A 269,917-nucleotide genomic window follows, 5' to 3' on the forward strand; every position below is an offset into this window, starting at 1 on the left:
GATTGAGCTACACATCCTCAGAAGATTCTGGCAGCATCACTGTTTTGGTGCATCCAGATCTTCCCTGATTTTCACTCTTTAAAAAAATGTGTGCAAATGTGAATATTCAGGTTTGTGTTGTGCATCAGTGAAAGGAAAGGAAACCAATGTTGAAGTAGAGCCCCATTGACCAATTTTTCAGTATTTGCAATTCTTTTCCTTTTATAAGCATTTTGACTATCTCCAACAAAGGGGAAAAACACCTGTAGAGCCTTATTTTAAAGTGAAAATGAGACTCATTTTATTTATTGAACTAACTTTGGATTCCTTAAATTCCAAAGCTGGGTCACACCCTACTGGCTCACAAGTGGGACATTTTCAATATATTTATTTCCATACTTTTCCATCATCCCTTTCTAATTGTTATTTATTATTTTTGAAAAGTAGATAGTTCTTGGTTATGTCTATATTTTTTAAGTGAGATCAATCAATTTGAGGGCTAAATGTAACAGTTTTTATGGATAAGAACTAGATAAGCAGATTCAGGAGAAACATTTGTTGCTTGGTGGGCATATTTGGTTTTAGCGTTTTTGCAGTGGAAGCATAAGAAAGACAACGAGAAGAGTCTGATAGCATTTTCTTCAGAGTTGCAATATTTGTTGTCTTGTGAGCACTCTTTCTGAGCACTGTCAAGTCAATGGTATCTTTTAAAGTCTTGAAAACCAAATTTGACCATTTCATGGTTTATGGAGTTATAGAAGAAAAATATGCATTGAAACATGTTTGAATAAGATCTTAGAATAATTAAATAGGGGTGTGACTTGGTCCTCAGTTACACTAAGTATAAAGAGAAGCCATGCATGTGCAGTGAAATACAGAATTAGACTTTTTATATATTCTACTTAATGAAGGAAACAAAAGAAATTTCTGCACTTTTTTGTCTTTTCCAAGATTTGTATAATAATAATTACAGGAGGTGCTTTGAGTTTCCATAGGCTGTGAAGATGACTATCAAAAACTAAAATGTGACAAACAATATGAAAATCCTTTATTAATGAACTTGACAAATTTGATTGCTAACTTCATTATTAAAGTAACCCTGCCAAACTGTAGAAAGTACTAGTTTTAACTTAAATTTAAATATTAGAAAGAGAAACATAATAAGTGGTAAAAAGGAATTTCTGGCAAAAATTAAAATCAGTATCAGTTTTTGTTTTGGTTTGGTTTAGTTTCTTTCCCCTGAAAATTACCCACGATATTAAACAAGCAAAATGTAGGAACATTTCTTGCAGTGTTTCAGCAGGAAATATGTAGTTTTGGTTGGATAAAATGACAGTGCTCAGGAAGGTAAATGTATTGAATTACTCCATTAATGGAAAGGAGATGACGATACAGTAGTTTTCCCCCAGGCACTGAGTTTCACAGGTGCTGTAATCATGGTGGGCTACAGTGATAATATTGTAAATCCAAAAATAGCAATTTGCAATTAGATGCATTTTTGTGTGAAATATTATAAATCAAGGAGTGGAATTTATCAGGTATCAATTCCCTAACAACAAGAATGTTTATCTAAAATACAAAAACCTCACAGCTGAAATTGTTATTTCCTCACATTTTTACTCAGTTCACAAGAGAAATATTAAAACACAATTCCTAGAAGGAAGCTTTTTGATTTGGTTTTTCATTCCTTAGAAAGCATTTGTTATGGAGGCATGTTTTTGGCAATATCCATAGCTTTATCTGCATGCTTTCTAAAAAGTTTGTCATGGGGGATGGCACTATATTGGTGGCGCCTGTAATTTGCCCCCTGATTCAGGAGGGGTAGAGTTAATGGATAATTGAGGGAGCTCTTGTGAAGAATTCTGCACACCCATCACTCTTGTTCAGTGAGAAGTGTTTCTTCCTTTAAGAGAGGATGCTGGTGTTAACTGCAGCATACTAGCTAGGTATCACTGAATTTCCTTTGATAATGCTAGGAAATGTGTTGTTGAAAAACATGTAACTGAGAAACTGCAGTGATAAAAAAGTTACCTTACCCATGTCCTAATATTGGAAATCACAACTTTCCTGGGAATCACACTTTCTTTGTGAATTTAAATATTGCAAGTCTTGGGTTTTTTTGCTGAAGTGAGAGGTGTTTGTTTTGAATACAGACGTAAAATTACCAAATGATCTGGCTTCCCTGGAGAAGTGATGTCTGGCCTTAAGAAGGTGCCCTAGAAGCATCCGAGAAGAGCTGCAGCTGAGCTGTGATGATGCAGCTTCGCCTGTCACCTGGCTCTGAAAGACCATTCCTGCACCCATGTTGACCGTGCCGGCCATGACATGACCCCTCAGCTCTGGGGCTGAAGTGTATGCACCCTCTCTTTGGGTACATATAGGGTCAAAGTCCGAACGGTGCAAGCACTGAGCCTGTTGGAGCCTATCTGCTTGGCACCTCTTCTGGGCTGATTGAAATCTTTTAAGGTACGACTCCTCCCTAGCTTCCTATGCGGTATTTACTCTGGGATGTCAGCTGAACGTGACGACCAGGGTAACAAGAAAGTACAGATGAAGCACGCTGATTACTAACAGTAATATTTTCTGTTTTGTAGCATTAACATTTGTGTCAGATATGGGCTAATAAAAAGATCACCTTTTTTTCTTTGTTTGTTTCTCCTTTTTTTTTAAAATTTGGTTCCCACTGAAAAGTGAATGATTGAACTGCTATAAAAATTCTCTCTATCAAAACATCATGCGGGGCCTCTCATTTTCTTTTTCTCTTCGTGAAAGTGTGTGAGTCATCCACCTACACAGCATTAATTTTTCGTATCCTGGTGAGTGCTCTGTGAATTCAGGGTTGAAATATAGGGTACATTCAAAGCTTGGGGTTATGTTTCCTCTTCCTCGTGGCCCACCCAGGGAGCCTGGGCCATGGAGGACAAGATGATGCAGCACACCAGAGACTGCATGATGCCAGGAGTGGGGAAGCAGAGTTCAGGTCCAGGTCTCACTAAATACAGTGCTCCTAGGTTATTTGCCACCAGAATCTGTGAGGTGTGGGACCACCCCCATGGTCCATCTTGTGGGGTTGCTCAGAGGAGTGAGACCCCCAGGGACAAGCAGTTTGTTTCCCTGGGTGATAGTCCCAGAGACCTGGCTGTAGGAGTGGTTGACCTCAGGCTAAGGTTTACTACCCTGTATGTTCCTGTTGCCTGAAAGTGGTTTGGTTTACTGGAATGCAATAAAAATGCTAGTGCTTGAACATAAAATGTAGATGAAGAAGCATGGTTAATGTGTGAAGTGTTAACCAGAGTCAGGCAACAAATGGCTGTGGTGGGTGCAGGAGTCTCCTGCCAGCCTCTGAAATGGAAAAAAGTTTCCATTCAGTGTGGCTCTGAGTGACATCCAGGACACAGAAGGAAAACAAACAATAACTATTATCTTCCTGCTGAAGCAGCTCCAAAGTGAATATAAACACTGATTGTTTAGAGACCATCAATTAAGCTAAGAAGTATTTAGAGCAGGTGCAGAAGAGATAATGAATGAAAGGAGAACTTCATCGTCTTGTATGTTTAAAACAGTTTGGCTTTTTGATGTTGTGTTTATTCGGAAAAGTATTGAATTGATAGTTGGAGCCTGTGATTCATTTATTAATAGTTTTTAGTTTAATAAACACACTGCAAATATAAGAAGGAAGGTCTAAATGATGGGAACTTTAATGCCGGACGATGTTTTATTTATGACTGCAGTAATACTGAAAGAACATTTGAACATATGGATAGGAGTTTATGGACTTTCTTGTTAACCTTTGATTTATTAAAGTTTAGTTATGCAGCCTTTCATTACTTAACTCTCTAGTGGTGTCTAGATGCATTGCTGAGAATGAGGCTTTCTTGTGTTAGTCACTTTGTATGGATGTGGTTCCTGGGAACTTGAAAAGTCATTTCAGACAAAGAGAAAAGGAAGAGTTCATTATCTTTACAGAGAAGAATCTGAGAAATAGAGGAGCAAGGGACAGAAATTTTACAAAGAGGCACGCTGCTTCTACCAAAAGAAAATTTAATTGGCTTTTCATAAAAGAATCCTGCAGATGAAACAAGAAGCTGAGCCCTCATCTCCCAGTAGTAATTGAGGATAAATGTGGATCAATGTAGCTTTTTCATCTCTAATCTTGGCAAAGTCATATATGTCCCTTCCTAAAATAGGTAACAGTATGAATTTATCTTTTAGTTTGTTTTCAACAACTCTCATCCTTTCTTCTTCCAAGATTTAGCTGTTAGTATTCTGTACTTTCATGCTTTCCACACTTTGTTCTGTCACCAAAATTTGAGGCAGCTTATGATTGGTTTCGTAGCTTCTTGGTTTCTGTTCTGGAAAGGCAGAAACACTTCAGGTGTTAATCGGAAGTGCAGCCCTGGTTTACTGAATAGCCTAGGGAAACCCACTTGATCATTTGGCCAGCTTAGTTATTAAACTGGTAATACCAGACCATTAGGTCCTCCCTTCAAGCTGACCATCCCCTTGGTAAATATATTACCATGTTAAAATGAACTACTGCCAGCAGAGGTGCAGCAACTCTATAAGAAATGGGCTTGGGAGCTGCCATGGCACACAGAGCACACCTGCGTTACATGAGTAAGACACTGATATCAGGGAGCTCTCTGTGCCACTGGGGCAGTACAAAGAAGAGGAGTAGTGGTGCCTTTAAGGCAGCATATGGCATGGGGGTGCGAGGGCACTGTGGTGCAAGGTAACACTGATGCAGCGGCATCTTCCAGCACCACCTCCTCATCCCGAACAACTCTACATGGTGGCTGGGAGAGGTCTGGCAGAGATGTTGTATGTTATATCCTATTTCATACCTCTCATCTTGTGAAAGCTCCCTCTTGATGAGGCCAGCCAATCTGCCCTGAGTGACTAGAAGATGGCATTGTTCCCTATGGGGGAGAGAAATTGGAGGTGAGGCAAGGAGACTAATGCCAAAAAGCTTGAGGGCACTGCAGTTTTTAAATTTTTGTCCCTTCGCTGACGATGTCTCTGCAAAATCCCAACAAGATACTGTCTAGTACAAATTATTGAGAATAAAGACTTTTCAAGACTGGGGAGGATTTAAAAGAAATCAACTGCTGATACCAGCAATGAAGCAAATGTTCCCAGTGACTTTGTAGAGGCAGCAAAATTACTTGAGAGCTCTTCTGTTGGCCAAGGCGGAAGGATGATGTGAGGATGAGTCTTAGGCTAAACAGAAGCTGAAGCATCATGGACTGGTTAAATTACTTAAGCATCACCGTTTCTGTAACACAAACAGGCATTCATAAAGAACTGTATGTTCCCATGTGTCTTTAGCATGGTTAAACATATGCCTTTATTAATGTAAAAAAGACAGAGTTCTATTTCAGTCAAGCATAATGTAGTTTGTTGTTAAATTCACAGTTACACTGAACATGTATTTGTACATTTGGTTTTAGTTTATCTCAAACTGCCTTGCCATTTGTTTTTAGTTGATCTGCCTTGCCATTTTTAGTCCTTAAATATTTATAAAATCTATAGAACTCCCCCCCTTTTTTTTTTTTTACCAACCAAATGATTCAGTGATGCTTATCTAGTGTATTTTTATAAAACACATAAAATCTTTACATAAGCATAACTACAAACTCTGCTAAATCCTGCTAATGAAGAACCCTGTGAGAACAGATCAGTTTTCCTGTATGTATAAAAGGAAGAGAGAGACAGGAGTGAACCATTTAAGTTTGTCTTTTCAGTGTGTTATAAACAAGAAATGTGAAACCACACAAGCAAGACAATGTTTTATGTATACTGGTAGTTGCTTTGAGTTTGCTTTTGAATGTAAATATGAATTTAATTAGCCCTTGAATAAAATATAAGGCATAAATATACTATCACTGCACACCAAGGTGCCCTTTGAAATAGAAAGGGATTTCTTAAAATTTCTAGAAGGATGTGTCAGCCTAGACGTGGACTACAAATTATCCATATATGATAATGTAACTATATATATCTTACCATGTGAATTTACAAAATACTCTGCTAACTGACATGAGGATATTATTCACTTTTAAAATTCAAGCATTAATTATTTTGCTTTCCAAAGTGCCAAATTATTTCTCCCCATGAAGATGTACTTTTAAGTCCTCCAATACTAAAACAATTAGAGAAATAAAGCTAAGATTAAAATTGTCTTAAAATTAGTTTCCTGGTATGATTTTAATTAAATTATAGAGGAATTTTTAATGTATCTTCCATTGAGAAGTTTATTGCTCATGCTTTTTTCTGTCAAACAACAGTTCAGCATTCTTTTAATTTGCATAATTAACTTAGATTATTGCCTTTTCAAGATACTTTTCTAAGCCTTGAGGATTTTGGAATACAAATACCGTTTTAAGTTGTTTAATCTACAAAAAATGTAGGTACTTTTTTTTTTTTTTAACCCCTTCTCTCTTTCTCTTTATTTTTTTAACCAACCACAGTTAAAAATAACTTTAACTTTGATGCTCCCTGCGACCCTCCCCCTGAAATACGACATTACCAGGTTTAAATTTGAAAAGTCACATAAGGACTTTTTATTACCATTTCATCCTGGGAATTTATCTTTATAGAAGAAAACACCACAGTGTGATGGTACCTGCAAGAGCCCTGAGCAGATGTGGCGTGAGATGAGGCACCAGGTATTACTGCTGCCTTACAGGAGGGCTGATTTTGGAGTGAGAGAGAGCAACACTGAAACTTAATTTTCTTCCTCCACCTTTCTATAAATCATGGCACATGACCTTTTGGGATTGAGTCACCAAGTGCTGATGGCATGCTTTCATTTGGTACTAAGCCATCATGCACCCTGGAAGAGGAGAACGCAGCCTCTGCCACCTGGTTTTGCTGCAATCACCTATGCAGCCTGATTAATTCCAGACTAAATTTAGAGGATAGGCTGTTCTTGACAGGAATCATCTATTTGTTGAAAAATTTCTGGTGTTCTTATGGCTTGACATAGATAGAACATGGACTTCTTGTTTTCTCACTCTTTGGATACTCAAATTACACAAGGTGGTTCCTCCATTAGATGCCACTGGTTGTTTCTGTAGTGCCTTCAGTCACTCCTGCTGTGTTAAATTGAAAGTAATTAACTTTTAGGAGGTGTGTTTGTTATAAAAAGCAGTCTCTCCATGTGGGTGTTAGCTCTTTGTTCTTAACAGACTGAGGAAAACTGTCTTTTTTATTTTATTTTAAAAAATTTTTTTCCTGTTTGAATAGCAGTATTGGAAATGCAGAGCAGTACAAAGTCCATTGAAGGTGCACGTGAGAACAAAAAACTGTATATACCTTTCTTCCCACTCTGAAATCAAAAGGATTTTTACCTTCATACAGGTGATTTAATTTGGGTCCCTGGGATTTGAGAAACCAAACATCTGGATAAAGTTTATCTACTATTAGTGGCCATGTTACAGGAAAAAGACATTTTCTTTCCTTAAATTTGGAAGCAGACAAGGTTATAGAGCTGGCGGTGGCTCCCAGACCTATGAAAGAGGTGTGGATAAGTACCTGGTTTCTTTGTGACTGAGCAGGAACCAAGCTATTACATAGATGCAGTTGCTATTCAATCCGTCTGTGGTGTTAAAAGAGAGAGATCAAGGGAAATGGTCTTTAGCTTGGACTGAAATTAATCTCTGAACAAGGGGTCAGCACAAGGCCAGGGCAGGTCTCTGCTAATGAGGAAGGTTCTTGGGTGCTGGGGTGTGACTGGAACGGTCCTGAGCATGATTTTGGTCTGGCAAACCAGCACTATTTTCCCCGTTCCCAGGCATGGTTTGAGTGCCAGGATGAGCCAGGGATAACTCCTGTAAAGGGTTATGCCTGTCGCCACCCTGTTTCAGAGGGCAGGAGAATTTAACAGTGTGAATGTGAGTTATTCCATGCCTCAGTGCCGGAAAACAGTCCCAGGCTCGTTTAATTGACTCATATAATTATAGGCACCATGTCCCAACAAAGCATTAAGCAAACAGGGGAATTTACCCTTTCTGGATATTTCTGAACTAGCAAGGCAATGAATAGCAGCGGTGTACCTGGTGAATATTTTATTATACAGGTTATTGAAAGTACCACTGCTCTTGGCTGCACCTACAGTGCTTGTGTTATAAGAGGCTGCAAAAACTAGTTTAGTCAGGAAAAAACAGTCGGTGGGATTGAAGTTCTATGCTGTATTTAACTGAGAAGATCGTACAAACCTGTAGGCTGGACAGGAGTGAAGGAGACAGGGATCACTACTTGGCTTCATTATTGACTCTCAGGATGACTTTGAGCTCACCACTTCATCTTCAGCCATTAGAAGTGAGTAATGAGTTTTCCTGGTAGCTGGACACACTTCTTCTCATATCATAATTCAGTCCCTAAAATGGTGGCCTACCATATGCCTGAGCCTGTAATTTTTTTCAGGTTTGAATTTGTAACATGAAACAGATCATAATGGCACTTTTCCCCATCCTTTTTATGTCTGTTCTCGTGCACTGTAAGTTTCCTGTAACCAGAACTGCTTTTTACTCTGTGTACCTGGTAGACAGTAATGATCCAAAACATCATTTCACAATCACACTTGCATCATATTTTGGCTGACAGAGTATACTACTTATCCTTAAAATAGTATTCGTGTTGTTTATATTAACAATGTCATATATATTTATAACCTATGCATATAAAATAACATACAAATAACAAAAAATGTTTGAATCTGTAAAACAGACTTCATAAGCAATGAGAAAAATAAATGTATATTTTAATAATACACTTTACACAACAATAAACTGTTAACAGCTCAGCTTTTATAAAGGATTAGAAAGGAATTCAAGCAGGTGTGGTAAATTATAGGTTGAAAGAAAAAAACCCTATAAAAATACAGACTCCTTATTGTTTAATTTCTACTGAATTTCCAAAACTTGGGTTAAGGCTCAATTTACATTTTCATTTAAAAAATTTTTCAAGGTCTTATTTAATAACTTCAGGCTATAAGTTAGCAAGTAAGCTATATGCAGATACAATTTTAATTTTATAAACCTACTTTAAATGAGACACTTCTCACCAGTAAAATTTTTGTAAAATAATGACTGTGATAACCTTAAAACAGCTTGAGGATGAGAATTTTTCTTGTTTTTTTTCCATTAGTAAAAGGGATTTTTCTATGATTTTGGCTAGATTTCAAGTGTGGCTGCACACTGTTGCTGCCCATAGTGACTGGCAGACATCACGTGTGTGTGAGGACCCTGCTTTGTACTCAGAGCGTTAGGTGGATGGCTAAGATAGCCCCTCCATAGCTTGGAAATGCTAGCTGGTTACTAGCAACACTAAAAGCCTATTTTTGTGAAGCTTCAAAATAGCATGTCTATTTTTGTTTTACCTTAGTGTGATGCTTACCATTTTTGCAGGTATTTAAAGTCATAAGGACTTGTTGCATTGTCTTGCTTAAGGTGGACAGGTAGCTCAGACAGAGAATTGGTCTAGTCTCCTGTACCTCTTGGTGATAAAACTGTATTGCCAATTACGGGTCTGGATGCAATGCCAGTTGGTCTAACTAAAATGATCTTTACAAATGTAGTTTCTCACACTTACATGTTTGGAGCCTGATCTTACATTACTCCTCTATCCTGTCTTAAACTCATTGAAAAACCTAACTACACAAAGAATAGAAAACTGAACCTTTTAAGAGCAGTGGTTCCCTAATAGCAAGAAAATGCATTCTGTATTCTTTTTCACATAGGATGTTTCTCTGTTCATGGAAAAATGAAATCTGAGAGACTTATAGACTTCATCTATAAGGTAGCAGTTACATGCTTAATTATATTTAACTGGAAAACATAGTAGCCATAGAACAATATCCCAGTTTTCTCAAGTTAGTTTAACATAGACCTGCTGACCTCATTATCACTCTTAAGTGTCCTTCCTAAATCCTCATGTGGAATAGGAACTCCTGTTTGCAGCAGAAAACCAAAATTAGGAAATATAACAAAGCAGTGAAAGAAAAGGAGGTTTTGTCCATACAATGTAAGACAGAGGCTAAGAAGTAGCCTGGCACAATTTAATGAACTTCTGTCTGGATATGCTTCCCTTTTCTTGATCTATGATAAGGAAGGAGCTCAGCACAGTGTAAAACCAACAAAAGTCTTCCCTACATGCCTTACTTTTTATAGCTTTTGTCATCCAAATTTAGTCTGAAATGCACTATACAATTCAAATATACAGGCAGATGGCCAGTGGCTGCTAAAATCTGGAGGAAACAGTACTACAGAAACATTGGTTAAAAGAATTGGAGAAATGAGTCACAGAAGCAAAGACAAATTTAAAAATCTGTATAAGGAAGAAAAAAGAAAGGAAAAACACAATTGAAAGGTAAATTCTTAAACCAAACCTTCATGTCCAGAGTCCTTGAAGATTACCAGTGAGTTCAGAAAGAACCTGATTTTGTCCATGAATTGATAGAAGAGTGGAGTCTGGTTTAAACAGCAGAAATTGAGTGAAATGGAGGACCTTTGACTATGGGTCAAAAAAGGGCATAACCAGACAGGCGAACTATGGAACTCTCAAATCCTGTTTTCCATCACAGTGCTATGGCTGCTGTTTGGGGGTCTCTTGCTGAAGTGCCATGTAAATGTAACTGGAAGTAGGTTATTGCAGAAGAAAGAAGAGTGGGCTGGCTCTACGTGTTCAGGTCAGTGACACTGCCCCAGCACTTGCTCAACTTAAGTACATTAGAGATGTTACATTACAAATTACAGCCAAGTAAGTGCTAACAGAATGATCTGAAGGAAACTATGAAAGGATATTCAAGAGTACTCTTTTTAAAATGTATTTTTTATTTTTTTTAAATCATCTCAATATAACATCTATTTATAATAAAACACGTATTTTGACAGGTCAGAAAATATTTTAAAAGGGTGACTAGACTTACTGGTGGCTTGGGCTGTCATTTCCTTTTTATTATCGCAAGGATATTTCTCTGCCTTTCTTTATTAAACTAGCTTAATTGAGAATCCAAATGGCACCCTTGAGACAAGCATAGGGGCTGATGGCAGCTGCATATTAGAGTCAAAATCATCCTGTTATCAAAAGTAAATCATGGTCTTTCTCATTCACAGAGTTTCTTTCCAGTGTTTTCTCTTTTTTTTTTTTTTTATTATGACTTTTCTTCTATATGAAGACTTGTCAACTGATAATGAAAATCATTTATAGTTCAGTTTGCCTGGAGAATGAGAGGGAGAAATAGCTGACTGCATTTTAGGAATTCAATGTTTGGGAGGGTATTGTGATCAAATGCATGTATTAAATACACACTGCACAAAAAGATGATTCTTAGAAGAAAAAAACAGGAAACTTAAGAACCTTTTATTGGTGGTTATGTGTGAAATGCAAAAGGTGGTGCCAGCTCAGTATAGCTTTTGTACAAAAAAACTGATCACTACTGATGTGATCAGTGTAAATACTGAAACATTCATAAAATTAAAATGTCACCAGGAAGCTGAGACTCCTGTTTTTCAAAGCAGGAGGAACTGATCTTACAAAAATATTCTCTTTCAATGATTTCTCTTAAATGGCAATGCTGTGGTGCGAGGTGAGAAAATGACTCTTGCAGATAATTTATTGCCAAAATAGGAGGTTTTTCTCCTGCTCAATCTGTTCATTACAAGTAGTATTACGAGTCTCATTTCTGTTACACCAGATAATGCTTAGTTTTGTAAATGAAACAGGCCGGCATAAAGACCAGCATAATAAATGTGGAAAATATATATTCTGTCTTTGTAAGGACTGTGAATAACAGTTATGGGTTATTAGGCCAAATACTGCTATTCTCTGTGCAGTACAAAAGAGAGGAAAGCCGTTCAAGAGGACAAAAAGGGTAGGTGGGAGGAGAGGCCCATGTGGTTGGTGTGGCAGGCATTACCCAACAGTCGTCCTACCTTCAACAGCTCATTTCTCAGTGGAAATGTACTGTCCTGACCATATGGAGTAACCCTCCTGAAGAGTCTATATACCCTTTTAGGACATAATGTGGGTATACGTGCTGTCCACCCACCAGCGTCATACATAGAGCAGCTCTGAGATACAGCAGAGGAGAGGCTGAGCAGCACTACATGGAAGGATGTTTGCACTCTGGATGACATGGGATTTGGGGAGCTGGAATCAGTTTCCTCGCACAGACTTTTGGTGTCTGCACTCCTTCTTGCTCCTTCATGTGGCTGCTGTCTTCCCCCTCTCTTCTCATTGGACTGGGATGAAACAGAATGCCATTCTGCTTTATTTCTCCTCCATCTGCCTCACCACATCCCCATGTCAGATGTGGGACTTGCCATTAGCATCACTTTATCCCACCCTGCAGTTATTTTCAAGGGGTGGAGAAAATGTGTCAGTCATTGAGATACTGTTTGCAGGAGAAGTGGGGAGACTTCTGTGTCCCTTAGCGAGACAGCCACCTTCTGGAATGTATGACCTCTGACATAACAGTCCTTGAAAGGGTTTGATTATTCCTGCTTCAAGCAGGAGGTTGGCCCAGATGACCTTCCTGCCTAAATCCATCTATGGTCTGTAATTCCATGCTGACTGTTGGGAGGAAAAAAAACCCACCAAACCCATGAAAAACAAGATAAAGATACATGAAAGATAAGGACATACAATTTGCAGCTGTTAAATATTAGTATGATGAGGCAGGATTGTTGTTGCAGTACTTTCCTGGGGAATGAAAACATAGCACTCCTGGATGAAGCCTGTGGTGGGAAGCATTCCTAGTGTGTCACACAATACTCCTGAGACATTAATGATTTGATTATTCTCACAACTTCAGCCACACCAGGTTGCTTAATTAAATAATGTAAACATATACATGCCGTATCTGTGCTCACCATTTGGGGAGGCTTTTTCAAAGCGGGTGGTGCTTGAAGTGGGAATTTTGTCAGTGCGAATTCTAAACATGAACCGGGAATAAGGTTACAGTTTTGAAACATCTGTAATCATTTGTTTGTCACGTAAGTTAATTGGCTGTGTATAGATTTTAAGCAGTTGACTCCTTTTCTGTTCTGTTCAGATATATTGCATGTTTTGCATTCTTAAAACCTTTATAGTTTTCCTGAAGTTTGTAGAAACAAAACCTGAAATCCATCTAAATTATGTGCAACATTCAGTAACATAGCTATTAGCATAGCCAAAATCTGTCTGGTTTTTTTTTATGTCTCTGGTGAAAAGATAAAACAGGTATCAATATAAGTTAAGACCTAACTGTATGGCTTTTAGGCAATGTTATAAAAATGTATAAGAAAACTAAGGGAAAAGCATCCTTCATTTCCCCTGCACGGGAGAGAAACCTCCGCATAGTTGTAGTCCAACCAGAAAAGTAGAGCATTATTCTTACTACAAAACATAAATTTGCTCTAGGGATTTGAGGTCAAATTAAGCAAAATAAAGACCTTGTGGTACTAAATCAAAGTGTGTACAAGAAGGGTTTTCCATTCATAAACGCAAATTAGTTTTGAAATAATTTGCATCAAAATTACAGATTTTGGTAAAGGAGAACAGTATCTGTGCAGACAAACAAAGACTTATTTTTAATCCTTTCTGTTGGTTTATGGTAACTAGTAATAAAAAATTGCACTTTCTGTTTTCCAGGGGTTAAAATACTTTCTTACTCCTTAGTCTAGTCCCTTTCTCTTACTGCTTTTCTCTTTTCTCTGCCTATAATCCTGTGCTGGCTGCAGTGAAAGATGATGTCTTCAGCTGTGCCACTTCAATTTTCATAAATCCGTCATTCCCTTGAGCAGCAAGATGATTGATTCCTTCTCTTTAAAACTAAACCTTACAGCGTTCCTTGTCTCAATTTAAGTATATCTACAGTCATTTTAAATAGAATAAAATGTGTCCTACCTTGGCACAACATGATCTCCTTTCTGGACCTCTTCTATCTGTGTTTTAATTGGCAGTAATCTGAAACTAAATAGTCAGTTATGCATAGCGGGGGTATGGGATCCTATGCACATGGGCTTATGGAGTCTGGGAACTTTATTGTATTCAACATTGAACTGTAAGACAGTGAGGGAAAAACCCCTGACAACTAGATGCCTCATATGAAGTCAAGAAACAAAGCCTTTCATTGTAGGTTTTCCAGTTCCAACCAAAATAGATTGACAACACTAATAAACTGATTCCTGTTTTGTGGCTTACATGCAATATGTAGTTATGAACATTTTGCACCATTGTTGTTGCCTCTGGCAAGCTCTCAAGAGGGCCAAGGGTGTTGTGGAAATGAAAAGGCAATGAGCTGAGGCGCTTGTCCTCAGCTGGGTCTCAGGCATGGTAGCTGCAAGCTGTTAAAGGCTCTGTGCTGCTGCTTATCAGACTAGGCAGCTTGAAAGGAAAACTAATTTCACCGTGCTGTGTCTCTGATCTCTCTCCTGGGTGCTTCCAGGTAGGGTCCTGAACTCATTTTTAGAATAAGTTAGAATAAAGCACCTTTTTTTTTTTTTTTTTTTTTGGGGTGTTGAACATTAGTTAATTTCACAGGCATCTAAGGGAATGGCAAACTGATTCAGTAGCTCTTCACTGCTTGAATTTGAGCTGACTTTTGCTCAGGCCCAAGTTCGGTCTCCATCAGTTTCTGTGCAGTGTGAAATCAGATTCTACCTGACACTTGGGAGTGTATTTGTCAAATTTTTTTGTTGTGAGCTTTCCTGAACCTTTTAAATTATTTTGTTGGGCTTTTTTAATGAACTTCTCAATGCATTATATGTAAGGATGGTGATTAGCTGACATCCTAATATGCTCTAAATCCCATCTGCTGGTGAATAGCTGAAATTATGAGCAGCTGAGCTAGGTCCTCTTACTGCCTGGTAATTGATCTGGAATATCATATCTGCCACTGAGTGTTTTTGTATTCTCTGGAGTGGCTGATGACTTTGTGTCTGGTAATAGGACAAAATCAACCACCCAAAACATTTCAAACTATCAGCTAGAATTAGTGATTAGCCTCTGCAAGAGCACAGCAATGAATCTGCTCTATTCCTCTTTGGTTTCTTTGACAGCTAGCAGCAGAGACACTCTAAATGTAATTGTTATGACTAGTGTGTGCCCAAGCCTTTTCTCCCTGCTATTTGTTCATTAAAGATTAGGGCTTTCTCTCACTGAGATTGGTTAAAAGCTGCTGCTTTCAGCATCTTAGTGTTTGTCTTTCTCATGTTAGTACTTAAAACTTTTACACTCTGTTCCAGTTACTAGCTCCCCTTAGAGTGTATTCTTGGGTAATCCTTGGAATGCTTCCCTGAATTAATATTACTTTCAGTCTTAATATTGAAATTCGAGATTAGGAAACCATAGTGTAACAGTGAGCAGCATCTGAGTTTGCTCTTGACTGTCAAATAAATGGGCATCAGCAAGAGTTGGAAATAATTTCTGTCTGATACTTGCTCAGAGATCTCTGCAAGGACATAGGTTTCAAAGCATTAACATTTGCTAGTTTTTCAGTACTGGTCGTATTTCTTAACTGTATTTCACTGAAATGGTGACTCACAAGTAAAACTGTTGGCCTGTGCCACCCCTCCGCACTACAGGCTGAGCTGCTGCGCATGTGCTGCTCATCGATCCTTCATGTGCATAAAGACCATTCTCTGCTAGAAGTAGTTTTTTTACCTCTTGTGCTCTGTGCAGAACATGCCTACTTGAGGTTCTGAGGTGCCTGGGCCAAGAGAGGTCAGTTCTTCACGTCTTTATGTCTGTAACTGTAAAATGTGAAGGCCAATGGGAAAGCCTTCCTTTGGGAAGTACCCCAAGAGCTGTGGAGGAAACCTTGGGAAGTCCCTGATGAGGCTTTCACAAGCTTGGTGGAGCATTGCTTCAGGTCCTTCCAGTGCTTCTCTTTCTACCAGTGGGATTTACCAGAGTTTTATATTTTCTGTTCTTGGGAGTAAGAAGAAAGATAAAGCTATGAGTCTGCTTGTGCTTTAAATGACATTAATTTCTATCATTAGCTTAAGTAGGATAGCTGAAACATGTATTTATGTATTGTTAACATTTTTATAAAGTATGAAGCCCTACCAGATGTATACATCTATTAACACTCTTGCTGAAAGCAACAATTTTTGCAATGAAAAAGAAAATATTTACCAAGCATTTTAAAATTATTAATGAAATTAACCAATTACTTATTTTTATAATTTGTCTTTCAAAAATGACATGACACTGCATGACACTGAGGCGAGAGAAATTTTTTGGAGTTTAGACTAATTACAGAGATTAGATGCATAGGTAGAAAACAACACTGCTTTCAGAGGTCATCTATGATGTTCTATACTATATGTCCTAGGCAAAAGGAAGGGGAAAATGATAACAGGTTGAAAATAGATTTTGTTTCATTTTTTGTTTAGCAACTGATGTAAGTATACCAGGACGTAAAGTTCCATTAGTAATACAGTGTAAATACATCTTTTCTATTTGCTATGAAGAAATGTTATATAAATCGATGGAAAGACAGACAAAAATGTTTTAATTCTATGGCATGGGAATACAAATCAAATATTTTATTAGGAAGCTGTAGCTCAATAATGTCCTGTGTGGATTCTGTTAGTTTTTTTCAGATGTCTGGATTATTGTGTTAGAAGTATTCTTTGATGTCAAATTGTGGAAAACAAAAATTCAAGGCCACAAGTCAAAGAACCTCTATGAAAATGAGTTTCTCAAACCAGAAACTTTGAGCAACTTCTTCATTGGAACAGGTGTTGCACCCCAGCTTCTTTGCAAAGCCTTCCACATGCAATCCATCACAGAAGGTTCAAAGTGGCTTTGGTTTATGCAACATTTTTAGGGATTTGTAACCTGCTCAGGAAGGTTTTAACTGCTTATTTGAAGTATAGATCTTTATTACTAAGAATGCATGTTATGTATGTAATGTGGTTGTGTGTAATGTGCTGAGTTCTCAAAGGTGTGTTTTGCTTGGTCTACCTTACTTAAGCAGTCCTTTTCCCTTATAATCTCAACCTCTACAGTCAGGTTAAGAAAATCCTGCTCCTCTCCTCCACTCAAAAAAAGCCAAACAAACCCCAAACCTTAGGTCAGGCGTTTCCTTCTGTTGGAACAAACATGTTTTCTCATAATTGAAATGATTCCTGAAATGCAAAATAACAGATGATTTCTATAGCATATTTCTTTAGCACTATGAAAAACATCAAAAGACAGATAACCTGTGTAGTTCCTCACAATGTGCAATGTAATTTATAGAATTTATTTGATGCATATGATGATCTGCCCTTTTCAGAAGGGGTAACTGTTTTGTGACAGCAATGGAAGCTCTAGTCATAGGGTCTTATTTCAGTACCTGTACTTACATCGGGCTTATATTTATCTTATTCTTATATTTATCTAAGAATTTACTTATATTTATAAATATATTTATATTTAGTACCCTCAGAAGAGAGATGGACCTTTTAAAAGCAAATGGAGGTTTCAGAATAACTACAGTGGAGTCAGAACTACTATTATTGCCTTTACAAAGATTGTTTTTGGAGGACTATCATTCACAAATAATTTGTTCACAGATAAAACCAGTTCTGTTTAAAATTAACAAACACATAAATACCCATGCATATGCTGAGTCTGATTATATATAAGTATTCATAGGTTTAATGTAGAAATCCTATTGACTTATTAAATCATTTAAATGCTATGGATATAAGGCAGGTGTGGATTTTTAGTAGCATCTGATAATCATAATGCAGTTTCATATTCTAATTGAATATTCTTGAAAATGAATTTCATTATGAGCTTGGTGAGAGGTGGGGAAGGTATTTGCCTTTCTGCACCTCTTTTCTGTCTTGATTGTGGACACTGATCCGAATTACAGGCATGTGTTTTATAATGGTTATTCATTTGTTTTCTGAAGATTTAGTTAGCTTTTTTTTGGTGAACAAAAAAGATACTAGAATTGAACATGTTGAAAATTTTGCTTTTTCTATTTCTGAACATTCAAAGGAAATTTTTGAAATAAATTAATTCCTTCAGGAATTCATGGCTGGAAAAAAAAATCAATCTGGTTGAATACACAGAATTTTTCTTTAGTTCACATTTATAACTCCCATTCTTTTTATCAGTAATTAAACACACGCAGTGAGAGAAGAATGTCACAATGTTTTGTTTCTTTGAGAATTTTGGCATGAGAATAGAGTGCATATTCATGACAGTTGGATATATGACTGACCACAATAGCTGCAAAGGAACAATTACACTTTATTAGTTCAATAATTTTGCTAAGAAGCAAATATCCATTGTAGCTCTGTGGATGAATAACATACTCTAGATTCACAGCTTTTGGGGAGCATCATCATGCACATCAGCTAACATCCAGGAATAAGAACTTCACTCTCCTTCTGGTCACTCTTCTGGAAGATGACACTGACATGAGGTAGAGCAGTACTGGGAAAAGATTCTCTGCAAAGGCAGTGTGCAAGACAGCTTTGAAGTTACCTTTTTAGTATGATGTTGCAAGTGAAACCAGTGGAAGTAGCATGGTTTATTTTTTCTTCTGTAAGCCACCTCCCCATTTTTGCTAGAGTTAAGTTGCATAAATTTCATAAATAAATCTAAGTAGCAGGGTGTACATTTGTGTAATGGACCTGGGTAACCCCATGTGTTACCTAATCCAGATCTGATAGGACAAGGGGTAAACTTAAACTAAAAAAGGGTAGATTTGGACTAGATAGAACGAAAAAAAAAAAAAAATTCCAGTGAATGTGATGAAACACTGGAACAGGTTGCCCAGGTGGTAGATGTCCCATCCCTGGAAACATTCAAGACCAGGTAGGACGGGGCTCTGAGCAACCTGATCTAGTTGAAGATGTCTCTGCTTATTGCTGAGGGCTTGGACTAGATGATCTTTAAAGGTCCCTCCCAACCCAAACCATTTTATGATTCTATGATTATGACAGTATGAGTGCAATTAATTTTACTGAATTGTAGCCATGTACAATTTTGGTGACTGGTTTCAGCGAGTTGTGTAGTGGCTTTTTATAGCCAGAGGATAGAGAAATTCTTTCAGAGGATGCTGAATCTAGTAACTGATACTGATGTTTGAGCAGGAATGACTTAGTTTAGGATGGCTGATTATTGCTCACAGCACCTGGACTGCCTACCCTTCTGCATGTTTAGACAGATTAAAATTCTGGGAAGTAGGGAGAAGAAAGGGAAGAGGGAGAGAAAAGGAATACTTAAGGAAAAAACGTGTATGAAACATTTTAGAGTAAAGGAGCTGCAGGAGCAGCGCCACCCATTCTCCTGATAATATTCCTGAGATACTTGCAGCAGTTTGGTGAAACTTTTAGGTGCAATGAGTAAAATAAATATGGAAAACAGAGTTCTAAAAGGAAATTTATTTTTTACAGTTTCTTGGGAATTGTAATGTGAATCTGGCAAATGTTGAAATAGCTTGTCTTTTTGATGCTTCCAACATTAAGTGTTGCCTTGTGTTCAGTGTGAAGCCCAAAGCTGGGTTTTTCTAACAAGGACCCTGACAGTTAAAAGCTTGTTGTAGACAAGAGTGGTATTCTATCACCCAGACATCACATACAACTCTGTAATTATCAAGCTGGTACTGGCTGATACCTTCTGCATGCTTCAGTGTCATGGAAGTTTATACCTCTGATCATAAAATAAGGATTAATATCAGCAAATAAGTAACAGAGATGTGACATCAAATGATGAGTTTGCTTGTGTAACTCAAAAAATTGAGAATTAATAAATTCAGGGGATTTTAGTACTCAGGACCTTTATTTTTTTATTTAGGCATTTGTACACTTTAACTTAAAAAGAAGGGCCTCCTCTACTATTATTATGGTATTTTACCTTGAGTAAATGACATGCTTTATTGGTACACAGAGATACAGTACATATTCTCTCACTGGAAAGCTTCCATTGCATTCCATTAAATAACAGCATGTGCTCAGTAGCTGTAGTCTCTTAGCAACTAACTCTGTCTCTTTCTTTTGAATTCTCCTTTTGTGACACAGAGGCAGGTCTTAGACATAAACCTCAGTCTGTTTTTCTATTTCCAAGACAATGAAAACTGGAATGTTTTGGGGTGCTTATATGAAGTCCATACAGTGCAAGAATATGTTCTTCTCAATCTATAGCATATATTGAAAATGCAGATATAATAGTATTTCTTAATTTAACAATTTAATAATTTAATAATAAATGTATTATTAGAACCCTACCAGCTTATTGTATTGTTGGTAGTGACATGTCAATATATTTTAATATTAAATTTGTCTTTAAGAAAATACATAATTGAAATCTGCAGATTTGGCAGTATTACATTTACACAGAAAATGTGTAACCTCTTTCACTGATGTAGATTTTAATGTATATACTTTGGGGGGGGGTTGGTTTGTTGAGATTTTTTTTGTTATGTATCTGTATTTGAAACAAGGATGGACAAAGAGGAGCATTCCTTCTAGTCAGGAGATTGGGGGCTATGCTTTCAAAACAATTGGAGGTTTATATTCAGATCTTTGTGTGTATGCTCCTAAGGCTGCCATTGGATGTTTTTCTTACTGGAAATTTTTGTTTGCCTTTCAGTGGCAATGTGTACTGGAAAACCCTTTCATTCCTAAAGAAAGCCCCAGGATCAAGAAATATTTTATTAATCAGAATCTTCTATTCATTCAATTAGCAACATAACAGAATTACTCTGGTATGGTGGTGAATTGGTGTAATGAATCACGACCCTTCTAAATTCCAGATATATTTTGTGTCTAGACAGGTCTGCAGTGAGGAACATATAACAGAGTATGTCAGAATGCACCGAAGAGATTTTTCATAATAAGCTTTTTTTCTCCCCCTTTTTTAAGAAACCAAGGCATGTATATTGTTTAGAAATCTTTCTGAAGCGACAACTCTGGTTGACTCTTCTATGTTAAGCTGATTAACTGTTTCTGACCTTTCAAAGTACATCATATATAATCCTAGAAGACCACCAGAGTTGAAACTATTCTGTTAGTTTTGACATTCCCATAGGCTTTCTGTCTGTATCACAAGCAATCCTAATTCACTTGGTTTTAGTTAATTTGACAGGTCATTGTTAACAACATTGCTAATAGCAAACTGCTACAAGTTACACATGTTTTGACAAGAGGAGTCTTCAAGACATGGCAATACCAGTTAATTAGAATAGGAGGAAAGTGCTTATTTCTTTTGCCCACAAACTGGATATCATCTTAATATTTTGGGAGTAGAGGGGAAGGGAGTATGTTTACTTCAGGAACAAACTTATTTCTGGCTGGCTGAAACCAGTCAAGAACTGAGATGGAAACTATGCTGACACTGTCAAGCACATCACATTTAGAAAGTTTCTCTTTCTGGTAGCTATTTGTCAAGCAGATTTTAGGTGAATCGCCACTCCTCTAGTTAGAGCTGCTGTTATTTTATCTATCATGTTATGACTAACATTTTTTTTCTGTATGTGTAACCAATTTTATTGTTGAATGGGAAATAAGAACCTGTCTGCTGAACTGTTTCCCTTCTTCACAGACAAAAAGTTGAGAAGATACAGATTCCTACCCAGTGAATGCAATGTAACCCAAATGTGAGACTTTTAAGAGAGAGATTCAAAAACCATGCTTGAAAAGTCTGTCAGGTGAAGTGTGGTTTGAGGAGTCATTTGAATAAATAAATATTTCATGGATGAGGGAGTCTGACATTCGTAAACAGCAAAGAAATGTAAGAAGGTGGGTTGGGTTGTTTAAGTGGGAGCAATTTTCAATGTGGAAGAGGAAATACAGCATGAAAGTTTTGGAGAGAAGCTTGTGTAGAGATTTCCTTCTACTTCTATTCACCAACCATGGAAGCATGCAAATGCTAGACTGGTCTGAAGCCTTAAAATCCAATATCTGATCAGGAAAAATGGTCCTGTCCTGATCTGAGTTTCCCAGTTTGGTATAAAACTTAGAATCTATACATGAAGAATAGTTTGGCTTTAAAACAAGAATGGACCAAACCTTCAGGAGGAAGAAACTCAGTTTGGTACTATACATGGATTCATATCTATATGAGTCAGTCTTAAAGTGTCTTTATACAAGGCACTGAATTAAAGACATATCCCATAAAATGCTCATCCATTCCTGATTAGACCAAAGCATTTGAAGAAATTCTGCATGACTGTAGCCCCTTTTTGTCACAGTAATAATCATACCCCAAGGCTCTACTTGTCTGATTTTTGGTTCTCAGCTCCCAGTGATGTGGACCAGGGAAGTGCACAGCACCTCTCTCCATGCCTACATGTTTGGCTAGTTTTCCACTGGAAATCTCTACATGTGTGGGCAAGAGAATTGGTGCCTATAATCCAAAGAGTACATGCAAAACCAAATGACACTCTTCCATTTATCGGAAATAACTGGCAACAATGCTCAGCAATGGCTCCTGTGCCTGACCCACGGTGCCTGTAGGAACTTGATGGAAACAGAGATCCTGCCACAAATGTAGTGATGGGACTGGTGTGGAAAGCACTGGGAGGGAAATCAGAGACAGCGGGTCCTGACATCTCTACCTACAGCGATGAAACAGAGTGAACTGGTTTCAGTTCTCTCTGTCCTGGGAAGAGAAAGAACAAGCATCTCAGGTTGTATCTGCTTTATTTGAAAGGTTTGGTAGCAAAATTTTTGTGGAAAATACTTTCAGACAGTAGCAAAAAAAGAGCAAGCTGATGGTTTCAAAACTACATTCTTCCATTCTTTGAACGTGTCCTGATACTGGCTGGAATAAAGTTAACTTTCTTCCTAGTACCTGGTAGAGTGTTGTGTTTTGGATTTAGGATGAGAATAATATTGATAACACACTGATGTTTTAGTTGTTGCTGAACAGTGTTTATACTGAGTCCTGGCCTTTTCAGCTTCTCATACGGCCCTGCCAGTGGAGGCTGGGAGTGCACTTCTACGACAGGGTGACCTGCTTATTGGATGAGGGAAAGGCTGTGGATGCTGTCTACCTTAACTTTAGTAAGGACAGCATTCTCCTGGCAAAACTGGCTGCTCAAGGCTTGGATGGGCACACACTTTGCTGGGTAAAAAACTGTCTGGATGGCCGGGCCCAAAGAGTTGTGGTGAACAGAGTTAAACCCAGTTGGCGGCCGGTCACAAGTGGTGTCCCCCAGGGCTCGGTGTTGGGGCCACTCCTGTTTAACATCTTTATTGATGATCTAGACGAGGGGATCGAGTACACCCTCAGTGAATTTGCAGATGACACCCAGTTGGGTGGGAGTGTTGATGTGCTCGAGGGTAGGGAGGCTCTGCAGAGAGACCTGGACAGGCTGGAGCCATGGGCTGAGGCCAACTGGAGGAGTTTCAATAAGGCCAAATGCCGGGGGCTGCCCTTGGGCCACAACAACCCCCAGCACACAACAACCCCCAGCAGCGCTACAGGCTTGGGGAGGAGTGGCTGGAGAGCTGCCAGTCAGAGAGGGACCTGGGGGTGTTGATTGACAGCTGGCTGAACAGGAGCCAGCAGTGTGCCCAGGGGGCCAAGAAAGAAGGCCAATGGCATCCTGGCTTGTGTCAGCAATAGCGTGGCCAGCAGGGACAGGGAAGGGATCTGACCCCTGTACTCGGCACTGGTGAGGCCGCACCTGGATTCCTGTGTTCAGTTTTGGGCCCCTCACTACAAAAAGGACATTGAGTGACTCGAGCGTGTCCAGAGAAGGGCAGTGAAGCTGGTGCAGGGTCTGGAGCACAGGTTGTACAAGGAGCGGCTGAGGGAACTGGGGGTGTTTAGTCTGGAGAAGAGAAGGCTGAGGGGAGACCTCATCGCCCTCTACGGCTACCTGAAAGGAGGCTGCAGAGAGCTGGGCATGAGTCTCTTTAACCAAGTAATAAGCGATAGGACAAGAGGGAATGGCCTCAAGTTGTGCCAGGGAAGGTTTAGACTGGATATTAGGAAGCATTTCTTTACAGAATGGGTTGTTAGGCATTGGAATGGGCTGCCCAGGGAGGTGGTGTAGTCCCCATCCCTGGAGGTGTTTAAGAGTTGGGTCGACTTAGCACTGAGGGATATGGTGTAGTTGGGAACTGTCAGTGTTAGGTTAGTGGTTGGACTGGATGATCTTCAAGGTCTTTTCCAGCCTAGATGATTCTGTGATTCTGCACAAGAATCTGAGAGGGGATGGAGCCAGGACAGCTGACCTCAACTGACCAAAGGAATATCCCACACAATATGACATCATGCCCAGTGTATAAACTAGGGGGATTTGGCCAGTGGGACACCATGGTTCAAGGAATGGCTGGGCATGGTCAGTGAGTGGTGAGCAATTGTATTGTGCATCACTTTTTTTTGTATATTCTATTATTATTATTATCACTATTATGATTATTTTAATAATTATTATTATTTTCCCTTCCTTTTCTGTCCTGTTAAACTGTTTTTTTCTTAACCCACAAGTTTTGCTTTTTTTTTGTCCAATTCTTTTCCCCATCCAACTGCAGGGGCAGGGGGAGTGAGCGAGTGACTGTGTAGTGCTTAATTGCCAGCTGGGGTTAAACCACAACAGTCCTTTTTGGTGCACAGCATGCGGCAAAAAGGCTTGAGATAACGACAGATCTGACCAGAGCGTGTTAAAACAAATTTGTTATAACCATTCATTATATTAGTTTAATAGTGGCTGGTCACAATGTTGATTTATTGGCTCTGAGAGTTGTGGTGCTCGTTCTTAGAGCTGTGTTGTATAACACCTTACTTGCTGTATACATTCCCTGTGCGGCCACTTATCATCCATGGGAGTTGGATTAAGGTTATTGTTTTGTTGTACTATGTAACACTGGTTTCTGGTATGATAAAATTATCAGTCATGGGACTAATCTGTTATTTGTACTCAGCATTGCCATAATCTTCATACTTTGGGAGCCATCTTTCGGAAACTATTAATAGTTACGCTCTTCACCTTTTCTTCTTGGACAGCAAATGTATGGGGGAGACACCTTCCTTCACCTTTCCATTTCTCCTCTAGGCTAGTTACAATAGCTCTTGAGACTTTTGATTATCCTTGGGATGTTCCTATTGCTCTCTCTCCTGGATATGTTTCAGGTCTTGTTTGGGGTTAAATAACTATTTAAGAGATCTTCCCCAAGGCTGGACAGTTATGAGTGGTAGGGTATGTGGGATAGAATGGGCAAATAGGAGACTGGGTACCTCCAGTGTTTTGGAGCTTCACTGCTGAACAAGTGTAGAATCCTGAAAAACTAATAGAATATTTGGAAAAAGGATGCTATCACCCTGGCAATTCCAGAGAGACACAAATCACTGTGATGTGCTGGGGCCTGGCCCATGTGTACTTAGCCCTATTCAGCGCTATTCAGTACACTCAAGCGGAAGACAATGTCTCTGAATCTGACAGTAAAACAACAGGTACTGCAGTTACTCCAACCTCCGTGACTGGCGGTGCAGCTGAACCAGAGAACCAACCTGTGCCCTATCAGTTGCCCCTATACAGAAGAAGAAATATACCAAAAAAAATCAGTTTGCTTAGTAAGGGATGAAGATGAACCAGGGTCATCACGAGAACAGAAGCAAGAAGGAGAATCAGAGGTAATCACCGGATCTCTATCCCTAAGTGAGCTTTGAGATATGAGAAAAGATTTCAGCCATCGTCCAGGCGAACACATCATCACCTGGCTGCTCCAGTGCTGGGATAATGGGGCCAGTAGCTTGGAATTAGAGGGTAGGGAAGCCAAGCAGCTAGGAGCCCTTTCGAGAGAAAGGGGCACTGACAAAGCCATTGGAGAAATGACACAAGCCTTCAGTCTCTGGAGGTGACTTCTGTCAGGCGTGAGGGAAAGGTATCCCTTCAAGGAGGATGATGTATGTTATCCAGGCAAGTGGACAACCATGGAGAGAGGTATCCAGTACCTGAGGGAATTACCATGCAGGACATGGTTTATTATGACCTGGGCAATGTGCAGTTACTCGCAGATCCAGATGAAGTCCAATGCACATGACCCATGTAGTGGAAGTTTGTACAGAGTGCACCATCATCGCATGCCAACTCATAGGCAGTAATGGACTGGAAAGATGAAGCGGGACCAGATGAAGAGGGACCAGTGGTGGATGAATTGGCTGGTTGACTCCAGCAATATAAAGAAGGTCATTCTTCCTCCCTTGTCTCACCTGTAGAGAAACTGGCCAGCAACTCAAAGAGGATAGATCCTACTTTCCACCTGTATGGACCAGTGTCTCAGCTATTAGGAGTAAGAATTCCTCTGCTCAAGAGGAAGGATATAGAGGGTACACTCAACAAGGCACCCTGTTGTTTTACCCATGTGACCACAGAGAGGACATAAAGAAGTGGGATGAAAAACCCTCCTTGACCTTAGAGGCCTGGGTATGTGAGTTGCGAGAAAAAACAATCACAAAAGGGGATTCTTCCAGGAAAAATGCTGCTCCAGTTTCCAGTGGGCAATTCTGCAAACAGAGTAGAAGAGCTGATCTTCTGATCTGCTTGAAGGGACTTTCAATTCATTTTTACAAGGAGTGAGTAATGAATACTATGACCAGGATTAGAGGGGCCATGCCTCAGGCAGGTGGAGGAAGGGGACAATCAGGTTTATTGACTCTGTAGATTCAGTGACTTGGCACATCAGAGCATTGGAAGCTGAAGTGAGTCTAATGGGGAATAAGTGGCAAAAGCACCCCATTTGTGACTGGCCCAGAGGCTCCATGCATCATTGACATACACTCAGGATAGGGTATTTTAAGGACCCAAAGGGGTATCAGTGGGATTTTGGTATAACTCCCTTGGGGACAGAGGAAATTAAACAGCTGTATACCTTGCCTCGTCTCTCAGAGGACCCTTCAGTGGTGGGGTTGCTGAGGGTCGAAGAACAGCAGATGCCCATCACTACCATTACAGTGCACCAGCAGCAACATTGCAGCAACTGAGACTCCCTGATTCCCATCCGTATATCAACTGGAGAGCCAGGGGGTGATAAGCAGGACTTGCTCATGCTGTAACAAGCCCATATGGCCAGTGTGAAAATCTAGTGGAGAGCAGAGACTAACAGTAGACTATCGTGGCCTGAATGAAGTCATGCCACCACCAAATGCTGCTGTGACAGACATGCTAAAACTTCAATACAAATTGGAGTCAAAAGCAGCCAAGTGATAGGCCACATTTGATATTGCTAATGTGTTTTTCTTAATCCCTTTAGCAGCAGAATGCAGGCCACAGTTTGCTTTTACTTGGAGGGACATCCAATTAACTTAGAATTGACTGCCCTAGGGGTGGAGACACAGCCCCACCATTTGCCATGGATTGATCCAGACTGCACTGGAACAGGGTGAAGCTCTGGAACACCTGCAATACATTCATGATATATCATATGAAGCAATACAGCAGAAGAAGTTTTTGAGAAAGGGAAGAAAATCCAGATGCTTCTGAAAGCCGGTTTTGCCATAAAACAAAGTAAGGTCAAGGGACCTGCACAGGAGATCTAGTTTTTAGGAATAAAATGGCAAGACAGATGTAATCAAGATCACAATGGATGTGATCAATAAAATAGCAGCTATGTCTCCACCGACTAGTGAAAATGAAGCACAAGGTTTCTTAGATGTGGGTTTTTGGAGAATGCACATTCCAAATCATGACTGTAAGCCCTCTCTGTCAAGTGACCTGGAAGAAGAACAATTTTAAATGGGGCCCTGAGCAACAACAAGCCTTCAAACAGGTTAAATGGGAGATAGTTCATGCAGTAGCCCTTGGGCCAGTCTGGGCAGGACAAGATGTTAAAATGTGCTTTATACTGCATCTGGGGAGCATGGCCCTACCTGGAGTCTCTGGCAGAGAGCACCCAGGGAGACCCGAGGTCAACCATGAGGGTTTTGGAGTCAGGGATATTAGGGATCTGAGGCCTGCTATACTCCAACTGAAGAGATATTAGCAACATATGAAGGGGTTTGAGCTGCCACAGAAGGAGTTGGTACTAAAACACAGCTCCTGTTAGCACCCAGACTGTCAGTGCTGGGCTGGATGTCCAAAAAGAAGGTCCCCTCTACACATCATGCAACTGATGCTGTGTGGAGTAAGTGGGTTGCACTCATCACACAATGAACTCGAATAGGAAACAGCAGTCATCCAGGAATTTCAGAAGTGGTAATGGACTGGACAGAAGGCAAAGATTTTGGAATGTTGTCAGAGGAGGTGATGTGTACTGAAGAGGCCTCACTGTATAATAAACTGCCTGAAAATGAGAGCTAATATGCCCTGTTCACTGATGGGTCCTGTCACATTGTAGAAAAGCATCAAAGGTGGAAGGCAGCTGTATGTCCCCTACAACAAGTTGAAGAAACTGCTGAAGGAGAAGGTGAATTGAGTCAGCTGGTAGAGGTGAAAGCCATCCAGCTGGCTTTAGATATTGCTGAATGAGAAATGTGGCTAGTGCTCTATACTGACTCATGAATGGTGGCAAATGTTCTGTGGGGGTGGTTGCAGCAAAGGATGCAGAGCAACTGGCAGTGAAGAGGCAAACCCATCTGGGCTGCTGAATTATTGAAAAATATTGCATCCTGGGTAAAGAACCTGGTTGTGAAAGTACATCATGTAGATGCTCAGGTACCGAAGGTCTGGGTCACTGAAGAACATCAAAACAACCAACAGGTAGATCAGGTTGCTCAGACTGAAGTGGCTCAGGTGGATTTGGACTGGTGACATAAGGGTGAATTATTGATAGTTCAGTGGGCCCACGACACCTCAGACTCTCAGAGAAGATATGCAATGTATAGATGGGCTCAAGATTGAGGGGTGGACTTGACCATGGATAGTATTGTACAAGTTATCCATAAATGTGAAACATACACCACAGTTAAACAAGACAAGCGGTTAAAGCCTCTCTGGTATGGAGGACGATGACTGAAACACAAATATGGGGAGGCCTGGCAGATTGACTATATCACACTACCACAAACCTGACAAGGTAAGCTCCATGTGTTTATAAGGGTGGAAGCAACCACCATATGGCTGGAAACATATCCCGTGCCCCATGTCACCACCTGGAATACTAGCCTGGGCCTTGAAAAGCAAGTCTTAAGGTGACATGAAACCCCAGAAAGAATTGAATCGGACTCATTTGCAAAAGAGCCTCATAGACACCTAGGCCAAAGTGCATGGCATTGAGTGGGTATATCACATTCCCTACCATGCACCAGTCTCCAGGAAAACTGATGGATACAATGGGCTCTTAAAGAGTACACTGACAGCAGTTGGTGATGGAACCTTCAAACACTGGGACACACATTTAGCAAAGGCCACCTGGTTTGTTAACACTAGGGGATCTGCCAATCAAGACGCCCCTGCCCAATCAAAACTTTTACATACTGTAGAATGGGATAAAGTCCCTGTAGTGCACATAAAGAATATGTTGGGGAAGACAGTCTGGGTCACTTCTGCCTCAGGCAAAGGCAGACCCATATACAGGATTGCTTTTGCTCAAGGACCTGGGTGCACTTGGTGGGTGATGTGGAAGGATGGGGAAGTCCAGTGTGTACCTCAAGGGGATTTGATTTGAGCTAAGAATAACCAATTAATTAAATTGTATGGTGATAAATGCTATATACCCCTGCCACTATATGGAAGTATATGACACTACTACAGTTGCAAAGCATGGTAGTGATGGAACCAGAACTGACTTCAGCATGCAACAATCCAACACTACATGCCATCCTCCTGCTGCACCCAATGTCACTCTACTGTCACAGCGCACTGAAGCCCAGTCCTGCTCTGCCAACTGAGCGGACCGCACCATCTCTCCTGCCCAGAAAGGCTGTTATGAGAGATGGAGCCCAAAGTCATGGATTAAGTAAACTCAACAGGCATTTTAAAGGGGTGTTTTAATGAACATAAAGGGACATTTAAATGGGCATTTTAAAGGCCCATAGATTAAGGTTATTTGAGTGTATATGTAGCAAAAGATAGGAAAAGTGGTGGCGATTAATTGGAAATGTATGGGAAAGTGTGAGACCTGGGCATGATGTGGATGGTGTAGAATAAGGGGTGGATATTGTCCTGGTTTTACCTGAAATAAAGTTAATTTTCTTCCCAGGAGCTGGAATAGTGCTGTATTTTAGATTTAGAGTGAGAATAACGTTGATAACACACTGATGCTTTAGTTGTTGCTGAGCAGTGTTTATGCTAAATCAAGGCCTTTTCAGCTTCTCATACAGCCCTGCCAGCGGAGGCTGGGGATGTACAAGAAGCTGGGAGGGGACAGAGCCAGGACAGCTGACCCCAACTAACCAAAGGGATATCCCACACCATATGACATCATGCCTAGTGTATAAACTTGGGGGAGTTGGCCAGGGGGACACCATGATTTGGGGATTGACTGGGCATCACTTGTTTTGTATATTCTGTTATTATTGTTATTATTATTTTCCCTTCCTTTTCTGGACTATTAAACTGTTTTTATCTCAAGCCATGAGTTTTACTCTTTTTTTTCCAATTCTCTCCCCATCCCACTGCAAGAGGGAGGGGAGTGAGTGAGCATCTGTGTGATGCTTAATCGCTGGCTGGGGTTAAGCCACAACAGAACTGCAAGAAAAATTATCCTTCTAAATCCCTCATGGGATGGATAATAATAGCAGTTTATTTTGTTATATGTTAGGTCATGTCTTTTCTCTGATATGAGCTTGAGAGAGCTCTAGCATATTCTGTTCTCCTTCCCCTTCCTGAGCCTGTTTTCTGGTTTTGTTGCAATTATGATTGCTTTCTAGTCTCTTACATCTTAATGTCTTCATTTGTCTTATGCTTACTTTTATTATTTTCTAGAAAAGTTGTGTAAAATTATACATCTTGATAATGTTATATACCTTTATCGGTATACACCTTCTATAATGTTACCATATAATATTTTTCTTTTAAAAAGGAGAAAATGAGGAAGTCGGGATAATGATAGAGCAAATTAAGAAGGGGTACAAACTTGAATAGTAGTCTACACCCAGAGAGTGTGTTGTAGTTTGGCATTTAAAGAAAAGAATGACTCTGAAATTGCTTTCTTTAGGTAATAAAGAAAATGCCAGTGCAGCAATTTCTCTAATCACAAGGATCGACATTTACTTTGAGATTGAGCCTGCCTGTTTGTTAATTAGCATGATGGAGTCTCACTGCACTCACCCCTGCATCTCAGCAGGCCCCTACTGCAAGATTTACATTTCACAGGGAGAAACAGTCTTGATAATGAAATGATGCTTTGCAGAGATATGTGCAGAGAAACACAGCTGGATTATGTAAATGTGATTTATCCAAAACTGTAGTGAACGGATCTTGTTACTCAGATGCTGATCTATACACTGATGGCTCTTGTGATTCCTCAGTGATTGGTATTAACTTTTAAGATCATTTATTTTTATGTATGCCATAAAAGGCTTACATCAAAGTTAATATATATCCCCTACATCTCCCCTGACAGCATTTTGCGGTGTTTATCTTCTTCAGTTTTGTCATCAGTCATGGTGATGTTTTCAAAGGAGGAAGATTGGTACTGAATGCATCCCATTTAGCATGAAAATGAAGTGAGATATGTTCAGGAACTGACTTACTCTGTTACAGTGTTAGCTGAGAGAACTTTTTACATTGTTCTTGTTACCTGGAAAATAGCAGAAGGATGGGAAGAAGAGTTTTGCAGAAAGCTTTCTTGGTGCCACTGCAGTAGCTGAAGTTTCCGAGCAGTCTGTGAAGTTTCAGAGAGATGTTGCCTTTGCTGGGATTTGCTCTTAACTCATTTGATGCATGTTCTACTCCTCGTGCTTCACCAGGTACCCATGAAAATAAGGACTTGGGTCTTTGTGCTTGCCAAAGCCAGGGCAAAGGCTTGACCGTCCATCATTTTTCTGTTTCTCCCATTTCGTTCTTGGGAGGATCAGAAGATATTTTTAGCCTGGTTTCCTCATTACAGATTGGGTGTCTGGTCGTGCTCTTTGCCATTTTCCCTGCAGCAGCGCCAAAACCCAATGGCCTGCTTCAACCAGGTTTGGCAGAAAGATGCAGCCCTCTGAGGAGTTTAATTTCTACAGGGTTTATGAGGAGAATGTGCTGGGCAGAAGAGAGGGATCCAAACCTCTGCCCTGGCAAGGGTCCAAGAGGCTGCTGCCAACTGCTGCCTGCTTCTGCCTGTGCAACTCTTGGCAGGTTCCAGCATGAGGTTCCCTTCTCTGCCTGGGGCAGCAGCAGGGAGATTACAGCTGGGTTGAGATTAAACTCCTGCCTGCGTGGAGGAACACAGAGGGGACAAAATGAAATCTCTGAGAAATCCTCTTCAGTAACCAGCTTTTTAATTGCTGACAAAACACAATGGTCTTCCAAGAAAATCCTGCTTGGTCTTAACCTGAACATTGATATAGTAAAATGAATAATGTCTCTGCTCCATTAAAGTAATCTGTAAGGGAGAAATGAGAATCAAACCCCCATTTTTAAACTCATCACTTTGGAGAATTTCCTGAAAGTGATTGAAATGCTAAGTTCAAACAGAGAGAAAAACATGCTGACAGCGTGTTGCTTTTTTATTCTGCTTTGGCAAGTAAGAAGATTTGAGTATCTAAAATCCCCATTGTATTTTAGGAATGCAAAATAGGGTTGGGAATTGTAGAAAACAGAAGTTGCCATTGTTAGCTGTTGACCTGGGAGCCTGTTCTGCTGATTTTCGAACAAGTGGGCAGGCACTGACAAGTCATTGAAAGGAGAAATTTGCAGATGGTTTGAAAAGTGTGGCCAGAGGTAGAGAAAACAGAGAGCTAGTAAGGCTTGTAAATATATAAAAAACTCCATAGTGAAAATACATATCTAACAGAACATGTATGTGCATTTCTAGTTGAAAAACTGTAGTCTACATGGAGTAATTTTAAATAAAATGGTTTATAAACATTAGAAGCTCTGGCGTCTACCTTGCCTAAAAAGTATAATAGGGCAGGATGAGATTTCAGCTTCTTCCACACATGAAAAATGTAAAATCTTCAGGTTTTAATATTCACCTACCATAGGAAAAAATGCATTTGAGAGTGAAATTTCTGATGTAGAATAGCGTAACTGGGCTATAGAAAGATATAAAAAATTACTCAGGCCAGCTCCAAACCTCATAAACCTGACTTCACAAATGGTAACAGGAAGGATAGGCTTGGTGTTATCTGTGCTGTTCTTAGAGGGGCAGAGGCCCCCAGTGTCCTCAGGACATCTAAGTAGTTACAGTCTGGTTCTCTGAGGAATCCCTGTTTGTACAGTTCCAAAAGTACTTCTAAGTGGACAAATTAAGTGCTTCTCTCTCTTTTTTTTTTTTCTTAACTTGAAACACCTTTCAGTTTGAAATTCCTTCCTTTGAGAAAAACCTCAACTCGGTAAGTACTTCAGTGGTTGGTTCCTCAACTGAAAATGTCAACAGAGCTAAACTGCAACGATGTAGTGGATTGAAGGGCTGGACTCACAAGAGACAGTTTATGCTACTGTAAATTCCACTTAAGTCTCAAAGAAAATTGCTTATACTACTTCTTGACTACAGGCTAACAGAAAGACATTCTGGTTTCCCTTCTTTCTCCTTACATCTGAATATTAAACAGTTTTTGCAGTTCAACCTCTTTGTTTTCTGGGAGATGGTGAAAGAACTCCTGGGCCAAAGGCTCCCTGATAAATTTTTCACATACTGTTATGGAGTATCAGCTGCACTTATTACATAACTATTCATAGGCTTTCTCATTCTTCCCTTCTTGCTTTCCTCCTGGAAGAGCAAAGTAACTGAAAAATTAAGACTTAATCCTTGCCCAATGGCAAAGGTTCCCACTTGAAAGTGTACCTTTTTTCTTTGAATGCAATAATGCAGTATTCAACCAAATTGATTTTCATTTGCCGCTCCTGATGCTCTTATTCTTCCCACACTACTACAACGCTGTGTGTAACTGTTATATCACACCTCTCTCTCCTTTAGTACATTTGTCTGACATTTCCCTTTATTTCAGTTTTTGGTTGTACTTCTTGCTAGCAACTTATATAGCTGACAGTACTGGTTTCCAACTATTTCTGGTTTTACTTCTTGCTAACAACTCATACAGGTGACAGCACCAGTTTCCAACTGTTAACTATACATTAACATTCAAAGATTAATGAATTTTAGAATTATTCAGCTGATTCATATTATTGATCATTTCTCATCATTCTAGTGTGTATTTTTATTTTCTACATACATGTTTATCTTGAGGGTTTTGCTTTTTTAATGCACAAAAGAGTGGATACTGTAATAGTACTGCAAGGTATCAGTTGAATGGATCATCAGGTACTTGCATTGCTGTATCTCCATTGAAATGATTCTGCCTCCCTGCCCTTGTATTTGCATAAGGTACAGACTGTGACACTGGACTAAAGCAAGTTGCCTAATGTCACACTGACAGTCTGTGGTAGAGGGAGAGCAGATCCCATACACATGCCTTTACTATTGAACTATAATTTCTCTGGTTTCTTACGATATCTTATTGCATATATGCTTACAATATAATGCAATGTTATGAACTATCTAAAAATAAACAGATCTGAAGCATACGATTAATTGTCCTTGGCACTACTTAAAGAAAGACATTAGTGTGCATATCACAGGCTTCATCCAGCTGCCACTGAAGTTTCTGTTAAGATTTCCATTTACTTCATTATGACCGGGAGCAAGCTTCAGGACTGAAAGTGTATCCTGTCCATTGGAAGTAGCATGCCAGTGTAATGAAAGCAGCTGCGCATACAGTTTTTAAACAGTGGAAGAAAAAAAAAGTCAAAATAATTACAAGAGAAAATGCTTTGACTAAATATCTTCTGGTGTTTAATTTACAATGAGGAAACTAAGCTATTGGCTCAGGAAATCAGTAAATAACATGTAGATCCTCAGGGGACCCACACATATTTTAAAAAAATCTTCTTTCCATTTTATGTCTGTATTTCCTGCAGAGCAAAACAAAAAACACTAAATAATGTGTCTAGGATCTTCCACAAGATAGAATTCAGATGAGGATGATGTGCATGAAATTTTAGAAATTTTTAACATCTGTGACAGTTTGTTGTGTGCTTTGGAATAGAAAGCAGTACTAAACAAGAAGCAACATGTTGACACACATGTCCCTCAAGTAACTAGTTTTTCAGCTAAGCAGAAGCTCGTAATCCAGACATCAAAACTTGACAGATAAGATGTCTTACAATCCTGTCTGGTTTTGCCCAATTCTGTCTTATTTTTGATTCCATGAAAGTGATTGATAAAAGTCTTGTTCCTGTCACTGGGAGACAGCTGGGCTCTGCTATGAAGTTGGCATCCAAAATTCTACCAGGAACATATGGGCAACATTTCCTGTCATGAAAGAATTTAGGATAAAATTGAACATAATGATTTTTCTTTACATCTGCATTATGAAGCACCAAAGATGTCCATTCAAATGATTTGTAGCAGTGCCTGAAAACCATGATGCTTCTGTTTGGCACAGCTGATGCACTGAAACATCGAGTGTTGCGTTGCTCTGTGATTACAGCTGGGAAGGCATCAGGCACCTCAAACTGTGAAAAATATTTATACATTCTTTTTTTAGAAGATAGTAAAAAGCATATCGAAAGAAAACACATTTAAGCAGTGACACTAGTTGCTTTTGCATTGTTATAGTGACCAGCTGGTAAAATATAAGATGACCTTGCATGACCAGCCAAACTGCTTCTATGCATTGTCAGCTTTAAACTGCTCAGCCCGCATACTTTCTGTACGTTTGCAAGCACTTAAATCCCAATTTCTGCAGTAGGTTTGCAAGCACTGAAATCCAGATTTCTGCAGTCAACCTTGACAATCTCAGAAATGTTGCTAAAATGAAACTGCTTCTATTTTTTTATGCATGCTTTGTTGTGAATATTTTCTTCAACTATTCTTAAGAACCATTTATTAACTGACAGTATAAAGAAAACATTTCTGGAAAATTATGTAGGGAGTAGGGAGGAAAAGCTCCTCTTTAAACTGTGTTTAAACCTTTGAAATGGTGAGCATTAAGTGGCCATAGATCTTTCACTATCTTCGGGAGCTGCAGTTGTTTCATTCTGAAAAGGAGGTATTCAGGCTGGAAAAGATTTCCAGAAATACAGGCATCAAATATATTGCCTGAACAATAACCAAGAGTGAAGTTGTCAGTCACAATAATACAGTAATATAATTTGAATTCATTAGTATCGGTTATTGGCCTACTGTTAACAATCAGAACAGATCAGCAAAAATGGTTTAGTGAATACATTTGGGAATTGCATACAGTTGCACTGTTTCATTGTTTTTTTGAACAAATAGTAAAATTTGAGGAATCCCTTGTTCAGTGCATGGGTTACATGGCTTCCAGTTTCCAGCTAAAATGCGCACAGACAGTGCAAAGCTCATAAATCAGGATCATTTGTGCCAGACATATATTCCCCTCTCTCAATTTAAAGTGAAATGATGATCTGATGGTGAACTTATCTTTTTCACATTTCAGTAAACTTGGTTCTTTTAAGTGTAAGAAACGTAGGTTTTGACCAATGTCGTACTCTGGTCACTCATGACTGTTTCTATGGCACATATATTTAATTTGTAGTTATTCAAGACTTTTACAGAGAATAAAATATTTTCCTTTCTTTTCTCGTAACCCGTTCCTTGAGAGTTTTATGGAATTGTTACCATTCTTGCTTTAATGAGATCATTTCAGAGCAGTGCACACCCTGAATAAGAACACTCCATGTGACAGAAGACAACACTGGAAATTTTGGCATTACAGCAACGTTTTTTCTTCTCATTAAGCATGGTGTTATATCTGCAGATATTCATGACTTTTTTTTGAGAAAAATTGACCACTTTCCATAATTTTTGATTGTTTTCTCTTGGCTAAAGGAATCTTGCCCAGATGATATCTCTTTAACCCACCACAAAGGATATTTATTCTACCTAATTTTCAAATTCTAATAAACTATAAACACCGCAGACCCTTCCTGTTTATTTTCAGATAAGTGGTGTTTCACTCATGTCTGTGCGCTGGCTTTACAACGAAGCTGAACAGCTCATTGAAATACAGTCCTGAAAATCAAGGATTACTTGTGCGTATTTTGTTCTAGTAAAGGTGGGACTGACATTTTTGCTGCAATTGTTTGATCTCTAAAATGGGGAGTATCTATTAATTAATTTTACTGAAACCCAAGCTCCTAAATGCTGTTAGATGCATTCCTTTGCAGAACTGTTTTCTGAAGTAGTTACAAAAGTGACTTTGGTTCTTGAATAAAATACAGTACTTACCCCTGTAATCCTAAACTTATTGTCCTGACAGCTGGGGAGCTGGAGAGGAGCAGCATTCTCTTTCTTTGTGTTTCTCTCTTTGGCAACTCTTACTGGTGCATGATAGAAACACTGAAAAGAATCTGTCTTCCAAACGACACGCTCAGCTCAGCCAAAAAAAAGAGAGAAAGGGAATTTAGTAGATTAAAGGAAGAAACTATTTACCATAACTGCAAATGATTCCATTAGAATTTTAGCAAAGTTTAGTTTTTAAAGGTTCAAGAAATTGAAGTTAATAACTTCCAGCACTGCTTTGAAAATTAGAAAGATTTCTAAGATTGAGTGAGTAAGAGGTCATCTAGCAGATGAATGAAAGCTTTGGAAGATTTACTGCCACATTGGGGGCTTGACATCACATTTGGCACTAAACATTCTGTATTTTCTCCACAAGATGCAGGTTCATACAAGCATGTGCTAACCCATTTTCATTTGTAGATAGCCTTGACTCTCCAGGAGTTCAGCTCTCACCTCATACTTGTTGACAGGTGGGGCTTTTTCAATGAGAAGTATTTTCAGTGGTAAATGCCTACTGGTGAAACTATAACTTGCTAAAATATATTAGTTTAACAAAAGTTTTAATTTGGAAAAACCAAGGCTGAAACAGGATTCCTGGTCAAAACTGGAGAGCAGTCTTTCCCACAGTAGCTAGTCTCACACCTGGTTCATGGCAGATAGTCTGGAGTCATTACTATGCCTGATTTGCTGCACAGATGTGTAAAATCAGATTACATCCAAACTTTGATGATGATGAGAAAGAACAATTTTACTTACAATTTCAAGTACCCACTGCCATTGCTAGCTTTTTTTCCATGTATCTCTCTGCATTTTTACACACTCCTTATGTCTGTTTTGGGGATACCTGCTAGATGTACAGGGGCTTGTGGCACAAAGCCTGCAAATTCAGATTCCATGCATTAGGCAACAGTAACTCAGAATGCCATGACTGCCAGGGAACTAACTACTTTAAGCAAGTATCCACAGTGGTATGTGGAGTACCAGAGAATTTAGATTAACATAACCCTTTTCTTTTTTGAGGTTTGGGTTGGGTTGTTGTTTGGTTGTTGGTTTTTTTTTTGGGGGGGGGGGGGGGGTGGTTTGCTTTTTTTTTTTTTTTTTTCCCCATTATAATCTCTTTTCTAATTTGTTTCTGTGTTTACAGCTTTGGAAAGGCATTTTTGAGAAAGGCAAGGCATCTGTGGCAGTTCTGGGAATAAAAGATTACCCGGCTGCAAATCATGTGCTTTGACCACAGATATTTTCCTTCTCAGAAAATCCAATTTTGTCCTGGCTTGTATCCTTGATTATTGCTTTTTGCTTGGTTGGTTGTTTTTTTTTTAAGAATCTGCAGATTTTGTTTTGGTTTGCCTGGTATTGTATGATACTTCAGCGTAAAGTCTCAAATTAATGATCTTTGAATATTAAGAGACAGTATTTTAACTTTCTTCAGTTGTTTTTCTTAAAGCCATGTCTACAGCTGTATTTCACCATTGTCTACCCAGGATGTATCTGATCCCATGATTGTTGTTTCATTTTAACTGTCATAAGTATGTGCATTTTTAAAAAGTGTGGAATATTTGAGTATGACAAAATGTCCTTCAGATACCAGCTGCCATTTAGATTTTTAATGAGTCATTGCTTGTTTAGCAATGAAAGTTGTGAAAGAGAGCTCAATTGGCCAAGCAGGCTTTCATTTTTAATGGCATTGTTTTGTTCTGTTCTCTTCTGCTTTTAGAGGGACTACTTCTGGGCTATTATAGTTGTCTTATTAAAGGTATGTCCTCCATCTTTCTTGGTGAAATACTAGGAGGAAAGTGCTTCAATACTGTCATCTTTCTAGATGCTAACAGGTGAAATATTTTTAATACATAAATACTGTCAAAATCTTCAGAAGCATTTTTAGAGTCTGCTCTGTATCTGTGGAAGGATAATTAGGAACTTTAAGGAGTTGATAGTATTCATCTGCAGTTATGCATTTAAGTATGCAGGAGGGGTTTAAGAAATATGCAGGTGTCCCTTAGTTTTGCATTTCAGCACTGTTTTCAGGTCTTGCATGTTCTTTTTGGAGTGCTGTGCTTCACAAAGACCTGGAATTTGCTGTAGAATTGGGAGCAACGATAACGGTGCTTTGCTGTTCTGCAGTGTTCTCTCTTCTCAGTGGCTATTGAATGCTGTTCTGAGAAGTACAGCAGTGTATACAGGGTCAGCAAACTAGGGAATATTATAGGTAGGATCCCAAGTCAAGACTGCCAAATATCTACTTCGAATTTCATTATCAGAGGTATGGTCCTTCTTTTCTGAGCTGTTATTATGTAAAACATATTTTTCCTTTCATTTCTGTTGGGTCATTTACATTCATATGCCAGAAGCTTGCCTTGAAACGTGAACTTTAAAGGACTGCAGTCTTTCATGTAGGAACATGTTTGAGGACCTAGCTGCCTTTGTGAATGGAGATACAGATGCTTAACATTTGTAGTGCTGCCACTAAATAGTATGTTTGAAATTATGGGTTATAAAAATTAAGTACAGAATTAATGTTCACCCAAGTCCCAGGAAATAAGTGAAAAATAACCAGTGTGCTGGGGGTAAAGGGAAGTCATTGACACTTTGTACTAATGAAGACTTCTTAATCTGTTTAGAAAAATTACACTTCTCTTCATTTTTCCTATCTTGCTTATCATATTTTTAACTGTAATATATGTGTGTGACGTTACAGTGTGGGGTAGGGACTGTGCTCTCTGCATATATTTCTTAAGATTCAGCAAAATGGTGCTTCTATTCTGACTGAAACTTTTAGACATGAGTTCAGCATATTTTTAAGTCATTAGTATTGAGTATATAATCAGAGCTTTTTTTGTGGGATGCTTACTGCTTTAGGCGGGTACTCTCCAGTAACTCCAGAGAGTGAGAGGACTTGGAGACTTCATACCCAGGGCAGCGTAGCATGCATATACTTTTAACATCTCATCCTCTGGAGAGCAGTGAATTGGTTAATTATTTTCTGTGGTGTATGTGTGTCCTCTAAAGTCACATGAAAACACTGTTTAAAGTAAGGAGGTGAATGCAAAACATCAGATGTAATTTGTTACCATGCACAGATAAAAATCATAAAAATAATTGCCATTAAATAATATGTGGTAGTTTTATGTGAGATGCAGAAAATACACTAAATGTGCTTCTGAGGAAATAGCTTCCATAATTAATTCGAACAGCACCTTTCATTAGTTACAAGCAAATTTGTCAGAGAGATCATTCTGTATCCCCAGATCTCCAGCATGCCCCTGACTGATCCTTCTAACTCTCACTTTTTGGCTTGTTTTTCTCATTCTCTTTATCTAGCAAAAGGAGGGACAAAAGAGCAGAAAAGCAAAATATGTTTCAGATAAGGTATGGATGCAAAGTATAGGACCCATGGTGGGGATTAGAGAAGAATGTACATTGTACAGGACAGTGGTTCAATAGTCTCTGTGCCTGCTTGCCCTATTTATGTTCAACTTTTATTTAGGTTAACAAAATCTGCTGTAATTGTAGCATCACATTATTTTATTACACACACACAAGGATCAAACAAGGGCTGATATGATTCTGTTAACAATTTTTAATTCTTTGTTTTTCTTCATACCTTACATTTTAACTGAGTGTAGGAGAGAAACTCTGAGAAGATAAGCTCACCTAAAGCAGCTGGAGGAAGCCTCCCTGATTGAAGCATCACTTTCCTGCTTTTTCAGTGCTATGTACAGGAAAACCTCTTCAGAAAGCTTTCTAGTATAACACTTGCAAACAAAAAGCTACTGACTGCATCTAAGGTTCAGTCTTCCTTAAACTCCTTTATATACACTTGGATTATTCAAACAGGAAACTGTGTATTTCTTAATTATAAAGCCTTTTCTCATTCATTGGAAAGGTTTTGTGGTTATTGTTAAATTAGTTTATTAATTCCTATTCTTAGACATTAATTTTCCACCCGTGAAAACAGACCTGTCTAGTTCAATCATATAAAATCTAGCCTGCATTAAGAAATCTGGTCAGCAAATCACTTTGGGTCCTCCAGACCTGCAGTAATGTGTTCTGATCACATGTTCCACAGTTTACAAATGGGTTTCTACCCCTGCTCTGATCATACTGGTTTTTTTTGTTGTTGTTTTGGGGTTTGTTTTGTTTTGTTTTGTTTTAATGGGATCACTGCATGGTCTTTCACTGTGGCAGAACAGGTGGCTGTGAAGAGATGATTATCTGTGGAGCTCACCATCAGCACACTAAGTTGCTGCTGCTTGGATGGTTTGTCCAATTATTTGGGAGCTGCAGCACTGAAGACTTCTGTAGAGCCAGTGTTAACATTTTGGTGTTACATTTGGTGTAAATTTTTAAATTTTGAAATTACTCTGCTTTCTGGGTTTTGTTTTTGTTTTTTAAAATTACATATAACCCTGGTAGTCAATTACCAGTTCATCCTTTTCAGAGGCTTTAAACTTACTTCGTAGGCTCATAGGATAGTTCTTGTTGGAAGGAACTTTTGAAAGTTCTAGACCAACCCCTTGCTTAGTTATAAGCTGCAAACCTACATGAAAAAGCAGTTCTTTAAGTTTTCTCTTTTTTTAAAGTACATATTTTTGTTTATATGTAACAAAAATAACTGATTATAACATGATATGAAACAGCTTATTTAAGTAAGCTTACAAAAACCCTTCAGTTAACATAAATTAATAATAAATAGTTTCCCATGTCTATAAAAATTCAATTTATGTGTATGTGTGACTTAGCAAAGCTGACAATTACAGATTCGTTATATGTTTATTTTTAAAGTTTCATCCACCTTTTGTTCAAAATGAAATGTTTTTTGTCTGATATCAGGGAAAAAATAATAAAATATGACTCTGAAAATGTTGTTCTGTTACACTATGATGTGAAAACGGTTATCCTAACCATTAACTTCAGTGATGTGGTAGGACATATATAAATTATCCTTAAAGTAATGGATTTTAGGAGGCAAGATGGCTGGAGGGTAGAAATACATTTCTTTTGAGTTTGCATCTGTACATCTTTCTTTAGAAGATATGTTTTCTTTCACAAGCAACGATTTTCCATTGAATTGTGCTGCTAGTGAAAAGTGTTAGGTAATGCTCCTCCTAAAAAATGGCTTTACTGTAGAAACACATACTTGTATTTTCAGAAAGGTGTGACAGTGCCTTTGGTTTTATTTTTTGTCAAGTACCAGTATCTCAGTGAACAGTTCAAGGATCTGTTGGGTCTTCTTGTGTCTGAATATTTATCTCTAAAGACAGCGAAGCACAGATCATTACACATCTATGTTAATTACAGTGTGATTAATTAATCTGTCCGTTAATTGGGTGTGTGATGTGCCATGTTCCCTGATAGTCTCATAACTCCATTAGTGCCAGATGTCTGTCCTGAAGTCTGGAAGAACTCTTTTTACTGGTGCTTAAGGTATCTGGTGCATCCACAACCACATTTCATGTATCTAAATGCAGTGATTGAATCCAGCTGTTTGCATTCTGTGTCTTGATGTCATTTGTCAGCCACTCACCATGAAAGCCGAGCAGGAAACAATTTTCCCATCCTATTAAAATTTTCAGGGATAAAAAAAGAAAAGAGTATTTTAAGGCTGTTTCCCAGAAGGGTAAAAACTCCCAAGATTCACCCCAAAATGTCCTTATGAGAGTCACTTCAGATGAGATTTAGATTCAAATCTCCAAGCTGGATATCTTCATGAAATGTTTAACTTTTTGAATAAATCTTTTAGAACAATTTCCTGATGAAAAGCATTTAATATTGAAAATTTCTGTCTATTGCTATGCACCAGAGCCATTATTTGCACATAGATGCCCTGTCCTACTTGCAAAGGGTAATTTTTTTTCTATTTGAGTGACTGCCAAGGCTTTAGGAAAAGGGGACATTGCACACTAATTTCCCTCTCACCACCCCACATCATCCATGCTTCATATAATATAATTTGATATATCTGCTCAAATTATGGATTGAATTTACTGCCCCTTTTTTCTTTGTAGTCACTGTTAGTGACACAAATCTGATAGGAGTAGTATGTACATGTCTGTTCTCACAGTGCTTTTTTGCAAAAGGGGAATATGTACACCCATATCTACCTCTTTCTATTACCCACCTAAATCTCAATTTTGGCTCAAATTTTAGTGCTTCATTTTATTATTTGTAGTATTATACTGCATTATACACTTTTATATTATATTGTACTTGGAAAGTACATTATTCTAGGCACTGTACCAGCATAATAGACTGTCTTTTACAGCCTGAAACTGAGGATCTAAGGATTTACAGTCCTACTGTATTTAACTCAAATCCCTGAAGCGCTGTAGAACTTAGAAGGTCTACACACTGGAAATTTTGACCTAACACATACTCTAGGGCCAGGGAGGTGTTGGTTATTAAGGGAGAATGGGAAAGGGGAAGAAAGGGAAAGAGTAGTCTTTTTTTTTTTTTTTTTCCTCATCAAAGTTGGGTATCTATTAGAAGTTGAAGGCTAAGAAGGCCTAAAGCTAATTGTTGTAGAATGAGAAATAGCCATGTACTCATACACTAGGTAACTATGAGCCCTGCAGATTTTCACAGTGCAGATCAGCAACCGGTTGAACACAAGGACAGCTGCAACCAAGTATCTAATGTTGCTTTAAGATGTCCATGTGTGCAGGAGCAGCTTTGGTGAATGTAGATATGCCTACTTTGGCACAGAATATGATGATATCCCCGATGAATGTAATAGTAAGACTTCCATTTGTTTTTTCCATAGCTGAGATTTTATCTTTTGTCTCAGGCATGTGCTTAGAGCATGTGTGTCTGTTCACTCCTCCTTGACTTTTCTTTGTAGTACTACAAAGGGTGTGTGATGTTTGTCAAGAAGCTGGCAGTACTGGGCCAGTCTGTAAGGAGACACTGTACTGGCATATCTGACTCTTGGGCATCTGGCATATTGTGAAGGGTTGCACAACACTCGTTAGCTCTATCAGTACAGCTCTTACGTGTGCAGCGCATCACCTTTCTGTCACTGGACACAGCATGATTTGTTGAATGTGATTTAAATATCTTACTAAACTGTAAGTGAATCCTTTAAAATTAAAATGCTGTATAGGCAAAATGACTCGATAATTTATACATACTGTACATCTCTATTCTGATTTATGGTTATTTCTATTTATTCTGTGAAAAGATCAGCAGTAAAAGGAGCACACCAATAAACAGCTTTTTTGACACTTTCCTTGGCTAGTAGTATATAAATAACTTCTGAAAGATACTATTAATTTCCCTGGTGGGACAATAAAAATGCTAAATAATTCTAAAGACTGGAAACAGCTCTACCCAGCAATTTATGTCTTATAATACCAATAATAGGGCTGGTAGCTTCATGATTATTTTCTTTAAATAATTGAAAAACAAAAAAATAAAAATATCAAGGTATAACTGTAAGCTATACACCTTGCAGGGTAATCTTCTCTCATATATATCTTTTATTTATAGACTTAAAGGCTTTTTTAATGATACTCCAGCATAGCTGGATATTTCATAAAGTTTAATGTCTTTTTCCTAACAATGCTTATCTTTTGAGGGAACAATATCTCCATTATAAGGACAGGTAAGGAAAGAACAGTGAGCTCAGGATTACCCAAGGTCATAGTGATAGCACACAATAGCAATAGAGGTGGAGTGCAGACTTCAAAATAGTGTATTAATACCTAGTCTCTCTCTCCACAATGCCCTTTCCACTGCCACACACTGCTTATTTATAACAAGCATCATCACGTATTGTGCAATTTAGTTTTGTGTTAATGGCAAGGTGCCTACAGTTATTTCTCTTCTTCCAATGCTCTTCGAAAATGTGTTCATTAGTACCCCAAAATGTCGCCTGTGAGCCATTCTTGTTGTCACAGTCACTATTCAAATGACAGAAACACACAGAAAAAAGGTTCACCCATATGAAAGGATCCCCATGATGGAAAGTGACCTCTGGCTGTCAGACGAGTTGGGCTGGTTGGCTGCATGATCCAGCATAAGCAAGGCTGACTTCCAGCCTCTGAGTACAATGCATGGTGTGTGGGGTCACTCTCTGGCACCCCCGCCCCCTGCTCCCAGGCCACAGGGCTGACCTTCTCCCTCGGGGAGCATGACCCCTGCCAACCCAGCTGAAATGGGCTCAGCGGACTCCCAGCCGGAGTGCAAGGCTCAGAGCACGGCTTTCAGCAACAGAAATGGTAATAGGAGAAAACATTTGTCTTTGGAGGCACTGCTACCACAGAAGAGTATATTCCTCCCCATTCTTATTTAAATAGGGTGCATATTCAAGACTTCACTTGTTTTAAAAGCTCTGTAAGATCTCCGAGGAGAGAAAAATAGAAGCATGCTGTCAAGCTTCTCTGGCAATTAAAAGAAAAATAAAGGGACACTTAATCTGCTGTGATTTAGAGTGCATAATTTCAGTGCACATATATACATATGCATATATATATATGTGTGTGTATAATAATTCCGTGTGTGCAGAGAAAAAAAACCATGTTGCTGTTGTTCATCATCAGCAAAAAAATGGGATGTCTAAATTATTTGATAAAGTTTCTTGTGTGATTAATCTAGATTCAGTCTAGTAACCTTGTTGAATTCAGTGGAACTACTTGTATGAATGAGAGGTGCTGCATCTTGTCCTTGATTAGTCCCACCAAGTGGTTACTATGTGGGTTGAAATGACAAACAACTGAAAGTCAACACATTTTACATATTTTATATATAACTTGGTTCAAGCACTTCCAATACTGTTTCCCTTACCTCATCATGTGGAAAACAAGTCAACTAATTGCATTATAGAAAACTGGACTTTTCTGGGGTACAATACTTAAAATGTTTTTACTTCTTACTGCTATGGTATGCATGATACTTATCGTTCAAACTGAATTTCACTCAAAAGAGATTTACAGTCTGAGGATTAGGTTAGTTTGTCTTTCACATCCTTGAATAAGAGAGGCATGGAGGAAGGACTGAAAGACTTTGAAATCTGGTGCAGTGTACTTCTGGATATGAAGGCTTCTCTCAATCAGGTTTTCTTGGAATTATTGTGACCCAGAACAGCTCTGTGTAATTTTTCTCAGCTCTTTTTCAACCTCCACTCGCATGGAGAGACCTAGAAGAATCTCTGTTCATCCAGATGAAAAAAGAGATGTAGCACCTTAGAAGAGAGGTGGGGAAATGGTAAAAGAGATGAGAAAGAGGTTGATAAGTGAATATTTTCATGTCAGGGGCTAGTGCAATTAGCTAGATTTATGTATTTATTGCATTCTTTAATAAAAGTGTAGCTTACATTCAGACTTGAAGAAGAATGCATTTTTAAATAATTTAACAGAGCAATGGCAGAGTAAATGGATGGAGATGGTACACAGAATTGTTTTATATGCTACATGTGAAATATGAGGTGCCCTGGCTGCTGCTGGCAATTACTTTTTAAAGCCCATTCCTCTCAAGGATTTCGTGATTTATGTTTTATGTTCTTTAAGGCTATACTCTTGTTTTGACAATTTTCATAACATATTAGTTCATGTGTAAATAAATGTACATAAAACTGTGAAATCATGAGGGCTTCTTATGTGTTTCAGTTTTTATTACTTCTTGTTTCTTACTCAGAGAATGACAGGATGGATGATCTGGAAGTCACCTGGTTCAATCCTCCCTGCTCCAGCAGGGTGACCTAGAGCTGGTTGCCCAGGACCATGTCCAGACAGATTTTTAATATCTCCAAAGGCTGAGACTCCACAGCCTCTCTGGGCAACCTGTGCCAGTGCCTGGTAACCCTTACAGTGAAAGTGTTTCCTTATGTTCAGAGGGAACCTCCTGAGTTTCAGTTTGCTCCCGTTGCCTCTGGTCCTGTCACTGAGCACCACTGAAATGAGCCTAGATCTGTCTACTTTGCACCCTCCCTTCAGGTATTTATGTACATTAATAAGATTCTCCTAAGCTTCTCTTCTGCTGGTTGAACAGTCCCAGCAATCTCAGCCTTTCCTCTTAGAAGAGTTTCTCCAATCTCTTAATCATCTTCATGGCCCTTCACTGGACTCTCTCCAGTATGTCCCTGTCTCTCTTGTACTGGGGAGAACTGGACCCAGTGCTCCAGCTGTGGCTTCACCAGTGGTGACTAGAGGGGAATGATCATTCTGTTATAATCAGGATTTGCTCAAGTTTGCCTGAAAACTTGCAGCGATCCTGACTGTGGAGGGTCTGCCCAGATGTACCAGCTGGTTTTACAGTGCTCAGCCACAGTTCTCAAACAGGCCAACTTTTGAAACAGTGACAAGGTGAGATAATGAAAACGGGTTAAAAGTCAGCTGATGTTACATGCACATAGGTGCTTCCACTCAACTCTCTTCACATGCCGGCACTGGGCCAGGTCCTGATCCAGTAGCATCTGACCACTTGAGCAAATGTGCTGGTTACCCAGGGAAGACACAGGACCAGCAGCCCTTAAGCCACCCAGTCACATTTCAATGTAGCTGGCATGGAAGTCAGTACGTGTTGTCCTTGTGGCTTCAGCAGGAGTTGGAACACACCCCCAATGCCCTCAGAAGACCTAATGATTATTGGCGTGTCAAAACTCAAATCACATATGAAGTTTAGTTGCAGAATAATTGAATATTGATATGAAAATGAAAGTTGTCCTTTTTGTTTTTCATAAAAGCTGCAATTGTTCAAAATCTCTGTGAAAAGCTGGTATGTAGGACTTATGGGATTTCTTACCACATGATCAGGGTTGATTTTATATCCCCCTTTTCACTCTGATGCCTCAGAGAACTGTGTACATGTCAGGCTACATTTTATTGTACAGCTTAATTGCTGCAAAGGATGATCTATCTGCTAGAATTTTTGTTCCCATTAATAAACTCTCTTGGTAGTTATATAAACATTTACTGTAGTCCATTAATGAAAAGTGTGCTGGTGCAGGTGTTGAGTGTACCACAATAAAATTTTAGCAGTCAAGAGGTTGTTTATTGTACTCAGTCACATATTCTGTTGTACTCCTAGGTATTGAGACTGAAATGGAGCAAATGAAAAACCAAGATTAGAGCCTCTTAAAATGGAAAATGAGTTAAAGGAAAACATTTTAGCCACTGTGCCTTTTTTTTTCAGTTGCAAAACAATGCATGATTAATTTAGAGGAAATAATATTATTACTCCAAGTAGATTCTCTATGACTTTTTAATTTTTATTTTTTTTTTTTACATAATAAATATGATTGCCATAAAAACAATGGAAACCAAGAACTCTTGACAACTCATTTTAGGTCTGGTAGGCTTGACTGTAAACTGAGCTGCCCAGAGAGAGTTGGTGAAAGAGTTTACTTGATGTAATTGTAATAAAGGAAATTTAAAAACCACAATCTGTTTCAAGTCAAAAACAAACAACTGAATATTGTCTTAATGTTTTTTTTTTCCCTGTTCTTGGCATGCATACACTCTTTAGACAAGTGACATTATGAGACTCAGGATACAAATGCTGTTTCTTTTAGATAAGTAAAACTGTGTTGTTTTTGAACCCTTCAGTCCGTTAATTCAAAGTTTGTAGTTTCAGAGTCTTTGCTTCACAGTGTAAGAAAATAAAACATAACAGCTAGGAATAAGTTATAAGTAGAGATCAAATCATATAATCTGTTTGTTTCTGGTGTTACACTTCATTTGGTAAACTTTACATGCCTAAGGGGTTTGATAAAATGTGAAATGCATGTGGTTATTTTATGCAAAGTATCTTCATTATTTTTCTCTAATATTTATTCCAAAAAAGTGTCCATTCTCTCACTGCCGTGCAATTTTAGCTATTACAACATTACAAAAGCATAACAAAGCATTTTAAAAATAATTTCTGGGAAGAGGTGTGAAAGTTTGTGTCTGGCATTAAGCTAAGATTAATGCCATTATTATTATATGATATTATCATTATAATAACATTTTTTGTGTAAGAAAAATACATATTTCTGGCCCGGTTTCTAGATATCTTGCATATAAAATAGAGGTTTTTAATAGTTTCCTTTCTTAAGGTGGTGTGCTGGCTAGCTTATGTTCCAAAGTGACTATGTCTGAAGAATCCACACTCATGATGGTGCTCACAGTTTTACACGGTTTAACCATAGGAGGGAGCCTCTCCTCTTTCAAAGTTACGTGGGGAGATGCATTCACCGAGCTTTGTAGGTATCTTCCTACCAGTTTGCATTTGGAAGTGTAAATGCTGCTTTTTTTCCTGTAGGGCTGATCCACGGCAGTTTCACAGGCAGGTACATTTACACGGGAGTCAAGCCTGCTAGTTCCAGGAACAGCTATGCAGAAGCTATAAAACCCTGTTCCCAATAGATTGTAAGAGTGTGATCGTACTTGAACATAAATGGGGTTCAGTCTTTGTTAGAAAATAGCTAGGTCACACAAGTATCTGCCAGCATCACTACAGCTGCTGAGGAAAGTGCTTGTTTACCTGATGCTGAGTAGGTTGTACTCTATCCTTTTCCATGGCTTACCTGTCTTCATTGCAGACAGGTTTTTTGGTTGTTGTCAATTTATTATAATCAAGTTAGGTTTGGCCTTAGAACAAAGGTTACACATTTCAAAATAAAATCTGTTTTAATGGAGTTGATGAAGTAGAAGGAAACCTGTGTATATTTAAACATGTTTGTGACTACATTGATTACATTGAATTGGATCAATAAGATGATATATGGGAGAGAGAAATTAATCTGTCAAATTAAAAACCATTAAATAAATGCAGAAGGAAAATATATCATTAGAGAGGAAAAAACAGAGAATGGTTAGAGAAGCTTGAGCAAAAGAATGGTTTAAAATGACTGATAGTTTAATGACTGAGAGATTAATACCCAGATTAAATTATTTTTTAGGTAATTCTTTTTTAAAAATCTATATAAATGAGATCTAAAGGAAACTACCCTTAAAATTTTTATGTGATCAGAAAGGTTACTTTTGCCTGGTGATTCAGCCTGAGTCTCCCCTTCATGGTGAGCAGAGCTTTCTTTGATGCTTGACCATCAGGCCTTCCTCATCTTACAAGTCTGAGCTGGGGCACTGGTGCTGGAGTGGCCTCTAAATGAGAGATGGTGATTGTTGCTGAGATGCCACAGAGATGCATAGTGCCTGAAGTGAGAGCTCATAGTACACTCAAACAGGAAAGTGCATTTCACTTAGGCTGACCTATTTCTCCAGCCTTGCAAAGCTGCTTTTCCAAGTTTCTCCCCTTGTTACTTCAGTTCTGGGCCATATTATTGCTTTCTGAATCCTCCGCCTATTCAATGCGTACACTGAAATCTGTCCTGAATAGCCACAGGTTTATCTTACATTATTCAGCACAAATAAAAAAAATCCCACATTTTCTCACAGCAAGAGCAGTGCATGGTATTAACTCAGGCATTTCTCACACCTAATATTCTACTACTTTTCTTGCGTACATTATTGGATAACGTCCAGATAAAGTCATATGTTATTTTTTCTTGTCATGTGAATGTGATGATAACTCCTAGGAGGAATCTTTAATGAGGAGGTAAATCTGCAACAGTGCTTATGTTACAGCTCGGTACTACAAACTCATGTTCATACAAGTAGATTTCTTGTATGGAGACTGATTAACTGTAAAACATCGATGATGCTTGTGTTTGCAGTTGTTTGCAGGGCACTTTCCCGTAAGCTATTTATACCATATGGCACTTTATTCCTTACTTCTCCTCCCTCTTCCCAAATACACTGAAGTTAACTGTATTAATTTCTCTTTGTTTTGGAAAAATGGGCAAGAATACCACTGTGTAAATCACTGTGTATATGTTTCCACTGTAGTAATATCCAAAAATTGGAGTTCCAACTGTGCTGCAAACCTCTGAACTAAAGAGAAAATGTATGTGTCTCCTCTGAAGAACTTAACAGCCTGAGGCTTCAAGTCTAGGAATTTTTTATGCAGATGTTTGTCTTTAAATACTGAAGGGGTTACAAAAATCTTGATAGCTGGGCTTTCAAAGGCCTTTCAATCTTCTTAATGCCTATATCTTTGTGCCTGCTCCTATCAGTCTGCCTGTCGCCCAATTGTGACAAAATCTGCTGATTAAAAAAATTTCATGGCATGTCCATAGCATGGATGTCATGGGTGTCTCCTGATCCCGGGCTGGTGCAGAGGGCTGCAAAGGATGGGCTCGATTATGGGGATTTTTCCTGGCTGCGCTGCAGACCCCTCTGTGCAAAATGACACTGTTGGCTCATATCTGACCAGTCCTTCTATGACCAGCATGCCATGTATGCTGAAGCTTTTGAAAAGGTATTCGGAATGTGTTTTCTGCCCACTTTATAGACAGCAACATCCTTCTTGCTCCTTACAGTTTATGGATGGAGAAGGGATGAAGATTTAACCTTTTACAAGCCACAGGCTGTTCTTTCTGTTTGCTGTTTTAATTTTGCCTTTCTGTCAAACTTTAGGAAGACTGACACATTTACTGAAGTTTGCAGTCTAGATGCACTGGCATTGGCTGACGTGTTTTGAAGTTCCAAGGCAGATATCCTCAGTTTCACACATACACTCCTAATGTAAACCCAGCTGCACTGCTGAGTCCTTACTTTCATCCAACTCAGAAACAAAAGCAAAGAGAGAGTGGTTTTAGACTGAGCCCATGGAGATCAAACCCAAAGGAAATGCTATTAGAAAGCCCTTGTTAAAGTGAAACACTGGCTTGAGTTATGTTCTTGCTAGAGTGACTCCAGTCATCTGAGTTTATTTCTTTTCCTTTTACCCAACTATATTTTTCTACTGTGTTCTTCCCTCATTGCTAATAGTCAGTCTTCCTTCTCCCCAGGTCACTCCTCTTGCACTTTGCAGAATTGCCACCAGACTGCTTTCTCAGAAGATAGATCCTGTGAAGTAACTAAAGAATATCCCTGAAATTCAGCAGGGCTGAGCATAGGTCTTTAAACAGCTTTACCTCTGAATGGTAAAGTTTTAATATTACCTGATGGTGTTAAGGAGTCCGTTAAAAGGTGTGCTCTCTAGAGCATCTACTGACTATATATGGAACTTATGCTTCTTGATCCAATGCTTAAAAGTCAGATGATGTGTGCACCCCTAAATGTGCATTTCCTTCTGTTTATAAAGATATGCTGCCTCCATTTTCTACACTGCTTTTAAGAATTACTGGGAGTTTCTTTCTAGGAGAAGGTAAGCAAAAAAATATCAAAGAACTGCAATGGATTGCACTAATCAGTCACACCAGCGAGTCTCAAAGAGCTTAGTTTAAAGTTTAGTTTTGCTGGAGTCTTTCTGAGTGCAGTTGCCTGCACCACTCTGCTTGTAGAAAAAATTATTTGAAATGCACTTACGACTGCCATTAAAAATGCAGGGCTGCTATCCAAATGACCTTGCCTTATACTTTTTGTTAATCCATGAAACACAAAAAGGAGTAAATGCTATGCAAAAAAGGTGTTTTTGACAGATGATAAGGATAAAAGAGGATATAACTGTGAGCAAGTAGGGAAAAAACTATGGAGCAGAGTGTATAAACCTGCTGATATTTCCTAAAGCTCAGGCTTCCTTCAAGGCATTTGTCGTGAGTTAGTCTGAAAGTTATGTTCTGCTACAAGAATGAGAAAAATTAGTTCTTCCACTTTTTTAGTGCCTGTTGTTTTCAGTATTATGTCCTATTGTGAGATTTTTTTTTTCCCTATGCAAACACATTTTAACTGTCTTCTAAGTACAAGGGTGGCTGCACTTTTCATGTTTCATTCTTCCTTTTGACAGGTAGAGCTCTTCTCATTTGTGTGTATCATAGTTAACTACATGCTAGATGGTATGAACTTTTGCTATTTAGAGGTTTTTTATTTATAGAAAGTGGTCTGGAAAGAGGTCTTATTGTTTCTAAAACATTTACTGTACTTCTTTACAATGGGAATTCTCTCATGTTGTTAGAGACAAAGAAACAATGACAGCAGTTTAGAAGCTGTAATTGGGATATAAATGGTTCACAAGTACATCTCTTAAAACTCCTTTTTAAGGGGTGAAATTCGCACCACATGACTTTCACCATGCTAGAGTCCCACCTAAATCCCTGAATGGATCACCTAAAGCAAGTGTGTAATTCTAAGGTGGTTCTCAGAAAGAAAATGAATTTAAAAGTCTAAGTTAAATTGATGTAACAAGGTGAGTGCAGGCATTCCTATGTATAAATCTGTTAGATTTTGCTTTTCTGGGTATCAGTCAAGCTCTGTGTTCTATTTTATAATCTTTCAGTATTATCATGAGTTGGGTACTACCCCACAGGTATTGTACAGAAAGAAAAATATTCATAAATATGAAAGCATGTAAGTACTGTCATCTGAAACAAAGTGAATCTTTTTGGAAAGACACTAGTATTTTTTTAAAGAATGAATAGGGATCGCATATATTTGTCATAAATTTCTGCCACTGGAGTGACTTCAGGTATATTTTTAGATAAAATAGTGAATTTCAAATTCAAAACTAGAAACAATAGCAACATAATTTGTTTGATAACAAAGTATATAAGAACTTAATCTCAAACACAGAATAGACTAGTACTTGTTTTCAGAAATCATCTTTCAGAGCACCAGGACCACTGGAGGTGGGGTGCACTACTGTGGAACAGCAGAGACTTGGCTTCCTGCCCAAGAATTCCTTGGGCCAGGTCATTTGGCCTCAGTATTGGTCATTTGGCCTCAGTATTATCATAATGAAACCATCTGATCAGATGAACAAGCAGAAACAAAGATATAAATGCCTGTGGCCCTCTCTAAGGAAATCAGAGGCTGACTTCACATGTTAGTGTATCTGTTAATGAGCTCAACCCTATGAAGGTGGAACCTTACATTTGGGAGAGTTCATTCACCAACTTCCTTTGCAGACTTTTTCATGGAAAGGCAGTTTCTTCATGGAGAGTTCTGTAAAATCTGGCAGTTTTTATGTTAAATGTGTTAATCTTGCAAAAAGATTCCTGAACTAATTTTAGTAGAGAATCTGCGTTCAAATACTGAATTTGCAGACACCAGTTCTAATAGATAAGAATCCTCTGATGTTTTATGATAATTTTTAGGTAATAAATAAGACTTTGCATTGCAATTGTTTGCCTCAGGTTACTTCAGTGAGGCCTTTGTCCAGTAAAGGATTGTCCAAGATTCCCGTTTAAGTAATTAAATTAACATAGTTAAGAGACAGTTCACAAAATTCACAGTCCCAAGTGTTCTTTGGTTGTAAATGAAAGAAACAGAATTCCTTCCTTCCTTCCTTCCTTCCTTCCTTCCTTCCTTCCTTCCTTCCTTCCTTCCTTCCTTCCTTCCTTCCTTCCTTCCTTCCTTCCTTTGTTCTCTGCTCAAGTTGCTGTTTTCTTAAACTAAAATACAATTTAGAGTAAACCACTGAGATTAATTCCTCTCCTTGGAGCTTCTTCTTTATCCCCTTACACTCTAGCCATAACAAAAGTGGAAAGAGGTTCCCCTAACTTCCCAATTTTGAGGTAGGAGAAAGGTGTTCCAGGCATCTATTGCACACGTTTGGTTCATTTTCACTGTTAAAATGGCTCTGTATGGTGGAAGATCCTCCTCTGCTCCTGTCTCCTCCTTCAGCTAGGCAATAATGGGGAGACAGAGCCATGAAGTCACAACCTATATTGTGAAAAAAGATCTCATCCATCAAACTGTCACCTCAGTTTTCTGTCCAGGGTCACAGAGGAACAAAGTCAGCTTGTGTCAGGTTGAAATAGCATTGGTAAGTGTTAGTGTGCGTGAAGCTGGTGGTTTGAAGTCTATTTATTTTGTTTGAAAGGCTCAAACAGCATGCTGCCGAGCAGAGGAACAAGCAGGAGGAAGTCTCCTTATAAATTATTACTGGAAAGCTCACAGCCATCACTTAAGATGTGAAATTATGCCATCTGCTTTTCTAGGTCTTTGATTTACTTTGTGGCAGCTGTCTGTTTCTGAGTTTCTGCATCTCACAGAGAGGTAAAACTTGCGTTAAAAACTAATACAACAAGAGAATTTTTAACAAAGATTTAATGCTTTTTTGAACTAGAGAATATGCAGGGGATGTTATCTCAGTATCTATGGCATGCTTTCAAGGCAATATGAAAAAAACGCTGTCTCTTTACATAAACTGGGAATGTAGATAGAATTTTTTTGTCGTTGTTGTGAAAAATGCAATTGTTTGTTCCAATTTTAGCTGTTGAAAGCATTTCAGGGAGACACCAGTGGGGTTTTTTTATATTGCTTTTAATTTGATGATTCCTACTGTTATTGATTTTGTATCTGTTGGGGTTTTTTTTCTTATACTTCTTATTATTGACTTTCTGGGGGAACATTTTTGTAGTTATTTAGCCATTTGAAATATTCAAGGTTTATTTACATGTTCTCTGTTAAAAAGAATAATCTTAGGCCCAAGAACAGCTTTAGGAAGTCACGTAGATAATTTTAAAAGAATAAAAAAAAAGGCTAACTACTTCAGTGCGGGCTAACCGAGATGCACGCAGGGAACTCTCACAAGTACCCAGGGGTGTGCTCATTTCCGAAATTAGCGTCTGAGAGGGTGATGAATGGAGATGTGCACTTTTCCATGCCTTGTCCTGATGTGCTAGTTGTGTATGGGTTATGCTGCCCAAGTACCCAGTGAGCTTGTTTGGCTGCCCTCCCTAAGGATGTCCGTGCAGCGGCGGGGGGGTGGAAGACTGAGTGGCAGCAGCATCTCTTCCCCCACCCCCTGGGAGAATTGCTTCTGCTGAAGTCATTTGGTGTGCGCTGCTTTTTCCTGTGCGAGGATTAGGGAGTAGGAGAATGGCTTTGTGAGGAGGCTCGGAGAGAGGGAGCTGAAGAGAGGCTGAACAGAGGGGCCGAAAGACTTTAGCCTTTCATAGTTCTTTCAGTCAATTCATTCTGGGAGACCAATTGCATGTGATACGGCAGCTGGGGGTTTTGTTTTCCTTTCAGCTATATACTGTAGGAGAAGCTGGTAAGGTTATTTTTTTTTTTTCCTCCTTGTTCTACTGTTCCACGATGCTATTGTGATTGCTTTATCGAAGCGATTGTTTGGTGAGGAAGGGAAGTTGTTTAATGATGCTGAGGATCCCCTGCATTGTCTTTGCTTTGTGCAGCTGCATAGTTTGGGGAGAAGCACTGTTTACAGTAGAGGGGCTGGTTTCCGCTGAACAACTTTGCTGTTATTTTTCCAAAGTTGTTTCATCCTTTCTTTCGGCAAAGCTAGGAAAACAAGCAAATAAATGGACCTGGCTGTTTAGAAATGGTTAAATTTATAGAGGCTGCAATTTGTTGAAAAAGCTGTTCTGCCTAAATCCCAGTTTCAGATGTTCTTCCTTTGATGTTACTGGATTTGTTACTCTGCTGGATCAACTCCAAAACTGGATTTTATGTGAGAACCTTCTCTCACAAATCTTTTCTTCACATTTTCAGCAGGGACAAGATAGGTGACCTGAATTGATAGCCAAAGAAAACAAAACAAAAATGTATCTGTGGAAGGTGGAAATATTTGGGAAAAGGAAAAATCCTAGGGGAACTCTGGAATTAAAAAATAAATGAAAGAGCATTAATTCTTGGCACTAATTTTTCAGCAGAATGCTCATGATCAGTGTAATAGGAAGCATGTGGTTAGGCAGAGAACATAAATACTCTTTCAGAAGATTCAAGATGCACAGGTGCATATCCTGTCTAACTGCACCCTTCCAAAGAAAGAGTTATCATATTTATCCTCTTCGAGAGAAACAACAAAAATAAAAAAGGGAGATCCAGGCTATCCTGTCCCTTTCACCTCTTCTTGTTATTTCTAGAATAGTGACTTGTGTTTGTCAGAGTCTTTTATTTCCTTTCATATTATCGTGGGAAACTTTAGCTTGAATTGGTCGGACATACGTGAGCGCAGCTTGGGGTATACCATGTCTATTCCACAGGCAGGCTATGAAAATCCTGCCTGTGACTCAGATGAATTGTAAAGACCGTAATTACCAACAAAAGTTTCTTTTGTGGCCATTCAAAAATCACAAACAAGGTAAGGGGGAATGATTGACAACAGTTACACTACTGACTGACAGAGAACCAAAGACTTGGTCCGTGACTTAGTATGTTAGTTTTTCAAGAAGTGTTGACCTTTTTTGCTATTATTCTGTTCTTTCTGGTGGACTATTCCCAACTCCCCTATTGAGGCTAGAATGTCTATCTAAAATGTGTCTTTGTAATTACTGCCTATAGTCTGTACATCTCTTTACAATGATATGCTTATTTGTTGATGCTGAAACAAAATTGAGAGATGCATTGCAATCAGACCTCCATGAAAGAATGTGCGTCTTTTATATGCCTCACATGCTTAGCTATTGATTCAGCTACAGATTTCACTCTTATGAAGTAATGAAGTGCCAGATCCAAATCCTGCGAATTTATAGTCACAGTTCTAGCTCTTAATAATGGAAGGCCCAAAGATATCAATGTGGTTACTCATGTGAGTAAAGATTTGGAGACTCCTTTCCCATTCATGAATGAAATGGTTTAGGAAGTGCGTAGTTACTATGGTTCTCTTTTGGCTTAAAAACAAAAATCTCCATTAAAACAACTACTAATGAGATTTGTTAGAGGGGCCCAAGGATAAACAAATTCACTGATTTAGTATAAGAATGTGGTAGACTCTTGACAGCAGTATTTCAAGAAAAATGATAAAAATGTTCTTCAGCTTATTAACAGTTTTAGAATCACAGGAAAGATAATTCATCTCTTCATGCTGCATGACTAGATTCAGCCATGACCCTTGAAATGCCACCACAACTATGAGTTACTCCTCCCTTTGAGAATAAAAGTAATTTAGTGTGATCTTTATCACATACTCCCCCCTACTCCTAGTAATAACTGTCAGTTCTGGCAAATGACAACAAACTGATATTACAGGTTAGGCTTGTCCTGTTTTTCTGTAGACAAAGGTACAGTATTTCCAGCATGCAGTCTTTTATTACTTTCATATGCTTGGTTTCATTGCAAGCAAACAAGGCAGGATATGTTTCCTGGCTATTGATTGATACACCAGTTAAGGCTCCTTAATTCTCGAGTGGAGGAATTACTTTGGTTCAGTGTTTCTAAACTGTTCAACAGCATCCTTTAGTTTACAGAGATAAAGAGATGTATTACTGCTAGCTACTTTGCTAATTTGCTTGAATTCTAAATTTCCAAATGTGATTTTGAAGAAAAAATGGGCATCTAACTTAAAAGAACTCACAACTGACATTGTATTTGTGTGTAGATGGTAAAGACCCTACACTAAAGTTGTTGTGAAAAGAGCCCTAAAATTAACTGCCTGAAACAGAAAAGTAGCTATCCTATCATTTTTTATAAAGCAGAGATACATATACTTTTATATGGCAATTATTTTGGAAAAAGGGCCTCTAATTGTAAATGAAAGATCACCACCAATATCTCATTTATGCGTAAGGAGTTAGATCTTGGCTGTAAATGTCGTTTATTAAGTTAAAGCAGAATAAAATTAATTCCAAAGGTGGAGGGAAACACCTATAAATAAACTTAACACCCATGTAGTCATAAAATTATAGCAATCTAAACGTATTCCAGCAGTCATTAGCTACCAGCTATTTGTCACAACTGGAAGGTTTAGGCAGATGAAAACTGTAATATTGCTTCCCAAAACACATACACAATTCTATAAAAGAAATTGTAAGGTTGAAGCTGCCATACTGGTGCTGTGTTTCAATTTGGTGAATTTTTTTGAGCTTTTTCACATTTCTTAGTCCAGATGTCACATAAAGACCATAGAGGGAAAAAAAAAAAAAAAAAAAAAAAGGTGTGTTTTCTATACTGTATACACACATTACACACACGTATGTACATATAGACATCAGTGACAATTTATTAAAATGCAGTTGGCACACTGCAGATTATTTTCGAGCTGGTTTTGATAGTATTCTTTTACTTGTACTCTTGCTTGTATCACAGTAAGGGTTGTTTGAGCAGACCTGTAAAGAGGCATGCTATAACAATATGCATCTTCTATGTTAACTAAACACTTTCTGTGTTCATTATTACACAGAGGATTCACTAAGCCTACGTTTAGAGCTCATGGTTACCCATCCTCCTAGAAATAATTACCTGAAATGAATGTCACTGTAAGTTAGGCTAAACACAGTGTAAGAGAGTTGTACTTTTCTTATCCTTAACTGGAAGAAAGCACATCTGGGCTCTCATGGGAAGCTGCCATTTTACAAACAGTAAGCAGCAGGAGGTCCAATCTGGTGGAACAGAATAGGAATTAAATAATACAGCTCCCACTTGACTGCCTAACAAAACAAGAGATTTTGAAAGTTGCTTCAAAAGCACCTTTTTTTTTTTTTTTTAATTGCTGAGAAAGTAGTTAGATACTAATTCAGTCATTTTTACTCATGAAGTAATAGAATATAGAATATGCAGGGTATGTTTGTCATATATATTTAAGTGATACTTATAGTTTCTAGACATATATGTAATTTTCAAAACTTTTTGATGAAATTATGCATAATTGCTGATGCAACTTTCTGTTATGCACATCCTCCAGCACCTTAGAAGCGGAGTGTGTTCCATAGCTTGGGATTTGGTGGGGTTTTAAATCCAATGTAAACAGACAGAAATTGAACTGCTGAGTAGGAGATCATCTGCAGGATGGTTTGAGAGCAAGGACTGTGGGATGTTGTAACAATATATGGCTGAGGTTTGCAAAGCATCCGACTGTCTTCTGAGAGCATGTTTCAATGATGTGTGGCCATATCCCTTCATCTTTGAAAAGCTGTAATGTTTACAAGCATGTTGTCCCTTCTGGTTGAATGTAATAGGTATCTTTCATCTTCAAAATCTCAGTCTTTTAGAAAAACAGTATCCATTTCCATTATAAACTTCAGATTTTAAGAGATTGACTTGTCCATTATAAGTTAAAATTCAGCCCACATGGTGTGGCAGACTGGGCAGGATGGTGTCTGTCAAGGTCTCATAGTTGATGCAGAATGAAATTATTGAGACGTGTGGTTTTATCCAATTAAACCTGACTGAAATGTTAATGGTCTTTTGGCTGACACTTTGTGAGAGACCACCACTGATTTCCTAAGGGGAAAGAACTATTAGCTTCCAACCATACCTGAGTCTATCCAAGTCCAGTACATTATTAGCTGACATCTGTGGAGATTTGTAAGAGCTTTTGAAGTTTTCTGGATTAAGTACAGACAGAAAAGAGATGGATTATTTTTACTTCCATGAACTGGAGTATCATACTTCAGTGCTAAATAAAGGAAGCTAAGTGTCAACCTGTCAGTCAAAACTCATCTACATTACAAAAATGTGTGAACCTTTTTTCCTGCACTGGTCCTTCTTATCCAGTGCAACCAGATGTAGAACTGGTGTAAACTGAGACTTCAGGACTCCAAGGGCTTTCAGAGCATTCTCAGGTGGCAAATGAAGGAACAGTGAATTCTGATTTCCTCTGCACCTTTCCCAAAGTAGTCCCAGTAGGCATGTTGGTGAGGATGGGGTTTATTCTAGGTCTTGGATCACAGTTTAAACTTTTGGGTTTTTTCTAGTGAGTTTAACTGGGTCAGATTTAGGCAATTACTAATTGCCCTTTGTGACTCATTTTCTTCCAAGTTGTGAAAGAGATGAATGCACCCTGCTGATACTAGCATAGTATCCTACAAGGAGACGTCACTTGTCTTTTCCAAGTTCTATCAGTGACAGTTTTGCTTCTTGCACTTCCAAGGCCAAATACTATACTTTGTGCTGGGTGCTGTTCCCTTTTATAAGACTATTTCTGTACCCCACACCTTTTTGCAGTCTAAGTTAATAAATTGCCTAGAAAGGTGTTTTTGAACTGTCAGTAGATGCTGAGAGAACGATATAGTGAAAGCTGGGAGCATGTATAATACAACTTATGTGGGATTTAGTTCCAGAGAAAGACTCTAAAACTTGGGCATATATGTATAAATGTCTACATGTGATTCAGCTCACATGACATCTGACACCTATGGTTCAATTCAGTTGCCCACACAAAGGTGTCTAATACATTATAAGATCCATTAAGGTACCTTAGACATCCACAAGGGACTGCAAGGTGACACAGGACATGTGGACGCATTGTCTTTGTGGAGAAGTGGTTCTGCCAGGGTATCTGAATTGACACTATGCACCTGTGTATAGGGCCCTGAAGTGGGAGGCCATCTAAACTGGCCAGCTCAGTAGCTCTTCTCATTCCGCTGCTCATATTGACTAGATCATCACTGGCTACAGTGACACCTTTCACAGTTAGCTTGTCTACAGACAGCTACACACAATTTGAATAACTGCTGATTTTTTACATCTTTTTATTATGTCACTGCTCCTGAAGAAAAAGAGCTGAGTTATTTATGGGCCAATGTTAAAGCATTCCTGTTCATTATGGTAATAGCAGGACAAAGGAAAGCAGGAAGGAAGGGGAAAAGTGTATTTATCCTATCTTCTGAAAGCATCTACTTTGAATGCTTAAGTTAGGACACTGGGTGCTTTGTAATTGAAAAAGAGAGATAAACCTTATCTGAATTATTCAAATTCTATATAAATCCCTAACCAAGGGGAAACAAAGTCCCCTTGGATTGATCCAGGTGGCCTTGGTAAGATGCTGAGCTGGTAACATCTAGGACTAGTTGATAGGAAACATCAGGCATGCTCATTATAGCTTCGGTCATCCAAATATGACATACTTTTCTAAGGTTATTCTAAGTTCTGTTAATATGTGTTCAGACTAAAACATAACATACCCAACAATTTTTTTCAAACTTCTATTCTATTCTATTCTATTCTATTCTATTCTATTCTATTCTATCCTATCCTATCCTATCCTATCCTATCCTATTCTGCTAATTTCGCACAACTGCTATTTTATATGACTTGAACTGACTTCCAGATGCATTTAACTCTCTACATCAACTGCATAGGACCACTACCTCTGAGAAAATAATCTGAGGGAAGAAATGCTTTCCTTTTGTTAGGCACCACTTACAAGAAGTCCTTTTGCTGAGATATCTTTAAACTTCCACACTGTTTATGCGTATCTATAGTGTTTGTCTAATGTATTCATATGTATTTTGAAACAATGTACATATACACTCCACAATTCTTTTGTGTGTGCCAGAATATAAATTACGAGTCTAGTTATTGTCTGGTTTGAGTCCCATTATTAGAGCTCAGATGGTAGGGCAATTGCAGAAGAGAGTTACCAATTTACATGTTAATCAAACATAGTCTGATGGACCGTGATTAATGTAGGCTCAGTCAACATCTTAATTAGCCAGAAGCATGTCATGAGGCATCGGTGACTGTCTTCCCACCCCTGAGATTTTTTTCCAAGTAAGTACAGGTTCCTCAATAGCTGTTTTCTGTATCATTGTTAAAGCTAAGGCCTTAATAATTGCTTTAATGAGGGAAGTTAAAAACTGTTTAGTCTTGTGTAGAACACCTGAGGTAGCCCAGTATATTCATTAGAGGACAGAGCCCAGCCAATTTGTAACCTGGAACAGGTATGATATTAAATAACAGATCTGTGCCAAAATCATATTGAGCACAGAATATGTTTTTCTAAGAACTGTGGATGGTTTTATCTGATTGATTAGTTCCACATGTACACAGCCCCAGGAATCTCTCCACAGGAGCCCACATGGAATCAGGATAAGCACAATTTAAGTATGCCTTTGTAGTTGAGTAACCTGATGGGCAGGACTTCATCTCTCCTAACAGTGTCTCTCCTGATATTCTGTTTAAAGTCTTCCAGTCTGCAGCTAATTTATTTTACAAGTAAAAATCAACTTTGTCCATACAGATATGTTTTAAAATTCCTTGAATACTATCAAATGTTGTTTTCTATAGCTAGTCTGTCTGAGGACTAACTCCCAGTGGGACTAGAGGATGTTTAGAATTTTTCCCCATTTGAATCCTTGCTGTACATCTTTCACTTGCTGCAAAATATAAACAGTGATATGTGGATGGAAATGTTCAGTGTATATTTATTTTTAATTTTAAAAGAAAAATCCTGTTATGAAACATTTTATTTTAATGGGAAGAACTTCTTTTATTTATTGATTAAATGAACCAGAAACTCTACCTCTCTGGTATTATATGTTCCCACTATTGCAAGAGTGCAGAATAAAGGTGCAAATAATATGTACACTGTGTGCAGTTTTTGTCCTTGCTTTCATGATAGTTGGTGTAAGAGCCACTGGTGGTGAAAAGAAGAAATCATCTGTTGTGTTGCTTGAAATTGGCAGCTGTGCAGAACAGGGAGTGATTTATGACCTTATATTTTCTATTATGTTCGGGCATAACGTTGTCATTTTCTGCTTGGTTTCTGAGGAGAGGTAAGAATTGTGTTTGGAAACAGTACCAGTCCCTGCATGAGTGTCAGATGCTACCCTCACTTTCCACCCAAGGGACTGATATCACAGCCTCCCATATAGGAAGTCTTCCCTCATTACAGAAATAAAAGAAAGATTCCCTGAGATCAAAACCACTTACAAATTACAGATATCTCTTGCCAAACCAGAGAGAATTTATTAGTGGAAAAGACCCAGGAAGCTTCCTTGGTCTATTTGCCTGCCAATGCTTGTTATTTCTTATATCCTCTCAAAGGCTTCATTATGTTCAATCCATCCTTGTAAGTTTTAGTGGCAGTCTGGCTTCTTATTTAGAAGATTATTTTCTTGGTATTAAATGTTCACTTAACTTCATGCTTCTGTTTGTAGTACAAATCACCTTGCTCTCCTCAACTCAGGTCACTAAACAAAAGAAGTCCTCCGTATGTAATTATAAAAACATTTTTATTACATTTCTGAATATACTGTAAGTTTCAGATGAATGGTAAGATTTTGTGTCAAATCCTTTTGTGAAAAGTTAACCTTTAAGGTTATTTAAGCACTCATGTTTACCATCATAAAATAAGAATTTCCTGCCTTGATATATGGAGTGTTAGAAATTGCCTTGACATATAGCACTTGAAATATCTTAGGCTAAAACAGAGCAGTTTTAATCTTCATGGAGCCAAACATTAAAAAAAATTCAGCAACTATCTGCAGTTGCCATATTGCATTAATGTGGATGCTACCAATATTTCTTAACCTAAGTTCAAAGAAATTGACGGGTACAATCATTTTTAGCTTAAATACATACTGACAGAGATGCCACTGAAGTTACTGTAGTCAACAGATGTCATGTGGTAACTGGAAATGGTTGTTTGGATGAGTAACATGACTATACCTAGGAAAACTCAGTTTTTAATGGCTGAAAAATGTAACATAAAGCAGCTTATAAATGGCACCTTTAAATGTTGATTGTTGGGGTGGTTTGGGTATTTGAAGTTTGAATATTTTTCTTTTATTTTAGCTATGGACAATAGCTCTGGAAATTCTGTTTCCTCTGAATCCAGATGGAACCTTTCCCAACATTAGGTTATAACTTCAGCCTTACCTAGTCTGGAACATCAGTGGAGGTAACTGTGATTGGCCTCTGTTCCATCTTTTGGTAGGTCTGTATTATTATGCTTTATATTATTCCTCATTAACTTTCCCTCTGAAATTCATATTGGATAACTGGTTAAAAATAGCTATTTATCTCTGCTAAACTCCATGAATCAAAATACTAGATAGTTTTGTAGTTAATTCTAAAGGATAAATCTCTTCATCCACACTTTCTGGAGGTTCGTGTCTTTCCCCATTACAACAGAAACTGATGTACATAGATTTAACACCTAACTGCAGCATTTAAAACACAAGCAAGATAAATCTCTCCTTTAGTTACTTACATTTGGAGTCATAAAGTCTGAAGAACTTGACATTTAAAGAATAAAAAATACCATCCCTACACAAATAGAGTTCAAAATTTTTTAATGAGAAGAAACATGCAAAATATTTAATCATTGTTTGAAATTAACAGTTAGCAGCAAAAAGTGTTTACTCATGTATGACCTCTTTTTTTCCTCTGGAAATATATAATTGAAGCATCTATTTTCAATGGTTCTAGAACATTATTTTTCTAAGGGTTTTTTTTAGTTCTGAGATTAAATACTGAATTCATGGAATCATAGAATCATAGAATGGTTTGGGTTGGAAGGGACCTTAAAGATCATCTAGTTCCAACCCCCCTTCCATGGGCAGGGACACTTTGCACCAGACCAGATTGCTGAAAGCCCCGTCCCACCTGGCCTTGAACATTTCCAGGGAAGGGACAGGCACAACTTCTCTGGACAACATGTTCCAGTGCCTCACCACCCTCATAATGAAGAATTTATAGTGAATGCAATCAAGAAGCAAAGCAAAATATTAAAATATGGTGAAGTGGTATGAGCAGCATTTTCTTAAGATGCTTAGCTTGCAAGTCTTAAGAGTGAAAAACTGTTTTCTACAGTGCTATGATTTTCTGTTTAAGTGCTTACAAAGTACTTTCAAAGAGCAAATGATCTAAAAATATCTTGTATCACACACAGAATTCATTGTGTTGATGTACCCCTGTAATCAGTCATCCTCTCAGAAGTATTCAAATAATAGCACTATAATTAACTTGCATTGACACAGAGTTTTCCAGTATAAGTAAATCTGTACAAAGTGCTCCCATTTTATAGAAGGGAAAAGAAAGACAGAGGTTCAGTGTTTTCATCATGATCCAGATATTTCTGAGCCAAGAAGGTCTCTAGTGTTCATGGCACAGGGCATCCTTCACAGATGATCCTCTCTCCCCTGTGAGAAGAGGTTCTCCTGGAATCAGTCCCTGGGAAAGATATTGGGGAGCAGGTGGGGATTTACTGAAAAGAGGACACGGCTATTTGAACACCATTATAGTAATTTACAATGCAGCTATTAAGCTGAACATACACAGAAAGTAAATATTTATGTGACTAGTGATTTAGCTGGAAAAAGTGGAAAATGAGACAAAAATGCCTATGTTTTAATTGTGTTTCAGTTAGGTGTCTGACTCAGTTATGCTATTTCTGTGCTGTCATCTTTCTATAGAGCTGTAGGCTTCGGAAATGCTAGATCAAATTGAGAAAGGTGAAAGTGGAAAAAAAAAAAATCAGTTGAGAAAAAGCAGACCAAGAAAAACAACCAGCTGTAGTCAATACTGTGAAAAATGTGGTGTTAATTCTCTCTATTTTTTTTCTCTAGGAGATCATTAGAGGGCTTTATGGTCTTTCCAGATCAGTACAAAAGACATTCTATATCTTGATGTGTCTCTATGAATTTGAAAGATATGACCTCCATAGGGGATACTACTGTTGGTTTTACATCATTAATGTTTCCCTTCATTTATTTCTGCAGAATACCTGCACTATCTTTTAAAGTGGGAATTGCCTGAGGTGACAAATTGAATCTTGAATCTTTGCACCTGATGCCATGAGAGCCTATAAATTAGTTATGGGCTAGGAAGATACAATCCTAAATGTTTCTGTTTCTCATAGAAAAATTGACCCTTGGGGTCACTAACCAAAGAATGAAAAACCTGGACTTGTTAACAAGAAAACAATTAATTATTTACACACATGTGGGTATTTGCCATTAGCATCTTTAGAAGGAGACATTCTTGTTCTGCTAGAGTTACTTCTGCCCTTGAGACTGTAGTTGTTAAAAAATGGCGTTCAGTCAACCACTTTTAATATGTATAATAGAAACTATGAGTTAAAGCAGAGCTATATGTGTCCATTGCTTTCGGTGTTTCAAAGGAACCAAAGATTAAGCTATCTTATTTCAAAGCTGCAGTAGTGTAGAATCACTAGTAGTAACTGTACTATCACCCATATGGTGGTTTATTATTCTAGCACATTCATGGCCAAGATGAAGGAAATAAATTATTGAGTGCTCTGGGTGATTTCATTCATGTATGTATGTATATATGTTATTGTTAGAGCAAACAGTAGAGAAAAACCTTGCATCCTAATACAACTCCCATGGGGAAATCTTAATGCCATTCAGCCAGGTGGAGCTTCTGTGTGTTTTTTTTCCATTCACTGCCATCCGCCTATCCATCATAATGCCCTGAGCACTTTTCATCTATGAAAACTCCTTGCTATAGCAATATATAAGCTTTGTAAATAAAGTCTGGCACCCCTAAGGGGAACAATATAGACTTCTAGGAATTCTCATATATTTAATCTGTTTTAAGGCCTGAAAAGTATATTTCTGCAATAAAATATTTTAAGACCTTTTTGTCCTTGGAAATTTCTTTTCCACAGCAGGTGACCTTTACAGGTCCTATCTGGCTACATAGCTGCTATGGATATGAACATTTAGGGGTTTCAAATGGATGTACTATGATGCAGGCATTTTGTAAAGATTACTCCATGGCCGAAGTACTTCCCTCCCCCCCAGTATCTGAGCAGTTTGGGAGCACCAAGGCCCATGTTATCACCACAGATACATGCAAAAACTCCCAGTGGCTACAGCCAAAGCTGCACATTCCATTCAAGGGCAGTATTTTGGTTCTGAAAGTTAACTAGGATATGAGAGAATAGAATTGGGTTTTGTACAGCCCCTTTCATACTTGTTATGGCTCAAATAATCTTCTAAAGAAATAAATGAGATACTACTAGCAACAGAGCATGTAGCAAGGCTGAGAACACATTAGGTGCTTTGTAGAAGATCACACAGTTTCAAAAAGCAGAGCTTGATTTATTAAGAAAAGCAATAGTGACCGGAAATACTGATGTTAGCTTTTTCCTTTCTTCTTCTCCTCCCTCTGTCTCTTACACCCACAGAAGATGCCACTGAATTTTTAACTTTAGAGTTTTTAACCCACTATCTTAAAACTACCCACTTTTTCTTTTCCCTTGGCCTTGTCTTTTGAACATCCAGCAAGACCTGGGTGTTAAGTTTGAAAAACAAAATGCTTTCTCAGCCTGAACCCTACAGGGTCAAATGCTTTAGTCATGTTGACATCATGTGCACAGCTAGTAGTAGGATATGTGCAGTCATTTGGAGAAAAGACGCTCCTAAGCAGCTAAGCAAGGTAGGCAGAGTTTTCCAGTAGCTTCTTTAGGGCAACCTGCTCTGCTAGAGCAGAGACATCTGAGCTCACTCAAGACTCAGGGGTATGCTGTGCAGCACAGCATTGGAGCTGACACATCATGTGGGAGTTTAAATTCAGAAGCGATATTGTCACATTTAGCTTGAGCAAAGCAAAGACTAGCGAGTGCTTCCAAGATACTGGACGGGTCCTATGTAGCTTCTTGCCATGACCCGGGTAAATCTTCACTGTGCTACCCTAATTCAAGTCCCCAGGAGCTTTGACAGCAAGCTAGATGTATCAAGCTCTATGACTCAATGAAGACCTGCCCTACACACCTCAATCATATGGGAAACACTGAGCCAGCAGATTCCTCTATAAAGCTTATTGCAAGATTTGAGGTAGCTGGGATGATGGAGAAGTTGGTAAGCCACTCGAGCCCAAATGTTAAGTTTCAAAGGGGAAAGAGTCAGTTAGTGCCTGAATTAGTGTATTTAGCCTGGTGTTCCCAACAACACCAATTTTTAGAATTTGTGGCTGCTCATTATCTGTTTCTGATGCAAAGTTGGAGTTGTATGTGCCTGGAATTTCCCCTCTAAATCGCTCTGTGAGTAAGCACTCTTGTGGTGACTGCATAGTTTTCACTGCTTGGAACAGTCTGGATTCATATTACTGACATCAGGATTGGATTTATCTGATGATATTTCCTTAATTATTTACTTTGTTAAAACTTTTAATAGAATGTTTCTGGAATTATATACTCAATATTTTCACTGTAAAAATGAGCAGCAACATCTGTATCTGTCTGCTACTGCATTTAAAGTGCTAAGATTTGATCTTGGGCAGTGCCAGGAACTTGCTGCTTTTGTAGTTTGGGTGGAATAATTTGGATGCAATCACAGGTTTTCTTGCTGATTACTTTCTGCCTTACAGTAAGCAGGATTATGGGAGGTGCCCTTAAGTAATGTTTGTAATAATAATAAGACATTATATACCTACAAGATTTAATTTACATGTATCTGATTTTTTTTAACAGCTCCACAGTAATTGCTTAGTTGAACTGCCTCCTTTATTTTCTATCTATGTATCTATGTATGTCTGTTAAGATATCCTTCCTGCTGTTCCCCTTTTTAGGTGGCTGCAAGGGCTATCAATACTGCTGATGCAGGACCCAGGTTTTTTAACCATGTAGTGATTGGGGCCCATTTTGTCTCCTTAACTCATAAAAGGCTCCCTATTAATCTGTAGATTTGCACTTTGGTGATACAGTGGAAGCTAAAGAAGACATAATATGAAGAAGTATGATAAGAAGCCCCAAAATTTCTTCAGTGTTTTAGCTAGAGTTAATGGAACATTTGCCTTCCTTTTCAGAACATGCCAGTAGTCACAGGCAAAAGTCATCTCAGGAAGGACAAAGCGGAGCAGGGTCAGGGTGCTCCTCCACAGGGAAGTGTCAGGAGAAGGGGAAAAGCTGGAAAGGAGAGCCAAGACAAAGACTTCTGGGAAAAGGAATGTGTGCCTGCTCCAGCTGCTGAGGGAAAGAGCATGAAGGGTTGAGATGCCAGAGCCTGCTTGCAAGGAGCAGCCTCCTCCGGGCACAACCACCCCCTCTGCTCCAGTGGGGCACCCACCATCACCCATCATCTCTTGGCACAGCAGGCAGCAAGGCTGCTTGCAGCTTTCCTGCCCCCAGCAGTCACCTGCCTCCCTGAGCAGCACCTAGAGTTGGCCAGCAGGGTTCTTACGGTCTGTGCAATTCTGGTGAAAAAGGGGAAAATAGAAACCCCAGAACTGTATACACACATACAGTTACACAGAAGCGTTTGTCAGTGTTTGGCTGCAGGGTAAGTCAGGAAGGCAGATAATGAATGTCTTAATTAAAATGCTGGTAACGTTGACTGTACATGTAACATTTTTTTAAAAGAGTTAATATATAGGTGAGCAATGTGGTTAGTGCCTTATTGACACCCGCCCTTCCAAACAGCAAATGGTTGTGGTAAACAGGATGGTTTGTGGGTTGTCTTCAGAAACAAAGGCTTCTGTAGTACCTTCCACTTAAATAGATTGCAAAACCTGAGCTAAAGCTGATGAATGACATGGAGTCAGAAGGCTGTTAAAAGCAACAGGTATTTAACCTGAGAGTCAGTGTGCTTTATACAACCTCCTATGTCTCTGTTCTGCAGAGGAAGGGAGCTTACAGCAGCCTTTCGAGCTGTAGCAGGACGCATTTTCCCCTTTAGGAGCTCCCTGCCTAGACTGGCATGAGCACAGAGGGGGGTCTTTTCTTACCTGCAGAGGATGGTTATCTTTCAAGAAGCATTAACCTCTTGCCAGGCTCCACCTCTTTCACAATCACAATATTTTAGCTTAAAAATCATAACATGTTAAAGACAATTTTGCATTCTTTTCTCTAGCCTCTGGCTTTCAAATTGTGGGGTTATTTTCAGGTCAGACTGTCAGCTCACTCTCTGCAGCAGTCTAAAGGCTAAATCCCTTTAAAAAAGAAAATAAATCTTCAGTTCTCACATAATGACTTGGAGCTCTGGAGCTGAGGCTTTACAGAAAAGATCAAATAGCCTGAGCCTTGTGACAGAACTGTAAGAAATGGCAACTCCTCATTATCCCATAGAGTAATGTTTCAGTTATTATATTAAAATGGACCAAAAGGACCCCTTCAGCCTTTGAACATTCCCTGAGACAGATGACCAAGGATATAGTCCCTGTGACACGAGCTGGTACTGCTTCCATGCTGTGTGTGTCAGTGATTGTCACTTGTGCTCCAGACTCTTACATTGTCATAGATGCTCACTCAAGTATAACATGGAGTTAAATTGGATGGTTGTGGCGTGCAAAGTGATAACGAGATGTGGGATACTGTGCAAAAGTTAATGACTCTTGGGCACAGATGGGGCCAAAAGTGGATATGAGCAGCTGCTTGACATTAAACCCCTAGAAAGTTTGAGAAGAGCAGAGGTGGAGCAACTCTACAGAGAACAGCTTGTTCTCCCTTGACGATCTTTCCTTAAAAAAAGGGCAGGATCCTTGTCCCATTTGGGCCCAACCACGAGAACATCTCAGCCTGCACACTCTTCTCCAACAGCTGCAGCTGTGTTACAGGAGCCTCTGTGCCTGTGCTAATGGGATAAAAGCATTTCCATGTGCTCTTTTCATTCAGAGAGCGTACACCCCTCCCCACAGCCTCCAGCATATCCTCGTTCCCTTGAAATAGATTCAGATATTAAAGCCTGTTAAGTTTAATTATCACTAGAAATCTGGGAGGAAACAAAATCTTATGGCCAGTTACAGCTGTTTCAAGATAGGTACGTATAAATCACAAATGTGCAATCACTTATGGGAAATTCGGAAAGCAGTAATATGTACCAAAGAGACTGATCATAAAACTTACACGATCCTCTCAACCACGTGTTAGGGTTTTGCAATTCCTGGCCTGGTGAATATTGTTCCTTAGTGAGGGTGTTTCACGGTCTGTACCTGAACAGGACAAGCTCACAGCCACAAGGTGTCGAGTGGTGACATGCCAGAGATACCATCTGCCTTTCCGGGTTTTCATAAACAAGCCCATGAACAGGTAGATTGCTACTGGGACAACTTTGTGCTTCGTCCCGAAAATTGTTAAATCCCCATAATTTCAAATGAAGTCGAGGGGAAGAGCTTGCCTTCAGCCCTTTTACCAACTATGTGCAAAATAAAATTTTATTTGGAGAGATTTTTTTTGCTTGTGAGAGTATAGAATAAGGGTCACGTGGAAAAGTTTTCCCCATGATATATACCCCTGCTATACCTCTGCTATGCTTCTCTCAACACAGGGATTTCTGATATGGGAGAAATAATGCATTGTGTATGGACAGTGATCAGCCAGGGGACATCGACTCTTTGATTTGAATGGAGTTCTGTGTATATATATATATATATATACACACACACACATATATATACACATTTATGAAGGCTGCATCTACTCTTCCTCTCTCCCTCTCCTTTATCTAATACAAAAGCTCTTGCTTTCGTTAAGTTATGTTATAGCAAAACGGCACCATAAAAATAAGTAAATTGTTCATTGAGGGCCAGTGCAAAGACAACAGTACTGGTGGGTAGCTGTTTTTATGGAGGGGCTGAAGAAAGAAGTGTATTTCCTTCTGGTTTTGGGCTGACTTCAAATCAAAGTTCACAGGAAATCTCAGTTTACAATTTAGCATCATACTCTCTTCTCCCATTATAGTATCCATGATGACATCTGGCAGCCACAACAGCAGCAGGCAAGCTCCACTATCCTTTTTTTAAAAAAAGTATTTATATGTTTGTTGAGAAGCAACCACCCAATCTAATAGGAACAGTGGCTTACTTTCAGTTTTGCACATGCGCTACATGCTTCTTAACATTGTCTTTTTTTATTAAGGAACTGTTTCAGTTTTCTTCTGATGTGTAATCTTTCTTCTTGTGTAAAATTTTTCTGTAAAAGTTTAAAGCCTCATGTTTCTGCTATAATGGCCTCCTGTCTTTCTGTTTCTGAAGACCTTTTCTTGATCTTTAAATTTATACCACACAGGAAAAAAACGCATTACTAACAGATTAGGGAGGTGCTATAAAATGTTTTTTGGAAGAGGATGTAAAAAAGCATGTATCATGTTTTGTGGAGGATGCTGCACCTAGTATTGTGGTTGAAAGAACTGAATCACTGTTTTTTCACAGAGATGGGACTGTTTGCTAATGCCTGTTGACAATGTGTGCTGATGATGCTTTTCCTCTAGGCTGAGCTCTAGCAAATGCTGTTAAATTCCAGACTCTAATCAAACATCTTTCAGAAACATTAACATTTGCTAAATCAACATCTTTTTCTCTCTGTTGCATGTCATAGATATTTTAAATAGACAGTCTTTCTACAAGGCTTAGGCTGCCTCTAATGAACTAATTATATTACCTAACCCTTTCCTTGGGAAAGATGAGGTTTAGGCTTGATTTTTCACTGTGTTACCTCTTGATTTCTATGAAGTGTCTTGCATCTGTCATTAGTATTTTCTGTTAATGACCCTGATGACAAAGATAAGAATAAAGTTTTTGGTTGAAAAGTCTACTTGAAAGAGCAGCTGCTTCTCTAGGCATTGCTTTTTGGTTTGGTCACCCTCTCTGTTCATAAAATATAAAAGAGAAAACTCAATCCAAAAGTCTGTGAAGAAGCATAGAGTTGTTAAGAGCCAGCTATCAGAGTGATGTAGTAAATCTACGCTCTTCTCAGAGACAGATCTTGGGAGTGCTCAGTAAAACCTCTCTTCTCCTTGATCTACCTATAACCTGTTGGACACGATTGCTTAAAGGATTTCATGTCAATATCCTCCAGGTGTCTTCTCTCCATCTTCCTGGTGACATGATAAGCCAGATGGCTGAGTATTACGGAGGTACTAAACTGGCAGATACTCCTCTGTATGCAAGGAGCTTCATGCGATGGAAATTGGCCTCTAAAATATGTTGGGTTCAAGCTCTCAGGTCCAACATTTGTACAGAGATGCAGCCTTGAGTACTGCCCGCTGGAGAGGTTCACCTGCTCTCTGGAATACATGTCTGTCCCGGTGCAAACCTGAGTGTGCTTTCAAAAGGGATGTGCTGGGAGTCTTAGGAGCATACTTGCAAGATGGAGTCTTGCTGCAGCATACTCCCGCATGTGCATGTGAATGGCTGAGTGAGAACAGAGACTCCTCAGATTCAGAATATACTTGATTCCTAAACATTTCAAGAAACTATTTGGCCTTTGACATTGATGACATACCATAGATTGCTAATAATAGCATGCCTGAACTTTTGTTAGAAAAATAAGCACATCCCTCAGTAATTCCCACACTCCTAGGTTAAATCACCACAGTATCATGTTAATGCCAGGGCTGATGAAATAGAGAGAAATAGTAAAATCTCAGCTGAATAAAATTTGTTCTCCTTTGAGGGGTCTTTTTTATGAGACTGAAAAGAAGAACAAGAAGATGTCAGCTAGTCATTTGTCAACACCACTACTCTTGGACACAGATAGGGGTGACAGGATGCTCTTCTTGTCCCACCCTCTTCACAAGTGTTGAGATCTTGTGCAAAGCTGCTGATGTTTTGCTGAATTATTATGGCAAATATAGTTTCATTAATTACTCCTAAAATAAAGGAAGCATGAGTAAGAGGAAGAATTCACTGAGTTAAGGTAGAGGAATTCCTGGAAGGAAATACTATGAATAGATAAGCTTGGAGAGGAAGCTCTGTCTGAAGGTTAGATTATATTGCTTTTGTTTGTTTTTTTTGTAAAATGAATAAAAATTATCTCCAAGAGAATTTCAAGCTCGGATATAATTCTATGTCTTCATGTTTTCTGAACACAGAGGTAAGGACTCTGCCTTTTCACACCCATAAATAGTATGAAACCGATTATTCACAAAGTGGGAAATAGTTGGATGAATGCCAGAATTCCCTAGTATTTATTCTTTGTGAATCTAGGAAGAAATGAGTAAAAGAAATCTGAGTGCAGACATGGATAAGAGTTCTTTTCTTTATGGGGAGACCTGGTTTTTGTGTGAATCTTGGAGGATGTAGTAATTAAGAGAATAATATTGTTTCCACAGAATCATTATGTATAAGATAACTGTCTTGGTATTGAACTAATTTCTCACCTGTCTGGACATGACATTCAAAACTGCATTGTTTTTTTGATACAAAAATTCAGTGTGTTTGGGTTTGCTGCGTACCTCTTCTGAAGGCAAACAAAAAGTGTGTGTTAAATCAGGAAACACAGAAGGAATATGAAAATAAGCAAGATGGATTGATATGCACATACTCTGAGTAGAATGGTTTGAGTTATTCTGAGGTTTACTTGCTGGTGTTTTTATCCCCTTTATGCTGACTATCAGGATATCCTGTTGCTGTAGGCTCACGTGGAATGCACTCTGCTTTAATGTTCAGAGTTCAGTGGTTTCATCGTATTTTCACAAGAAGAAAGCTGGTCCTTAACAAAAATTTTTTTGTCCCAAGGGTCTAGGCATATGCTGGGAAGAAAATGTATCACAAATTTCAAGTATGCAAACTCTTGTGGGCTTTTCAGACTGCAACTACAGAGAAATTACAGCAGTGGTGTAGTGCTTCACGGTTGTGGTAGTGCTGGGGCATAAAGTGTAATATAGTGTACTCCTGGTATGCACCACTAGTGTACTTACTAACAAAGCCGGAGAAAAAAGTTGCCATTTTGAATCAATGCTGCCACCTTTTAGCATGGAGAGATCAACTTAATGAATTAGAAAGGTTTAGAAACAGAGTTCATGTCACATCTCAGGAGCAAGAGGAAGATCTCTTAGAGTGTTATGAACGGCATCAGCAAGAAACAGTGGAGCGTTGCTAAATTCAGTTCTCAAGCTCAGCTGAGAAGCAGCAGAAAGTAAGGAGCTTTAGTTTTTCCCTACAAATAGAAAGTTTTTGCAGTTCCTACAAGAAAACGGTGAAACGGCTGCCTCTAAGGGAGCCTGCTGAGTGTTCCTGTTTCGTTCTGAGGTGCTTGACATCCAAGCTGGCAAATTGACCTCAGTTACAAGAGCAAGGCAGCGGAGCAGGGCAGGGTGGGCTGGGCTTTGCTGGTCCTCGGCCTCAGGCTTCCCTGTCAGTCTGTGCCCACAGGCAGTAAATAACCATTAAAAAGTCAAGCCCAAATCAACTCCTTGCTACCACAGACTTTTCCCCCCCTCCTTAGTTTAAAGAATTACAGAATGGTGTGGGTTGGAAAGACCTTAAAGATCATCTAGTTCCAGACCCCCTGCCATGGGCAGGGACACCTTCCACCAGACCAGGTTGCTCAAAGCCCCGTCCAACCTGGCCTTGAACACTGACAGGGAGGGGGCAGCCACAACCTCTGTGGGCAACCTGTTCCAGTGCCTCACCACCCTCCTCATAAAAAATATCTTCCTTATATCTAGTCTAAATCTCCCCTCTTTCAGTTTAAAACTGTGATCCCTCGTCCTATCACCACACTCCCTGACAAAGAGTCCCTCCCCATCTTTCCTGTAGGGCCCCTTTAAGTACTGGAGGCTACTGTAATGTCTCTCTGGAGCCTTCTCTTCCCCAGGCTGAACAACCCCAACTCTCCCAGCCTGTCCTCATAGGGGAGGTGCTCCAGCCCCCTGATCCCCTTCATGGCTTCCTCTGGACCCACCTGAGCAGATCCATGTCCTAATGCTGGGGACCCCGGAGCTGGATGCAGTAACTCCAGATGGGTTCTCACCAGAGCAGAGTAGAGGGGAAGAATCAACTCCCTCGACCTGCTGGCCACACTTCTCTTGGTGCGGCCCGGGATACAGTTGGCTTTCTGGGCTGCGAGTGCACATTGCTGGCTCATAGTCAGTTTTCCATCTGGTAATACCCCAAAGTCATCCTCAGAGCTGAAGGGCTGTATATGAGAAAGTTTTGAGCAGTTGTTTTCCTCAGCAGTGTCTCCTTCTGATCTTCTGATAGCTTTTTCAGTTTTTGTGCATTCATGAGTTTGCTATTCTATTTTAACATCATTGTACATATTTTCATGGAAGACTTAGAGTTCTTTCTTTTCCCACTTCTCTGTCTCATCATTTATCACCCCATACACTTTTTCATGCTTGCTCCTATAATCATCATTTATTCTGTAAGTGCCATACGTACCTAAATACTGAAACCAGTGACAGAATCATTATGATAGATGATATCTATCTTGGTAAACAGAGGGTTAGCTGTAGGTTTGGGAACAGATTTCTTTAAAATGGCTTAAGCCTTCTGGAGGCTGACTTCACCATCAGCTTCAGACTTTGCAAGTCAGGTTGGTGTCTGCTGAGGAACAAGGAGGCAACAAAAGACTTTCTCACACTTCAGAAAGGAACCCAAATACAGACTGAGTATGGATGGATTATTTTGTGGATAACAAAAGTGGCGATTGTAGAATAAACATGACAATTTTACCTCTGCTAACTACAGCACAAAAATGCTTCTTGCTGAATGCTTATTATTGTATTTGCAGATTGACTTCATATGTACCACATATGCTTATTGTTGTTGCCTTGTGATTTCAAGCTTTTATGAAGTGATAAGCCACATATTAATAGTTTTAACAGAAGGTGCTCTAGTTGTTAACATGGTAACACCTTGCAAGAACAATATGTTATGTCCATTTTTGATTCTAGAAATATGGAATATTCTGCACTTCAAAATACCTAAGGTAAGTGCCTAGTTATTACTTAGATCTGCTCAATATATTATCTTCCACAAATTCCTACAGTGTTGCTCAGTCCTGCTATAAAATTTGCTGCCTCAGACTGCAAAATAATAATTAATTTCCCAGCAAACTCTTTGGGTACAAGTTGTGAAAGCAGATCTGGAAGCTGCGAGTACATTTGCTCTGGCTTAATCTTAGTCAAAACTGAACTGATTACTAGCAGTAGTATAGTAACAGGTGTCCAATACATCCAAGTGAGTTATTACCCTAGCTTGGAGGAATCTTGTTTCTTTTCCTTATCACAGTCAGGTTATCAGTGGCATCTAGATAAAATCCTAGTCACGTTATGCTCAATAAAAATTGTGCTGTTACTACTGTAAATGAGTTTCATAGTAGCAGGATTCCACCCTATGACTGCAGCTGATGTCAATGAAAATTTTCAAAATAAGGTGCCACATATCTAATGGTCACAGTGGTCCAATGAAAGCCAGACAGTGGTGTTTTGATCATAATAAAAGTTAGGGAACTTTTTATATTCATTTACATTCAGGATATATGAATAAATAACATAAAATTAAATGAAGTTAGCATGTTAAAACTTTCCTTGAGTTGCATCATGAAGAGTACAGACAGGGATAAAAGTACCAAATTTGATGTCTTTACAGTACCTCCTTTCAACCTGCCCTTCTGAGTAGGCAGTGCATGAAAGCATTTGGCCATGAGTAATATCTTATTAAACTGTCATGATTTGATGTGACACATTTTTCTCTCAATTTGCATGGCTGATAATAGTCTTCCTAAATATCACCTTCGGGTCCATTGGCAAAAAAACAAACCATCTGAAAGCAACTTTGGATCAAATATTGATGATGGGACAATCTCAGGGCCACGTCTGAATGTGACACAAAGGGTTCAAGCCATTAAAAGCTATATGGTCTTTTGCCATGCTAATGTTCAGTTCTTTGTGTAGTGCAGTCTTGTTGCCTTGTAAACACATTTCCACAACTCATTAAATCCTCTGAAATAAAAGCTCTTACAATTCCTGTACAGTGGAACAGTCATTTTTTTGATTTAGCTACAAACAGGCTACATAATGAGCTACCTAACTTGTCCCCTTTTCTGAAGGAGGAGAACGGTTAGTGACTTCTTTTTCTAAGCAGTACCAAAATCCACTTCATGTGAAAGATGAAAGAATTGAAGGTCCTCAACAAAATAAAAGGGGTGCATAAGCAAATGCCAGCTGGGCAACTAACATTTTACGTAACAACTAAGTATATATATTTTGTGAACCTATCTGGTATTAATTTTGAGAGAATATAGTAACCATAGCAACCCCTTATCACCTGGTTGAGACACTACAACACTTAATTAAATGTGTGCCAAATGCCCTGCTAATATTTGTAAAATGCTGATATTATTTCTTGAAGAGAGCTATACTGAAAAATAAATATAGAAAAATGCTTGAGATTCATGGTTCCCCTGTCTACTATCTCCTTTCTCCTTGCCCTTTTGCTTTGTTTATATATATACCAGATTTATTTTTCAGAAGTGAAAGATTAATGGGTACAAGGAGTCACTGGAGAGAGCAGGGTGGTGGACACACATCACTTCATCCACAGCGTGCCTATAATAACTGCCCTCAGTTAAGTGTTCTGAAGGCTTTAGTGGTTTGTGGTGGCCAAATAGAGGCAACGTAAAGGGAAAGGCTTCCCAAAAGGTTGAATGAATATGGGATCTCACAGGAAGGCACCCCAAAATAACTAGGTAAGCACAGATTCCTCCTTTGAAGCAGATACCAATTTACAAAGACAGTTGTGCCATTTACTTTTATTTGCAGGCTTCTGAATCGCATAGAGCTGTAACAGTAATGATCTTTCTGTCTGTAGTGACAGCTTCTGCCATTTTAGACTCTGCATTTCAGGTGCTCTCCCTTCCTTTTTGGCTTCCAAGCTGCTGCTGGTCAGAGCTTTATGCTTCTAAAGTCTAAAATGTGGGCATGGCAGGTGAATTGGCATGCAGTGTTACTTCTATGCCTCACAGCCATAAAGCTAAGGACACTGGGATGGCCTGCAGAGCTCCCCTGCTGAAGTGTCATCACCTTTACCCAAAGGACTCTGTGCTTTGTTCTTTTTTTGTGGTGGACTTTAGTTTCCCAGTCTATAAGCTACTTGAAGCAGGTGTTTTTCAGTTATCTGAAGATCCCAGTGAATTCAGAGTACCTTTGATAAAAAATACATGGAAACTGTGTTTAAATCACATTTTTTTTCATTTCAAATCCTCAGTATGATTCTTCTTTCTCTCTTACTTCATTATGAAGTGCCATATACTGTGTATACTTCCACTCCTGAGTATGCATGTAGAAGGAAGGTAGCAAAATCAATGGTTACCAAGTGATTAGGTTAATGGGCACCACGGCTGCACAGTTCAGCCTAATTCCTCTGTATGTGCTGCGGCATCTTCATGTCTAATTTTGTTCTGCAACACCATGTAGTAACAAGCCCTTCGCTCTTAATTGCAGGTGGTAGATGGGAAATTGAGAGCACTGACAATGCTGGTGGCTAGAGCTGGCAGGATTATCAGGACATCACTCCCCATTCCCATTGACATGAGGGACCTTCTTGGTGCCCAAGAGGTGTGGAAAAGGCCTCTATGAAAAGGGAGTTAGGACTTTGGCATATCATTGCAGTTTTGTAATGTATTACAGCAAAATACAAGTTAAGGAAGATGTTGGAACAAGAGGGAGGCAGTATGAGCATATGTGACAAAGTGTGGCCCTAGGGATCAAAATCTACATGAAATCATTTGGAAGGCATGCATTAACGTTCATTTCTGGGGTAATGTGCAGTAGCAGCTACTTCTATACATTTTTTCCTGCTGTTAGTGCAAAATAATGATGTTGGAGAGTGTGTTGCAGGCAGAGGTTAGAATGTTGGATGTTCCTGTAAAACAACACATGTACTCATGAATATCTGTGATATCTGTGAATTTCAGCGTTGAAGTGACAAATGGAGACTATTAATAAGCTGTGGAATTAAGAGATGCAGAAATGGTGAGCATTTTATTTCTGTGCTGGCATTCATATTCCAAGTTTTACCCTAATCAGATTTTTTGAGTTACTGGATCTTCATGAAAATTTTAATACCAACTACAAAAATATGTTTTTTATGGACCAGTCTGTTCTTTTATTTTAGCATTTTTTATAAAAGTAGCTTATAAAATGATAATCAAAGGATTGGGCTATAAAACCGGTTTGCCTGGAACCTGGAGAAGTACATTATCTTTGCAGTCATTGTCTTTTATTGCCAGTGCCACTTAACAAAAAGGGAGGCCTGAAGAGGGGACACATCTGGAAATGTGAGCTAAATAAAGAAAAAATTCTTTTGGAAACTGGTAAACCTGCCATATGTATGTCTGTAATTAAAAGGAATGAGGTACAGTGCCTCATAAAAGTAACATCTGAAAACAGTTTAAAGGTTAAAAAATGGCTACTTGGCACAGATAGAATGGTGAGACCTGACCAGACCAGTCCTCCCAGGGCAGTACTCGAATGTGCCTATTGTAAGTGTAGTGTTTCAAACCCCTTCTTAGGTGGTGTACACATAAATAATTTTAAGCAAAGCTTCTGGTGAGAAAAAGCATTAATGCAATAGGGAAGACTCTCTGCAACTGTCTCTTATTTTACTGCTGTGACTAATGCTTTGTGATATCTGCCCACGTCCTTGGATTACCTAATTTAAAATTTTCTGGTAAGAAGGTTCTTTTGATTTCCTTCTAAATCCTTTGCCTGTTTTTCTCATTTGAAATTAAAAGAATGTGGAGTTGGGGTTTTTTTTGGTGTAAAACTTCCCACATAAATGTATTACATATTCAGCATGAAGCGCCTCACTGAAGTAGTGTTGGAAGGGATAGTAATTTGATATTTCATAGGTAATCTGACCTTGATGGTAACCCCAGTGAACTCCAGAAGCTTATGAGTCAAATCATGAGTCACATATGTTAGCAAATTCTCAGCTGTATAAAGAGGTTTTTCTGGGTAGAGTCTGAGAAATTCAGGTTTGGGTTTAGGCTTTTTGTTGTCATTCCCCAGCTCTCCCACCACAGACTTCATCTCACCACAAACTTTGCAATCCATTGGTACCCTGGCTAGGGAAATATTTCACTCAGTTGTAGGGAAGACAACCTTAAGACTTGTTTCTTTTCAACAGAGAAAGTCCAGGCATATACATTTATTTTTACTTGAAGAATTTGAATATATTTCTATCACTCATTCATGCATGTGCAAACACACACACAAAGTTTTCTATAAATAATTTCAGTAGTCTACTTGTTGTGTTGTCTGATTAATACTGACTTTCCCACTCTGGCCACTTACATTTAGCCTAAGAACTTGTAGTCACATCTACAAAGATCAGTCTTTTTGTGTCTTTCATTCCCATTTATGAAAGAGCCTGTGCTGTCCTGATTATAATAATGTTTAAAGATGGTTTAGTATTTATAGATTTATTCTCTCCTTTATTATCCTCAGGAAGATAAAGACAGCTTCAATAGACAGTTTGAGAATTAAAAATGCGGGAGATGAAATGCCTTGCCCATGGACACACAAGCAGTTTGTATTACTATTGTTTAAGATACAATCCTGAGTTGCTTTACTTCATAAAGTTTCCCTGTGCTCCTGTTGGTGTATAGCTGACAGACAAGTAACTTTTGCATCTCCTGTCCCAAGAGGTTGCCTGTTTCACAGAAGCCCTTTTTCCATGTGGCAGGCAGCTGGCATGGGTATCTGGGGCACTGGAGAGAAGAGATAAATGAGAATTCCCTATGGAAATATTCTTGGGGAGGTTCAACTGCAAAAAATAGTTTTCTCAATAAATTAGGTTTCATGAGAAAATGCAGATAGCTGACAATTTTTTCTGCCTAGAAAAATGAAACAAAATATTTTAGTCTGACTTGAACTTTTAGACGACTTTCGCTCTTTGATCTGAGCTGAAACATCTGATTTCTAGTCAGTGAAATACTGGTTTGTTGTCCCTCCAGTGGTATTTTTCTTCATGGGGTTTGTAGAGATGCCTGAGCTCCTTTTTTACCTTAGTGTGACCAAACCTATGTAGTGTCATTCCAGGGTAATGCAGCAGAACTTTGAAATATCAAATGTTTTCTGAGAACAAGAAATACAGAGAAGAAAAAATGGTGCAGAAAAATTTCAGTTTTTCATGTTAATGCCATGCCTCAGCTAACGGGTTGAAAAGGTATTAAAATACCAGCATTTCTTCTGTCTTGGAAAGTTTTGCAACACAGAGTAGATATATCTATAATTCTTTTTTGGACATGGCATAGTCCTTCCAGTGCTTAGAGTTTCTCACTTCTGGCACAGATTTCTGTATGGCACATGATATGACTAACCCACTGTGTGCAGGTTTAAGAAAAACTCTCTTTTAGAGCAGAATAGCTTAATTGTGAGAATGTTACACATTTTTTGGTAAACCTGTGGTTGGGGGTTTCATTTGAAAAGGAAGGATTTGCATAGTTTGATGGTCTCAGCTAGCATACAGGGAGTTTGAGTTAGGTACCTGCTTGATTCCGGTCACAATTTATCAGTTTAGGTTTTTAATTGTTTCAGTGAAATTGTGGCCAGATGTCTCTTCATTGAATCTGTGTGAACATATGTTTGGATGTAACTCCTGGAATAGCAGAACATACTGATTTTGGAAGCCACTGTTTGATGTTTGGCTGTAAAAGGCATTTACCATACAACTTTTGCTATTTGCCTGAATCTTTATTTGCTTGGCTTGAGCCAATGCATGACTGATTTTTGCAGTCTGTTACTAAATAAGTAGTTCATACACAATACAATTAAATAGTTACTCTTTTTTTTTTTTTTTTTTTCCTGTTAATGGGGTTACAGAAACATAAGGCAATTCTTGTCTTGTAACTTTATCATTCTTGTTTTCATGGAGGCTTAAGACTGGAATATTAGGAAAAAATGGTGTTATTTAACTGTTATCTATTACTTTTAAGAGTAATGAGGTATAATTATCACTGAAGTATCAAATAACTGTAAAACCCTAGGAAACAAAATGGAGAAACAACGGTAAACTAATCATGATTTCCATTTAATTCTGCATGTATATATACTAGAGAACAGATGTTTTAGAAACTCTGAACCCTTAGAGCATCCTTCTTTGTCAGTCTTAAACTTACTATACTTCATCTAATTTTGGAATAGACTACCAGAGTCTTCTTGTCACTAATTTATTACACATGAATGTACACCAACTCGTTCAATCTAGCAGATCAAGTATCTGCCTCATAGCAGATACGGTAAAATGAAGTCCAGCAAATATTATTCTTTTGATTAAAACACCTTAATCAAAAAGTCTAGTCAGTGTTGTCATTAAGGATCATTTTTTTTAATGACCTTTCTGTCTGTCTGAGCTGTGGATTACTTAGGTTGCATAAGTAATGGAGGAAGAAGCTGTCCTGAAGACATCTGCCCTTCTCTCTTGCTTGTGACTGGTGCAGCCCCAAGTGAGATCAGAGCAGTTTGAGGGATGCTGTAAATAACCAAGTGAGGGCAAATGGTCGTCTAAGGACCACTTCACCAAGAGGACTGCAGGATGCTCCGATCCTTCTCATCTCTGCTTGTTTTAGTGAGACTCTGCCAAAAGACTAAGTCATCTTGCTTGAAATGCAATGAAGTTCCCAAACATCTGCCTTAAGGACATCTTCGTGCACTGTGGCTTTCAGTGTGTATTTGTAAATGTGAGGATGTCTGACATTGCTGGTCTTATTTTTAAACTTCTGTAGGAAAACGTGTGTGCATTTAAATACCCGTGAGTCAGACACTCTGCCAGGGTAATTAGTTTATCTTCATTGCATTCACTGCAGTGATGTTGATAAAAGCAGTTAAGTACTGCTTTGTGAAATCCAGTTCTGCACATTCTTATATTCACAGATACTAACTATATACTTTAAAATCATTGTGTGACACTTTCACGTCTTGAGAACAGTTTTTCACATTAACACTAGTTCAGAATCTCTTCCTTTTTTAATACTGTCTTCTCAGAAATTTATCTTCATCTTGCAACCCCATATTTCGGGCCAGTTTTTCTGGAGGTTATTTTTATATTCCAGTGTTGCTTTGAGTTATATATTCTAGTGTTATCTGGGGTTATTAAATAGTATTTGTATTCTGGACATCCTGCTCTTCCTGCAGGTGCCAATTTGAAACTGCCAAGGGACAGACTATAAAAACCATTAGAAATTAATTTCAACACCAACAATTTGGGTGTGAATATTACCTTTTCCTCTCAAAGTGCAACAGTTTAGCTGCTTGTTTAATTAAAAAACCCATGTATTTATTTTTTATCGGTTTTATTTATTGCAAATTAAGCCAAATCTATTTGTGATTGACTTCTTACTTGAAGATGTTGATCTTCAAGTTATGTTTCTTTCTTTCTAGCCTATATGCTGGCTCATATTTTTCCCTGCTGCAACTCTTTCAATCCTACCATATAATCAGATCCTGGGGTCTGGTCTCTCTCTATTTGGCACAGCTCCATAAGGAGACAGAGTGGTTCTTCTGTCTTTAGCGTATATTGAATTCTCTGGGCCCAGAAGGATTTCCATGGCAGCTGGAATTCAGCTAATGAAAGTCTTTTTCTCCACTTCCCATTCTGCGCTCCCCCTGCAGCTGGTGCAGACCTAGCTTGGTCTGGACTGCATAAAATGGTGTTGCACCAAAAAAAACCCCTCCAGTGACTGAGTAATTCCACAATTAGGCTGCTTTGCATCTGCTCTACCAGTTCAAAACTGTTCCTGTGTTTGGTACTTTATTGGAAAGAATGAACCTAATTAAGGAAGGTTTATTTAACAAATCAGAATAAGCAAAAGTTTCAGATTTTCAAACAGTACTAAATTTTTGGTATCAAGATTGTTGTCTTTGCCTTGTCACAACTTACAACCTTCAAACTTGCCCACTGCATGATGAGCACTGAACTAAGCCTTATCCCACTAAACTCAGCTAAACATTTCTACAGTGAGTTGGCATGCTGACAAAGAACATACAACGCCAATGTTTTAGTAGACATATGTGATATTTGTACATAATGTACAATTTGTAACTGGTATTACATGGTGGTGGGTTTTGCTTCACATTTATAGGAACTCTAAAAGCTTTTTGACTACTCAAACCAGCTCAGGACACATACTAAAATTACTTCTTTATCTTAAGTAGCAATAGAAGGCAGGATTGTGAGTTAGCACCCAACACCCTGAGCTCTCACAAGTACCTGATAACTGCTTTTGCCAGATGGGAGCAGAACAACATGGAGCACACTGAAGTTCTTGCTGGTCAATGCTGCTGGTGACAGAGCACAGCTAAAGTTACCCTGCCTTGCCTCTGCTTTAATGAACAGGACAACACGGTGCTTGAGACATAAGGCTAGATGGAGGGCTTGTGTGTCTGCCCTTTTTGCCTGGGAGGTGCTTGGTGTGTGATAAGGAGTGTGGAGACACCTGCAGTGAGCAGCAAGGTCAGAGCTACTTTGGTGCTTCTGTGACTGCTGAAGTCACTTATAGCTCCAATGGCAGGATAAAAAAACTCAGGTTGGATAAGGGGGATCTGACCATTACTACTGATAACCAGAGTTCACAGAACGTAAAACTGCCACTGGTTTGGTGTACTTGTGGCCATTTGTCTTTTAACTTGAATTAATTCTGTCAGAATCCTCTAAAACTATCAGGCTCCTAACCATGGCTCGGTCTTGCTCATACAGATCTTTGCTGTCAGTGACTCCTGAACTCACACCTTGGCATCACCTCCTCTGGCTGTCCTCACCTCTGTAATTTCCCACTGGACAGACTGTAAAAGTTTCCTCCTTCAGGGACAGAATCTTCTTTCGCTTCCCCAAAGACCATATGACTTTCTCACACATGCACGTACACTTGTGTTATAGATGTGGAACTGAATATTCAGAGAAAGGTGGAAAAGCCAGCACTTGTCTTCTTGTATCCCAAGTGGCAATTCCTTTTCCTCACATCTAGCTATACCATTGTGTCTTTGGATGCTGACTACCTTCAAAACCAGTGCAGATGTGGACCTTCTCTCTTCCTCTCGTGTCACTCAGAAGACCTTAAGTTGTTAAGTGCAGAGCCTGGTTTTCTGAATCCCCGCCACATGACAGTACTGCTGCCGTGCGGGTTGATCATGAAGCACGTTCCTCAAAGGTGGAAAGTGAATGGTGGAATTAGAATGCAGGCTGTCTATGACATTTAAGTTATTTCAGTAAAAAAATACTCTGCACGCTACCCTGAATGTGTGTCATTGACAAAGGTTTTTTTTGAATGATTTTCTTTTTTGCTAAGACTAAAAATGAGTTTTCATCCCATAGAACTGATTTTTTGGTGCCACATTCAGAAAAACACAATTCCCATCCCTGTAAGGAGTATATGTTGTATGTGAAAAGGTGTTCACTGCCAGAAAAGTTCTGCAACTGTTTTATTTATTAAATATTGGAGTTCTTACTGAATCATTTGCTATGTTTCCACTCTGAAACTGTCCCCAGACTCCCTTTCTTAAAGCCCTGAAACCAAATACAAGGTATTGGGGTGAGTCCTTTAGAATCTGCTACTAATTTTGTAAGTTTTGCACCTTTTGCTAAATCACTTTCACCATGAAAATTTATCCCTAACGCTCTAAATACTTCAGAAAAGCATTTTTATGCTTCCTTTGAATGCGTTCTGGAGAGGCTTCTCCTAGATTTAACCACCGTAAAAGGTCTTCGCATACCACATACTCATTTCAAGTGACACGTGTCCACTGAGCTATGTTTGGGGAACAGAGGACAAGCATTCCTGTTAAGTGCTCTTAATGCACCTCTCTGTGCATTGCAGCTGCTTCGAGCTGTTGCACAAGCTTGCAGGACTAGACCGTCACTGGAGAATTACTAAATTGTCTCCACATTGGTTAGGGTAAATGGCTGGTCTCACTCTTATGCAATGTGCTGTGTTGATCTCTGGAAATAGCTGGTTTCTGTTGTACCTTAAAGCATATAAGGGGATCCTTCCACCTGAGGACATGCACCAGGCAAGAGCACAGTCAGCCCTGGAAAAAGGGCATTAGTGCTTTAAATCAAGTTTTTCCTCCATCTGTGCCTTTCTTCCGAGTTGGACAGTGACAGTGTTACACAAACTCCTTTCTTGGTTACACTTATGAGAAAAATCATTATTGTCTTTAAATGGGAAAGCAAATGAATACATTTTCCAGACCTTTTCTTCCTTTCCCTGTGACATACCCAGTGCTGGAGCTTAAAAGGAAACATATTTTAGGAAGCCTTATATTAAAATCCTGGCAGCACATCTTTGTAATTTTTTTTTTTTTTTTTTTTTCTGCAGCTCAATTGAGTAAGATTTCTTGTACTGATAGGAATTTTTCTGGATAGTGACTACTTTTTGCACTTATTGATAAAAGCCTTGAAGAAGCAAATCCCTGACATTGGGGCTTTTTTTCGGACATCGGATATACCCAATTGTCCCCTGAGATCAAAAGACAGATTTCCATTTAGAGTGGACCAGAGAGACTAACAGGCTTCTGAACTGATACTAAGTTAGAGGCAAAGAATTTTGAGACGAGTGGATGGTATGGAGATTTGTATTTCTCTGGATTTTTTTTTTTTTTACTCCAGAAAGGTATAACTCAAACAGCAATTGCACTTCAGATTTGAGATTTTTCTTTTTGCCTTTGTTGGTTTATTTTAATAAGAGCCACCAAGGGGCAGCAGATAGAAGCTGATCTCGTTAAAATCTTTAGGAAAAAAAAAATCTTTTTTTTTTTCTTTTAAGTTGCATTTTGGGTCCAGTGTTATCTTGCACAAAGAACTAAGCTTCAGGAATGAGGAAATCACCCCGAAAAAGGGAAAACAGATAACACACTAATGCTAAGCATGCTTAAACATTTGCCACTGAAACAACTACAGCTTTGCAACAAAACATTTCTAAAGCCTATGGATTCACGCACATACTCCTTCCAGAAGACAGACACTTGCTCTTGATGTAGACAGCACGCTGTATTTTAGTATTTCCTGCTCATGTCATTACATAATTTACTTTCTAATCTGATGTGAGGAAATTGGTGCTTCTGGAGTGCATGTGGATCTGACTCGTACGGGATACTGCCACTTTACTGGGCGGCTGTTTCTTCGTCACTCTGATGTTTCAGTAGTTTCAACTGGACATTCACAATTTCTTGCCGAAGCCCTGGGAGCCCGTTAAGCTTTAAGCAGACCCAGAGCAGTCAGATGAGAATGGGAATAATCTCTCACACCGCAAATTGACTTCCCTCTTTGTAGCCCTAGACACTGTTTCCAGCTGCTTTCAGTCCTTTAAATCCTTGAAAGCTTTCCTAATCCTCATGTAGGCAGCCTTTATGTGCTCTACCTCCCTCCCCTTCCTCCTGATTGGCGAGGCTATTTCATGGCCTAATTCAGCCAACTACTACATCCCTGGGCTGCGGTTTGAAATAAGAGCCAGGCGGACAGTTGCCTCCCCGCTCCCGACTTTTAATAGGCTGGTGGAGGAAGGTTGGGAAACTTGACATTGTCTTAAGAAGAGTCCCCCCAGCAAAGGATAAAAAAAAAAAAAAAAGGAGGGGGGGGGGGGGGGAGGAGGAATAAATAATAGGAGGGAAGAGGAGGAGGGGTGGGGGGGAAGCTTGCTTACGGTGGGAAACTTGATGGATTTCTGCCCTGCCGACAGCAGCGCGGTGTGAGCAGCCCCTTGCCGGCTGGATGGATGATGGGAATCTCACCATGAGGCAGGTAAGGAGCCGCTGCCCGCCGGGGCCGGCTGGGCGAGGCGAGCCCCGACAGCCCGGGACGGGACCGGTACCAACCCCTGCGGAGCTCTGGCTGCCTTTGTTGGGGGTTTTTTGGTTGGTTTGTTTGTTTTTGGTTTGTTTTTCTTGTTTGTTTGGGTTTTTTTTTCTTCTTGTTTCTTAGCCTTGTCAAAAATAAGTTTCCAGGGTGAAAAAGGAAAAAAAAATTAAAAATGTAACCAAGTTGAGGGGTTTTGCTTAATCCTCCCGGTAGGTAGCGATGCCACGCAGGTCATTGTGCCTTTTGGGTTTGTCTGGGGCATGAAAGCGGTTTGCGAGGGATGTAAATCAATTCCAGTTTGCCATGGTTTAAATGTATTGTGTAGGTTGTCTCGCAGCCCTGTTTGTGACATGCGAAAGGAAAGAACTTGCTGTGTTATATGCCTAAATATGCCAATAATTCAGCCCAGGGATAATTTATTAAACAGCTCTGCATGAGTGCTGTGCCTGCCAGTGCTTTAATCTTCTGATTGTTTTAAAATGTAGTTTCAAGCTGTCTTACAGCTTCACAGAAGTACTTTAAAATGGGTTTTCTAGGGATTTTTTTCGCTAAGATTATTCAAATGAGGATGTTTGGGGGTTTTTTTTCCAAGACTTCTGTTCACCTGAGGAGACAAAAGGAGCTTTTATTCTTGCAGTTAAAAGGCACAGTGGTAAAATGTTTTTGATTCTCACTGTTCATAGTTTTACAACAACATTCTACGGTTAGAAGAGCCTTGTGGGAGCAGGGAAAACTGGCTGGGCTGTATCTCAAGACTGAATCAGAGATCTGTCCCAGTTTAAAAAGCCTTGCCAGTCCACTTCCGAAACTTGCACTTAATATGTTATTTTCTAGGTAGGCAATGGGTAAATATGAGGAAATGAGAGAAGTTTTCTAGGTTCTTCTTTTCTGTGTGGGTGTTATTCATTCAGCTCTCAGTGGGACTTTTATAGTGCATGTCCAGGGAATGCATGTGTGAGGATTTTGCACCTGTAGTGCAAATGGAGCATTTGTTTTCTGCTCACTTTCTGAAACCATGGTGGGAAATCTCAGCTTCCGTACAACAGTTTTCTATAAGTTACAGGAGGTGGGGAAGGCTGAAGAAAGAGAATGATGAGAGCAGGAAAGGTACTTCTTTCTCCCACTAGCCAAAAAAATACTTTTATAGCTCTTTAAAGAGAGAGGGGAATTCTCATCCTTGAGAAGCAACATGAAAGGCATTTTATACACTCAATTTGGTCAGCTGGATGCACGCAGTCTTCAGAAATCATTATCACCACAAGAGGGTACTTTGGCACAGGGGGTTGCCACTGAGGAATGAAAAAGAAGCAGAAATGTTACAAGATAGCAATAATAAAAAGTAAAACGCTCTGTGAAACACGTGCATTACTCCCCTGAAATACTTCTACCTAAAGAATAAGGCTTCGTGAGTGATGAAAATTCATAAGCGGTGGGTTAAAAGAGCAAGGCAAAGAAGTCAGAAGGGGGGGGCGGGGGCGAATGTCAATACTCACACGAACCTTCGGTCTCCCTCCAAAAGAGGGGGACAGGGAGGGCGGGAGACATTCCAGCCTCAGAAGAGGTGCAGGCTCAGACACAGGCGGGGCCCGGCCCAGCCCCATCCGTGCCCCCCCCCCCTTTCCCCCGCAGGAGCGCAGCGAGGGGTACGCGCGTTCCCGTGGAGGCTCCCCCCGCCCCCCCGGTCGTATCTCCTCCGGGGGGTGGGGGGGGTGGAGCCGGCAGCTGAAGCGCTGCCAGAGTTTGTTTAAACACCTGCCTGAGAGTGCGGTTTCTCTCCCCCCTGCCAAGGGAAAAAATTAGGCGTATTTCCCCGGGTTTGGTTGGTTCGTTGTGCACAAATATTTTCAGTTTGGCAGGGAAAGTCTGTGCGCGCTGCTAGGGCCTGAGGGGCAAAATCCGGGGAGCTGGAAAGCGAGGCGGGGCAGAGCCACTGGGCATACCGGGCCGCAGCAGCAGACTTCATGTTGTAGTGGGAACTGAAGATTGTGATGAGCTATGAACTAACCGTACAAAATGTTTAGGAAATCCATTACAGCAGACACTTGGGAGCAGGAAAGTCATGTGCAGCTGGAGCCCGTGCTCCTGCTTCCAGTTTGAAATTGCTATGGGAAAGAGGAATAGACAGAAAGTGACTTTTCTATTGGCTCCTTTTACAGCCCTTCCCTTCAGAGGAGCTTTTTTTTAGCTACTCTTCTGCCTTGCAATCCTCCTTCCCTACCTGTCCTGTTGCTTTCCCTGTCCTTCCCCTGTGCTCTCTTCCCCATCCTTACACCAGCTGGCTATAAGGCAGAGGGGGGGTGGGTTAACTCCCTCTTACCAGGATCTGGGAGCCAGTGCTCCCACTTTGAAGTGCTTTTAGTGGGAGCTGCAGCTCAATTCGGGGATGCAGAGTTAACCATCAAGCAGGCAGCGTGTTGCAGGTGCTGGAATGGAAACCCTGTATTGTGCTGATGACGGATCTGACCTAAAGACAGCCCACAGGTACTGAACAATAGCACATAGCAAGACAAATGCACTAATTTCCCCAATAGAAGTGCAGGAATTACTGTAGGAATGTAATATACAGCTTGTTGAGTTGATTCAACTCAACCTACCACTGTGCCAGGCCAATAATCTCTAGCAGGTAATAGGCATTGGTGTAAATGTTGTGTTGAGATTTGTAAATGAGATGGTATAAATAACCATCATTTTTAAAGGATAATTGAAAACCTTAGCAAGAGGTATCTTGTTGATATCTGATGGAATGACCTCACATAAAAGTACCCTGGTTGCCATGTACCTGTAAAAGTTTAAGCATCCACAGGAAATATACCCATTTGTGTGTTCTAGTGTGCTGTAAGACTAGTGTTAGGAAGCAGAACGGCAATTTTTTTAAAAGTATCTGACATGGTTGCAAGACCAAAAACTCAAGTAACCTGACCAGAAAAAAATCCATTGCCAGTAACACATTTTCTGCTTTGCCAGAGTACTTGGTTCAGTTTGTTACTTAAAAAGAAATTCCCAAGTAAGGAAACTTTCAAGTGATGGAAACTCCTGAGATGTTCAGCCTTCATGTGGTAGAGTGGTGGTTTTGTGTGGCTGGATTCCCTGAGTTTGCTGTAGAACTGGAGAGGGCACTGTGGGCTCTGTTTTAAGTTCCCTAAGTCTACTTCACAGAAAATCAAATGTTTAATGAATTTTAATACTTCCATTTTCACTCACTTTCACCCATAACATATCTCTGAAGTGCAGCTCATGGGAGTGTCATTGACAACAAATGCAACTCCTTTTTTTGGCCTCTTCCTACTAAAGTTGCACTGACTTTGATTGAGGCAGACTGGATCCCTTCGTCACGTGAAGAGGTTCAACAGAAGAACTGTTAACTGACAGGTCACCTAAAAATGAAAAACTGTGTTTCTAAGCCACTGCAATTATTTATCATGGCTGCAGTCATATAGCTTTTAGCATGCATATAATTCACGAAGTGAGTAGGTGCTGCATACAATTTCAGTGCAAAACACATGCAAAATTCAAATTCATACCCTTTCCTTACAGCTGTTTAAGTTCTTGGCATGTGTTTCTTATTTTCTTTTGCATACCTTTTAAAATTCTTAATGTGTTCCTCAGAAGAAAAGCTGTATTCTTATCCTGGAGTGCTGTAATCCTTAGCCTTGTCTTAGGAAATTCTCTTTTAAAGTTCCTCCTGGGAAGTTTTGTTGTTTGTTTGGTCTGTAAGGGAAGCGTGAACATCTCGGAGAATGGTGCTTTTTTTTGCGTACCTTGCAGAATAAAGAAAACAAGTGTACAGAGTCCACAGGCTGGGAGTGTATCAGTTAATTAGCAGCTGGACATTGCTCAGTAGGAAGCCTGGGGAGGTTTTTTGTGTATGTATGTATGTGTGTTGTCTGCTTCCTTTGATCACTTGTGTGGTAAATAGACATGCAGGGTAGCTATAGCAACATGTGCTGTAGGTTGGTGGGAACAGAGGGGACGGGATCTTCGGACAAAGGGTAGTTTGTTAGAGTGGTTGGTTCTGATTAGAAAAAGGTGGCACCAATCAGGGCATTTAAAAACATCAGTTTTGCAATATGAAAGTGGATGTTATCAGTTTCAAAGTAACATTTGTTTCTGTAGCTCTGAAAGGGCAGATCATTTGGAAGATTGGGGAGGAAGGGGGGGGGGGCGGTAATTAATAAAAAGCAGAAGCAAAACCCTGTACCACTTTTGAATGTGAAAATGTTCACTCTGGATGTGCTTTTTCTGGTGTTGCTGCACCATCTATGCATTTTGCAAGAAAGTATTTGTAGGAGCCGAATTACCACAGATGATGCTACAGATAGTAGTGGTTTTAAAATACAGCGTCAGAGATGCAATGATGATAAACTGATGTTACATAGTACATCTGATCCATCACTTTTCTCCAGTTTCTAAAAGTCTTATGTCCAATTTGTGATCAGAAGATACTGTACCCATTTCAGCAGCCTACCTGTAGAGGTCAGACTTGAAGTTTTCAAAATCTTCACAATAGGATTTCAAACTAACGCTACAAAAATACAAAACCAGGCATAGCCACTTTCCTCATTAACTCTATGTGGAATACTCTTAAAATAATGTTGGTTAGTCAGTGTTGGGTTTTTGGAATAACAGTGCATTCTGCATTGATGGCAGCCTGAAATATGTCGCAATTCAGCCTCATCTTGCATCTTGAACAGAACCCAACCGAAAGCTTTTATTAGTGCCTGAATTATTTAGATGTGTATCTTCCTCTCTCTGATCCCCACCAGGCCTCCTGCCTTTGATGAGATCTGGCTCTGGCTCTTGTCCTCCCGCCTGCCCACACTCTGCTGTGCTGGCTGCCGGCTTCCCACTGCCGCCTAGTCCCAGGGCTTCCCGGCTGGGGAGGGACAGGGAGGCAGGCAGCCGTACCGGAGGCCTTCCACAGCTTCTGAGCTCTGCAAAAAGTTGTCAGACCTCAGAGTCCCTCCGCAGAGTAGCACCAGAGGTAAGGGGTCTGCTGGAGCCTGGGGTCGAGGAAAATGAACTGCTGGGAACAAGGATCTCGCGGTGGTGGATGCTCAGGGGATATGCTGAAGCTCAGTAAATGCTTCAGCATTTGGAGAAACGATTTGATTTGGAGAAACACACAGTTTGATTTGGCTGAGGGTGAAGACTGAGCTGAGAGAAAGGAGCAGACCTGTATGTGTATACAGCCATGTGAATAGCCTTTTGAATGTGTTCTGGAGTTTGTTTGAACTGAATTTCAGACTTCTTAGAGTACTTCATTCTTCAGTCTGTTCTTGGGTTTGAAGTCTTTTATTGCAGTTGTGCAGCTTAGAGCTTGTAATGCTTTAGCAAGCTGTAAGGAATTACTGTATATCCCTGAGATCCCTGGCTTGCAGTGCAGAATCCACCCTGACTGAGAGCTGGGAAAGGCACTAAGGGGTAGGAAAGCTGATTTTGATCTCTTTTCTAAACAATAAAAATAGCTCTTAATTCTTTAAAATTATTTCCTATTTGCTGTCATGTCATGGTTGGTTATCGTTATTATTTATATCTTCCCAGGGGGATGTAGGAAGACAAAAAAGCTGGCAAATAGGCGATGTTTGTTTGGCCCTGAAGTATGATAAAACTTTTTTTATTTCCTGAGTGTTGAGATAGCTGGGTGCAAGAACAATTTTAAGATAGTAAAACAAATATAAGAAAGTCCTGGCTTTTACTCCTGGCTTAGTGGGACAGTAGTTGAGGAGATCCACAGGGCTGATATGATTTTTCATTGTAGTGTGATAGACTGTAAGGAAAATATTTATGGAGGGATATTTAATGGCCCCAGAAAGGAGCTGGTGACATTCTATGACATTCACTCCACATTTTGGGGTGAGGAGGCTGTCATATTTCTTGTGCTTTTGGCGGTGCTGACAGCTTCCCGTCACGCTGCACCCCGGCTGCCTTGTGCTGCCCGTGCACCTGCATTGCCTGCCACCTCTCTTTGGCACCCCTGCATCCCAAGCAGGTGCCCATGACTAATGACATTAGCTTGGCTCTTTGGGTCTGCAGGTATTTAATTACTGAACAGCTGCAGCAGGAGCCCAGAGAGGCCCCCCACCAGTGAAGGAGGTTGGACTTTGTGATACTGGCGAGCCGATGTGCTATTTAGACTCAGGTGAAGAGAGAACTTGCTCACATGAGATCCCCCTGACCACCTCTGGGATCTCCCCTTCTGTTTTTTTATTAGAAACCTTACTTTGAGCATTAGCTGAGACTGATGCTTTCTTGCAAAAAATACTGAGAAATCAGTATTCTATGGCAAAATGGTTCTCACAAAAAATACTTTTTTTCAGTAGTTGACCCATATGGAAGCATCATCCCTCTTTTTATTTTTTATTTAATTTGGTTTGGGTTTGTATTGGGTTTTATTTGTTGTTTTTTTTTTTTTCTTCCTGAGAAGTAATTGGAGACATAAAGAAAGGAAACAAAAAGAGAAACACTACACATTTGCATATATATGCGTATATATCTATTCAGAATTGGAGTTGCCAAGTTCAGCCACTCTGTCATAAGAACAGCCAGAATCTGAGTTTCAAGGTACTCTTCATCACCATTCAAGCTTCAAAAGTGTTGGAGGGTGTTTTATCATTGGAATAGATTGGGTTTTCCCCCCTAAGATTGTACCCTTTTTTGCAAAATATCTGTATTTTACAGGAGGATGTGAACTCCGTTGACAACTCCTGCTTTGTGGACCACCAAAATCTACCTCTGTCTCCTGCCTCAGCTTTTTTCCTCCTTCCCAACCAGCTCCAGCTGCCTAGGGCCTTGAGCTCTCAGCCTGCTCTCTGGTCCCACCTCAGCTCCTGAGGTTGGGATACAGATAGATACCACTCTCGCTTCTTGTGTTTCTGTTCTTGTGTGAGTCATGAGAGGCTGTAGGTGGAATCCTACACAACTCTGTTTATAGTCTCACTGAGAAATACACGTGCTGTAAATCTGACGTGCAGAGGAACAAGAGCAGGGGAAGGGAAGGCTCCCCTGAGGAAGGAAAGGACTGTCCCTTTCAGAACACTGCATGTGGATAAAGCTTTTAGGCAGGGACACCTGATGGCCAAGCACAGAACAGATTTGTCCACATGATGCTCAGGAGAGTGTATACGCATGGGTTCTGCCTTGTGTTAAGTGGCATCAAAATTAGTGTGCACTTTGCTCGCTGACTGATGTTAGCTATGTGGACTTTGGTTTTGACAAATAATATGCAACTTATAAAGCTTAATTTTTTGCCCATATGCAGTTATGCTGTTCCATAAGGCTTAGTAGCACCTATTGAAACAAGTGACCATAAAGAGTTAATGACTTCATTTCTATCTGGATAACCTCAGAAGTATAGTTTAGGCAGAGATTTCAAACTGGGAGTTAAGCAGTTCAAAAGTGCACTATATTGTTTTGGTCTAATTAACACAACATGGTGATACGACATTAAAGCAGAGTGACAACACTATACGTTGATAACAAGGGACATTAATGCCTGCAGACACAGTCTACATTGTAAATATCTGGAAAAAAAAGGCTTATTATGTTAGATAGGTCAATGTGATTTGACCTAGTTTTGCTTTGCTGCTTGGAAATTATGTCAGTATTCATTATGTCATCTCCTTGGATGAGCAATTTAACATCCTTTTTGCATTGCAGTGTTGTCCTAATATTTTATATATATTTACTTGTTCTCTAAAAGGATCCTTCAGGCTAATTCTAGAGATCTGGGAAAAACTGATACAAAACAAAATCCCCTGAAACTGGCTTCCCTTTTATGTATGTCCTCTGTGCAACAAAAAGGAGTGAATTTAATCACAGCAAAATTATAGCTACAAAATCTGAAAAGTATCATGTCCCTTTTGCATGTAAAGCTCATTAAAGCTCGTGAATAAAGAATGACTGTGCTACCTCATGTAGCCGTGTATGCTTTTCCTGTGCAGGTTTTTCATTGCTAGAAAATAGTATTTTTGGCTTTAACTGGATGCTTATGTAAAATAGAGTGGATTAAAGGAATCATGCCATATACTTTCCTTGTGAAATGTAAGGTCTCATATGAAGCCATCAGTATTTCTCTTGAAAAACTGAGGTGGTTTTTTTAGTCTTCAACAAAATGACAAGGATTTTCCTTCATATTTATGTTTATGCTGGTTTTTATCTCTCCTACCATCTGGACTTGTAAGGGAAAGACTTTCGTTTCCCAGGACTCAAATTGTGGTACATCAGGGAACAACTAGCAGATTAATTGCTACTGTTCTTTGCTCTAATAGAAAAATAATCTGTTGCTGTTACAGTATTTTGGTAAATGCTAGCAAATAAAAGTTCTGTGTCTTTCTTAGTTTTACCTATCCACTCACAGCTATGCCTGTTACTGGTGTGTAACCAATGAAGGGTATTGCAAGGTTGCACCTCTTGCTTCTTAGCCTTTCTTGATCCAAAAGCTCTCAAGCTTGTTTTTGCTTCTGCTGAAGTCAGTGGGATTGGGGAGGTGGGGTGTATTCCCCCTTCAAAACTGGGTGTTATTGTAGTTATTCAAGTATGTCTGTGAGTAGATTTGCACCTTTGTGACAAATGCCAGCCAGATCAGGTAGTAGTGTGAGAGCAATACCGTGATTTCTTTCCTGTTGGATTTTTTTTTAACCATTTTTATTTTAATTTGTATTCTCTTGAATAATAAGAAATTTGTTCTTCAGTTTCAGCATGAGCTTGTTCCTTGCAGTGTTGAAATATTTTAATGAGAAAGAGCTGTACAGGTTCCTCACCATTTCTTCAAATACATCTAATCTTCAAAAGGTCCTGCTTACTCAGATTTTTCAGCTCAAGTAAAATTTAAAATTGTAATAGCTATCTGAAGTCTTTGAATATACTTCAGATGCAAATGCTCCTACATCCCTTGTTAACCAGCTTAATTGGAACAAAAACCCAGTAAGAATGAGCGTTCAGAGGTGCCTCTTCTGTGCTATAACATTTGCTCTTGATCCCTAATTAAGCCTTACTACTGAAGGTTAAAAAATCCTCCCATAATTTAACTCTCCTTGAATGTCTTGACTGCAAAAGAAAGTGTCATGGGAGAAGTCTGCTACTGCTTCCCATGCTCCTCCTCCCTTTAAAGAGAACTAAAGTGTAAACTGCTTATGAAAGATTAGCAATGACTGGAAATAAATATCATGTATCCCCAGAGTAGTAGAAGCCTCCTGCTTGAGGGTGAAGATGAGTGAACTGAGAACAATACTATTCATACAGCTAGCAAGACTGCTGACCTGACTATTGGACGAGGGAAAAGCTGTGGATGTTGTCTACCTGGATTTTCAGAAAGCATTTGACATAGTTCCCCGTAGAATTCTCATAGAAAAACTGGCTGCTCATGGCCTGGATGAGCGAACGGTCTGCTGGGTCAAGCACTGGCTGGATGGACGGTCCCAGAGAGTGGTGGTCAATGGAACTAAATCCAGCTGGCGTCTGGTCACAGGTGGTGTTCCTCAGGGCTCGGTGTTGGGAACATTTCTGTTCAACATCTTTATTGATGACCTTGATGAGGACATAGAGTGTATTATATTCACAAATGACACCAAGTTAAGCAGGAGTGTCGATCTGCGTGAAGATAGGGAGGCTCTACAGAGAGACTTGGATGGATTGGATCGGTGGGCCAACGTTAACGGGATGAGCTTCAATAAGGCCAAATGCCAGGTCCTGCACTTGGGCCACAACAACCCCCAGCAGTGCTACAGGCTTGGGGAGGTGTGGCTGGAGAGCTGTCTGGAGGAGAAGGATCTAGGAGTTCTAGTTGACAAGCAACTGAACATGAGCTGGCAGTGTGCCCAGGTGTCCAAGAAAGCCAACGGCATCCTGGCTTGGATTAGAAATAGTGTGACCAGCAGGAGTAGGAGGTGATAGTCCCCTGTACTCTGCACTGGTGAGGCCACACCTGGAGTATTGTGTCCAGTTTTGGGCACCCCAATATGAGAGAGATATCAAGGTGCTGGAGCGAGTGCAGAGATGGGCAATGAAGCTGGTGAAGGTCCTGAAGAACAATTTCTATGAGAAGAGATTGAGGGAGCTGGGATTGTTCAGTTTGGGGAGGAGAAGGCTGAGGGGAGACCTCATCACTCTCTACAGCTACCTGAAAAGACATTGTAGAGAGGTTGGTGCTGGTTTCTTCTCACAGGTAATTAGTGATAGAACAGGAGGGAATGGCTTTAAACTGCAACAGAAGAGGTTCAGACTGGACATTAGGAAAAAAAACTTTTCACAGAAAGAGTGGTCAGACAGTGGAGTAGGCTGCCCAGGGAGGTGGTGGAGTCACCATCCCTGGATGTGTTTAAGGGTTGTTTGGATGAGATGCTGGGGGATATAGTGCAGGGGAGAACTTGTAGAGTAGAGCTGATGGTTGGACTCTATGATCCCAAGGGTCTTTTCCAACCTGAATGATTCTGTGATTCTATGACTGTGCATAGATAGGGATTCACAGAAAGTTCTGATTGGACTCTGGAGATTATCTGGTCCAACCTTTTCTTCAACACAGGTCACTACAGCAACTTATTCAGACAATCATGAGCATTTCCAGCACATGAGAGTCTACCCCTGGACAGCCCCTTCCAATCTTCAGCTGCTCTCACGGGGGAGAATTTTTTTTGCTTATATCCAGACAGAATTTCTCTCAAAGCAGCTCATGCCCCAGCCTTTTGTCCTGTCAGTGTGCATCCTTGTGAAGAGAGTAGCTCCGTGTCTTCTCTAACTGACTTTTTAGATATTCAGAAAGTGTGATTAGATCGCCCTTGAGCCTTCTCTTACCCAGGCTGAGCAAACCTGGTTTATCCAACTTTTCTTCAAATGTTAAAATCTCCAACTCCCTAATAATCCTGGTAGCCTCTGATGGACCCTTTCTCATCTCTTCAACTGAGGGAACCAAAACTGGTCACAGTATTCCAGGTGTGACCTAATAAGTGCTGAGTAGACTGAAACAGCCATATTACTTGATTTACTGACTTTACTGTTGCTAGTGCAGCCCACGAGACTGCTGGCTACCTTCCCTGCCAGGCACACCACTGGATCCCATTAAGTTCTCTGCCTGCCACCACCCCCAGGTCCCTTTCAGCAGAGCTGCTTAGCCCATCAGTCCCCAGCTTGTGCTGCTGCTTGGGATTACTTCTTTCCAGGTGCAGGGCATTATATTTATCTTTGTTAAAGCTCATATTACAGCTGTGTTGAGAAAGTTACTTTACATCCTCCAAGAGAGGCTCCCTGGCCAACATAACAGAAAAACCCCCAACCTAATCCTTTCCCCCTTTAGCTTGATCTTATTGCTTGATTGCTCACAAAAGGCTTTGGTTATTTTTCAACCATCATCTGTCTTTCTGGACCAGAAATCCTGGAGTATTAGATCATGGATCTTGTCTAATTTGTTATTTCCATGATTTTTTTCTATTGTCTGTTTCTGTGAATTTTTACCTGTAAATATTGTAGAGGAATTAGCTTTAGGACGACAGATCGTGTCGTTGTGGTCTAGAAAATCTGGAAACTGTTACCAGAGAAAAGAGGTTTGTAGAGAAATGCAATTTATTTCCCTGTTTGTCTTAAGTTGATGAGGTAGGTATTCCCCAAGAGAGACTAATAACCAATGGTGCTGATTTTTTTTTTTCTGAGGTTCCCTTGAGTTTTCAGACTAATTCCGGTACATTTTCCAAGTCCAAGTGATTATTTTTTTTAAACCTCTTTGGATTGAGCCTTGCTGCCTTCTACTCTTACCCTGCTCTAGGATTTCTCTTACTTCCTCCTCGCTTGTCTGTCCCTAGTTTTTTGGCCTCTGTCTTTAACCTCCTGCTCCATCCCCAGGCATCTGGATGACACTAGAGCTCACAGAACTGTAGGGTAAACCCAGAGGGAAGAGAGGGGTCTTAGAGAAAGAGGGTAAATGCCATCTCAATCCTTTCCTTTTCAAATGTGCTTCTAACCTCATCAGGGAGTTAGACTTTGCCAACTTAGGACTCCTGTCCCTGTCAGCGTGCAGCTGGAAGTTTGAGCATAACAAAGAAGAAAGCTGGTAGCACTTTCTTCTCCCCTCTCCTCCCCTCTCCCTGTCCTCCTTCTATCATTGAACTGGTATAGGACATTTTCCTTGACACTCCTAAGCTTGAAAATAATTTTTAGTCTTTCTGAACATCTTTTGGTGGATGTTCGTCCCATTGGTTGGTGCTATGCTGTGGAATGACTAAATGGGTTTGTCTTTTTGCAGTTCTTGAAAAGAGGTAAAGGAAGGGGAAGAGAAGAGAAAGAATGTAGCAGCTCTGGCTGTTTGTGTGCTATTCCTACATAACAACAGGGGAAGCAGATCTCTATTTTTCTTGACAGCAGTACACTTTAAAATTCCAGGGTGCATTCCGGAGACTAGACTAGGTTACTCAGAAAATAAAGTACAGACGAGAGGGACAGAGAGAGGCCCAGAGGGAAAACAACTATGTGGGAGAGGAGACCACGAGGAGCCTGCAGAGAAGGAAAGGATTACCAGACTCTCTTCTTAAAATTGCATTAGGAAAGCAGAGGAAGCAGCCTTTACACAGAAATTGTAAATTATGTTTTTTCAAAGCCTTGAGGATGAAAATAGGACTTTTCAGTGCTACAGAATCAGAATTTGCCTTGGTAAGCACAGATGCAAGAAAGAGGAATAGTTCGTAAAATTAAAGAGCTTTTAGGCAAAAGAAGGAAGGCAGCATACACAAAGGTAAGAAGGAAAAAGAAGACCTCTGAAGGCATACAAAGAGGGTTAAACGCAACAGCCACTGTAACTTCCCATTCTTTCTCCATTAAACTGTCTGACCTATCTTTTCTTGAAAGAACCATTCCTGATGGTACGTGTCCTTTACAGGTCCCTTTGTGTTGCACTCTAAAGGTGTAATGGGATGATCAGTGGAGTTGTGTTTTATAAATCCTTTGGAAAACTATTTTTCTAGCAAGCTTTTCTTTCTAACAGGTATGAAAAAGACACTGCAATATTCTAGGGTGATGGATTTTTAATGTCTCTAAAAGCAGCTATAATATAAGGTTTAGTTTTCTGATCAAACTGCAAGGCTTCTGGCTTTCTGAATCTTGAGGTCATTACATAGTGTGTGTAAATAAATGTTTTCTACCAGGCACTGAAACCTTGTACATGAGGGCTAGAGATATATATAATCTGTTAAACAGTCAAATGTACCAATAACTTCATGTATCTTCATTTCTAAACTTTGTAAGCCAGGCTTATGGGACAGCCTTGATGTAAAAAAAAATTAGGGATTTTTTTTACCATGAGGTTCTGTTAAAAAAGAGCTTCATTCCAATTATAAGACCCATACTCCTGGTGATCTTGTAGATCTTCCTCTGTATAAACAAACGCTCACCCTGCAGAAGTGACAGTCTGGCTGTTAACGAACAGAAAAGCAAGCCCATGTTGCTTTACTTTGCAAAAGTCTTACTCCCCAAACCAAAATTTTTCCCATGCAATTTCATGACTGCAGTTATATGGGAAAAGCTAGTTTTTATGATAAAGACATTTGATGTTGTGGTATGTAATCTCAGTTAAAAGTACAATGAAAGATGTGACACCAGTTAGAAGCTATGGACAGATATTATACAATGCTGTACTTAAGGCCAGGCATAATTCCAGTTATTAGAGTTGAAAGGTGACTGACAATTTTCCCAGCTTTGGACTGTTTCATTTGAAAGTGCTGTGCAAGGACTTATCCATTAGAGATTTAAAAAAATGCATGTTCATGTGCTTTGCTGAGCAGATATAACTAAGTGATATTAGGATGGCATATGCACTGTAGGTCATGAAGCAAGCTTGGGCGTTTAGTCATGTTTGCAATAGATATTTGTTTACTTACTCTGTTCTCTTTCTTGTGTAGGGTGAAAAGGTTACGTATGTCTTCAGGTGATAATTATTTAATTAATAGGGGTGGTTTTGCTCCAGATCAGAAGGTCAAGAATCTTTGCCTAGCGTGTGGGAAAGAATGATACTCCGAGTGATTAACACCCTGAGGAAATTTCTCTGAGTTTATTTTGGCTGGTCTGTAGTTGATAAGTCCCTTGGCTAATGGCATGCCCAGCTCCCCGTCAATCACCATTTGCAGAGCTTAACTCTGAAGAGCAGTTATTAGTCACATATGTTGTCCTGTCAACTCTCGTTTCAAAACCAGAATGCAAAATGGCACTGTAGTATTTGGGCGTTTTGTTTCCATTTTGTTGCTGTTAAAAGACTCCAATTTTTAAAAAAGGAAATACAGGAAGGCTCTTGGTGAAAGTCTGCTTATATGAAGAGTCTCCATGCCACACTGCTTCATTCTGTAGGCAGGAGAAGTCTGAGAAAGGCCAGGAGAATGGAAATACTGAACAAATTCCCATGGCTATTGCCACTTGTGCCCTAGGCTGACAGGTGAGTGCTATATGAGGAGCCTCTAATGATATTAGAGATTGTATATGGATAAAAATGATAACGTAGCATCATACCTTTGGTTGTTTTAATGGTACACACGTTTGTCTAGGCTTGTTTCCATAGAGAGTTGGAGGAAAGGGTGGGGTTTGTGTCAGTAGAGTGTTAGCCAATGTGTGGTCCAAGGCAGCTATGGCTTCCTGGTGTAATGCTGCAAGGAGAGTTGCAAGAACAACAGATCCTTTGTTGGCCACTCCATACCAGCTAGCTGAAACTAACTGTTAATCAGGAAGGGGAGCTGGACAGTGACATACCAGAGAGCCTTTGGAAAATTTTCTCATGCCTTGGTCTTACCTGGAAATGATAATTAAAATCATGACTTTGGAAGATGTTTTGAAGTTTACATACAGTTTTACTTACAAAAAGCAGTAAGAACCAATGATATTGATGATTTAAGAAGACATAGGAGAAAGCTTCTTACCGTAGGGTTGTGTCTTTGTGGAATATACTTCTTTTAGAATGGTAATCTCTTCCCCAGCAATATCCAATCTTTCTTCTCTCCCCAACTCCCTCAAAAGAAGCCAAAACCCTTCCAAACCAATCAACCCACTAAAACTGTTTCATTTTCAGATCACAGAACCCTAGAATAAGACTGAGTTACTGTGCTCTGGGATGTAGCTGGGATGAGCAATAGTTTTGTTCAACTTGACTGTATTAAAGCACTAATACATATTATAGGTAAAACAAAAATATTTGTATTTAATGGCAAAATTAATTGAAAGAATTGGTTTTTACTTTTTCATTAAAATACTCCTGTAGAATTGTTTTTTACTTTTTCGTTATGTACTCCTGTAGAATGTGTATATTTTGATGAAACTGAACTTCTCAACAGGGAGCTGTTCTATCAAAACAAAAAATTGATCTATTCCTGTGATCTGTGAATGAGACTGAAACACTCATTGGAATTAAAACATCTGGTGAAAGAGGAGGTGAAGAGTTCACATGAATTTTTAAAAAGTTATTTCATTGTGAAAGTTTGTGTCAGACCAGACAATATAAAAGAGACTTTATGAAATGTAAAATGTCAAATATTTTAATTTTATTAAAAAATATGTTTGTGTTTCATTATTGAAGAACAAGCCTCCAGTAGTTAGAAGCACTTAATCTGATCAGGTCTCTTGATCCCTATAATAACAAAATTGGTCTTTTTTATAATCACAAGATTACTATTATATTTTAGCTATTATGGAAAAGGTAATGAAATGGTGGATAAACATCCTTAGTCCAGGCTATAGTGAGGACCTTGCTAGCTACCTTGAAATAAACATTGCAGGTACCTTGTTTCTTCATAGCTTTTGTAACAAGATAACAAATGTTTATTTTATTAATTCTTCCTCCCTCACCACACCTCTATCCAGACAGACATGCACGTACCTTTCTGAGAAGTGAAGAAAAAGGGCCTTAAAGTCTGCATGAGGCATCAACAGCAGGCTGTGTTTAGATATCATTTAATGATTGTCCTGAAGCACAAATTGATGCAAAATTTAGTAGTGATGTGGAAGAACAAGGGACCAATTCCAGTCTCAAATATAGTTGCTTAAATATAATTCCAGCAGTGATGTTCCAGTAGCTCAGAAGGGTACAAGGAGCACCCATTCTCAAAATCCTGATTATACAACTAATGAAATGAGTCTTAATGTTTCATAAAATATTTAAGGGAGATGGTATAAAAGATCAAAAGCCATAAAGGCCTCTAGAATGTCTCAGAATGAAGGAAACAAATGGCAGCTGTCATCACACTAGTAGGAAATTCCTTGGGAGGAAATAGCAAATGATACTAGGAAGTGGACTATACTTGTACTAAGAAGAGCTGCTTAAAATACACTCTAAATCCCCAAATCTGAACTGGGGAATTTCTGTTCAGACTCTAGATGCATTATCAGCTTAACTTTGAGCATGTAAGATGTTGACCACATTTTCCAAATATTAACAGAATTTTGTTTCACTGGGTGAAATAATTCACAGATGTTTTACCATGCCAAAATTTGGCTGTGGTTTAAAGCATCTCATTAAAGGTTTGGTACTGGTTGTATTTTTAATATTTTGCGGGTTTATCTTTATTTTATAAATGCAAACATGCTGAGACAGGAAACCTGGACTGGGTCAGTTTGTGGCTCTGTTACAATTTCACATCTCCATATCTCCATGTACAACTGAGGAGTTACTTATTCACCCAGTTTGGGTGGTGATCCCCAACTCTCCCAAACTAGCAACATAGGCATAGCTGGAAGTAGGCTTCTACTTTCATGTCAGCCACTATACATCCCTTATTCACCTCAGGGGGAAGACACAGATTAAACCAGTTTATGCTGCAGTTTATAGTACCTCTCTCTCTTTCCCTCCAAGTGCTTGGAAAGTCAGGGAAGCCTTCCTGCAATTGAGTAGAAGGCATCGTGGAGTGGTTCAGCTGCAGTTGGAGGAACCACAGGAATTGCCCCAACAATAACAGAAACGGGAACTTCATTGTGAAGAAACAATAGAGTGAAAATTGTAAATACCTGAGTGAACACAAGTTTATCTGTGTTACTAACTGGGTTTTAGACATCTGGATCTAAATCTGTGGCTTACTACTTACATGAAAAAAAAGAGGAGATATATAAAGAGGACATGAAGATTCAGGCCTTTCCCATCAAAACCTTGCATAACTAATCTTTATCATCTCTGCAGTCTGTCTTCAAACTATGTATGGCTTGACATACAGAGCTAAAACCTTCTCATGTTATGTGGGATGTTCACTTTAACTTAAGGAAGAAGAGTGGTGGGAAGGCTGGGAAGGTTTTAAATAAATTGTGGTGAAAGATATTTTATTAAACATGGGTTTGATCTAGGCAGAACAATATAGAATAATGGAAATAATATTCATCATTGCTGATGCCTGACAAGTCAGGTTTAGTGAAGGGGTGCGGTGTTAGTCTTTCTGCAAGGTCTAATACAGCATGAAGGAACAGGGTGGGGGAAAGGCATCTCCAGTAGGTTTGGGACTTTTAAGAAAACAATAAAAAATTCATGCTAGCCTTAAATACAATAGTAGTCTTAGTTTTCAGTGTTCTCCTCTCATCCTTATTTAAAAAGATTAAAATGGAAGTGTTTGGTTTTAAGACAGAAATACTATTTACACAATGAGACAGCGAAAGTCTGTCCTGCCTGTAAAAGACATACCTTTTAAAACTGACTTCAGCAGAAAATCCAAATGAGATATTCTGTAGGTTTAAAAGAAGCCATTTTATGAGCATTTACATGTAATTAAATATTTGCAAGAAATTCAGTAACCCATTTAATATGCATGAGGGAAGGGATGCCATTCAGCGAGAACTTGAGGAGTGGGCCAATGTGAACCTAATGAAGCTGGGGCAATTCCCAGTATCAATACAGACTGGGTGATGAGTTAGTTGAGAGCAACCCTGTAGAGGGGATTCTGCTGTATCAGAAGCTGGGCATGAGCTGACAGTGTGCATTTGCAGCCCAGAAAGCCAACTGTATCTCAGGCTGCATAAAGAGAAGTGTCACCAGCAGGTTGAGGGAGGTGAATTTCCCCCTCTACTCTGCTCTCATGAGACCCCACCTGGAGTTACTGCATCCAGCTCCGGGGTCCCCAGCATAAGGACATGGATCTACTCAGGTGGGTCTAGAGGAGGCCACGAAGATGATCAGGGGGCTGGAGCACCTCCCCTATGAGGACAGGCTGAGACAGTTGGGGTTGCTCAGCCTAGAGAAGAGAAGGCTCCAGAGAGACCTTATAGCGGCCTTCCAGTACTTAAAGGGGGCCTGCAGGAGAGATGGGGAGGGACTCTTTATCAGGGAGTGTGGTGATAGGATGAGGGGCAACAGTTTTAAACTGAAAGAGGGAAGATTTAGATTAGATATAAGGAAGAAATTTTTTAGAATGAGGGTGGTGAGATGCTCAAACAGGTTGCTCAGAGAAGTTGTGGATGCTCCATGTTTAGAAGTATTCAAGGTCAGGCTGGATGGGGCATTGAGCAACCTGGTGTAGTGATGTCCCTTCCCACATTGACGGGGTTGGGCTATATGATATTTGAAGGTCTTTTCAACCCAAACCATTTTATGATTCTATGATTTTTTTTTCTTTCTGTTTATTTAGGTCCTGGTTTAGGCAACATCATGAGATGCCCTCTTTTAATAAGCCATTCTAATTTTGATTAAACTATGCATGATTGCATTCCAGGTAGTGTACTAGTTTAACTGGAAATATTCTGGATATACTGCAGTCTTGTGATGGAAATAATATGGAAATACAGTCACTGACAATGGAGCATTATGTCTTAGCCCATTTGCTGCAGGCTTCTTTTATAGTGGGTGGATATAGTACTTCCAGAACAGGATTCTTTTTTGCACTAAAGCCATTTAAAACTGACCATTTAAATTCCTTCCCTGAAATGCCTAATGAGTATAAATGGATCTCAGGATTAGCAGGATCTAGTCAGTAGGCTTCTATATTATGGGCACCTCTACTTCATCAGAAGAACTGAAATTTAGTATAATTTAGAGTGGGTTTGTTTTCTCTGACATCTGTTGTATCTCATTCAAAGATGGCTTTATAAGACATGCAGAAAAATCTTGCTTTGTTGTCTTTCTGACCTAAAATCAGGTGAGGTGGATTTCAGCCTTTGTAGAGGATATGACAAACTAAGGTTAGCAGAGTGGTACTACAGTCTCCTAGCAGACAGGGATGATTTCTTCAGCAGAATTCATACTACAATTTATTTTAAATGCCACTCTGTGATATTTAGTCACAGTGAACTGAGCGAGGGCACAAACTAACAACCTAGTTTCAAAAACGTTAACTTCAGAAGCATTTCTCCCACCCAGAATGTTAATATGGCTGAAATGTATTATACCCTGTAGGTCTCCTAATGGAAATCTCACCTGTGTTTCCTAATTCATGCCACACACTTTTGTCTTCATAAACCAGGACTCCAGTCATGGCTATCTCCTGTCTTTTCAGTATCTTCCACTCCCACTCATTCCCATTCCCATGACTTCACCTTTTCCCATATGCTCTATTTCTGAAACTCAGTGTTCCCCACTTTCCAAACTTGCCCGTGCCTGAACCCTCAGTCAGATTTTCCTGAAAGTTCTGAGCTTTTGGCATATTCAGTGCCTGTGTCCATATTAACAAGTCATGCTGGACCAGTTAACAACAGATCTGTAGAGTGAAATGATTGGTGCAGAGTATTCAATACCCAGACTATGTGCGTTTTACTCTCATAGTGTCCTTCTAGTCAGGGCCTGAGGACTGGATACTCATCTGGAGCTCATCACCTGACTTATTTCATCTGAGAGGATGAAACTTCATGCGCTTTAGCATCAGTCAGAGATATGAACTAAAGCTTGATTAATGGAGAGGATTGGGTGATAGTTTTCATGACCTGAACTAAAGCACCAGCAGGAAGACATACAGCAAGCACAGGGGCTTCTGCTTTGCAAAAGCACAGATATCCTTAAATTAGCATTTGAACTTCTCCTTTCCCTAATACTGATTTCCAAACCAGGCTCATCCTGAATGACGATGCTAAAAATGCAGATACAGCTAATGAGCAAGCCACACTCAAACTGCTCATATGGCACATTGGTGTGACTATCCCTCAGTTAAAAGGTTAAGTTATGCATGAGTGAATTTAGGTATTCTGAGCACAGCAAAAATGATGAAGGTCAGACTTAGGAGGAGGAAGATGGTTTTGGGTCAGAGGAGTACTAATGCGAAACAGTGTTATAGTGCTAATCCTTTTAACTTCCCCTCTGGGCTTTGTTGCCAGACCCCTACTGGGGCCTGATTATTCAGACTTCACTCTGTCTTCCCAGGCATCCCTTTCGAGCAGAGCTGCCTCTTTCCATAGTTAACAGGGAGCTGAACTGCAAAAGGCAGCTAGTGTTTCTTCAAGGTGGCTGACAGCTTTTTACTTTTAAAACATTGTAATTCAACTAAAGGTACAGAATATCTGCTGACCAAGCATATGAATGTGTTTAGGAAGCTACACTGCTCAGAAGTATGGGAGTATTGTAGCTGCGTTGCATTATTTCTTATCTCTGCAAACCATGGAGGGATCTCTTCTATAGAAAAGCTCAGGAGTACATAAAGGCACTGTTGTTTCTTGGAGTTAGTGAAGCTATGAAACGTATGAACTTTACCCCTTGTCTCTACAAAAGGTCTGCCAGTTCTATGAATTTTAAATCCATGGGAAATTTTTGTTGCCCTCGGCCATTGAGTTTCAATGGCTAAAACTCTTTCTGAAGTTATGCTTGAATGCTATTTTCTTTATAGCCTCCAAAATGACACCTTATGCTTTTCCTGCATTCATAATGCTGAGAAAAAGATGAACAAGTGTTCTCTGTTCAGACAACTGTCTTATATAATCTGATCTGTTTGCCTGTTTGAATGTAGTGATTTAACGCCAATAATTCCAAGAAATAGGAAAATGTGTTTAGCAGTTAGGTGTTTTAAAATGTGGGAATAAAAAGGCTGATAATATGATCCGTGAAGGAATAGCACATGCAAATGGGCTATAGGGCACAAGAAACCTGGAACAGTTTCCTGTGTAATGAGCCATGCATGGCAAAGACTGTAAGGAATGGCTGGCAGCAAAGAGCTATCTACAGTGATGTAGTAATTTTATGTTCTATTAAGGTCTTGTTATTTTAGTATTTAAGCAAAATTATGCTGCACAAAAATATGAAGGCTGTTGCACAACTCTGGTAAGGAAGAAAATCAAACTGCAAAGTGTTGGGCTATCATTTAGAAGAATTACATTCATCAAATTATGATTTTTAGCTGAATAATATTTTGTAAATGAGAGGGGGAAGCTTTGATTCAGGAAAGAAATGGTAGGATACTGAGCACTGGAAATGTCAAGACACATGTGGATAGATGGAAACAGCATTTTTTTGGCTATGTGACTGCAACTTCATTTTTTGCTTACTCAGCATGATGGGCAGAGAGAACAGCCTGTATTTTCAGGAGTCACTAGTAACGTATTCAATGGACCTGTTTTTTAGAGTACTGAGGACTTACTTCTCTGAAAAACTGGATGCAAGCTGGACATATAAAAATACATATTCTTGTATGCTCTTTTGAAAATGTAAAGAAATTAAACCTGCCTTCAGTTTTCCCTCTATTATAAACTAATATCATAACCAAAACCATTTCATGATATATCCAGCCTACTGCATCAGAAAATGAAAGATCCCAATTTGAGAGCTCACATAGGTCTCTGCATCCATATTTTCTTCTATAAGGAAGACTGTGACTTGTGTGAGACAGCTTATCCATCACTTCCCCACTGAGAATCCAAGCTTAGTATTAGTTTAACTGTCAGACATACTCTTAACTTTAAATACCTGAGGTAAACCACACCAATAAGCCTTGTGTCCAGATTTCTGTCTGTACTGATGTGTCCAGATTGACAGGCATAGAAATATCTTCAAAGAGGCCGATGGAAGAACAGTGTTGTTAAACACCAGATTGGCACAATGTGCAGGAATTCTCCGCTTTGCCTCCTTCGAGGTTTCTTTTGATGCTGCTGCTGCTTCAACATCTTTCCTTATCCAAGGAAACAATGGCTCAGACAACGTTGTGGTCATTGGCTGTGCAGTTGCCCCAAGCATCCATATCCTGCTCTATATTTAAGAGACTTAATGTGAATTTGATCTCTGGACATCTAGCTTTCAACCTGCTAAAGGTGTAGGCATGATGACTTCCACCCTCAGTGAGGCTAACGCTCACTCACATCACTCACTGGGTGGCTTTTGCAGGCTCAGTTTTCACAAAGAAATAGTTGAGCTCTTGTGGCAGTGCAGAAACCTGAATCAAAGTCCAGGAAGTACATTGAAAGATTCCTTGATTTATGTCAAATGTAATAAAATAATAGCTTTTAAGTATTTTTTTAAAATCCTGGTTCTGACTCGTGTGCATGTGAGGGTAGTAATAATGAGGCTCCTGCTTGCCTATGGTGCTTGCATTGTTGAGGGCTGTGATACGAAGAGGTGAATATTAGATCCATTCTCCCTGGCAACACTCTGCGAACCAATTCAAAAAAAAAGTTGTCCTGGAAAAGTCAGCCTGTTCCAGATGCCATGTACCATCACACAATTGCTTTCTGCTCCCTAAGCACCTGAGAAAACCAGATAGGGAGCTGAAGGGAGGCTTGTTAATATTGTCCATAAAAAGACACCCCTTCCCCCTAAATCTAAACTATATCCTTTTAATATGTCCTTTTCCAATATGAACAAACATCTGCTTCTGAAATATTTAAGTTGGAAGCAAGACTGTGGCCCTGATTCTTTAATATATGAAGTAACAGAATAAAAATAGGTATGTGAGAATGCCTTTAAAGATTGTATTTTTAAAATGTTTAGTCCTAAGAACAAGCACTACTCAATGTACTAGATATCTTTCCCAAACAAGCAATCCATCACAAGAACTGTATACATCATCTGGTACAACAGGGTGATATTTATCTTCAGACTAGACAGAACAAATCTTTTTAAGCCTTTGTGGCCCTTTGAGTACTGGTCTGACTCAAAGTAAAGAAAGACATTTATCTGAGAATCTCAAGTGGATGGTGAAGTGTTGTGCTTTGAATGGTTTATATTCTCCTCTCTCCTATATATTATTTTAACTTATATTTTGCTTTGCATCTAAAACATGATAGTAGGATATCCATATTGCTGATGCAACATACAGATATGTGACACAGGGTTTTTTGTTTGACCATTTTGGGGGAGGGGTGTTACACAAATGCTGCTGAAAAATTAACATTACTCACTGAATAAGGGCTCAGGTTTCATGTCTGATTTTTCACTGGTCAGACCATTGGTGTTGGCATACACATGAATAATTCTGTTTTAATAGTCAGACACTTTTCCCTGTTATTTGGGTACAAAACCTGAATAATTTACTTCATTGGATTCTAGAAGTGAAAAATCGTTCTAGGCATTGTGGTCCATCACTTGAATTTGAAATTTTATGTACAGTGAGTATAGTTGATTCATTTCAAGGATCTCTCATGCAGCAATGGTTTCTTGTTGCTTTTTCCTTGTGTGTATGTAGTATATTGAGATTTGCACACAAATGAAAGAGGTAACATCTGAAGAAAGGCTGATAATACCTTGTAGTTGTTTACATGGTTCATAATAATAAACCACCTTGACCACATCCTGATTGTGTACAGAAGAGTCCAGCTCACCTTTCACCTAAAGACAGTTTCAAAGCTGAGTTTGTCTTGATAATAAAGTACTCCTAGACAAGGACTGTGTCTCACAGAATCACCTTTTAGTACTTTGGCTTCCAGGAGTTTCTAATTCTTACAACTTCATAATCCCAAGTGCAAATATAACACAGAGCTATAGATCTTAATAACACATGGGGTTTTTTTATTTGAGTAGTAGCACTTCAACATTTCAAAATAATTTACAATAAAATAAGTGGTAAAGGGAGCAGAGTTTCTCTCCTAAAGGCACTCTATGCTCAGTGTGTGTGATAAAATCCCAGCATGAATGCTCAGCAAAATGAAGTATTAACTTTCTTTTCTCCCTAAGAGTTCAAAACATTTTGCTCCTGTGGGATTTAATTTAAGTCATGCTGGATGTTTAGGCTACAGTCTTCTATTCACCTTTGAAAAGTCTAGGTTGTAATCTGATTTAGATGACAATTAAAAGAGCTCAGTGGTCTCAGTTTAGTTCCTTGTTTATGAAACCACCATCACACACTTAGCACAGTGCTGAGCATGGCAATAATGGACCCATTTTGAGGCACACTGACACAACTGCAGTGGAAGAGGCATGGAGTATAAACTTGGCTTTGAAAAAACAAAAACAAAAAACAAAAACACACAAACAACAAATTCCTTTCTTTTAAACAGCACATTTACTGAAATTTTGCAAAGTCAAACCCTCCACACTAGATGGGATGCCTTTATTCTCACAGACGATAGACTATTCTGCATTACAAATGCCAAAGCTTTTGGTACTGCTGGAAAAGAAATCCTCAGTAGGAGGAACTGTATTATGGTTAAATGTGATTTACGCTCGTTTGTTAAAGGTATCAGTACAGCAGAATCTGGCCAGATGGTATATTGGTAGGTGTCTGTCAAATAATAAACTATGTTAGGTTAAGAACCTGTTGAATGATCAACATCTTCGATTACCTATTTACATCTGACCCATCCTGAAGTTGAAATAGACATGATAGTGTAGTGTAAAACTCTGCAATACTAACTTAATTGATTAAAATAAGTTGATACTGGAATGAATTAAAATGTAGCCTTAAGTAATAAAGGCAACAGAAAAATAACTTCTTCATAAAAAGGATGTTTCTCATCTTGCATTATTAAATTCTGAAAATAAAGCTCTGGAGTAGTTTTTGAAAGACACCATGCCAGTTAATTCCATTTCTATAGCCAAGTATGGATGAAAAGCTGTGCATGGCAACCATCAGTAAATTTTTTTGCAAGATAGAGTAGACATAGCAAAAGAAAGGTTTAGAGTTTAGCAATTCAGTCGGCTAATGTATGTTGTAGCTACTTCTCAAACGGACCATAGCTTAATCCCTCTGCTGCTAGTCAAGATAGTGATTAAAAATCACCCATTCAGGGAATTTTTTCTGGATGTTGATGTGCCAGGCTTTGGGGATGGAGTTAAGGGGGTTGAGAAGAGCAGGGTTTGTGTATGTATGGCTGATGTCTGATCAGCTGAACTTCAAGAACAGGGAGGGGAAGAGAGGGAAAAACTTGGCTGGTTCCAATAGAGAGAAAAGAGAGAACAAAGCTTCCTTCAGTAAACTCAGCCAGCCACATAATCATAATTTCTGAGTTCCTCACAGGAGCTACCTCACTATCACTAAAGTGAAAACAAGACCGTTAAATCAAAAGTCAGCACTGGGGCAGGAGGTGGGGGGAAGGTATCTTGTAAATGAGACAGGGTTTATGCTGAAATAATCTTAGCGGCAATAGCAAGGCTCCTGGTGAACCACTTGGTGGACTTTTTAATCAGTCCTCTTAGATGAAGAGTGTCTGCTGGTTTTAAAGTAGGTTTCTTTTATCAAACAAACTTAGCATTGGTGACAGAATAACATACTCTTTAATGTGGATATGGAGAAAAAAATACCTTCCCCCGTCTCCTGATATGTAAAATTCTGAAATGTAAAAAATATCTCTCTATTGCTTGCTTTTTTATTTTGTAGACTTTTTTGGTATTCAGTTGCTACTGAATGACTTTTAAAAAATCAATGTGGAAAAAATACGTTTGTTTTCTGGTTAACTAAAACAAATGAAGATTTACTGAGGATAGCATTAAATCTTCTTTCAGCATTAAACATTTAAGTGATGGCTGTGCTGCTGCCTTTTGAATTCATGCATGACTGCTAAAATATCTAATCTCTCAGTTTTTCTTGCTCATCTCATCCATGCTAATGGGAGGAAAATGTGTTGGTTTCTGATCTTTTCCAGAGAATATCTCATTGAGTGGCTGGTACACTCAGCTCCTTAAACAGACAGGGTAACGTATTGCTGAATAATTTTAGTCTGGTAGATTTACTTTAGATAGCTGAAACACATGGAGTCCTTAAGGACCATACATTTTGAATAGAACAAAGCAGCATGTCATAAATTATTTTCTTCTGTCCTTTAGATTAATCTCATTTGAAAGAAGGGAGAAAAATTAATATAATGTCAAGTAGAAGGCCTAAATTGGCAACAAAGATCATTCAGAATACAATACATAGTTAAATTTGGGAATATAGATCAAAAAAAACATCAGTTCTATTTCCCACAGACTCACTTCTTTTTTTCTTTCTTATTTTTTATTTGACATTACTGCCTGAGAAATGGACTGCACAACAGCTGCAGGGTATTGTACACATTTAGGACTGCAAAACTTGCTGGTTTACGCAGAGTCTTTCTCAGAATAACACTTGAGAATCTAGTCTTCCCTCTGCTTTAGGAACTCTGTTGTTACATTGCTAAAGTCACCTCAAGATGAGCTGGAAGCTGTGCCAGGCTCTGCTGCTACTGCCTCATCTTCCATACCTTGCTTATATCTTTTGGACAGGAGACCTGCCATGCTTCTTGCCAGGTATTTAAATTAGTCTTACATTTTTAGAGGTGCCCATAGTTTAGGGAAGGAAAGCATTCCAGAAAATATCATAAAAGTAGTATTTTAACAAATAAGGTGTCCATATGTGGCTCTTTCACATCTGCAGTGTTGCTGGTTGAAAAAAAAAACAACATAGAAGTGGCTTCTATGAGGGGTTTTTCAAGGCTTGGTTCTTAAGAGCTGAAAATGAGAGCTCCATTGACTTTAATCAGTAATTTAGAAACTATTCAAAATTGGGCTAAAGTAAGCTACTGAAAATGGACTTAATATCTTGCCCTGGCTTGTGTGAGTATTTTTATGTCATTAAGATGGAATGTCCCCTCACCACTGCATCTGGAAGTCTTCCAAGTGCATTTACAAGGTTAGTAGAAAGGGGAAATACACAGTGGAACAAGCTCTGACCATTTCTGCTTGGCCTAAGTAGGACTGGCCTTTATGGAAGTCTTGAAGGAACACTGGGTCATCCATTTCTGATGGCAATCCAGGAACCTGGGCAAGCTTTGAATGAAGTGATATAAACTGGATATCAACTATCTGTTTGCTGCTATTAAATGCACAACCTCTCTTCCTGAGAGAGCTGACATAGTTGTCTGAAGGTCAGGAGCCCAGAACATCCTAGTTGTACGGGCTTTCTCTGAGTTAACAGTGGAAGACATGGTTCACAGGGACAAAGGGACACTTATGCTACCTATTTGGGAAATCTATCTCCAGAGGAAAATTTATCCCATCCTGGGGTGTCTGTTTTACTTCATTTTCTAGACAGAACCTGAACACCTGGCTAAAATTTTGTCTAGCTTATCAATTGCTAACATTGAAGTTTTGCTCTCAGTCATATCTAGAGAACTTATCTATCAGTCTTTTGACACAGGAAACCTAACTTAAGCAGCATATATGTGCCCCCTTGCCCCATTTTGCCTTTTTCAGATCTGTTTCTTGACAATATAATCAGCCCCATGCTATCCACCTCATCCTGTCTGTGACACTAGAGACAACTGAAGATGGGAAAAGAAGCTGCAAGAAATGTAATCATGAAGTGAATGGATCAAAGCATGATTTATATTCCAGATGTGACTCCATGGCAGATGATGGTTCTGCCACTATAGTGTATGTGGATGTTTGTGCTGATGGGGAACTTGGAAGGAGTAGAAAACACTGCAAAACAGAGGGCAGGAGCAGAGCCCTTAACACATCAGCCTCACAGGATATATCAACTATATTTACTCCAGTAAAATAACTTCCAGTAGCAGCAAAAATGTTCTTTCTGGCATACTGTAGCTACTTCTTTTCTCCAGCACCTCAGGTAATGCAATAAATTGTTCATAATTTCTTGTGGCTGGAAGGGAGATGATGAGTGTTTGTGTTCTGCTAGGGGATGTTCTCAGCTAGGAAAAATGCAAGCAGAAGACAATACTAAGTTGATCCGGTAGAAAACAAAGGTGGTGAGAAAATGCGACATTTTACATTCTTATATCCATCTATAAGAGTCTAGTTTTAAGTCTGATACAGCAAGTCTCCTCTCAGGAGGAGTTAGCTGCCAGCCAGATTGGTTTCCCAGAAGAGAAGTTCCTGTAGGTTGGCTACTGTTTAACAAGTGCATTGTGGCTGTCGTTCAAGCCTTTGAGCAGATTCCTTTTGTTTGTTATGGAAAAATTTGAATAATTCTCTCTTTGTTACACAAAAATCATCATGATCCTGAATTTACCGCAGATTCATAGAAGTTAGTGCAGAGTAACCAAAAGGTGGGTTGCTTGGCCTGTTTTGTCTGGTGTGTCGCCCCTCTCTCCCCAAGTCATGTTACGATGTTGGATGTTGCTGAACCAGTTTGGTTACTTTGTGAAATATGGATGGGCAGGAACCTGGAGCACCTGGAGCAGCTACCTTGAACAGGCGCTACTATATCTGACTAGTTCACAAAGACACATTTGTTCTGGTTGGCATTAATTAGATGGAGAAAGTGGGAAAGAAAAAGGAAAAAAAAATAGAAGTTATTGCATTCTTGTGCTGATAATACATACAGGACTGATAAGTGAAGAGGAAAATTGCAGAGCATAGTGGCTGTCTCTATAGGCAACTGAAAACTGAGATAACTCAACAAACGTGGCTAAAGAATAACCCAACCTAGTTCATTCTTTGCAGGCCAGTAACTTTTTTTTTAAAGGGATTTCTGCTTTGTCTATTTGATCTAAAGAGAGCTAGGTAAAATAAATTAGTGATAGATGTGTCAAATGTTACCTGGAATGGAATTTGCAATTAATACTAAAATGCCATTGTGGTTGGTTGACCCTGGCTGGACACCAGGTGCCCACCAAAGCCGCTCTATCTCTTCCCTTCCTCAGTGAAATATAACGAAAGGCTCGTGGGTTGAGACAAGGACAGGGAGAGATCATTTGCTAATTACCATCATGGGCAAAACAGACTTGACTTGGGAAAATTAGTTTAATTTACTACCAATCAAATCAGAGTAGGCTAATGAGAAATAAAACCAAATCTTAAAAATGCCTTCCCCCCACCCCTCCCTTCTTCCCAGGCTTTACTCCCTATTTTCTCTACCTCCTCCCCACAGCAGCACAGGGGGCAGGGAATGGGGCTTGTGGTCAGTTCATCACACACTGTCTCTGCTGTTCCTTTCTCCTCAGGGGGAGGACTCCTCAACTTTACCCCTGCTCCAACCTGGGGTCCCTCCCATAGCAGACAGTCCTCCATGAGCTGCTCCAACATGAGTCCTTCCCACAGGGCTGCAGCTCTTCATGAATTGCCCCACGGGGTCACAAGTCCTGACAGCAAGCCTGCTCCAGCGTGGGCTCCTCTCCCCGCGGGTCCACAGGTCCTGCCAGGAGCCTGCTCCAGCCCGGGCTTCCCACGAGGTCACAACCTCCTTTGGGCACCCACCTGCTCCGGCGTGGGTCCCCCACGGGCTGCAGGTGGCGATCTGCTCCATCATTAACCTCCATGGCTGCAGGGGCCCAGCCTGCCCCGCCATGGGCTGCCCCACGGGCTGCAGGGGAACCTCTGCTCTGACACCTGGAGCACCTCCTGCCCTCCTTCTTCACTGACCTTGGGGGCTGCAGAGTTGTTTCTCTCACATATTCTCACTCCACTGTCCAGCTGCAGTTGCCAATGTACATTTTTTTTCCTTCCTTGTAAATATGCTATCACAGAGGTGCTACCACCATCACTGATGGGCTTGGCCTTGGCCAGCAGCAGGTCCATCTTGGAGCCAGCTGTTGTTGGCTCTATCAGACATGGGGGAAGCTTCTAGCAGCTTCTCACAGTAGCCACCCCTGCAGCTCCCCCACTATCAAAACCCTGCCACACAACCCCAGTACAGCCTTCCACCTTCATTATGTAAAGCACTACTAGGCATCGTATCCACTTTTTTGTGAAATTATTGCTCAGCAGGTCCAGAGCTTAAAATTTAACAGTGGATCTCATAGTCATGGGATGTTATGAAGGCCCAATGTATAAAAGGGCTCTCAAAGGAATAACTGATGGGAGATGGGCACATGGATGGGTGTCCAGCTGGCCATTGCCAGCAGTAGAGTGGGTATTCCTGGAAGAGGTTCAGTTGGTAACTGGTTTCTTCCTCAGTTTTCTCTTAACTCACACATCTTCTATGGGACATAGCCTTTCCATGGCAACAGTGAAAAGGAGTATTTGGTTAATCTAGCATTGACTGTTTTCTATGAAAAATTATATCTGTGTTAAAAATCTGAGGTTCAATTAGATTAAAAGTGACAGATGCAATATGTATTATTCTCAGATGGTCTTCTCTGTGGCATGTTAATACTAGTCTTGTATGATCTTTAGCTTTGAAACATATAATTGACTGTGTGATGGCTTCTTCGCTGACAGAAACTTGCATTTTAACATCCCTACCACTTAGAGGACTTTTTCATTCCTTTCAGACTGGAAAACATTATGCTCTAGACCTGGAAGTTTCATAGCAATTCCTCCCTAAAGATGTTGTTACTGCTTAAATAACCAGATGATTGTTTTTCTTGAGTCACTGCTGGAGCCTTTATTCTTAGGTTTACCTGCTAGGCTTTGTTGTTATTTAAGCTTTTTCCTTTTCTTTTGCTAGAGAACAAATGGACTGTTTCCCATTGTTTTTGAGCTGGGAGCTATGCTTTGAGTTGTAATTTATGATAGGTTACAGTATCAGGAGTTTCTTCTGAAGAAAAGCAGAAAGTAAACTGTATTGTATTTCTTTCTTTGTCTCTTGGTCAGCATTACTTTATGGGGGAAAAATCCCTTTACATAGACTACAGTGATAGCGATACCAAGAACTGCAGGGGCTCTGAAGAGCCTACAACTTTAGTGACAGGCTCTTCTTTCAGGCTGGTGGGAGAGGATACTTGCAGAGTCCTTAATCGGTAATTTGGCAATGAGCTGGGTGTTTTTTGTCTAGATGCAGGTGCACACCCTGATGAAGACACTGACAGAGAATAAAGAGTGAAGAGTATGACACAAGAGAAAAGTTACCAGATAATTAGACATTTAATAATAAATAGAAACAAATGGTTGCTCTGTTACCCAAGATTGGTGCTCATTTAATTTCTTGCAAATCATGAGTACTTAAAGAGGGGGAGTGACTGATGGGATTAATTAGAGCTATATGTTTAACAAGTGCTCCTAGCTATAATGGCCTCATTAATTAAAACCTGAACTTTGTAAGAAATCTCTTTACAATCCATATTGGTTTATGAATTCTCTCTTTTTTGTTTTTGAATGGAGGAAAAATTAGATTAACAGGTCAGTAGTGCATACGAAAAATAATAAATCACCGTAATGCATTATATATATTTCTTTGGAGAATCAGAAAAACATGAATCAACACATAAATCAAGCATAATCAACAAGGCCAGCCTTTGTGGAGATGTTTTCTTTAGCAGTCTCTGGAGGTCTGTATTTAAATTCATTTTATGTGAGGTTACGTGAACCAGTCTTTGAACTAGCTGTAGATGAAGTATACCATTTTTATGTTTTAAGCTATTTGAATTCCATAGAGAACATTGAATATCCATATTCTTCTTCTTTTATACATTTGCATGTGTAAATAGTTATATCTCTTCACTGGATAAACTCAGGAAAATAGCATAAGGGTGTATGTATTTCCAGACACATCGAGGGTCTTGATGCTGCAGTCTTTGATAAATGTAAAATGCACTTAAGTCAGTCAACAGGCCCTATGCTGTTAAATAAAGATTTGTGTTCACTCATGTTTTGCTTTGTTTTGTGTGTGTTAATGTTCTTTATTAAAAAGAACATCTTTCTTTTACTAATACATTTCAAGACTATTCATTTCAATTTGCTAATGGTCCTCATTGATTTTAATACTTACTGGTACAGTGAATATAGGAATATCCCTGGAAGACAATAGATACACTCTCAGGACTAAAGATCATTAGCATACACTTGCTTTGGCCTAATTCTCTAAGTATTTGTCCATGTACTTAACTTTATTTATCATTCCAGGAAATTCATGGATCTGGTGCTGTCTCTTAGCATCTGTAGAGCAATTGCCACTACTGTTTGCAGTAAGAAGAGATTCTTTATAAGAAAGGTGTTAAACTATGGCTTTAGTTGGAAACAGAACTGAAGTTTCAGTTGCAGTTCACATGTGTACTTGCAAATGTGAAAAACAGAGATTTATCACATAATTGTGTGAGTCATTTGGAACAGTATTTTATTAATATGCAAATAATAGATTCCAATATATGGTCCTAGGTTTGTAGTTAAAGTAATAGTTTGGTAATAGAGAGGGCTATGTACTTTCCAATTTTTGTGTAGTTGCTTAGGAATATGTTAATTTCTGTAAGACAAAGCATAACCTGTAGGAAGTATATATGGCAAACAGAAATGTAGTTGGACTTCCCTGTGAGTATACAGTGTCTGAATCACTAAAGATAACATATTATGTCTTAATATCAGGTTTAATTAGGGTATTTCATATCTATCAGTCTTGATTACTCTTCTGCAATTTTTCAGGGATTTTGAGTAAAATGTAATTTTTTAAAGAAACTTTGACCCAGTTCTGTGTTGTTTATGTGACTCAAAACTTGCATAGTTTTCAGCAAGACTGTTGGCTTAAAAGCAAAGAATAAAGACAGCTTGGTACTTACTAGGACACTTGGACATGGAAGTACTAATTGTTCCTTATTGAGCATAGAGCCTGTGTTTGCAGAGCACTTTGGGAAACTCATCTCTCATTTTTTAACATTGAAGCATCGCTGTTGCCTTCAAGAAAACTGAGAGCTGGGTATGAGACTAAAATATGCTTTTAATTACTGGAAGTGTAGATTCATAATACTACTCATGAATACCACATAATCTTCCTGAGACTAAAGGTTATGTTTCAGTGCATAAATATACAAATTTTAATTGCTTCTCTAACACAATTCCTTGTGGCCACTGTATAAAAAGATGAACAGATTCAGGCAGTGTTTCTCAAGTTTGTTAATGTGATACTCACATTCCAGTTTTCTGAATCAGATCACGTAGAAGTAAAGCATAATCAGACATCCTCTTTGTAAAGTACTTTTACTGAAGAGACTAATCTGCTGTTATGATTTTTTTTTTTAATGCCAGCAGCCTCAAAATCAAGACTGATCTCTAAACCTCCCAGAGTTCTGAGACTTCCTAGATTTGAGATCTCATTGTCCTCGGCACCATTTAGGATTAATTCCTTTTCCAAACACTGTGGCAGAGACTTTGACTTCAGATGCCTTTAGAAACTTCAGGCTTCATGTTTAGTAAGTTTCAGATCAAGTTTGTTTTGGCATCACACCACTAAAAAGTAGTTTACAACAAAGCAAAAGAAAAGAGTTTTCTTATAAGTACAAAGCCTTTCTGTGTGATGATTTTGAATGGATAAAAAATTCTTTAGGCTATTCTGCAGGAGAAGACATTAAAAGGAACAAGTTCCTGTGGATTTGGTGGGGATAGTTTGTGTCTTTTTTTTGTCCTGTTTTTAAGCATACACTTGCACAATGACATTCTTCACATCTTATTTTAATAATTTGAATAGTACTGATGTTTTCATACTTCTGCCCTGATCATTCTCTCGGTGTCCTTCACAGGGAGAGATTAGAATTCAGCGCTGTATTGTTAATCTCACAATTGGCAACAGAGTTCTTCTCTGAAATCTTCTCTTTCTCTACCCAAAACCCAAAATGCAGCAGTGAGCAAATGGCTTTATTGTTCACAGGGAATTGTTAAAAGCAAGTCCTGTGTAGCAGTGAAACAGGATGGGAGTAGCTTTTATTTTTCCCTCTCCTTGTCTCACCAAGTCCCAAAGATTAGAAGTAGCTGCTGTATATTATAAACAAGGGGATTTTTTGTGTCTTACTTTGAAGTTTAGAAAGATACTATTTTGTCTGAGTAAGGGAAATCTGATATTTGATGGTGCGGTTCATAATCTATTAATCTACTATGTATCAAGTACTACACATTACTCTTCCAGCAAGGCACAAGTGTTTCAGAATCATATGCTGCTGTTGAAATTACAGTTTGCCTTTCTCCAGAGAGCATTAATGGTGGGTCATTTATAGTATGGCTTATTGGGCCAAATTAAAATGATATTTAAATACCACTTTAAAATGTATTACAGAATCACATAATTATCTAGGTTGGGAAAGACTTTGAAGGTCATCTAGTCCAACCATTAACCTAACATTGATAGTTCCCAACTACACCATATCCCTCAGTGCTATGTTGACCTGACTCTTAAACACCTCCAGGGATGGGGACTCCACCACCTCCCTAGGCAGCCCATTCCAATGCCTAACAACCCGTTCTGGAAAGAAATGCTTCCTAATATCCAGTCTAAACCTTCCCTGGTGCAACTTGGGGCCATTACCTCTTGTCCTATCGCTTATTACTTGGTTAAAGAGACTCATCCCCAGCTCTCTGCAGCCTCCTTTCAGGTAGCCGTAGAGGGCGATGAGGTCTCCCCTCAGCCTCCTCTTCTCCAGACTGAACACCCCCAGTTCCCTCAGCCGCTCCTCGTACAACCTGTGCTCCAGACCCTGCACCAGCTTCGTTGCCCTTCTCTGGACACGCTCGAGTCATTCAATGTCCTTTTTGTAGTGAGGGGCCCAAAACTGAACACAGGAATCGAGGTGCGGCCTCACCAGTGCCGAGGACAGGGGTCAGATCCCTTCCCTGTCCCTGCTGGCCACGCTATTGCTGACACAAGCCAGGATGCCATTGGCCTTCTTGGCCCCCTGGGCACACTGCTGGCTCCTGTTCAGCCGGCTGTCAATCAACACCCCCAGGTCCCTCTCTGATTGGCAGCTCTCCAGCCACTCCTCCCCAAGCCTGTAGCGCTGCTGGGGGTTGTTGTGGCCCAAGGGCAGCCCCCGGCATTTGGCCTTATTGAAACTCCTCCAGTTGGCCTCAGCCCATGGCTCCAGCCTGTCCAGGTCTCTCTGCAGAGCCTCCCTACCCTCGAGCAGATCAACACTCCCACCCAACTTGGTGTCATCTGCAAACTGACTGAGGGTGCACTCGATCCCCTTGTCTAGATCATCAATAAAGATGTTAAACAGGAGTGGCCCCAAAACCAAGCCCTGGGGGACACCACTTGTGACTGGCCGCCAGTCAGATTTAACTCCGTTCACCACAATTCTTTGGGCCCGGCCATCCAGACAGTTTTTACCCAGCAAAGTGTGCAATCATCAAAGCCTCAAGTAGCCAGTTTCACCAGGAGAATGCTGTGGGAAACAGTGTCAAAGGCCTTGCTAAAGTCAAGGTAGACAACATCCACAGCCTTTCCCTCATCCAATAAGCAGGTCACCCTGTCATAGAAGGAGATCAGGTTTGTCAGGCAGGACCTGCCTTTCATAAACCCATGCTGACTGGGCCTGAGCATCTGGTTGTCCCACATGTGCTGTGTGATGGTACTCAGGATGAGCTGCTCCATCAGGTTCCCGGGCACCAAAGTCAAGCTGACAGGCCTGTAATTTCCCAGATCATCCTTCCAACCCTTCTTATAGATGGGTCTCACATTGACCAATTTCCAATCTGTCGGGACCTCCCTCGTCAGCCAGGACTGCTGGGAGATGATGGAAAGCAGCCTGGCGAGCACCCCAGCCAGCTCCTTCAGCACCCTCAGGTGTATCCCATCTGGTCCCATAGACTTCTGTGTGTCTGTGTGATGCAGCAGGTCACTGAGTGTCTCCTCCTGGATTGTGGGGAGGTCGTTCTCCCAGTCTCTTTCTTCTGGCTGAGGAGGTTGGATTCCCTCAGTACAACTAGTCTTGTTATTAAAGACTGAGTCAAAGAAGGAATTAAGGACCTCAGCCTTCTGCTCATCGCTTGTTACCATGTTTCCTCCTGCATCTAGCAGGGGATTGAGACTCTCCCTGGTCTTTCTTTTGCTACTGACATAGAAACATTTATTGCTGTCCTTGATTTCTGAAGCCAGATTAATTTTCAGCTAGGCTTTAGACCTCTGATTTCTGCCCTGCATAGCTACACAGCCTCTTTGTAATCACTGTGATTAGCCTCTCGTTCCAAAGGCTGTAAACTCTCCTTTTCTCCCAGAGTTGCAGAAATCAATGTAGGTGAAACATTAGGGAGGAAAATGGCATACCTGCATAGTCATCCGTCGTTGTCTTAAGACTTCCACTGGTGAGGCAAGAGGGGTTTTATAGCTCAAACAGTAATTAATGTTAAACAACCATTTGAAGGAGAATTGGTACTCGGCATTCATGTGAAACAGTTTCATATTAAGAAGCTGTTCGTATTGTAACACATGAGTTGCTCTTTCTGACATAGCATTTCCTAATTTTTCCAAAAAGCTGGACTGCCTTTTTCTTCCTTCTACGGCCTTGATGTGCAAAGAGAATCACAGGGTGCAGACACTGACTAAAAGACAGGAGCATCTGTATTTCTCTGCTGCTTTTACCTGGGGTGGACAGAGGATGTGGCCAATCAGTAATGTAGTGAAGGTATTGACTGGAGCAGGAGGGCCCTGCATCTCTGACATGCCCTTCAGAACAGCCATGAGGCTGCTCTAACTCTGGCCCTGTTCAGTAAAAAAGTGAGACGCAAATGTCTTCTGGATCAGCCCTTCTGTGCTGACTGACAATATGACAAGAAAAGAAAGAGTGGAGAGATATTATTTTTAACCAGTCCACTGTTGTTATTTTTGTTCATCATAAAGTCCTATGATTAGCTGTATAGAATAAGCAGTTTACATGAGTGTGCTTGCCTGTGAGAAAGTTACAAACTGCAGATGTATTAGGATATTTGTTCCAATTGTTAGTATTAAAGCTCCACTATGATCTCATACTATGCTATGGCATCTGCTTTCTGTAGACAGTGGACCAATTGTTTGGAGTATATGCCTGGCAGCAGCACCTATCAGTCTAAAATGTATGTCCTCTGTCCATCAAAATAAGATAAAATAAAATTCCACAATTAATGAGCTTTAAAAAAAAAAAAAAGATTGTGTTTCTGTTCTGCGCATGGAATGAGTGGCATAGAGGATTCTCTTTTGTCAGCAGATGGCAAAGCAATAAAAATGAGGTTTTGGAAACTGCATATAAGGATTTCCAAACCAGCAAGTAAAACTCTTACTTTCTAGATTTGGTAAAAATCTACCTGGACCAATTTTCAAGTCCCACTTGGTTTTAACCAAGATATTTATGCCTGACCTATTAGCAAGGCAACTGAACCCAATAAAAAGCTGAACCCAATAAAAAGCTGTACTGGGTACTTGTGGGTCAGTGAGTTCCAGTAGTGACACTGGAGTACAGTTTTGTGCCTCATCTGAGTTGCTATGCTCAATCAGTCCTGGTGCTATCTTTTTCTAGGCCTTTGAATGCTTTGTGAAAATGAGATTTTTTTTGTAACCTATGGGGCACCTGCTTGTTTCTGTCCTACTGTTGATCTGCTCCAGCTCCTAAGATGCTTTGTTTCTTTATTCTGAAGAGCATTGTAACCATAATAATACTGAGTTACTATACAGCACAGCAATACAAAGCATGCTATTTGACACTCACTTAAACAAGAGGATTGCACTAACGAAACTCTTCCCATGCAGAGCTGACCCTGAATTTTGCAGAAACAGAAGGCTGTAAAGCAAATGGATTCTAGAGAGTCTGTCATCAGAAACACATAATTTAGAACACACACATGATGAAATAATAATTTTACAGTGGTTCAATAGGTGGATATTCATTAAGTATTTGAGCCTTAAGCTATGTTAAGTTTAGATACATTAACTTACCCCTCTGAGCTAATACATTACTAGAGGCTTAGATTGAATTTCTTCACAACCTGCTTGAGCTAGGGACATTGTCAGTTGAAATCAAGTGAATCTTTTGGATATAGTTTAAGAAATTACTGTCACCAGCTATGTGCTTCTTTCCCCTGATGTAACTTACTGCAACCGTAATACACCATAAGCAGTCATTTTTTAGTTTGTGTCTTGCAAATGAACTCATGAGCTGTGGTTCAGCACATTATCTACTGATTCTGTGGTGAAGATGGTAACTTTCAGCTGAAAGGGACAATTGGTGACCGACACATCTTTTGTGTTTCCTTAGTAAGATTCTCCAAAAGTCTTAGTGGGCACCGTAAGTATGCAAATGCACAACTGTGCTGGCTCTGAAGATGGTATCTTGTTAAACTGCGATAATTTGATCATATTCAGTCATATATCTCAGTTCTTCTGTTACATGAGAATCTAACTCCGTGTCCAAAGACTTGTCTAGTGATGCTTTGATGAAATCCAGTAGGTATTGCAGAGGAGGAAGGCTAGAAGTCATCTATTTTATACCTGAGTTCAGAAAGTGTAAGGGACATTTGTATGATAAAGGATGTGGATAATTGTCAGATGCATTCTTTATCTTAAGCTAAGGTTCTTGACTGATAACAGCAACAAGTTGGCATAACCAGTGGTGCAAGTAGAAGTTTTTGAGGCTATGTGTTTGAACCCATAATTATTTACTTGCACACATGTGTGTGTGCGTACTCGTGCATGTGCAGTGAAAAGTGCTCTGAGACCTTCGCAGACATACCATCCTATAGACATACTCAGCTAAGTTTTGAAAGCTTCTTCCAGTGTTGTCTTTAAAACGCATGCAACATTGTCCTCAAACTGAAGAAGCAGGCATGAAGAAGTCAAGGCAGTTGGATCAGTAGAATTAAGATTACTGGAATTTTTTGGCATCGCTTTTGTGATTGATTAATCAGAAGATTTAAATATTAAAAACTATTTGTTTATTGAAACTGTTTCAGACTGTGGCTGGTTCTTTGCAAGTAAATGGCATGAAAAACTCAGGCTAACTGTAATGTGGACAAACAGAGGAGCAGGGCAGCACCTGCTAGTAACACTGGGTTTTGGACTGATTGATCCCAAATGCATCTGGATGAGTGTGAGCCAGCATGGCAGGAAGGACAGTCCAAAGAAATGGCATGGTGCTGTTTACTGAAACAGCAAGGACAGGATAGGAACTGAGGAATCTAAAATCTTTCCAGCTAGGACTTGTTCTGTGGCCCCTGCTGGGCTGCTTATAACTTGACTTAGATTGTCCATGGACATTTAATATCATGGAAGAGAGTAATTGTAATCCCTCTGCACATCTGTCTTGCTTTCTGCATGCTCATTTTGCCTGTTACAAGTTGCCATTCCACACACATTCTAACAGACGTTGCCAACAGAAACCTTTAAAAACCTTATGAAGAGTGTGCATTTGTAAGGGGTCCAGTCTATTGTTTCAAAGAAACAAAATGAATAGGAAATTAAATAATCACAACAGTTGTTTATTATTTCAATAAGAACAAAGTGCAGGCTCTTCCATGGAAGAAAGACCAAAGACAGTGTGGATTTGCAACCTTATGCTCAAATGTCTGAGGTATGTTTTGTTTCACTTTGTTGTGTTACCGTTGTATGAAAGAGGGCATTGCAACATGAAAAACAGAGAACACGAGGAAGCAATTCTTTCCTGCTGTTTCCACTTTGCATGAATTTTTAACACCTTTGTTGGAGACCAAATGTCTGGTGCGACTTCAGCCAGGATTCCTTCCTGGCACTTTGCTGAAGTATTTGTAGTTTTCTGTCACAGTTTGAGGCTTACATGCAGGTTTAGCTAAAATAAATAAATAAATAAATAAATAAATAAATAAGCGACTGTTATCATCTTGTTTCATGTGCTGAATTGCAGAAAGTGGGGTCTCCATGGTGTTTGTAGGAAGAAAAGTTTTTCCTTCAGGCGTTACACTCTTTCAGACTGTCCCCACTTTCAGCAAACTCCTGCTCGACTTTGTGTTGTTAAGTTTTTGAGAAATATTTGGAGAAAACAATTTTAAAAAGTGAACAGATTATCTACCACAGGGCTATTGTGCGGAGTTCTGCCATGCTGGAGAACAGCAATTTTGGAAACATTTATTTTGCACGTGACAGGCTTGGTCAGTGCTGGTCAGGCTCCTGTTAGGGGCCTGGGCACTCCAGCCCTCACTCAGTGCTGGGTTAACTGCCCCCAGGGCTGAGCTTGCCCTCGATGGGGCTGCCACCGCAGCCCTCAGGTGGGTTGCTGGGATGCTGTGTGAGAGAATCCGTTTCTTCCTGCCTTCTCACCCCAGTGAAGCTGGCCCTTGAGAGGCAGAGGAGGTCTTTGGCTGTGGGCGCAGTGCAGAGGGCTGGCTTTGGGAGCACAAATCCTGGCGGAGGCAGTTAGGTGGAGCGGGTTTTCCTGCAATTGTAGGGGAGATTTTCCTGTTGCGTTTTGGCTGCGACTGTCTCACAGTTGCAGACGCAGTTAGTGCTGCCACAGGATTGCTGGGATGGTGGTGGTTGCTACTGCCTGTCCTGGCTGGGCTGCTGGTGCTTTCTGAGAGGGTCAGCAGAGTCCCTGTCTCCGCAGCAATGTTTCAGCCAGAAGATGTAGGGCGGGATCCAGCGGTGGGTATGCGGCTGTGTGGCTTCTTGGGAGCTGGAGCCAATGCATATGAGTGGGCTTGCCATTGCGAATAATTTCAGAAGTATTTTATAATGTGTTTAGCAGTCGTAAGGGAGGAGTTGAGGTTTGATCTGTTGCTATGATGAATTATTGTTTTGATGCTGAAAACTCAGGGAAAAAGGGAACTTCCTTAGCAAAAATTATTCTTCGTCTTGTGTTTTCAAACAAGGGCTTATTGTTGTCTTGTTATTTGTCATAAAACTAGTAAGAGAGATAAATAGGGCATTAGCATCTGCATACTGTTAACATCCGGAACATTATAATGCTGTTTCAAAAATAACAGATGAAGCCTGAGATATATGTTTAGATGAGAAGAATTTAAAAAATACAGTCATTCCCTAAAGCTTGCTCCACTCCTTGTGCGGAGTCTTTCCAATCCTATTTATTTATTTTTAACTGATGAAGTTACATAACCTAAAGCAATGACATGTTTAAGTAGTTAAGCGATGATGTGTTAAGGATGAGAGATGATGTTTTTTCAAAGTACTGGTATGCTCAGAGTGATGGTCTGGTCACTACTGTTATTTTTTATGCAAGTTCTGTATTCACAAAAGCCCACAAAACATGCCATACATGTAGGAGGATCAGAAACATGTATAGTCCACAGGTACAGAATTTCTAATGTGATTTTCCCAGTACAACATTTCAAGGCAAGTGATTGTCTGAGAACAAGATAAGCTGATACTCAGTCAGGTTTTAATGTAGATATTTAACAAGCTCCTGGAAAAAAAAGCTTGAGGCTGGAGGTTGTGCAGATGCATGCCAGTAATTCTTTCACAAATGCTACTCTATTACAGTAAGAGTGACCTGCTTGTTAGCTGACAGGAAACGTAAAATTTATTTTAGTTTTTTGAGATAAACTGTGAGACTTTATATGTTGTTGATGAGGAATGTCTTGAAGGGGTGTATTTAAGCTATTATTTTCTCTTTCCATGCTATCTTGAAAGGTATTAAGCTATTTTGTGAGTGAAACTGAGAACCTTTTACTTATGAGACCTATCTTGTGTACTGATACAGTTATTCAGAAGCAATTGCTCATTTTAATTATTTTTTCCTGGTCCCTTTTGGGATGTTCTGAAGACTATCTGCAGGACAATTAACTTGAGGACATCAAGTAAACTAGTCAGTAGTCCAACCAAACTAGTACATAGTCCAACCACCTATAGCCAATGTATCCTTTTCATGTGCATGCATACATGTGCATGTGTTTGGCAGAACACAGCCATAGCCATGCAGTGAAAAAAATTTTCCATTCATTTCATGAAGCTACTCATCAAGGCCTTTCCCAGGATCAGGATCTCCCTGAGCACAGGAGAAGAGATGTACAAATCAAACACCACCCACGTCTCAGGGCTGGAGGGAACTGGGTCTCTAAGTAACAGAGACTGTATAATAAAGCTTGAAAACACAATGCTCAGCAGAGTGAGCTTAAATTTAATACTGGATCTTCTGGATGTTGTACAGTTTTCTGGTTGATGTCAAGTGAAGCACAGGTAAATCAGGTAATTTTTACTTACCTCTTCACTAGCTGGATTAGAAACAGGTGTTAGCTGGTTTCCTATTGTACCTCAGCTCCCAGAGTATCTCTCTGGTCATCAGTAGGTTTTAAAAAGACTAGTACTATTTACCACTTCAGTTTGTAGGCTGCAAATTATGTTGCTGTTACAATGAAGCCCTTTGCTCTTAGTTTCTTAACTTGAAGCAATGAAGTTTTGCCACAGTTTGGTTTCTGAGAACCTGTGAGGCAAGATTAGGTGGCTATGGTTAATGATTGGTCTTGTCTCAGATCTTTGAGCAGTCTTTAAAGGATGACATTCTTAAAGGATGTAAATGTATAGAAGAAAATGTTTGAGATCACCAGGGTTTACTGTGGTATATTTCTGTTAAGTAACACTTCCTCAATGAATACAATCCATGTGGGCATGCCTCTGGTAAGCAATAAAGTATTACTGGCTCTTTGCAAAAAGCACCTGCTGACATGACTTTGAAAGTCCTAAAGAGAGGTTAAATGAAAACTTGCCACTTTAGGGTTTAGCTTTACTTGCAAGAAATAAAGACTAAGACTTTGCATCTTGTTGTGAGTGAGTGTTGGTACTTCACTGAACAGGCTGGGTTGGGATGCCAAACCCTTGAGTCTTAGGGGCAGAACAACTGGCACTAGATACAACTCTGTACTTCTCTGTCTTTTCAGTTGATTTTGTGTTTTCATTTAGTGTCCTGTAGTGTCGGGGTCAGAGTTTTTACTCATGCACTAACCATTTTGGGTTATTTGGGTTAATACTGCCATTTGGTAATGCCAAACAACGTGAGGAGAGAACTAGTAAAGTAGTTACTACATTCCTTGGTATTGTGAATGGGAGAAACTTAACCCTTTGAAGCCTGTCAGAGAGCTGCAGTGGATGGCAGGAAGGACAGGGATGAACAGTTGGGAGGACAAGGGTCTTGCACATTGTTCATGATCTGCAGTATAAGAAGGCCAGCTACTATTTTGTCAAAAAAACTCTAGGAATAAAACACAAAAGTTACAGTTAGGTTTGTCATGCCAAGCAGGCTGGTCTTAAGACTCAGTGCAGACCCCATTGCGTCTGGTTCTCAGGAACTGTCTGCATGCCCTACACATGAAGCAGGGACCAGAACCATCTGAATCCACAAAAGTCCTTGTGCAGTAGTGTCAGTTCGAAATGGGCTGCTTTGGGATCACTGTCCTGCAACTCATCTCAGGTTTCTGTGTGTCCTCTTGGATCTTTAAATACAGAAAATGACAGAAATGAGGCATGTTGGAAGAGAATTATTGGATACAAATTTGACTAAACAAGTGATTATTGAGCTTATAAGAATAATAAAGAATAGATGTAGATAGATCTCCATTTTATTTTTTTAAAGCTCAGGAACACTGGGAATATTTACTTGTTAGTTGGTGTAGTCTTTATTTCTTACGTTCTTAAATTCCTTTTATACCTGGAATGAAACAAGCACATCTAGAAATCTCAGATCACTTAATCCTAAAGATAATCTAAAGTATTTTAAATGAGATGGCTTTAGAGATGCATGTTTCTTTCTATTGACTATCAAAGGACCTTACAGAGACCAGTTCAGATGAATGCCACCCTCTGTGTTTAGGAACCGCTGTCCAGCAAGAGAGAGGAGCTGGTTTCTCATATTTGTTATGCTAGTAATTTGCTACAAGGTATTTGCAGATTTCTGTTCTGGTCTACAGGGCCAAAGAACGCTCCTAAAATAATTCTTCTAGTGGAGAACAAGAACCTAGTACCTCAAGGTAGGGTGACGGAAGCATACTTATGGTGGTCCTGGTGACACTGGTACTTTGGGAAATATCCCCACTCCTCTCGGAGCAGGCCTTGGGGTCTGGTGAGGGCCTATGTGAGGGTTCTGCCAGTTCCCATTTTGTTATTCCTGGACCCAGGAAGCCTGAACTGGGGGTTTTCTGCACCAGTGACAGGTGTCTGTCAGAGATCTAAAATAGATTACCTTCGGAGCACAGATATAATTTCCTTATCCTCCACCCTGCCATGGTTCACAGCTAATTTCCTTTTCTAATTATCTGATTACAATCTTGAGTTTTAAATACAACATTGATCTTCTAGAGTTCAGTATATTGAAAGTACAGCGGGCATAAATCAGGAGGAACTTCTCAATGTTGGACAGTGGGGTTCTTTGCAGTCTCCAGAATCTCTTTGTAGTCTTTGCAGATGTGCAGAATATGACTCAGAGAATGTATGTTTGTTCTTTAAAAAAAAAAAAAACCCAACAAAAATCAAAAGCCTTTTATAAGCTTTGTTAATGATCACAAATGAGGATTGGAGAGGAGTGCAGGGAGAGGCTAACACTGTGTTCTCTGTAATGCTGTAAAGATAGCTTTACAAAAACAAGAAGCTTTAGTTTAGCAGAAGTGCATCTTTCAGGTAGTTTAAATTGAGTCCTGCGTGTTGGGTGAGGTCACACCTTCATACCTGTTGTAGTTTCTGGGACATTTCTTGCTGCTATTTTAAATACCCTCTTTGATAAGAAAGCTTGGGTTCTTCCTTGAGAACTTAAAACGTCGTTATCTAGATGGAGGTGTTGATTATGAATTTAAGTAGTATTTATTATTCCCTTTACCTAGTTGCAGGGAAAGAATTCATAGGACGACTTGGTGGAAAGAGAATGCAATCATTTCTTTAAGCAACCCTAAGATTTTCCCTGAAAACTTGCAGTAGCTTAAGGGCCCCAGTGTTTCCAAGCTGTACTAAATTACATATCCATGTGTGTGCGCGCCTATGACTAGAAGGAATGTGCTGAACTATTTATGGCTGTTTCTGTTGCTGTATCATCTATGCTAAAGATCAGGGAATACCATGCCACCTAAGGCATTACACAAGCAAAATTCCCAGCCTGGGGAAATGTAATAGATTTCCAGATCTACTGTGCAACCAAAACCCTATGAAAACTGTTGGGTTTTGGTATTTACTATTTGGGTAAATTTATTTTACCTTCCTTTTGTTGCGGAGTAGCATCTGTCATGTAGGAAGCTCTTAGCTTGAAAAGAGAGAGAAAAAAATGTGTGTGGTGTATAGGAATTTGTCCCCTTTGGCAAGTTTTTGGCATTGCTCCAGTTGTTTCCCGTGCTGGCAGTATCCAGACCAAGATGTGAACCCGATTCCTCAATATTTGTTGTTGTCTAGTTATTATATGCCCTGGAGTAAATACCAATTTCTCAGATGAAAAGTGTGAATTTAGTTGAAAACGTTTTTGGAACAGACCTTCAGCCATAAATTTGTTAGGAGGTCACTGCTGATGTAGTAGACCTCTGCTGATTCACATGTGCTAAAGATTAAACAATCCTTTGCTTTTCTTCCCCCGAAGCATTTTGAGGAAATATTAAATCTTATATCTAAAGAATGTAAAGTTACAAGAGTTGCAAGAATATAAAAAGTAAAGGCCAAAAAGCATTTCAGATGTATTTTAGTATGGGTTTATGCACACATGTAATATTGTATCTATTACTACAGGTAATATTAAATCATCTATTTATTGATTGCTTTAGGATTTACAGGACATGATCTTTTTTTTTTTTGCCTGTTAGCTTTTGAGGCTCAGTTATTGTTTTAGCTGCCATGAGAAGGCATATGTGATGTTGTGCTGAAGACCTTAATTCTGTGAGCTGTTTTCTCACTGAATAACATACAGGACTTGGCTTACTAGCTGACATTCTAGCATAGGTTTTAACCAGAGAAGAATGTTGTCTAGGCTTTATTTATATCACTGTGAACAGCATAGCAGATGTGGTTTTGCTGTATTAATATCCTTTAAATGTTAGAAACATGGAAACACTGCATGTAACTTCTAGACGAGACAGCTAGTCATTCTTCTGTCAATGAAAATGCATGAATAGGATGAACTACTCATTTTTATGCTGAGTATTTGGTTTTGCATATCAGGAGCTGTTGAACAGGCACTATCCTTTGAATATTAATTTGAACTGCTTTGATAAAAAACAGTGGGATAACAAGTATTTGCTTACTTCAGGGTGTGTGTAGCTTGCTTTCCTTAGCATTATAGAAGTTTTCATTACACATTTCTAAAGAAAAAATTCTGACTTTTGGTTATTCATTTTACACTACTTTTACACAATTTATACTACTTACACGAATATGTCACTGGCTGTGCTGCTGGCAATTACTAGCATCACAAGTACAGGCTTCAGTGTCTGTGCTGGAGAAGGTAAAAGCTGTAATGGACTTGGGACAAGCTGGGCTATGAAGCAGTCTATTGGTTTAATCACATTTGAAATGTTTATTGAATGTGATGTGAAACAATCACATTCACTTGTTGTAAAGAAAAGTTGTTCCCAAGACAACTTCGTGTCTATCCTAGAACAGGATAGAAAATGGCAAAGAGAATAGGATTTTTTTCTTCTTCCTTTTTTTTTTTTTTTTCCCCCAGAGCTAACAGAAGAAATTGCAAGTGGATTTTTTATTGCCCATAGCAGATTTTATGACAATAACGTAAATTTAAATTTTCCTTTTATAGTGCACTTAACAGAAAAATACTGCCACTTTGAAAACTACAGCTGTGTACTATGATAGTAGCATGCTTAAGCACTCCATAGTTTATTCAGGAATAGTATGTGTGTTGACTGTAATTCCTCTTGTACTATAAGCCTAGGATACATATATGTATGCACACACACATGCAAGCATACATGCATAACACAGTTTATTATATTTTATACTTCCATGTTCATATTTTGTATAAAATTTCACTTCATATTCATATAGTGGCAGTTTAACAAATTTTATTTTCTAACTGAAAAGGTTGGCAATTATTTTCTAAAAAACCCCTTCATCTTCAAGTGCTTGATCTTTAATTTAACCTGTAGTCTTGTGGCCATTTATGAACATTACTATACATGAGGACCAGGGCCAGGATAGCCTTACTGTAGTAGACATTCAGTAGTAGCCTTAACACAGCAAATTGTTAGAAAATTTTATTAGGAAAAATGCTAGCTGAACCTGCTTGGGTGTATTTTGGTCATAATTCACCAAACCACAACAAATGGCAATTTTGCCAGAGAAATAACACATCAAGAAATTTTGGAACATGGTGTAAATCCAGAACTTTTGCCTAGTGCTATTTGTTACTGAGACGCCTGAAATTTGCAGCATGGCCTACAGCTGTTTCTTCCTTCAATGTCACTGAGTTCACTGCAATTTAAAAGTTTACTGAGATAGCTTTAATTCATATTATGAGCTCCACCTTTACTAATGTGGAAAGCAAAGCTTCGTAGGACATCCTCTTCCACCAATTTTTCACTCCTGGTAGACGCTTCTCACCTTCCCTGAAGGTTGTAGGAGTGGCTGGAACAGAAAAGGAGCAGGACGCAACATGTGACATGCTAAAAAATTGCCTTCTAACTTTATTCTAAAAGCTAGTGATTTATGGGGAGAATTCTGTGATGTTTTACTGACAAAAAGTGACCTCAGAACACTGGAATTTATGATACATTCATTTCTAGGTACAGTTTTATATTTTAGGCGTTTTACCTCAGCCATTATATTAACACTTCAGAAATACCATGTTCTGGCTTGAATGTACTAAAATAAGGTGAAGAATTTTCTTCGGCAGTATCACTCTATAATTACTCCATTAATACAACAAATGTAAAAAATTAACAGTATTATTGATCATCTAGTTAACACCAATGAAAAACAGATAAATGTAAAGATGATGTCAGATCATTAGTTGTCTCTCTTTATGAGTATTACTAGTTAGGCTGAAATGTCCTATCCAGATCCAACTTTAAAGAATGCTGTTAGTCTTCTTGAAGTATTTAATTACTCGAAGTATTTAATTACTGTAACATCACAAGGTATTACTGCTGGGTGTTCATCTTTTTCCCAAGGATATTAGCAGGGTAATTGTTTTGGACATTAATTGAAATTTTCCGATTGTCAGGGTGCAGAAAGATTGCTAGCCTGTGCACAGGAGCCATATAGAGGTATTGCGAGAACAGCTCCACATAACAATGTGTGGTTTGCAGTATCTTTCTAACTGCATGTGATTTCTTCATAATATAGAAATGTGTTGCTTCATGTGAGGAAACACTCACAGTTCTGGTTCATGGAAGTCTCCTCTCACCAACATGTTCTGGTATTTTCATCCTGCTGCTTCTATATACTGCTTTCTATACTTAAAACTTAGGGATCATCTGTAAGATTGGCACTCCCAGCAATGAAAAATCAGGAGTCAGCCTTCAGACAGTCATGGGCTGATTTCAGGGACATCAAATCACCAGATTTTCCTATAAATAGTAATGTTTCAAAGAGTGGTGAACTGCATATTTTTATGTCCTCCTCAGGAAATGTGGTTTTGGACTTTAATTACTGGGGTCTCATTGAGACCAGTGGTAACAAGGGAAGATATGATACAGCTTTTTTGTAGCATAGCATTACATTGGATTATGAAACAGTTCGAGATTTTTTTATCTATTCAGATCTACTGGTACTTTACATACAGAAATTTATCTACTTCAGCTTTAGGTCTAATTTCTCTCATGTCTCTACTTCTGAAATGTTTTGTGTATGCTTCTGTGCAACTGAAAGCATTAATGTCACCTGCAAAATATGTCATGCTTAAAACAAGTGGTACAAAAATGATAATTCCACTAGGGTTAGTAGAAGTCTTGTCATGAACTACATTGAGATTGGGATTTCATTTACTGCATTGCTTACCACATAATGCATAACTAATCATTATATGCTGGAGAGATGTCACAAATCCAAAGTTACTTAAATATATTTTTGATTTTTAAATAACACTTGTCTTTTGACAATCACTTTTACTTTGATATCTGTTCTTAAAACTACCTCTTGTGGATAGAAGAATAATGCTTCTCACTTCAGTGACATTTTAGTAATAGTATAATTTTCTGCCAGTAATTCCATATTTTTACAAATACAAAATTATGTACTTGAAATTCTTTATTTTCTTTCTGTGTCTGGAGGCTGTCCATGTGGCTGTCAGTTTGTGGGCCATGTTGAGTATGGAATACGGAGTACAACCATGTGCGTATATAAACCATGCATATTGAGTTTCTGCCTAATCTTCCAGTTTACTGTAGCTATGGATTCTCTACCGCTCTCAAAAAAAAAAAAAAAAAAAAAAAATTACTGAACATGAAACCATAAGACAAGGGCTAATGGATTTGAAAGATTTTGTGGCTGGATCAGCAGCACACTGTATTTCAGGCACCAACATAAAAGTGAAAGCAGAATTGCAGTTGATTAAAGAGTAATCAGTGGATTGCCTTGGAAAATGCAGCCCCTCTTCAGTGCCTCTTAAAGGATTCATTATTCAGTCCCAGATGCAGTGTGTTTTGACTTATTGGTGACTGCAAAAGAAAACAGGGAAATGTAATTTTTTGGTTTCTATCAGTATGCTCAGCTTTGATTACCTTGGAAGATAGGCTCTTATTCCAAGATGTTTACAGTCTAAGATCAGATTTTGGCACCCTTGCTCATACTGAATAGCATTAGTCAGGGCTGAGCTGCTGCTCATTCAGGTCAGATAGATCAGAATTAGTCATCAATTGAGACGGTGGTATTTATGTAGAGCCATGACGGTAATTCAAACATCTTTCTGTGAGGCAGTGATGCAAATGTTTTTCTGCTGCTTTCATCTGTTTATCTGTACCTCTCTTTTATATGAGTACCATAAAAAAGCATTCAGTTAAAAAAAAAAAAAAAAAGTGCTTTAAGAAGAAAACCGAATGAATGAAACTGTTTGGCACTTAAAGGAGCAGGAGGGATTTTGTACAGAAAGGATAGCATGGAAGAAAGCCCTATATTCCAAACATGGTCCTAAGAAACAAACCTGAAAGGTTGGCAGGTTTTTTACTGGACTGCCGATAGATGAGCAGTGATTAGTTTGCCTTTTTAAAGCATTATCTCCTGCCAACCCCAAATCCCCTTCTCCCATTTCCAGCACAGCATTCAGCCTTCAGGGTAAGTGGATGATGCGGTACACAGTTGTGGTGTGGAAGGGATTCAAACAATGTGAATGAGATTTTGATCTGGAACTTCTGTGATACAGAGAGCGGAGAGGAGGAAAGACAAACTGGTCTCCATTTACAGAAGAGGCTTTCATCTCTTCTGTGCTGTGTGGCTATGGCTAAGGAGAGAGGAGGGGAGTTGTCTTCCTGCTTATATCATATTGCCAGGCCTTTAATTTTGACCAGATGCACCATGCAATTATGGCAGCTGATGGATAGTTAAAAATGAATTAGTCTTTGGCAAACTAAACTTTATTTCAAGTAAGATCAGCATCACAGAAAATACAGGAAAGCAAATTTTGTGATGGGATCAGTGCATTTTTGAAATAGATTTATTGGCAAGAATAAAAGGATGCATTAGTGCAAAGAGGCAAAGTATCCTAATTTCTAAGCGTACCTCTGGAACAGATGCCTTGCTGCTCTTCCCACAGAGCAAGGAGGACTAAATACTGATGGCAGTCTAAACCTTATTTCTTCTGAACTTCCCTTTTTGCTGTGGTTCATATTGGGGTTATAGGTAGCATTCCTGTCACTGCCACTGCATTCCCCACACTAATTGTCATGAAGTACAGAAGGTTCAAGCATGCTTGGTTCCCAAGCCTGCTAATGAGCCCTGAGCTCTCCTCACCCTTAATGAACCAAGGTTTGTTTGTGGGGGGTTCTTGTCTGTCCCTCCTTCTCCCTGGTCAGGGGAGGAGGCAAGAGTTCACACAACCGAACAATGACTTTACAGTGTAAAGGCGATGCAGCTGTGCCATCTGAAGCTGTTCTCAGTTATGAGCAACAAAGCTTAAATAGATTGTACTGTGAAGAGGTACAGCTCTGTGAGTGTGAAGCATAGCTTTTGCTTCTGCTTCACTGACCTGTCTGCTTGCGGCAGTGATGGGCCCTTGACGGGAGCTTAGGCAGGGAGAGCTGCGTAGGGCGACTCTTTCAAAACCACTCTCTGTAACACCGAGTGCGGGGAAGGAAGCAAAATGAAGTTTCAGTTGATCTCTGGTGGGGGTGTAGTGCTGCATTCTCCAGAAAATCCCATGCCTTCCATTTAGAAGTCACTGATTCCTAATCCACTTCAGGTGATTAATAAGACCTGTAAAGTAAGCAGTAGTTCTTAAGTTTTAGCAGTAGAGACTACTCACACAAAAGTGTATACGTACACACTCACACACACACAGACTCTTTCTAGGCAAATCACACATTTCACTATCTCACTACATTTTACTACATTACTCTTTGGAGGCTCTTCCTGTACTAGAGGTTAGGATCATCAGAAATTTGGGCTAAACTGCTGTTTATCACTTACTTCATCCACCTTCCTTGAAGCATTTAAGTTATGACACTGTGAGATCCTCTATCTATATTTATCTTGCTACAAACATGTATGTGATATATTTTTTGGCATATGTATACAGGCACATATGCTCAAATGTACAGGTACATATAAATACGCATATGTTCTTGAAATACATAGGAGAATATTAGTATATGATATATATATCATACATATATATGTAAAATATCACATGCTTTTCTAGAAGCATTATTTCCTGTATGTTTTCAGATACGTATTTACGTAAGTAAACATAGACACATACTCTAAATGCTGTGCTATAGCTATAATAGCAAGTGAAAATTTCAATGTGATAAAATAACTCTTAATTTTAATAGTGATTGTAAAGTTATCAATTATAATACTCTGGACTAAACCTTGCACAATGCTATACAAAGGTAATGGGTTTTTACAAAGTTTTACTATTAGATGAGTGAAGCCAAAAGCATCATCTGCAGAAGAAATCTAATTTTCCTGTAATAGACTGTTTGATGGTCATCATTTTGGGTTTTAATAATGCACAGAAACATCTGTTGTTTTCTCAATCGCATGAGAGAGAAAGGGAAAGAGAAAGAAATGAAAAAGAAGCTTTTGTTTTGCAAAGTGGACGGCGGGGGGGGGGGGGGGGGGGGGGGGAATAAAGCAGTCCAGTTTTAAATACCTTCATGTATGCATGTGCAGGTTCAAAACTTTAAATCGCTCTCCAGCCTGGCATGGTGGGTTGATAGCCCTGGGAGCAGTGGCGAAAGTTGACAACCCCCCACAGCTGACCCCTCATGTTCTCTCTCGCCTAATCGAATTTTACTTGTGTTTCCAGATAGCTGACCAGCTTCCCTGGATTTCGCTGACGCCACAGGAAAGCTTTGCCTGAAGATGGAAACACTGGAGTCGGAACTGACCTGCCCTATCTGTCTGGAGCTGTTTGAAGACCCGCTGCTGCTGCCTTGCGCTCACAGCCTCTGCTTTAACTGCGCACACCGCATCCTGGTCTCCCACTGCGCCACCAACGAGCCGGTGGAGTCTATCACCGCCTTCCAGTGCCCGACCTGCCGCTATGTCATCACCCTCAGCCAGCGTGGTCTAGACGGGCTCAAGCGCAACGTCACTCTGCAGAACATCATCGACAGGTTTCAGAAAGCCTCTGTCAGCGGGCCCAATTCCCCCAGTGAGACCCGCCGGGAGCGGGCGTTTGATAGCAACAGCATGTCGTCCTGCGAGAAGGTCCTCTGCCAGTTCTGCGACCAGGACCCTGCCCAGGAGGCGGTGAAAACCTGCGTTACCTGCGAGGTGTCCTACTGCGAGGAGTGCCTGAAAGCCACTCACCCCAACAAGAAGCCGTTCACTGGCCACCGTCTCATTGAGCCCATCCCAGACTCTCACATCAGGGGATTAATGTGCTTGGAGCACGAGGACGAGAAAGTTAACATGTACTGTGTGACTGATGACCAGTTAATCTGTGCCTTGTGTAAACTGGTCGGGAGACACCGTGACCATCAGGTGGCAGCTTTAAGTGAGCGCTATGACAAGCTAAAGGTTAGTGCTACCTATCAACCTTTATAGCCAAACAGCATGTGGTTGGGAAGGAAAGTGCCCTTTGGTTGCATGCTAAATTTCTCATTTGGGTGGGGGATGGTAAAGGTAGGTGTGTGGTCTCTAATTGGACAAGATATACACAGAGATCTACATGTGCCTTTGCTCATCACCATTTAAAAGGTGTTGGATTTTGCTTAAGGAAAGATTCCTCAGTTGTGCTTTGATTTCTCTGCAGCTATCATAAGAAGTATGCAACATATACTACTGTTTAGGTGAATTTCCTTATCTACCTACAGCTTTATCCATGGCAGCTGGCAAGGTTTAGTGCTGACTGCACAGACACAGGCACTGATTGAATTGTCAGGTGTGCTTTGCTTACGCTTTGCTGTTGATTATTTTTCATTTGGTTGCTTTCATTGTAAAAAGTCTTTTGCATCGTGGCTAACAGGCGATGTATTTATCCATGCTGGCTTCAGGGATGCCAGCCGCCCGTCCAGCCAGGGAAACCGAAGGCTGACTCCGCTCCTCCCATGGTGCCTGCCACCCAGGTTCACAGGCAGCACAGTCTTGGAAATAAAACCAAAGTTGTTTCTGAGCTTCTTGTGGTATTGAAAAGGTTCAGTGAGCTCCCAGCACATCTTTTACCAGGTAGCCAGGCAGCTCCGGCAGCCCCCAGTGCCACGAAGGGTACTTTGGGTGGGGTGGCAGGGGGTGGCCAGGTCGCAGGGTGCTGTGGTGGCTCCCTGGGCCGCCAGTGGAAGCACAGCTCCTGCTGAATAGTGAGGCCAGGGCAAGTGGCTTCCCACCCACCTGTGTGTACATTACTCACATGCCTATTTAGGTGCTGCTGCACAGCAAAGACAGGAATTAAGTACCCCACACTTTCCTGCACCCGCTCCCTCTGGACAGTCTGCACATGCATGTGCATGACCAGGGTGGGATTTTTTTAAAAGATGGACTGTCATCGAGAAACCACACATGCAGAAAGCAAAGCTTATCAGTTAGCCTTCTCACTCAGAATTTTGGGCGTGGAGAAAGAAATGGAATTAATAGGTTTAACTAATTGGAAGGGTTGTCTTAAATACCCTCACACAAGACTATGTGGCTGCACACATGTCTATGATAACTTTATGTGAGCGCAGGTGAAATCTGCATACACATGCTGTGTGGATTTTGTGCCCCTATGCATGTGTAAACATGCAGATCATATTCTATGATTATTTTATCATAATGAAAGAATGAAAGACACTTCTTTACCTGGACCTCATAGCTTCCTTTCATCTCTTAAAAACTTTTTTATTTACTAAAGAGGAGTTATTAGTTTTGCTTTCCTTTTTTTTTTTTTTTTTTTCCCTAAAGTGATTTATTATTTTAATAGGTAAGAGTTTAGCCATTGATAAAATGGGACACGGACTATAAATTTGAGTAGAAGGTGCCTGGACTGACAGTATTTTCAGTAATCCAGCGGATTTATATCCTTAACAGGTGCTACTGTTTAGTAAGCTAACACTGATTGAACAATTTATCAGCTTTATATGAGTAGGAATGCACTACTTCACATGAAATACTCTCAGAAATAAATACTGGGTAAGTATATTTTTGAGGATGTCAGTAAATATTAAATCAGTAAATATTAAGTCAGTAGATAAGGTTAGTGTAGGCCTAGGTCAAATAACTCTTTCCTTATAATGAACTCCTATCATTGTTTATAATGTCTGTACAATTTTTTTTGAGATGTGAACTTTCTTTGTACCCAAACTATCTAAAAGTACTTTATACAGATAATTATTAACCTACAAGAAATTCCATTCCTGTCCTCTTTGTCATGAGGTAACGTATTTCACTTTGCTAATGTCAGCAATTACATCAGTCATGCCACTTGTGCCAACAACTATGACATGTTAATACTCTGAGCCCAGGAATAGTAGACTAGGTGGTTTCCATCCAAATCCAGCATCCATCCTCTGTTCATAAGGAGGTGACCTGAAAGCTATATCTTTCCTTTCCTCATTGCCTCTTCCATCTCAGGAATTTGTGCTGTTTTATGTTACAGAATCACAGAATCGTCTAGGTTGGAAAAGACGTTGAAGATCATCCAGTCCAACCATTAACCTAACATTGACAGTTCCCAACTACACTATATCCCCCTCAGTGCTATGTTAACTATATCAAACTCTGAGAATGAGATTTGCCATTCTGTAGATAGACATTTATCCCTCAGGAGTAAAGGAATGATACCTGTTCATACCAGTGTTTGGCTGCTGAGAGGCAAGAATTTCAGGTCCATTTTCACATTCAGGTCTTCTCCTTTGTAAATGGTGATACAACCTCTTAAGTCACTGATCATGATGCTAGCTTAAATCTTAGGTATGAGCTTGCAGATGGTCTTTGTTATCTTACAGATAATGTGCACAAGCCATTGGCAGATTCAATGTTCAAATGGATCAGAAAATCTCCACCTGAAAAAACAGGTTGTTGCTTGCTATATTGCTGCTGTGTGTTTTTAAAACTCATGGGGTTTGACAGATAGGCTACCCAAATCTTTAAAAAAAATTCTGAAAGAATTAGCATGCTGTAGCCAGTAGTATAGTAGATTCATTCAAAAATGAGTGATTAATTGCATCTTCAAAAAACAAAAGAAAAAACACTTCAAGTGACGCTTTCTTGTGATTTTCTTTCTAAAAATCGATACGTTGATGCTAACAACAGCAACTGGTGTTGCTCTGGGTGTCAAGCTATGCTAATTACTTGCATTCTTTTCCAGCAGTGTTACTAATTATTTAAACAATATCTCACCCTTCATTAAGCATAGGACAAAAGATGCCATTACAATCTAGTTCTTTTTGTGGCAAAAATGAAACCCCTTAATTAGGAGTTCTGCACACTTGTCCAACAGAGGCGTCTATGCTGAAGTGTGTTTAGCCGTCAGTGTAAGAGCAATTGTGGACATCTGAAAATGAGAAAGTGTTTTCCCTTGGCAACTACATCTCCAACTCTGAGAGATGCTTTTCTTTCTCAACTTGTACTGTGGTGAAGGGCATTGAGGGCACTTACGTGCTTTCAAGAGCGGTCCTTTCTTGCTTAGTTAGGCGACCACATAATATATCTTCACACTTATAGTTGTTTTAGTGTTTGTAGCTATGGTGTTGGGGTTTTTTAAAGTAGATCGTAGCCAGATGCATATTAAAAATGGAAAAATGATAAACCATGACAGTGAAGAGGAATAATCCTGGTGATATGCTGAATTTATGAGGTCATGGTCAAAATTGTGGTATAAATTATAAATAATTTTTAGCTATGTAAACAGTGAGACCTTCAAAAATATAATAGAAGGTACAGATTCTTATGCTTAGCCCACCATACTACCTCAAAGAAGATATTTATGGCTAATTACTTTCGATACTGATTCTTTGGTTTTTGTCTTGTTGCAACAGAAAGGAAAAGACAATTGAAAAGCACGTTAATTTTTTCAGAGAAAATTCATAAATTACCATTGTTATATATATATTTATACTCAAGAAAGTGTAAGAATATTGAAAAGATAAGAGCTATTTTGAACAAGAGAGAATATTTGGGGGGAGAAGTTACAGGGTTACAAGATGGAAAGATACCACATATTTAATATTAGCGAAGAGCCATGAGGAGGTGTAACAAACGAAGATAGACAGTAAGCCATATTTTTTAATGGTGTAAAGCCAGCATAATTCCACTGAAACCAGTGTTTTTATTCACCTTCATATTTACTGAGAATCTGGCCACTGATACATATATTCTTTCCAAAACATAATTTTAGCAGAATTTTTGTAGTGCTTAGTCAGGAAAAATCTTTTGTTGAATTGAACTGCTGTAGGTAGCTGTGATTCTCTATGTTTTTGTTTGAATCCTGTTAGTGCTGATGCGTATTGGGCATGTTTACGAAGGCTGGGCAGTCCTCTGAATGGCATTCGGCAATTCTGGGAACAAAAGGGAGCTTCTTGTTTGTGTGGTTTTCACTTAGTTTTAGCGGCAGAATCCATACAAGTCTCTCTCTCCTACACTTGTTTTAGGATGCAGGGATTCGGCTTTCTGCAGTGTGTTAATTCAATTATTCACAAATAAACTGTTTCCATGTAGGGAGAATTGCATTCAACTCTTACAAGCCTACTTTGACTGTGTTAAAGTAGGAGATTTTGTCAAGACGACAGCTACTACAAATAGAGCACAAAAATATGTCTGCTTCCCTGACGTGTATATTATGAATTTTTTAAAAATTGATATTTAGATGTCTTTGCAAAGATGCTGACAAAATTTGTGTTGAAACTTTCCGATTATTGTTATTTGGCATTATTTTGTAATTGCAGCTTGATCATTAATTGATATACTGTGATACCATAGGAACCCAGCACTTACAAATCTATACTCATACAAACAGTGGGGTTGATAATCTGGGAACACTGGTTTCTGGACTTACATATAAATATATTATGCATATACATGTAAATATGTCTGTATACATTTTATTAATTTTATGCACATATTTATAGTGCTTCTGTTAGTATATAAAGGCAGTACTACATATGTTTGTATGCATATGTATGTATGTAGATCTGTCTAGCATAGAAATACATGTAATTTCTAGTAATGTCTAAGTTCATGAATGTCTAGAATCTTGAATTTGGATAAATACACATAAGCCTATATTTCAACTAAATATATAGTTTTATGTGTATGTTAGTAAAAATATATTTAATCACATTTTTAATATTCCATGCATATATTTTTTTTAGTAGCTGAATATTTTCACATCTAAATTTATGGTTTCCTTTAATTTTACTAACTTCCTAATGGAAGCTATTTAACTAAAACAAAATCCAACTGATATGTAAAGACATAGTATATTAGTGTTATAGTGATATGTGTTATTAAACATTTAGATAAGTGGCACTTTCCCTTACATTGTACTTAATAGATTCAGAGTACAGAAATTTACTTTCTATAGTGCCAGTTATGCAGGCTTAACACATAGTTAAAACAGTATATCCAACCTGACAAAATGTGGAGCTTGGGGACTTACATTAGTATTAGATTAGACGCATCTTGATATTATTGTTAATTTATTATTAGATTAGATACTGCTTGACAGGTATTTCAGTGTATTGATTTCTTATGAAATTAAAATGATGAACGGTCAAATATATGAGTATGGAATATTATGTGATATTACTTAACCCAGAAATAGATGCAAAAATATAACTGACTAACAACTGGCTGAGCTTCAGTATTTGCAAAGATCCAAAAATATTAAGTTGTTTCATGGAGGAGGATTGATGTGTAATTGAACTACTTTACTACAAAGATTTTTCATCTACACTTATTTTATTACTTTAATATATAAATATTATGGAGACTTTAGAACATTCTCTCTTTAGACTAGTGTTATCTCAAGTGGCTGTGTTTCTTCCATCTGGTATTTCTTTGGAGGAGTTTAGAAGGATAATAAAAAAATGTAAATACAAGACTAACGATATTAGTCTTAGAGGGGGGTGGGGTGGGTTTTCTTGCAAATTTTAGACTTTTAGTGTAGTTTGAAGTGCCTTGTGTTTATGACTGTGGATAATGAACTATGTCTTTACAATAGTTATAAGTACTATGAGATTGCTTTTATCTACCTAAGATCCTTTAAATAATATAAGGCATAGATTTTAAAAACTCACTTTCACAGATTTAACAGCAAGTCCTTAAAAAATGTTCACATACTACTTATTTCCTTCAATTTTTAGTGGAAGTGATGGTGTTGAAGGCATAATCTATCAGGAAGAGCAAGATAATTAAATAAAATTGTAAATAGTACAGCATTTTTATCTTTGTTTTCATGACTGGCTTCTGGAGAAGCCAGACCAGGCATTAAGTAAAATGCATTCTCATACTTTTCCATGGATCTGGTCCAAACTGTTCATATAGCAGACTTCAAGTCTATGTTCTAGCTCTGAATTTGTTTATTGGAGTGACCTCTTCACTGACCTTTAGTTGTTTATACATTTTTAGATAATATGATGCTCAAAAGTTGGTGGTGGAATATAATGCACGTCAGATACTTCCTCAGAATGAGAATTTGTGTTTAAACAATAAATAATAAAGCAATAAAAACCAAAGCAATAAAAATGGAAATGAAGCAAATAGATGCATCAGAGGTTAAGGGCAAATAACAAATTGTTTTCAAACGTTGGGCACAGGTTGACCCTTTGTTTAGGAAATGTAGTGTCAGTCTAATAGAATAACAAAGATAGGGTTGGTAACAGGAAAAGTTACAAACAAGTGACCTTTCAAAGGCAGTATACTTACAGGTTTTAGCATAACAGTATGTTTTATAACTGATAAATAGAATGAGTAAGCTATTTCTTTTAGTGCTTCACCAGGGAATGCTAAAGCTAGTTGGGAGAGTATGGCTAAAACCACTTTCCACAGACAGCAGGCTAAAACTCACACTAGTGGCATTGAGAGGTGTGTGGAAGGGTATGAATGTATATCTCTACGTTAGGTATGTCCGAACTTATTTTAAGGTATAACCTTATTTTAATGCAAATATTTTAGAAACTAATGTGACAGCAAATACATTTTCAGACAAAGGTTGTTAAAAGCATGCTTTAAATAGGAAAAAAACCCACCCCAAAACCTGGATGTAAATATCTCCCAAATGAGCACTGCAGAACACTCAGTATTCAGATTTCTCTCAAGCTTTAATTTAATATGGTAAAATACTCCATGAAGAGAAATCCAAATTACTTTGCCCTGTAATGACACACAATCATAGAAGCATGATTAAAGCATATTAGCTCTTCTTATATTGATCAATTTTCACGACCTCTTATATTTTTTTTTTCATATTGTCTGATCTTAAAACACAAATCCAGCAGTGATTCCAGTACACTGCTTTCCATTTCAGGAAATGTACATAAGTGTACATTTATTATGATTTTTTGGGCCTTCTTTTTTCAGCAAAATGTACACTTCTACAAAATGATACTACTTGTATGTACCCTCAGCACTGTGAACCTCTGCAGAGAGATTCATACCAATCAGAAACGGTGCCTAATTTGGAAAGCCTGAATAGTCCATGCAGAGGGAATCTCCTCCAGAAGGTCACAGACTGGAAAACTATGGTTGGTTGCTAAACCACGCTTTGGGCTCAAAGCCTGATGGGGTGACAAGACTGTGTTTCCTCTTTCTCCCATTTGTATTTACCTCTCCACAAAACAAGCCATCCAGTTCCCCATCTCCCTTGGCATCCCTTGACCCTCCATGCAGGAAGCCTTTTATTTTACTGGGAAGGATGTTGTTGCCCTCAAGAGAGAGCACCCACACTGAGGATGTGGGGCAAGGGGATTCCTGCCCTTCACAGCTTTCACATCTCATTTATAATGCACTCTCACAAACCAGACAGAGCCTGCTCTGTTTTCCAGGTATCTAAAGTCAGTGAAAAATGAAGGAGGAGTAAAGAAAATAAAAAATTAGATGATATCATAGTGTGACTATACTGAGTTATTCCTAGACCACCTGTAAATGCTTACTTAAGCAATTCTTACCCTTTTACAGTATAAATGCTTAACTGAAAGCTTATTGTCTTCATCAGTAAAATGCTTAGAAGGTGTTGAGTAGCTAATAAATAAGTAAAATATCAGTGACTTTCTTGATGATGCGTCTTGATGGTGCCAGGAAGATTGCTTTTTATGATAGCCCTTTCTTTTTTAATTTCTGCAGGCTGGAGTGGCAGTATCACTTGTTTAACGAATTTCTGCTTTTCACGGGGTGTTGGTCCTATGCAATATCCCAGTTTACAACTGTGGATGGGGAGCATGTGCACTTTTTAATGCCTCAGACAAAAGCACTCAAGGGTCTGGAGATCTGGGCTGCCTCTGTATCTTACAGGTCCCCTCTGTCAGAGCTTACTGACTCACTTTCAGCTGTCCCCAGGTGCCAAGATGTGAGACTTAGTTATAGCTAGAAGTGCACTGCAAAATTTAGAAGATTCTGCCCCACCTGCTAGTACCTGCGTGTTTGCACATACACTTTGTCTCCTGAAAGAGTTCTGGAAGATTTTGCATGCTGAAAACTGGAAAGGGAAGAAAAAGACCCAAACAATGAGTCCAGAGTCAGGTGTGTGGTTCTGTAGGAGGAATATTTCCCCATCCGTCTCAATTATGACACTATTGCAGTTTCAGATTTTTTGGGGCTATTTACGTGTTTGTATTGAATGCATGCTCAAAGTTGCATCAGTTTAATTTTGAAAGCAACAAAGTTTGGTGGTTTGGGTTATTTTCCATGCTCAAAACATTTGCATTTTTTGAGAAATGAAAATTTCCTGCCAAAATGTAATCTAGTCTTCTCTTTTGAAATTTCGCAATTTTAGCTTCCCTAGAGTATGTTTGCCATAATAACATAAAGTAGCAGTATAACCCTATAATTATTTTTTACAGTATGAGAGGGATCAAATTCAGCACAGATGAGAAATGTAACTGGAATGCCTATGGCATTTTCCCTTTGCTATTTATCTGTTCAATTTGTTGTGTTGTGAGAATGATGATCTAAACTACAACGGACCCCTAGTCCATAGCCCTTTAGAGGCCCATAGAACATTGGCTGCAGAAACCAAATGCTGAAAATTTGAAAAGGCAAGGATATTTTGGTGGAGTAATATATAATATACAACTTCATATCTATATGGAAGTTGAGGTTTTGGATTTTTTTTTAAAAAAATAATCCCTATGGGCATTTGTGACTTTGGAATAGACATTATTCCACTGTACTACCATCTCTGCCAACCGCATCTGTAAAGTATAAACATGATTTTACTTAATTTTACTATGGTAATTCCCAAAGGCTTAACTCAAAAAAAGACCTGTAATATAAGATGATGTACAAGTACATGAGATGTAATCCCAGCTTCAGGGAATATTAATTCAACTATGCTTAGAACAAAATAGGAAAGAAGCGTGACAGGTATGTAGAAATTCTATATGGTCACAGTAATAATCAGGCAAGCTGTTGGCATCATGTAATAGGTAAGATTAAATAAGAAAAAAGTTTAAAAATTAATATTGGGTAGTTCTATTAGTCAGCAGAGGCATGAATATTTGATTTCTTATAATTATTCTGGTTTGAAATACAATAGCCTCACTCCCCCTTGTCACTATGCTGAAAGGCTTGGATTCTTGTGCCCTTCATCTAGAAGAGGTCCAAGTACAACTTCTGGCTCTGTATGTGCTGTCTTATGTGCCAGTCTAATAAAAAAATAATTCTGATATCCAAACTGATGTTAGTACACTATTATAACAGTACTCTTTACTGACTGAAAAATTACGCTCCCTAAATTTGATAAAAGAACTGAAATACGAGAGATTCCAAAATATGACAGAATATCTCTCTCATATCTTACAAGAGAATCTCTTCTATCTCATAAGTGTTTCAGCTTTTATTCTTAATGAAATCATAGGTTTGATATCACATTCTTTTTCCAAAGGGTATTCTAAATAAAATTAATATAACGACCTGGTAAAATGAGAAGAGATCTTTCATGTAATGTATGCAACAGCTCATATAAATTAAAATAAATAGCAATAAAAGGTATAGTCTTTTCTTGAAAAGCTAAAAAGTACAGAGGGGCCTTTTTGTTGCCATTACTTTCCAGTGCCAGACTGCACAAGTAATTTCTTACACCATTACTTACTGCAGGCTCACCAGTTGTGGGTGATAAATCCTTCTTAATACCAGGACAGATGAAGCAATCTGCTGTTAGGCTAAGTAAAGAGATGAGAGTGACAGGAGCTCTTGAGTGTCAGGACCAATATCAGGATGGGATTGCTAATATACCTCTTGTTCAGGGGTATGCCTAAAATCATAAGTCACCACAGCATTTTTTCTGTATAATTTCCTGTAATTTCACCTGCAATTCACACACATTTCAAAATACATACTTTAAAAGTATTAAACTTCTATTTTTGCCACAGAGGATAAACACTGACCTGTTCAGCTACAGCTGTTCCTATTGGAACATCTCCAATGGCAGATAGTACTGGAAGATTTCTTAGCATGCTCAGAGTATCAGAACTGGAGGAAGCAAAGGCTAATTTGAAGCTCATGAAAGAAAAAAATGAAAGTGCTTCCCTGATCAAAATAATCCAGCTTTTCTCTTTTCTCTAAAAGTATCCACATACATGCCAACAAAACTTAAGACTTGTCAAACTCTTCAGTTTACCCCATGCAGTTTATATTGAGATTTCTGCTATTTGTGAATAATAATGTCAATTCAAGCTTGTAACATGTTTGAATGTCAGAGAAATTTTCCAATATCCAAGTCTAGCTGATAAGTAAAAATTAGTTAAAGGTAAAAAAGAAAAGACATCATCTTTCATCAGCTCCTAGAAAAATTAAAACATCCTGTGACAAAGTGAACCTACGTTGCTGTATTGGTTACACAGATTAATGTTCTCTCAGTAAGCACCCAGTGCTTTACTCTAAGACCAGCTGGCAGTTGCTGCAGTAGCCTCCCCACTGAAACTTGTCTCTGCTCTACTGGAGATGTACTGGCTATTTTGAAATGTGAGGCTATATGCCCGAGTTTTGTTATTTGCTATGATACAGTTAAACTTTAAAAGAGATTAAAGACAGGCAGCTGTTTACAACATATGTGTCTTGTGGTAGAAGCATTAGGCAGACTTGTTAGGCTACAGCTAATGACAGTGTGTGCAAACTTTATTTCTAGATTAAGCCAGCAGCATATGGAGAATATAACTCATTCAAACTGAATTTAAACAATATCTATCTTAATACTAAGTTACTAAAGAGGAGAAAGCATATTGATCAGACTACGGATGACAGTTCATTTCAGTAGGTAGGTATTTAAATTGTTTTATTTGTGGCCTGAAGATTCTTAATACATGCATGCAAGAAATCCTTTCAAAAGAGTAATTGAAGGAACTATTAAAATATTACAAATAATATTTGACATAATCAGTCTTACAAAAATGAAAATTTGTCAATCCAGAAATAGATGTTTTCAATGCCTCTCCCAATATACCAAACCTGACTACTAAAAAAGGGGAAAAATAAATGTGCAGATATACAAGAGATTGGTAAAGGTGAATGCATGAGAGAGAAACCCCCTGTTTTTCCAGTAGTCATGGACCTTCTGGTCTCTGTATGATCTTTCCTATGATTCCTGCTTCCCCCTTGGTTGCTGGGGGCTGCTGGGGTAAGGGGTCACTACAGGATGGCCCAACCTAGGCTGGGGCTCTCCCATTACACGGAGTGTTCTTCAGCTTGGTGGGAGCAAGCTGCATTTACTTTTCTGTAAGTGCTTGCTGTTGGAAGGCTAGCACTGAGGGTTAAAATTCATCTGTACACTGAAAACTCTGCCATCTGAGGGAGCTCCTGAATTGAGTCCCTTGTTCATCCCAAGGGGTGATAGGTGGCCATTTACCGTAAGGACTCATTCAAAATGCCTTGTGAGGTTATGCAAACTTTGGTGAATTTATATGATGATGCAATCTTTTCTTTCATGTGCCTTAAGCATGGGCAGTTATTGTTCTCTCCCTTGCATTTGATTACAACCTTCAACTTAAAAAATATGCTGTGGCTTGGGAGGAAGGTGTATTATGTTAGACATACAATAATGTTTTCACCCTCTTGTGAGCATTTCTTATGATCACTCTTGAGGAAAAAGTGACCTTTCCATTCAGATCTACCAATTAGAGCAGCAACCATGAAGCTTTTTTGTGCTTTTTATGTTGTCTTTCCTCTGCTGAATTAGCTTTCTTTTCAGACTTGGTAGACACGTGCTTCAGCTCTCCTGAAATTCTGATGCACTGAATTCTTACACAGGCAGGATGCTGTGAATTGCTGTAGTTCTTTTTGGGTAAGAATATTATCAGAGGAACCTTTTTTTTCCCCCCCCTTAATTTACTTGATTAGTTCCAGCCTTGTCCATATTTATACAAATAGAAAACCTTCGTCTGAACATCCAGTGAATTACTCTAACACCACCTCTTCAGTAATGTTCTTGCAATGTCTTTTGTTAAAGGTGCTGGATAAAGAGAGTGATAAGCAACATTTTTCTGAATACTTGAAAAACATTTAAATTAAGTCTGAATTTTGAGCAGCTTTAAATGAGTTCTTGCTCTACCTAAATCAGTTTACACATTCTCACTTGAAAGCAATGTAATTTTTCTGTCAAAAAAATCACTGCTACTATTTAGGAAAAATCAAACAAACAAAGATTTGGAGTTCTGCTCTTAAATCTCATAATGCTTAATTTCAGCACTGTTAAAGTCAGTGAAAGCTTTAAGTTTTAATGTGTACAATATCAAAACAATTTTGAATAAATAAGGAAGCTATTTTAGTCTAATTATTGCCTCTATTTTGTGCAGAGTTGAGTGGTTGCAGTATAGGGGGTAAAAGTAAATTGTTGGGTTACTGGTAAAATGATTGTCACAAGTTACAAATTCAGATGTGGGAAAGCTTGTTTTGTAATGATTCTGCTTAGAGTTAGCAATGAAACTGCCGCTCCAAGGAAGAAAACAACAGAGAAATAAAGGGGAGGATACTTGTTTTGGTTTTGGTTTGTTTTTTTTTCCTGACATATTCTAAGTACGGTGGGAACCCCAGTTCACCCTGAAGTTCAAAACCGGAGTGCCTCTTTGAATGACTCCTGCTTGCAGAATGGGCTCTGAATCTGCTGTCATGTGTTTTCCTTGGAGGAGCTCATTTCCTTCCTGAGGAGGTCTGCAAGGTCAGGCAAATATCTGATCTTGGAAGCTGCCTGTCTCAAGGCTGCTCTTCTGAGTCATTATTTCTACAGAAAAATTCATAGGGAAAGTCTGTCAGAAACCCTGGAGTGTAGCTAAGCACTTCAGTAATGGGAAACCATTTTCAACTGGGCGTGCCAGGTAGAAGAGTAGTGTTCTGAGGCTTTGGGGATTTGTTTTCTTATATAGTATGTATGTAATTTCAGTATTCTTGTTTAAGGGTCAGAATTCATGTTAATTGGTTTCTAGTGCTGTGAAACAGTAACAGCTTGGTAGTGTGAGTAATAGGCCACCTGTCCAGTCTTAAAAATTTGGCCCTATTACTCTTTTGCTTTATGTTATGTTTACAGTATATACCAAGTTCTGGCCTCAGGCACACCAGCAGAATTCCACATTGCTTCAGAAAATATTATTGGATTTTTTGTTTATTCATACTTACTAGTAATTTATTTATTAGGTACTTATTAGTGACTATTTGGGGGTTTTCTTATTTATACTGTTAGCACTGAGCATAAATTATGGGGTCACTGAACTGATTTAGCAAGCCTGCTGCTGCCAAAAAGTGGTTCATCCTGTTACGTTGTTCTCTCTGTCTTTTTTGCATGCTACTGTCATTCTGCTGAAGCAGCTCTGGCACTGTTGCAACCCTTTGGTGAACTGATTCCCTGCATTTTCTGCTGGCAGTGAGCAGCCCCAGCAATGCAGTGGTGCAAGCATGCCCAGGGTGGGACCACTGAGTCTACTCCATTTTCTTCCTCTTTAGACACCCAGCCATATTCAGTGTACTCTAGGAAGACTGCTGCACTAGATGCTGACAATAGATGCACAAGTCAGGTGCCTAAAATACAATTTCTCAGCAGCCAAATCAATTTAATGGCTGGTTTCTGTGCGTCCATCATTTTCCCCCGCCTGTAGCAGTGCATCCTTATTTCCTCCTCATCATCTGTTCTATGCCTGTCTGACCCCACCCTGAGCTATGCCAGCTCTCAAAGTTGGTAAAAAATGAACTCTGCATAGTAAGTGAATGATTTTATGGATGTCTAGCAACTTGAAATGACTCAGTGATGGGTCAGACTTACTCTGGTTCTGGCACAAAGATGAGGATCTTACAGAGTAAGACAGGGAGGAAAGTGATTGAGTGGACTTTAAATAAAAACTTTAAAGCTAGGAGGAGTAATTCCACCTTTAGCCTATAACTGTGTATAAAAAGGGGATATGGCAACTTCTCTATGTCCAGCTCTGTTAAGGGTTGTTCTCTGTATCACCACAAGCTGCTGTTAAGATGTATGGATGTGACTCTTGACATTGAGTCAACCTTTCAGAATTTGAAGAATGCTGAAAAAAGAAAGCTTTCTTTTTTCTTGTGTCATTAAGTGGCCAAAAAGTATTTTTGCTGGTAAAACCCCCTGTATTGGTAAACAAAGCAAAATAAACTACAGAGGTACAAAAGTGGTGATGTAACTATGCCTATACAAAGACTTTTTTCAGTACAGAAATTTGCTGCAGAAGTTACACCCTTCACATGATGTTAGCACTCTGGCAAAAGCTTCTAATGTAGGTTCTAATGTGAAACTGTGGCTTCTGTTGAGAATAATAGTAGGAGAACAAATCTGATTGTTGGAGGTTTTTGCACCCTTGCTGTGAATTTTGCTCTATGATTAAGCTTTAGGTAACCCCCTAGTATATATACTTAGAACTTACTGTAAGTCCTCCAGACAGTTCTAAAAAAATTGAACAAATATTTCACAAATCTGTTTTAAAGTTTGAGCTTGGAAACAGTCACAGAAATAATTTGTTTTAGAGTTCCTTGAGAACTCTTACTATATTTCTAGTAGAGATACAATGTTTTCTGCTTTTGGAAAAGTTCATCCATGAAAAATATGGACAAAACTGTGGATTTGTTATTTATGTATTTATCTTGATTTATACACGTGACTTTTGAAGTAGTCCTGGAATATTCCTTGACATGTAGTGGAATGGATATGTCTGATAATTCTCTTTCAACCACAAACCAGCAGGACTTCAATATCTGAGCTGCAACAGGTGTAGATATATCTGATTTTGAAGAACTCCTGTCAGAGCCTTCCCACTTTCTCACAGACTGCAGGATAAAATGGGCTTGGAGTCATGCTCATTAAAACAGGGCTATTCTAAACTAAATAAAGAGCAAATTCCAAAACACATCAGAGCTAATTTGCCATTGTTTTCACCATAAACCATAATGAATCCTCATCAAATAAATGCAGCTGCTATGGTGCCGTATCCAAAATAATGTAATTAAATTGTTGCTTGGGGAATTTTAGAACATAAATTTGGCAGAGACTTGTTACTGGCAATTCGACAGCGAAGCATTTATAATCTTATCCAGAGAGGTGATCCTGTGTTCTGTCATTCTAAGGACAGAGAGAAGAAACAGATCCAGGATGACAAATGGCCAGACCAAAATCTGAAACAAGAAACCACAAGAACTAATCCAAGCCATGCTGGAAAGCCTGTAGGGAAGGCAAGGGGTGGACAGGAGGAAAAACTTTGGATGGGTTACATTAGAAAAATTCTCCACCACGCTCTGTGGTGACAAGGTCAACAAGGAAAAGGGCCCACCAAAGGGAGCCTGCAGGAGCCACAGCTTTGCCACCATCAGGGTCAGAACAGTCACAACACCTTATCAGGCAAGGGTAGCTCTGGGGCATCATGCTCAGAGCTAACTCAACCTCTCTGCCTGCTCCCCTACAAAAACATTCCCCCCCAGCTGCTTTTAGTAAGTGTGTGTTGACTGTAACTCAAACAACATCCATCTGAGGGAAAGCAGTGATGCTGGGTAGCTTGGTCTTTTGCGTGATGAATTCCCCAGAGCTGTCAGGACCCAGGCTGGCACGTGGAGATACAACATACAACTAAACATCTGTAGAAACTTTCATGATGAACGTGTGCTGGACGTACCACCATTGTCTTTCTTGGGCTGTTCAGGATCAAACAAGCTGTCATTAAAGTATCAAAAGTTATGATGCAGTGATCACTACAATCATTTTCTTGGTTACAAAACTGTAAAACTAAAACCAGGGTCATCTCGTCTCATCAGAAAGAAGGTTTTATTTCTAATTTGTGTTAAAAGTGACCCCAAATCAAATTCTAATTTCAGGAGAGGGGAATTTGCATTGCAGCCAAATCTGAGTCTTTAAATGTTTATAATTCATAATCCTTAGTATGCCTGTTTTAATTAAGCATATATGAAATATTGCAGCTTAGAGCATACTTTAACAGCTATGTTTCTGTTCATTTATGTGCTAAGCAAAGCTCCTGGGATTGTGTTTCCAATATGAATATTCAGTATTATGGCTTCAGAATTGGGTACCCATGAATATTTAATATTGCGTATTCCCAAAGGAGTTACCTAACACTTCAACTCAGGGATAGCTGATCAGATGAAGCCAACAAAGTCCTTCATGTTATCTTCAAACAAAGTCCTTCACATTATCTTCTCTTCTAAAAATTTTTTTTATTCCTTAGTGCGTAGCAGTTACTGGCAAAGTTGCAGAAGCAGCAGCTGACAGAAGTGCCAGCAGAAGTAATTGAAAAAGGGGCAGGGGGTATGGCAGGAAAATTTCCAGCTTTTGATGAAAACCAAAAAAATATAATTTGCTAAAGAAAGTGTAGAGATCAAATGTTGAGATTAGAGAATAACATGTTCAACAGTAAAGTTCACAGAACAACTTTGATGTGGAAAGAACATTAGAAAAAACTAAGAGCAAAGAGTTCAGAGGTAGGTGGGAATCCCTATTGTATGTATATAATTAGAGAAAAACTTTATTTTGTGGTTTGGTATTCTTTCTACCCAAAGGTTTAAAACAAGAAGACAAAATGAGCCTGCTGTATGCTCCTCTTGCTCAGCATTGGCCAGTAAACATTCTTTTTGATGGGAATAAGAAATAGTTATTAGAGCTAACATTTGCTCTCAGGTAAATGTTGCAGCAACATAAATCTACTCTAGCAGCAGACTGATATCTCCTGAATTTGAACTGCCAGAAGGGGAAGAGAAAAGAGAAACAGACAGGGTGAGATTTGTAGGTCAGTCACGGATTTCATGTAATGCATTTGTTTATGTAGCTTTGCAAACCCAAAGCTTTCTGAGATTTAGAAAAACAAATATTCGTGTCTTCTCAGAAGTTTGCCAAATGACAGAGTGCTGGCAATCTTAGCAAGAGGCTGAAATCATTTGTTGCCATGTTGTTTCAGCTCACAATAAGCTTTACAGCTATCCTGGATTTCATACGTAATACCTTCAGCATTGCTGAAGGCAATCAGGTGCCTCGATCCCGTGCCATACCCAAAAATATGTTTTAGCAGTTGCTTAATAACTCCACTGTGATTTTTTTTCTTTTTTTTTTTTAGCATTGCTGGATGATGACTTTGGTTTTGGCCTGTCTGTTCGGGTTAATTGACTGCAAAGTCACTGAGAAAATGCTGGCATAATGTTGAGCTTATTGGAAGGATCTGACTGGTCTTATCCTGTAATTTAATCAATAGACTTGAGTAACATTTTTAGTGACCGCAGATTCATCACAAATGGGGTTTTGATCCTAAAGCTGTTTCCACTTTTGAATAGAACTGCAGAATCAGTTTGAGGTGAGGAAAAAAATTGCCTGGAGATAAATTCTACTCATGTTGTCCCTCTTTTACTCACTAACTCAGTGATTATGGAATTTGATTTTTATCTCAGCATGAGAGTCTTGGAAATCACACCTCCCTCTGCAAAAGGACAGTGTCCCCAAGGAGAAAATTAGAGGGGATTTGGAGTGGGCTCTTCTTTTTCTCTCTTTACTGCACTTTGTGTCTTTCATTGTGAGGGTAGAAATCAATTCTTCCTCTGACTCTTTCCTCAGCAAACTGGAGTAGCGTAGTGTGCCACACATGGTGTCTCTTGTGCCCAGCCAGCCACAGGTGCTGAGCTCTGCCATCCCTGTGCTCCATAGGCTGCTTTCCCAGCTGCTTTGGTGCACAGGATTGTCAGCAGCACACAGCCTCAACACTCACCGCTGCTGAAACGGCTTTAACAGCAGAGATGTCATTGGCTGTGTTTGCCTTCCTGGAGTATGGAGGTTCAGTCCCTCTTTAGGAAAAAATGGGAAATCCAGGTTAAGTTAATTCTTTTCCCAGTCCAGGGTGGGGACAGGACCAAAGAGACACGGCCACTTTTTTGCTTGAAGTATTTTGGTTTGGCTGCTGACCCAGAAAATCAATTACAGTCACAGCCCTACATAGTGCAGAATAAGGTAATATTCAGTATGACAGTGGTTATGTCTGGCCTATGCAGAGCTAAGACACCTATGGAGGCTGATTTCCATGTGCTGTCTTATTTACCACTTTATACTCCTTCACATTCTCTAAAGGAATACTGTTTTCTGTGAAGGTTTATTTAAAGTAGAGATGCAGTACATTAAGAGAACACCAACTTTTTTTTTTTTCTTTTTTTTTGGCACAATAGTTCTACAGACTGGTCTTAGATGAAGTTCAGCTAATTTATATACTAACAATAGTGAGCTGATATTTCCTCTGATACTGAGACTTGGCAGAGAGGACCAGAAGGAAGTGGTTCAATCCAATATATAAGAGAACAGCAAAAGGGAAAAAAAGAGACTTCCTCCTCTTTATTATGTGAGGAGAATAATATATTACAAATAATTTCCACCCATTAAAATGCCCTTTGTTCTTACAGCCTGGTTGGGGATATGTGGTCAGTCCAGTTTTGATCACTGTAATATCTTTGCAACATCCCATTTTTGCTTCCTCATATCTATAGCTGGCCTTTGCATGTGTTGCATCTGATGCCAGCTGTTTACATTCAAAGGTCATTAACCAGGACACTTATTACTAAAGACTAGTGGTCAAAGTTTGGGCTATTCTGGCCCAGCTGTTGCAGCTGGATTTTTGTGGTCCTCAAATCTGGTTATTTCTGGATACCTTCATCTTTGATCAGCTGACTAGCTGTAACTTCGTGAGAGTGCTAGTGGGCCAGGGATATTTAAATCAGCTTTCTCTAGTTTTGTGAATCCCAAGGTTAAATCCCAGGTTGAGAAGCTTCCCAGACAGTTTGAAGAAAAAACACTGTGCATGAGTTATCGCTCTGATTACTGAATGGTATGTTTTTGCATTATAGTTGAATAATAACTAGATAATAAAGAAGGAAAGATTTTACACTGTTCTTTTTTGTACACAACCAACAATGCATCAGTGTTTCATTCGTTCATGTAAGGGAAGTTTGCTTTACTAAAGAACATAGCTTCTGTGGCCCATTTTGTCTGACCAGTGTTAGGAAACTGTCTATTATTGCTTGTCCCTGCCAGCCTTACTTCAGCCTCAGAGCGCTGAGCGGCTTGTGTTGTTTGCAAACCACACAACGTAGAGGAGATGAATTGCTCAAAGGCTTTTCTGTCAGAGGCATGCCACAATGGCTCATGTTTGTCTGATTTGGAAACCCTGGGCCAGCATGCAGTTTAACAGCAGAAGAGACCAGGAGAGATGTTGCTAAATCCTGTGGAACCCAACACCAGGTTTGCCAGTGGCAGAGGAGGAGAGACAGATTTCTCATGCCAAGGTTTTCAAAACTGTTAAGAAATGGCAGTAAGTTCTGTGGTGCCTTGGGAAAGGGCTGATTTCTAACCACTGGTTTTTGGTAGCTTTATGACATAGTCAAGCAATAAATGCCAAAAGAGTGCTGCTCTCTTCTGCACTTTTACATTGGTTTCAGCTAAAATCCAGAAGCCTAGAGGTTTATTTTACATCCTATGGAATGCAGTCCTAGGAATTAAAATCATCCAAATAATAAGCAATGTGGAAAAACTTGTGTTTCTGATTTGTTCAAATTTTTGATTGATTTCTCTTCATTAAAGCTAACTGCTATCATAAGGAACCTCTCCTAAGAACGGCTAGAGTTTAATTTGTACAAGGACTCTCATCCAAAATGTTACTTTTCATTGCTCGGTTCTTATTTAAGTAGAAATTTACAACTAAAAAGTTTGAATCACCGTACTAGTTTAAATGGAATTTCTTAATGATGAACAAGTTCTAGTACTAGTTTTTACCTGGCTTTTCATCTTAGTTTAGCTTGTATACTAACAATACAGCTTTTCTGTGTCAGCTCTACATCAGATCAGGATTTTTTTTCTATTAGCATCCATTCTGCTCAAGGGGACTTCATGGGAGAGATGGGCTCAGGAAACCCAGTGTTGTTCACTGATTCTGGCCAACTGAAGTTGAGCAGCAATCATTATTGTGGTATATGTTTCATATTCTTATCCCTGGCAAGTTTGTAATAAAAAGCTTCCATATACCCAGGTTTTTTCAGATGTGTCCCCTCCTTCTGGATTGTACAAATTTTAAAGGCTATAAAAGAGCGCCCAGAATTTCTGAATGGTAACTCTAATGGATCACACGCTTGTTGGCTGCTCTTCATCTGGAATCCAAAATGTCTTTGGGATTTCCAGCAATCACCACCCCAGGCATGTGCACGCTGCTCTTTACCTATACACAGGAATTCTGATGCTGTCAGAACATCCCAGCCATACTGAATATGCGCTATATTATATATTCACTTTCAACTGCATAATAAGCCTCCAGTAGGTCCCTGGGAAGGGCCACAGTGCCCAGATGGCCTTTGCAGCCCCAACAATTCTATATGCCATTAACACCTCAGATTTATTGAATATACAACAATGTTCACAGCCTTTCAATCAGGAACTCTTGCCTAGCAATAACAGAATCCTCTTCTATGTAACCCAAGCTCCTGCTTCCCTGGATGATCCACATGATGGTAGACATAGGTGGAAGTAAAACCCCCACCAGCTTTCTAACTACAAAGAGGTATTTGCATAGTGAGAACGGTCCATTTTACTTTTGCTGACCCACTTAACGCTGTGTTGATGCTTCACTAGAAAAGCTGGCCCTGTTGGGGAAATATCTCTAGTGAGTATTTAAAATGTATATAAATGCCTTGCAAGTATATTGGCTATATTAGTCTAGAAGGTAAAAGAATGATTGTGAAGTGCAAGGAAATCTGTCACCAGGATAGTGTGCATTTGATCTTTGTTTTATTCTTTATGTCACTATTTCATTCTTCTTTATTTTCCTTATTTCATTCATGAATTAGTAGCCTGTGATCTTATGGTGAAAATAGTTCAAAAACATGTCTTGTCTTTCTGCTATTGATTCCAGCTCACGCAACACTGTTTCAATGGGAATTTGCATTTCTGGAATCACTTGTTACCATATCTGATTGATTTATTTCTGGTCAGAGTCATAAGAGACACAAAATAACAATATTAAAGAGAAAAAATTGATGCCTCCTGAGGACTCTTTTTTCCTTCTGGGACAGTATTCTTTCCTCCTGAATTAAGATAATGCTACTCAACTGCTTTCATTTTTTAAGTATATAATTACATATCTTCTGAGTCTCCTAATGCATTTTTTGCTTTCAAACTGTATGCAAAAAGGGGATAATTCATGGTTCTAACACATTTTAAGATATTTCTGAGGCAGATATTTGGTGGGCCTGTTATTTACTGACATCTTATTCTGAAGAACATCAGTGTTCATGGTCTCATTATAACATTATAACATAATAAATTGCTATTTGACTGAAGTGAAGGGCTGCTTATTTTGATGACAAATTAATTGAAGATTCTAGTTTTAATGTAATTTAATAATTAAAAATATTTCAAGACAGATGTATTTTACTCACTTAATTTGTAAAAAATTATAAAAGAGTGAAGGAGAGGAAAGAATGAAAATTAGCATTAAAAATATGTAAGAAAAGAAAAGGTAAATAAAAGCTTTGTAAAGGCCCCAGTCCTGTATGTGGAAATCTTACTGTTGATTTAAATATGAGCTGGAACTTGCCCTTTAGCAGAATGACTGCTTACAAGATATGGGACTGTCATTATGTAAAATGGTTTTGTGTATTTGCTATATTTTATTCACATCACAGAAAACATCCAAGAGCTAAAACCCCTAGGCTAGCATTTAATGTCTAAAACAAGTTTAGTAAACCTCTTATTTTTATTGGCAACCTGCAGTCTGTTGCAGCTCTCATTCTGCTGTCAAAAGAAGGGTCTTTAGTGAGGTAAAACATGATTTTTTCATGTCTGGGGTCTTGGCAGAGGACAAACACTGGAGTCTCAGTTCAGCATCTGATGTACAATAGGTGATTTCACAAAGCACCTTTGCAATTTGGCAGACTTGTTTGCAAGAGACCTCAGAATTAAATGAGTGAATTATTTAACATTATCCCATAGAAATCTGCCTCTGTAGGTCAAATCTGAAGTTAAATCACTAAAAATACGGTAGTTTCTTCTATGCTGTTCCAAGCCTCAGAGTACAGCAGCGGACATCTGGCTCAACTCAGTATGTGCTTCACCCTTTACGTATTGGTGTGAAATGTATTTACAGCTCTGAGATACACTGAAGATCTCAGTGAGTAGAGATGTGACACTTTTAAGTTTTTTTCACCTAAAATGTATCCAGAATCACCAAATTAAATCTTACTGTAAATACTGTGGGTTATGTTTATGGAATTTGAACTAATGTTACTTCATTTATTTCTACTGTGATTGTGACTCCTTACAAAGTGCCATCCAGTTTTTGTCTTCCATTTTTAAGAGTGTACTTCACTTTCTGTACCCTACACTTTCAAAGTTGGTGTTAACGTTGTTCTGCAATGGCAGACCTGATTCAGGGCTTGTTGGCGTCAGCAGAAAAGGCTCCAGATGACTTTGGAGGCTGCTGCACAGGTACCACAGGGAATTGATGGCTATACCCTTAAAAAATTTACTAGGATTAATTTGAGTGTTTTGTCTGCATCTTGAGTAGTAAAGTCTCAGGGAGGTCCACGGAGTCAAACTGTGTCTAAACCATTTAAAAGCACTGCAGCAAAACCCAAGACCTTTGACTGAGTACTTAATCGAGCAATTAAATGCACAGGTACCATGAACTTTGCATTGTGAATTAGGTACCTGACTGCTATTTATCAATTAACTCCTGTACAAACCCTAATAATGTCATTGTATAGTATTTTTCTCACATATCTTTTGTCTCATTCCACACAAAATATGTCTGGAAAACTTTAAAATACTAAGTTTTTCTAAAATACATTTTTTAATGTTTGATTTAGAGGAAAAAATATGTATACACACTCTTTCAGATTACTCTTTGTTCTATTTGCTCTTGGCTGTTTGATTTAAATTGTACAAGGCAAAGATCATGTCTCCTCTGGTTTTGTAAAGATCCAGGGGTACTTTCACCATATATAGGTGACCGAGGGTCTAATTCTAAGATTAGCTCTTCATAGGTAAGGTTCTACAGGAGGCTATGACACATTAGGCATTATTAAATCCAGGTGTATAATCTCCTGCAGGATAAGGATCTCATATGTGAATTTTTCAGATCAGGCATGTTTGATGCCAGTGTTGCATCTAATTTTTACTGCAGTTCTACTTTACTTAATTATCCCTGTAGTCTGACTGAGATATAAGGAGGTCAATTAACTTTCACAAGGTTCATGGTGTTCCTTGACTCAATTCCTCAACAGCCAGACTGAGTAACCTCCTTATTTAACAGTCATGTCTTTCTCAAATTATGGAAGACCTCTGCTTTGAGACTCTTAGAGATGGATGTTTATTAGCAGTATTTGTTTGATAGGTTCAAAATGATTTCACGTATTGTTTTATACTGGACTTCTACAATGCAGAAACCATCAGCATTATAGTTAAAGCAAGACATCATGAAAAAAAGACCATGTTTTCCAATAAAGTCAACTTTTCTAAATACATGCATTGGATAAATTGTGGCATTTATCTGTTGGCCTAGTCTGAGGATAATGGGAAGCTGTTTATTCTGCCTCTATGGGTAACCTGCCTCTTCAGTATGCTTAGGTCCCATGAGGTGGGTTAACTGTGATGTGACCTCTACCTGGAAGAGGTCACAGCAGTCCAATGGATGTTGCTTGCAAATAAAAATTATCCTGAATTTTGTGGTACTATTTGGAACGGAACTTTTAAAGACTGTACATGTTATCTCAGAGCTTTTAGGAAGGGAGAGACATGAACACTAAAAACAAATATAGTGTACCAGCCCCATGTAATGGAAATACATGGTGAAATATAGTGATCTGTAGCTATCATCAGTTGTACAACTTGCAAAAGTAAGAGGCACTCATATGAGGGTTTATTGAATAAAGTCCAGGGCTGCTGTTTCAAAGCACTAAGCAGAATTGCTAAATAATAGTATTTTCCAGGAATGCCTCCAAACAGCATTGTTATACCACAGTACGAGAAACAACAAACTAAAAGCATTCCTTTCTCTTTGGCATAATTTCCACCACATGACAATGCTACATAGACACGTTAGAAAAAAACCAACATACTCTTTTAAATGTAGAGCTGCATAAAGATTGAAAAAATTAAAAGAGAAGAGTCTATATTTTTATCCTCTTAATTTCTTGGTATACTAGGTTTAAATAAAATAATTGAGTGTTAAACATTCTCTAGGCTGGGATCCATTTAAAGCATTACAGCTAGCATTACTCTGTCCTGCAAGTCATCATTGTAAAGTAGGACTGTATCACGTCCCAGATGTATAACCAACCTGAAAATCAGAGAGCAGCCTGTTACTACTAGCTGTGACTTTACTTATTCCTGTGAGTCACCATCAAAGATTATGGTAGAGATGACAGAGATCATGCAGTTTTTGTATTATATAGTGGATTGCACCTGAAAATCAACTCTTTCAGTCATTGGGCTAGCATTACTCTTCGAGAATTTTGGAGGCTGGAAATTATTTTGGACACTGTGACAGGTATATGATCTTTTGATTTTTGTCTGGACTTTTTAATTTAGAGTCTTTATCTAAACTTTTGAGCCACAATACTAGCAGAACTTAGACAGGATGGGAGAAAAGCTTTGTTGGAACTTCAAAGAAAACCACAGCATGAAGTAGAAGAAATGTGACACTGAAGAACACCACAAATGTTCTTTCATCACTTCTGTTGTACTCTCTTGAAGCACTTCAAAACCATATCTACTCCCACACTTTCTGTGAGTGTACCCTTAGTTTTAAAGTGAGAATGGAAAGCATTGTGTTCGTCTCACCCACAGTCGTTGCCAAGCCTCGAGATGGAACCTAGGTTTTTTTTCTTGTGTCAGTAGTCAAGTGTGAGCATTGTGCTCATATTTTAACTAGCAAACAATGCTGCCTCAAGTAACTGAAAACAGAATTCTCAATTCCTATCTAGGTTTCAGATTTGGATTACCTATTTTATTCCAAGTATTTCAATGTTTATTTCAAAGAAAGAAGATGAACAGATGTTTTATTTCTAATTAAGTTGGATGGAAGTACCTCAAAAAGTATCTCAGAAGTCTGACAAAGCATTATGTCCTAGTGGAACAAATAGAGCAACCTGAAACTTCACAAATAATGAATGCTGCAGTGTAACTTCCAATAGAAAATCTCAGCACAGGGCACAGGCAGATTAGATCAGGTTTATCTTTGATCAAGAGCCAAAAGCATCATGAACATAATGATAGTAATTTTGTTTTATTCTTTTATTTTCATAGAAAACATGAGATAAGCATTGGAAACATTATTTATGTTAACAGGAAAATTCATTATTAAATTACTTTATTTAAAACAAAGCTAAGACTGAATGAAATAAAATTGTATACTCTCCTCCCATCCTTACTCTTAATATTTAATGAATTATCTTATGTTCTATCATCTGTTGTCTAATATTCTATTTCATTCTTCAGTCTGCAAGAAAAAACTAAATATAGTCTAATGGCTGGGCACAGAGCCACTTTTAACACCATAATTCACTTCAACATTGTTTGATCATTTCAGAACCAGTAACTGAATTTCACAGAAATTATTAGGTCACAAAGATTCAATTTCCATTCCAGTGTAAATTTTCACATAGAGACACTTATGTGTTTTGGGTTTTTTTTCTTAATTAAGGCATTCCAATCTGTGTTGCAAAGAAAAGAGTTAGTCCAAAGGTTAATCACTACCTATTTTTGCAGAACTGTTATTACAGAGATCTATAGATATCAGGGTGATAGGGGTGTGTATGGGATTAGGAGCAGGGACAATTAGGAATTTGGAAATGAACTTTCTGTTGCTGTTTTTTGTAAATTCTAGTATATGTGATGATTTTTTTCCTCCAGGAATGATTCATTTTTAATAAAGTTTCTGCAGAGAGAGACAGAAATTGCTCAAGGGAAAGAGAAAAGGAGAACTATCTCAGAATAACCTTAATATTCTTCAGTAATGATTCTGGAAGTTCATAACTGTTTCTATAAACGAACATACATGTAAAGGGGGACTTTGTGAAAAAGGATGATAGGAACTGCATGCTCTAGTCACAAGTAGGCTGCTAAGTGACATTTAAGGCAACTTGTTCAAATCAGTAATACAGGATACCAAAGTTCAGGTATATATTCAATATAATATGTATTCAATATGTAACTACTTATAAACATTAAAATCACAGCAGAAACACAGACCTCACATACTAGTATATTCATATACGATGAGAAAATTGTTCTGCTATTCAGGAAGGAAAACATAGCTCCTTAAATTTGTAGCTATGTTGGAAAAGTCATCTTGGGGCCAAAAGGAAATGTAGAAGTTAAATTCTACCTTTTTGCTTATCCTGTGGAGTTTGACCAGTGTATTCAGTTAATAGAGTTATCTTTATACCATCAGTCTTACAAAGTTCTACAGTCTTCATTCATTTTCTTGCTAGAATACATTCAGCCAGCTGTGGTTTTCCTCATAGAGGTTTCCCTCCCTGTGGTCCCACACCTTCTTTTGTTCCTTAAACCACATGGACTTCCTTTCTCAATAGCTGCAACTGTTTCCTTGTTCCCATCTGTCTTCTGCTGTCTTTAAAACTTTCCCTCAGAGAATATGCATCTAAGAAATTAATTTTTAAGATTTTTGACACTCTGACCTTTAATGACATTTGTGTGGCTTGACATCTTTCTCTGAGTCATATCTCAGCATCCCATACACTCAGTACTTCTCATCAGCATGCTTGGGTTTGGCTTATTGCAGTTGAGATCAGTCAGGAAAAAGCTCTGAAGGGGAAGAAGCAGAGGGAGAAACAAACACAGCTTGAAACAAAAATTAAACTTGCTGGGTCTGGAGAAAATCAGCTAGCCATGTTGGTTGCATAATGCATATTCACAGAAATTATTTAATTTTTTCAAGATATTTGTAACCACTGACATATACACATACACATATATATCTTTGCATATATACAATATATATCTGTATGTACATATATATCTACATGCAGGTAGATACTTTTATATATGTGTATGTGTATGCATTTGTCTAAAACAATAGGGTTTTTCTGGCTAAAACACAAAGTTTCTCATCTCCTTAGCCTTTCATTTTTTGATACAGCTGCTTACATGCTCATGTCCTTACTTGCCCATCTGATCATTCTGTATATGCTTGCCTCCTTGTGCATGTTGATTAAAAACTGCAGGGAAAAATTTTAAAGGTTAGTTTTATGATTTATTTTTTTTTACTTATAAACATTTGGGATATTTGTCTAACCATAAATTACTGTTTTTAAAGCATACTCTAATATTTACATATAAAGTTGATAAATTAGTTTAATTTTGACCATCACTCATCAGTAATCAAATAGCCATCTGTGGGCTATGGATAATTATCATTATTGACGTTTTAGTTTAAATACTCTAACATTTAAACAAGGCAGTATTTGAGTAAGTGTCCCTGGAGGGAATGTTTCAGTGCTCAGCTCTGTCTTTAATTACCACAAATTTCTTTTAACTTCACAATTATTCACTAGTGATATTTTATCTACAGATAAATGTCTTATGCACTAAAGAAGGAAAGGGTTTCTAGCAAGCTCAGAATTCAGCATTTTGCCCTTTCCTGTCTGTTGATAATTAGTATATTAACTGATTCTCTGAATATTGATTTATTTTCTGTCCTTATTTTTTTATAATTTGAAGGCTCACATCGGTGTTTGCATGTTGTAGAAGTGTCATAGTTCAGACAGATTCCTAGTGCTGGGTAACTGTCTGCATATTTACAAAGGAGCTCTAAGGGTGAGCACATACTTATGCAGCTTGATGAATTCCAGCCTAAGTCATCTGAACCATTCCAAGAGGATAGAAGACGACTACCTTCTCACTCAGCGGATATAGAAATGGGGCACTATCATTGCAAATGGCAAAGTCTGTCTACCCAGATATGGTGGATTAGATGGGTGCTTGGTGTGATTCTTTGGAATTAATGAAGAACATCTTTTTAAGACAGACCAGTTCTTGGGAAACTTTAAAAAAAAAAAAAAAAATTCTGAGAGGAAAGGTGCCAGTCTATAGATCTAACTGTATTGTTTTGATCATTTAGATCTTTTTCATTGATTTAGACACTTTTCCCAAATTTGACAGTCACACAAGTGTTGCAAACGTGAATGTGAAACTCTGATATTACAACAAATGTGCTAAAAATGCAAAGCTGTATTCACTGTAAAACTTTAATCCTTTCCAGGCTGTCAACTATGCTTTTACTTGTCCTGTTACAGCTAGTGATACTGAAGTGATATATTGCAATATAGTATACCATGTAATAATGCATAATGTATATATATGTATTTTAGTATACAACATAAAGATATATAGTGGTACCCTGGTGTTATTGTAGCACTTTCCAGCTGAGGTTGATACTATACTTTCTGTTTTGAGAGTGGTGCATGTTCAAGAATTTAGGCAAGAATTTATTCTTTGCTTTTACTTCTCCTGTGGCCAGAGATTAGCTCCTTTCTGTGTGTACATAACCCAGCCCCAGTCCAGTTTGGGGACTCTGGAAAGGTGGCAAGTGTATTAGAAATTAGGCTGTATGGGCAACAGGATTAACAGAGCTACATGTAGAGTGGCCTGTGCCTTGGTAACCCCTCCAAATAAGCCCAGTTTCCTACCATGCTCTGTGGATTCAGTTTTCCTTCCTTGCAGTACTTGAAAATCCATGGATGTCCTCAGTACCTCTTTCCTTCCTTAGGCTATCGGCTGGGCAAGCAGCAGTGCAGCACAGGGGGTGCGTCCAGAGTAGGGGCACATTCCAGCAGACCTTGTGGGTCAGATCAGTTCATTAACTGAGTCCTCACTCACTATGCAGCAGTCAGTTTTAGTGAACTTTGTAGGAATTCAAGATATCCAGGTCTTCTGTCTCTCTGTCTTTGAAGTTAGCCATTCAGTTTGTAAGCTATTGTAGATGTGGCAGGTAGTTGCATGGAGGTACCACAGGCAGTCAGGTCAAAGTTAGAGAGAAGGATGAATTTAAATGAAATCCCATTGGAAACAAAACCATTTGTATCCTCGGTATATTTTCTCCCTCTAAAATGCTAAAAAGCTACTTTTTCAGTCCCTACTCTGGTCTCGTTCCCCAGCACAACTCTACACAGGGAGTTGGATCAAGTGTTTGCAGGGAGTGGCTGTTGTATTTTTCTGTACTTATGAGTGACCCCCATGCTTCAAGAGATACACATTCTGAGGATACTCAGTATTCTACAGCTGTAACTTGTTCGTCTAGAAAAATAAGCATGCAAATAAAATATTTCTGACTAGCTGAAATCTGACTGACCCTTTGCTTGTAGAGCTTCTTTGTGTGGCAGAGCATACAGATGCTACAATGGGGGATGTAAAGCAACTATGTTGAGCTTATGCAAGATTTGAAAAGTTACTCAGGAGTTAGTCTGGCCAAAATGTAGTGTTTCTAATGGTTTTTTAAGTCCATGCCTTGTAAATGTGTCCTTCAAATCTGAGGCATCTGGAAAAAAAAAATCAGTAACATCTCTAAGTAAAAGTAGCTTAGTTTTCAGAGGGGCTGTAAGACTTTCAACAGTCATAAGCCTAAAAAAAAAAATAGTGTAGGCTCTAGAAACTTTTGAGGAAAACAACAATTTACAGAATTTTTGTGAGCGGTTTCAGGTAATCTGAGACCTCATCAATAGGAGGGATGATTCTGCTTCACCACAGCTTCGAGATAGCTTGTTTCCTACTGCCTCACTGGTACTGGTTGTTACAGTCGGGCACCTTTGGGAAGGATTTGTTTTCAGCAACATTAATATTTTGATGCACTTGACTATATGCTCATACATGCTGTAGTTCTGATGAAGGGGTGAGAGAGGGAATGCACCTTTCAACAATGGTGTATTCTTATTTTAATAACCAGAAAAAAGGAAGGCAAATAAAACTAAGAGTTTTTGTCAGACTATCTGGGGAAAGGAGCTTAAACAGATTTCTTCCTCTACTTGGAGAAACAGTGTGGAGTTTAGTATGAGGGAGTCTTCTGGAGTTTCAGAACCACTCTCCAAGTCACATACCACACACTGACTTCGCTATCTAATTCCTCTTTAAAATTTCATCCACTGTAAAGAAAAGATGTGAGAGTGATATAAACTCTGTCAGAGTCAATTTCTTTCTCACCAAGGAGCTAACCCCACCCTGGAATCGAGAACTTTCTGAGAATTCAGGAGCTGTGACAGTATCACTCAGTAGTACCATGATAGGTCAGGTAAGGAAACGTGAGTTCATAATTCAATTTTCTGAACACAAGCATATGCACATCTAGTAATGAGCACATTTTCACTGGCCAAGTGAAATAAATGGTGTCAGATAATGGAAGTAAATGAGGGCATTGTTTATGTGATTTAAAGTAGAGCAAGTCTTTTGGCTACATACGTAGATTTAAAATCAATGTTAGAAGGGAAGTAAGACATTCATAGCAGAGATCATCATGTCAGTTCAAAATAGGTAAGTAGAACATCATTAAAATATCAGGTTTAATGATTAAGTGATATTAATTTGCAGCTGGAGTTGACTGGCTGTTTTGCAAACTGAATGTTTGACCAAGGAAACATGATCATGCACCTCGGCTTATGCTTTTCTGAGAACTGATACCAGTTATACAATTACTCTGTTCCTCCCCTTTCTCTTTTACCATCACAAATACTATCAAATGCTGACTTTACATTTATCTTCAGTAAATTTCTCCCTCCTTTTTGTATCACAGCATCAGTGAAAGGTATTGTTCTTTATAATTGTATTTAACAATGCTTAAAAGGATTTAGTGAGTCAGGATTACTTCTTAGTGCATCCACAAGATGCCGACTTTGGTGTGAAGACTGCCTGGCAATTTCTGACCCTTCAGCACCTTTCTGTCCCTCCTGTCACAGCTCATAACACCCTATGTTTTTCTGTTACATCTGTCTGTGGAAGTGCATTGCAAGCTGGATCTCTTATACTGGTTTAAAGTATATTCCCATTACCTCTTCTTTCTTTTAGAGGTTTATTTTTAACCCAGACCTGGCTTACAGTGCAGCCACATAGAGTGGTGCCTGCAAGGGCAGGGCAGTGGGGAGGACAGGCCTGTGCTTCTTAACTGGCCATGTCATCACAGCCAGTAAGTGACAATATCATGCTGAAGACTACAAGACTCTGCATGTTCAGTGTTCTTGTAGCACCTGTGTCTAACCAGTCCCAAACACTGCTCACTGAGAATCGACTTGTAGAGGCTGCCAGAACAGTTGTAGCAGCTGCTCCCACCCCACGAAAAGCAGCAAGTGGTAGTGCATGGAGGGTAGCTGTGGAAGGCCTCTGGGTGCTGCCTCAAGGCCAGTTTGCATTGCCTCATTAAACAGAGTTAAGCTAGTATTACTCTTTTCCTTTATAGATGAAGGAACTGAAATATTCAGTGATGTGATGTGGCAATGGCCAGAGAATAAACATCACTCCTGGGAATAAAGTCAAGACAAAATGTATGTGAAAACTTTTTCTGTAGCTTGCTACCTACCAGCCTGCACTCAAATAATGCGTCTCTCATAATGAATTTATTTTTTCTTTGCCAGATGTTATCAGTTGGTAATGCTTTTTCCTTAGATAAACACTCAAGAAAGTAACATAGTAAACCTGTTATATTTAAAAGCATTTTGTTGTGTACTAGAACTATGTGCTTTTTCTAGAATCTCTTAAATGGTAAATCTTGTTTTGCCTATTTTTTTTTTTCAGTAGGGATTTGGGATTTGATGGGATGTCTTTGTATGGGTCAAGTTGAACATATGAATTTTATTTTCAAAAGCAGTTTTTCTTCCAGACAGTGACTTATTCTTTGAACAAATAGCAACATCTAGCCATGTACAAGAAATGCCTAGTACTGAATAAAAGCATTGGGGAAGAGCATTTTCCCTTTGGCATATGGCAAGGGTTGGATATGAATACTAAAATACCTTTAAACAAGCTAGCAGAGTCAGTCTGTGACTTTCCCAAGTGGTCTTGTCTCTGGACGTAAGGAACACAGACAGGTTTGGTTATGGCAGTATTAGCACCTAGGAAATGTTTTTTTTTCCATTGTGCAATATATTCACCAGATTTGGCTTCGGTATAAGATATAGGGGAATATACTGTCTATAGAAGCACAGATGACTGAAGAGAATGAGTTTTTACCCGATATTTTCAAAAGTTCAGAGTAGGCATTGTTTTTAGGAGTCCCTTTGAAATTCATGAGCATCAGATAGGAACAACTTTTTTTTCAAATCTGTATTCTAGATGCCTGCACATCTAGGCATTTATGAATAACTCACAAAGAACATACTTGCAATTGTAGTCAAGATGCCTTTGAAAAACATGTCAATACATTGAGCCTGCTATAACACCAGTTGCTTCTTTATTTGGTTGCAATCCAAACCAGGGTCCCAGATCTGAATGTACAGACAGAATGGAAATGTGTGCAGTTCAGTGCTGTCCACCCTGAAGGTGTCAACTCTGGTATGGAAGGGTGGCAGGGACAGCTGAGCTGTTGTGGCATCCTTGACTGGAGTGTATCTGGTAATAAAGATGGAATTGAAACTTAGTGAACCTCCCACATTCCTAATCAACATTTTAGCATGCATTTAAAGCACTTTGGTAGGCAAGACTTTCACTTCTTTTCTGGTATGGGACAAAGTATTGCCAGGTGTCTGGACACAAGTTTTGAATGCCAATGGTTGTAGGACCACATGACATTCAGGGATGTGAGGGCAGGGTGGCTCAGTAGCACTGATTTCGGGACAAGTCCCTGCAATGCAGCATATGGCTTGGTGTCAGGACAGAGAGAGGTCTCTCCACTGTGACTCCACATGCCAGCAGGAGCTGCTCCCAATAGATAGCAACAGTCTAGCCCACCCTTAATCCTGTTTGATGCATATCCACTGAGTAGCACACTAAAAAGTGCCTCCTGTAGTTTTCTGATGTTTTCCCATTCTTATGATAAAGTTATGCCACCACATTGCTAAATCCTACACTTCAGAGCTGTCATAATTGTACTATAAAGGTATCCTTGACTGTCTTATATTAGCGTGAAATATCAGTGCTCTTCGTGTTTTTAATGTAAGCTTTTAAAAGGCTCATGTAGAACTTTAGGCTTGTATGTCAGATTAAGTAGCACAGCTTCAAAAATAGGATATCTGTCGGATATTTGTCATGATAAATATAATAAGGTGCCTTATCTGTTTTCCAGAGTAAATAGCAGCACAGTTAGCAGGACCACATTCTCAGCTGACATAAATAACTTTGTCAGCATCACAATTTATATCAAGCAAGGATCTGTTCCTTAAAAGCAGATGCTTAAAATTCTAGACACTTTCCAAAACAACACATTGCTGTAGGCCAGAACTGTCACACACTTTGTGAGAAAACACATTTTGTGAAACAATTGTAATATGGGAAATGAAACCACTTCAATTTCTTCTTAGATTAGCAATGTCAAAAAAAGAAAAAGAAAAAAAAAGCTACAAACTCCAGGGACTGTTCCGTTTGGAGAACTTAACAAGAACACTAAATACACAAATTAATAAAGCTGGTGACAAGTTGCATTGGATTATACATTATACTTTAGCAAGTAGAAGGAAATAATGCCATCCACTAACACCCTGCTAACTTGAAGACAGTAAAGAGCTGATCCTTACACTGAAGTATCCTTAATAAAAATGGAAACCAAACAGTTGCATTAACATTGCAGTCTTCTATTAGTTAAAAGCTGGATTAGAAGAACAAGTGCTTTATTACAGTTTCCTTTTCAAAGAAAGGTGGGATGAAATCCTACCTAAATCAAATCAATGGAAAAATTCACAGAAACAGAAATCACAGGTTGGTAATTTAGAAGAGTAAAGGATCCTTTGATATTTCCCTTTTTCAGTGTCTACAAAAGAGCAGCATTTCCAGAGACAACCATTGGACTGTTTATAGTTTTTACTTCTCACTATTTGTAGATAAGCAGAATTCCCAAGGTTGCCAAAAAGAACTGTGAGAAACAGTTAAAAGCAGAACACTGCCTCTGTTGGTCTCATTTATGTGATTTTGTTGTAATATATGATTACATTTCTGCTGGCAGATGGAAATGTTTTGCTAAATGGGAAGGTATAGCTGATACAGGGATCATTTGAGAATTATAAGAATGCTGTCTGGAGCTGACTTGCTTCTCTGACAATATAAACCCACACAAAGGCTTGCAAAATTACTCACCTAGAGGCCTCTTCCTCTGAAGGAGACTAATTTCTAATTCCCTTCTTCTTTCCATAGAATCAGTCTTCCCATTTCCTGACACCTAGTCTTGGTCTCCTTGTCTGCTCAGATCCCTTTCCAGTTGTATATGCTCAGCATCCATGCCCCAAGAGTACCATTTCCCTGGCTCTACCTCTGTATTTATTCTCAGGCTTTTCCTTTGATTCCCAGACTGCTTGGATCTCCTTGGATGGTCATCTGTTTTCAGTAAGTCCCCCCTCTCACAGGCCACTGTTCTGCTCAGGACTTTGCCCTCCCTGATCTCCTGCCCCAGGGGATCTACCCTGCAAGACTTTATTTTCCCAGCCCCTTCTGTTTCTCCATCTCAGTAATTCCCATACACAGATTCTCATCTAATTCATGCTGACCCTTCCTTTGCCCTTCTGCTCTGCTTCTTCCTCCCCACACCTTATCTTTCAACCATCCCTGCCCCCTTTTTATTCCTGGGGTTATAATTTCCAGTATCTATCCTGCTCTTTACTTCTCTCTCACTTCCAGGCTCTCTTGTCTGGCTGTACTTCCAGAGTGGCTTCCAGCTCGCCTGACTCCCAGTCTCAGCATCCTTTTCCAAAGTCACTCTGCTCTCTCTGCTGTCCATCCCCATTTCTTCCCAGCACCTCCTTCCAATCTAGCCCCACCAGGAGCAGTTTTTTATCCATTGCTAGTCTACCAGATCCCATGTCTTTCTTGAGCTCTTTTCTCTGTCTCTAATCAAACCATGGCACTTGCTTCATTTCAATTTTCAGTTGAACTTCTCTGCATTAACGAGTGGATCCTCATGGGAGGAGAACTGAGGGCACATGAGAGACAAACGCTCTGGTTTTAGATCTGGAATATGACCCTGCCTTGGGTCATCAGGTGGGAGAAGTCATTACAAGGATTTGTAATTTGGTTTTAGTAGCCCTGAGCTTTACTGTAATGGTACATGTACTGTCTGGTCAGATGGGAGTCTGGAGCTCAGCTAGTGTTGACAATCTTTAGAGCTTTTAGTTGCAAAACTGAGAGGTACAGTTTTTTCAGATCTTGCCTGAATTCAGAAAGACTGGCAACAAAAGGCAAAAAAAGTAGGTAACTGACACAGAAACCTCTCCTGCCAAATTTAAGGCCAGCTTTCAAATCACTGAAACAGCAAAGCAAGACTTTTTATCATTGATGGCTGCATATTTCCCCTACCCTGTTTTGTGAAATTAGCTGGTGGTTTCATCTGGCATTTTCATAAAAATAAAAGTTAAATAAAATCACGACAAGGAAACACTGTAACTGGAAAATTTAATATAGAACAACTAAAGTTTGACATTGCCATATCTGAAGTCAGGGTCTAATAATGGGAAATGTCAAATGTGCATAATCATGGGTGAAACTACAATCCCATGTGATATGAGTAATAGCTTTAAAAAGTCTGAAATATGTTCTAAATAGTTGAGGATAAATTATGAACTGAGCTACATCTCTGGAAGTAATCTGATTCTTACATTCAGCTAACAGCTGAACTCAGCCCTTCGTGTATAGCTAAACAGCTACTTTTTAAAACTTGCTACAGGCAAACATTATAAATTCTCAGCTTACTAAGGCCAGACATGGCCACAGTAATTGCAGAATCTGACCTTATGTGCAAGAGAGACTGCAACACTTTGCATACTAATTCCTTTATTTCACCTAAAATTCACAGTTGAACAAGACGATAGCCTTTAGTGTATCTAAATCTAGCTATCAATATGCATGTATTTGGGGGGACTGTTTCCTGGGTTGTATTCAAGAGAAGAGATTGAGCCTAATGGCTGTAATGACATGACTGTATCTTAATGGGAACACACCACTAGCAAAACATTCCAATTAACAGGGGATGTACTGAGCTGAAATAAATGGTTTTAAGTGATGATCAGCCTGGTGTGAAATTATAAACTCCATTGTTAGTATCAAAATGACTAATTACAGCTCTGATGCAGAATAGCAGTCAAATTTTTAAATCTGTGGGGCTAAACTGAAAATGCTTTCAGCCTTTTGCAAGATCTCCAGGGAAAAATGAAGTGCACGCAATTTTTACCTTGCATTTTTATTTAATTGATGCATTATTTCAGTAGAAAGTATTATATAGTATTTCTTTCCTCTTTCTCCAGTCTTTTTTTAAATTGACTTTCCTCAGGATGTCCTAATTAGGAGACCCATAGTGTATACCCCCAAAAGAATGAAGGATTTCACTTCAGTTAAGTGGCATTTTTGATTGTGGAAAAAAAACACAATTTAATGGGACAGAAAAAACAGGGCAGCCAGGCTATTCAGGGGAAACTGATAAGTAGGCACAAGTTTTATAAAAAGCTTTGTAAATCATTTAGGTGGTGGTCTTTTGTTTCCACTTTTTTAACACTGTATAGTACTAAATTCTCTTAATTTAATTTGTACTTCTATTTAAAGCAATCCATGTACATTTTAAGTTTATTTCTTCCTTTTTCCCTACAGCTTTCATATCGAGCAAGCAAATGTTAAAAGAAGTTAAAAGCAGGCTTGAATCTGTTCTCTCCATTGATGGATTTAAAAATTAAAACTCTTTGAAACTTTCATGTCCATCCGTGCAGCTTAGGAGCACTAAACCACAACCATCTGGTGCCACATGCTGACAGACCAAGCTTGAAAAAAGGGTGGCAACTTTTCCACTCTTGCTTAGAGTGCCTAACCAATGCTGAATGGAGAAAAATAGACCACGTTTTTCTTTTAGTAAAGTGTATGAAATAGTGAAGGCTGAACATGCTTTGGAGTTCCTGTTTATTTATCATCGCTCACAATTTCCATGAAAACTAAAAACATCCCTTAATAAATTACAGTCACTTCCTTTGTGACAGAAACTTCATTAAATTCTTTATATAAAAAAAATATTTAAAGCTCAGCTATCTATCTTAAAAGTTCTTGTGATTTTCACAATTTTAATAAAATTTATTATTTATGAAGATAAACATCTTAATTACAGAATTAGAGAACAATTTAGTTGGAAGAGCCCTCTAGAAGTTATCTAATCTAGCCCCCTCCACAATGAGGGCAGGTTGTTTAGGGACTATTTTGAATGTCTTCAAGGATGGAACCCCACAGACTCTTTGGGCAACTTCTTCCAGCATTTGAACACCTTCAAGGTGACAACAGCCACTTTTGCTGTGAGGGCACATGGTCAGCTTGTTGTCTGCCAGGATCTTTTCTGCAATCATTGGGGCGAACAGCTGTTTTACCAAGTACAGTGTTTCCTTAAAGAAAATCACCAAGTTGTGCTATTAGATGTATTGCTTTGACTGTGATTTCCTTCTCTTTCATTCACATTTCATTTTAGTGCTAGTTGGTTGGCCCTGAGCCTCAAAAGCATTTTTGATGCACAGATTTCATTTGTATCTAAGACAGTTCTGAAGGTACCTGTAAAGAACTCTGCAAAATGAAACAAACCAGACTTTATTTACTTTGAAAAACACCCAGCAGCTAATGTCATACACTGGAGACATACCACAGTGCATGTATACTACTGCCTTAAAGCTCTGGACAAACCCATCCTGAACCTCTGAAATCTCCTTTTTTTCAGACATTCAGTTTCAAACTGACATTCAGCAGCAATACAGTAATTTTTCATAAAATGTTTCTGAGATGCAGGTTTTAGAAGTCTGAATTAGGAATGTTTATGCGGTAAGATTTTGATTTGATCACGTGTCAATGGACTGTGGCAAGGGCAATGTACCTCCGTTATTTATGTCAAACCTACGCATCTTTGACTCATTGCTTTGGTTGTCATCGATAATCGTGTATATGTTGTTTGAGCAATAGTTTGATATGAAATATACTGATACTACTGTGACAACAAAGTAATAATTAATCAATATCTTGAGTGCCCAGATTGTCTGTGCAAGCATGTGTTACCAGCACATGGTATCTGTGATGGGAGGGACCTTATTCATAACTTTACTGCTTTCTGATGAATCTCATTCAAAGCCTACTGACTCACTACAAAAACTAGTATAGACTTCAGTGGGTTTTGGATTAAAGGCATTTGATTTTAAGGAGATTGAATGATCTATAAAATAAGGATCATAATGTTTCTCTCTTGTAAAAGTAGTTGAAATTCACAGAGGGAAAGCACAAACTATGCACTATTACTGTTTTATCTCTATTAAGAAAACTGATTTTATCAATTTTTATTTAATTACTTAAATAAGTAATTTAGGCATTTAAAGGCCTAATGTATTCAGTGTTTCATTTGTTTCTTTCATTTGAAACAAGGTGGTTACTATGGAAACAAAGACATTGCAAGATTGAGTTGCTGTTAGCTTTGGTAACAAATACAGTATTAGAAAAACAAAAAACCCCTGAGATGTTGAACTATAAAGCAGAATAAGATCCTTATGAATTAACAAATGCCAGACAAAACCTAGTTTTATACTGTAAGTATGTGAAATAGGAACCACTCTGGCAGAAACAAATGAAAAAATTGAAGTTAATGTCGCTGTCCTTTCAATATTCAATAATATTATCTAGAATATGCAGTTTCCCACATTTAACTCCTGTATCCTGCATGAACAGTTACAACAAAGTGAACCAACGCCAACTTGCTTTTCCTGTTACAGTGTAACTGCAAAATATATACACTTTAGAAACAGCAGAGCAATTGAGAAAATAGAGATGCTCTCCACATAAGTTATGCAGGCAATGTATCGCATAGTCCTCCTGGCACCCCTCAGCTATTTGCACAATTATTTTCTTGGACATCGCACAGACTTGCATGTTTATGCGTGGGGCAAACAAGCTTGCATGCAGAGAGTAGGAATTGAAGACCCTCAATCTGAAGAGCCTGATGTTCTGAGGGTTGACGAGTGTGCCAGGCTTTGCCTTCCAAACTCCTGGAGAGATGGACTAGATTGGGCCAGGCTAGTAGGAATTAGAGATGTCAGTTTTCCTCTCCCATACATAACTCACTTGTGACTGTCAGTGACCCTATCGTATTCAAAATCAAGAAGGAGCTGCGTAATTGAAATCAGCTCAAACTGGGCAAATCAGCTCAAAGTACAGGTATGGAGCCCAGTGAGCTAGAATAGGAGCCCAAGCTAACCTGGAGGTTGATCTAACTGGGGTATTTGCTAAAACACACTCATATGCATGCACACACATGTGCATACACACACACACACACACAGAGCCACACTTAAAAGCATTATTCAATTATAGATAAAACTCTTTAACTAATAAAAGTACTTAATAAATCATCAATCATAGAGCACCCCAGTTTGGAAGGGACCTCGAAAGATGATCTGGTCCAGTTTTTCATGTGAAAGGGAGCCTAGATGAAGTTATCTAGACTACCTGTCCAATTGCATCTTGTAGACGCCCAGTGATGAGGATTCTACCATGTCCCTGGGGAGGCTGTTACAGTAAATGATTGTTCCCACTGCAAAAAATATCTTTCTTGCATTGCGGTGAAACATCTCCTGGTGCAACTTACACCTACTGCCCTCTGTCTTCTCCATGTGGTTTCTTGTGAAGAGTCCTCTTTGTAGGTACTCTTTTAGTACAGGAATGCTGTGATGAGTTCCCCCTGAGCCTTCTCTTCTCCAGGTAGAAGAGATCGCACTCCTTCAGTCAGACCTAACTCCTTCAGTGAAGGAACAGAAAAAGGAAATCAAAGAGCTTTATTTTCATGGAGTTTTAAAAACTGTTGAGTGTATGAAATCAGGCTCAGCCCTCAATCAGTATTGTGTGACTTCAAAATGCTGTTGTTGGACATGCACAGAAACACCAAAGGAGAGACTGTGTTGTCCCCCTACACCATTTGCATGTTGCATAACTTACTTTTTCCACAGTACAGAGCATGTATGAGTACCTATGTAAATGCATGCTTGTTTGTGTATGTTTTATATGGCTAAAGAGAAGGTGGTTCTCACTAAGTCTGTAGGCCTGACTCTCAGAAACTATGGATGGAGAAAATACAGACTTGAAGTAATGTACTGGGTGAGTTAAGTCCATGTTTTTTCTCCAAAGAAAACTTTGTCTGAGATCAAAATCAAAACTAGTTAATTGAAGGCCCCAAATAAATACTTCCATGGGCTTTACATATTTTATATCTTCCCAAAGTGCCATGAAAATCATACTTATATAATCAGCATTGACTCATATTTTCAGTAGAAAAAGTTTGCCAGCCTTGATAGTAGGGAAAACTTCAAAGGCTGAGATAAATCAAATGAATAATTTGTCCGGAGGAAGTCTATAGAAATTGGCCATGTTATCTAAATGTGTCAGATAAAATGTTAAGATCTCCCTCTCTTTTCCTCCAGGAATAATTGGATTTGCACATCTCTCTAAATTGCTAGTCTTTTCACCAAAATGTAAGCACAATTATTTTTCATTACTTGATGCCTGTCATGATAAATGGCTATAGAAAAGTGGGGAGAGCTATATGGCAGACTGATTCTACATTTCTCTACTCTTAGCCCACCTAATGTGAAGATGATCAGGAGGCCACGTAAGATTAGCTCAGTTTTGCATCCCTAAATTAGATGTACTGGGCTGGATAAGATGAAAGGGTCTTTGTAATTCATTCAAAGGTAAGTTAGAAGGCTGCGTTACTCAAAACACCAGTTCCACTATACTCAAAACACCAGTTCCACTAGAGGGTATTTGGCATTCTGGAGGAAGAAGAGGTAACAGGAAGAAGGCACTTTAAAAGTACTTTGATTTTTCTTGATTTCTAAAATTTTGAAGAAGGCTTGGTTTATACCTGTCACCTGCTGTTGTTACAGAAAAGGGACTGTGGATTCAGATGTTTTATTCTCTGGTATTCATAAGTATTTTTTTCTTAACTGGGAATTTATTAAATTTTAGTATATATATGTGCTTAAAAATTGCTTTAGTTTTCTATGCGTTAAATGCTCTCTTTTCTGATGCCAGACTTACTAAATTTACTAATGTAAATTTGTACATTTAATGTTAAGGGCAAATACAAAGTGTCTTGTCCTTATTTTATTACTAAAATGTTCAAATCTCTTCCTATTAGAACATGTGGATCTCTTACGAATTTTTCCATTTCTCTTATGAAGAGAACACATAGCTCTTTCTTTAATGTTTTGCCTTTCAACTGAGAATCTGAAATATCGACAGAGAAAGTTCCAAATCAGAAGCTGCAGTACAAAATAGAAATTGAAACGACAATAGATAAGCCTGTGCTTGTGCAGTGCAAGTTTAAAATCTAGCAGGTGTATTTGGGCTTCTATTTACACTTTTTGTCTAAAACGTCCTTTGATTTTATAGGATATGATCTATTGCTTTGCCAAACTACAACAGAATTTTTGTTTTTTTAATGCTATGTCTTGATAGACCAGAGTTCTGTAGTGCTACTAAGAACCTGTTGTCACAATCCACTGATTCTTACTGACAGAAGTTTTACTCCAGATATGCTTTCAAGCTGTGTGTAAGCTGAAGCAAAAATTGGAAAATAGCATTTGGAATATAATGATGGGACCTCAAGTATTGATGAAGTAGAACTGGCTTTATTTACTTTTGTGGTTTGCCAGTCTACAAGTGATTTACTATCATAGGAACTTAGTAAAAATAAACTACAAATCTACTTGCAAACATGCTTTCTTAAGCTAAAATTCACTACTTTGAAGTATCCTCATGCAATTGTTCATATTAGTATGAACAATTCATTAGTTCATACTAACTGATTATTTCATTATGTGAAATGAAACACATCTGTGATTATCTACAATGCCGAAATAAATCAAATACATAAGTCTGATGTGGCCTCCACATGGGACATTTGCTTTTGGCTCATTGGTTTTTTTAACCATATACATTGTCAAGGGCTGTTAAATAGTAACCTGTCCTTGAATTATTGGCCCCTCAAATGATAGTTGGATTAACATTGAATTGATTATTGCATTTTAATCTGTGTGAATGTGCACTCCAGTAGGGATTGAAAAATACTGTCTTAGCAGGGGAAGGGAAGAAATTATTTCTTTCGGTGCTCCCCTGGCTGTAGTACACACCCCTCACCTATTGAGCATTTTCTTGAGCATCCAAGTTGCTTTGAGATCTTCCACCCAGAAACTCTTGGCACTGTACGCTGCCGGCAAAACAAGAGCCAAGCAACCAGGTTCAACTCAGGTTCATAACATCTAGCAGGAGATGAGGGGCCCATCATAGCAGCATCTGGGCAGGTCATAGCATGACCAAAGAAAAAAGGGCAAAATACATCTTTCGGAGGTAAGAGTGGTGAGGGAGATCAGGATGACTGGAAATGGATTTGGGTCGTCTACTGAGGTAAGGGGAGGAACAGTTTTCAGTGTTTTACATTAAATGACGGAGGATGATACTTCTGCCTGCTCACTGTCTCCTTGGTATGCTTTACTTTCATTTATCAGTTACAAATACAAGGCAAAAAGGAAGTGCTATTTTTGTTCTGGCTATTTTTCCAGTGGATCGATATTTAAATTAGATCTGGAGATGGTTTTCCAGTCAAAAGATCATGGTTTTTTGTTGTTTGTGGTCTGGTTTAGTTATTGTCTTCTTTGGTTTGAGGGTGTTTTTTTGTTGGGGTTTTTTGTTGGTTGGTGAATTTGAAGTCTGGATTTGCTCTCTGATGAAGTACTGTCAGTAAGGGCTAGGTGGGTAAGAGCAGAAACTTCACCTGAGTATGACAGAAATATGAAACAAAATCTGATGCCAAAATATGATCTGTACCTTGCAATTTAAACTCACTGTTTAGTTTAAATTTAGCTTATCATCATCCCAGTTTTTTAATAAGTCCCTAAGTATGTAATTGTACTGAGATTATTTAATGTTATTCTGTGGTTTTATCCACAGCAACTTGTAAAGTCAAAGATTTAAACGTATTAACAACACTGTAGATGAAATCTGAATAAAGGATGCCTATTTAGTGAACTCCTAAATTCAATAACTGGTGCTTGGTCAAAAGCTTTGTACAGAAAAATACTGCTAAATTATATTATCAGGCAAGATTGACAAGTATGAATGTTTAAGCCTTCTTTTCAAAAAAGTACTTAAATCCTTTAAAACTCTGAGTAACTCAAGTTCACTGTGCCAAACTTCTTTTGGGCATTTACTCAATATAGTAGAGGGGTTTAGTATACTGAATAGGAAATAGAGCAGATGAAGAGAAGAAAACACAGAGTTACGCTTCTGTCTAGACCAAGCTCTGACTGTGGGCAGCAAGGCAATGAGTATGTGCCAGAATGAGCATTAAAATGGACAGATGCCAACATTTTATTGCGAGTAACCTCTTGCAGCTGGAGCCTATTCACTGGAAGGAAAGGGCAGAGCCACCAATGACTTCAGTGGCGCAAAACCAAAGTGCTCCAGAGTGAAAGAATTAGCTCATGGTGTACTTCTTGGCAAAATCCTGTAGAGTTTATAAACACAAAAAAAAGTATCTTAAAACGTAATTGTAACTGGTGCTTTCTTTAGTATGATTCACCCTAAGTCAGGGTTGGGTCTTTCTGGTTGACTGGTTGGTTGACACTTGTCTCATGCGCTGTGCAGTTGGACAGCGGGATTGGCATTTTCCAAAAGAGGTGCTGTACACAGGCTTCACTTAGGCTTACTGATGGTGCCTATATGGCTCCTAATATGTCACCAGAGCAACAGCTGGGAATATATTGTGTTCACAGATGTACCTGTTTTGTCCCTATAGAGGAACTGCACAGAAGGTCATTCTCATTTCTTAAATTAGAACTGCTGGTAGTTTGTTTAGCCCAACTGCTGGATGCTGCACCAACTGCTGGATGCTTCCAACTGTGCCAGGAGATGGACTTCCATCTTCATTCTCCAGATGAATGATTAATATCCTCAGGAGGTCAATCTGTAGAGGTCCTTCAAAGGGCTGTTTAGCCATACTGAGGAACATAAATGCAGATGGGTGCAGCTGCCTCAGATGTCAGCTTTGCTGCAGGCCAGCAGAAAGAGCTGAATTAGGTTTGTGACAGCTCCACCGGTCTGCTACCTAACGTAGACCAAATGACTCTACTCCTTCCCTATCTAGCCGTTCTTTCTAACCTGCCAGTTCTGCATAACACTGAATTGCCTTTTATATATACCTGGTTAGATAAGATGGAATTTTTCAACCGCAAAATGCAGTAATATGTACAGAATGATTAAAACCAGATTTTTTTCCATAATACAACCTCTTAAATAAAATACAAACTTTCAGAAATGTTTAGGCAGACATCTGTAGAAGCCAGGACTTTAATAACACTGCATAAATTTTGGTTCTTTAGATGAGCTTTTTGCTTTCTCTTCATATAAATGTCTGTCATTAGTTATGTGCAAAACTCAGAACTTTGGTTTTTGGAATGAGTACTTCCCAGATCTTGCTTGCGCAAGATTAGATCAGTCATCTCATGAGCAGGATCTCTTGCTGAACTCCTAGTTTTAAATATGTTTCATGTCCTGGGAAGTTGGAAGTGGATGCAGCCAGGATGCTGCAGGACAGCTGTGCAACATTTCAAGTTCTCCTTAACCCCCTTCATTGCACTAGGATTAGCCAGTGGGGAAAAGAATGAGTTTATGAACCCTCTAGCTCTCCACAATAAGTCTTTAATGACATGCTTTAAATGCAGGGTGTCTGGTATTTGCTGTGCTCTTTTAACACTTCAGCTTCCAGTTTGACTACTGAATTTAAACAAAAAAAACCCCCGATCACATATATTGGGGCCTCAAATATATCTACAGCTTTGCAAACATTTATTAACTTGCATATCAGTCCAAGACTGGTTTTAGTTTTTAATTTAGACAAATGCTTTATCTAGTCTTCCTTAATTCTTGATTCCTGATTATTATTATGGTCCTTTTTTGATTAATGATTCATTAGAAACAGGGCTGAATCAACCCTCCAGATCCCAGCCAAGACAACATTTGAATATCTTCTAATAGTTTAACTGAAATGGGAATCTCAAAAAAAATTGCTTGTACTATTACAGTCAGTTTTGTCACTGTCTAAACTGGGACAAGTTTCTTATAACATGTTTGAATGCCCTCAGAAAGCAAATTACTTTCTCTTTTTAAGAGAAAATGTTATTTTCATTTTTTGTATGTCCATTTCACCTTATAATATTGAAAATTACTAAGCAGTGTCAGTTGCATTGATCTGGGTTCTTGGTAATCATGGTCCCTAGCACAGGCAGAATAGATTTAAGTATATATATATTGTTTCTTTCCCAAACCTAATACTGCACATCAAAGGAAAACTTTTGCTATAGTGTACTATATATATAATTCTCATCCTGCCCTGTTTCCTCAGAGGCCCCAGTTACAAAATTTCTCATATGCTCTGAGGAAAGGAGAAGAAGTAGTGAAGGAAAATTAAAGAGCATTGCGGCAAAGCAACTCACAAGGCAGATTAATGCAGTTAAATCAAAGGCCAGAGCTGTGGCTATAAGTGGCAAGCACCCATGCTATATCTGCAGGCATGGCTTTGCAAAGAAGTGTGAGTGCAATTGTAGGTTTTCCTTAGAACATTGTCCTTTCAGTTAATAATAATTTTATGTGGTCAAGAATCTGAAATGCTTGGATTTCTGTTAATTTCCACAATATCCCATTTTAAATAGGGGTTAATAAAAAAATAAGCAACGTTCCTATGAAATATGAAAATAGACTCAACTTAGTTAACATTTAAGTCATAGTGGCCTCAAATGCAGCTATTTTTATTGCACTCTTAATAAAAATAGTCCTGGACAATTAATTAACAATGCAGTATCTCATGGGTCTTTTCTTGTGATATACTGTAATCACTTGAGATAAAATCTTAGTCCCCAGGAGTGTATCAACATCGTAGCTCTTATTTCTTTTCACATAGAAATGTGGAGTGCAGTTGTCAAGCTCTGCACATTTGAGATTTGAGGTCAATCATTCCTATTAACTGCAAATGTTACCATTCCCTGGCTGGAGAAATACAGGATTGAGCATGTGTATCCTATGGAAGAGTAGTCATCTGTTTCAGGATAAGTACATAGAATAAAAATTAGCTTAAGTTTTTCCATGTGCACCTGGCATGTCCATTTAAATAAAGAACACCAAAGGAGACATTAAACTCACATACACCCAAAACCTGGCTCAAAACCATGCTTGATATTCTGGCAGTTCTTCTGGAACTGATTGGCAACTTTTTTAATAGGTTAGACTCAAGTCCTGGAGGCAACAGGCCTAGTTCATAGGGTATGTCACCACGACAAAGTGGTGGAGCACATGTAAATGTAACTTCTTCAAGCTAGGAGGGAAAACAGTTGCAGTGAAGATGTGGTTGCATGGACTTTGTTATACTATATATTAGTATATTTATGATCTCTAGCCAGCCTGCACGTGCTAAAGACTGATCTGACATGTTAATACTGCTCTGGTTGCCCCGCTAGCTTAAGTTAGGGTATGATCACACTTCTGCTTTGCAGTGTTTTATTCCTCATCTGTGTTTTACTACAGTATAACTGTGTGGCTTTTGGTTACATGCTTTAACCAACCAAATCTGAAAATACATAATCTCTGTTTCAGTTTGACTATTTGTAAAGAGATGATGGGAGGCTGCCCGTGGTTTTCATGAAACCTATAGTTAACTAAACCTAATTTCTACTATGCAGGGCTCTGATAAGCCCGGAAGGCTCTCTAAAGTTGTTTTCTTCTTTAAACCAGGAGGTAGCCTCAAAATATACCTTACTCCAGTCAGTTCTAAACCATGAGCAAAGTTAATACAAAGTGCTGTCAATGTTTGCTGCTCAAAGGCTTTGATCATGACAGATTAGTTGTAAATGGTGACCAAGGCTATTGGTACAAAGTACGGTCCCAGAGGGTGTGAGTCTTAGCATGTGCTGCACTTTCAGTGGACTGGTTCTCAAAGTCTTCCCGTAAGCAGTGAGTGGAAAATACAAATGTATACATATATTTACCAATGGCAGGAAAAAGAATATTTTAATGAGAAAAAGAAGGTAGCTTTACTTCAAGTGGAATTTAAAATCTCATTGAAGCTGATAGCTTTATGTTTTATTTTGTGGCCCTTTGAATAGACAATTTTTATGGAGCCGAAAAATACTTCTGAGAAGATGATCTCAGGGATGTTGTTTTCTCTGCTGTGATGTAAGGCAGGAGCACACAACTCAGCATTTTTCTTCTTAGAAGCTTAATTTATTTTGACAGCATTTCCAATCCATATAGTAGCTTAGGACTATCTATTTGTGCTACCTTCCTATTTTAGACAAGCAATGTTTTGCATGAGACTCTTAATTTGGTAAAGGGCATGGGTTCACATTTGGTTTTCATAGACTGATAGATTTAAAGGCCAGAAGAGACTATTATGATCATCTAGTTTGACCTCCCACTTCAATCAGGGCACAAGCCTCACACAGTCATTACTGCAACAAGATCATGACTTCAGTGTGAGCTAGACAGCAGCTTAAAAAAGGCATCAAGTCCTGAGTTGCCTTTCTCTAATTTTTAGCATTAATTTTTCAAACTTCAGACCCCAGTCCCTGGATCATATTATTTTATAGACATGTAGAGTCAAAATGAAACATCAGCCTCAACTGTCCTTTTCAATTACATCTGTGATTTCATCTACTTGGATTTATCCCAAGATTATAGGAATATTTATATTGCATGGTTGTCAGACCATGCTAAATGGACAGTGAGCATTCTTTTCACTTTATACTGTATTTTGAAAAAACAGTTGCAAAGCACACATGGAATGTCCAGCTCTTGGGCTTGGTCTGCATTGATAAGCCAGGAAGCATTCAGCCTGGCTTTTGCTTTTTGAGAGCAGTTTGCATCCACTGAGTTAACATGCATGAAACCTGTTCATGAAGAAAATGCACAGCAACTATTGTCCTTTTAAAAGCCAGCCCCTGCATTTCAAAACTCTGTCTTCAATAGACAGATAACAATGAAAATCGGTAAGTGACATACATAAAAGATAAGGAAAGGCAGGTGCAAATGTTTAAGACATCATGATTTACCTAGAACGTTTCCCAAAAGACAGTTGTAATTTGGTTCACCTAAGAGAATTTTCACATGTAGTCAGCCTAATGTGAGAGCACACTTTCTGCAGACTTAAAACCTGGCTACAATTAACTATCCCAGGAATTCTGGTCTACCAAACTGGATCAGTTTTTCAAGACGGCCATAGCTCCAAATCTGTCATTGAAGTTTTACACAACTTGGAAAGTTTCAGGTGTGGATGTGAAATGAGTTTATGACACTTTAGAAAGTCTGTGAGCAAACTTCTGCTTCTGAAGTTTAAATGTCTTTCAGGCCCTTTCTGGGTCACCCTATACAGAGTAAAGAACTTGAACTTAGCTTCTGGTACCTACTATCATGTGGTGGCCAAAGTGGTACCATGGTCCATATAGGAATAAAAAGGGGGAAAGTACTAGAGGAAGATACTGCCAAGAGAAAATCCAAGTAAACATACTGCAAGAATTGATCGAGTTTTATGACCTTTATCTCTTTCAGGTCAGGCCAGTTTTAAGTGCTGTCATTCAGTCCTTGCCTAGTGAAGCTGAAAAGACTGACATTTCAGAAAGCAGCTGCCAGGTTCTTGCTATCAGTTTTTATTGTAAAGCATTAATAAAAACTGATGTTCTTCAACAAAAGTTTAACAAAATTCTGATAATTCTTGATTTAACCCCAATCTCTTCCATACCAAACTGTATGGAAACAAATCTCAGGCTTTACAGTTTGAAAATGACACAGTTCAAGGAGCTAGAGCACCAGAATACATTAACTCCATTTTTTTTTTAAGGCAGCTCACTTCTTTAGTAGTTATCCTCAATTTTCATGGTTGGGAAATGAAGAGGATGTCAAGAGACCTTTAGGAAACCATAACAGTGTATATGGCTTTATGTTTATATTTACTGGATGGGAAACTTATTCTAAAATTTTGTTCTTTACCTAGGATTTGAAGATATCCTGGATATAATAATTTATATATAATCTATGGGTAAAAAAAAAAAATCTGTTTTAGTGAAAAATACTTATTCTTTATCTATTAATGTCCTTAGTTGAAGACACTTTCAGGTTATTTAAAATCACTACAGTCTTCCATAATAGCTTTGAGAACATTTTTTCTTCATAATATGTATATGTCCCAACTGTTAGCATTTATTATGTTTAATAATACACTTTAAATTAGGCAATCACAATAAAGAATATACATTTTTCATTTTAAATCTTTTAGTATAAAATCTTAGAACATATGCAAAATGAATGTATGACCAATAAGAAGTTATATAAATATTTCAAGAGTATTTGCACATTTGGATCCCCTTAACAAACTGTTTTTTAAAGACAAAGGTTGACTGATACTGTAACTTTATATGGTATTTTGATTTTGCATGTGAGTCTCAGCTCTACAAAGGGACATCTAACAGAACAGCAAACATGCCTTTGCAATTAAGTGATCATTCACAGTACAGCTTATGGAAATATAAGATACAGCTCAAACTGTTCAGTAAAGAATGCCCGTTCTTGTTACTCTTTGTTTTAATGGGCTATAAAATAAATGCAGTGTAGAAGGTATTTTTACAGCCAGAGCTTGCGATACATGATATGCATGGTTGTGCTAGGAAGAAAATGCCAAAATTATGTTCTTCAAACACCCATCACACTTCTTGGAAGGGTTATATACATAAAGCCATCAAAATGCTGTGCTATCTTTAATGGGTTGACTACTCCTCTGGTGTTTACAGCATCAGCCCTGGTAAATGCCAAGGTATGTATGGTTCAGCAATGACATACTGCCAGCTTCATTTGTTTGTAGCCATATGCAAGAAGGATTAAGGAGACTGCACAGCTGCAGAAAGGGACGGCAAGGAACAAAGTGTTTAAGCATGAAGTAGACAGGGAGTAACAGCGCCGGAAAACAAGCACACACTCACACACTCAATGTATGCATGGAGGTAGGGGGGTGGGGAAGGGTGAGAGAAGTCAGGTGAGTTAATAGTAGCTGAAGGGATTTAAGTGATGGAATAGATACATCAAGGAGGAAAAGTAGTAGCGTGAAGAAAAGAAGCCCATTAATGAAAGATGAGTAGGGATGAAATTAATGAAAGCTCTGCAGAGACACTACAGCCCTTGTGAGGAGAGAAGCACAGGGCCCAGTTCTGGTATTCCTGTTCAGTATTTTGTAGATACTGGGGACTGCTCAGAGGACAAAGTACAATTAAAAGGCAGAGACTGTCAGCCTGTCGGGAATGCTGAGCAAGGGACTAGTCTCACACACTTCCATAGGTGAATAACTATGAGAAACAGCTTGTTATGCCAGCTGTCCTCAGTTTTTTTGAAATGGAATACATACTCCTGAAGTTACTGAAATAAATGTTTACAGTCAGGACTCTTTTTGATGTCTTGCTTCTTTTTTCTTCTTCTTCTTTTTTTTTTTTTTTTTTTTTCTTTTTTTTCTGTACTTAAGTTGTATTTACAGGGCTTTTTTAAATCTCTATGGAAACTTTACATTTTATGCAAAAAAAAAAAAAAGGTTTTCGTGCCCATGTGCTTCCAGAAGATGGAATTTCGTGTAAAACAGCAGCTAGCTCAGGATGTGTAGTAAAAAGCAAGGAGCTGGTAGCTGCAGGTTCCATGGTGCACAGCAAGGTCCTGGTTCCAAGGCAGCCAGACCAGAGAGCGGGTCACTGCCATCACAGACCTCCTTCTCCTCCTCCTGTGCTTGGATTTCCTTCCTGTGGATACCGAGGGGAGAAAGGAGGCTGAAACATTTGTTGCTAGATCTCAATCTCATGTGCAATTGCACAGTGGCCAGGATGTGGCCTCGTATCTGGAAGCTAGAAAGCACTCTGATCTCCCACAGTTGCAGATATTTATTGCAGCCATAATCAGTTGATAAACACAGATACAAGCCGCAAGTTCTCTCTTAAGAACAGTTAGTGAAGGCACAATCTGTGAGTAGATATTTCATTCTTATGCATAGAAAAGATGTTTCTCTTTAGAATTATTTATTTTAAAATGTACCTCTACTGAACTAAGGAATTAAATCATTGGGATCAATCACCCCCAGCCCCTGCAAATCCCAGGAAGAAAGTGCTGACCTGTCTACTGGGTCCTTAGAAGTACAGTCCCAAAGGGGCGCATGCTCAGAGACCTCAGTTAGCAGCAGGATTTTAAATTCAGATGTTAGACTGACAGCAGGAAATAGGGAGTCAAAAAGTGTTCTCAGCCAAAATACACCACTTTTTTTTTCTGAAACTTTTTTAGCTTCCCTGCTCTGCCTCTGCTCTTCTCTTTATACTTTTTTTTTTCTCCGTGACAAAAACTAATTGCTTAATCTAGTTTTTAGTAGGTCCTTAGAAACTCTGTTTTCTAGAACTCATTCTTGAACTTCTCTGCTCTCTTGTCCTGCCATACTTGATGCGTAGACAAAACATCTAATGGAGCAAATCAAAATGAAAGTCTCATTTCATACCTATGTAATTACAAAATTCAGATCCTGAAAATATATCAGTTTTTCAACTCTTCACCTAAACATTAAATTCATCAAAATGCTAATGTGTTCTTTTGTTTCTTTTTGACAGCAAAACTTGGAGAGTAACCTCACCAACCTTATTAAGAGGAATACTGAACTGGAAACTCTTTTGGCAAAACTCATTCAGACCTGTCAACATGTAGAAGTGAGTACTGACCTCCATTTGAAATACTTGTAAACTTAATTACATTCACTTGTAGCAGTCAGGAAGCAAAGTTTAAACAGAACAAAAAAAAAAAAAACCAAGAACTGCACAACTAAATTAGAATAGTGGTGAACTGATTAGGAGCTTTTTCACTAGTAAATGTTCTCAATACAGATGACCTCCTTTACACTCCTTCCTATCCCCTTTTAATTATAATATGTTGTATGCCCCCCCCCCCCCCCCCCCCCCCCATTTTACTTGAGCACATCACTCACTATCTGTAACATTTTTACCTTTTTGGGTCATTTGTGAGGTAGAGATGGAAAACTAAGGCAAAGTAATAGTAACGTCCAGATCCACAATGATATTTAGGTTCCTATTGGCCACTGATTTTTTTTTCATCAGAATTAAGTATCTAAATACATACATGACTCAAAAGTCATACATGAAATATATTTATTATCAGAAGAAGAAAGATGATTACAGGCATTTGCCTCAGTTACATATTCCATTTCAAGTATCACAGAAAATCTTTAGCAGGGAGTCATCTGAATCCATATTTCCCAAAAACCTGGGGGATTTTTAGTTGGCCTCATGAGGCCTGCTGCTCTACATGCAAATTAAAATAATCACAGACTAATTCAGCCATGGGAGCTGACACAGGAACAGATCAGAGTCCAAAATAGATTCCTTTTTAGCAAAACTTTTCTTTTTAGTTTTTGCCATGCTGTAAGACCTTTTCAGTTCCTTATAATACAGTCAGGTCAACAAAACCAAAACCACTATGAAGAAGAAGCTTTCATATAATAAAAAACTTGACAAAGACAACATGAGTTTATGCTTTCTGCCAGTAAATATTAAACAAACATCCCCATGGCATCAAAACTTTTATCACCAGTGCTTTCCTCATTGACAGTCTCAGGTTTGAGTCCCAGGTGACACACCAGATACAAAACATTTTTATGCCTCCTCCAGGTAAATTGTGGCCAAGAAACACAGGAAGACTCAGAAAGGCTCAACATTGTGAGGTGCATGCGCTGGTTGACAGATATACTGGATTCATTGAGATACACCAAGTTCATCATCAGCAGTGCTATCATTTTTCATGAATTTTAAACTCAGTTTAAGATGTCATGGGAAAGTTAATGGGATAGGAATCAGAGGAGCTGGCACAACATAAATACTGCTGATTTAGAGTGGAACAAGCTTTAGACCTCAGTCACAGAGCAAAGGTATTTTTAGTTAAACAGCTAATTACTAGTCAGATTAGCAGGGAAAACTTATTCTCCCTATGAAAAATGGGTGGGTTTTTCTTTGCATTACAGTGCTGTCTGTTGACAGGGTTCTGCATAGGACCATTCCACTTCTGACTGCATTGCAGTTCCTGCAGCAGCCTCATTTATTCAGAGAAGGGCACACTGTAAGTTTTAGCAGGCAGGCAGCATTAAATAATAATAGTGTTGTGTAGAAAAGGTATTCCACTTTGATTATGGTTGTCTATGTATGTGAAAGCAAGCCAGCTTTCTTCACCAGTGTTACCTGAGGAATAGCCCTGGGGAATTTGAGAGGGGAAGGTAGCTTTAACCCAGAGCTTCTGAAACATGGATCTAATTTAAGAGAAAGTTAGCTTTGACATAAACTGCTGTAACACAGCCACCTACCAGCTCTGCAGAAAGGCACTTGGTTTTTAAAGAAGCCTCGTTTTCTTCCTTATAAAGTCCCATGGAAATTCTCCATGGGGCTTCTACTTTTCTGTGTTTTTCAGACTAAAATTCAGTGATCTAATTAATCCCAAGAGCAACTTTTGCTTGTGAATACATTCAAAGTCACAACTTGAAAATCTGGCATCTGCTGAAGTACCTTGTTGACTGCAGTAATGGCACATGCTGCAGAAAAAAAAAAAAAAGAAAAAAAAATCTACCCAAAAATCCCAAAGCAAATGAAACCAAACCAAACAACAAACCAAAACATTAGGAAAAAAACCAAACCAATGGATTTTTCTACCTGCTCCACCTCTGTGGACCCTAACTGACTTCATGGCGCTCAACAAAACCATGAAAGTCTATCCACAGTATCAGACATGAGCTGAGCATTTTGAGTACTTTGTATAGGCAGCGATAACGTCAGGCAGAACAACTGTAATGTCAGCTGGAACAACTCTAGTAGGTAATGAGAGACAGAGACAAGGCACATTTTCTTCCTCTGTATATAAAACTCAGAGCAAAATCCATGAAGCAGATGGGCTCAGGACTCTTCTTCATTGGTGGCCCGTGTCCAAGATGGGCTAGATCTGGAAAAGTTAAAATCACTTCTCTATCCCTTCTGCAATTCTGCAATACATTACCAACTCTGAGGTTTAGTATTACAAAAAATCAAACTTGTTCCACTGGTAACAGATGCTCTACTGTCCCTGGAGTCCTGTTTTAGAAAATTTCTCTGTAGACATAAAGCAATAGCAGCAAAGTTGTTAATTAATTCCTACCACGTTTTATTCATCAAATTAGTCTAATTAGCATTTAAATTAGCTAAATATTAAGAAATGAGCTTCAGTCAGAACCCTGGACCTAGGCCACGCTGGAAATGGGACAAGTGGGGATGTGGGAGTAAACTTTAAAGCTATCTCTGTTTCTCAGAGCTCTGTGAAAACTTCAGATATGATGTGAATATCTCCAATGTTAGAGAAGCTGAGGCTTAGATAGGTTTTTTTAAAAGTCAGTATGCTGTCTTTCTTTGTGCTCTTCATAACATCCCAAACCAGGAACCTGAATGAAGCAAACAGTATATTGTTTGTAATATTAATGTTACAAATTTAAAATTACAAAATATTAGGAAAAGAAAAGCTGAAGTTTCCAATGACTGTATCAGTGTTGCCATATGAATTCACTCAGAGGTTGAAAATGAGCAAGTTGTTAATTTCATAGGAAATGTTTTCTTTTTCATTTTTTTGATACAATATATTACAGATAATGATGTATAATATATTTTATACAATTTGTCAACATGTAACAACATAGGTAGTGCACTTTAAAAACTGCTGGTACATACTTTGATTTTCCTTGCCTAATTTTAAATAAGTTTAGTAACGTTATTGTAAAGTTTATTTAGATTTTGGGGAGTTTAAAACCAGTTAAAAAAAGAAAGAAAAGAAGCTTTGGGTTTCACACATAATTTGAATTTTAAAAGATAGGGAAGGAGATTATTGTTCCTTGTGTTAAAGTTTTCATTAAGAGATATATAAATTTTTTTAAAAGTTGTTAATTAAAATTTATTTTAGAAATAAACACTTTTTAAAAGCCTTTGTCATGTCATAAACCAAAAAATTCAATATTACATGAAAAATGAAAAAGGAATGCCTTTTTTGGCTTTTGATATGGAGCAGAAGCTGATGTTTCCAAAAATGAACAACAAAGAGCCTCTATGATTTTTGAATAAATGAATGCTCGCCAGCTAAACCAAGCGTTGTTGCAGAGCCACTGTTTCTCATCAACCAAGTGAGCTGTTAATGGCTTCCCAGCAACCAGCTTCACTGCAGACTAATTACCTACCCATACATCCTTCCCATCAGGCAATTGTAACTTCATCAATAGCAAAGGTCAAATCCCAATCTCTCTGTGTTTTAAAAGTAATGTTTATTCCCTTCTGAAAGAGAGTTATTTTCACTTTTCATTCCCATGAGCAGCAGGGAGTGGTCAGGGATGTTCATTATCTGGAAGCTGGATGCCTTGCAGTCACCAGGGAGGGAGGATCTGCGGCTGCCTTTCATCACAGCAACAGAGGCAAAAATCTTGCCTATTTTTAGATGGAGTTTATCAATTTGTGATGGGATTTATCCTGATCTTAGACGACTCAAGAAGTCCATTTCCAGTCTTGCATTCCTGTGGGTGGTTCAGCAGGAAAACTTCTGTGAATAAATCAAGCCAAATTTGTAGTCTTTACTGCTTTAAGTACAGCAGAGATATTATTAAGCATTTTATAATAATAATAATTTTAATATCTGAATGTCTGATTTCATACTTAATGTGAAAGTATAGTCTGTGCTAATACTTAGTTTATGGTAACACTAATTTAAAAAATTCTATTTTCTCGAAGGGAACCACACCCAGAGAAGTGAATACTTGAGACTATAACATTTCTTTCTGTCCCAAATCTTTTTGTTTCATTAGGAGTACCCTGATACACTAATTTTACTCATTTTTCAGACACATCCCTGACATGTTTTTTGTTTTACACTCATTTTTACATCTTTCCACTCTGCTGCTGTAATCCCGTCTTTCATTTCTTGGTTTTGCAGAAAACCCAAAGGCTGTTAATCAGGAAAGTTTTGTTTTCCTTCCCTGGAGATGATGGCAGGTGTACAACCCCCTGTGTTTGGCCAGGCTGCTTTATGCGGAGCATCCCCTGGCTTGGGGGCACTTGCTGTGTTGGCCCTGGTGAGACAGCTCTGCTCCTCACTCTGGGGAAGGCAGCTGTGCCTGCCTCCCCAGGGACAGCAGGCTTGACTGCATAAAATAGTGAACTGATTCGTCAGATAAAATATAGTTTTCTCCACAAACTGAGAAAATGAAATAGAAAAGGCCGCTAATCTGAAATATGTTCATTTGTAGTCCTAGTTTAAAGAACTCATGCATCTCGTAGTATCTGTAGAAGCCTTTTTAGAAAGCATCAAAAATTGCCCTGGAGGATTTTATCTTCAAATTCTGTGGACATTCACCCAACGAGAGAGCCCTCTAGCATGTGGTTAAATCAGCATGTGGCTCTTAAAAGTCTGTAAAAATGCCCATGTGCCTCAGGAGAGCAGCTTAGTTCTGGAGATACTATAAGGGGAACATGTTTGAGGGCAAAGGAAGTAATGTAAATACTTATACTTTGGCATAATTTAACGGTCTAGGTACAAACCGTCTACCTCAGCTGAGAGAGAAGAGGCTCTAACTGTATCCAGTCCCACTGAGTGAAACAAGGCTGCAGTAATTCACTTGTAACAAATGTGCTATGCAAATTGCTTATGTGTATATCCGAAAATTCCTGTAGAAGCCTTGGACAAATGTTCCAAAAAATACTGTTGTAAAATTGGGGTTGATGGGCCTAGGGTAAGGCAATACAGGTTAATCCCTGTGTGACGGCATCCCTGTGGCCATACCAGCCAGTGCCAGATCTCTCTTCCCCCCACCATGCTCTGGGGGGGTGTCAGCATGGCAGTGCCCCTGGCTGGCCTTGGGCACAGCTCCCCTACCTGCGCCACTAATGTGCCACAGCACAGTCACCCTCCCCTGCATGCCTGCCGCCTGCAAGGCGATGGGGGCCACAGCCTGCTCTTCTGGCCTGTGCCTTTTCCAACTGTATGCAGCTCCGGATTTAGCCACTTCTCCATTGAATCAGGGAAGGATTTAATGCTGTAAGCACTTAGGTTCTCCCCTTGGTTTTAGTGTCACAGGTTTCTCTGCCTGACAAAGTGCTATGTCACAGCAAATTTTCTTCTTTGTCATAGTTTCCAAGGCACATTGCTTCTATGAATGTATGAGGCTGCTGCAAACATCTTTCAGATGATGACATTTATTGGCATAAAACACAAATTTAAGTATGAGCCTCTTCTACCCGTTGCTTTTTTCTAAGCAATTTGGGGTTTGTCTCTGGAGTTTTTTCTCATCTCTTCTAGGAAATATATGATTAAACGTCTGTTATGTAGTCAATACCATGAAGCTTCTCTCATCTCTTAGGCAGAAACATAATCTGAACTCAGCTGGAGGAAAAATTGGAGCAATTATCTAGGGGGGAGGGGAAAGGAAATAGGTTTTGCTTGTAGACAGCTTTATAACATCTGTATCCCAGTCCTTCTGTTTGTTTTGTTTTGTTTTCAATTCACTAAACGTCATAGGAAGCAAATTCTGGACACTGCTGCAAAATCTGTATAAAGAAGGGAAGACATTTTTCTCTAACTGTGTAACCCTCAAACTGCTGCATCCTTTCCTTTCTGTTTGTAATGGAAATACTCCGTTTCTAGCTCACTTCTAAAGGTCTGCTGCAGGCTAAATCTCAGCACAAAGATCCCAGTCAAAAATTGTTTTTATGTGTGTCAAAGGGTGTTTTTTATAGCCAAGTTATATAATCACCTGGAAAAAGAGTAGTATATTGAAAGACCCTTTATTTCACTGGCACAGATACTGAACACACACATATGAGACACATTTTAAATCAGTGTAACAACAGTAGTGCAAAAGTGATAAGGAGAAATTGACAGCACCTGGAAAGTCGTGGTGTTGCCTTTTTGTGTATGTGTGTGATCAAAAAGATATGAGCCAAATGGGAAAATTACAAATAATGAAAATTTGAGTTTCGGCTAAGACTTCAGCTACAAGACAGCTTCTTCAAACTTTGTGACAAAATGTCTCCATCAGTTTTTATATAAGATACATATGGCATTTCTGTTACTTGAGGGACAGCAAAATCAAACCTCATCTATCAGTGTCATTCACTGAGGACACTTAAACAATAAAGAGACTTTGTCTGTGACAGTAAAAACTGAGTATTCTGTTTTCACTAAGTTTCATGGTACTCACTCCATGAGATTTGGGGCAATTTCAGTCAAAGCCCAAGTAAATTGAGAAGTTCTCATTAGGAAAATTTAGGTGGAAGTCCTATATGTAAATCCTGGTATCTGAACTGCAGCAAATGGCCGTTGTAGTCATACAAGGGTGACCACTAGTAGTTTGGAATAAGGCATCTACTTTGCTGAGGTTTTTTCAGATAGTAGCCAAGGGGCAATGGATTAAATAAATGATTACCATCACTGTGAAATCTGTGGGGCAGATAATTTGCAAACTAGTTCCACTGAAAGTTACTTTTTCCTCTGCCCCGGTATTTTCCATTTTTGTGAAGATACTTGTTCAGCAGCTACTTTCATTTGCTATGTTTAAGTGCTAGAACTATCCAACATTTTTTGATTTGTGAAATAGACAGGAAAATATGACTTGAAGGAAATCAGGCATTCTTGCTCTCAATAAGAGACTGATTAGCAAACTTTATGATGTGCATAAAACCCTAAGGAGGAGTTTACAGCATTTTTTTCCTAAGACAGTTTCTAATGAGAGAGGGTACAAGAGATACTTATCTCTATTAACATTATTTAGATTAAATATGTGGCATGATCTACATTTGATTTCTAATTACTTCAGTTCTACATTTAATTCCACTCTCAAAAAAGTTGATTTCATGCAATGAAAAACTCACGTAAGCTTTAGCCAGAGTCTTAATTTTATATAGCATTAGAGAAAAGAGAAACTTCAGAAATAAAACCTGACAAAACATGCTTCATGGCATATGCAATATGGAATATTCAGTCAAGGATGTCCTAAATTGCATGCCCAGTAAGCCTTAGCCTAATAATCAAATATTATTTGCTTAAAGAATTATTTAATTGCTTTCACAAATTGCTGATTAAATTACAAATTAAATGTATAATTGGTCCCATCTAGAGAGAGAACTACAGCATTTTATGTACAGATTAGGCATGTGCTGGAATATGTTACTGCATCTACAACTGTTTTGTAACTTCTGGAAACTGGAGACATAATTACGGTAACACATCACAAGGATATTGTATATAAACTAACAGCAGTGCTTTCCACTGCCTGTTAAGGCAGCCAGTTCCCATTCACTCCATCTCTCCCTCTGTCTCATATCCATGCATGTGTATGTGTTCACATTCTTGTTAGACTGATATTCCTACAAAACTGTCCTTAGATTAGAAAATGGGGTTTAGTTCACTGTTAATCACTGATTAATAATGATTTATAATATTAATATAACTGATTAATAATGTGGCAGGTAATATTTTGTGCCTGCCGTCAGAGAATACAACTGTCAGTCTAAATGTTACTTTCTGGAATCCTCTGTCTTTGAGACACTTACCATTATGGGAACAAAATGCTCCTGAGTTCCTCCTTTTTCTGCCTAACATAAATAACTAAACAGCAATTAGAGCTGCAAGGAGACCAAAGGCACTGGTCCTCTAGTAAGTATGTTAAATACTAGGCTGAAGACCTCAGATCCTGGATGAGAGTTTTAAGTACTGAACTGTTGGTTACAAGGGCACTAGCTTCACCTTCATCAAAGGATGGGCAGTTCTTTGAACTTCAGTGATTATTTAATTGGTTTTGGTTTTCTACTCTAAATGAAAGACACCAAGTGGAATATTTTGCTCAACATGAAACAAAGGCTTAATGTCAGCAGGAAAAACAAAATAGAAATCGTAAATAAGTAAATATTGTTCAATTCAAAATATGTTTTCAATATTTAGGTTCAAAGAAAGGACTCACATAATAAAAATAATGACTGGTATTAAATGATTAATGTGACACTTTTATTGCATCTTAAAAAATATCCCTCTTATGGCTTAGTTTCACAAATAGCTTAATCTGATCTTAAAACTCATTGACTCCAAAGGTCTCCCCACCTCTGCTTCTGCCCTGCCTATTGTGTTTGTCTACCTGCTTCCCATGTGTTTGTGCAACAGGAACATCAGACAGGTGAGCTCATCCCAGCCATTTCCCCAGGTGGCTGCCCCAGCTTCTGCGGATGGAGGAAAAATAGGGAATACCTTTTTTCTTTTTGGCAGTATGATCCCATGCAGTTTAACCCACTTGTGAAACTGTAGTTTGTCTCTCAGTAAATGTCTTTTCTCCAGTGCGCTTTCTTATCCTGAGAAATGTCAGCTATAGTTCCAACATGATGCTGCATTTTGTGTTTCGTAAAAACAATACTTGGTTCATTGAAGCAAGTCTAGTCGGTGGGCTTTACAGCTGTCAGCAAAAACATCTCTGGAGTAGCTCATTATGAGAACTTTCCAGATCATTTGAGATTTTTTTAAATGTTTTTAATGGAATTCTTATAAAAACAATTTGTTTGTTTTCCATGAAACTTCTGGTTTTGTTTTGTGATTAGGTTGTAAATGTCACTAGAGGACTGCTAGGCATCTTGCTGGTTAGTTTCTCAACAATGTGTTTCAAAGCACAGTGGGACAAAAAAATGTTAAAATAATATTTGAATTAGTAACATGAGTATTTCAAACTTCTCAAAAGGTTTACTTTTAGTCAAGATTGGTGCAGATAGTCTTATCAGCCTGACACAAAGTGGTTTAGCTATCCTGGCCTAATCGATTCTTCATTCACAAAATTCCTAGGTAGCCAGAGTAAGTTGCCGTATTTTTGCACTGACCTTTGTTTAACCTGCTCTGAGACTGCCTCTAAACACAGGTCTGCTGGTTAGAGATAGATGTGGAATGCAAACAAAAACAAAGCCTCTGGCACACTTGAAATGAGAGATGACCATTCCTTTTTCTCTTGCACCAATTCAGAATAAAGGGGTTGTAGATGATCCATTCAGATGGTAAGCTGATTAATAGCACATATTTCCAAAGGCATGGTTTGTCATAATAGATAAAATCAGTTTTATGCTTAGACTAGGTGAAGTCTGAAAAAGCATTATTCCCAGAGTTCCTTTTGCTCTACAGAAGACTAAATTGAATAACCCGTAATACCAAACAGGAATATGAAATGGAAGAAATTTGAATCCATGACTCTCATTCAGTCTAGCCATCCATAAAAAGAAAGGGAAGAAATGTTTTCATAAATACACATTAATAATTATCCTTTGTATTTCCATTAAATAAATAAATGAAATGTGGATGATGTTAAAATATGGCTTTAACATATTGTGTCTCTTTGAAGAAAAGGTATTCTCTTTACAACATGGAGTAATTAAAAAATAAATAAACCTCTTTCTTTAGGCGAGTATAATACTTTAATTCATCTAGAGACTCTAATCCAAGAAAATGTGTTCCACATCTACATGACAATGAAGAAAGTTTCCCTAGAGTAAACAAGTACTGGCCATTACATGTCATCATTTTTGAATTTTTTTTTGTTAATTACTGGGTTTGGTATAAGAAGGAATTCAGGCTTAAAACCTAGAGAGAAATATGTGGCAAAGATGTTACGGTTGTTAAGTGGTATCACTTAACTTGCAATTTGCTTTTCTGATGTTTTTATTTATTTGTGAGTATATAGTAATTCTATAACCATCAACTCAAACCCATAAAGAAAAGCTGATACCTTTTCTGTACCTGTATGGCCACAACTGCAAAAAAAAATTTTTTGAGTCATTAAGACCATTTTTTAAATAGAGAAGCTCAAACTCAAAGTCATACCTCACTTCCCAAAGATCTGACTCTTTCTACAACCTACTTTCTTACATTTTGCATAATCAGTGGAGGACTAGTGAATTAAAATTACTCTGGTTTTGATTAATTTATTCCAGATAGCGTAGTCTTTAAAAAGCAGGCCACCTCTAATTTATGGTGTCTTATTTTGCTTGTCATTCAGAGATTATTTACCAAAAAGATACACATGCATTTCCACTTGCAGGCAAAATTGCCTCACCCTTAAGGAATCTCAGAGGGAGCATTTTGCTTCTGCAAGGAAATTTCTGATGAGACACTAAAAAATCCTTTGACTCCAGTATGTTAGTTGAGGAAGTTTTCATGGGTATGAATCTAGCCCTCTAACACTCTGCCTTTGAATTAACCATAGAAGCTCCCCTGTAACCTTGAACCTCTAGCCATGTTAGTTCTGTGATTTCCCAAACATCTGCTGGGGACTTTGAAACCACCACATTCATTTTCTTATGACCTAAGCTGCAATTTAACACAAGTCTCTGAAGATGAAAGCCAAGGAACGCTCTGCAGAGAGCAGAACACTTTCCAAAGCAGTTCTCTGCTTGTGGAGGTGGGAGCAGCTGGCCTGCTCTCCCCTTTGGGTTAGGAGGGCTTGTTGTTTCCAGCTCCCTGTCAGACATCTGAGGAACCCCCATTTTTCTTTTTTTTTTCTACACCCAGTCCCTGAGGCAAAGGGCAGCAGTCTGTATCCATCTATCTGGAAAACCTGGAAAGAACCCCGAAATATTTTTGTTTTCAGTAAACTCTGTTTGAGGTCTTCAGAAATTACAGAAATAAGAATAAATTCCCCACAAAAGCAGAAGGACTATAATCAGTTCTTGGTTCCTTCTTCATAGTAGAAAATGTCAGCATTTTTGCTAAATTGTAACAAGGCCTCCTACTCAGTTTTAGAACTGTTTTGTGGCATGGAAGAGCAGTTTATAAAAATCATACCAACAAAACACAAAGCTTTAGGTTCCAAGTAGTTCTGGACATGGATTTTAAAGAAATTTGTTGATGGCAAAATTAACTGTCAGTGAAATTTTCTACAGAAAGTTGTCCCCAAGTCCAGCATAAACTGTCAGGCAATAGATATCTCAGATTAAGGAGTCAACATTCATCTGGGATGGAGGAAACCCAGATTTAAGTCTGCTCTCTGCATGATTCAGAGCCTCCCACAACCAAAGCGAGCAGTGCAGTCTCCAGACTTTTCTAATGCAGTTCTCAGTCTCTTTTAATGAACTCCTTGGAAAGATGGCTTGTTTTTAATGCGGAAAAAAGTAGAATGTAAAACCTCAAATATTTTCACCAGACAGAACTTGCATTCCTTGGCCAGCCCCAACTGAAAGTTATTGTCAAGGTTGCTATTCATCAAAAGACTCAATAAGAAGGCAGAACCTTATTCTGCTATTTCTGTAGCACCTGTACAGCTGAGCTCTGCTCCAGGCCTGTGGCATTTCGGTCTGACATGTGACTCTTCAGAAACATGCAAGTAAATAATATTCAGTGGTAATCTCACAAATACTCCCTTTAGGGCCACAGCTAATATGGTGCACTTAAAGTTAAGCATGTGCTCGATTATAAAGTTATTACTTTATGATCAGAGGCCTTGTAGGCTGAACATTTGATTAAGGGGTACTTCAACTTGAGAAAAGCCCCCAGATTATTTTTTTTTTTTTTTCATACAAAGCTCAGACATATCAAATAATTTTGGAATATTCTTTTCACTTTTAATGAGCTTGTGAAAGCTATAAAGTTGGAAATGTCTTCAGATGAAGTTTATAAAAGAGTATACTTTTCACGTTTCAAAGAAAAAGAGAAGTCTGCAGTCAGTGTGTAAGAAATCCAAAGGTTTTTTCCAAGCATTTTGTTTCTCTTAGTCTAGAGGTTTTTAAGTTAAGATTTAATTAATACATTATTATTCAAACCAACTAGAGCATTAAATGAAACAATGTTGACTTAACCTTCTTGTAACTATGTTTCATGACAGTTACCCCAAAGATTAATTAGATGTGCTCAACAAAATGAATTCATGATGTAAGTGGTGATAGAAGTAACACATTGAGTGGAAGCTACTCAAAAATCCTGTGAAGTGTTACTGTAATTAAGTGCCAAAATCAGCTCTGGCATGAGCAGACCTCAGTATCAACACAGAAGGAGTTGCGTCCATGTGCAGTGGATGTGATCATTGCCTCTGACTGAGCCCATTTGGGATTCCCCACTCTTTGGTGGAATTTTAGTCCACTTGTGAAACTGAGGTCAGGGCTGGGGAAACTGGTGCCTTGGACAGCTCATTGGAAACAGCTCTACAGAGTTTCATGCCAAAATGTGGTGCATGATGGGAGAGTGTGATGCAGCCAGGGTGGTGGGATGATGAAAAGGGAGGGAATAGGAGGGACGGTGTTGATTGACTAGTTCTTCTGGGCTCCCTGAGCAGTCAGTGAAGAGACACTGGTGCTGCCAGAGGCTTTGGGTGAGCTGCTCCATGGTTTGTCTCTCCTTATGGCACATGGTGGGACGCCAGACACAACCAACAGCTAATGTAAGAAGATAAATGATAAATAGGTACCTAAAACTGCTGGGTAGAAGTACTTTCTACATTTTCACCTACTATGTGCAGATCTCCCCAGCACTTTTAATACCATCTGACCCCTTCCAGAAACAAATATATTTTCTTTTCATAATCCTGAAATCTTAATCAGTAATTAAGCCTGTAAAATATTCAATCAAACTTTAATTTTATGAAAGTTTGAGAAGGATAATCCAAAATGTTAATGAAAGCAAGACTTTGTAAACAAGTCCCCTCTTTGCCTGGAGGACACAATGTATTTCACATCACAAGGTTATTTGTAAAATTGGCCCTGGTCCAAATTTAGATATATAAGCATTTGTTTAATCTTAATGAGCTCCACAATGTGCTTACAGGTAAATGCGTGTTTAAACACATTGTTGGAAGAAAAAAAAAGAAGGCTGAGGCAGATCAAGGGGCTCATCACGCTGAAAAATAACCAAGGGGTGAAATGTAGTTACTTGTTACCTGGAACTGTTCCCACTAGCTCTTACTAGCCCAATGGAAAAGGTGGCATGGCTCTATGAGCAATTGGCCAGGGCTGAAGGCTGCTTTATGCTCTTACAAAGTGTGCATGGAAACACAGTTCTGAAATCACTCATTTAACTTTTTCTTTATTCTAGATATGATTAGAACTTTTTGCCTTTTTCTCTTGACTCTTTACACATACATGTAAGCTATACACACTACAGCTAGTGGGGAAGTACATTTTTCTTGTCGTACAGAATGTTGACTTTTCACTGAAAAAATCAGTCTCCTCCAGAAACAAAACATTTTCAGCTGAGAATCAAAACTTTTCTAGTTTAAGTTTTCTTATTTTTTGACACAAGTCAATATTTTCTATAGAAGCTAATATTCTTTGTGAGGGGTTTTTTTGCATTAAAAATAGTTTCACCGGCCATATATTTATACTGTAGAAAACTACATGAGCACAGCTATTATATCTGTCTGAGTCATTGCTGAGGCAAAGTGGTAATAATACAGTTAATACACAGGACTTGGAAACGTCCCTTGGATCTTTGGTATCTTGGATCTTTCAGGAACCACTGTGTGGACACTGAAAATAGTAAACAATATTTTCCTATGTTAAATTCAGCAAATTAAACATTAGGAATCATTATGAAGGTAATCAAGATGAATTAGAGAACATATCATGCCACTGTATGACTCTGTAGTTTGTTTACACTTGAGTACTTAGTACAGTTCTGTTCCCCATATCAAGAAGGAGATGATAAATCTGGCAAAGTTTCAGAGAAGAAAAACAAAGGATGATTGAAGGTATGGTACAGCTTTCATACAAGTAAAACTGAATCACTTAAGACTCTTCAATGTAGGAAAGATGTCCTGCTAGAGGACAAACCAGTTATCTATAAAAGCACAAGCAGCACAGAGATTGTGGATGTATATCAGTAGTTCACTGTCCTTTCCAGTAAAAGAACTTGAGATCATTAAATGCAGCTGGAAGGAAACAGGTTCAGATCCCTCTAAAGGAGGCAGTTGTTCACTTGACTGTGAGTTAAGCTGTGGTGCTGTAAGATAGTGGGGATACTCAAAGTTTGCAGGGGTTGAAGAAGAGACTAAATAAATCCACAAGAGAGAACTCTTCGGAGGATTGGTAATGATGTAGAAATTATGTCTGGTTCAAGAAGACACTGAGCTGCAAACGGCTGGAGGATGAGAAAATACTCATGGGAATCTTCATACATGTCAGGACTTCATCCTAAAATGCTTTGCTAGCAGATGCTGGCATTAGCAGCAGTGAGAGACAGGATACTGCACTAGATGGACTGTGTCTGATCCAGTACTTATGCTCTCACATGCATTAGTATTCACTGCAGTCGTATATACAGCTTGAAACTGTGATGTGTTAAGCATTTCCTGAAAAGCCTTCACTTCTCACTGATGTCTGCTATAACTGACATCACTCAGTACTCACACCACCAGGCTTCTCTCACATGAGTTGGAAATATCTGATGAGTATCTATTATTTGTGAGTCTTACCTCCTACAAACAAGACATTCAGACTCATTTCAGTATTTCACAAAATCAGAGAAAAGAGAATAACACATAGATTATATATAGAAAGGAATAAATAAATGTCAAACACAACATTTTAGAAATTACAATTTTTGAATTAGAAAATGGAAAAGGAAAATGTCAAAAAACGTTTTGCTAATCATAATGGTTTGCTTTGTAGGTAAATGCATCCCGCCAAGAAAGCAAGCTGATGGAAGAATGTGACCAGCTCATTGAAATAATCCAGCAAAGACGACAAATAATTGGAACCAAAATCAAGGAAGGGAAGGTAAAAACTTTTCTTCTTTAGATCACAAGTAGGTCAACACTGTTTCCTTATGCTTACAGCTTTTTGATATCAGGTACTATTAATGCAAATTTGTAAAAATCCTGATATAGTTGTGGGCTACTGCTACTATAATATAAAGAGGAATGAAATATACCAATATTAGTACGCTAGACCTCAACAGTTTGGCATTTCTCTTACTACAAGTGATTATGATTTTTAAGCATAAACACAGAAATGATGTTGCCATCAGTAAATTATAATAAAACAATGATTAATTAATGATTCCTTCACTCTGTTATATGTCTGACAGCGTTTCCCCGAAAGTTTTCACTTTCACAAAGTGCCACAACATTTGGTATCATGGTTGGCAATTATCTACATGAATATTTTAGTGTAGGTACTTTAATTATGTATTAAAATACTATCACAGAAAGAATTTGTTTCATTGTCATTCTCAAGAATAGGAAGTCTAACTTATTTACAAAAAAATATTCAAAAACGTAGGAAATGAATTGAAGTGCATTTGTAATAACTGAGGTACGATGTTTATTAGCGACAAACACATTGAGCAGGAAAAATTGCTGATATTCAGGTGTCAATGCATTTTGCTAGCTGCCTGTTAACTCAGAAACACATTAGAGTTGAATTAATGTCCTTGTTTTCTAGGAACATGGTGTTTACTCTTTAACTGCTAAACTAAGTAAGTCAAATATAAACTCTTCTTGTGTGGGAAAAACTCAGGAAAAGAATAAAGTCAAGAGCAGGTTAAATGGTTCATGGGCTTGTCAAGATATTTCAATTAACTTGAAATAAAAAGCCTGTAGGCAAGGTTTGACTTAAACATGTTTGAAACCGCAGGTCCTGTACATTCTGTGACAGAACCTGAATTTCCTCATGATGTTAACAAAATATAATTCCCTTAAGATGGACAAGATGGCCTTCTGCATTATTGTTTCAGCACTATTTCTCTATGGAGTGAGACCAGCTATGCTTCCAGTGAAGTAGAAAACTTTCCATTCATTTGGATTTGCGCTATATACATGAGTTGCTTTTAAAAAATCTATTGCTTGCAAAGATGTATTCTAACATCCAATAGAGCATGAAAGTTTTATAATGCAATTGACTCCAAATTTATTTGAGTATAGCTGATATCAGAATCTATCCCCATTTTTTTTCTATACTTTGTTCAACCAAAAGTGGATCTGGAATGGTTTGCCCCAAATGTTGTATATGTTGAAAGATGTTCAAGAGACCCATGTGAAAAGCCACAGAAAAATTCTGCCAAAGGTAGCTTCTTTTAAGAGGGCCTGTGCCTAAAAGTCTTTCTGGAAGGTAGGGCACAGCAAGTTTGTCTATAGGACTATAGTTAGGGCTACAGAGCAGAAAACACTGGGATATAAAATTCTAGCTATGTCTGCAAGGCTGCAGTTTCAGACACATGCACAATGTGGTGCAGCTCCATCCTTTTTCTAACCTATCACTGAAACCTATAAAATTCCACAGAGCATGTAACTGGGAAAAAACCCTTAACTATCAAATAGATAATTTTAGTGCAGACATCATTCCTGCCACTGGGGGGGTGGGGTGGGGAGTGGGTGAGACAAGACTCTCCTTTTAAAGTTTATGATCACTTGCCTTCTTCAAGAAGATATAAAATAGAATCAAGAAAACAAACACCTAGTTCATATGTAGACCTCACAAATTGTGGCATGCCTTCTGATTGCTAAGTAACATTTATTTCAGTTGTTTGTTTTGTTAATAAGTAAATAAAGAGTTGAGGTACTTAATATTTCAATTATGTGATTCTGTGAATTTTTCCCCGGTTAGACTGGTGTAGACCAAATTGTAATCTCTGCAAATGCACAGTTAGAGTAAACATTATGGCATTAATTCATCCTAGAAGCTGATCAGATCATCAATATTATCAAAATCTTTATGCGTTCCTAGCATTTTTCTCCCTTTATTGTTTCTATCTTTAGAAAAAGTACTAGTGTTACAGGACACTAATCATTTGGTCAGTATTTCCTTTTTGAAATTTTTCCAAAAGGTTTATTTTCCTACTGGTTTCTGTTGCTGGGTAGGTGCACTGAGATACCCTTCTCTTTCCTTAGGATGCAATTTTATCTGAAATTCAACTCAGCAGCTTCATAGCTTGTGCCCTGGTTGCTGAGATTTAGAATGTTATCTTGATTATAAATTTGGATATTTCTGCCAATCCACTTGGTTGTTAGTTTCCTCATTTTGCATGAGAATGGGTCTTAATGCCTTTATAAACTCCAGAATTGTTTAATTTCCTTCCTATTTCTAACTTCTGTTCAAACTGTGAACCCGATGTGATAACAATGGGAAGGACTTCCAGACCTTTCAGGATCTAGTTTTGTTAGCCAACATTGTCTTTAAATGGAGGATTGACTGTGCCCCTCCCTAACCTTTGAGCTAGTGCTTACAGTCACATCTACTGTGTTTATCTCCAACACATATTTACAGTAGTAATAATCAGCTCTCCAGCACTACTGTGCTTTTGTCCAGTTAAAAATATCTAAGAAGAAAACACCCTGTTTGACTAAAAGCACGTAATGAAAAGGGCAGGCATGTATTCGTAGTAGACTGAGCTTCTGTCAAGTTTTATTTTCAAATTATTTTTATGAAACTCGCCTCAGTAATAGAAAAAAGTAGTTAATCTCTAAACCGTCTTTAATACAGATCTCATCACTTCAGGGAAACTGTTATCTAAACAGCTCTTAGTTATCATGTAAGCAGAAAGTACCAGGAAATGATGTTTCTTCTCTTGGAAAATAGGCCAGCTGTGCTTGTTTTGGCTCTCCCCTGTTGTTTTCCACGTGGAAAATACTGAAGCAGAAAGGCTGTGCCTGTCCTCTTATTAAAATGTTATGTGGCTAGATGGGGCTCACCATCAAGCTAGTGTGAAAGAAGCTCTTGTCAACGAAGCCATTCATTTTAACTCCCCCTTTGCATTCCAGCTTTGCGTCAAAAGTGCAAATGCAGTCATGATTTGTGACCTTAGAGATGTGACTACTTTCTTATGTTTCCACTCAAGGTGGTGAGGTTGAGAAAACTGGCCCAGCAGATTGCGAACTGCAAACAGTGCATTGAGCGCTCAACATCCCTCATCTCACAGGCTGAACAGTCACTGAAGGAGAACGATCATGCTCGCTTCCTGCAAACTGCTAAAAATATCACTGAAAGGTAAAGAAGACATTCCTTTTGCAGAAACTCAACTTCAGGCAAATGGGTTGTCATAGTTGCCATAATGTCTTGTCCCACAAGGGGTGTCAAAGTGGGGAGGGTTAATCGACACATTTCCCCAAAGCACTACTTTGTGCTGTACCAGAATGGGAAGGACCCTACTGTAATGCTAAACCAAAACATCCCTTTGGAAAGAAGAGCAGTTGAAAAGGGGTGCAAAATAAGAGTTATAACAGTAATAGCACGCACAAATGAAGGAGGTACCATGGATGCCAAACAGATATCTGGTGTTAAACATGCTAAAAAAAGTTTTCTGGAGGCTTAATTCCTACTCCTTAAAAAAATCTAATATTAAGAAAGAAATCAGGTGACAAGTACATTCATTGGAAGAAATTTGGAATGATCTTAATGGATTCATATTCTTCACAAAATAGCAAGCAGCAAGATAATGAAATGTATAACAATTCAACAGCCTGGGTGTCTAGAAGTTATGACAACTGCTGTGTTGGGTCCCTGGGTGCAGAGAACTTCTACTGTTTGTAGGATCCTAGCTGTTTTCAGCATGCCAGATATATCAAGGACCCAAAGACAAGGGAGCAGTCTTTCTAGGAAATTGTGCTGTAAGAAAAATTGGTCTGGTTTTCAGTGTAACATCCTGAATGCTGAAACTTTCCCACAATTTCTGTGATGAAAAAATGTTCTGTTGGAATTATCAGCTGTTTAACCATCAGTCAGAGAAACACAAGAAGGAGAATGTATCTGGACAATGAAGAAGAAAACTATTCAAAACTATACTCATTTATTGAGCTATATATTTAGCTCTGGGTTCACATCGTATCTTCACATTGTCCGGCCAATTTTCACCTAATCCAAAGCATGAAATTCCTTGCTCTTCTTATTTATTTTTTAAAGTCTGTCACTTACTCTGGAGTGCTGAACGCATATTCTCTGAATATCAGGCTTCATTAAAGCTATTTAATTATTAATACATAAGCCAGAAACACTTGTTACAGGCTCAGAGAATTGAAAATCTGTTGAGCAAGGCAAGGCAAGGTAATGAGTTACATTTGATCTGTCAGCCTCAGACCCTGGTTTGTATTCTGTCACCAAGATACAGTGGCACTTCTTTTCCAAGCTGAAGCTGATATTAAAACCACACATGAGTGTCATGAGAAAAAAAAAAAAAACCAAACAAACCCTGGATTGAGAGCAGCCCTGTGGAGAAGGACTTGAGGGTATTAGTGGATGGAAAACTGACTATGAGCCAGCAATGTGCACTCGCAGACCAGAAAGCCAACTGTGTCCTGGGCTGCATCAAGAGAATTGTGACTGGCAGGTCGAGGGAGGTGATTCTCCTCCTCTACTCCACTCTCCTGGGACCTCACCTGGAGTACTGTGTCCAGCTCTGGGTTCTCCAGCATAAGAAGGACATGGACCTGCTTGAGCGAGTCCAGAGGAGGGCCATGAAGATGAGCGAGGGACTGGAGCACCTCCCTTATGAGGACAGGCTGGAGAGTTGGGGTTGTTCAGCCTGGAGAAGGCTCCAGAGAGACCTTACAGCGGCTTTCCAGTACTTAAAGGGTGCCTAAAGAAAGCTGGAGAGGGACTCTTTATCAGGGAATGTAGTGATAGGACAAGTAATGATTTTAAACTGAAAGAGGGTAGATTTAGATTAGGTATAAGAACGAAATTATATACTGTGAGGGTGGTGAGGCACTGGAACAGGTTGTCCACAGAGGTTGTGGCTGCCCCCTCCCTGGCAGTGTTCCAGGCCAGGTTGGACGGGGCTTTGAGCAACCTGGTCTGGTGGAAGGTGTCCCTGCCCATGGCAGGGGGGTTGGAACTAAATGATCTTTAAGGTCTCTTGCAACCCAAACCATTCTAAGATTCTATGAAAAGCTGAAGGTCTGGCCTTTTTTCAGTATTCATTGGAACAAGCAGTAGGGCAGAAACCTGTGAAGACACAAAGCTTTTTAACTGACTACCAGAGAAAATTCAGCGAAGTTCCATTTTCACCTTGTAAACATGAACAGTTGCATCATAAATACAGTTACAGAAGAGATACTCAGAGAGTAGAAATGAGACCAGCTGACATATGTGCCCAATCAAATCTAATTCTTGGCTGTCACAGATTGCTGTCTGTAATGAGATGGTTGTGAACGCCCTTAAAATCAGAGAATCATTTCAAGCAGTGAACTGAGGGGAAAAAAACACCAAGTGTTTGCAGACAAATTGGAAGTGGAAAAAGAGACTAAATTTGATTAATAAATTATTCCACACAAGTAAATCTCTTAGTTCTCATGTGATGAGCAATATTTTGTTTGCTTCTAAACTGCTCATGTAACAGTCTCACCAGGGTCCTGAGCTCCAGCAGCTAAAACAGTCTCCTGAAATTATGCTCATTGCATTTCTTCATGCACATATTTCAAAGTAATTGCAAAATAATATTCTCTGTTGTAAGCACAACAGGTAACTATGTATAGCAAACACATTATGCACACTACAGTGATTTAGGTCATGCAGTATTTATAGTGAGTGAAATGCATTTATCCTGGAGAAACCCTTTCCAACCAAGTACAGTATCAGATAGAGCAGACAGAATTACAAGAGGAAATTCGGTCCTCTGAACCTAATATGATGACATGGTGTCTGAAACTATGAACTATTGAGCTCACTGAAAACTGACTTTAAATACTTATTCACAATGCACCCTTTACATAGTCCCAGACAACAGTCCAAAAGGGCCTGGTGATACGGTCTTCACAATAAATGCATACTTTATGGAGGTATTCAGAGGAGCTCTTAGATACCTGCTTGCTGGTTTATTAGCAAGGGATTTGTTAATTTTGTAGAGGTGTGTATCACTCTGAGTTTGCCCTAACACAGGCCCTACAAGAAATGCATGTCTTTTTTTCCTACCAGATGAAAAACATGTTAGTGGAACTGCAGATGAACTACTGGGAGTGGGAGAGGTGGAGGAGAAAAAAAAGAAGTGAACGAGTTCAAGGAATTTTTCCAAGTACATGGGGCAAAAGGCACTTCAATTATCCTCTCTAAAAAGAACCCATCTGTACTAGGATCTACTTTCTACAACTACAAAAGAAACAGCACTGAAAACTGTATAGCAATAATTATTCACTAGGAAGCCTCCTCAGCTCAGTTTTTGAAAACTGTGCTGAAGACAATGAGATGGGCAGCTCAGTTTTTTACTTTCCTAATGGGATTTTCCTAAAATACTATGCAAGAAATATATGAAACTAAAGTTCTTAGTAAGCATTTGGCCTGGAGCCATTTGAGATCTGTCTACAGAGACATACTCCAATTTGGGAAACTGTTAATTGAAGCAGTCAAAATATTTTGATCTGACATGCCATGAATGACAGATAACTGACATACATTGTGTGCATCGTTGTGTGTTTACCTCCAAACTGAAAGAATTAACAAATTTCTGTTGTATAACACAAGGTTTAACAATCTCTTTGCTTAAATGGACCAAACTTTCTATAAACATATCCAGTGTCCAGCTCTCCAACAACATATATTTTGAGGTACCAGGCTGAAAAATCCATCATGATGGCAGTTTTCTTGGGAAAGCTTATGTTCTATGTTATTGAGGCTGGACAGACAAAAAGTAGATGTAGCTCCTGAAATGAGGTAGGCAAGGAAACTTCAGATTTGGAGGAAATGTCAATATGCACACATGCTTTGCAGGGAAAAGCCTTTCAAAATAAACTGTGCTGACATCTATTTGTTTTATCTCCCCCCCTGTGCTTTTTGAAGTTAACAGCAGTGTGTTGTGCTGAACAGTTGAGGAGGTGTGGGGATCTGCACCAAGCCCTTAGGACAGCAGTGCCAAGGAATGCCTGGGGCAAAAAACTGATTGGGAAGACAAGGGTTGGGAGAGATGCAGCATCTGTCAGGATTGCTTAAAATAGATAAATATGGTGCTATTGCCACTTTGGTTCAGTGGGTGACTAGAAGGAACAATTCAAAGTATATTGTTGCTTAACTAATATTTTGTTAAAAACTTCTCTGACACTGCATGTTAATTAATTAAATTAATTAATTTAATGCATGTAATAGATTTTTACTGGAGACTTTAGTCACAAAAATAAGTGTGACAAGAGAAGCTCCTAACTTATACCATATAGATAAAATACATGTAAAAGTTTTGTCGAGCTTTTTGAGAAGTGACAACAACAATAATATTCAGATCCTACCTTGATGTGAAAGTTATTGTGTCTTGCATGCTAAAAGACTTTCTATTCATTATAGGGTTTCCATGGCAACTGCATCCTCCCAGGTTCTAATTCCTGAAATTAATCTCAACGATACTTTCGATACCTTCGCACTTGATTTTACCAGGGAGAAGAAATTGTTGGAATGCCTTGATTATCTTACAGGTAATTTTTTTCTCAAGGTGCTACTATTATAATTCCCTCATAAAATAGTAGTGATAGGATTTTCGTCATTCCTCTCTGTGGTCAGTTAACTTTGGCTGACTGCCAGGTGCCCACCAAGCTGCTCTTTTACTGTACCTCCTCAGGAGACGGGGGGAGAAAATAAGATTAAAAGCTCATGAGTTGAGATAAGGACAGGGAGATCACTCAACAGGCAAAACAGACTCAACTTGGGGAAGATTAAAGTAATTTATCGACAGTTAATTGTAAGAGTAAGATACTGAAGAATAAAAGCAATATTAAAAACGCTTTCCCCCGACCCCATTCTTCTTCTCGGTCTCAACTTCACTCCCGGCTCTTCTACCTCCTCCTTACACTCTTCCTCATGCTCCACCTCCCTCCTCCTCATGCTCCTCTCCTGCTCCAGCATGGGCTTCCTCTCATGAGATGCAGTTCTTCATGAACTGCTCCAGCATGGGTCCTTCCCACAGGCTGCAGTTCTCCAAGAATGCTCCGGTGTGGGTTCTTTCCACAGGGTGCAATCCTTCAGGAATGGGCTGTTCCATTGTGGGTCCCCTGTGGGCCATGATTCCTGCCAGAAAACTTGCTCCTACATAGGTTCCTCTCTACAGGCTTGATCTTCCTTCAGGGCATATTCACCTGCTCTGGTGTAGGTCCTCCACAGGCTGAAGTGTGAGTATCTACCCCACTGCAGTCCTCCATGGGCTGCAGGGCGACAACCTATGTCACCATGGTCTTCTCCACAGACTGCAGGGGAATCTCTGCTCTGGTGCTTGGAGCACCTCCTCCCCTTCCTTCTTCACAGATCTTGGTGTCTGCAGGACTGTTTCTCTCACATTTTCTCACTCTGCCCTCTCTCAGATTCTGCACAGCCTTTTTTTACCCTTTCTTAAATATGTTATCACAGAGGCCTTACCAGCATCAGTGATGGACTCAGTTTTGGGCAGCATCAGTTTTGTGTTAGAACTGGCTGTGTCTGACATGGGGTCAGCTCCTGGTCTTTTCTCACAGAAGTCACCCATACAGCCCAGTTGCTACTAAAACCTTGCCACATAAACCCAATACACTCTCCCTCTTAATCCTGAGTATATTACCCCCCACCAACCCCAGTATATCCCAGAAAGCATTAGGTGCTAAAGAACACAACTGGGATGCATTTCCTACCTCCTTTCCTTGCATTCCTCCCCACCAGGGTGTGGGCAGGTGGGAGTGAGAAATGGTTAAAAGCCACTGCATGAGAGTGAAATGTAAGAACAGCTGGAGCTTAGCCTGGAGCAGCCAGAGGAGGGAGACAAAATCCCATTTCCCAGGGGATGGATGCTCTATGTGTTTCCCTCTCCCTTGGGGCTGCCTTCTTCGGGCAGATTGCAGCCTGGTGGATTTCCCATGAGCAACCAGAAACTGTTCAAGCAATCAACATCAAGAGCTCAGCAGTGAAAGATGTTTTCTCATGCTGGGGACACTGTGTATTTCCCTCATCACAGAACTGGAGAACCTCACTGTGCCTGGGACTAGAGAGCACAGAGTGTGCCCTGTGCCAGGACACGGGGTGGGTTCTCCACAGAGCAAAGCCCCAGCTTGCTTAGCTGAGATCTTTGGCCTGAAGAAGCCCGCAGGATTAGACCCTTACTGAAGGCCTGAGTAATGTGCAATCTCAGAGTATATAATGACTCACAAAGAGAAACAAATTACTGTAATTTAGGGTGTTTTGATTTCAATGCCAGAATTAGAACAATTCATTCCAGTTGAATTGAAAACAGAAGAGACATGGGGTAGCTTTTCATTTTTCAGGGTCTTTAAGCATCTGCTGTTAACAGGGAGAATTTGCAATGAAAGGCACAAAGCACTGTTAGAAAAGCACTTGAAAACACTTCCTGAGCCATTCTCTTAGCCCAGTTTGCAGGAGATATAAGCATGTTATTTCATAAGAATGTGAGAACGCAGAGTGTCCTCATTGCCAACCAGTGGATCTTTTCCATGCAGAAGGCTAGCTTCTGGCTTTTCTTCAGAGGAAAGGCTGAGGGAATTGAGGTTGTTCAGCCTCAGAAGAGAAGTCTCCGAGGAGACCTTATTGTGGCTTTTCAACACTTAAATGGGGCTTATAACAAAGATGGGGACAGACTTTTTAGTAGGGCCTGTTGCAATAGGACAAGGGGTAATGGTTTTAAACTAAAGGACAGTAGGTTCAGACTAGGTGTAAGGAAGAAATTTTTTACAATGAGTGTAGTGAAACACTGGAACAGGTTTCCCAGAGAGGTGATAGATGCCTCATCCCTGGAAACATTCAAGGCCAGATTAGTCTGGGCTCTGAGCAACCTGATCTAGTTGAAGATATTCCTGCTTATTGCAGGGGGAGTTGGACTAGATGACCTTTAAAAATCCTTTCCAACCCAAACTATTCTGTGATTCTATGAATAAGTGAACAGATTCATACTGGGAAGAGCAAGACTGTCTGCATGCACTGGGCAGCACCACTCTTGCCTTATAGAGCTGCGGAGTTCTTGCCGTATGTGAAAGAAAGATTTTATTTGCAAGAAATTTCTGTATCGCTGTGTGACTGATGAATACAATCAGTGTTTAATATATACTTGAGTAAATAATGCACAATAATAATATGGTGAGAGTCATTTGAACTTTTTATACAGTACCAGTGAAATGCTACAGCATCTGCCTCTCCCCAAAGTCTACCGGAATTTCACCACTGTATTGAGTATTCACCCCAGAATTATAAAAAGCCAAGGAAATGAAAGGAAGGATTTAAAAAAAGCCAGACTCATTTGCCCTAACCTAGGAATCTACCTGTGAAATAATCAGCATCAGCTTCCTTTATAGTCGAAGAAGAGGAATAACCACCTCGTTTTAAGGCACGTATATGAGGTCAGTTGACTCCATTCTGTAGGTGCCTATTTCTCGCAGTTGGCTACAAGCAGAGGTTAGAGAGACTCATTCAAATACAGATAAGTGTGGTTTAGATCTTTAAAGTCATACAAGGTGAATTCTATCTAGCAGTCTGTACCTGTACCTTCCAGGTCTTCTTCCTTTTGTATATCATATGTCAGTATTACCAGCATAATTGCTGTACACTGCAGAAAATGAAGGCTGTACCTGCACCAAAATGAAAGTTGGTTTTGCTACAAAGATACTTTCCATGGTCCATCATGCTGGCTATGTCATTTACACCGTTCCTTCTTTGCCTTCTTCCTACCTCATCCACAGTCTTGAAAAAATTGCTTACAATGCAGTCTAAGGGAACTTGCAAATGTATCGAGCAGTTTAACTGCTTTTTCCTAATCTACTATTTTTATCCTTGCCATTGATACCCAGTGAAGAACAGTTTTAGCTGGCTCTGTCTTTGTACTATTTTTGTTCACATTAATAAATTGCGTATGGTTGCAGTGGCAAAATCCAAAACACGTCCAAATTATCTGAGCATAAAATACAACTTATGCAGACAGTTAAAATACATTTATGTAAATATATGTATATATGTAATGTATCTGTGTATATGTATAGTCCCAAGAGTCAAATGTACCTAATTATTCCTTATTGTTCAGAAACTCTGGAGGAAGAATTATTTTATTTTACCCCTTTCAGGTTGGTGCATGGAATCTTCATAGATATTAAACTGTGACAGAGTGAATTGCGCTTTACTTTTATCATATTTCACAGTTAACGTAAAGTGAGGACCATTTGTAAGTCCTAGTGATACATCTATATTGTGAATAAAGTGAAGAAGCTTGTCTTATATCTATCACATGTACTGCTTTTGAACAAAATGTCAAAACCTGAATTCCAGCTTCATTCTCTCTGCTGTCAGTTGCCTTCAAAGCAATTGACCTTGATTGTCTTCTGGAGATTTTCTTCTCCTTTAGTTCTTCATAGTTGTCAGATCTTCTTCATCCTTCATCTTCTCAACCCCAGTTTTCTATGTGGCACATTGAAGTTTGCATCTTTCTTTCTTCCTAGTCTATTTCGTTCCCAAATAGAAATTTAACTAATTTGTTCGTACCATTTACGCAACTGTCAGTTCAAAGCTTCTGCTATCCAAATGGAAATCTCTGATATCTCTCTGAAAGTTGCCAGCCAGACATTGAGATGTCAAGCTTAGTGTATTAAAACAATGCCCTTAATCTTCCTCTGATTGTTCTCAACCTTGATGTCTTTTGAAAGCTTTCTTATCTTGCCAGTTGCTCGAGCTCTTCATCTGGAACCCATCTTTTTCTAAATATGTATCTAGCTACATCCAGGCAATGCACGTGACTTGCAACTCTCTGCACAATATTACTGACATAAGGAATCTTTATCCACTGTGAATCAAAAATACTTGTTATGTGTCTTAATGCTTTGAAGCCAATTGCAGGAACATCTATTCTATGACCTTGAAATTTGCCCTGCTTCAGAAATCCCATCTGAAACAATGATAAGTTTTCGTCATCCATCACTTCAGCTGACTGCACAAAGACATGCATATTGCCGAGCATATGCCAGCAGTTTTTTCACACAAAACCAACTTCATTCTGGAAACCCTTCACAACCTGTCTTTCCTCTTAACTCTTTCAGTATTAAAAGATCAAAACCCACCTCCAGCCAGCTCAGTCTCATATTTTGGATGTAATCTCTTCTCATTCTGTTGTTTTTGAGCAGTTCTGGTCTACCCAAAGACTATGTCTAGATGGTTGTATGACTGAGTTCTTGATGCCAACTCACGCATGACATGTTACTAACACATCAGATTTGCACCCACATCTGATATAACTGTGTCTTTCAAATTTTTGCATGCTGGTTCAGTCCAGTGTCATGATACACCATGGAGCCAGTAATGAACAGCTGAGAGAGGTTCAGAGAAGCTTCTTCAAATCCCTCATGTTCATACCAGCAATAAGAGTATTCCTCGCATCATTAAATCAAGGAGATGGCTTAGATATTCCTTTTTTACTCAGTATCAAAATCAGTAAAGAACCCTTACAAAGTTAGTCACCCCATGACAGCAGGGAAGTGGAGACCGAGCAACCAAAAGGAAGTTGAGGTGGTTTTAGTCAATCTCTGTGACCTTGTGCTCAGAAGACTTAGATATAGTCTCAGCGATCACCCAGGAGCCACTGCATTCATGGTGGGATTAACCAATGAGAGGTGGCAGTTTCCTTAAACTGCCTCTCAAGTGTATGGACCATGTGAGTGCTTTCAGACTGCTTCGGAGCAAAAGCCATGCAGATGACACTGACAAGGAGGTGAGTTAGACTAACCTGGATGAAAGGGAATAAGTATTCTCACAAGGCCAGTTATTTCTGGGAGCAAATTTAAGAAACTGCTTTTCTAATATTCTCTACTGCCTTTCAGGCACTTCAGATGTGGTTCCTGACTTGTTAAGTATGTCTGCCCAGTTTTGAGTTGAAGTCATACAAATGAATTAAAACAGCCTTCAGCAATTATTTTCTCACTTGTCAGAGAGTGTTGATTCATGAATACAGGTGGATGAAAGTCAGAGTGACTGAAACAGTTACCACTCCCAGATATTTGCCCCTGGGTCCTCTATGGAGATTGCCACCCCAAGACCAAGGAGAGCCACAGATGTTAGGAAGCAATTCCTTAAACCACTATAGCTTTCATTGTGCCTTGCTAAATCTGCTGTCACTGATTCCAGGTTCCCTCACTGCTCAAGGCTGTAAATCTGGGGTTTTCAAGAGCTGCTTCACATTTTTTTCAGCTCTCCCTGACACTGGGTAGCAGTTTGTATACAGGAGGCTGCCAATAACTGAGAGTATTAGCTGCATCGCTTGTCAAACTTCAATCTTGTTTGGTTGTGAGCCAGTGTTCTCTCCTCACCCCGAAACAGACTGGAAAGGCTCATGGGCACTTCTCCACTGGGAAACAGGACTGAAGGGTGGATATGAAGCTTTATGTCTTGCACTGCTGGGCTGCAAGCATGCTGGGCTTCCACTTCTAGGCAGTGGTGGGACACACCTAGTGCAGCTTTGAGATCACTCTGGAGTCTCTGTAGAGCTTTCCCTGTGGCACCTGAGCTCTGTAGCATTACTAGTAAATTTGATAAGCAAATCACACACTATCAAATGTAATAATGAAGATAACTCATTAAGGTCAATCTCTTTAATTGCATTATGGACTTATACTCTCCAAAGGAGTATGTGCTGTGTAGTGATGAATTTGGCAGTCAGACTTACACATTATTTTCAAAGTCATAACAAAGAACCTGCATGTAGACTTCACCGCCTATCTGCAGGAGAAGCAGATATATTTTGTTTTATTCTGAGTGGTTATGAAATAAGTGTTGCTGAGGAACTGAGTTTCATGCAGTATAGTCTCAAGTGGATGCCAGTTAATCACAAACGCAAGGGAAAAGATGTCCTGCTTAGGTCAAAACTCTTTTTTCTGTCATTCTCATTACATGAAGGCCCGTAAATCTCCAGCCATAAGGCCAGCCAGGTGTGCATATCAAAAGAGAACTTAGGCTGTCATTTTCAAAGGAGTTGAAGACTGCTATGCTATTGAAATGCAGTTTACAGTTCATTCAACCTTCAGTAATTCTTGCTTTTCATAAATTAATATTTATTATCCATGTTGTAATAACAAGTACCTTTCTCAAGTAAAAGGTTTTACTCTGTTAGGTGCAGGAGATGGCTGAAGAAGACTTTAGTTGAATACACACACACAAAAAATGGATCAACTTGTAATTAATTTTTTTTCAAGTTTTTCTTTTTTTGCTTTTGAAGGACAGGCAAAATACAAAGATGAAGCCTCAGCTAGGGGGAAGAAAAAATCTCCAGCAATTGTTCTGCTGGATATATTTTTGAAACATAGCTCATAGGACCAATGTAGTACTGTATAGTCCTCACAACAGTTAGTTGGCCTCAGTTAGTACACAACCTCTAAACTGCAGTACTAATCTTTCCAAGAATTTACAGGGTTTTTTTCTTCTCCTTTTGTTTATATTTCCCTCCTGGATGACTGTTCTTATTTTAGTTCAATTCTCTCTATGATTCCCCATCTATCCCAGTGATTCCTCTGCTGAGTTAACAAAAAAAGGCATTGATAAGCTTCCATGCTACAATATTCAGAGCATCACAAATCATGGTCATATCATGAAACACATTTGAATGTTTTCTTACGCCTCTTGCTTCAAAATGTGTCTGCACTTTGATCCTTGGGCACATACATCAGTAAACCAGGTACATGAACTATAAAAATTATTAATGGGAAGTAAAATAGATGTTTCATAAAAGTAAAGGTGGAATTCCCTCAGAGGGACTTTTTTGAGGCCATTATTCGTAGCTAACAGAAGTTAAAAGACCTGACAGCAAAAATGTCATTCAGAGTTGCCTTCCTTTTCCTTTAATGCAGGCATATTTTGGTTGTTTCAGCCTGAGTGTCCTTCTTCCTCACTCTGTGACAGCTGGGAGGAACACTATTAAGCACAAGGATTTTTTTTTTCAGGATGGTAGCATGAAGGGAAGATGATTAGGAATGAAGCTCCCACTGAGACAAGCATGCAGGAAGGCCCACCAGTCTTTCAAAGAAAGATTAATTTGTTTCTTGTTTGGGTTTGTAAAGAATGTAAACAAAGAAAATTTAGGCCTAAGAATTTTGTTTCAAGTTTCACTTCTTCAAATAGGTCTTCAAAACAAACCTTTGTGTTAATATGAGAATATATAGCTTGCTACACAGAGATCTTGCTTGTTGATGAAAAAAAAAAAAGAGGGACAACTTTTAATCAAAATGTTTAGATTGTTTTCTAGAATTATTTAATTAGCAATGACATTGAAGATTAGGCTGTAATAGTCATGCAGTCATGATGTTATGATAAGAACTCTTTATGTAAGACTGAAGAAAAGTTAAATTATATGCATCTGTATTAGAAAGGATAGCTAGCAAGTAAACAAACATTAACTTGGAGAGAGTAGATTGAGCATGAAAGCATGTTTGGAAGCTTCCCCAAAATTACATTTTTTTAAATACCACTTATGCCAGTCTCTGGTAAGATAGGCTAGGCAAATACTACTTTCAAGTCAACAGTGAAGAGTGTTGACTCTCCCTCTTGATATATGCATCAATGAAACTTTGATAATTTTTCTCTGATCGTCAGAACAGTCCTAAAAAAAGCAGCATGTCAACTGTGCCCATTTAATCACAGTTTAATGTGACCACCGACGCATCACTTGTGCTAGGGCAACTGAAATTAAAGCTACTCTAATATAAAATACTTTCAAAATCTGGAGTTTCTAGGTGGTTATATTGATAGTAAGAATTCCTTTACAACAATTTATTGATAATCAAAGTTACTACTCGAATTAGCAAAAAGTTGTTAAAAGGTCTGTTGGATGATATAGCTACAAACTCACACATCAGATGCAACCCCTAATCTCAGGTGAGAGGGGAAATATTTTACTGATTGTGTCAGTAAGCCTCCTCTGTTGTATCTCACAGCTCCCAACCCACCCACCATTCGAGAAGAGCTCTGTACAGCTTCTTATGATACCATTACTGTCCACTGGACATCAGATGATGAATTCAGTGTCGTCTCTTACGAGCTGCAGTACACCATCTTCACCGGACAAGCTAATGTTGTTAGTAAGTATAAACCTTCTCTTTACTATTTCTGTTTCCTTATGATTTCTTTGTAAACCAAGTGCCTTTAAATATATATGTACTCATATGTCAAGAACAGAAAGCAAAAATATTTTCTAGGAAGATTTAAAGCTAAAATCCAATCCAATAATGATTTCAAAATGATCTAAAATTTATAATTAATTCAATTAAAATTTCTTGTGTCTTTTCTGGGAGTGACATGTAGTGAGGGCTTTTCAAGACTAAACCCAGCACATATCCCCAAAGGCACAAGTATTGTCCTGGTTAACAGGTCTTGTTTCTTGTGTCCTGAATCCTTTATTGCAGATGTAGCAGGGACAAAGACCTCAGTTCCATTGTCTGAGGTAGTCAGGCACTTGGGAGCCTGTGTTGAACTGGTCATTATTTAGAACTGAAGTCCTGTTGTCATTTAGATAACCTTGACAACTGGACCTTTGTCAGAAATACAGATGAAGTCCTTCCCTCTGATTTTTACTGTCTTCAAGGCTACAAAGTATAGGTGTCAGTATACTGAAGGTTAAGGCAGCAAGCAGCAGCGCAAAAACAATTAATATGATAACTTTGTTGAACTTATGATTACATTAACAATAATTGGTTTATATTGTATTATAGCACATTTTTTATTAAATACACCCTCTGTTTTGAATCTGTGGTTTTCTTTAATGAACAAACTTACTGATTATTTCTTCGATTATTTTCTTGTTAAATAACTATTCCTCTGAGAAAAAAATATTTTCAAATCTTTGGCCAGGAAGTCAACACTTCTGGGTTCAGTGCATAGTGATCACTGACTATGAAATTGGAGAAGTCATTTAACTTCTTCCTTCCCCATATGTTTAATGAGAATACCACTAGCTGACACATATTTGCTTTATGAAACAAGGATTCTGAAATGAACCAAATCAATCAAAAGGTAGAGTTTGTTGAGTCAACATGAATTTAAATTGGGAACTCATTGCCACAGAGCATTGTTGTGTTTTCGAATTCAAGGGATGACTGGACAGATCATGCTAAAAGAATCCACTGAGAAGAAAGAAGTGCAGAGACTTCTTTCTGTCTCAGGAAGTCCCAGAGCTGTAAGATGTTGAGGCCTGGGAGAGTGTGGTGAGAAATGATTGTGCTTTCCCTGTTCCTTAACACCCTCCTGTGCTCTTGCTTTTGTCAACCATCAGATACCCCAGCCACACAATGAGTTAGGTAGGCTTAGTTTTGATCCAGTGCAGAAGTGTATTTCTTCTTACAAAATTTGTTGAGATACTTTGATGAAAGTCAGAGCTGTGGACATGTTTACAAGCTTTATGTCAGTGGAAAAATGGTACGGTCTATGCCAAATTTCAGTACTGAGCCAAATGCTTGTACTGACACTTTTGTTGCTGCATGCACATCATTTTCTCCATCACCAAACTGGAGTTAGTTTTCCAAGCCATCTGAAAGGATATCTGAAGATTCATGTGCTGGCTTTTTAACATCATTTTTAAGTAGCATACTGTGAATATATTATGGTATTCAAGACTGACTAAAAAATAAGGTGGACTACTGAAAAATTGATGAGTGTTTTGCCAAAACCTCCATTTAGCATTTCACTTAACAGCCTAATTTTGGACAATGCAGTGTAAAATTTAAGACTGCTGGAAAGACCGAGTAAACTTCAACACATGCTCCTACATCTGAGCAAGCTGGATAACAAAAAAGTCTAATAGTAATTTGGAGCAAAGTAGATAAGGAAGGAAAAGATTCCCTGATTAATATTATTAAGCAGACAGGACTTCTTAATGATAACACAGTACATTGCTTGCTTCCTAACCCATTTTTGTCTGTGGCTTTATGCTAGAAGTCTTTATGCAAGTCAGTTATTGGCACTATGTGTGAAGAGGGCAGCAGAAAGGTGTATCGTTTCCACATCTTTGTGATGTGGGGTTTTATTCTTTGCTGACTAGGGAATAAATAACAAGTTATTTAATTTTTAGGCTGTATTGTAGGTTTCCAGTGTGGAGGTGAAAGCTTTGATCTGTGAAACATGTATCAATTAGTCTGCTTTCAGAGATGCAGATTTTGGGGTATATCATGAAGTGCTCAGTGCGCAGTCTGAACTGTCATGGTATCCCTTTGCAAAAATGCTATCATTAAAAGTTTGAAGATAAGACAAATGAACACTGTAAGATACTGTGTTTACAAAATGCTCTGAAGAACTGAAATGACGGTAGAAAGAAATGTAAAACTGGGTCTTTTTCTTTTTCCTTTTCTTTTTCCTTTTTCTTTTTTTTCTTTTTCTTTTTCTTTTTCTTTTTCTTTTTCTTTTTCTTTTTCTTTTTCTTTTTCTTTTTCTTTTTCTTTTTCTTTTTCTTTTTCTTTTTCTTTTTCTTTTTCTTTTTCTTTTTCTTTTTCTTTTTTTTCTTTTTCTCTTTCTTTTTCTTTTTCTTTTTCTTTTTCTTTTTCTTTTTTTCTTTTTTCTTTTTTCTTTTTCTGTTTTATTGTCTTTGTCTTTGTCTTATTCTTTTAATGCAGATAGCTCTTACACAAATATCCTGGTTATTAATTTAAATTTAAATGAAAGCTGTGTTAACCCATCACATGCATATACATGTGGAAGGGTTTTCTAAATGTTGTAAAGCTTTTTTTTAATCTCATTATTTAATGTAGACTTGAACACCTCCAATGGAGATGTTCCCACCAAATCTAACTGCTACAAATCTACCCAGGTTTCTAACACGTGAGGCTCTCCCAGTTCATTCCAACGTCCACTGGTAATGGAGATTTGTCCACGAACCTCCTGATTTTACTTAGAACACTACTTGGATGTTTCTTCACTTTGTTGGATTATATTCTTTGTCCTGCAGAAGGGTCTAATATCCCAACTTCTATAAATTACTTTCCAAGATTGTCCCTAAAATATTGGAGTGTACCTTAGTACTGTGGTTGAACACAGAGTGCTATTTTCACTGTAAATGTATTAGCAGACACTGCACTGCAGCTTTCATATTTTGATGAACTGAAGCTAGGTGATTGGGGTTTTTTTAAACCCCATTTTAATGGAACAGATTTTGGATTATCATGAGTTTTTTTCTATTTATGACATTTGCATGCTGTTGCACATAACTATTTTTAAATTTATTTCTCTGTCACATGCCAAAAAGTTGCCATTGGTATTGTGTGTTGCCTCTAGCAGATAATGTAAACAGGTTCATAGATTGTCTACAGTTCTGTGTTTTTTTAGCTATGAATTAGTCATGAGGGAGTAGCTGGAGTACTGCATTAAACCAACATGCTTTTTTCCCCTGAGACAATAGGAATCACTTTGCATACATACCCACCTACCGTGCTAATGGAGGCTGTTATTTTGGAATCCATTTCTTAAAACCACATAGCCAGACTGACTGTACTTTCCACTCCCCAGTACATTTCCCCCACCAGAGGCATATATCATTCAGACATTGCTAAGAATTCAGTAACAAAAACAAGCAGTGCTATGTTTTTCTAGTGTATTTTGTATCCAACATAATCAACTATATTCTTTTTTATTAACTGAAAAATTGGGGAGTTAACATTTGATGGAAAAGGTCCAAATAGAGTATTTCATTTTGAATCCTATTTCTTACAGGAAAGATTATTTCCAAATGTGGCCAAACCGCTTGGCTATTAAATGCTTGGCAGCCCTATTCTGTGCATAAGAGCAATAGAGAACTTTAAATTAAGCAGGCTTTTACTAAAGCAGTTGTTCTCAGAGTTATACCATTCGCACATTTGCATTTCTGAGAGGCAGCTAATCACCTGCAATCTGAATATTGTAAAGGCTTTTAAAATTACTTTGTCACTAGCTAGCTAACATGCATTATAATTTCATTATGCCATTTCAATAAATTTTCAAGTATCTATTGAGTATGCATTTTTTAACATCATGGATTTCCTTTAGTATGCTTAGGAAGGTTAAAATTTAAACACACAGTTTTTTATGAGCTGTGATATAAGATGTCTTCAAGAAAAACACATATTCAAGACAAAAAGCAGTAAATAATTATCTCTTTCCTGGTAAATAAAATTTAGGTTAGTTAGTTTCATCAGCTAAATACCAAAAAATCACTGTATTAAGGATACAGAATACTGTAAGAACCATTTCAGTGTTACAGTTACTCTTCCTATGAGATAGGATAAAATTATATTGAAGGATCTAAACCAATTAGGAGCCCCAGATTCCATGAAAAAAAACAGTGAATTTATGATTCACCAGTTATTTTTTGAATAGTCTAGCTTTTGTCTGTTTCTGGAAATTTTAATTTATTAAAAACCAATTCCCTACAATCTTCAGATTGCTACGGAGGATTTTAGTGAGTATCTTTTAATGACACAAAAGAAAATCTGGGATAAAACCAAGAAAACTTCTGCCTCTTGAAAAGGATGAAAAGAGTGTATTTCTTAAAAAAAAAATGTGATGGGTTTTGCAGAAATCCTGCATATATTATTTTCTTTGATGTGAGAATACAGAGTGGGGGTAGAGAGCTATCTGTTACCTTTGCCTACTGTATTTGTTCTACCAAGTTGAATAGGTAATAGTCTATTAAAATAAAACATTTTAAAATAATTAAAATACTCAAGAGATTAAATAACTTTCCCATGACTTTTGTGCTCCTCTTCAGTTTTCAAGAAGATATATTTCATAAAAATCTACCAGTGTAAATTTAAAGAGGATTTACACCTTGGGATTTTTCCCATCTGTTTTTTAAAGTGCATCAACAGCCAACACCAGGGAAACAGCTTTACAAATTATTACCTCCAGACTATGAGAAACTTACTTTGAAAAGTCACACATCCTGTACGGACATCACTGTGCTCACTGCACCATTCCAGGATGTAATTTAAATTCTCTACATTTTTGTAGGCCACAGTTTTAAAATACATTGTTTTACCACCTGCATAACCCTGTAAAAAGCCCTGGGTTTTTGAAACAAGAAACCTGAATGTAGGAGTGGATTAGGAGTGGGTACAATAGGAAACCCTTTAGCTCCTGCTGCTGCACCAGTGAGGAGAAGATGTGTGCTTTTCCATTTTACCTGCTGCCACCGGCAGGGATCTGAGAGGACAAACGCTACCTCTGGATGTCCAGTTACCAGGCTGCTTGCTCATTTTCCTGAGCGTTTTAAATCATCTTCTTGTGTATTCAGAGAAGAAGGGCTGTCCTGACAGGGCATAACTGGAGACAAATTCTTTTGATGCAGTAACAAAATATTCTTTCACACCTAAAAGCTTAACTTGGCTGCCACTAGTTACTATTCTGTGTTTTGAAGGATTTTGGACTTGGACTTTGAAACCATCAAAACTTCATTCACAAGATTTTTGAATCAAAGTTCAATTTAAAGCCTGTTATCAAATAGCTCACAGTCAGAAAGCACATGGACACTGAGCCCCTTGGTGCATAGGCAAGAGCTGAGATTGTTGGGACAGCAAGCTTTGTTGAGCAAAGTAACTTAAGTCAGTCACTGCACATCCAGCATTTATTGTACACTGGTAGTTTGAGATGCCTAAGATCGGAAGGACAAAAAAAAACCAAACCAAGGTGTCTTACATCATCAAAGAGGATAGAGCCTTTGCCTAGAGCATGAGTCAGGACAAAAGGATGATTCCCAACTCTCTCTGTTGACTCATCAGAGTTTAGGTTAGGTAAAGTCCTAACACAGGAACTCTGCTCTTTGTTGAAGGTCAGGTGGGATGAATGTACACCTACCTGTGAGTGTTTTGACATTAACCCCAGTAGCAGAAGCCAAGATGCAGCAATACCTAAAATTACTGTGGCTCTGCCTTCTATATAGAAATCTAAATTAACCATTAACTGGTTTGTTTAATAATATAATTAATTATTTACTCTGTGTAGCTATTTACAGACTAGTGAGTATTGGGTATATATAAATCCACATACATGGGAGGAGAGGATAGACTGGAGAGGGGACTCGTAGCAATGCAACTTTACCTTTGTAGTCCTTCATATACCTATTTAGATCCAAATTTTATACTTCATTAAGAAGCAATCAGCCTCTGGAGGGTATCATAAAAAAGCGTAATGCAAGCCTGAAAAATGTGCCCTTTAGAGAGTTGCAGTGACTAATGCAAATCTAGTTTCAAGAAGGTTTAGCAGAAATCTGGGCATTTCTGTGTCTGTGTAAGGGTTTGTTTATATATGGCCTATGTATACCATAGAGCTTTGCTTTTAAATTATGGTTATGGAAGGAGAAGACACTTCCAGGACCATTATCTGGATCCATCCCGCTTACTGTCTTATATTATTTGGATACCCCATCAGAGGCATCTGAGTTAAGGATTCCTTGGTCATCCTGGAATCCCTCTAAATCCAGTGCTTCATTTTGTTTTATTTTAACTTAGCACTTATTTAGCAACCGCACCTATAAGTCAGGGTAAGTCATGGTCTCAATGCAAAATCAGCATGGTAGTTCAGCTACAGAACAAGTGTGCCTTTACTCTAGTAGATGTGGCAAATTTTTACTGGGAAAAGATGAGGATTCTTCAGAGCAGTCAGTGAAATATTTTATGCCAGGAAACTGCTGCTTTTATTTCCTTTCTTCCTCTTAGGAAACCCATTCACACCCAGCCTAAAAAAATAAATACCTTTCAGTATGTATGGTTCAGTGAAAGAATAGGTGGACTGATGTTGTTATAAGCACTTTACTACAAGTGCTAGGCACAACTGAGATTTTCATGGGATATAACACTGGGTTCTTTTTTTTCAGGAGATAGACAGATGATTATGTGATCTAGTTTTTCAATAGTCTTGAGAAAAACTGCTGCAATGTTGCTTTTCTTTGCTGCTTCTATTCACATATAGCAAATTGTTTAATCCCTTGCAGCTGATATTTAGGGAGGCTTCATGTGGCCAGGATGCTTGCTGGTTGGAGCATAAGGAACATACTACAATTCTTTTTTTCCCACTTCACACCAGGAACTGCAACAGAGAAATGTTCTTATTCTGGTAAATTATGGTCCAAAGGCCACAACCCACGTGAGTTCAGCCGCAGACTTAGACTTCCAGACTTCAAATCAGAGTGGTGGGGGGTTAAACTCACCTCATTTTAGATACCTGAAGTTATTACTCACCTGCGCTAGGTCACCTAGGCTTCCTCTGTGGCCGAGAAAAGATAGGCACTTGTGGTAGGATGTTCATACCTGGGGAAGAGAAAGAAATTATTCACTGATTTCTGCCTCTCCTCAGAGTCCAGAAAAATGGGTTAATCCTTGCAGCTCTTCATGATATGATGAGGTGATGTGCGTCCCACCTGAAACTGTGCCTCAGTTGCCCATTTTCACAGCATGATGAATAGCTGCCTGCCTCTCAAGGATATTATGTAATATAAGAGAACTTTCAGAAAAAAGCTACATAATTCTTAGATGAAAATTTGGGGTTTAAGTTCTATTTCTAGTGATCTTTTGTTATAAAAAATCTGTCCCAAATTAGCAAGGAATCTCCCAGTATGGTTATGAATTGTCTCCGAGTCTGTAAACCTGCATCACAGGTCTTTTTCTTTCAAATTTTGTGTCCAGTAGCCTATTAGTTTTTGCTTTATAGAAAGGTTTTTATATTGTCTAATATGCAGAGCTGAAACAACTACTTTCTAAAAGATTCTCTTTACTAGTACTTACTGGTTTGCTGGTAAAACATGAGTTAAGAGCTAAAAGCTGTTTTTTCAATAGCACAATAGGTTTCATAACATGTTCTGTGCCCAGTAAGGCAGAGATCAAGAAGTCTATCAGATTCCTAATCCACTCAAGCATGTTTCTTTTAAATTTTCCAGCCTTACATATGCACACACATACATACACTTCCATCTGCATGTATATTTTTCTAACTGTATAAGATATAAAAATATTGTGAATATATATACACTTCATGAATGTTAAATTTATTATTTATGTAAACATTTATAATAAGAGAGCTATCAGACTGGGGATCCATTAGTCCAAGAGCTGTTCAAAATGTACAGTAATATGGGTGATTGACTGCCACTGCAGTTACATCACAGTAGGAAAAATTTATGTAGATGAATACCTTCCTTTTAGTGGAGTATTTTCCTGTTTTGAAGATGATATTGCCCCTCCCTTATTTTACTTACTTTCTACATATTATACTTCTGTGGTAGGCATCAAATGTACACAAAAAAGTTTGTAACTGGAAAATTATCCAGCTCTTCCCAAGATGACGTATAACCACGAGAATATAAATTTTAAAATTTCATCCATTACATTTACTGGCTTAGATTACATCCTGGCAAAGTCTAGAGTGTAAGAGACAAAGCTTGCTGTGAAGCCCATGCTCTGCCCTCTTTGGCCTCCCATGATTTGCCTCAGGTCCTGAAGAATGCATATTTGGAGACTGTCAGCAAAGGTGCCTCCCCATTCCTCCTGGCTTTACCGCTTACGTTAGTTTTCTGAGGCTTAAACTGAGTTAATTAATCCAAACAGTAGATTGATGGGATCTCCATAATCCTTTAGTTCTTAAGCAATAAAGAATTCCTTGTGCTGGGATATGAAAAATCTGAGCGCTTGTGTCTGAATCTTTTCTTAAATGCCCTTTTTTTATGGTTGACTTCACTTAGCAAGAACTTAAATGGTACCTTGACTGAGAGCTGATGAAATGAGTTAGTGGCATTAAGTAGTGACTCAGTAAATGTACCAACACTTTAAAAGGTACAGAAGCAAAATTTATATTGGTCTTTGGGTGCTTGGGAGTGTTCTAAATGTTCCTCTCTTACAAAGTGTTCAGTATGTTATGACTGATGTGCTCTCTTTGAAATTGCAGGTTTATGCAACTCAGCCGACAGCTGGATGATTGTTCCCAATATCAAACAAAACCACTACACAGTGCACGGTTTACAGAGTGGCACTAAGTACATCTTCATTGTTAAGGCCATTAATCAAGCAGGCAGCAGAAGCAGCGAGCCCGGCAAGCTCAAGACAAACAGTGAGTAACGTGAGATCCAGCACACATGCATTCTTCTCCTTTTTTGTCTTCCTATTTAGTTTTGATCTTTGGAAGATACAAGAGCACAGAGCAGTTTAACTTGTTTAAAGTGGTTCCCACAATGAAAGCCACTTATTTAACTTGATTCAGGATTGCCAGAGTCTTCAGTAGTGAAGAAATCGCTTTTTTTTGAGAGATGCATCTGTAGTCTGGTCACTGGAAATATCATTTGGGAACAGAGCCATCACATGTGAAATGATTGAAAATATTATTTTGGGGTTTTGTTTCAATGTCCCTTCTATTCTTTCTCCTCTACAAAGCAAAAGCTTTTCTTATGTTTCAGAAAAACCCACTTTAATTTTGTGTAGTATTCATCAATTTAATTTAAGCTAGGTTAATTTTATTTTCCAAAATGATGTCTTTCTCAGGACACTAGAAAACTTCTCAACTTCATCTCCCTCAATTTTCTATGGAGTTCAATGAGGTGGTAGAGTAGTCAGACATCCCACTTCAAAAAAAAAGCCAATGGTTACACAAATTATTAACAGATGTAGTATAGAAATTTTAAGACTGGTTTTCAGCCTTTTTCCTCTTGCATCCCAGCCAATCCCTCAGTCGTGTAGTTATCACGAGCAGCTCTGAGTACAGGAAAGGGAACCCTGGGATTTGTGCACCTTCTGAAACTTGCTTATTGTAGGAGACGGTGCTCGAAGAGGGGCAATACTGAATGTTGTAAGAAGGAGGCTGCAGGGAGTGGCACATGCATGTTTCGGATCTTCTCCTTTCTGCTATTAACCTAGCTTGCAATTCCATGTAAAAGCTTCTCATATAATCCCCACATCTGCTACCAAGAATCTGCATATTGTTGAACCTGGTAACCAACAAGCAAATATGTAACCAGAGGACCCCACCTGGAAATGGCAATCCTTTATCCTTTTGTCTGTTTGTGATCCAGTGTGGCACAAAAGCAATCTCTCGGCTGACTGTGAGAAAGAACGTGGCCAGATACAATTCAGTACAGAGAAAGACATCCTTCAGATACTGCTTCAGCAGCGCAAAAGCTGCTAACTAGTTAGAGAGGCAGGCCATTGGTATTTTAATGCTATCAAGCGGTAGGAAAAAGCAGGTAAAATGTGCCCCAAAATACTTTCCAACGGGTTTGATTTATACTTGGTCATAATACATAACTAAATACATGTTGCAAAAGTAGATAACTGACCGATTTGCATCTTATTTGAAGTACAGGTGTGAGTGCCTCACACAGACCTCATGGAAGCACTCATTTCTATTTTCTGTGTATGTCATCAAATCTTCTGCTTACATTTTTTACCCTTGATATGAAAGACAGTAAGAAGGGGAAGGAGCTTTGCTGGATGACTTGTGGAGTCATACTTTCCTAGTTGACTCCTGTTGGAGGTAAATGATCATTTGGCTTTGTGACACAATGAGCAAGCCTGTCAGAATTGTGGTGAGCTTTCTATATGTACAAGGTTCAGTTTACCAAAAAGCTTCCTGTTATTGTCTTCAAACCTCATGCTACAGCCGAAGATACTTGCCAAGAGCAACAGACTTAGTAATGTTTTTACACCACGTTATTTGGACCGAGTTACAGTTCACTTCCTTCTTTTTAATGCACAGTGTCCAGCATGACATGGGCATCCTTCAACAGTGATCCTGAATTGTTGACTGTGCTTGTTATAAATAAAGCTGTGAGTGAAAAACAGACAAGGCTAGTGCTTCTTATTTTCAAACTAATTTTGTGGAATTTGAAATCATACTTTTTTTTAGTAATGATGAAGATGTTATTACGGACCTTTATCCCTAGAGAATTAATAGAATGCAATTTATTCTAAATCTAATATGCTATGAAAAAAGCAACCCCCAGACCTTTATTAGCATGTATATTGGTTTCAATTACATGCAAGAATTAGAGTATTCAGGTTACCTCTAGTTCAGAGATAATGGGCATGATGATTATGCAGCGCTCTTTTCAGGGATTATTGACACGGGGAAGTTAGTGCACAATGAGATTGACAGTAAACTGACAATGCAAATTAGCTATTGCAAGGAGCAGAATAGGTTCATCTATCTGAAGAACACTTCAGAGGAGGAGATTAATATGGTTATGCAATCTTGTGGGCTTCTTAGAAGCTCGGTAATCCACTCTCCTTTTCAAAATCAAAGCCAAACCATTCTTCTGCCATCTTTGTCTATGCATCTCTAGGTCAGCCATTTAAACTGGACCCCAAATCTGCTCACAGAAAATTGAAAGTGTCTCATGATAACCTGACAGTCGAACGTGATGAAACATCCTCCAAAAAGAGTCACACACCAGAGCGATTCACAAGCCAAGGGAGCTATGGAGTAGCTGGCAACGTGTTTATTGACAGCGGGCGGCATTACTGGGAAGTGGTTATAAGCGGGAGTACGTGGTATGTATATAAAAATATATGTGAAAACAACAGTAATTCACACTGTTCAGATCCTGGCACAATTTATCTGGTAGAGACCAGTTGCAGAGGCATGTGGAACAGTAGAAGAGCAGGACAATCTTATACTTTCACACAGTTTGTCAGATTATTTTCTCAGTCTCCAGCACTTTCGGACTCTGGAGCTAAATCTGCCAGATTTCCATCTAGCAACCTTCACAGGACTTTTACCCCATGACTTGGGATGGTTGTTTTTTGAATCCACATACAGTATGTTTTAAGATTTTGGAGAGGTAAGAAATTTTCATCTTGTTTACACACAGAGCAAACTTTGTAAGTGTGATAATTTCTTTACTAAACATGCAAGATGTTAGCATCCTTCAGTAAGAAAAAAAAATAAACATGAGGACAGTTTGATGATCCAGTTTCACAGGGGTGGAATTCAGATTTGCTTCTGGGGTGGGGGTACGGAGCAGCAGAGCTATAGGTCTGTGCCCCAGAGTATGAAGCAAGGGGCAGGAAGTGGAGGATGATCCTGAATGATCCTCTGTGTCATACAGGGGTGGATTTTAGGGGCCCTTTAGTCAGTGGAAGAGATGCCTTCCTTTGGGATTCAAAGGCAACAATGATGATGGAATTTAACGGAGTGGAAAAATCAGTAAGGTCTTCAGGTATGCCCACTGTCTCAGACAAGAAAAATGCTATTTGCCTGTGCCAACACTAGGGAATGGAAATAGAGTAATTTATGGCACATTAATCTCTGTTGGTTAAAAGCCCAACAAATACTGCAGTGTCTCTAGAACATGAGGAACTTTTACATTTCTGTTATATATGAGAAATCAAGTATTTGCCCTCAGTGTCCATTAATGATAACATTTCCACAATCCTTTTACCCTGCACATCTTGCTATAAATTATAGTTTGGAGAGCAATGTCTTCGTCTACACTGCTTCACTTGACTCAAAACACAGTCCCAGAAATGCGCATTTGAATCTAAAAACCACACCAACATCTGGCAAAACATATTTGGGAATGGCAGAATTATTTTTTTTAATGTGTACTTTGATGTTTACTCTTGTATTCTTTCTTCTGGGCCATATATTAAAGGAGCAAGGAGAGATCAGATTAGCTGACAGATAGCAGTGTATTTTAAAATCAATTAATTCCTCTGTATTTGTCTGTTTGGAAGTGATTTAAACTCTTGAGTTGCTGATTACTCAACAATCTTCCTTTTGAATACCAGAGGCAAGTGCTCCAAAAAATTACCATAGCAGCCAAACTACAAACAATACAAGGGACAATAAAGTCTCCCTGAGCTCTCAGACCCAAAAGAGAGATGGGAAAAAACATTAATTAAGCCTGTGCAGATGTTGTGGTGAAACGTTGCTCAAGTAGAATTTAACCAGAAGAAGAGTCTGAGGCGTTCCAGTGAGTCCTCTGGGCTAACATTTGACTTTACTGAGAGCCAAGCATGGCAGGAAGCGTTTGTTTCCTTGAGTTGTTTTTTGTTTTGCAGGTATGCCATTGGTATTTCCTACAAGTCAGCACCAAAGCACGAGTGGATCGGGAAGAATTCTGCCTCCTGGGTGCTTTGCCGCTGCAATAACGCGTGGGTGGTGCGGCACAACAGCAAAGAAATCCCCATCGAGCCCGCACCTCACCTCCGGCGGGTCGGGATTTTGCTGGACTATGACAACGGTTCCCTTGCTTTTTACGATGCTTTGAACTCCCTACACCTTTACACTTTTGACATTACATTTGGGCAGCCTGTGTGCCCCACGTTCACTGTGTGGAATAAGTGTTTGACCATTATAACTGGCTTGCCTATCCCTGACCACCTAGACTCCTCCGAGCAGCTTGCGTGACTGCTAAAAGCCAAAAGGTAGGATGACGTGTCTTCCCAAGGTGGCCAGGCAGCTGCCTGTAGGAGCTTGCCCAGAGCTGGTGGACTGTGTGGCCACCCAGCCATCTCTGCTGAATCCAGCCAGAACTGAAAAGGGGAGAATATCTCTTTTCTGTGTACTTTGTATGGAATGACAAGAAGTGGCTTTAATAATATCTTAGAACTTTCTTTTGCAGTTGGTTTTGGTTGGTTGGTTTTGTATTTAGTCTCTTACAGGAAGATTTATAAATTATTTATAAAACAAAAAAAAAGAAGAAAAAAAAAAAAGGAAGGGAAAGCCTGGTTTGGACACCTGGAAAATGACTTACTTGTTTTGCACATTGATGGTCCTATTAATTAAAGTTTCATCAGCCCTTTGCATCATTTTATTTTATAGTGGATAAAAGCAGGAAATTGGAAGGATGAAAACTGCGGAGTGGACAAGTCAGTATACTGCAGGTTTTACTCGTGTCAATATCGGCGCTCTCATTACCAGTCTTATTGAGTGCGAGATCTTCTAGTTTCTTCTTTGTACATGGAAGTGTGCAGACCGAAAAGAACAAAAACAAACAAGTGAAGAAGTGGAGCTAGCCAACACAGCAAAAGAAGAAAGTTTCATTTACTTCTGTTCACAGGGCAGTGCTGTCTCTGTTCATAAAAAATGTGTGGAATATCTCCTAGAAATGTGAGTGGATAAATCATCTGGTGTTTTATTTTACTGATGGCAACATTCCCATCTACTAGTGCTTCACCTTCATCTTTGGGAAACACTGTAGAATCACCGAGGATGTGAAAGACTGATACCATCTCTGAGAATCAGCAACACTGGAGGAGAGCAGCCAATCCAAGGTCTGACTGTAGACTAATTTGATAAAGCACGACATCATTTAAGGATTGATTGTAATAGAAGATGTCATGGTTCTGATGGTAGATATGTGAATGCTTATTGCTGATTTTACAAGGTTCAACATAGCAAGCCCAGCCAACAACTCAGAAGTGAGACATGTGCCACTTTACCATTGATTTTAAATTAAATACAAATGTTTCATTGTTATACACTATGTGGTCTCTATAACAAAACAAGGAAATCTGTTTTACATGTGCTGTATAGAGAAACACTGCAGCTGGAGTTTGCTTAGAGCTATCATTGTCCTGGATTATTTGGGAAGGCACAGTTCTCTTTGTGAATGAGGAGGAAATAGCAAGTTTTCAGCAGCAATAGGAATCTGTATGTGCAGGCCCTACATTCATCCTGGTGTTGGTGGATGAGCTTCAGTGAAGGCAATAGAGGTTGTACCTACTTTATCTCAAAGCTGAATCAGGTGCATTTTTTTTTTTTCTCTTTTCCTTCTACAAAATAGAAGCCCTTTGTAATTACTACAGTGCTTATGTATAACAGATCATTTTGGGAGATGATGAGGCATATGACATCTTTAAAAGAACGGTTTTCCTACAGTGTTCAGTTGTTACTATGCAAGTGGTGAAAATCTGCTTGTGTAGAAAAAGGGTAAATTGAATATCAGCTTTATGAAAAGATTTGCTCAGTAATTTACAACTATGCTTTAGGTGTCTTTTGAAAATGATGCCTTAATGCACTTTGTTCACTAATGGGTCCAAAATAAAATAGTCCCAAGCTCAGTTTCAGATTTTTTAAATACTGGCTGTCCAGATACAAATCTGTACTACAGTTTGCCTTATGATCAAGATGAGGAATACATACATGCCTGTTTGGTTTCTTCCATTTTTTAATAGAAGATAAATGTCTATCCATGTTCCTTTGATTTCTCTTTACATGCTCTTCTAACTGCTGAATTAAACAGAGAAACGTCTGGCAGTACGTTGCTGGTACCATGGCTTTCAGCTGTGGCAGCATCCCATGGTTCATAGGCAGGAGCCACTGATCTTTCCAGAGTTGACACAAATAAGGGAAAATGTGTACATATAGTGAACTGCAGTGTTTATCATAGTGTCTTTAATAATCAAGAAATGTATACCCTCAAAAATGAGAAAGTAAATAAATCCCCAAACATTACACTTCATAATTGAGCACAATGTTACTGATACAGTCTGATCTACATTGCCCAGATGATCTGGCCTGGGATGTTTGGGAGGTAGCCACGATGGCACAAGAATTATTATAATGAGTTGACAGGAGATGACTGATGCAAAGCAGTGATAAAGAGACGCAGGAGGAAAGTAGTTTTAATCTAGGATTATTGCCAAGTTTCTGCCTAAAACAAAAGGGGTGTACTACCAAAGTACACGTAGCAAGGCTGTGTATCTTCTCTTTTGCCAGAAATATTAAATCTAGAAGCTGATTTCGGTAGTGGACAAGCTGAAAACACTGTTCAGTGTTTGGCCATACAATGTTGGCAGAGATTGAACTGGATGGAAGTAATACCATGAATTTGGAAAGATCCCAAATGATCTCACATATTTTCATTGTAAAGATAGACCGTGAGTCTAAAGACAGATCATGGTTTTGGCCAATGGAAAAAGAATGGTTGTTATCTACAGATCTTGCTGTATCATTTTTATTTTAACACAGAATACTTCATTTGGAGCCAAGTCACATTTCTCCAGTGGACTATTAATTCAGTCTGTACTCTTTATGCATATATGTTTGTGTATATATGTACAGATATGTATGAGTACACACACACCAGTATATGCACAAATATAGTGTGTAATTTGTGTATATTCATACATACATATATACATACGCAAACTGACAGTAATTAGTCAGGTGTTCCTCTTTTGCTTGTTTCTTGAACAATTTCATATTCTGTATGACTATGAGGAAACAAGTTTGCTATGAATGATCGTCTTCTGGACATTTTTTAACAAACAAAATCTGTTTATTTTACAGTACTTGATCCAATGCCTCATTAATCAATAAAAACATTGATTTGAAAATGTAGCTTCTGTGGTCTGTGGCATTTTGCATGGTCCATAGTAATCAGTTGAAATCTGGGGGAAGGGTAATCCTCATGTAAAAATAAAACATGGTACTTTAATGTAGCGTGCAGTCTTAGGTGAGGGATTTTCCCTGACATTTGAAAGTTTTGTGACTAGGAATGAGGTAGCATTGTATAATGCTGTGTTTAACAAAGTCAGATTTTTGAGGAATTTGCTGTGATGCAAGCAATGAATGTAGTAGATAAAGTCTGTGTTGATATAATGATTGTTTCAAAGGTGTATTTAAAACCCAAGTTGGGATTCAGCAGAGTTAGAGCAAACTATAGCACAATATCTTTAGAAGACAGTAGCATCAGCTCAGAGTATTAAACTTGAGGTAATGGAACAGTGGGAGAATTTTTTCTCCCTGAGAACAGATAAGTTTTTCCATGTGTTAGGCTCCCATGTATTAATACATGTTTAATGGGGGAAAAATAATTCAAGAATGGCGTGTATGTCATAAATCATTTAGTAGACTGTCTCTGGCCCATTGTAGTTTCCCACTGTTGGCTTTCAGAGAGCAAAAACTTTGCTGCATTTTCTGCCATGAGTTTATTCTTTGTCTGGTTTGGGTATCCCATTTCTCAATGGCTCAGCGAAGAGACCCCCACTGAGCAGTGGATCCCAAGGGTAGGAAGCATAAAAATCCTCAGATGTGGGTACACTGTGAAAAGATGGAAATCTGTGCAAGTACAGGTGAAAACACATGTATGTTCGTCATTATATTAGCAATAGTAAGTCACTAAAGAGCACTGTGCATCATCAGTTTTAATCCTGCATCTTAATTGCAAAGACTATATTCTTTCCATTTTGGAAAATGCAACAGGATGCTATTGACAGCACAAATTAAAGTGTCAGCTCTTTAGCCAGTTCATTTTGAGATGGACAGCATTTATAATGCTATGAAGAACTGTTGACTGTGGGAGATTTCATTAAACTATTATTTGACATCAAACACTGTATAAGTATTTTTCTTAATTATTCTGATAAAGCAAATGTCTAGTAGTTCCCAGATTCTCCTTTTAGTTACAGCAGCACAAATTCCAGATAACCTCATGCAACAAACAAGGTGAGAATTGCTAGTGGCTCTTTACCTGTATCACCAAAACTGAGGCTGTTCATTTTAATTGGAAACACTGTCTTCATTTCTGGTTTAGGAGTAAAGAAGTGTTGGACCCACACAGAAAGTACACACTATGCCGTTTCAGTACCTGGCCAGGGCACACCTGGCCTGAAGGCCATCGGTGAGGCAGCTTTGGGAAGCTAGTGATAAATTAAAAACACGCACAGGTTGCTTATGTAGTAATGTACTGGCCATGTTCTTGTAACACTATCTCTAATGTCTTTTCACATACTGATCTTTCTAGTAGTGGAAGTGTGTATTAAGATATAGGAATGTAATATGCAGTATTTTTCTGTGTTACTGGTTTGGTTGCTTGTTTAGAAATTAGTTCAGTGTTCTGAACTTCAGCCTTAATTCTGCACATGGAGGAAAGCCCACTCCCAAGTACTGATGGTGAGTGTTCTAGATTATGCTAGCTATTTGTTTTAATTGTGCTTTCTGAAGTGAAAGAAACTCTCTTTGCATTTTAACCTGTGATTTAGCACTTGATTTTCATATTAAAAAATGAAGAGACTGAAGAGCAATGATTTTAATAATGCTTCAGTGTGGATGAGACTCTTGGTTTGGACTGTGAGGCTTAAGGCATCTGTGTACATAAATCTCTGTGCCAGGATAGACTGATTTGTCATTTGTCTGAGAGTTGAACAGTACGAGTGCAAGTGTTTTATTCTGAGGTAGACTTTTGCATTAACTCCACTCGGAGTGAAATATTCTGGTTTTTTAATTTTTAAAAATTGGTTTTCTGATTCAAGTGCGGACCCTGCTAGTAAGACTGAAAGTAATTCGTCTTTCATCATGTTATTTATTTCAACAAGCACTACTGTGTCATGTGCCTCTGGCAGGTCGCTGAACACATCAGCTGCAACCATAACCTTTGCAACATCACCTCCAATGTGGACTGATGTTTAAGACGTTGATCAAGTATATAACTTTCCCACTTGGGATTCATCCTGCTTTGAGTAAGGAACTCTAGCACAAATGGTGCCACCAGTTCAAGGTGAGAGGTTCATATGTTTCACAAAGATTATATATGAAAGATAGGGTCTTAAATACCATCAATATTGGGGCAGTTCTCATTTAGAAGCATGACAATGTATTAGGAAGGCATGAAGTCTTCTGCTACAATGTGATCAACGTTGTCATGATTACTGGTACCTGAGAGAGGGTTGGAGGTAGCAAAAGAGGGAGTTCTGGAGCAGTGCTGTGAGATCATGGAGAATGACAGGACATCTGGAAATCTGCCACCACTGCCTGCCCTGGTGCCATGCTGTAGCTTTGCAAAGCAAGTTTGCACATATTCTTCCTTTTGTGACAGCTCAGCCCCAATCCACATTCCCAAATGACAGGAAAAAAATATTGCAATTATATGTTTGAAATCCTAACCTGAATAAAAGCGGCAGGGCAGGGATGAAAGCCCTGGGCCTTGATTATCCTTTATTCACTCAGATTTTTACATCTGTTGACTTCAAAGAATATAGTCCTGATTTACATAGAGGTAGGTACAAGCCCATGAATCTTCAGTTTCCAAAGGGTCAAACCCAAGTGAACCAGGAGCTCAGCATTCCTATTAAATCATGTCTTTGGAGAAAGCACATTTGCTGCTAGCAAATGCAGTTTCTCATGAGCTGTTTCCCAAGGCCAGCACAGGTGTGTTTTAAAATGTATAGTTCTTTTAAAATGTATGATTCAATAACATTCTTCTTGGGTGAATTGTTCAGGCAATGTTTCACTGTTTCCTCCAAGCAGGGTGGGAACAATTCTCTTAGCAGGTGCTGTATTACTTTTATAAAAATCATGAGAACAGCAGATACATAAATTATGATATAATGCTGCAACATAAGACTATTGTTCTTGGACTTCCATTTAAAATTAGGTAATAACTAAAGAAGCTGAAAAGTCTACTTCCTCCAATTGTTTGTCCTAACTGATATAATTATTTGAATGTATGGAGATATTTCCTCTCAAGGAATATCACTTCATTTCTTTTTCATACACAAACACATAGTAGTTAGGCGTTTACCTGAAAATCCATGATTTTATAGAATAGCTTATAGTCATGCCTTTGAAAGACAGCAAATGGAGGCTTTGTGTTTTACATAATGTTAGTCATTGAGCAAGGAAAAAGACCTATAGCTGTTTAGATTACTGAAACATTTAAAAGATGACAGCCAGCTGCCACACAAGAGGATGGGAAAGTTTTCATTAACAATTTTTTATTTCTCCCTCATTTTTTTTATTTCTCTGTTATTCTTCCATTTCCTCACCTTTCTTTTCTGCTTTCAGTCTCATTTTCAGATTTTAAGTATTAGAGTAGCAAGAAATGTGTGTTTTTAAAAGTTGGATTTATGTTTTATTTACTTGAAAAATTACCATTTTCAGGAGGCTCACAGAACACAGAATGAGAAGTCAAAATACTAATGCAGTATGGCAGCTTGAAAGTTGAGAATATTTTTGAAATAGAAATTAAAGAAGGAATGCAGATAAGCCTGTCACTCCTCCAATTGCTGAATTATTTGGTTTCATCCTTCTGGGCTTAATAGTATTGCTCTCTATTTAAAACAGTGTTATGAGATCTGATTAAGGAGCACAAGTAGAGGAATAGTAGTTATTTTAGGATAACCCTGAAACAAGTTCCCTTTAATAGCGATATATATATATTCAACTTCATTAATGTCAGCTCATTGTTTTGAGTTTTTTTTCATTTGTAAATATTGTGTGTCCTCTCTAGCAGTAGTTCCCAGCCTAGAAGTATGTGTCTCTTTTGAGAAGCATAGGGTCTAATTCCTTATGGAATTTGGAATAAGTCCTCCCTATGGCAGGTGTGATGGTGTTGCTAGCACAGTGAGAACATCTCCCACTGGCAGGGGCAATTTGATCTATATTTCTGTCATCTTGTCTGTGCAAGTAGTAGTGATGGCCAAACAGGATGAAATAGGTTCAACCAGATTTGTGGGTGTGGGCAGAGGTGGAAGACCTCTCTGGTGAATCTCAACTAGTGATTACAACTAGTGGTATACTCAACCCAGAACTGGAAATTAACAAATGGAGATTTGTTGCATAATACAGAACATATCCTTTTAGTCCACCAGTTTAACATCCACATGCTCACTGAACATCTGTTAAAGTTAGGGGTTTTTTTAACTGACAGGTTTTTATCAAACTACTTCAAAAACAAACATTGCTGATACTATGTCAGTAGCTTATGGCAGAGGGTAGAGGTGAGGCACAATGTAGGATCTAGAGAATAAATACAGTTGCAAATTGAGTTCAGAACAGCATAATGCTGCTCATAAACATAGCTTCCACCAATCCTAATTGAAATTATTCATGTAGATGAAGAGAGAAAAAAACAACTGAATTCAGCATTGGCATGTGCGTGAGTAATTGTCAGTAGAAAGTAGCATAGGTGCTGAAACAATTGAAAACCAATATTCTTTACTGTTAAATGAATAGTTGATACTCGTTTTTTTCTAACAGTTGAGTCATAGCATTCTTACATTGCATATATTTAGACAAACAAGAGGTGTTATTAAGGAAGTGCCCCATTCTTACAAAGGCAAGACCAGTTGAGGAAATTAGGATAAATCTTGGAATGATACACACAAAAAGAACAACAGGAAAAGGAAGTTATATATTCACAATTCATAATTCAAACAATTGTACCCAAACCATCCTTTCTTATTAGAATCTTGATGATGCCTTCCTGCATCCCTCCATGGAGAAGATGAAATAGGAACACTTTGTCTTTCTGTTCTTATGAAGTCAGTGCTTTGTATTAGTGTTCCTTGGAAATCTCTCAGGATGAATAAATTTAGTGGGAACAAGTACAGAGTTCTCACCAGCCTTGGAGCCTGAATAAGCTATTAGCCAGTTTCAAGGCTGAATTACCATCAAGTTATGAATGCTTTCATGTATTTTTAACTGTGCAAGAAGAAACATGTAACACTGAAAAAAAAAAAAAAAAAAAGTGATCGGTTTTATGTAGATGTGGAACAGCCATCATTCTGTCCAGCTACAAAGCTGCTATTTAGTACAGGGACAGGAAAATATTTTAATGGATTTGATATAAAGCACCTGCGCTTTTGCTGGTTCTCATGCACACAGAAGTGCTGTAGCCCTAGGTCCTGACAACCTTTTAGCTGTCTGTGGAATTCAAAAGCTCTGCAAATCATGCTGTGGGGTGGGTTGTTGTGTGTGAGTACAACTTTCCCTAAAAGTGCTCCTACTGTCTCAATTTTTCCTGCTTCCCCAAAAGTAGAAGGAGAGGCAAGCCAGCTCCCAAAGGTCTTCAGCTCCAATCCTTCTCTGACTTTTCTCATGGCAGGAACAGTGAGGCTACAGGCTGGCCCTTGCCACCACATTTTGTGTGTCAACAGAATTATGCTATGAAGCTTTAGGCAGCAACCTGACACCACAGAAAGAGAGTTTAAACTAGCTCCACTAGCAAGGTTCAGACATTTTTCCAGTAGTTTCCCCAGTTTCTGCTGGGGAAATGCAAGGGAAATCTGCTACAGGACAGGGTGTGAAGATTACACATCTTCTAAAGGCATGTCCAAAAGGCTGAAAAGGAAGATGTTAAGTGGCATTCATCCTCATAAAAAGGTCTGTATAAGAAGGCTGGGATACATTTTTCCATGTTTCCATGAAGGCATGGAAAGCTGCCTCCTTATGCCTCAGGTTTGGCAGTGCTTGTGGGCAGATGGGCCTCACAGTTCATTTTGAGGAGCAGAAAATCATTGTCCCATGTTTTTCTCCCCACTCTCCCTATAAGTTTGACAAATGGGAAAAAAAAATCGTAAAATTTCACTGCATGAAAGCTCATACCACTGATCTTCATTGTCAAAATGAAAACAATGCAAAAAGAGGCAACGAAACTTGTGTGTGCAAAATTGCTATTTGTAACAACTGACATATCTGATGTATTGTTAATCAGATATTATAGTAGTAACAGAAACAAAGTGGAAGAGCTATCATGACTGGAACTCTGATAATGAAAGATAGAAGTAGAAGTTGAAGAAAGAAATAAAGTAACTGGGGAATGCACCTCTGGCAAAACCATAAAGTGTTGCTTCCACGGTTCAATGAGTCTAGTAGAAGCTCATCTGGAAGACTGCAAAATTCTGGTGTACCGTAGTCAAGAAAGGTGATACTGAGTGAGTAACACAGGGGCAGAAAAAGGATGATCAGAAGGGAAAGCGAAGGGAGATCCTAGATTAGAAGGGGAGACATATATGTGGTTTATTAAGTCTAGCAATTGATGGCTGAGTGGAGATAAGATTGTTGTGTCTGTAAACGTATGACTAGGGTGGGTAGCACCAAGAAAGGAGAGTAACAGTTTTAAGTAAAAGTCAATATTGGTTAGAGAATAAATGCAGTCAATCTGTTTATGGACAGTTAAGTCTATAGAAATCAAGAAGGTTATTTCAGGGACCAGCAAGAGGAAAAAAGGAACCTTGCTGTTTCTGAGATGAAGCTTTGTGGGTGAGATTAATCACACTTCAATCTAAATGTCCAAATATTAGTTGACTAGGTTTAAGCATATATTCTAAGCATCCTCTATAATGAATAGGAAGCAAATAGCATCTCCAAATAATCATCCCAGGTATTCTAGCAACCTAACTTGGAACAGGAAGAATCCCATTCATGACTGATCTTTCACCATTGGTCATATGAGGAATCACAGGCAGCTAGGGTGTGCTTGATACCTGACTTTAGGTACCTAAAGGCAGATCAAGCCACTCTCACTCTATATATTTAGCAAATAAGGTATCAACATTTTTTATAGTGGTAAGTAAAGAGTAAATCCATTTCTTTGGATATAATACAGAAATTTATAGACAACTTCTGACTTAAAATCCTTGCTGTGCTGAAATAAGCACGCAATTTTTCACTGGCCTTGGTTAAGCACAGATTTCACCTCTTAAATATGATCAAGGTGAAATATTCTAAATCCAAGTCATATTAAATGTGGACATCTGACCCAAAGAAAGACTATTGTAGCCACTGAGCCCTTGCTTTTTCAAAGCAAGTTTTCTGTAGTAATGCTTCAGTAAAATGGCATCCAGGCAAAGTCAACGAATGAAAATGCATCTATTTGACCCCAGAACAAACCACACTGGAGATTATACGTGCTTCTATGCATTCTATTGCAGTGATCGTGTGCAGAAGTGTTTTAGATGCCAAACAGGGTTGTTTATCCAACACTGCAAAATGCTATGCATTAATAGTTAGCATTGTCCTAACATTATTCTTAAAGGTTTTTTTTAATAGATGTCACAGTCAGATCTCCTCTGGCATTTCCTGAATTCAACATATAACCATAAGATTGTATCAAAGCTAGAACAGCTAGATAACAGTTGACATGGCTGCATCATTAATTTCTCACAATAGTAAGCATATGTCTGTATGATAGACTGAGCACAAGTATTAAACTCACAGTGCCTCTGCCAAGCAGGTCTTGATTATGGAATCAAGAGCTCCTCAGCATAATTCTCTTCTAATGGAAAAGTAGCCATCAATTATTAGTTAAAAGGATGCATAAGAGATATCTGAGAAGTGCTGTCTCTTTAAGTCAGATGCTGAGGTCAAAAGTATTTATTTTACCATGTAATTTACTTGCATCTTCTGCAAAGCAAATAGGGCTGGTTCTCTGAAGAATGAGAGTCCTTTTGATATTCATGGCAGATTGTTTTGGATGGCTACTGTCCAGAAAATCTTAATGGAGAGAGAAATATATTTTGTGGATGGATGTAAATATTCCTTTTTTCAGGGTTTTATCTTAGACTCACCTCTACACTGTATAGGTTACTTTCAGAGGTTTCTTTTTATCTTTTTCTAATAACATGAGTATTTATCTAATGATGCTGTGGTGAGGTATGATTCATCCTTCAGGTTAATAGAGTGCACAGTTGAAAAAACCCTTCACATGCAAAGTATTGTTAACTGCTTGTTCTTCTTAAAAGGGAAGGAAATTACTCAAGCTGGAGAAATGTTATAGTGAAGATTGTTGGCACTATTCAGGCTGATAGAACAAGAATTGCTCAAATAAAAAGGTGAGAGTTTCTGCAGGAAGCACTTTCTGATGGGAAAAGGATTAGCACTCCAGGAAGGATAACTAAGGAATACTGACAGAAAATCGTCCAAACTAGGCAAATATTTGGGGAAAAAAAAAGGCTTGGCAACGAGGGATTTAATGGAGTTCAAGTCGCAGTGAAAAGTGGAATATGGAAGGACTGAGATAGTTTGGTGTTCTTTGGAGGGACCAGTCTGAGGATATCTGTTTGCAGAGAGTATGAGAATAGCTTGTGAAACTACACTGCTCATCCTGTTTAAGGGTCTCGGAGTCAGAAGCAGCAACAGAAAATAAAGGAACTGAAATACAAGTCAAGAAAGGAGGTACTGGGAACATTTCCTTCTCTATGAGTTAAAAAGAAAACGATATCTGAAATATCCAACAGCAGGAAACAACACAGCTTGAAAAACTTTTGTAAAATGAGAGTCTTTTTCCTTAATTCTGTGATTTATAACATCAGTGATTATTGAAATGGAGACAGCTTTTAAACTGTAACTTATTTTCACTGGTTGTGGAAACTTCATTACTTCTGTTAATTTTCACTGTTTGAACACGATGTTCCTTCTTTTCTGCTGCCTAAAACTTGGTCAGCCTACAATCCTGATTCACATGCAAGCAGGGCCTTATGTCCTTAGGTATTTCCCAATTAATATAAGCATGGCATTAATCTCTTTATAAACCCTGGCCCCTTCCAATAGGATGGTGGGAATGCGGAGTCACTTTTTTCTAGCTCTAGTTGACCCTACCAAGGTTTTTGGTAAATGATGTAACTAGGAGGCTACTGTGTCCCTTTGAGGCCTCTAGGTTTGGCAGCTTGTTGGGTTGATGTGGCAGAAGTAGGGCTGGTTTGTCTTTTACACAGAAGCAGGCAGTGATTACTCAGTTAAAAGCAATGATGGATGGTTTTGTGCTGAAATGCTGGAATGGAATGTGTCTGAAGGGTGGTAAGGACGTTTGGTGCTGGATGATGAGGAAGTTTTGCCAAGGCATTGGTGAGGTCTCACTATCAAGGATGTTAATGAAATGTAACTACAGTCACTGTAACCCAAAAGGATTTTGATAAAATCTTTGTAAGGTTATTGTGCTCTGAATGGTGTTAAAATATGGAATTTATGTAAATGTAAATGAACTGATGTTTAGTTATTGGAGTAAGATACTGCAGATGTATTGTGGAATATATATAAATGAATGTGTAATCTAGATGATTTGGGTTATAAAAGATGGTGCTTTGGCCATCTGTCAGTGATTTTCTTTTACCAGGCTAGGAAATTGTGGATATGAAAAGAAATAACAATTTATTAGCAAGTTTTGGATTGTATGAATGTGTCTTGATTTTTGTAATAAAGAATGTTAACTCTACCTCTTAATTTCTGCTAAAGTAAACCTGTGACTTTCAGTAATGATTTTAGTTTGGGGAGAATTGAGTTTAACCAAAGTAAGAGTGACAGTTAAACCTTATCTAATCTCAATTTAAGATAATGGTCAACAGACTAGTAATTTGTTCATGAATCACTGCCTTGCTAAGGAATTTCCATTGAAGGGAAATCACAGGGCATATGCAGCTGGAGGCAGATTTCCAGAAATTTATCCTAGTGATAGCCTTGAGGGAAACAGTGAAAGCTGTAGTGAAGAAAAACATCAGGTCAACACATGGGTGGATTTGCCTGACTTCTTATGACCAAGGATAGCAGCCTTCATGGCAAGGGGAAAAGAAGGGCTCCCAGACTCACAACTTCACATTAGATCAAGGTGACTCCCTGAAACCAAGTCACTCATCCCTGCTCACACAAGATTTCTCATCCACGTAATTTCATAGGAACTGATACAGTTCTGGAGCAAAATTTTTGTGTGATGTAGAACTATTGAAGTCAAGGGTAATAACAGCAAAACTAAATTTGGAGAGATGCACAGGTAACGGAGAGAACAAAGAGGGATTTTACTGGGATTAATGAGCTGTGGGCAAGATGAATAAAACAAAGTTCAGAGGATTTTTTTCCCTCTCTCTCTGAATCAACATAGTTTGGGGATTATCTCTGAGTCACAAATTCCAGTCAGCAGCATGAAAAAATGTTTAATTTAAACTTTTGGCTGAAGGACAGCTTTCCATCACATTCCTGCAGCCTTGCCTCAGAGATACCATATCTAAATTTTCTCAGAACGGCTCATCGAGCTCATGCTAGGAGAATCACACCTATTTAGTCACCTTTTATACCAAAAAATGCAAAAAATATAAAGTACATGAGCCAACTAAGATACAAGATTTATAAACTCTACACTTTTCTTCTGGAAAAGGCATGACATGGTTAATTGTTCCTTGAATTAGCATGCTTTGTAATCACTTTAGTTAATGGAAACTCTCTGTGAATTCAGTGTGCCTGCAACTATCGCAGTCCCGTACTAGTGTCCTATCAGCTCTCCCAAGCAGGGCTAGGCCAGGCCTAAGTGTTGAACCCCATTATGGGGTTGTGGCATATGAACACTGGCAAAGAGGTCTAACTGGAGCACACATGGGTCTACTGAATAAGCTCAACTGAATCTAATTCTGACACCAAGAGCCCTAAACATCTAAATATGGCAGTTAGGCAACATTTTGCTTGCTGTGCTTGAAAACCGATACCACATACCCTATTTTTTTTTTCTCTTGTTTTAGGTTTGAAGTCCCTAGTTGATTGAGTCTTTCCCCATAAATCATGTTATTTGAGATTTGTCATCATTTGCATTGCTTCCTTGTGGATTCTTTTCAATTGATCTACATTGCTTTTACCACAAAGGCAGTGCCCAAAACTGGAGACAAAATTCAGTGCAAGACTTTAGCAGCTGTTCAGAGCAGAAGTATAAGAACAATCATCTTTCAAGTCTTCAAACCCCAATACAGTGTTTGCCTTTCTCATGACACTGTGGCAGTGTTGGGTAACATACCTGTCAGAGTCATTGCAATCGCTGTAGGCTCTTCAGGAGAGCTACCTCCAGTCTGTCTTCACCTTGTCAGGATCATGTTTGTTTTTAGTTCTGTGCTGCAATGAATTTACAGTCTGGCTTTGCATCACCTGCAAATGTAATAAATATATCTTCTGTTCCACCTCTTTGTGGTGTCTGGGACATAACCAAGAAGTGTTCAGCCTGTGACAGACCCTCACTTCCTCTGAGGAATACCCATCAGTGCCACTCTTGTGACAATGAATACTTTCATGATAGCTACTCTATAAACAGAGTTTTTCTAACGACTCTTATACTTACCTGTGGTAATTTCAGACTGATAACATTTCCCTTGTTTGTTTCCAAGATTGTCACAGGAGGCAGTGCCAGAAGCTTCACTGAGTACTATGTGACAAGTACTGCCTCTTGTCTCACCCCTGATCTGGTTACCCTACTGTAGAAGGAAATAAGATTTGTCAGATATATTTGTTCTTGACAAATAAATGCATGTTAACTTCTACTCATTTTGAAGCTATTTTCTACGTGCTTACCAATTTATTTTACATGATCAGGCCCATAAAGAGCTGACAATGATGACTATTATTCTGAAAAAAAATTATGTGATTTTTTCCAAACACTACTACACGCTTTCTCCAGCTTTATATGTAATATAAACCAAACAAACAATAATTTCAGAGCAGATGAAAGAGGAAACAGATATTCTATGAGATGGTTGGTCCAAAACTAAAGCACCTAAATGCCAACCTGTAAGTAACCGGTGCCTAAGCATAGGCATCTAGTGCCATTTGAGAAAACTCAGAGGGCATGGGAGATATCTATGGGGGCTGGCAGATGTGCCACAGGATATATAGGAGACACGGCTCTTCTAGAGCACCAGGCAAGATACTCTAGACACATAAAATGGCCCATAGTTAACAACTGGGTCATTCCTTGGTTGACCTAAATTAATTGGCCTTAATTTTGTCATTTTACTCTCTAGTGGAATCTCATCTCATTCAGTTTTATGTTACTGCTGAACTTTGATCCCCTGGTTTTGGTAGGCCCTTTTGAGTGTATCATCTTGAGGCTCAGGCTTAAAGGGAAAAAAAAAAAAAAAAACAACCTATTTTTTTTATTTTCTGCCCTTCCAGAATACAGTTATTTTTATGTATAATGAGAAGGAAGAGGAAAATATTTTCTCTTTACTATAGCCTCCTCATAGTAGACTTATCAGTAGCTCTATTTAACTGCCCTTGCACCAGTAATTACAGTGAGTCAGAAATCATTCCCAGCACTGCTACTTGCATGTGAATTACTGGTGTTCTCTCAAGTTTTGAAAAATGTCAGGAAACAAAGAAAGGGGATCCACATACTGGTCTGAGTTAGAAAAGTCCTTAGTGGATACAATAAATCACTAGCTTAATCCAGGAAGAAAAGAGAACATATGAAAAAAAAAATCTCATATGGTGGGAATCAGTATAGCATTGTGGTGCAAATGGAGAATCTTAGCATCAGAAAAGAATATGCATAAGGAAAAAGAAAAAGTCAGTTGAAGTTTTTTTTACATGCACAGAAGTAGCTAACATGCACCCTTTATTATACTTACAGAAGTATACAGCAGAAGGCACGAATTCCTCCATCTATGTCATGTGATTTATTCATTTAAGGCCAGATCTCTCTTACTGCAACAGCTGGAGTTGCACAGAAGTTTGGTGCTGTCTCCATGCTGCTCTCCTCTGAGCATGATGCGGAGGGGTAGATGGATTTGTGTTTGCTGGGGGACCAGGTGCTCTGCCTGAGAAAAGCAAAGTGTCCTTTCTGCACCCCTAACATAGGCCACATATGCGCTCAGAATGCAGCTGCCAGATCCCTGTCTGTCTGGGGACAGGATTTACAGCCTGGAGAACCCTGGGGGGAGACTCATCTTCTGCAGCAGCCCCCTTGGCTCTGCAGCAGTTCCACTGCCAGGGTGTCAGGCCCAGCCCCAGGGTTCCTGCTGACCCTTGTGCACTCTGATGGATCTCACAGTTCGGGGCCATACACATGTGGGGATCAAAATTAATGATGGCAGAATATTTCCTTCAGCATTAGGAGACCATCTGTGTGGCAAGGACCCATTATACATATAATTATGTTCTCTTTTAGGTATGTCCACTTTGGCAAATGCCCAGTTTTTAAGCTGACGGTATACAAGACAGTTGTGGTCTGGAAGCTGTAGAGCTGTGTTAACATTGGACTTTCCCAAGTTAACATATAATGTTAGGAGGCAAAGTGTAAGAAGTTAATTGCTTTATTGCAACATAACTCCCATGCTAGCAGAGCCATATACTTTCCAACTGAGGCAGGCTTACAGATGTGTTCCCAGAATGTGGGTCTTCTCTATCCATATGTGCATCCATACTTCAAGCAATTAACATCTCATCCATTGATGTAAGGGAAATGCAAGCTAAGTCTCCATAAAATGGATTTGAAACAAAAACATTTTTTAGGTGTCCTGGCAACAAAACTTAATAACCTTTTCCCAAATATGTTTCTTTTAAAAAAGCCACAAAATTGTAGCCCCACATTTTTTCCAGAATTATTTTGGTGAATATAATCCATCCTCCCATCTGTTTTGGAGATGTCTTTTGTGCTTAAAAAAAAAAAAAAAAAAAAAAAAAAAAAGCTAAAGAAAAATGCATTTTAAAAGTTAAAAAAATGATTTAATGTTTGTTTCAGGATCAATTTTAATTTAATGTTAAAAACCGACAAGGCATGTGAATGCTGTGATTCCTGATCAATGAACAGCTATAATATGACAAGCAGTCTTAAATGTGTTCCGGTTACTAAAAATATAATAATTTTCATTATGAAGCTGTTTAAATTATAGAAGGCTTCTCTTCTTTTTTTCCGTGTCAGTTCAGCACTTTGTACCCTGCAAAGTGCTCGTTAGCAAGCCTCATGTTTAGCTTCCAGGGGAAGAGTCAAGCAGGATGAGTTATGTCTAGTAGGAGGAGAAGGTGCTTGCAGGAGGGTCTTAAGCCATTTAAGGAACATTTTTATCCCAGTCTACTTGTAAATCAGGGCATAGATTCTGTAAATAAATGTGTATATATTCACACTATATATTACATACCCTAAATAGTTTGTCTAAATAAAGGAATGATTCATGCAGACAGATATTTACATAGCTGGATTGCTAGTTTGAAGCCCAGAGAGTAAGACTGGTTGCTTCTCTGTTTTCTATGGAGGGTGGCCTTGGAGGCCAGCCCCTGGGCTGGGGGCTCACCCATCACACACAAGCCCTCAGTGAACGTGGCAATAAGAGGAAGCAAGAACATGCCCTTTGGAAGACACTAGGCATGTGTGTGAGTGTGCCAGGGCTTGTAATAGAATTTAAAAATAAATCTTAGCTTAATTCCACTTTTAATTGATCTATTTTCAACTGCACATGAAAACACACAATTCAAGATTTGAACAAACAAACCAAAAATCCCTTTTTGAGAAATAAGTATACATGAAACAATGGAGGTGGAAAATTTCTTAGAAGAACAATGTTTTTAAAACTTGGCATTATACATATGATTGCTTGGGAAAAAAAGAAACCTTTGGGGGAAAAATTATCTTTTTCCCCTCCTATTTGAATCATCAGATAATTCAATAAACAGAAGTGCACCTCTCTTTGTCATATTCTAAGCTTTAATCTCAGCTATAAAAAGCCAGTCCATTGTTAAAGACTTAAAAACCTCTACGGTGAAAGAGAAATATAATAACCTTTGCTGTATATACACCAGGTGTTTTTCCCTAACAAGCGCTGTTGATAGACTGATGTTTAATCTTTGATGGTAATACCTAGGATGTATTGAATTGCAATAAAAACCCTTTCCAGACACATTATCTTTCAGGGTTATAAAATCTATAGACAAACCATATGATTCTGTACAATGGCATTAAATACTGACTAGTAGTGCCAGCGAAATGTGGGTAATGTTGTAAGTTTGATCTTTTATGTGGGAAAAATCCAGAGTGTTTAATAGCTTTATTAAGCGTCAAGATTTTGTTCCTGCTTATCAGGTCAGCAATAAATTTTTACATTACTACTGTTATAAAACTCAGTAACAGAAACCTGAAGCTGTGTTATATGACTCTCCTCTAAGAAGGGTCAGTGATTCACTTCTCTCAGTGCTGCACAATGATGGTAAGAAGCACCAGATTTACACAAAAAAACTAGGAAGAATTGTGATCCAGACACAATTGCAATTTAATGTTCCCCTACTGAAAAATTAATTTGATTATCATGATCGAAGCGGATTCTCACTGAAAGCAGAATTTGAGAGGCAAAAATTATTAAAATACACGGAGAATTCTGCATGAGCTGAAAATGAAAGAGTGGGAGGGAGAAAAAGCTAGAGGCAGAAGCTAGAGTGATTTGCACCCATTCTCATTACATTCTTCATCAGACATCTAACTTGTTCATAATTTAAAAAATTCTGTCTCAATCTAGCATAATTTTTAATCTTTATCCTGCAGGATAGGTCATGGCCTTAAATGACAGACAGATGGACACATTCACACACACAAAGACAGTGGTTCAGTCTTATGCCCTGAAAAAAGCAGGAAAATCACCACCTGTCTCAATATGAATGCTCTAAGTAACAGAACCCCAGCAAAAAGAAAATAATTCTCATGTCTCTTAGGGCCTTTGCCTAGGATATCTTTGTCTTTCCGTAAGACCCAGCTCAGTGTTACCACTGAAAAGTAGAATTCAAGTTTCAAACCAGCTCTGGCCACAAACCGGAACCCAGGAGAAAGTTGAGATAAAGGGTTAATGTGGCTCCAGCAGCTTTGCACCAGGCAGAAGTCTTCCTCTGTGTTCCAGAGCTTGAAACAAGCCTCATTTCCACCTCTAGGCAATAGTAATATATGTTACAGAATTCACAGGAAGGCATTAAGCATGTTATAGCCAGGGAAGTTTTAAAATTAATTGGGATTAATCTTGACTACCAATTAAATGCTAATCATTTAGCTTAAGCTAGCACTTAGCTTCCTGCTATAGCCAAGGGAGAAGGACAGACATCTCCAAAGAGTGATTATTCCACCCGCTACTGAATACCTAGGGTGGGATGAATCGCCTTTCATAAGTGTCTGGAAATCTCCGCAGAATACAGAAGGAATCTAGATGATTATCTAAAATCACAACTTTATTTTGAGTCAGCTTAAACTAGATAAAATTAATTTCACTGCTGGTGAATAAAATAAGGCATTTTTCACTGCTAGCATCAATAGTCAGATGCATCCACTTCAACCCAGTCTGGTAAATCGAGGAAAATATGGAAATAGAGTATGGTATTTCAGCTGGTTCATTATTTTCTTCCTGATAGTATTATCTGAAAAGTGGATTCATGCCCAGCGTGTAATAAACCGATCTTAACACACTCGGGTGAGATATTGTATTTATTCAGGCCTGGGTGTTCAGTGGTCTTTTCCACAAATCAAGCACACCAAATGCAGGTTTTTGTGCTTCTTTTATACACAAAAATCTGAGGCTAGTACTTTTCCAAACACACCTCTTAAATACTGATTGATTAGTGATTAACATACAATTATAGTATGGTCTACATAATGCTTCTACTACTATGCATGCTCAGGGGAAGGGTCTTAACCTGGGCAGGGGTCTTTTTGACCCATGTGTGTGTTTTTAGTATTATAATGAAGGTAGTTCACTTTCAGGACACTCAAAAGTTAGTTTCATTGCCAAGTTAATCAATTAGTCATTTTGCCAGGTTGTCAAATAATTCATCCTCAACACAATTCCAGACATTCTTTTTAGGGTCCAGGGTCTTCTACTTATTTTCTATGGTTTGGAGATCAAGATCTATTCTTGATGAATCTCTTATCGCTAATCAAGATCATCTTGACCACGCTTCAAAACTTTGTAATTGTTCCCATATGTGTGGTAACTATGGCTACGAGCATAATCACAGCCATGGCTACTAGCAAATGTGAAGTATACTATACTGAAGTAGCATTATTTAAATCTGGCATGGATAGTCTGAGTCAGTGAGTTTTCCTCCTGGTGTTTCCTCCTAGGAAACTGAGTCAGCGAGTTTTCCTTCTGGTGATTCCTCCTAGGAGAAAATCAATCTTATAATATAGGTTGCTATGCCAGAGCATTATCAGCCCTCTGTGGGCCTGACATCATGTAAAATCCCATCACAATCCCAAATATTTATATTTTGAAAATATATATATAAAAAAACAAAAACAAAAACAAAAAACAAAAAAACCATTTGGGCTAGAAAGACTATTGCCTACCATATGTCACTGACTTTTGTTAAGGAGGAATAATTAAAATCACAGTAATGGTTACTCCAGTGGTGACTGTAACTCATGCTCTGCAGTTCTGGAGCTTCAGAGAGACAAAAAAATAGGAACTTTAGGATGTGATTTGTATTCATTGTCTTAAGTAATATTATAGTACCCTGAGGACCAGTTCACCCCAATTGCAAAACATGATGGCAGATTTTACATGCTTTTCATTCTCTTCCTCTCAGAAGTTTTCCCAGGCTGGAGATAGGGAAATGGGTGATGTGGCTTTTCTAACTTCCTTATTCTTTTTGAAATGATGGCTGTTTTCAGGGAGCTTGACAAGCTAGCTCCTTTGAAGAAGGTGTTGATAATTTCCATTAGCAGTAGACAGTAGTTTTTCCACTGGCTTTCAGCAACCAGGGAGAGTACAAATCTGCTTTATAGGAGGCAGCTCACATAATCCTAGGGGCTTCTAGAGTTTCATTGTGTTTGATGGAGTTTCATTATGCTGGAGTAGTGAGGTGGTTAATACCTACCAGACCAACTGAAGGTTTTCTGCCCCTGTGAGTTCCTGTCTCATTTAGTTTATTTCTTCTGTGAAGTAAGATGAGAGTTCTTTGCAACGAGCTGGTCTCAGGTTTAAATCAAAGACTTCCAGTCTCTGAATGTCAGCTCTAACTGGCCTTTACTGATTACCGATCACACTATATTTAAGCAGAAATGAAAATACGGATAATAGATACAGGCAGACAAGGATATACAAATAGATAGACAGACACTTTCACACACACAAAGGCAGCCAGCCTTCACACAGATGAATCATGCACAGAGCTTCCTCATCTTCTACATGGTATCCCTAGTGACTGCACTCTTCACCAAAATCAGCTTTTCTGAAGAGAAAAATTACTTAGCTAGTCCCTTAACTAAGCAGCCAGACACTGAATGTGCACAGAAAGATATCAGTGTTCCAGGAAAGCTACAGTCACGTTCAGGAAAGAATGTAACCCCAAGGAATCCCTATTTTGTGATGGTTTATATCGCAAGGCAGTACCAAGAGTGGCATGACCGCTCCATCCCTGCTTGGGGTCTTGCAGCCGGTGTGAGGCTAAAGAGCTGGAGAGATGCTAAAGAGTTGGCCTACGAATCCATGTTTCCCAGGGCGATGCAGAGCTGACTGTGAGACGGGCACTGCTGGGAGGAAGAAGAGCCTTTCTAGCAGGGTGAACCTTATGCCTGTTCACGTGGGCACCTTGGACTAGAAGTATTAATCCTCTGAAACAGAAAAGGGCTGGTCTCTGCTCAGCTTCCCTGGGTGTCCCACAGAAAGCAGTATAAAAACATTCAGCCTCAGCATGAATGGTCAGAGTCTGGATCAATCTTTTTTATACTCACAACTGAAAACAAACCAAAAACAAATTAGGCTGGTACATTGTTGGGAAATCAGCACAAATGACAGGACTGCTAAAGAACATGCTAGGATTTTGCCATATGCAAATGGTTGTCTTTGATTTAAGGAGACAATTATCCTTCTAGATAATTTTAACTGACTATCATTTATCTTTATTATCATATCAGCTGTAATTACAGAGTAAATTATTGACATCATGAGGAATTAAAACTACCCATTTAGCTCCAAAGCTTTGTTAAGATTTCCTTGAACTTTTATACCTTTTTGCTATTTTGAAAGGACATTTTCAGCAAGTTCGAGACCTTGATTGAAACGACTGTAAAGCAACCATGCATTCTTCCAGTGAGACATGCCACAGGGCACACAGAAGTAAGAATTCCACCTTGTGCTCAGGACCAAGAGGCATTTTTCTCTACAGGGTATCAAATCTAAATCTAGCTACTGTCAGCAATGGCTACCCTTCATTGTTACCCCAACAGCTCTTCACAGCTTTAGTTGGGAATTCTAATAACTATGTTGTAAATCTGTCATCATTTTCCCTTCTATTTCTGAGTTACTTTGCATCTGACAACATGCCTAAGAGTATATCACAGACCTTTTTTCAGTACCGGATGAAATACAGGTGAAAATAATTCTTTTTGTTAGTTCCCACTCTACTCACATCTCTCTAGTGCAAAATTAATATCATGTGGCATAAAGGTTTAATACAAACATTTTCTGAATGACCACATTTCTAAAAAATTAGCATCTTTTGACTTAAATAGGCATATATCATAGGGTAGTGAAGTTTGAAAGGGATCTCTGGAGATCATCTCATCCAACTATTCTGGTCAAAGCAGGGTCAGATGGTGCAAGTTACCCAGGACCATGTCCAGCCAGGTTTTGAATCTTTCCATGGACCAGGCCTCCACAGCCTCCCTGGGCAAACTGTGACAGTGTCTAATCACACTCAGAGGAGAAAAGTTTTTTCTTATGTTTAAACAGTTTGTGCCCATTGCCTCTTGTCCTGTCATTGGGTACAACCAAGCAAGGGTAGAGGGCTGTCTTCTTCTTTACTTCCCTCATGAGGTATTTATAGACATGGACAAGATTCCATTGAGCTTTCCCATCTCCAAGCTGAATAGTACCAGCTCTCTCAGCCTCTCCTTGTATGTTAGATGGTCCAGTCTCTTAATCATATTTGTAGCCCTTTGCTGGACTTACTCAGTGTCTCCATGTCTCTTTTGTACTAAGGATGCCAGAACTGGACCCAGAACTCCAGAGGTGTCTCACCAAGGCTGGGTATAGGTGAAGGATCATCTCCTTGGACCTGTTGGTGAAACTTTGCCTAAAGCAGCCCAGGGTGTTGTTGGCTACCTTTGCAACACTGGCTCACGTTCAGCTTCATGTCCACCAGACCACCCAGGTCCTCTTCTACCAAGCTGCTTCCCAACAAATTGGCCTGATGTTATTCCTCCCCAGCAATAATAAATGCAGGACTTTGCATTTGTCTTTGCTGAACTTCATGCAGTAAAACTCTGCCCATTTCTCCAGTCTGTGAAGGTCACTCTGAATGACAGCACACCCATCTAGAGTATCAGCCATTTGTCCCAGTTTTGTAACAAACACCTGCAAACTTGCTAAGAATGCACTCTGTATGAACATCCAGGCCATTAATGAGGATATTAAACTTTAGTGGCAATTGTACTGATCCCCTGTGACCAACCTCCAGCTGGGCTTTTTGCTGCTGGTCACAACCATCTGAGGCTGGCAATTCAGTCAGTTTTTAACCCACCTCACTGTTCATTTATCTAGTTCATACATTTTTTGCTGTTCTCTTGGCACTTCCTTATCTGCATGCATATGCTTGAGCAGGGCCTCCTTGGCCCTGATTTGTTGATTAAGAAATCTCTCTTCTGCACATCACCCTGCATCTTTTGTTTACCAACCCAGTCTACCATTTCTGCTCTTGACTCTGGGTCATCATTTCCATCCCTCACTCTTCCTACTTTAAAGGCCTTCTCCATGTGTTGCCAGCCTGTTGACAAAAATGCTTTGGCTCTGCTGGTCTGCTGGTTCCTATCTCTTCTAGACAGTCCCCATCAACACAAGATGCATAGCCAGGCACTGAGCAGCAGGACCCATCCACTCCTCCTGAACCCTTCCCCCTTATTAACAGAATTAAGGAGAAAATCATGAGCATGTGGAGCCCCAAGCCTTTCATCCTTGCTGTGAGACCCATGTAGCCATGATTGAGACTTTCCAGGTCTTATTGCTCATACCAACGCAGAAGAATAACATGAGACAAAGGGGCAGACACCTACATCTCTTCCTTCAAGCCCCTGGCAAGAAGCAACTTCCCCCCAAAGCAAGTCAGGTTGGCAGAGGGGGCCTCCATTCACACAGGAGAGAGTCTCCCACTGTTGCTGCTAGCTGCTTCTTCCCGGTGCTGCCATAGGGCTCAGACTCAGTTGTTGTGGTGCTGGGCTGGGGAGAGGTTTCAACTCATTGACTGCTATTAGGGCATTGAACCCATTTAGAAGGTGCAGACCTACAGGCAGAGCTGCAGTCATTCCCCCGATTCCCAAAGTCATGAGCTTCCAGCCTTTGCCTTTGTGTCTCTATTTTCTAAACTGATAGGCACAGATCCTGCCTGCCCCTCAGGTTCTTCTTGTAGCCACAGAGAAGCTCAGGTCACTCTCCTCTTCATCATCCCCAAGACCACACAGCCTGCTGACCTCCTCTCCCAGCTCCTTTCCCTGCAGCTGAGGATCTCCTCTGCCCTGGCCCAAAGAGGAAGGCACCACACACCCCTTAGTGCCCTGGGCCTGCATCTTCCTGGGGGAGGTCGCTCTGGGTCAAGGTCTCTGCTGTGCCAGGGGGAGTTGCTCCAGTGGGTGCTGGGGACCGTGCCTTGTGGCATGTTACCGCCATTGCCAAGCATGTGTACAGATTTTCAGTTCCCCTCTTATGCACCCTCCTGCACCAATTGCTGCACCTGTTGGCTGCCTTTGCTACCTGCACATGTTCTTCATAGTTTCCCAGGTCTGCATTCAGGTCATCTGACAGATCCCTCTCCATAAAAATTCCCAAGCATATTTTATGCATGCTTACAGAAAAATGGACTTAAGCTAACCTGTTGCAGCATTGCTCAGTCTTGTCCTTCCTCTTCTATCTATACATTTTGTATAAAGAACAGGTTAATAATGTAGTTATATTGAAGATACTTTTGCATATAAATAAATGATTAAATAAATGAAAGCACATGCACACACGTGCCTGTGCAGGTGAAGAAATATCCCATAAGGCAGGCATTCAGCACAGGACCCATGGAAATATGACTGGTATTGCCACAATGGCTGAAAGCCCAGAAGCCAAAGTTTCCAGAGTCTTTTATGTGCTTGAAGAGCCCTAGAGCCTGTATGGGGACACATTAGGCTTTCAGACCAGGGCCTGACAGTGCCAGCTGTGTGGTGGCAAAGACAGACCAGAGTTTCATGCTTGCCAGTCCTGGCATTTGCTTAGGGAGTTATCACTGTAGTAGGTGTTCTGGGAAAACAGGATTTAGTGCCTGAATTAATTCCTTTCATTTGGACAACTAGAGTTGTGGTTATGTGACTTCTACAGCAAAAGGAAGTCTCTGGAATTACTGGTGTCTCCTGGTGGAGCCACTGGCCAGCTTGGTACATCAGGAGAGTGCTGTATCCACTGGATCCTGTAGAGCAGGGCAATCTGCACGGCCTTCCTACTGAAATCGGGCTGGCAAGCAGCCAGGAAAACCAAACTGTGGGACTTGCTTGTAGGTTAGGGATGAAAAAAAGAAAATAAGCCAAGAGAATTTCCACACACAAAAGAGTGGAAAATAAATATTTTTTCAATCAAAATATTTTATGATGTAAATAACTTCCAGTGCAATGAAAGCTACCGTTTTCCCAGACAGAGCAGAACAAGAGCTTAAAGAGGAAAAAAATGCAACTAGAAGTGACTTGCTCTATGAATAAGGTTTTGTGAGTGGGACTAGGCTAGAAGTTTGCCAGGACCAGTAGTTGTTTGGTTTTTGTTATGTGCTATAATTGTGTACAAGTGGTGCAATGATGACAGTAAGTATTATCAAACCAGTCAGCACTGAAATAGTCCTAAAAGCATTCTAGAAATTTCAGGTTACATTAAAATTCAGTGAACTTTTTTTTTATTATTTTAAGACTTTTTTTGGAAGACACTACTGCTTTCCAAATATAAGAAAAATATTTCATATTTCTGAGTTGGTTTTTGCCTTGAAAAAATTTAATTAACAAGAGGACAAAGGAAATAGATGCACAGTCACACTGATGTGCTGCAAAAATCTTACCTATGAAGGTTATCTGTGAAAAATATGTACTGCAAGTTAACACACAGATTGGGCAATTGTCTGTCATGTTTTCCAAAACAGTATGAGTGTTAATTTCTGAATACTATATCCAAGGACTCTTTGTGCTGATTTTTTTTTCTATTTTGGGATTCTAAGGTTTCCAGTGATGTCTGTATCCTCTCAGAGAGACTGAAATTGTATTTCTGAAGCAGATTTCTTACAGCACTTCTGTATCCTAAAAAGTCACTGACAGGAAATAGTATCTCTGAGAGATACTGCTGAACTGAAGTTAAAGTCCAGTCCAATTACTCATTTCCTTGTCTGTGAATGACTGTTCCCTATACACTCCTTTTTAAATTGTATAGCTCAGCCTAGCTTTCAAATTACCTCAGAGCCTTTAAAAAAATCTTAGTGACAGAGCAGAACAGTGCAGTCACAGAAATATGTCTCAACAGAAGAAAAAGTTTATTGACCTCTTGAATATTCAGGAATGCAATACAAAAATGCATGACTTAAATTATGTGAATCTTTACATATAATTAAACATACTTTAAGTCTCCCTATTGGGAGTCTATATCAGAGTTCAAACCAGAACTAGTATGTTGATATATTTATTGTCTGCCAGTAACATAATGTATGCTTTGGTCAGGTAAGGGGACCAACAGCTAGGGAACTAAGTGTTAGAATGAGGAAAGATCATTTATCCATGCTGTGATGGGTCTAATTTAAGAGTTTGAACTGTCAGGGAAGGAAACCATGTTTAAAATTCTCATTTTTATTATTTCAGTGAGTCATTCTGGATTCACACCAGACTCCAGTTTTTCATGTTCTAAGCCTGATATGAAGCTTCCATTATGACTGAAACAAAGCTTTTAGCACCTCCTATAGTTCATTAAAACTTGCACTTATTTTTATGGTCTTTCCTTCCATACATTCTTAGCGTATGTTGTCTCAAACTGACCTTTTGTTTAGCATGTAACCAAGTGGATTTGTATTTTAAGGCCAGATGTTGAGGGGAAACAAGGATCTTGAGTGACATTCTGCAGATTTTCTTCAGGTTTGTTCAGCTGAGCAGCTTCCTTTGGCATCACTTCCACAGTTGTCATCCAAGAAGCTCCATGGCTTGAGGTGAGATTTGGGTCTTACCTTATAACCACCCTTTCAATGTTATGTGCTGATGAAGCTTTTTGCAGTCATAAGCTCTGTGAGTGTCAGTGAACCTCACGGCTCTGTCCTGAGCCTTTCAGATCTTTCATTAAATTTAAGTCTCCTTGAAGCATTGATTTTGTCATATGGCTTTCATTATCATAAGCACGCTGATGATATTCAGATTCGTGGTTCATGTTAACCTTTCCTACTGAGGTCAGTAACAGTATCTCTGAGCATCTAACAGCTCACAGTCTCCCTGTGGATGTCTCATAATTTTTTGACATTAAACACAGGCAGTAGGAGGCTCTCTTAATTGGGTCTGACAGTTTCTATTCTTCTTTTGGTTTGCATTTCATGGAATCTGCTCAGTACCTTTAGCTGGGAACTTGGGTCTTATTTCTGAAAACAATTTGTCATTTATTACTTTTATTTTTTCCTTCAATAAAAATCATGTCGTTACTTAACATCTCATAAATTTGCCTGTACTTAATCATTACATCAATAAAAACTTCTGTCTGTATGCTTGTGGTTTTGTGTTTAGAGTTTGCCTTTATTCAAAAACATATTTGTCATGTCAACATATGCATTCTCTCCTGCTCTTAGCATCTTTCTTTTTACTGGTGGCATCTCTCCTTATACTGGATGTGCCAAGGCCAGCAAGTAGCACGTGCTTAGACAATGTATATGAGCTTGGGCACGGTGCCCTCCTAGTGCACAAGGCACTTATCTTCTGGGCTGAAGCATGTTTGGCCAGCTTGGAGTATGGGCAAAAGAGCCAGTCAGAGACAAACGTTTTTGTAATTTAACCAAATTGTCTCTGTGGGCATGAAAGCAGAGCGTATGGTCTGCTCCCTGTTTCTCAGTAGGGGCTTTTGCTCTCAAGCAGGGTATTAAAACAGTACAGTCATTCTCTGATGGTCCTTGAAGTGATTAACAATACCGTTGTGTCCAACCAGCAGCTCCTCTCCTCATTGACAGCAATGGGGCAAGTAAAAAGTTTCTGTTCAAACAGATTAGTAGAAGGAGTACACATGTGGTTTTCCTGTATCAAAGGTTAAAAAAAAAAAAAAAAGGGGTTTATTTGGTGGCTATTGAGAAATGACAGAGATGGTTTTCATGTTATGTTTATGCTGTTTTAAATAGGTGCCAGTTGTCCTGCCAGAGTTAAAATGTTGTCCTTATCTGGGCAAAGACCAGCTTGTACTTTTTTTTCACTTTAAAACCAGGAGCAACAGAAATATATCCTTCAGCCTGTAATGAAAAAAAAAAAAAGCAACAAATTACAAAGGCTTCAAAGGCTTGAATGTCTGTAGATGGAGTGTATTGCTGTATATAACCTGGTACCCCAGAATAATGGTGAATATCAGGTAATAGGTATGTGGATTTTTTTAGTATTGCACGACTTGGCTGTCCTTCACAATGCTGAGAGAAACGTAAGCAGGAAATTTGTCTCATGATAATGGATACAGTAAGTTCTTTACAGTCAATATTGTGCTGCTCTGCACCTCTTCAGCTCTCTAAGAAGAGAGATCTCGGCTCTCAACTGAGTGTTGTCCCTCTCTGAGAAGCTTCCAGATGGAATATGGAAAAACATAAATTCTAGATATGTTCTGAGAGCAGCATGCTTACACAGGCACAAATGCTAAGCTCCAAGGTGAGAGGGTCGCAGAGTAGTGTCTGGGGAATTATGTCAGAAATGCATGACAAAAGTCAGTTCTTGAACTGTTCTCCAGAAGATTAGCTTGTGTCGGATTTGAGTGCACCAAGACGGCCACACTGTACTGTCAAGCTTAATGCTGCCTACTGGCATCAGTAGCTTCCATGCAGGTGAACTGCTGCCTCTTCAGTTCGTGCAAGAGGGTGGTACCCAGCAGCACTACCTTCCAGGAGGCAGGCTGTCAGTGAGAGATAACCCCAGAAAGGTTTGGTTGTGCAGATTAGCTCCTTCCTGCTGAGAGACTGGACACTTCTGTGTGCTCAGCTGCTGCCAGGCACCCTCACCTGAAGCTTAAGGCAAGTCATTCCTTTCTCAAATGAACTCAGGGGTAATTGCATTGCTGGGGATTTTCACCTTCACATACATCCACTTTCCTGACAATCTGGGAAGAAGGGTTCTCTCCTTGATTTGAAATTGGGATTTGAACCTCTGTGCATCACAAGAGTGCCCCAGCTCCTATGTTATTCAGAGGCAAATATCTCCCATTACAGCTAGGCATCTGTTATAAGCAGCCGTTATCCCATGCAGTATGATAAAAGTGTCTTGCCACCAGGTAGTGATGTCTCACTTTTTATGCCTTCCTCTGCTCAGTGAAAAGGAAATAATTTTGACATTTAGAATCAAGAAAAAGCATTTTAAAAAAAGTATGCTACTTTATTGCACTAAGAAGGGTTTCAGGTTTTATATATTTATACTTATACAATTGGGAATCAAAAGAAGCTAAGCCAGTATTCCCTATTCAGCGACATACTTCATGGATGATGATAGAAGAGAAAATTTGGGGAAAACATGATGCATATTTCTATTCTATTGTAATACAGTCTTATGTAGCTGGAAATAATTTGGGGTTTTCCACTGCAAGAATGGCAAATGGCATCATGAATCTTCATATGAAAAAGACTGTTTCAGCATGACCTGCAAATGGAATGAAAGTCATTACAAGCTGAAGGAATGGAATCAGACATACTTGTAACAACAGTATTATGCTGCAAGGAAAAATAAGTTTTAACAAGCCCAGTACTTTCTGAGGGAGCGGAAGAAAGATTTGGGAGAATTGTGTGGGAAGTTTGATTGACAGTTAGTTGAAAGAACAGGTAAAAATAATGGGTTGATTTTTTTAGTTTCAAAACTTTTCTTAAAGTATTAGTAGCTGCAATCTGGAAAGAACAGAGGAAAACTTCAAACACTGTGAAATTAGCACTCACAGAAAAAACTTACTCTGAATTTAAATGCCTCTACCTCATGCAGCTAGATAATTTGTAGACATTTTCAATGGCTTGTATAGTTACATTTTTTCCTGCTTTTTGGACAAAATTTCCCTTTCCTCACAGAACTCTTAAAAGAATTTATGTATGTTTGGCAAGTAGAAACATCGTATCAAGACATAATAAAAACAGTCATAGTGAATGAATCTATGAATACAGATTTTGAGATAAAAATGTAGAAACAACTCTTTACATTTATTTGCTCATCTTCTGCATATTTCACTGATGAAGATGTTACTAACACCTCAGTGCTGGACACATCTATTAGCTTGAATCCTAGGAGGAATTTCCTTGCTTAGACTCTGTTGCATAGAAATCATGTTTACAAATAATTTCTAGGGCAGTTTCCTCTGTCAGAACATTTAAATGTCTTTCACTGAACTCCTATAAATAATTTTTACAATTCTTGCTTTCTAAGGTCATTGCCTGTTGGGAATACCCAAAAAGAGCAGGATCAAACAGCTCCTGAGGACTATCTGGAAATAAATGTGACTCCAAATGCTCCCTGGAACAGAGTTGTTTGAAGATGTTTGTTGAGAAGGTTCTTAAAATACAGTTGTAAAATTTCCTAATCCAGGTCCTATTTCTCATAATGGCCACTAAAGCTTTTAAGAAGATAAGCAAAACACTAGTGTATAAGTGAGAGCACATAGAAGTATAGACACAAATATGCTATTCCATTCTTCTGTGAAAGAGTTGCCTCTGTTAAACATGAGCT

The 269,917-nt window shown here is 38.9% G+C and overlaps 1 protein-coding gene across 3 annotated transcripts; it reads left to right on the forward strand.

Moving 5' to 3' along the window:
• Positions 1-89,243: 89,243 nt before the first annotated feature.
• MID1 (midline 1) lies at positions 89,244-242,188 on the forward strand. Of its 3 annotated transcripts, XM_074907293.1 has the most exons (11): positions 89,244-89,350; positions 141,641-142,356; positions 172,653-172,736; positions 194,302-194,397; positions 209,371-209,478; positions 212,537-212,685; positions 216,961-217,088; positions 225,546-225,689; positions 234,505-234,666; positions 236,891-237,098; positions 238,611-242,188. In XM_074907293.1, exons 2-11 carry the CDS (start codon positions 141,697-141,699, stop codon positions 238,957-238,959), a joined length of 2,088 nt encoding a protein of 695 aa, XP_074763394.1. In that variant the 5' UTR covers positions 89,244-89,350; positions 141,641-141,696; the 3' UTR covers positions 238,960-242,188. The 3 variants fall into 3 exon arrangements, with proteins under 3 accessions (XP_074763394.1, XP_074763403.1, XP_074763412.1); XM_074907302.1 differs by lacking the exons at positions 89,244-89,350; positions 172,653-172,736 and having other exon boundaries at positions 141,673-142,356; XM_074907311.1 differs by lacking the exons at positions 89,244-89,350; positions 172,653-172,736 and having other exon boundaries at positions 141,673-142,242.
• The last annotated feature ends 27,729 nt before the right edge of the window (positions 242,189-269,917 follow it).

Source organism: Athene noctua, chromosome 1, assembly GCF_965140245.1.
Source record: "Athene noctua chromosome 1, bAthNoc1.hap1.1, whole genome shotgun sequence".
In the NCBI taxonomy this organism is placed as follows: domain Eukaryota; kingdom Metazoa; phylum Chordata; class Aves; order Strigiformes; family Strigidae; genus Athene; species Athene noctua.

Coding starts and splice junctions, on each gene's coding strand:
- MID1 (XM_074907293.1), top strand. CDS start 141,697: ATGGAAACACTGGAGTCGGAACTGACCTGCCCTATCTGTCTGGAGCTG. Junction 209,479..212,536: donor CCAAAATCAAGGAAGGGAAG/GTAAAAACTTTT, acceptor TTTCCACTCAAG/GTGGTGAGGTTGAGAAAACT. Junction 237,099..238,610: donor GTTATAAGCGGGAGTACGTG/GTATGTATATAA, acceptor TTTGTTTTGCAG/GTATGCCATTGGTATTTCCT.